The sequence below is a fragment of the Oryza glaberrima genome, chromosome 4 (assembly GCF_000147395.1).
Source record: "Oryza glaberrima chromosome 4, OglaRS2, whole genome shotgun sequence".
Classification (NCBI taxonomy): Eukaryota; Viridiplantae; Streptophyta; class Magnoliopsida; order Poales; family Poaceae; genus Oryza; species Oryza glaberrima.
Window position 1 is genome coordinate 19830794 of NC_068329.1, and position 275455 is coordinate 20106248.

The 275455-nt window shown below is 44.7% G+C and overlaps 37 protein-coding genes, 3 non-coding genes and 1 pseudogene across 47 annotated transcripts in view; 23 read left to right on the plus strand and 18 right to left on the minus strand.

Annotated features, from left to right (window-relative positions):
• The first annotated feature begins 4001 nt into the window (after window positions 1-4001).
• Window positions 4002-7986, plus strand: LOC127771071 (sugar transport protein MST1-like). The gene is made up of 3 exons (XM_052296888.1): window positions 4002-4357; window positions 4454-4773; window positions 6694-7986. The coding sequence occupies exons 1-3, from the start codon at window positions 4219-4221 to the stop codon at window positions 7786-7788; spliced, it is 1554 nt and encodes a 517-aa protein (XP_052152848.1). The 5' UTR covers window positions 4002-4218; the 3' UTR covers window positions 7789-7986.
• Window positions 7987-8561: 575 nt separating this feature from the next.
• LOC127770860 (uncharacterized) lies at window positions 8562-10310 on the plus strand (annotated as a pseudogene).
• Window positions 10311-11749: 1439 nt separating this feature from the next.
• Window positions 11750-18132, minus strand: LOC127769861 (uncharacterized). Its single transcript, XM_052295523.1, has 4 exons — window positions 17819-18132; window positions 17052-17602; window positions 15031-15269; window positions 11750-13481 (listed from the first exon to the last, which is right to left on the minus strand). The coding sequence occupies exons 1-4, from the start codon at window positions 17917-17919 to the stop codon at window positions 12927-12929; spliced, it is 1446 nt and encodes a 481-aa protein (XP_052151483.1). The 5' UTR covers window positions 17920-18132; the 3' UTR covers window positions 11750-12926.
• An 8137-nt stretch (window positions 18133-26269) lies between these two features.
• Window positions 26270-27848, plus strand: LOC127770861 (uncharacterized). The gene is made up of 2 exons (XM_052296639.1): window positions 26270-27551; window positions 27805-27848. The coding sequence occupies exons 1-2, from the start codon at window positions 26270-26272 to the stop codon at window positions 27846-27848; spliced, it is 1326 nt and encodes a 441-aa protein (XP_052152599.1).
• A 2671-nt stretch (window positions 27849-30519) lies between these two features.
• On the plus strand, window positions 30520-30592 carry TRNAR-ACG (transfer RNA arginine (anticodon ACG)). Its single transcript has one exon. It is a non-coding gene; the product is annotated as a tRNA-Arg (tRNA).
• A 216-nt stretch (window positions 30593-30808) lies between these two features.
• Window positions 30809-34388, minus strand: LOC127772052 (uncharacterized). The gene is made up of 5 exons (XM_052298031.1): window positions 34160-34388; window positions 33952-34025; window positions 32742-32871; window positions 32043-32354; window positions 30809-31425 (listed from the first exon to the last, which is right to left on the minus strand). Exons 1-5 carry the CDS (start codon window positions 34286-34288, stop codon window positions 31153-31155), a joined length of 918 nt encoding a protein of 305 aa, XP_052153991.1. The 5' UTR covers window positions 34289-34388; the 3' UTR covers window positions 30809-31152.
• A 1805-nt stretch (window positions 34389-36193) lies between these two features.
• On the minus strand, window positions 36194-37207 carry LOC127771492 (uncharacterized). Its single transcript, XM_052297408.1, has one exon. It carries the CDS (start codon window positions 36986-36988, stop codon window positions 36308-36310), a length of 681 nt encoding a protein of 226 aa, XP_052153368.1. The 5' UTR covers window positions 36989-37207; the 3' UTR covers window positions 36194-36307.
• A 1065-nt stretch (window positions 37208-38272) lies between these two features.
• Window positions 38273-41641, minus strand: LOC127770549 (lipoyl synthase, mitochondrial). The gene is made up of 4 exons (XM_052296309.1): window positions 41081-41641; window positions 40124-40335; window positions 39630-40009; window positions 38273-38776 (listed from the first exon to the last, which is right to left on the minus strand). The coding sequence occupies exons 1-4, from the start codon at window positions 41521-41523 to the stop codon at window positions 38663-38665; spliced, it is 1149 nt and encodes a 382-aa protein (XP_052152269.1). The 5' UTR covers window positions 41524-41641; the 3' UTR covers window positions 38273-38662.
• An 816-nt stretch (window positions 41642-42457) lies between these two features.
• Window positions 42458-47761, minus strand: LOC127770548 (uncharacterized). Its single transcript, XM_052296308.1, has 13 exons — window positions 47451-47761; window positions 46527-46600; window positions 46159-46242; window positions 45966-46046; window positions 45541-45621; window positions 44794-44886; window positions 44483-44662; window positions 44297-44364; window positions 44114-44165; window positions 43932-43985; window positions 43720-43812; window positions 43455-43521; window positions 42458-43074 (listed from the first exon to the last, which is right to left on the minus strand). Exons 1-13 carry the CDS (start codon window positions 47590-47592, stop codon window positions 42983-42985), a joined length of 1161 nt encoding a protein of 386 aa, XP_052152268.1. The 5' UTR covers window positions 47593-47761; the 3' UTR covers window positions 42458-42982.
• Window positions 47762-55106: 7345 nt separating this feature from the next.
• On the plus strand, window positions 55107-56048 carry LOC127771580 (PLAT domain-containing protein 3-like). Its single transcript, XM_052297506.1, has 2 exons — window positions 55107-55256; window positions 55338-56048. Exons 1-2 carry the CDS (start codon window positions 55206-55208, stop codon window positions 55845-55847), a joined length of 561 nt encoding a protein of 186 aa, XP_052153466.1. The 5' UTR covers window positions 55107-55205; the 3' UTR covers window positions 55848-56048.
• Window positions 56049-56356: 308 nt separating this feature from the next.
• LOC127771565 (PLAT domain-containing protein 3-like) lies at window positions 56357-57531 on the plus strand. The gene is made up of 2 exons (XM_052297489.1): window positions 56357-56622; window positions 56704-57531. The coding sequence occupies exons 1-2, from the start codon at window positions 56569-56571 to the stop codon at window positions 57214-57216; spliced, it is 567 nt and encodes a 188-aa protein (XP_052153449.1). The 5' UTR covers window positions 56357-56568; the 3' UTR covers window positions 57217-57531.
• Window positions 57532-62057: 4526 nt separating this feature from the next.
• LOC127769681 (PLAT domain-containing protein 3-like) lies at window positions 62058-63052 on the plus strand. Its single transcript, XM_052295297.1, has 2 exons — window positions 62058-62210; window positions 62302-63052. The coding sequence occupies exons 1-2, from the start codon at window positions 62163-62165 to the stop codon at window positions 62839-62841; spliced, it is 588 nt and encodes a 195-aa protein (XP_052151257.1). The 5' UTR covers window positions 62058-62162; the 3' UTR covers window positions 62842-63052.
• Window positions 63053-73383: 10331 nt separating this feature from the next.
• On the plus strand, window positions 73384-75317 carry LOC127771695 (ETHYLENE INSENSITIVE 3-like 5 protein). The gene has a single exon (XM_052297620.1). The coding sequence runs from the start codon at window positions 73478-73480 to the stop codon at window positions 74891-74893; it is 1416 nt and encodes a 471-aa protein (XP_052153580.1). The 5' UTR covers window positions 73384-73477; the 3' UTR covers window positions 74894-75317.
• Window positions 75318-75452: 135 nt separating this feature from the next.
• Window positions 75453-76706, minus strand: LOC127771696 (chlorophyll a-b binding protein CP24, chloroplastic). Its single transcript, XM_052297621.1, has 2 exons — window positions 76423-76706; window positions 75453-76318 (listed from the first exon to the last, which is right to left on the minus strand). The coding sequence occupies exons 1-2, from the start codon at window positions 76629-76631 to the stop codon at window positions 75769-75771; spliced, it is 759 nt and encodes a 252-aa protein (XP_052153581.1). The 5' UTR covers window positions 76632-76706; the 3' UTR covers window positions 75453-75768.
• A 5331-nt stretch (window positions 76707-82037) lies between these two features.
• Window positions 82038-84746, minus strand: LOC127769615 (short-chain dehydrogenase PC-15). Its single transcript, XM_052295214.1, has 3 exons — window positions 84002-84746; window positions 82803-82962; window positions 82038-82463 (listed from the first exon to the last, which is right to left on the minus strand). Exons 1-3 carry the CDS (start codon window positions 84375-84377, stop codon window positions 82127-82129), a joined length of 873 nt encoding a protein of 290 aa, XP_052151174.1. The 5' UTR covers window positions 84378-84746; the 3' UTR covers window positions 82038-82126.
• Window positions 84747-91719: 6973 nt separating this feature from the next.
• Window positions 91720-94211, plus strand: LOC127771557 (WAT1-related protein At3g30340-like). The gene is made up of 6 exons (XM_052297482.1): window positions 91720-91994; window positions 92209-92271; window positions 92414-92530; window positions 92911-93349; window positions 93603-93754; window positions 93851-94211. Exons 1-6 carry the CDS (start codon window positions 91813-91815, stop codon window positions 94026-94028), a joined length of 1131 nt encoding a protein of 376 aa, XP_052153442.1. The 5' UTR covers window positions 91720-91812; the 3' UTR covers window positions 94029-94211.
• A 3734-nt stretch (window positions 94212-97945) lies between these two features.
• On the minus strand, window positions 97946-102865 carry LOC127769410 (glutathione hydrolase 1-like). Its single transcript, XM_052294997.1, has 7 exons — window positions 102675-102865; window positions 102191-102522; window positions 99496-100011; window positions 99079-99314; window positions 98695-98959; window positions 98422-98559; window positions 97946-98314 (listed from the first exon to the last, which is right to left on the minus strand). Exons 1-7 carry the CDS (start codon window positions 102679-102681, stop codon window positions 98093-98095), a joined length of 1716 nt encoding a protein of 571 aa, XP_052150957.1. The 5' UTR covers window positions 102682-102865; the 3' UTR covers window positions 97946-98092.
• Window positions 102866-106212: 3347 nt separating this feature from the next.
• Window positions 106213-106284, minus strand: TRNAW-CCA (transfer RNA tryptophan (anticodon CCA)). Its single transcript has one exon. It is a non-coding gene; the product is annotated as a tRNA-Trp (tRNA).
• A 1469-nt stretch (window positions 106285-107753) lies between these two features.
• LOC127772248 (protein EPIDERMAL PATTERNING FACTOR 2-like) lies at window positions 107754-109072 on the plus strand. The gene is made up of 2 exons (XM_052298260.1): window positions 107754-107975; window positions 108488-109072. The coding sequence occupies exons 1-2, from the start codon at window positions 107882-107884 to the stop codon at window positions 108838-108840; spliced, it is 447 nt and encodes a 148-aa protein (XP_052154220.1). The 5' UTR covers window positions 107754-107881; the 3' UTR covers window positions 108841-109072.
• A 659-nt stretch (window positions 109073-109731) lies between these two features.
• Window positions 109732-114985, minus strand: LOC127770992 (LRR receptor kinase SERK2). Its single transcript, XM_052296768.1, has 11 exons — window positions 114649-114985; window positions 113280-113412; window positions 113116-113187; window positions 112730-112873; window positions 112534-112605; window positions 112347-112418; window positions 112153-112265; window positions 111905-112033; window positions 111483-111824; window positions 110758-111152; window positions 109732-110398 (listed from the first exon to the last, which is right to left on the minus strand). The coding sequence occupies exons 1-11, from the start codon at window positions 114749-114751 to the stop codon at window positions 110087-110089; spliced, it is 1887 nt and encodes a 628-aa protein (XP_052152728.1). The 5' UTR covers window positions 114752-114985; the 3' UTR covers window positions 109732-110086.
• Window positions 114986-128957: 13972 nt separating this feature from the next.
• LOC127770673 (uncharacterized) lies at window positions 128958-133665 on the plus strand. The gene is made up of 2 exons (XM_052296477.1): window positions 128958-129141; window positions 131222-133665. The coding sequence occupies exon 2, from the start codon at window positions 131538-131540 to the stop codon at window positions 133431-133433; it is 1896 nt and encodes a 631-aa protein (XP_052152437.1). The 5' UTR covers window positions 128958-129141; window positions 131222-131537; the 3' UTR covers window positions 133434-133665.
• A 934-nt stretch (window positions 133666-134599) lies between these two features.
• LOC127771468 (uncharacterized) lies at window positions 134600-140259 on the plus strand. The gene is made up of 5 exons (XM_052297383.1): window positions 134600-135008; window positions 135122-135171; window positions 136261-136384; window positions 136478-136585; window positions 138716-140259. The coding sequence occupies exons 1-5, from the start codon at window positions 134813-134815 to the stop codon at window positions 139378-139380; spliced, it is 1143 nt and encodes a 380-aa protein (XP_052153343.1). The 5' UTR covers window positions 134600-134812; the 3' UTR covers window positions 139381-140259.
• LOC127771470 (uncharacterized) lies at window positions 137355-138499 on the minus strand. The gene is made up of 2 exons (XM_052297384.1): window positions 138099-138499; window positions 137355-137681 (listed from the first exon to the last, which is right to left on the minus strand). The coding sequence occupies exons 1-2, from the start codon at window positions 138462-138464 to the stop codon at window positions 137505-137507; spliced, it is 543 nt and encodes a 180-aa protein (XP_052153344.1). The 5' UTR covers window positions 138465-138499; the 3' UTR covers window positions 137355-137504.
• Window positions 140260-143120: 2861 nt separating the features above from the next.
• LOC127769808 (uncharacterized) lies at window positions 143121-146398 on the plus strand. Its single transcript, XM_052295463.1, has 5 exons — window positions 143121-143696; window positions 143793-143842; window positions 145280-145403; window positions 145489-145596; window positions 145685-146398. Exons 1-5 carry the CDS (start codon window positions 143285-143287, stop codon window positions 146305-146307), a joined length of 1317 nt encoding a protein of 438 aa, XP_052151423.1. The 5' UTR covers window positions 143121-143284; the 3' UTR covers window positions 146308-146398.
• Window positions 146399-149551: 3153 nt separating this feature from the next.
• LOC127770068 (uncharacterized) lies at window positions 149552-151169 on the minus strand. The gene is made up of 3 exons (XM_052295737.1): window positions 150800-151169; window positions 149884-149946; window positions 149552-149747 (listed from the first exon to the last, which is right to left on the minus strand). The coding sequence occupies exons 1-3, from the start codon at window positions 150905-150907 to the stop codon at window positions 149604-149606; spliced, it is 315 nt and encodes a 104-aa protein (XP_052151697.1). The 5' UTR covers window positions 150908-151169; the 3' UTR covers window positions 149552-149603.
• A 446-nt stretch (window positions 151170-151615) lies between these two features.
• Window positions 151616-153331, minus strand: LOC127770067 (pectinesterase-like). The gene has a single exon (XM_052295736.1). The coding sequence runs from the start codon at window positions 153323-153325 to the stop codon at window positions 151619-151621; it is 1707 nt and encodes a 568-aa protein (XP_052151696.1). The 5' UTR covers window positions 153326-153331; the 3' UTR covers window positions 151616-151618.
• Window positions 153332-155821: 2490 nt separating this feature from the next.
• LOC127770468 (ABC transporter B family member 19-like) lies at window positions 155822-162384 on the minus strand. Its single transcript, XM_052296198.1, has 10 exons — window positions 161856-162384; window positions 161685-161739; window positions 161422-161597; window positions 161130-161330; window positions 160443-160702; window positions 160028-160344; window positions 159719-159942; window positions 158714-159539; window positions 158398-158639; window positions 155822-157221 (listed from the first exon to the last, which is right to left on the minus strand). The coding sequence occupies exons 1-10, from the start codon at window positions 162123-162125 to the stop codon at window positions 156013-156015; spliced, it is 3780 nt and encodes a 1259-aa protein (XP_052152158.1). The 5' UTR covers window positions 162126-162384; the 3' UTR covers window positions 155822-156012.
• Window positions 162385-178457: 16073 nt separating this feature from the next.
• On the plus strand, window positions 178458-180402 carry LOC127770523 (glyceraldehyde-3-phosphate dehydrogenase A, chloroplastic). Its single transcript, XM_052296274.1, has 4 exons — window positions 178458-178622; window positions 178720-178830; window positions 178930-179482; window positions 179583-180402. The coding sequence occupies exons 1-4, from the start codon at window positions 178581-178583 to the stop codon at window positions 180083-180085; spliced, it is 1209 nt and encodes a 402-aa protein (XP_052152234.1). The 5' UTR covers window positions 178458-178580; the 3' UTR covers window positions 180086-180402.
• Window positions 180403-180906: 504 nt separating this feature from the next.
• Window positions 180907-183721, minus strand: LOC127770524 (uncharacterized). The gene is made up of 7 exons (XM_052296275.1): window positions 183366-183721; window positions 183215-183250; window positions 182965-183102; window positions 182726-182812; window positions 182019-182066; window positions 181851-181927; window positions 180907-181281 (listed from the first exon to the last, which is right to left on the minus strand). The coding sequence occupies exons 1-7, from the start codon at window positions 183438-183440 to the stop codon at window positions 181134-181136; spliced, it is 609 nt and encodes a 202-aa protein (XP_052152235.1). The 5' UTR covers window positions 183441-183721; the 3' UTR covers window positions 180907-181133.
• Window positions 183722-184543: 822 nt separating this feature from the next.
• Window positions 184544-188234, minus strand: LOC127769481 (NAP1-related protein 1). The gene is made up of 10 exons (XM_052295066.1): window positions 187965-188234; window positions 186695-186817; window positions 186529-186579; window positions 186270-186341; window positions 186077-186190; window positions 185924-185985; window positions 185489-185549; window positions 185291-185347; window positions 185160-185201; window positions 184544-184925 (listed from the first exon to the last, which is right to left on the minus strand). The coding sequence occupies exons 1-10, from the start codon at window positions 188085-188087 to the stop codon at window positions 184854-184856; spliced, it is 777 nt and encodes a 258-aa protein (XP_052151026.1). The 5' UTR covers window positions 188088-188234; the 3' UTR covers window positions 184544-184853.
• A 1002-nt stretch (window positions 188235-189236) lies between these two features.
• LOC127772129 (ATP-dependent RNA helicase SUV3L, mitochondrial) lies at window positions 189237-193202 on the minus strand. Its single transcript, XM_052298118.1, has 2 exons — window positions 191036-193202; window positions 189237-189762 (listed from the first exon to the last, which is right to left on the minus strand). The coding sequence occupies exons 1-2, from the start codon at window positions 193183-193185 to the stop codon at window positions 189708-189710; spliced, it is 2205 nt and encodes a 734-aa protein (XP_052154078.1). The 5' UTR covers window positions 193186-193202; the 3' UTR covers window positions 189237-189707.
• A 3271-nt stretch (window positions 193203-196473) lies between these two features.
• LOC127769289 (protease Do-like 8, chloroplastic) lies at window positions 196474-202919 on the plus strand. Of its 5 annotated transcripts, XM_052294825.1 has the most exons (14): window positions 196474-196715; window positions 197146-197264; window positions 197413-197495; window positions 197594-197692; window positions 197996-198062; window positions 198196-198271; window positions 198402-198468; window positions 199258-199475; window positions 200079-200146; window positions 200698-200777; window positions 201317-201403; window positions 201479-201586; window positions 201708-201849; window positions 202102-202919. In XM_052294825.1, exons 1-13 carry the CDS (start codon window positions 196579-196581, stop codon window positions 201834-201836), a joined length of 1338 nt encoding a protein of 445 aa, XP_052150785.1. In that variant the 5' UTR covers window positions 196474-196578; the 3' UTR covers window positions 201837-201849; window positions 202102-202919. The 5 variants fall into 5 exon arrangements, with proteins under 5 accessions (XP_052150785.1, XP_052150784.1, XP_052150786.1 ...); XM_052294824.1 differs by lacking the exon at window positions 202102-202919 and having other exon boundaries at window positions 201708-202068; XM_052294827.1 differs by lacking the exon at window positions 202102-202919 and having other exon boundaries at window positions 196605-196715; window positions 197146-197253; window positions 201708-202068.
• A 6656-nt stretch (window positions 202920-209575) lies between these two features.
• On the plus strand, window positions 209576-212025 carry LOC127770862 (amino acid transporter AVT1I-like). Its single transcript, XM_052296640.1, has 3 exons — window positions 209576-209612; window positions 209721-210334; window positions 211501-212025. Exons 1-3 carry the CDS (start codon window positions 209588-209590, stop codon window positions 212023-212025), a joined length of 1164 nt encoding a protein of 387 aa, XP_052152600.1. The 5' UTR covers window positions 209576-209587.
• A 6710-nt stretch (window positions 212026-218735) lies between these two features.
• Window positions 218736-221279, plus strand: LOC127772053 (amino acid transporter AVT1I-like). Its single transcript, XM_052298032.1, has 3 exons — window positions 218736-219093; window positions 219182-219789; window positions 220394-221279. Exons 1-3 carry the CDS (start codon window positions 218847-218849, stop codon window positions 220904-220906), a joined length of 1368 nt encoding a protein of 455 aa, XP_052153992.1. The 5' UTR covers window positions 218736-218846; the 3' UTR covers window positions 220907-221279.
• A 1950-nt stretch (window positions 221280-223229) lies between these two features.
• On the plus strand, window positions 223230-224506 carry LOC127771907 (casparian strip membrane protein 6). The gene is made up of 3 exons (XM_052297853.1): window positions 223230-223602; window positions 223734-223857; window positions 223968-224506. Exons 1-3 carry the CDS (start codon window positions 223364-223366, stop codon window positions 224184-224186), a joined length of 582 nt encoding a protein of 193 aa, XP_052153813.1. The 5' UTR covers window positions 223230-223363; the 3' UTR covers window positions 224187-224506.
• A 73-nt stretch (window positions 224507-224579) lies between these two features.
• On the plus strand, window positions 224580-229926 carry LOC127772051 (cyclic pyranopterin monophosphate synthase, mitochondrial). Of its 2 annotated transcripts, XM_052298029.1 has the most exons (4): window positions 224580-225202; window positions 226662-226792; window positions 227583-228185; window positions 229186-229926. In XM_052298029.1, exons 2-3 carry the CDS (start codon window positions 226691-226693, stop codon window positions 228153-228155), a joined length of 675 nt encoding a protein of 224 aa, XP_052153989.1. In that variant the 5' UTR covers window positions 224580-225202; window positions 226662-226690; the 3' UTR covers window positions 228156-228185; window positions 229186-229926. The 2 variants fall into 2 exon arrangements, with proteins under 2 accessions (XP_052153989.1, XP_052153988.1); XM_052298028.1 differs by lacking the exon at window positions 229186-229926 and having other exon boundaries at window positions 227583-228365.
• Window positions 229927-234587: 4661 nt separating this feature from the next.
• LOC127769440 (NAC domain-containing protein 92-like) lies at window positions 234588-236690 on the plus strand. Of its 3 annotated transcripts, none has more exons than XM_052295023.1 (4): window positions 234588-234662; window positions 235020-235254; window positions 235388-235683; window positions 235805-236690. In XM_052295023.1, the coding sequence occupies exons 2-4, from the start codon at window positions 235080-235082 to the stop codon at window positions 236363-236365; spliced, it is 1032 nt and encodes a 343-aa protein (XP_052150983.1). In that variant the 5' UTR covers window positions 234588-234662; window positions 235020-235079; the 3' UTR covers window positions 236366-236690. The 3 variants fall into 3 exon arrangements, with proteins under 3 accessions (XP_052150983.1, XP_052150984.1, XP_052150985.1); XM_052295024.1 differs by having other exon boundaries at window positions 234618-234662; window positions 235017-235254; XM_052295025.1 differs by having other exon boundaries at window positions 234637-234662; window positions 234975-235254.
• Window positions 236691-241797: 5107 nt separating this feature from the next.
• On the minus strand, window positions 241798-241869 carry TRNAW-CCA (transfer RNA tryptophan (anticodon CCA)). Its single transcript has one exon. It is a non-coding gene; the product is annotated as a tRNA-Trp (tRNA).
• A 15373-nt stretch (window positions 241870-257242) lies between these two features.
• Window positions 257243-260032, plus strand: LOC127772071 (transcription factor MYB106-like). The gene is made up of 3 exons (XM_052298054.1): window positions 257243-257694; window positions 257839-257968; window positions 258880-260032. The coding sequence occupies exons 1-3, from the start codon at window positions 257562-257564 to the stop codon at window positions 259640-259642; spliced, it is 1026 nt and encodes a 341-aa protein (XP_052154014.1). The 5' UTR covers window positions 257243-257561; the 3' UTR covers window positions 259643-260032.
• A 540-nt stretch (window positions 260033-260572) lies between these two features.
• Window positions 260573-262199, plus strand: LOC127772072 (30S ribosomal protein 3, chloroplastic). Its single transcript, XM_052298055.1, has 2 exons — window positions 260573-260899; window positions 261756-262199. The coding sequence occupies exons 1-2, from the start codon at window positions 260630-260632 to the stop codon at window positions 262035-262037; spliced, it is 552 nt and encodes a 183-aa protein (XP_052154015.1). The 5' UTR covers window positions 260573-260629; the 3' UTR covers window positions 262038-262199.
• An 11272-nt stretch (window positions 262200-273471) lies between these two features.
• LOC127770446 (MADS-box transcription factor 27-like) overlaps window positions 273472-275455 on the plus strand; it is an 8802-nt gene continuing 6818 nt past the window's right edge. Inside the window, exons 1-2 of the mRNA XM_052296171.1 lie at window positions 273472-273852; window positions 274581-274659. Of these exons, the coding sequence (XP_052152131.1) occupies window positions 273671-273852; window positions 274581-274659 (261 nt within the window). The 5' untranslated portion in view covers window positions 273472-273670. The remainder of the gene's footprint in view (window positions 273853-274580; window positions 274660-275455) is intronic.

A 275455-nucleotide genomic window follows, 5' to 3' on the forward strand; every position in this document is an offset into this window, starting at 1 on the left:
CCAACCATCAGCGCTTCCTCCACCTCAGCTGCTGCGCTTGATACAGGGGCTCATGATGCTCCTGACACAACCACTGTACTCTATCAAATAGACCCAGTGCATCAAGATTCAGTGGTTCCTCCACGACCTCATACAAGACTTCAAAGCGGCATCTGCAAGGAAAAGGTATATACAGATGGTACAGTTAAATGGTCTTGTTTTTCCTCCTCTGGTGAACCTCAATCTCTAGATGAAGCTTTTGCTACTAACCACTGGAGGGAGGCTATGGATGCAGAGTATCAAGCCCTCATGAAAAATCAAACATGGCACTTGGTACCACCGTAGCAGGGGAGAAATATTATTGACTGCAAGTGGGTATACAAAGTCAAGAGAAAAGCTGATGGTAGCCTAGACAGATACAAGGCCAGGTTAGTTGCAAAAGGCTTCAAGCAAAGGTATGGAATAGACTATGAGGACACGTTTAGTCATGTAGTTAAGGCTACTACAATTAGAACTATCCTTTCCATTGCGGTGTCTAGAGGTTGGAGCTTTCGTCAACTAGATGTGCAAAATGCTTTCCTTCATGGGATTTTAGAAGAAGAGGTACATATGAAACAACCATCAGGTTATGAGAATAGTAAGTTTCCTAATCATATATGCAAGTTGGATAAAGCCCTATATGGTCTCAAACAGGCTCCACGAGCTTGGTATTCTAGGCTAAGCACAAAGCTACAAGCACTTGGTTTTAAACCATCAAAGGCAGACACATCACTATTCTTCTATAGTAAGGGTGATGTCACTGTCTTTGTTCTTATTTATGTTGATGATATAATAGTTGCTAGCTCCACTCCAAGTGCCACCTCAGCATTATTGCAGGATTTAACTAAGGAGTTTGCTTTAAAGGACTTGGGAGAGCTGCATTACTTTTTGGGCATAGAGGTGACCAGAACAGAAGATGGAATTCTGTTGACCCAAGCTAAATATGCATCTGATGTCCTCAGGCGTGTGGGGATGCAAGACTGTAAACCGGTAAATACTCCTTTGCTTACGTCAGAAAAATTATCCGTAAATGAAGGGGATTTGCTTGGTCCAAAGGATGCCACTAAATATAGGAGTATTGTGGGAGCACTACCTTGACAAGGCCAGATATTTCTTTCTCTGTTAATAAGGTGTGTCAGTTCCTACACTCTCCTACTACTATGCATTGGGCTGCAGTAAAGAGAATTTTGAGATACCTCAAACATATAGTAAGTTATGGACTAAAGATTAATAAGTCACCAACTCTTCTTGTTAGCGGTTTCTCTGATGCAGATTGGGCATGCTGTCTAGATGACAGACGTTCAACTGGTGGATTTGCTGTTTTTCTAGGCTCTAACCTTGTGTCATGGAGTGCTAGAAAGCAAGCCGCAGTATCCAGGTCAAGTACTGAAGCAGAATACAAGGCACTAGCTGATGCAACAGCAGAGATTATGTGGTTACAGACTCTCCTATGTGAGATTGGAATAAATGCTCCTAAGGCTGTGAAAATATGGTGTGACAACATAGGAGCTAAGTATTTATCAGCTAATCCTGTTTTTCATGCTCATACTAAACATATAGAAGTTGATTATCATTTTGTTCGAGAACGTGTATCTAGAAGATTACTTGAGATAGAATATATTTCTTCCAAGGATCAAGTAGCAGATGGTTTCACTAAAGCTTTGGCTGTGCGACCGTTTGAAGACTTCAAGAGCAATATCAACATCACTAGTTTAGATTGAGGGGTAGTGTTAGAGATAATGTAATCACGTGTAAACAGGATAAGAGGAAAACCGAACTAGATAGAGATAAGGTTGTTGTTGTTACATGCAAATAGGGATTCGGTTTTCCTCTACCTGTGCGCACAGCTATATGTATTACTGCCGCACGTTTGAGTGCGCTAATTAACATGGATCGTCGTATCAACAACGTTAACCTAGATTAGTTTCTTTTCACCCAAGACGGTTTGGATGATGGTTTTGGCTTACTTGGCGTTGACGTGGCAATTAAAGTCAAAAGAAAAACCTAGAACCCACATATAAGTGACTGTTATATTAAAAATAAACTATTTACAGTGGGACGCTACGTCTCCTCCTTCTCCTCCTCCCCAGTCTCCCTATCTCCCCCTCCCCAATGCAGCGACCTGGCGGTTGGATCCATGCAGCGGCGGCCGGAAGGGCAGCACGACGAGTAGTGGCTAGCGGGGAAAAGGGCAGAGTACGCCGACCTGGAGACGCGAGGAGGGGTCTTCTCCTCAGCCTGACACTGTCCTCCTCACAACAGCATCATCATCATCTTCTTTGTCTAACGTTACGGCTGGCCCGCCATGCTAAAGCATTGGCTCTTCATCACCATCGACTTTGTTGCCGGCTCGCTGCCGGCGCCGGCGCCGGCCATGCTGAATGATTGTTCGCCCATCACCCTCGGCCCCTCGCCTTCTTTGTCGCGCCGCCTTGCCGGCAAGTACTTTTGCGGTCACCCGCTCGGCGCCGCTGGCCTTCTTCTTCTTGGACGTTTTGGTCTCCTCCGCCGCTGCCTCATTGCCAGCGGCGCCACTAGCTGCCGCTTGGTTTTCATCGAACAATATAAGTGGCATGTTGTTGGGTGCATCGTTGGTGGTGGCGTCCTGGTTGGCTTCCCCCCTCGGTGGCTGTAGCAGCCGTCTTCGCCTCACCAGCCGCCATCCTTTCCTCCATGGCCCACGACGATGTCCGCCCAGGGAGGCCGTCGTCATCCTCGTGGTTGGAGACGAGTGAGTCACGGCGATTGGTGCGCACAGGCGCATGGTGTAATTGGGCACCCTAGCGAGGTGCACGGTGTCTCGCGTGCTGAGCACCTCGATATCCGTGCACGACACCACCTCTGGGCACATCTTCTATAGCTTCGTCTTGATCCCATTGATGATGTCGTAGCCCTTCACCGATATGTTCGGCTAGGCCTCCTGCTTCGCACTCTGAATCGACGGGTGCCGTCCTCCAACAATCCGTTGAGATTGGAGAGAGAGAGAGATGAAGAGCCACGGACATGTGGAGCCTACGCTGACTCAGTGTTGTTGACTTGGGTCAAATTACCACGTAGAATAAAACCTCTTGCCATACTATCTTGGGACTTATATTGTACCGGTTTTAACATATGAGAGACCCGTTGTATCTAGTTTTGTGGTTAAAGGACGAAAATTGGATTCGTTGTTAAGTTAAGGGATCTGAAATAACCTTATTCCGGCTGCAAACCGTTGGTTGGTGCGTCTTCTTCTCTGTAGTACAGCGAAACTAGCCCATATGCACGATTTTCTGATGGCCCACTATGACATTCCTCCTACCATGCATTCTCTTTCAGCTTTGTTCCGGCGAGTTGTTTTCGTTACTCCCCTTCTTCTCGGGAGGTTTGTGCGCACTGTGCAGGCGTTCATGGTAGTTGGTGGACATCGCACACAACTCAACATGCCCACACAGGAGTACAAGACGGACCAAGTTGACGTGAAAAATCTCAGCCTTCACTCACAACAACAAACTACTCAAACTGTGGTAGCTGTCGTGGCGAGCCTGAGGGCCGTGGTGTTTCGGCTAACCGCGAGATAGTGCAACAAATTGTTTACGTGCGTCAGGCCGCCGCTGTGATGACAGGCTGAAGGGGGAGAGCAAACCAAGCCTTCTGACGAAAGCTAGATGGGCGTCTGGCTATCAGCCAACCACAAACACAATGTATGTATGTATGCCTTGGTACATATGACATCACACATTAGGCCATTAACTCAGATTCAGAACTAAACGAAGCCACAGGCCTGCAGCGGTGCAGTTGAGCCATTCGATATCCACAACAACATAGCTACCAACCCATGAAACACATCGCAATCTGAGTAGCAGCGCGCCTGCCAGTGAGGATCTTCTCGAGTACGTTTAGTTGTACTTTGTACGTAGGGCCTCTTCAAGAATACGACTGAATAATTCCGCCCCAACAAAAACGAAAAGAAAACGAAACGAGTTGATAAAGCAAGAGCAGCCGAACGAGTTAATTTCCAATATAGTTTGGCACGCGAATACGCGATTGCTCCGCGCGCTTACCTAACACAAGTCCTCCCGTACGTGGCCGTGGATATACAAACACCGGACACCATGATCGATCGGCCTTTGCTATTGTAGTAGCTAGCTACCAGTCCAACCAACACCAACAAGTGCGCGAGTGAGCGCGCGGCTATTGCGTGCCACGGCGTGCCGTTGAGCGATGGCTGGAGGTGGGTTCCCCGTGGCCGGCGGCGCCCCGCCGGGCGACTATGCCGGCGGCATAACCTTCTCCGTCGTCGTCACCTGCCTCATGGCCGCCTCCGGCGGCCTCATCTTCGGCTACGACATCGGCATCTCCGGTACGTACGTACGCCGGCCGTTACACTTGCACGCGCTGCAAAAAAACGAGATCAATCTCTTTACACAGTCTGGTCTTGCTGATGATCGATGGTCAGGGGGAGTGACGGCGATGGAGTCGTTCCTGGCGGCCTTCTTCCCGGGGGTGCTCCGGCGGATGGCGGCGGCGCGGCGGGACGAGTACTGCGTCTACGACAGCCACGTGCTGACGGCGTTCACGTCGTCGCTGTACCTGGCCGGGCTGGCCGCGTCGCTGGCGGCCGGCCGCGTCACCAGGGCGGTCGGGAGGCAGGCCGTCATGCTCGCGGGCGGGGCGCTCTTCTTCGCCGGCGCCGCCGTCAACGCCGCCGCGGTCAACATCGCCATGCTCATCGTCGGCCGCATGCTGCTCGGCTTCGGCATTGGCTTCACCAACCAGGTCCGTAGCAAAACACACTCAAAATCCTCCCGAAATAGCTCTTGTCCGGGCAGCAGATCGATCAAACCGATCCCAAATTCACGCACTACATGCATGAACCGGTCCACCACTACCGGGCGTGCACCGAAACATTTTGAAGGAAAGAAATGGTCGCATTTTTAAGGGAAATGTTATACCATCATTGAAAAGATACTGGAATGTAGTACTATATTGTTTTATATAAAATTTGGTACCTTCATATACTATAAGTATCTTAAGTTACTAAAATTTTAGTGTAAAATTTAGGTAACTCAAAATACTTTCTCAAAGTACTATAAAATTTCTCTATTTCTAAAAGCATAAACGACTATGCAGGAGATATATAGTTGATTGCACAATCGAGGATGTACAGAAGTGATGAAATGTCCTGTGTACTTGCATGATGTAGTCCTTTTATTTCCTTTTTGAGCTTTTTATATCAAGTTTAATTTCAAAGTAGTACTAGTGCCATCTCCGTGCATTGCTAGTAGAATTTAGAAGGAAGACGGACGAGAATAGGTTTCACTAGGTTTAATTTTTTTTTTCTATCCAGTCCTTTGAGATGGGTCAATTTTCGTGTAAAATTAGTTTTTGGGACGATGGTTTTTTTAGGTTGGTTGGTTTTTTTACATGGGGATGATTGAAGAGGATTCCACCTTTACGTTTGTAGAGATATGGAGGAGAAACGGACAAACAATCACTAAAGTTCACCTGTAACAAAGGAATGGCTAGTTTTGTCACTTTCTTTTAAAAATCCTATAGAATTGTTCATTTCACAGGAATTTTGGAGGAAAACTATCATTAGGTTTTATCGCATGTTTGTCTCTTCCCATGCCATAAAGTTCTTATGTTTTTCTATGTATCATCTAAAATGGTAGTTTCGAGATTTTATTGTTTTTTAATTCCTATAGAAATTCAACGAGCATGACACTCTGTTCTTGTAGTTCATAATCATACGTTGCCATGGCATTTTTTATGTGTCATAGAATTGATTGGTTTGGTCGCAACAGAGTTATTTTTTCTCAAACCATACTTACTGTCACCCCAACTATACAAAGTTTCTAATCCTCAAGAAATATAGAGACATTGTGTTTGCTTCAAAATGGAAACAAATTCACAAGCTAGTAGGCCTATGTCAGCTTGTCTGGAATAATTACTTCAAAAGACATGAAAGAAGGATAAGTTGCTGTCGACCAAACGGGGTAGCTGGCAATGTAGACTGGAAGGTAGTTGTTGCGCCTTGCTTCAATTTGTTCTCTGTCCCTTGGAGTTAGCTAGGGTGAGCGGCTGGTTTTGTGTCAACCAATCGCTCTCACGCCTCAGATAAAGATTGCAAGCATCTCCATCTCTCCACTCTACTGATACCTTCAATTGGTTGGGACCGGGACGGCAGAGTGGGAGTAGCTCCCATGTTTCCGTCTCGAGTTAAGTTGCTTTTGCCTTCGCGCCTTATTCTCCGCATGCGTCATGCATGTTGGATGATGATACAATAGTTAATACATACTTCATTTGTTTTATATTATAAGTCATTTTGATTATTTTTTATCAAATCTTTTTAGGCTTGACTAAGTTTATAAAAAAAATAGCAACATCTACAACATAAAATTAGTAAGTATAATAGTAGGCTATAAGCCGGCTAAATGCCGAGGTGGAGGAGAAAAGAGAGGAGAGAGAGGACAAGCGGGCTATAAACTTATAGCCGGCTTGGACACAAGAACCAATAAACTCTGTGAGAGAGACGAATGGGCCCTATATTAATGGTAAAGAGCTAGCTATTATATGAGTAGGCTAAGAGAAGGCTACAAAGAACCTTATAGCCAACAGGTCGGCTATATTATTATCCTTGCTCTTAAATGTAGGGTTAATGTGGGGACGTGCATGACAATTGACAATGGCATGCAGGCGGCGCCGGTGTACCTGGCGGAGACGGCGCCGGCGAAGTGGCGGGGTGCATTCACGACGGGGTTCCAGCTCTTCCTCGGCATCGGCAACCTGACGGCCAACCTGACAAACTACGGCGCGGCGCGCATCCCGCGGTGGGGGTGGCGTCTCTCCCTCGGCCTGGCGGCGGCGCCGGCGTCCGTCATCCTCGTCGGCGCGCTGCTCATCTCGGACACCCCCAGCAGCCTCCTCGTGCGCGGGCGGGAGGAGCAGGCGCGCGCCGCGCTCCGGCGCGTGCGCGGCGCCAAGGCGGACGTGGACGCCGAGCTGGAGGGCGTGGCGCGCGCGGTCGAGGCGGCGCGCGCCAACGAGGAGGGCGCGTACCGCAGGATCCTCTGGAGGCAGCACCGCCCCCACCTGGTGATGGCCGTCGCCGTGCCGCTGCTCCAGCAGCTCACCGGCGTCATCGTCATCGCCTTCTTCTCGCCGGTGCTCTTCCAGACGGCCGGGTTCGGCAGCAACGCGTCGCTGATGGGGGCCGTCATCCTCGGCGCCGTCAACCTCGGCTCCACCCTCGTCTCCATCGCCACGGTGGACCGGTACGGCCGCCGGGTGCTGTTCCTGACCGGCGGCCTCGTGATGATCGCCTGCCAGGTCGCGGTGGCGTGGATCATGGGGTCGCAGATCGGGCGGGACGGCGAGTCGGCGATGGCGAGGCGCTACTCCGTGGCGGTGCTGGCGCTGACGTGCGTCTTCTCGGCGGCGTTCGGGTGGTCGTGGGGCCCGCTGACGTGGGTGATCCCCGGCGAGATATTCCCGGTGGAGATCCGGTCGGCGGGGCAGGGGATCAGCGTGGCCGTCAACCTCGGCGCCACCTTCGTGCTCACGCAGACGTTCCTCGCCATGCTGTGCAGCTTCAAGTACGCCACGTTCCTCTACTACGCGGCCTGGGTCGCCGTCATGACCGCCTTCGTGTGGGCGTTCCTGCCGGAGACCAAGGGGGTGCCGCTCGAGGCCATGGGCGCCGTCTGGGCGCGGCACTGGTACTGGCGGCGCTTCGTGCAGCCGCCGCCGGCGGCCAAGGACGCCATGCTGCCGGAGGTCCTCGTGAACTGACAACGTATACTGTACGTGTTCTCTGCCTTGACCGTGTGGCGGCGCTGCATTAATTCGTGGGAAGTTGTGTAAAATCTGGTTTTCTGGTTTAACGGTTCCTACATGGTTGAATACCATCCCGTGTTTGTCCTCTTGCGAAAAATCTGTATTGTTTACATATGAACAAATCCAAAGTCCGTGTTCTATTTTAGTTTCTTACCAAGATTGCAAGACTTGTCGAGGATGGATTCTAATCTTTCGGGTGGACGTCCACCCGTTTCTTGCATGCCACCTAAATGATTATGAAAAAATTTCAAAAAAATTCATAAGATAGGTTAATATGTAATATATCACTTCACAAACATGCAAGTTCAAATTCGACTTCTATAAGTTGTAACGAAAATAATAAATCAAACTCTAACTAGTATACATATATTCACAGTTAAATTTATTGCTTTTGTTACAACTTGTAGAAGTCGAATTTAGACTTGTATGTTTGTGAAGTGATATATTAAATACTAACCTATCATGTCAATTTTTTTAAAAATTTTTTATAATCATTTAGATGACATACAAGAAACGGGTGGACGTCCACGTTTAAAACAGTTTCCCAAGACTTGTCATCTGATGATACTACTCATCAATACTATCATACTACTTTGCCGCGTACATCTCTAGTAGTGAGAGTTCGGGTCGTAGTTGGGCTTCAGTTGAGTAGGAGGCTAACCGACACGAAACCAGCCCGCAAATCCAAATCTGTGCCTGCGCTGCCTCTCGCCTCCGTTCCCCGATCAATGCTGTCGTCCGCCGCCGCCGCCTCTCGCCGATTCGCCATGCCCCAACCAGCTAGCTCGGCTCCCCGTCTCGACGCTTCGACTTTCCCGATTCGGTCCTCCTCGACACGGTAGCGCACGCGGACGGCTGTGGCGACGACGCAACCACCGCCAGGGCGGAGACGAGCGATGGCCTTCCCATTGAGGTGTCTTTCGTGGCCGCCGACCCGCCTGCCTTCACCCGCTGCGTCGTCCGCTGCTCCGGCTTGACGGCGGGCGAGTTCTCGAAGGGGCCGCCCTTCATCATCGGCGCGGACGGCGCCTTCCTCGTCATACTCGTCATCTTCCCCTGCCGCTCTGACCGACGTTGTTTTACCGACTTCTTCGTCTACAGGTCGGGCCCTGGGACACCGTTGCTCGAGCTCCTCCGGCGCCCCTACCCGGTTAAGCACCTGTCCGACCACCTCGGCATACTATCCTGTGGCGAGCACTTCTTGGTTGTCAACCCCAAATGGCAATTCCACGCCGATGGTCAGGTGAGGTGCGACCTGCATGTCTTCTCGAGCAAGACCACGTCGTGGGAAAGTAAGGTCGCAAGGCTGCCATGTGGCGTGGAGGCGTATATCGGTGATTTTATACCCACCAAAGTGTTGTCCGTTGAAGGACGATCGATTGCCTGGGTTGATCTCTGGAACGGGATACTGCTCTTCGACTCGGTCACCAGCGACCCCGAGGTGCGCCTGATACAGCTGCCCCCGTTGATGCCCATCAACGGTAGGTACCTCAGAGGAGGGGGTTTGGATGATACCTATATTTCTGTGGATCCAAATCGAGATATCACCTGTAGTAATGGCTGGTTCAGGTTCATTGAGATGGGATTCCCGCTGTTGGATGGCAGCACTGGACAGTTAAACTTTCGGTGGCAGGCCACCATGTTCAAGAGGTTGGTTCGTCCAGAGGAATGCCAATGGGAGCCATGCGGCACCGAAACTGACTCTGCAGAGCTGGTGTGCGCCGATTCGTGTTCCCTTGACTTGTTGCCTGTGATTTGGGATTCCAAGGACAACCAGCTGACCTTTACGAACTTGATTTGTACTTACCCCACAATGGATTTGTACGATGACAATATTCTTTATGTAATGGCCAAGATGAAGGGTACTATGCAAGTGGTTGGGTGCTCTCTGTCAACACCGAGAACAAGAAGCTAGAGAAAGTCTCACCCTTTTCCAAGGAAATTCTGTTTTTCCATCGCATCTACCGGCAATGTGACTTTCTCAAGCACCTCGGCAAGGCTCCAGGTGATCTTATTGATACGCCTTCCACTACCATGCAAAACTACATTAATTCTTTGCTAGCTTAATAATGGGAAGCATTTTGATGTAAAGAAGAGGTTCTGCACTAGTACGCAATTAGTCTTATGAATTAGTCTTAAGGTGTGGGTGGACCTTGCCATGCCACCTAGCCTTAACAACCATGCATATGCTACTTGAGTGTTGCATTTTTTTCTTTTGTTGTTGTGTAACAGTTTTGTTGTGCCCTTATTTTTCTAGAGTCTCACTTGACCAAGGTACTGGATAAACACACCAACAGGTAATTTGTAGCTGTTATTGGTACAGTGGTTACACATTTGCTGTCTAATGCTAATATGCTGCATCTTGACATGTGTGCCACTTATTGCTATTGTTGAATTATATCAGGGAAATGATTGAATTGTTAGATACCAATCTTCTTGCTGCATTGGAGCAGCTCCAGAATATAGGTAACCGATAAGTCTATTTCTGAGAATACCATTTTTTATGTCAGTATTGGACAGATTTCATAGGTCACATTTAGCATGATACCAATCATAAGCACACAAAATAATGCCTATATGTTTTGTAGAGACACACATAGAATCTTTGAAGAGAAGGTACAATTGGAGTATGCCATTGGTCTCCTCTAATTCGGCATCATCTCTCGATCCAAAAATTCGATATGTAAGTTCCCTAGTCATATTCCCCCGAGTTTAACATTACCAAGGCAAAGGGCATCCATGTTTGTTTTGATAACCAATCCTCAAGCTTAAAATTTATTAATTCTAAACTGTGCATTATGGCATAGCAGTCTACTCCTTTTTAGATTACGGATACTGAACTTACCTTGTAAAAACCTTGACACAGGAGGCAGATAGCTCAAATAGTGACAGTGGCAGTCATGCTGTTTCCGAATATTTACGGTAATTACATGATTTTATTGCTAGAACAAATCTATCCTTTCCCCAGGGCAACTGTCCAAAAACGCAAAAAGAGCCCCCACCATTCTGATGGCCCTTTTATGCAGATTAATGGGAGATCTTACGTTGCAGCTTTTGGCTCCTATCGATGTAACAAAAAGCAAGATCAGAGTGGCCCATGGTGCCTTATACAAGTAATGCAGAGCTAAAACCTGTTTGAACATGCAAACCCATTGAGAGATATTGTTATATTTATTTTTGTTCTAATCTTTCCAGACTCATGGGAACTTTGCCATCTGATGTTCTGGATAAATATTTCGTGGAGCGTACCAGCTTTTCTGGACCTGAACGAACAAAGGATGCTGCTGTGCAGAGTCAAGGATCGCTCAGATTATTATAAGAGTGTCAAGACACTTAGGATTGGTCTTTTGTTTTGTTTGTACTTAGCAAAGTACAAGTGTGTTACAACGGTTTTTAGAAAAATGAAAAGGCTCGGAAAAAAGAGAATGTGGTGTGCAGACGGTCTACTGAGGCCGCGACATGGATGGAGAGGACAATCGTTCCATGATGGAAGGACGTAACGAGACGCTACGATTCAAATTCGAATTTGCATTTGAATTTGAATATTAGTTTATAGACTTAAAATTTATAAGTCAAAAGTTTACATACCTGATTCAAATTTGAATTTGAATTCAAATATAGTTTATAGACCCAAAATTTATAAGTCAAAAAGTTTACATACCCGTTTCAAATAAGAATTTAAATTCAAATATTTTTTATATATAGTATTTCTACACATATTTTTTTTAACTTTGTTTTTTTATTTTTTTAAAATTTATGGTGTAGTAGGAAGAGAACAAGGGAAGGGGGAAGGGGGGAGAGAGCGTATAGGGGGATGGCGATCGATCGCCCATTAGCTACACCCTCAATTTGTTCTCAAGCACACAATCAGCAAAGCCAAAACCTCAATTCTTGTGAAAGGGCCTGTAGCCTAGTTGTTACAAGAGCATTAGTAGCACCTTAGGTCCTGAGTTCGACTCCCTATGGGAGCTTTGTGCTTTCAGTGGTAGACGACATACCCGTCAACAGCGAGGCGTCTGTGGTGACTTCGCCAATCTCCAAGATGGATTTATCGGCTCAATCTTCGAAGATGCTCATAGAGGTAGGGTTTGCGTGCGTGCGTTTATAGGGATGAGTGTGCGTGCGTTGTGAGTGTCTGCATCATACTGTGTAATTTAAAAAAAAATCCTCAATTACTCTCCAATAGCAACGGACCTTCTCAGAAACCTCCTGCAACCACAAGAACAGCAGCATACATCCTGCAGCAGTACCTCTCCCTTCTTCTTCTTCCTTTCCCAAACACAAACAACACAGACGAGTCACAACCACTTCTTTCTAGCTGCCTCTGCTCCTCAGCGCACGAGCCAGCTGCTCACCGGTCGTCTGCGAGCTCGCCTCTGCCTCAACTCACACACTACTACAGCACGCACAACCCAAGCTCGGATCTCAATGCCGCATAGCAAGCAAGCCCCCTTTTTCTTGCAACTGCGACAGCACACTCACCTCCGTCGCACAGCTCTTCTCTACCTCCTCACAAAGCACAAGCCCCAAATCCAAGCAGCACAAGCACACCTCGCTCTTCTCTGTCTTCTCAGCCGCGAAGCTCTTCCGCTGCGTCGCTGACCTCCCGTTCTCCGCCGACGACAGCTCGTACAGTGCGCCTCTCACCCGCCGTGCGTCCTCCCCTTGCGCGGCTCAGCCAGCGAGCGCACACCCTGCTCCCTCCTTCACGCCGTCTGCGTCGAGATCCTCTGCAGCAGCTGTCGCCGTCTCCGCCGTCAACGCCACCACTCCGTTGCTCCAAGCTCCAGCACCACACACCGGCGCGCCGCTAGCTAGGGTTTAGCCTCGACGCGGTCGCCGGAGACAAGGCTCTGATACCATGTTGCTAGGTGATTGTTTTTCTCCAGAAGCTTCACACTATTTCCTTTCTCTTCTACTATACATATACATTGGTGTAATGGGCCCTGTTGGGCTGAAACACACACATGCCTACACTCAACACTAGCTTCACACTATCTATCTAGATGAATATAAACAATGCTAGAAAGTCTTACAATATGAAACTGATGGAGTAACAAATAAAAAAAAATGTCCAAACGCCAAGTACCCTTCTAGAACTCCATAGCCGACCAAGTGACCTTCACCGAGATTGAGGCGAACTCAATCTTTATTTGTTCACTGGCACATCCATGATTAGTTGCTTTGAAGGATCGACAATGTTCAGCGAAACACCCAGACCCTAAACCTACCTTGAACTTCAAATCCATACACTCATGTTCCATGACAGCAATCACATACCTCCTCAAGTCACGTGACTCACTGATCGCACCATCAAAGAGCCGAATTTCCTCATGTAACCCACTGGTAAAACAGCTGAGACACAAATCAAAACTAGTCTGCACTTCTGATATGACGACTTCTACAGTCGCCTCAAATGCATAGAAAAGATTCGCTTGAGTTATGTCAACTGCGCCGCAATCTCCATAAATGCGATTTCTCACTGGTACATGTGATGTCAATATATGGTCAAGATCTGTTGCACCATCAATCAATTGTAGATCATCTTCCTCTCGTTCTCCTGTCTTGATTCTCATGTCATATTCAACTAGAACAGCACAAGAAAAGTCGATCCCTCGCTTAGGGCCAGTCATTTCGATGAGGGAACCCTAAAAAAATATTAATATTTAGTAGCTCTTCATAGCAAAGTAAGTAACTAAGAAAATATTAACGTTTTAGTCACAATAATGCCTAGCTAAACGGATCATTTTACAGTTGATGCCCAAGATATTCGTCATGTATCAAACAGAACGGTTACAATGTGTGCAAGAATGTCAGAGAAGGTTTGTCCCACGCTATTTATTTGAGTTAATTTTGAATTCCAAAATATTAATCATATAAGCTTGTGTGAAATGTAAACAAAAAAGGACTTTGTTGTGAAGGGTCATTCATATGTCTATAGACAACCAAAAAAAGAACAATTTTATGTGGTACTAAGCAGGAACCAAAGGGTTCGAAACTATTCTATTTGATTCTGTTTGCAACACGTACACTCACTTGCACCTAGTTCATGATTAATACAGGTCTGATCATAATTATCATTCCACAATATAGTACTTGATAAAGGTCTTATCAATCCATAATATTATTTTGTTACTTTTGGACATATTAATCGCATCCCAACTCACCTTCCTCACTGTCCAGACATGTGTTTATAGAAGCAAATTTTTTGCAGCTATAACACTAGAATATTTTAGCTGCCTTTTCGGGCACGTATGTTATGTATCTATTATACTATAAAGAAAGCTTGAAAAAGAGGCACTATGTTCACTTTGAAGACCTACAAATTACCACATTATCAAAGAAAAAAAAACTAAGCTGTTAGATCATGGTGGGACAATGAAAATCATAGTAGCGGCATGTTTCTGTTCAGAAAAAAAATTACCACATTATCAAAGAAAAAAAAACTAAGCCGTTAGATCATGGTGGGACAATGAAAATCATAGTAGCAGCCTGTTTCTGTTAAGAAAAGAAAACATTCACATGAGAAATATGGCGGAAACCATAGACTACTACTATTTCATTTCTTTTTAAGAAAAAAAAGATTGCAAACTGAGCCTACACTATCAAACTGAGCCTAATACACCATTTCCACTCTATCCTAAATTCAGTAATGTAAAAGATATTTTGTGGCTGTAAAATACTCCCTCCGGTTCTATAATAATTGACGTGTTGGACAAGGTTGAGATCGAACTTTTATAACTTTGACCATCAATAACTTTAAAAATATCTAGTTTAAAGAAACTAGGACAGCATATATAGATTTATCTTTCAAAGCACTATAATAAAAGTAAACATGCATTTATTTATTGCATATATTATAATAGAAAAATAAGGTCAAAGATATATTTTGTAGACCGTGTCATTGTCCAAAACGTCAATTAAAATGAAACCGGAGGGAGTAACAACAAAAGGTAAGCTCATTGTTCACCTGAATGGTCATTTAGCCTGTTTAAACGCCACATGGTGGTTAGCCGTTTCTGTTTAAATGACCATTTAGCACAAAATTGGCTAACCATGGGTGAAGGACGGTTTAGTGTTAAGGTGAATGTTGGGTAAGCTCTAATCACATTTGTTCCATGCATGCTGTAAGTTTGATCTTATAATGTGAAACAAATAAAGTAATTTGAAATAATTGTAGAGAGCATGGAAGCATACCTGCTCCACAATGATGGGATCATCCCTGCCAATTTTGACTATATAATTAAGTAATGGATCCTGAAGGTCCCGCGCAGCAATGTATCCATACAATTCAATTGAGCCATCAACTACAGGAGTTTTAGCCAACTTTACTGAGAAAATTTGCAACATGCGATTTGCAAGATGCCATGTGCAAGTTCCATCCCTCATGTCGCAATCTTTCGTGGGATGTGATAACATCATTGCCTCCAACCGAGCTACAACAAAGATGACATGCCAAATTGTAACGGAAACTTAAAGAGTAGATAAAATACATGCATGGTACAATCTTAAAGAGTAGATAAAATACATGCATGGTACAATAAAAATAAAGGTAGAAAGTCCATCCTAATGACTAAAGCTTTTTGGTTGAATAGATAATTCCCGTCTCATTTCACTCCCCCACCTAATTACTAAAACCAGATCATTTCATGTGGGACAACATAAGGCAAAAAAAAAACACCTTCTGTCCAATGTAATTTCTAGTAACCCATCTCAGACTGACAGAAGAAAATAAAAAAAAAAAGGGGAAAAAGAAAAGAACATCAGGTCCCAAACCAAGGGAACAAACCACCATGGTTTGGAGTTGAGGGGGCTCTGTTCCACTGGTCCACAATTGTCCCCCTCAAGCACACAGTCTACAATTTATTCTGTGACACTTCATCGATTGTGGTCATGGTAGAATGCTGCCTCTGTTCAATAGTGCCATCGAGGAGGCATCACCAGTTAGATCATGGCCATCATGGGAATGATCACCTAGGAGGTGGATGAGGCATCCTAATTTTACACCTCTCCCATGTCTTGACTGGTCAACAATTGCAAATAAGGGTGAAATTTGTGAGGTGGATGCCATAGACCGTATAAGATATTTTCCAATGGCATATCCCAGAATAGGACACTCTGTAGTGGCAAATAAAAAATTCTTCCGATACTTAGAGCTGTGGTTTGATATAAATATCATCTATTATGCCACCCTTAACTTAAATGGGAGATATATTTCTATTTAATTGATAACTTCCTAGTCTACTAGACTCCAGACTCTTAATAATAGACAGAATTTCTCGTCTTGTTTGTTATTCAGGGCATGTGGTCAGATGGCCACATGGTGGGCCCCAGCAGCCATAGGACTGGTTGGCACCCTAGGGTTGCATAAGTGGCAGCATTGCTGCCACCTTCCTCCTGGACACAAACCCTTGGGATGTGATAGTGTATGCAGATAATCATGAGAAATTGTGAAAGTATTCATGACATAGAGTGGAGTGTCATATTATGGTACAAAATCTCAATTTAAAGCAGGGGTGAAGTGACCCGGTTTTAGTAGTTTTCGTGTTAAAATAAGACACAGTAATTTAAGGGGTTATCCACGCAACTGAAAACCTTGGGGGGGCTAAAATGAAGTTTTTCCAAAAACTAAGGCCTGTTTGGTAGAGCTCCAACTTCAAAATTTAACTCCAGGAGTTGGGTCTGGAGTGGAGTTGTGGAGCAGCTAAAACTCCGCTCCACATCTCTAGTTCATATTGTGAGAGCGCTCTACCCAACTCCGCTCCCATTTTAGGTGGAGCTGAAACTGTTTGGCTGAGCTCCAGCTCCAGGAGAGGTTGAGCTGGAGCTGTGCCAAATAGGCCCTAATTACTCTTCCCCACTATGTTGTAGGAAACTACTGTCTATTGTAAAATCTCATGTACCCAATTTATTCATGACAAAATTGTTCATAAAAAACCATCTAGTCCATTTAGTGGTTGGTTACTATCTCCTTCATAGTCCATAGCAGCTACGCCATGATTCATGAATAACTGAGGTTATGTGATAATTTTACTTATACATGCGGTTTTCTGCAACTTGTCCACTAATTGGTACGCGAAGTTTAATTTATCATTTTAAGTACAAAATATAATGCACACTAACCTTTCAACATAGAATATATTAGCTGAACCTATAGCTTGACAAATGTCCTAATTATAAAATAGATAACAACAGGAAAATAGATATATATCACTTACTCTCGTTACGATCTGCAATACGATAATCCCATTTCCACCCAGATCCAAAGGTGCCCCTGGTATCGTATATAGAACCATCACGGTGGCTGCTTGCAATAAGTGGCGTCCAAACATGACAGTCACAGTGGTAGTTAACGGCACGATCATTGAACTCTTCATATCCATCGTTGTCACTAACCTCACTGGCCCTTTGGTTCCTTGCAATTTCTTCACCATCTATTAGCTCCTGAACTGCCACTTCACCATCTATTAGGTTCTGAACTGCCCCCCTTGGATCTTGTTTACCACCGGTGACCTCCACAGCTGTCCTAGAAGCATCTTCATCGCCATACGTGGTAGGACGGCAATGGCCATAACTAGAGATGAACTCCTTAGTTGCAGCACTGTCCTTGCCTTGGGTGATGGGAAAGTGCTTGTCCATAGAAATGATATTATCTTTGGTTGTGTGGATAGGATCGTTGGCAAATGGGATGAAGCGGCGCCTGTATGGTATACCCAATCCCTCGCCTTCCACTCCACTGCCGCTGGCCATGTTCCGAGATCCAGGAAATCTATGAACAAAGAGCATAAAAGGGTAAATCTTTGCATCCGATTCAAGTGCCATCAGTCGGGATTGAAATAATTTCCCTAGTTATACTCAAAACACCAACATGATATAAGAACAAATAGTTCTAACAAAAAAAAAACTAAATTCAACAGAATCTATATCGAGAACTTTAGCAAGAGACGAAAGGCCCAAACTTTAGGATCAGAGCAGGAGAACACACCGAGAAACACGACTGGCAGGAGGGTTAAGCGTCCCCGTGACTGAAGCGATTCTTCGCGCAAGCGCCGGTAGCCACCCGCGAGCCGGACCAGAGGTAGCCATGGAGGAGAGAAGAGATCGCGGGAGGGGATCGAGATGCGGTGCCGCAGGACAGAATAAGGCGCGACGATGGGGCGTCGGAGGAGGCGAAGAATCGAGCGCGAGGGGATTTGCATGCGCTCCACGTACGGAGAGGAGGGCGCGGCGGGGGGCGATGGGGGGTTGTGTAGGCGGCGGCGGGCGGCGGCGGAGGTTTGGTCCGGTTCGTGATGTGCGTGTTATGTGTGATCTTGCTAGCCCAAAAGTCGAAAAAAGCCCACTGCGCGATTGTTCACGCTATAGACGCTGAGACCGAATACCAACAGATCTTTTTTAAGATACAATGATTTTTTTTTTAGAAATAGAGGTAGTGGAATTAAATTATATTCTTTACAGTAATATATAATACAAGATAATTACCTTTTTACAAGATAATTAAATTCTGCATCTAACTTTATATAAGAAAAACTACTGGGTGGCTCGCGCAATTGCGCTGCTAGCACCCATACAAAATTACTCCCTCTCTTTCATAATGTAAGTCATTCTAGCATTTCCCACATTCATATTGATGTTAATGAATCTAGATATATATAATGAATCTAAATAGATATATCTATCTAGATTCATTAACATCAATATGAATATGGGAAATGCTAGAATGACTTATATTGTGAAACGAAGGAAATATCTATTTATTAATATGATTTTACTTAAATATTGTTAAATAGCTATCTCGTAATCTAAAGACTTTGAAAAACAAAGCCTTATCATCCCTATGTTTCTAATTTTATAATTTTTAAAAGTCACATCGGTTGTTACCTCTTACTTTCTTTTTTTTGTCACCCCTCATTTATTTTTTTGAGAAAATCCCTTATATACCCTTGAAATTTTAACTAATCCCTTCTATGCCCCTGAATTTTGCTTACTTCCTTATATACCCTAAAATTTGATTTTGATCCCTTCCATACCCCTCCCGTCAGTTGATTGTTAGTTGACCGTCTAATTTCTATAAAAATGACCATTTTACCCTTTGGATGAACTAGAAATTTATGAATTACATTATTAAAAATGTAAAAGCTTCTCACATGAGACTATTATAGTTATGAGTTTGTTGTGCGATGCATTATTTATCCCAAAAAATATTTTTAGATAATGAAATAAAAAATTGTGTATCTATTTTTAAAAAAGTAAAAAAAAGGATCATTCATACAAAGATAGGACAACCAATTTTCATAATAATTTTTTTTATGAATGCTCCCGATAAAAAAAATCATTGTCCTATTAAAATTTCAAATAAAAATTTTAATTTATTACCTTTTTATTTCCAAAATTTATGTCAAAATCTTCTGCACTAATTATTTAGTCTCATTAGTTTCATAAAATGCACGTACTGTGCACTCAAAGAAAATTTTCAATCGCTTTTAAGCTTATATTCAAACCTATAGCATCAAGGGCAAAAAAGACATTTGCAACCAAATGTAATAGTGAAATAATGGAAAATGTAACGGTAGGAGCATGGAAGGGATCAAGTTGAAATTTCAGGGGTATAGAAGAGATCGGGTAAATTTCAGGGGTACGAAAGGGATTGAGTGAGTTTTCAGGGGTATACAGGAAATTTACTCTTATTTTTTTTGTCGATCTACCACTGCTTCTATTCATTGTCATTAAAACCTTTAAAAATTGGATCTTGTAGTTTTTAGAGTTTATTGTCTCATTGGGTTTTGTTTTATATTTTTTAAAGAAAAAAATCATGTCAAACGTTGTCACTATACTCCTCTACGGCCCGCCTGATGACTCTTCTCTTTATTGTCATTGGAATTTTAAAACTTGAACATAATTATTGTCTGAGTTCATTTTCTACTTTCTTGAACATAATTAATGTACTCCTCTACAGCTCGTTCGTTGCCTCTCCGTTTTATTGCCATTGAAAATTGCAAAAACCACCCCAAATATCACTCTAGGTTTTAGATGCCCCCCTATAAGAAGATTTGTTGAAAACCCCACCTCCTAATTCACCTTGGTTTGATTTAGGCACCTTCTCTTTACACATGCGTGATTCCTGGAGCATCTCATGGCGAAATTAGCCAAGTCCCACTCGTCGTGATGATTTGTCGGCAGGTCCCTTTTGCATTAGATTGTGTGGCCTTAAGTTCTAATTAAATTGTACTGAAACATGCTATTTTGGGTCATCTGACCAATTGCAATAGATGAAATCATGCAGTTCTAATCTGGCTATATGATTACCGCTTCATGTTCAAATGTTTCTATATGCTCATTACATCCTAAAAAAAGGATATGTTGTTCAGTACGCATGATATCGGTTTGGAATATATAGCAAGTATACCATGAAAAACACAGTGAAAATGGTCATGATAACACAAGGAAATGATCGCCTTATACAGAACAAACAACATAATCTCTTGCTCCCACCGAGTGGGACTCGGTTGATTTCGCCACGAGATTCTTCAGGAATCACATACGTGTGGAGAGAAGGTGCCTAAATCAAATCAAGGTGAATTAGGAGGTGGGAATTTGCAACAAATCTTCTTATGGGGAGGCATCTCAAACTCAGAGTGATATTTGGGGTGGTTTTTGCAATTTTCCCTACTTTTTATAAGTCCCGCCAACCGTTGTGACCGTGCTACTTAATGTCATGTTCGTCGTCCCTCCTTTTAATCGTCATTGCGATTCCATTTGGGGTTTCTTTAATAGTTTTTAGATATTGCATCAACCTCCACCACTCTACTCCTTTATAGGCAATGTTACTTCTCTCATATTTATTGTCATTTGTCATTGATGTGTTCTATATTATTTTTTTAAAAAAAAATCATATTTTCATTACAATATTTTTTATTTATAAATTATATTCCTACTTGAACTCTTATAATTATTTTTTCTATTTTCAGAATTTTTTTATTTGTTATTCTGAATTTCAATTAATCTTGTTATGTGTTCTAGATGGTCTCTTCTTTCAATGGTATTTATTTTTTATTACGAATTTTAGTTATTTATAAATTGTATTACTATTTGAACCCCTATTTTTATTTTTCTAATTTCGAAATTTATTTTATTTTTAATTTTTAATTTTTATTTTAATTAATCTCATATTATGTTCTATATGGACTATTCTTTTCATATTCCTTATTTTTAATTTTTTGTTTCAGATGTTTCAAAATTATATTCCTATTCTAACTCTATTTTTAAAATTTCTAATTTAGGATTTTATTTTATTTTTTATTCCGAATTATAATTAATCTCGTATTGGATTGTTATACGTACTTTTCTAAAATTGTATTCCTACTTGACCTCTTCTTTTTCTTTTTCTAATTTCAGATTTTATAGTATTTTTATTTCAAATTTTAGTTAATCTTATTGGGTTCTTATATGTACTCTTCTTTCAATATTGCTTATTGTTAATTCCGAATTTCAGTTATTTTTAAAATGTATTCCTACTTGGACCCTTCTTTTCCTTTTCTCCGATTAATGAGGGAATTTTTAGCCTCCACAATGAACGTGTTGCCTCCTTTCAAAGTTATTTCAATAATATAATATATGTTCGAATTGCATCCCTGAATTATTGGGTGAGTACGAATAATCCCCCTAAACTTGAAAACTAGACATCGTTCATCCTGAACTTTTAATACCAGACGAATTCCCCTCCCCAAAGTTCCAGCGCCACCGTGTTCGCCGCCCTCACCGTCGGCTAGGGATTTGATTGGAGAATTTTCAGAATATGCCATTCGATTTGCACCACTTTCAATATTTGTCACTCAATTCGCAATACTTTTAGAACATGCTACCGAGGACATGAATTGTTTCATTCCATGCCACTGAGGACGTGAATTATTTCATTCCATGCCATTCCATCCCTTCGAAGCCGCGCGGCATTGCAAGTCCATGTCGCGTCGTCCGTCCACCTCATCTTGCCACCGCAAGCAAGCTCTTCCTCCCCCACGCCAATGGAGCTAGCTTCTCATCGCACATGCTAATGCCATTATAGGATTCAATATCATCACCGCCACCGGGGATGTGGCGTCCGCGGAGGACGGCATCGGCGAGGACCCGCATTGAAGAGGAGAAACTAGAGGAGGTGGATGATAGCGACATTGTGGTGACGGCGGAGTAGGCGGGAGATGCGGCGCGGTGCCACACGAGGGGGAGTAGGGGTGGGCCATCCGCGGAGGATGGCGGCGGCAAGGGCTCGTGCCAAGGAGGAGAAATTGGAGGAGGTGGATGATAGTGACATTGCAGCGACAACGAAGTAGGCAGGAGATGGAGGAGCAGGGGTGGGCCGTCCGCGGAGGACCGTGGTTATGGGCGTCGTTCCATGCGGAGTCTGCAACGTTGACGGTGCAGCGTCTGCGAAGCTCGGGGGTGGGCCAGGCATGGCAAGACAGCGTCAGGAGGAGCTCTCGTCGGCGTGGGAAGGAGGAGCTCACCGGCGGCGACAAATGAGGCGTACGGACAACACGTCAGGCGACATGTGGCTTCGGAGGGATGAGTGGCACGGAATGAAACAATTCGCGTCCTCGGTGGCATATTCAGAAAGTGTCATGAATTAAGTGGCAAACCTAGATGGTGCGAATCCAATGACATATTCTAAAAATTCTCCACTTTTCAAATAGAGGGGGAGAAGGGATTTCCTGGGAGAGCGAGTAGATTGCCATGCTGGCAAGCAACATGTGCTATTAAAAAAAGACACGAATATTAGGGAATGACCTAATATCAAATAATTAGGAGTGAGGTTTTGAACCTAGGTCGTCTAGCCCACCACCTCGTGGAGCTACCCGGAAGACCCCTGTGCGTTTCTTGCCTCATGTGTTATTTAAACCATAAATCACTTGCAACAGTGCTGTGGGGAGTTTTCAACACTTGAGCTAGTAGGATGGGAGCAGCCAATGTTGGATTTTTCAACACTTGATTTCGATTGAAAAAGACAAGTGAACTAGGACCTACTCCATGATTCAAAAGTTATAAAAGAGGGATATGTATTTTCATCACTCGAGATGACATTCCCTCGTTATTTGTATGTCATCTAAATAGTTATTAAAAATTTTGAAAAAAATGATAATATAGATTAATATAAAATATATCACTCCACGAACATGCAAGACCAGATTCAACTTCTACAAGCTGCAACAAAAAGAACAAATTAAACGGAAAATAGTTATCATACATTTGCAATTATATTTGTTATTTTCGTTACAACTTGTAGAAGTTGAATTCAAACTTGTATATACGTGGAGTGATACATTTCATATCAATCTATGCTGCCATTTTTTTTAAAAATATTTTATGACTATTTAGATTGCATGGATGAAACGAGGGGATATCTCCTCGAGCGATAAATCACTTTCCCCAGCAGATGGACAAAAGTGCAATTACACATGGCGCTAATGCGCGACCAGTCGGGGCGCGCGCGGCGCCTCAGCTGGTACTAATACTACCTGTACTACTACTTGCAGTACTAATACTACCATTACTGTTACTACTAGGACTACTACTAGTAGTATGTATTACTACTACTAATCTACATACGTATATATATGTGTAACTTTGCACACTCGTATATAAATTTTATATACGTGTATAAAAATTGGTATATGTACGTATAAAAATCCAGAAAATACATGTATATAAAGTTTTATATGCGTACCCGGAGTGTAAAAAACCAGAAAGAAAAAAAAACCGGAACAGAAAAAAAACAGAACAGAAAACCGCAAAAAAAGGGAAAAGAAAAAAAAACGCATTAGCAATTTCGATTACACAATCGTGAAACATCAATCTCAATCTCGATCAGTCACTTAGGTTTGTTCGTTGAGATTTGCTACTGTCCAGCACTTGGTACCCCAAGGTACCAGTACCATCAGGTACTAAAACAAATCTAGCCATCCAATGTCTAGGGGTAGGATTGGGAATGAGTAAAAATCTCTTCCAATATTGAATCAATTAATCTCGTTCCTGAGTACTTCGTCAAAATGGAAAAATTCTCATTCTTGGACACCGCCGCATGCTTGTGTCCATTGTTTCCTCCCTCATATGCGCGTCTTTGCAGCTCTTCCTTGCGGCCGGCGCCGCCGCCTGGTCCGACGACTCGCCACCACTGTCGTGGTGCTTGATCCGACAACTCCATGACCAATTCGCTGTCTCGGCCGCCAACACCCCCCCGCCGTTGCCGTGGCACCTGGTCCAACCTCTCCACGGCCACCTCGCCGTCGCGGCCGGCAACGCCCCAATCGCCACCGCAGTCACCCGCCATGGCCGTCGACGCCAAGACTGGATCTCGTAGAGTTGTAGGCCACACATGCCACACACTGCCGCGGATCCCGCAGCCCTGCCGTCGACGCCGGGATCGGATCTCACAGCACGTCGTCGCCGACGCTAGCCCTGTGATGCTCCCCGATGCTCGCCACCGCCCGACCACCGTCGAAGCTAGGGCTGGATCTCGCAGGCTGCACGCCACCTCAAACCCTTGAACCCCGCAGGCCGCAGCTCGCCGCCGCGGCCATCAACGCCGGCCCCAGACCTCGCCGTCCGTTGATGCCACCGTCGATGCTGGCCCCGCGGCGCACCTCGCTGCCTACCGCCGCTATCGACATTGGGTCTGGAACCCGCAGTCTGGTGCCACCGTCAACACCCCACCGCGCACCCCGGAGCCGGCGTCTCGCCCTTACATGCGAAAAGTCTATACTACCCTTCCACCTCTCTTCAAGAAACGGTAGCACTATAAGGGCTAAAATGGTACCGCACGGTACCGAGTAATCTCAACCGTTTGATCTGTCCCAACTAACGGCTAGGATTTGGTACTGCCTCCCTCTGCTGGACGGTAGCAAATCTCTTGTTCGTTTCGTCCTCGCACCTCGCTCCTCTTCAGCTGCTCCTGCGGCGCGAACCGCTTCCAGTACCAGTGTCGCGCCCAGACGGTGGGCATGGACTCGAGCAGGAAGACGGCGATGAAGGCGGTCATGACGGCGACCCACGCGGCGTAGTAGGCGAAGGTGCCGTACCTGAACCGGCATAGCATGGCGAGGAACGACTGCGTCTGCACGAAGGTGAGGCCGAGGCCGATGGACACGTTCATCGCCTGCCCCGCCGACCGGATGTCCACCGGGAATATCTCGCCGGGGATCACCCACCCCAGCGGCCCCCACGACCACGCCCGCCGTTGCGATGACGACGTACGCCGACGGCGAGGAAGAACTGGAACCCGGCCGTGAGCGAGCCACGCCACCGCGTCGGGGCCATATCTCGGCGATGAAGAGAAGAGCCGCCTGCCATTTCGTCCAAAACCAAACGACATGATCAAAACCGTCGTGCAACGCGCGGTGCACCGCACCAGCGCTCGTGTGGTACGTAGTCGCCGCGCGCGCAACGTGGTAGTGGACAGTGACGCCGTGGCGCGGCCTCTGGCGAGGCAGGCATGCATGCGGCTATGCTGGTACAGGTCACCGCGCCAGGCCACCACCACCGGTGGATCAGTTGCACCGAATAGACCTACTTTAATTCAGTCAACAATTCCCACCGCAACACACACGCCCTTTAGTTTACTCAATGATTTCTCAATTCTTTCTGCTCTGTCCGCATAACAGTGATAAAGCTGTTAGTTACCCTGGCATTTGTCAACACTGATACCCATAAGTCATGCCTGTGTCAATGTGGGGACGTGCATGACAATTGACAATGGCATGCAGGCGGCGCCGGTGTACCTGGCTGAGACGGCGCCGGCGAAGTGGCGTGGGGCGTTCACGACGGGGTTCCAGCTCTTTCTCGGCATCGGCAACCTGGCGGCCAACCTGACAAACTACGGCGCGGCGCGCATCCCGCGGTGGGGGTGGCGTCTCTCCCTCGGCCTGGCGGCGGCGCCGGCGTCCGTCATCCTCGTCGGCGGCCAAGGACGCCATGCCGGAGGTCCTCGTGAACTGACAACGTATACTGTACGTGTTCTCTGCCTTAACCGTGTGGCGGCGGTGCATTCCTGGGAAGTTGTGTAAAATCTGGTTTTCTGGTTTAATGGTTCATACATGGTTGAATACCATCCCGTGTTTGTCCTCTTGCGAAAAATCTGTATTGTTTACGTACATATGAACGAATCCAAAGTCCGTGTTCTCTTTTAGTTCATACCAAGATTGCGATACTTGTCATCTGATGATTCATATAGAACTGAGATATGTTAATGGGAGTTTTGTAATTGGTCTTAATCAAGTTAAATGGACAAAAAAACTGTTTAAACGTACCTTCTCATCAATACTACTCCGACACGAAACCAGTAGTGAGAGTTCGGGTCATACTACTCCGACACGAAACCATCAATACTACTCCGACACGACACGGAGTATCATACTACTTTGCCGCGGGTAATCCCGTTCCCCGATCAATGCTGTCGTCCGCCGCCGCCTCTCGCCGATTCGCCATGCCCCAACCAGCTAGCTCCGGCTCCCCGTCTCGACGCTTCGGCTTTCCCGATTCGGTCCTCCTCGACACGGTAGTGCACGCGGACGGCTGTGGCAACGATGCAACCACCGCCAGGGCGGAGACGAGCGATGGCCTTCCCGTCGAGGTGTCTTTCGTGGTCGCCGACCCGCCCGCCTTCACCCGCTGCGTCGTCCGCTGCTCCGGCTTGACGGCGGGCGAGTTCTTGAAGGAGCCGCCCTGCATCATTGGCGCGGACGGCGCCTTCCTCCTCATACGCGTGATCTTCCCCCGCCGCCTTGAACGACGCTGCTTCACCGACTTCTTCGTCTATAGGTCGGGCCCTGGGACACCGTTGCTCGAGCTCCTCCGGCGCCCCTATCCGGTTGAACACCTGTCCGACCACCCTGGCATATTATCCTGTGGCGAGCACTTTTTGGTCGTCGACCCCAGATGGCTATTCCACCCAGATGGTCAGATGAGGTACAACCTGCATGTCTTCTCGAGCAAGACCACGTTGTGGGAAAGTAAGGTCGCAAGGCTGGCTTGTGGCATGGAGGCGTATCTCGGTGATTTTGTGCCCACCAAAGTGTTCTCCGTTGAAGGAGGATCGATGGCCTGGGTTGATCTCTGGAACGGGATACTGCTTTTCGACTCCGTTGCCAGCGACCCCGAGGTGAGCCTGATACAGCTGCCCCCATTGATACCCATCAATAATAGGTATCTCAGAAGAGTGAGTTTCGATGATGGCTTGTGTTGTCTGGATCCTATTCGGGATGTCACCTGTAGTAACGGCTGCTTCAGGTTCATTGAGATGGGATTCCCGCTGTTGGATGCCTGCACTGAACAGTTAACCTTTCGGTGGAAGGCCACCATGTTCAAGAGGCTGGTTCGTCCGGAGGAATGCCAATGGGAGTCATGCGGCACCGAAACTGACTCTGCAGAGCTGTCGCGCGCTGACTCGTGTTCGTTTTCCCCTGACTTGTTGCCTGTGATCTGGGATTCCAAGGACAACCAGCTGACCTTTACGAACTTGATTTGTACTTACCCTACAATGGATTTGTACGATGACAATATTCTTTATGTAATGGCCAAGATGAAGGGTACTGATCCAAGTGGTTGGGTGCTCTCTGTCAACACCGCGAACAAGAAGCTAGAGAACGTCTCACCCTTTTCCGAGGAAATTCTATTTTTCCGTCGCATCTATCGGCAATGTGACTTTCTCAAGCACCTCGGCAAGGCTCCAGGTGATCTTATTGATACGCCTTCCACTACCATGCAAAACTATATTAATTCTTTGCTAGCTTAATAATGGGAAGCATTTTGATGTAAAGAAGAGGTTCTGCACTAGTACACAATTAGTCTTATGAATTAGTCTTAAGGTGTGGGTGGACCTTGCCATGTCACCTAGCCTTAACAACCATGCATCTGCTACTTGAGTGTTGCATTTTTTTTCTTGGTTGTTGTGTAATAGTTTTGTTGTGCCCTTATTTTCTTTAGAGTCTCACTTGACCAAGGTACTGGATAAACACACTAACAGGTAATTTGTCCTCCCTCCATCACAAAATATAAACATTTTTAAACCCTAATATAGTCTCTGAGATACTACTTTGACCAACAATATCTATAAAAGTAAAATATTTTAAATAAAAAGAGTTGCATATTATGATTGTTTGTTTAATAATAAATCTAGTAACATCAATTTTATATGATTGATCTTTTTTTTTGCTATTAATTGTCAAAGTTAAGAATGTTTGACTTGTCACTATGCTAAAAATGCTTATATTTTGAAACGGATGGAGTAGCTGTTATTGATACAGTGGTACACATTTGCTGTCTAATGCTAATATGCTAATCGGCAGATTTTTGACCACAAGGAGGCAGCAACGTCACACCTCCTTGCAAAGATAAAAGAGGAGGCCGATTTGTGGGCCCTAGCCGGTGCTAAGCGCCTTAGAGAGCTTATCATGTGCCTTATATAGTGTACAGTTTTTCCTGGTTCTTGCTTTTCTTTTGCCCTTAGGGGCTGTATTTTTCTCCTGCTATATTTAATGAAAAAGCATAATCTCGTGCGGTTTCTGTTCAAAAAATTGTTGAATTATGTCAGGGAAATGATTGAATTGTTAGATACCAATTTTCTTGCTGCATTGGAGCAGCTCCAGAATATAGGTAACCGATAAGTCTATTTCTTGAGAATACTATTTTTTCTGTCAGTATTGGACAAATTTCATAGGTTACATTTAGCATGATACCAATCATAAGCACACGAAATAATGCCTATATATTTTGTAGAGACAAACGTAGAATCTTTGAAGAGAAGGTACAATTGGAGTATGCCATTGGTCTTCTCTGATTCGGCATCATCTCTCAATCCAAAAATTCGATATGTAAGTTCCCTAGTCATATTTCCCGAGTTGACCAGGGCAAAGGACATCCATGTTTGTTTTGATAACCAGGCTGCGTTCGGGAGGAGGGGTTGGGGAACCCTCCTCCCCTGCATGCAAAACAAAGCACGTGTTATTACATAATTAATTAAGAATTAGCTAAATTTTTTTAAAAAAATGGATTATTTTGATTTTTTAAAGTAACTTTCGTATAGAAACTTTTTTAAAAAAACACACTGTTTAGCAGTTTGAAAAACGTGTACGCGGAAAACGAGAAGGAGGGGTTGGGAACTCGAAGGTAAGAACAGAGCCCAATTCCTCAAAGCTTAAAATTTATTAGTTCTAAATTGTGCATAATGGCATAGCACTCTACTCCTTTTTAGATTACGGATACTAAACTTACCTTGTAAAAACCTTGACACAGGAGGCAGATAGCTCAAATAGTGACAGTGGCACGTATGCTGTTTCCGAACACTTACGGTAATTACATGATTTTATTGCTAGAACAGATATATCCTTTCCCCAGGGCAACTTTCCAAAAACGCAACAAAAAAAAAACCCCACCATTCTGATGGCCTTTTTTTATGCAGATTAATGGGAGATCTTACGTTGCAGCTTTTGGCCCCTATTGATGTAACAGAAAGCAAGATCAGAGTGGCCCACGGTGCCTTATACAAGTAATGCAGAGCTAAAACCTGTTTGAACATGCAAACCCATTGAGAGAATTTATTGTATTTATTTTGTTCTAATCTTTCCAGCCTCAAGGGAACTTTACCATCTGATGTTCTGGATAAAAATTTCGTGAAGTGTACCAGCTTTTCTGGACCTGAACAAAAAAAAGGATGCTGCTGTGTAGAGTCAAGGATCGCTCAGATTATTTATAAGAGTGTCAAGACACCTTTTGTGTTGTTTGTACTAGTAAAGTACCAGTGCATTACAACGGTTTTTTTAATAAAACGAGAAGGATCAGAAAAAAAGAGAACGTGGTGTTTAGACGGTCTACTGAGGCCGTGGCTTGGATGGAGAGAGGACAATCCTTCCATGATGCAAGGAGGTAACGGACGCACGAGAGAGTCAGAGTGGATCCGAGTGCTACGATGAGAGGAGACATTGTATTCCTTCCAAATTTCAAGCATGTACGTACCTTACAAATGATTTTTCTATACAAGTTGTGGACGGACCGTAACTGGTCGCGCCTATAAAAATCAACCTACATTTTCACATACGGCTTCTTAAAAGACCCACATACGAAAACCTATTTTTATAGATGGATCTCTTAACACACCCATATGCAGAAACAAGACTATTTCACAGGTGGGCCTCTTAAGCGGCCACATGCGTGGGCTTCTTAAAGGCCCACCTGCAAGTCTAACCTTCCTCATTTCCTCCGCCTCAACATTTTCATAATTTGTAAGTATCATCCTTATCTACTCACCTTCTCTCTCTCACTTCTCATTTTTTTCCAGAGCGTTGTCTCCTCTCTCTCTCTCTCTCTCCCCTCCTCTCACACTTCTCTCCTCACTCTAGCTCGGGTTGGCGACGGCAGGAGTGCAGTGTTGGGCTCGAGCGGGCACGGCGGATCCCGCGGGAGCACGGCGGTGGTAGGGAGGTGCGGTGGTGGCGGATCCAGCGGTGGTAGGCTTGAACGGGCACGGCAGGGTTATTCAGATTCATGCCATTAAACCATACCATTATTTGGTAGGATAAATGTATGGTAACATTTGAAGAATTGACATCATATTTAACTTATCCTACTAAAAGGTAATGTGAAAATTCGGAAAGGTTGAAATTTGGTAGTAAACAAGCCCGTAATGTCCAAAAATTCAACAAGGACTCCATGGCCCAATGGATAAGGCGCTGGTCTACGGAACCAGAGATTCTGGGTTCGATCCCCAGTGGAGTCGATTTACTTTCATCTCTTTTTTTCTCTCTCCTTTCATCCATGTACCTCTCAAATTTCAAAGGAAACCAGGTTGTATCTCCCAAATTTCAAAGGAAACGAGGTTAGAGGAAATAGTATTTTCTTCTTTCTCCCTTCATCCATGTAACTCTCAAATTTCAAATGAAACCAGGTTGTATCTCCCAAATTTCAAAGGAAACCAGGTTAAGAGGAAATGGTATTGTAGATACCTTCGTTATCTTTTGCATAACTCACAAATAAGTTAATTTGATACAAGACAGACATTATTTCCTGCTGATACCATGAGCTCACAAAAATGAACCAATAAAACTTATTTCAGTCTCAGTCCAAGGAGATTAATACATAAGTACCATAAGACAGATGAGATTAAGGCAAGTATACAACACATAAGCTGAGTCAGATTCTGCTGACTCTAGATGATATCAGGGCCAAGATATCAGCTCTCAACCATGATCAAGAACCAGGGTCCAGGAAGAGCACATGCCACGGACTTCAGCGATGAGGGTAAAAGTAGCCAGTCCAGATTAGAGCAGCCTGCGGCGATTAGATCAGTGCAATGCTGCTCTCGCCACCAGGGGGCTTGCGGACACCGCCGAGATAGTCTCGGGGAGCTGCCGCTCCATCAGCAAAGATGTCACTGCCGCTCATCTCCTTCAGCTTTGCTGAGCTCAGAGATTTCTCAGCTGATGCAGGGGTAGCGTCCTCTTTGAAGATGTTGTTGCCTGTCAACTCTTGGAACTTCTGGTTATGGATTTTCTTTGACGTCTTGACTACAGGCTCCTCACTGAACGTGATGTTGCTTGGACCTCCAGCAGGCTACAAAGGCATTCAGTTCATACAAATTTAAGGGTGAAATGTTCATATAACAAGGTAAATCCAAATACATTTTGATGACATATGGCAATGCAATATGTCAATATGTCATGCAAGCCGTATATCTATCAAATAGAAATGTCATCCTTTGTGCTGCTATTTCTGGCTGATGCTTAAAAAAAAAAAAACTGTAGCTGATGCATCTTACACCTATATCAATGCAACCTAATTTGAGCATCCATTCCCTGTAAGGTGTATGGATATCCTGTATCACCAAGAGGAACAAAAGAAAAGGTCCCTTCTGTAGTTGTGGTTTCCTAAAGAAAGGTGGTATGAATTCCTTTTTGGCGTATCTAACCAGTAAATTATTCAGTCTACAAAAGATTGGTGCCGTGGTGCGGTACTCAACAACAAAAGCCTGAAATTCCACATTGGCCAATATGAAACAGAAACAGTTATGATGGCTTGTTTATATTGAAGATATACATCAAGACGTACTACTATTTTTTTTCCTATAGTAAGTGCTTGGTTGATTTCCTGTCACTAATGGAGAATACACAGTAAAATGATACATAGTAGAATAGAAACATAAACAGGATATTCATACTCATGTCACTTACATTGGATACTTTCACTGATGTGTGGACGCTTCTCGGCTGTGGAAGTGCAAAATCTAGATTTCCTTGCAGCTCCATATTGCGAGCAGCCAATGGCCTTGCAGGGATCTCTGGAGGAGGACCAAAAATATCACTCCCGCTGAGCTCCTTGCTCTTGGCTTCAGAATGCTGCTTATTCATTTTAGCCTCAGCATCAGTCTCCAGTGTACCACTAAGCTCTCGCTGCTTAGCCACCTCAGGTAATGACGATGGCTTCTTTGGAGAAACACTTCCATCAGCACTGAATGAGATTTGGCTTATTCCAGTTACAGTTTGCTGTTATGAAAAAAGACGTTAGGGCATCAGTAATTATATTATTGGAAGAATATAATGTTTTGAGATTTTGAATAATCAACCCAAGAGAAAGATATATCTCGGGACATTGATGGCACCTAAAAATAAAATTACATAAACCAAAACGAAATAAGATATTTCTCCAGATGTGTCTTTTTTTTTGTCAAGTTTCATGCATGGAAGAGTAGTAGTTTTTTTCTTAAATCTTAACTGAAGTATGAAGTGTCTTTGCTTATTACTCTATCCATAGAACACATTATATGGAATCCTGCTTATTACCACACCACAGCAACACGAACAAGAGAAACACATATTTCTCAATAAAAGGGAGGAAGATTGGCATGTTTCTGAACAAGAAAGAAGAAATACCTGATACATCCTTACAGAAGTTTTGTTTGCAGGATTTGAAGCCTCTGAATCATCATTTTCACTATTCTCAGCGAATATCCCACTTCCAGTCATTTCTTTTAACTTTGAGCCCGAGCAAAATTTTCGTTCACTATAACAGGCCAACAAAGTTATAAGTTCAATATACCATATCTTCAAAAAGTATAGCATATGAATAAAGGATATTTGACTGATTTTGTTACAACTAGACACTTAAGAGTTGGTCGTCGAACTAACTTCATGTCTTGGTATACAAAACCAATGAAGTCAAAACTAAAACAGGCAGTACGTACCATTAACTGCACTACAATAAGAAAATGCTGTAAAAATTCAACAGGAGCTTTACATGCAAGATAGACAGTTTCAAGCCAAAGCTTCAACCGCAGAGGAAGATAAATTTCTAGCAGAGAAGCAGGAATACTCAAAGGCAGATAAACTAGAAAAATCTAGGTGCATAAAAAAGAACATCTACCATAATTCGGCCACCACAGAAAGTGGTCCATCAAGAAATTTTCATGGACTGTTTTCCATAAATTATACAAATATAAACAGCCAACACTCCACAAAATTCTATGACAGGCGAAGTAATAACATAGTGTATGCAATGACATGGTCACAACTGCAGGTCAGAACAAACAGTCAGGCTCCACATGACTTGACTTATTAAGCTATAATTTCTGGTCTCTTTGTGGCACCCACGACAGAAATATCCAAATTTTGAACCAGGCATTTGCCGTTTGCCTCAGCCCAAATCACTTTCAAGCATCATTGCCTGTACTGCTAAAACTTGGATTCTAGCACTAAAAATTTGGACATTAGCAAACATCTCATGTTTGCACTGTACCACACATACACGGACACGGTTGATCGTCACATGAACCAACCAACCAACCACGTGCAAGCGACTATTCTCCAGCAAACCACCCTGAAATTAAAGGCGTCGAGAGCGCAATTTTTTCTTCAGCTGCTACTTATTCCTAAACCCAGAGCAACAACCCCAACCAACCTTCCTAAGTTCGAAATGTTGATGCACTAAACCCACACGCCCAAACAGAGAACATACGTTCGTAGATCAAAATGCCAGATCAGGCTAATTAATCGAATGAGAAGCACAGCACAACGGAATCATAGATCGATCAGATCAGGGACGAAACAATGAATGCGGCAGGGTGGGTACCCCCCCAGATCTCACCTCTTGCTCAGATCCTCCGCCTCCTTCTCGCTCACCGGCGCGCCGAACATCGCCGGCGTGATCCCCCCGACCGGCTGTGGCCGCCAGACATCACACCAACACCAGCACAAACAACCCCACACGCACCCTCAAAAAAGTCAGCCTCGTGTCGCACTCGCACGCACAGGGAAGCAGAGCAGCATTCGAGCACGGGTTAGCTATAGCTTACCTTGAGGCTGGGGCGGGAGGAGGCGGCCGGCGAGGCCGCGGCGGCGGCGGCGTCGGGCCCCGTCGCCGACCACGTGAGCAGGTCCGCCGTCGAGGTGTGCAGCTTCCTCACCGGCACCGCCCTCTCCATTGCTCCTCTCCTCCTCCGCCGCCGCCGCTTTTGCCTCGCTTGGGGTGGGTTTCGTTCCTTCCGCGGAGCTGAAAAAAAAAAATGCGAGCGCCACCACTGCCGCTGTTTGGAGAGCACGGCCGCTACTAGTAGCAAGGCAACGCACCCCCTCTCTCCCGTCCCTGTCCGCGTCACCGAAACAGTAGCCTGTACGTCACCGACATGTGGGCCCGGAAGATCGTGGATCCACCTGTCGGTGGGCGCAGGGCGGGGGTACGGGTTGCCTGGACAGGTACAGGGAACGGAACCGAGCGGGAGCACGAGATCCGTGGAGATCTGCGTTGGAACCGTGTAGCCCGCGTGTGGTGCGTGGAGCGAAGTGGATTTTTATTGGATTTGGGCGTAGAGGATCCCGCGCGGCCGAGGTGCCGGTGGGCACGTGGCTCGGAGCGCCCGGAGCACGCGAGGCGGTTTAAAAGTCCACGTACGATCACGCGATCGAGCGGCGAGCCCGCAGGTACGCCGTGTGCGACTGACAAGTAAGGTCCCGATGGCCCGCTGTCAGAAGGACAGGGCCGTGTGTCGGAGTGGGAGTGGGACCCTTCTCTCGGTCGCTTCATCACGCGAGCCCTCGTCTGTCTGATGCGTGGGGTCCCCCTCCTTTCCTTGCTCGCTCCCGGTGTTTTTCCCTTGAAGAAAAGAAACGATCTCGTGTTGGCGTTGTTTGTTGCTTGCTTTGCTGCAGCCGTGCTACTACGCGTGCACGTCTTATGCCTTTTTTTCCTTTGGTCGATCGGCTTCTATACTATAGAGTATACTGCTCGACTTGGATATTCGAACTGCAAATCCAGGTACAATACGGACGCTAGATATTACTACTAGTATTCTTCGTTTTCTTCTCTCGAGATCTCGACTGAATTAAAGGTCCAAAGGTTGTATTACTCTGCAAAAATCTACTCCTATGGAACAATCGAGCTCGGCCGTACGCATACGCGTACGCCGTACGGCGTACCCGTTTTCAAGCCGGTGAACATGATCTCATGGCGTGATCGATGGGTTGAGATCACGCGCCAATGCAAAGCCTGTATGGCTGTATCGCCTCGGAAGTCAGCGGACGGCGGACCAACCAAAACGAGGGCGCCGTGGATTGCGTGTAGGCCGCCACGCACGGTCGCGCACACGGCCGCCGCGAACGTACAAGCGCGAGTCAGGAGTACGTGGCAGCACAGACTGACAGTACTTCAAGCCGCCGTTGCCACTCGGGAGTCGGGAGGCGGAAATGAACAGACGACGCCACTATGAGGGTGTTTTACTGAAGATTAAAAATAAAGTCAGCTCATAAGAAACAAGAAAACCATTATATGATTAATTAAGTTTTGATTAGTATCTGATATTTAAAAAAAAACTTCTATATATAGAATGTTTTCGTATGAAATATAGCAGTAAGGGATTTAAAAAAACATGCTAATAAAAATCAATGTAAAATATATATCTCAATCAGAAAAGAATGCGGCATATATAGTCCACTAATTTTGAGCGTCCCGTACTTATCAGTTTTGACCTCGCCGAATCCAATACATAGTTTTGCTTATGCGGATTATAAGCTATAATAGCTTATCATCAACCGAAAACAATTTGTAAATAACTTTTTTATATATGTGTGTTTTTAACGGTTTGAAAGCTAATGCAGGAAAAATAAGCTATACAATGAAAAACCTCAAAATCAAGTTTTGAAATTAAAATTTTGGTTGCGCTTATAAGCTGAAGGATAATCTATGGGAGTGCAGAAACTTTTGGGGCCGAGACAAGTCTAATTCACTTGGTGAATCCGCCCCTGTTTTAATCCAATGTACCAAAAATCATTGATTTATGATGCCGAAATACGGAGTATGTCGCAACATATGTGGACAATCGATCAAAATCCCATGACTAAATTGCCTCGTAGTCGAGAGCTTCTTTTATCATTTCATCAGCGAAAGTACAGTTAGGTTAATTAACTAGCTCCTCTCCCATGAACTACGAAATCAACGATCACGCCATTCATTCGTGGGTGAACGTTGCTGCCAGGAACATGTCCTCCTCGGTCCCGATCCACCCGCACTGCGCGCACCGCTCGCCGTCGCTGCAGCAGTAGTGGTGGTTCACGCCGCCGAGCGACCTCGTCGCCTTCACGGCTCCGTAGTTGTCGGCGGCGTGGATCATCCTGACCTCGACCAGCAGCTTGGGCGCCTTGCACCCGCTCAGCTCGCGGCACGCCGGCGAGAGCCTCAGCCAGGTACTCCCCGACGACGCCGGCGCGGGCGTCACGGCGGCGGCGGCGTCGTCCTGGCACGCGAGCTCGCCCCGCGCCAGCACGCGCGACGACGGCCTCCCGTTCCCGAGCATCCCGAGGAACGCCGGCGAGCGCCGCCGCGGCCTCCACCGGAGCTCGAACACGACCCCGCCTACCGACGCCGGCGCGCCGCCACCGCGGCGCTCGAAGCGGGCGAGCTCGCCCCAGAACGCGCCGTCCTCTTCGCCGTCGCCGCCGCCGCACGGGACCTCGCGCGTGTCCACGCGGATCCTCCGCTTCCCGTCCCCAGCCGGGACGTAGTACCTCACGAAGAGGCCGCCGCCGCCGCCGCCGCCTCCCCCCTCCGGCCGCGCCTCGACGCCGGCCACCCTCACGACCTTCACCTCGAGCTCCACCCCCGGCTGCTCCGTCGCCCACACGCTCGCCATGCACACGCACACACCGCAAACTCTAAACCTCTAGCTCTTCTCTGCTCTTACACTAGCCTCGGTTAATTTGTTCTCTTCTCTTCCAAGAACGCAGCTACCGCGTGTATATATAGCCAGGGTCACAGTGCGAGGCGCGGTTGGAAATGGCTCTCGCTTTCGCGAGGGGAGGGGATTGGCACGGGCGCGCGCGCGCGCGCGTGGACTCCTCGGGGTTTTTTAGTGGGATTTCCGCGAGACAATCTCGCGATCCCACCGGGGCTCGCGAGTCGCGAACCCTTGGGCGCTGCAAAGGGTTGATCTGGTCGCTGGCCATAGAGCCGGCGGAAGAGTGGCGCGGCGTACGTGTGTTTTTAGCGCGAGATAAGGATATCTACCGGTGCGCGCGCATGTTGCGTGAGGTTGACACGGCCGAATCGTGGGCTCGAACGCAGCAGCTACGTACTCCATGAGGGGATAGCTCGCTGATAACTACCGGCACTGCGGAATTTTATTTGATATCCCCGTGGGCCTCTTTAGGCGCTTTGGAAATCTAGAAACGCGAGTAAACTAAGCAAAGGTGAGGGACTCCGTCCGAATCGGATTCGGATAAGTACATAAGTAGATTGCGATCCTGCGGGACAGATCGGACAGTCGATTATATTACGCATGTAATCATGTGCGCTTTGCTACAAGGTGGAGTAAGTATTAGTTTAAGAGGGTGTTTGGTCCGGAGATTACTCAGTGATTTCATTCCAAGTTCTAACTCGATCCTCCAGACCTTCACCTCATTTGAAGAGTTGAATCCGTTGATCGAGTGATCCCGATCGCTGCTGCGATTCCTTTATGCATGTCTGTAACCACCAAAGCACGTTTGACAGGATAACAGCACACAAGAACCAAACCCACTGGGTGCCGTTTGGCTCAAGAAGTCGTCCATATGGCTACAGGAGCTAGCGATTCGTGCTAGTGCCGGTTTGACTCGAGACTCATTGCTGCAGCGTGGCTGCTGGTGAATATGGTGGGACACGCAAATCCTCCTGGCCTTCAACTTCAACGGGATGTCCACAATGCAATATAATAATTCAGCGAGTTCAAGCATTATTGCACGGCCATTTAGTTTCTTTTGGGGACAAGACACCGATGGAAGTGTCAATAATTCTCGTAGTGGTGCTCTTTACCCCTAACATATTCCTCCAATTAGCCCCTGGGGGAGGGCCTTTGTTGACTTGCAGAAAGAGTGTTTCGTCGATCGTGGAGCATTGGGCGGGCTCCATCTTTTTGGAATGGTCTACATCAGATCTGATCTTCAATGGAACAGCAGGCAAGTTTACCATCTTCACATTGTGCCATCATATATACAAAAGTACAGCATAGTAACATGAGGGACAATATCCTACATTTTCAGTGGGTAGTTTGACTTGACTTCCTGCTACTGTTGAAGTTTACAGCAATGAATGAATGATTGACAACTGGACCACAGGGACTCGTGATTTTTACATTATAAAACAAAAGAGAGCAACAATTTCAAACATAGCTTGGAGATGTTGAAATGGTACAAGGGGCAGTGAGAAGTTGAAAGGGGCACGATTGCAATTATGACAAAAATGAACAAAAATGAACATGTTTTTCCAATAAGAACTTTTAGAATCCTGCGACTTTATTTGCAGTGTAACAATGTCAAGGAAAGAGGGTCAACTATATTGCAGTCGTAGCTTTTGCTCTGTCAGCTTCAATCATGGCTTTTATGTAGAACTCACCAGCTTTGTAGGAAGATCGAACCATTGGGCCCGAAGCCACATAACGGAAGCCCTGGTATTCATGACCATGGCATTTCATCAGCAAACAAGCTAATTACTGTTATACAAAGTACAGTAGTATTGTTTAAAAACCTTGAACTGTAGGAAAGATTCTGAGAGCCAACATGGGAGTATTAAGAAATGCATGCAAGGCTCCTTTGGAAAGCAAGATTCTTAAAACACAGGAATAGGAAAAATACAGGATTGGAGTGCTCAAGCACCTCAAATCCTATGGACTGAAAAATTGCAGGAATACTATAGGAATGACCGTTTAAATGGAGCCCAGGAAAAATGTAAGAATAAGAAGAGAGAGAGAGAGAAGATTTTTTTCCCCCAAGAGGTTGGACCTCATGGAAAAATTCCTATGTTTTGAGCCAATCTAAAATTTTATAGGATTTTTGGCTATCTATTCCTTTGATCCAAACGACCACGTATGAAAATTTTCCATAGGATTGAATTCCTCCAGAATTCCTTCAAAAATCCTTTCTTCCAAAGGAGCCCAAATTTAAAGTCGAGATTTACAAATCCCTGGAGTTAAGATTGTTGAGCATGGAGGCAGATTGTATGACAAAGCAAGTGCCTACGTTCTCAAAAAATCAAGTTTGGTCCACCAAATGATAGAACTAATAAACAGCTATTTAGATTGGTTGTATTGTTCTGTTTATCATATCCCTCATTGAAAACTAATAAAGATTGACTAGCTAATAGTCTACATGAGGATGCCAAGGAAAGCTTCTTTATTGTGATAAAATCTGATGTTAATAGTAAATTAAGCTTTGCCATGTACACTATGTATCCTACTAATGAAAGCCAATACTTGATTTTACTTTGAATGATGCAAAAAACTTCCAGGAAGACGGACGTACCATGTCAACACCAAGGGATCGATACCTCTCAAAGGCTTCGGGAGTAACATACTCGGAAACAGGCATATGACGTTTAGATGGTCTCATGTACTGACCAAATGTCATTACATCAACACCAGCAGCCCTAACCTTTTCCATCGTGCTGATAACCTGATCAGGCGTTTCTCCACAACCCAGCATGATTGATGTCTTTGTGAGGGTACCAGCTGGAGCATACTCTTTTGCCAATTTCAGGACATCTATTGATTGCTTGAAGTTCGCACGATGATCTCTCACATTTCTTTGCAGCTCTTCAACTGTTTCAATGTTGTGGGCGAAAACATGCAACCCAGAAGTAGCAACCTTCTCTACACATGCTGGGTCTCCACGGAAATCAGGAACTGCAAAATAACTTGCATAAGGGTACAATATAGGGAAGCACAACATTAGCAGACAGAGGACTGATAATATACTGACCGAATAACAAAGCAATATACCAGAAATATGTCACTTACCAAGTGCTTCAATAAGCATTTCTGGCTTCAACACCTTTAACTTTTGAACTGTTTCAGCAAAGTGACCACTCCCTTGATCAGGTAAATCATCGCGGTCAACACTTGTGATGACAATATACTCCAGGCCCCACGAGGCAATAGCTTGAGCAACATTAGAAGGTTCATCAGGATCTGGTGGCGGAGGAGTTCGCGAGGTCTTGACATTACAAAACCTGCAAATCAATGACTTGCCAACTCACTAAACGATCAAAACAGAAGACTTGCAATACCTTGTCTAAAAGGTTAGTGCCAATTCACGAGAAGGTAGAGCGCAACATCAGCAAATCTTAAACTAGCAACTGGAATTCATGGACAAATCACAACAATAATAACACAGAACACTTCTTTCCATACAAGGTCACATGGATAGTACTAGATAAAGAGACAGTACCCTGAAATTGTCATCATACAGGACAACCTATTCTGATATTTTTTGAAATTTATGCTCAAAATATTTCCAACAAGGTTGGTTTATGTTTAAGAAAACAACCTATTCGAAAATACAGAAGAACTGGAGATCCCTCATGATTTCTCTACACTAAGTTAATTACCTCTTTGCCTATTTCTACAATTTTTGCTAACATCCCTAATGCACAAATGATAGGACCTAATTTTACATCACAAGCAGAGCTCAAGCATCCACATAATCTAGCACAAGCAACTAAAATAAACTAGAAGATACAATAACCACATCAATTGCACTAACATGGCTCAAGTTATACCTTCAAGGACATCAATCTGTGAAATTTCATCGAAATGGATAGCATATGAGAAAGCTTCATTCTATCTCTACAGATAAAGTCTCTAATATTACGGAGACATGATAGTAAGGTCTCCATGTACAATCCGAAAAGGATCTAAGCAGCAGCCCAGCTACATCTAATGCAAGCAGCAACAAGAAGAGGATTAATCTCTTACCTGCAGCCGCGCGTGCAGGTGTCCCCGAGGATCATGATGGTGGCGGTGGCGGTGCCGGTCTCGCCGCCGGACCAGCACTCGCCGAGGTTTGGGCAGCGCGCCTCCTCGCAGACGGTGTGCAGCTTCAGCTCCCGCAGCTTGGCCTTGATCCCCGCGTACTTGGCGCCGCCTGGTATCGTCTCCTTCATCCACTTGGGCTTGGGCAGCGGCTTCTTCCGCGTCCCCACCTCCACCGAGTACGTGAAGTCCCCCAGCGACGGCGCGTCCGCCTGCAGCCGCTGACGGAGCTCCGCGAGCCGCCCCGCGGTGGGCGGGGCGGCCGCGGGGGAGGGCGTGGACGGGTCGAGGGTTTGGAGGAGCGACGGGGTGGAGGAGATGGAGCGGGAGGGGGCGTAGGTCAGGGCGCGGGCCAGGGAGGCGGCGAGGTGGCGGCGGCCGTGCATGGCTGCGGCCCGGAGCGCACGACCGCCGGCGGCGGCGGCGGCGGGAGTTGGTGGAGGAGGGTGGAGACCGGAGCGACGATGAGATGGAGTTTGCTTGGTTTGGTGCGGACGACGATGCTATGGTCTTCCTCGCTTTATTTTTTCTTATTGTTGTTTCTTTTTTATTTTTTGAATAAAATACATTTTATTTTGTTTATAATACTATTAGGCACTTCACTGAATACAGATTAAGTACGTATGGACTGAACAAATTTCATCGACATCCACTAAACATTAGTACTAGCTCTGTAGCTTTGTTAAAGAAACAGGTAAGGTTATGTGAAGGTAAGAACGAGCAAATGAATACAATTATTTATGTTCGTTGAATAGAAGCGCTTGCAGAGAAAGTTCATGTGCACTTCTCACAAATACTTCGTCCATCTTAAAACACTCAATTTTTCATTCATCCCACACGTACCAATAAAAAAACTAAATACCTTAACTTAATCAAACCTTAATATATTATCTACTTCCAATGCATTTCTTTTTTACTTTCATCCAATGATTACTCAAAAATAAATTTATTTTTTTAAAAAAATATAGTTAAAAATAATTTTATTCAAGACAAAGAAAGTGGACAGAGGAAATAGAAGTACCAAACAGTAACAAAATTCAATTTGCACGGTAAGTTAACTCAAAATGGCCCCTTCTTAATTACAACAAGTATATACAACACACCCATCCATCCTAGAATATAAAAAATATATAAACATGAAGTTCTAGACATCCAGATTCATAAATACTTATCCTTTTTTTATGACGGACGGAGCAAAAGACATGGTGCATTCATTATGGGATACCATCCACACCGTCACATGGTTACTTTATATCTAATACAATGGTCATTGACTTCTACCGATTACAGTAAACTCTGTAGAGAACGGGGAGCAAGGGAGAAAATAAACTTTTCCTCGAAATAATTACACATTCTTTTACCTAGCATGTGAAAGCTACAGGTAAGTAAAAGAATATGATGTATAAAACACGGAGTCAGGAAAATTTTCTGTTCTACAAAGAAGCAAGAGCTCATTAACACGGAGTCTCCGATTTACAACAAAAGAAAAAAAATACAGCTTACACAAAATGTTTCCTGGTATGGTCTACAAAATTGAGCATCTCTGAAATGCTCCGTTTGCCCCAGGGCAGTATAACCAGATGAACCATTTCCTTTACAGGTAGCTTCTGCTGGAAGCAAGCAGCCAAGTCACTTGTACTTTGATGACCAGTTGGTTATAAACTATGCACGGGAATCAATAGTTTCAGAGCAGAAAGCATATGAGAAATATTAGTGGGTTGGTTCACTGGCGTTTTTTGAACTTGGAGCGGCCTCGCCCCCTACTGTGACAATAGTTCTTCAAAAGTAAGTCCTGAAAATGGAATGAGTTGTGGGTAGTACCAACAGGAAGGCTACATTCAATATTCAGTTGAATTTTCCGATTTCCATCTTCTTCTTGATTGCTCTCTGGCCATGGTATACAAATGAATCTATGATTCCAGAAACAGTGAAGACGCCTGCACATCAAGAATATAGGCACCTTAGGTTACTAGGATGTTGATGACCTGGGTTAATTTCATAACTTCTAATAATGTATGGCCCCTAGAGCTGACAGAAAAAAAGTTGCATATTTTGCACATCGTTCAGGAGTAGACTAAATTAGACAAAACAAAGAGAAATATACAAAGACTAAATGGCAAGACATATGTCTAACTTCAGGTATCGTTCACTTGCTTCAGCAGCTACATTTGTTTGTTCTTAGACACAAATGTAGATATCTCAGGTTTTGAAGAAAAAGAAATTCGATGCTTAAAATATCAAATGCTTAAATGAAACATATACAGTTTAATAAAATTGAGTATTAAGTGTAAGACAATGTCCACAAGGGAAATATTACCTCCAACTATAGCGCAAACATTAGTTAAGAAGTGCAAAAATGACACATGCTGTTCCGTGAATGTGACCTGCAAAAGGCATCGATGGGAGGTTTATATGATTGTTGCAGTAATATCACTGCAAGATGTATTATTAAACATTGAAGGCATGAACACTGATTTCCCATTCATATAAGGAAAATATGGTATAAAAGACAACACAGAAGATGGTGCAAATTGGGAAGCCAGTCTAATAGCAGCGTCAAAGAAAATACTTCAAAACGATACCTTAATTGGCGAAAGGTCGTAAAAGAAAAATACTCCAGGAACAGCCTGTATCCGACCGCTCTCACTACTTCTAAAATGTTCCGTCACAGAAAACTGCAGCAAGGAATAACAGCATTTTAAGATATGTTTAAAATCGTATCCATCCATACATACATGTGCATAGGTGAACTTGACGATACTTGTGCACATGAGGGAAAAAAGGAAGGCATTACCTGATTCGAAAGAATAATGTGTTCATTTATGTCTGTGTAGACAGTGGGAACAACCTGAAAAAAAACACAATATTATCATCACATTTCCTATATCATGCTATAATATCACGTGCAATGAAATAAGCAACATGATTTAGCATTCCATACTTTTTCCTAAGATAGTTAAAGAGTATAGGACAGACCTTGATGAAGTATTGGTACATTCCATATGATGAATGTTGCATCCATTGTGCCCTGATATTTTACAAGCAGAGAGATCTTAGAAATCTTTAGTATCACTTTTATTATTCTTAGGCGCATGCACTTAATTCTAATAAACATAGAAAAGGACACAATGAAATGAAAACATGAGAAAAACAAGCTACCCGTCAAGAGGATTAACCACACCAGGAAAGCGTTGTCCAAAACTTAACTTATTTATTTTATGGCTGACCTGGAACATAAAGAATAAAGTAAAAGTTGGAATATTAAAGAAAGAATGTTCACATGGAAACAATAATTTTCCTGCCTGCCAGTATTCACAGTTAGAAATCATGCTCAAGTATTATTACATTGAAGCTGTCCTTTTGGAATGGAAGCAAGTCGTGGACATGAACATTTGCCTTCTGGAAGCTTTTCCCTGGAGCAAAGTGGAAATTTCCAGCAACCTTGTTAACTTCCAGGAAACCATAAATATTGCATCCTTCTCCTTCTTCATCCTTTATACTCTGAAGGAAGCCTTCCCTTTTGCACTACAGAACAATGCATATCAGGCAAAATAAAATGCCCCTAGGTGGAAGGAACACGAGTTATACAGCATGCAACTTATGTTACATATGCAGGTACATAGTTATAGCACATAATAATAAAAAAGATTTTATACCTGGTCGATCAAATCTGGATTTGATACACCCCAACCTTTTTTCCTGTATGCTTCTCGAACATCTTCACACGAGTTACAACACTGCTCATCAGACTACATTAAATGAAAGAAGATATTCAGTGAAACCCCTGGAAGAATGACTGATGCACCAAATATACGGAGCACTATATAACAATCTAATTCATGTGAATAAGAAACAGATAATAGAAAAGAACCCTGGAATTATTGAGATCAGCATATAAGGCACTAGTGAGCTAAAATATAAGAACAATATCCCATAAAAAACACAAAGGAGTAATGGCCAAGGTTGCAAAACAGAGGGCAATCCATTGTACAGTAAGCAAATAAAGAAGAAAACAGAAAGCTAAAAAAATTAAATGGTCTAACCCAAGCAAATTATATCTGATAACCCCTACTATCACTATCAGGCGTGTCTTTTTCGCTAAGGCCACAGGGCAGTAAAACTTTTGTGTAGTGCTAGTTGCATGCCCTTGAGTTGAATAGGATTTAGAGGAAAACGGATGAATGGTTTTTTCTTTTTCTATCTGGTTTTTCTACGTCAATTTTCACGTGGAAACACATTTTATTATGATTATTATTATTGTTGTTGTTAATTTTATTTTATTTTTTTTTTGGGGGGGGGGGGGGATGTGGGTGAAGTCAGATGCTAAGGGGGACAACTTCGCTTTTAAAGTAGTAGAGATACGAGTCAGGACGAAATATCATCTAAAAGCAAGAGGAGCATACTTCTTCCGCACCATAACAAGAGCCACAATAGGTCTCATTGTGTTCAAGCCTGCCGCCATGCCGTTGTAGGGGCTGTTCCACCTGTAAAAAATAAGAAACAAGGAAACATGCATCTTTAGGGTTAACGAAATGCATCAAGATCTGGACATTACAAGCCAGAATTTACTTAATTGCATAGTTATGGAAAATGATATATGTTATGTTATCTTGTTAATAACTCAGATTTCAGATATGGTACAATTTTAAATAACCAGTCCTCGTTAGCTTCACGTTAAGAATCTAGGACTGTAAGGCATTTCCATGACAAAATGCATTCATACTAGTTATGATTTTGATTAATTCATAAATGGGACTTTGAAGTAACGCCTTACAATATTCTAAAAATCATGAGCGTATTGTTCTTAAGGACAGTGAAAAGCACTAACCTTCATCCCACCAACTGCATCTTGCTTAGTTGCAATAACATTACCATGGACATCAATTCTCTGCTTGAATATATCATGTTTCTACATAAGAGCATTACACAAAGCTGTGTTAGCTACTACTCACTAAAAGTCTGCAACAACCAGTGATCAACCATAACACATACAGCAACAATAACAACACACAGATACATACCACATCAAGGTGCTCTTGTCCACTGATGTCCATTGCATCAAGGCTTATTATAGAACACTGAAGGGCTGGAAAGGTGACATCAAACTGCATTTTTAGAATCATACCAAAGGTATATGTCAACGTGTGTCCTGAACAGAATGTAGTAAAGAAGGTAACAATTGAACATAGAAGAGAGAAATTTCTGAATATAATCAGATGAGCTAACTGGCAAAAAAGAAAAAAAAAGAAAGAAAGGAAAAAGGGAACGAGAAAATTATCTAAAAGAAATGAGGAACGGAAAGTTTCTCAATATTTGGTAGAAATAAAAAAGAAAGGTTTAGAATATAATCAGATGCAATCAAAGATTTAGAATTAAAGCTGGTCATTACATTTATGCGAAGTGTTTCTCCCCTTGAGGTATCAACCCTTAGTGTTGTTTCTGTGACCGCATGAAGATATAATCCTGTATGGTGAAACATTAGCTACTGAGCACAGGATGAATCATGAATACAAAAAGAATGTTCAACAGCACTAGGATATGGAAGCAAATTTAGACATTATGAGTATATTTTTACACTCAGAAATAAAACATGATATTATAAAAACAGCCCCTCTTTTTCATTTTAATGATATGGTCTTGGACTAATTTGATTTTGTCATACATAGTAAATATTAAGGAACTCTGATGATGATCAAAAGTTCGGTTTAACTCATTTCTGCAGCATCTCAAGTTTCTCTGTACACAAGGAACCGAGCATTATGTGTGCAAGTTTGATCTTCGTATTCATTATGGAGTCCCTAGGAGTTGTGAGAACACATTAATACCAAAATGGTAGAATGTTCTGCACGCATACTTAACCAAGCACAGCACAACAAAAGTAAAAATAGAAGCTCACGAACTGTCCAATTATTCATGTAACAGAATCGAGCAACAAATGATTCTTCAATGCAATATACCAGCAGTAAGCCAGTAACAACCAGATGAAGCAAAACTCAACGCTGTATAGTCGAAATAGCGGCTCGATTCCAGCCTCATCAACCAGATCCTCTAAAACAGTCAAGGAGATCTCTACGGTGAGGGCGAATTCCCGCCGTAAAACGCAAAACCACAATGCAACAACGGCCCACACCTCACTAGCGCACCGAATTAAATCAATCAGGCAAACCCTCGTCCAGCATATCCCCCATGGTCAAATACTCAAATCCATGGCCATCGGATCTCCAAAGGCACCCATCCGGAGGCTAGGGTTGAGAGCAGCGGAACTAGATCGGAAGTGAGAGGGAGGGAGGGAGGGGAGAGCGAGGAGGCGTACGGAGCTCTGAGACGAAGAGGAGGAGCATGACGACGGAGGAGGCGAGCGTGATGATGCCGCCGGAGAGCGTGCGGCTGTAGAAGTCCTCGTTCACCTTGGGGTAGGCGTCCAGGCTCCGGAGCTTGGACAGGAGCCCCTCCATGGCCGGGGCCCGGGGGATCTCGCCGCTCCTCGCCGACGAGGAATGCTTCCGGTTCGGGGTCGAGCTTGGAGGCCTTTGGGGGAGTTTGGGAAGCGGAGGCTTACTATCACCTTTTTCTCTTTTATTTTCTGGTTTTCTGTTTGATCGAAACGGGAGGAGACCGAGTTGTTGCAGGTTTTCCTTTCCTTATGTGCGCGCCTCGTTGGAGCCGGTGCTCTGCGGTCTAGACTTTAGACCAAAAAGGTAAGACGGCCTCAAACGCAAGCAATCACTATAAACCCATTTCGGACGATCAGATATAAATCTAACACTAGACAATGCCCTTCCTTTCGTATAATTTTTCAGCTTCCTGAACAATCTTGCACAACTCATATCTTATCCATTCAAACTCAGCACAACAACATATTATTTTTTTAACGACTCACATAAGATGATGCGAAGTTCTATTGAACTCAGCACAACAGTATATTATATGGCATGATCGTATATTTCATCCATATCAGTCTTGGGATAGTGATGTGATTTCATCGGTATAATTAGAAGGCCATGCGGTAAATTGAGCTTGATCATACTCCAATCAAGTTCTGTGAACTATCAAAACCATTTATATAAGATAAGTTATCCATTTGTATGCATCTCACAAGATATATTACCACTAATTAATATATTTTATTCTTTATAAAGACTTAATTCTTGATATCCTCTATATATTTTATCCTTATCAGCGATCCCCTTTTCTATATATTTTATTCTTCTAAAAACTTAATTCTTGATATCCTCTATCTATTTTATCCTTGATCAGCGATCCCCTTTTCTATAATCACTTGCCTCCCCCATTGTTTCATTGGCGTGTTGCGCGCATCTTTTTTTTTTTAGTGCCGTCCTTCTGTCTACCTCTATATCAATTACTAATAATATTATGATACTTTAAGAGGTTTCACTTAACTTAATTAATATATCTAGCCATGGGTTAGAATCATTGAAACCGAGATAATATTGGGAGCACATGTAAAATAGAACTTGAACTAGAAGTAACATTGACTCTTTTAATTTTAGTTTTATAAAATTTGACAATTTTAAAATTCAGAGTTAATAGTATAAAGTTGTAGCTAGCAACTTGAAAGTGAGGCGGACTTTCTTACTAAAGCATCATACATAATTCAGAAAATACCCATCATATTTCATATATGATCAAAGTTCTAATATTTATAATTAAGAAAGTAATAGCTATGTCACGTGGATCGGTGTCTAGTATATATAATGTTACATTTTATCATGAGTTAATTTATTTTACGACGAAGGGATCCATCCCTCAGAATATTTAACAAGCCAATATATTAGCTCTGGTCCTCTAGCTCGCCTTATAAATACCCTCATTAGCCTCCTCTAGCTCACAAATCGGTACGGCCCAGTTTAGTTCCTAACTTTTTTTTCAAACTTTCAACTTTTTCATCACATCAAAACTTTTCTACACACATAAACTAGTAACTTTTTTCTTCAAACTTTCAATTTTAGTCAAACTTCCAATTTTAACGTGGAACTAAACACAGCCTCAACAGAAGTGCAAAATAAACTAGCTAGAGTCAGTCGAGCCTAGCTACTCGTTGAAGGTTCAACAATACCCAATGGCTGCAAATAGGAAGCTGCTGTTCTGCTTTGCCATCCTCGTTGCTACGGCGATCTTGGTACGTATGAACGCGCGTATATACACATTAGTTTGTTTTGAGCTAGTCTCGTTATTGACGCTGGCGGTCCCGGACTTGGTGGTGGCCGCCGGCGAGGAGGAGAAGTACGGGTGCGTGTACTGTACACCGGGACCCGAGGACCGTGGCGAGGATGCAGCAGAGACCGGGACCGGGTCACCGGGACCGTCTATGCACGGCCAATCAGTATACGATGCTGCTGAAGACGCCGAACGCACGACACCGCCGGCGTGCTCGATCTTCACCGACATCTATCGTGCTCCACTGTGGAGTTCGCCGTCGAGCAGTGGCTCGCCGGCGAGCCACCGGACCAGCACTGCGCCGAGTGGAGGCGTCTGCAAGTAGAGCAGATCAGACGCTGGCTTCGACGACGGTGCTGTGTGTTGCGGCTCAAATAATGCAGCGATATATATACGTCTGTCTCATTTCTTTCCGGTTTTAAATTTGTGCATCCTTGCGCAATACTGTCTTGTGATATGTCATGTAATTTATACGAGAAAATCCATAAAATGACATCGACAAGCATCATAATTCTAAAAATACCATTGATAAGAACAACTTCCTAAAAATACCATCGTACAAGCCTCTTTCTCCCAGAAATACCATCACTGTTAACCTACTGTTAACAAATCTCCGTTAAGTGGTATGAAAAGACAATCTTACCCCTAGACAACCATTTGCTGAGACAACATTATTTTGCATTGATTCAACTTTCAATCTAGCTCTGAAGGACACAATGAGTACAAAATCCCCATCTCTTAAGGATACAAAAGCCAACTGTAACCAGAGAAAATCTTCAAGAGATTTTCTTTGATTTCATTAGAATTGAATCCTAAAAACCCACACAGCTCCCTTGTTAAAATGATAGTCAGTATATAGACACACTACTCAGAATTGATCATCCAACATAAATTACTTGTCCCTGAATAAAGAAAGTCAACAAGATCGGCTTCCCTCCATCAGAATTAATACAAACACGATAGGGAGATTGATCAATTTGACAAAGTAAGCAAAAGAAAAAAATACTTCCTCCGTCCCATAATATAAGGGATTTTGAGTTTTTTCTTGTAACGTTTGACCACTCGTCTTATTCAAAATTTTTTGAAATTATTATTTATTTTATTTGTGACTTACTTTATTATCTACAGTATTTTAAGTACAACTTTTCGTTTTTTATATTTGCAAAAGAAATTTAAATAAGACGAGTTACAATAAAAACTCAAAATCCCTTATAACATGGGGACGGAGGGAGTAAGAAACAAGGAGCGGAGTAGCAAGCAATAGAACAGAGCTAGCTATTGACCTGTTTCTGGCCTCTCGTCTGCAGCAATAGGAGGACAGGCAGATTCCCAAAAAACAGGACTGCATCACAGGTCATCGATGGCCAAGGGGAAGGGCGTGATGGGCAGCGGCGCTACTGCTCGATGGGCGTGGGGATGGCGCGATGGGCGGAGCCTGGGTGATGCGAGGGTGCGACGATCTGGGTGCCGTCGGACCCGAGATGGAGGAGTCACCGCTGGGTCCTGGCGTCGGGTCTTCAGGTGACCGTCGGCAGCACCTGAGAGACGGCGATGAAGGCGGTCAGGGACCGGCGACTGCGGCCTCCTCGCTGCCCCCAGTGACCGTCGAGCCGCCACATGCGGCCTCCTCGCCGCTACAGCCCCCACGCCAATGCCTTCGGACCCTGCGCCACAGCCAGCAACCTCCACGCCGCTGCCCCCACGACTGCCGCGCCGCCACCATGGACCGCCGCCGCCGATAGAGCCGCCTGGATCGGGTCTAGACATTTTCCCCATTTCATCTTTATCTTTTTCCTTTTTACCGTGAATGCTAGGGTATATTTTGGACTGAGGGCAATTTGGTCATTCTTAAATTGTAACGGTGTGAAATCAACGGTAGATTGACGGCGATGTCATTTCTGGGAGAAAAATGCTTATACGATGGCATTTTTAAGATGTTGCTTTTGTCGATGGTATTTTTGGGATTGGAATGTCTGTCGATAGCATTTCATGGATTTTCTCAATTTATATTGTTGTGATTGATCTTCCGCTTCAGTCTCTGTTTCGGCTTGACTGCTTGACCGTTCGATGTGGAAATAAGCAGTGCGGGTTAATTACTTTGGTATGTGGCGAAAATGTAACTTTACTGTGTAGATTTTGCTGGAATAAACATATATTGATGAGCCTTTTGTGTTATATTCATTCTTTTTACAACCGGGATATTACGGTATGATTGATTCCTGTACCAACAACACTTTTGTCGATTGATAACTGCGCACGTCGAAAGACGTGGTTTGCATAGTAGTAAGTAAAGCAATATGTATTAATTGATTGAATTTTTTGGGATCCCCTATTACATGTCTCTAGGGGCTATTTATAGCCTTAGTACAAGGTCATGCACCCTAGACTTAATGTGTATAAGGGAATTTACATGGATAACATTATGATCATTTAATTTGATAATTTGACCATTTCCGAAATCTAATTTTGCAAATGAGCCGCGGCCAAAACTTATTTTAAAAATGACTCTTTTGTTCAACGCCAAATCATATGGCCTTGAACTTAGACATATCAGCGCCAAATAGCACAATGTTGAATGCACGTTAGCACGCCGACTCAGCCTCCCATCCGCTGTGGCACAGTATTCAGCGCCAGTTGACGTGACGCTGAGGTGTCTAAGTTCAGCGCCATACGATGTGGCGCTGAACAAAAGGGTCATTTTTTAAATAAGTTATGGCCATTGTTCATTTGTGAAATTAGTTTTTGCAAAGGGTCAAATTGTCAAATTTTGTGCCATTATGATAACACTTATGAGGGTAACTAGTGTCTATTTGGTCATGGGCTCCTTAATGGGCTTTATAATTGGCCCTCAAGTAGCGAATGGCATCTAGGTTGATGGCGAATCCCTCCTGCTTCGCCCGATGGGTTCGCCCGTTGGGTTCACCTAAGGCGAAAACCTTGGTCTTCAGCTGGCGCTTCGCCTAAGCCTATCAGGTTTCGGCAGCCTCAGTCGAAGGTCCTCGTGCCATGCCTCAAACAAGCGCGGTTTTGCATCAATGTTCTCTCCTCTTCATCATGCACTCTACTCGGCATAAACTCGGATAAAAATATAGTTGGATTAGATCCATTCACATGCAAGCGTGCATGCCAATATCTTGTGAAGTAGCATAAACTTCACAGATATAATTAATATATTGGACTATTTGTGTTCGAAACATATAAATCATGTGCGCACAAGATTTTTTGTGCACACATCGTGCACACTAACTAATAAGTTTTATCAAAAAATCTAAAAAAATTGTACAAGTATTTCCAATAGTGTTACATAAAGTCTTAACCTTAAATTCATTATATTTTACCGTAACATAAAGATAAATTGTTGAAAGTTTTGAGAATATCAATTTATCAAAAAAATATCTTTTTTCTCGCTATATATAATAAATTTGGATATGAGACTTCATACATAGATGTGATACTACTAAAACTACATGTACAATTTTTTTTAGAACTTTTGATGATATTTTTTAGTTGGTGTGCACGGTGTGTACACGAGAAAGCTTGTGTGCTTGCATAGGATATGTTCACACTTATGTTGGGTGCAATTAATAATTCATCATCTTTCTATCACATGATTCACATAAGAATAAGAAGAACAAAAAGAAAGACTAGATCTAATTCAGATAACATAGGTGATGCAAGGTTATATATAAGCATTTGTATCCCACTTGTGTTACCTGTTTGGTCCTCTTATTGTGCATCACATGGCCACCAATTGTAAGTGATTCGTTCTAGCTAGCTAGGATACATCGCCCCCTCACTGATTCATATTCAAGTAGTTATACCGATCTAGTCCAAGGAGCAGCTAAGCCACTGCAAGTATATATAGGCACATTTTATTGTTTTCCAAATGCCTTTAGGTTTCATATTCGAGGCAAGCGTAAATTGGCCCAGCTATTCAGAATTAGGCAAATTTTAAGAGGATTTCCCGTTCCAATAGATAAGCAAAGTATTATTGTATTTTGGGTAGGGGTGGACACACCCATTAAGCGGGGTGGGTCAGTCGGTCCAGCTACGGTCTGTACCGCCTCACACCCTTAGAGCCCATTTCTAGCACATTAGCCGTCAGCCCACTTTCAAACCGTTAGATAAATCAAGTACTTTGAACAGGGATAAAAATATTTATGGAAATTCACGGTCGAATAAGTATTATTTTTTATAATTGGTACCATTTTGACTGTTCCCCATTTTGGCCATACATAAAATTTGAATTTTTTTATTTATTTAGTACCTAGTCTATACTAAATAGTTAAATTGGTAAATATATTTAAAAAGTTCCATTTTACTGCCTCGAACTATGTTGGTGGAGCACTAGTCATCCTAAATAATTTTTTAGCTTATTTTACAACCCGAACTATTGAAGATGGTTCACTCGCACCCTAACAATATTTCTCATTTTTTTTATCTCTATATAAGGCATATTTGCATTGAAATTTAATAGGATTGGTAGATCCATTATAATCTACTTGTTAACATTTTTTTATCATTGTTTATATAGGTTGGAAGCACTAGTTTTGAAAATATTTTAGAACTTTGGTTATGGTGTCGTTTATGGCTTAACATTTTTTACGAGTTGTATAAAGAGAAACAAAAAACAAAATTGCAATTAATTAGTAAAGCAAACCATCTTTATTAGTTTAGGGGTACAATAAGAAATAAAATATTTTAGAGGTTAAGTGATCTGATGAAATAGTACGGAACAGGAGAGTAAAAAGGACCTTTTTACAAATGGAAAATTTTGTAAATTGTTTCTAAATTAATAATTTTTGGTTTGACCATTTTCATCCTTAATTTCTGACATGAGGTCTCCATCACTGTCTCATATTCATGACTAGCTTAGTACCTCACCTACCTAACTCCGACGTTTGTTCGCCGGTTAATTTTCATTGTTAACTTGCTTGATGTTTGTGCGGTGTGTCACCGTGCCGGGTCCATGAGCCGGTGACTATGATTTTATATGTGATGTGCCATCATCGAACTAGGGCTAGCCCCTTGCTAAATGTCATCCCATCTATATTTTAAAGTTGTGTTCGCCACTTATTTCAGATTTAACGTTTATGGCCGTGTTTAGTTCATCACCAACTTTTAACTTTCCATCACATCACATCACATCCAAAACTTTCCTACACACATAAACTTCTAACTTTTTTTCCAATCTTCCAACTTTCCCTCATCTTCCAACTTTTTTCAGGAACTAAACACAGCCTATATCCATTCGCAAATATGAATGACATGTCTTGGGTCCTACTCTATACTACTAGATAATGTTGGTAAACTTTGAAGCTGTCCTAAAGTTCTGAAATGTGAATCACAAAACACCGAGCTGGGCCATTAATGCAGCTTTCTAACACATGATTCACAGAAAAAGAGTAATAATTAAATTTTAAAAAAATCATTGCCGAGTATAGAATGAAATTCAACTCCTCCAAAACAGAAGATGCATAGATGGTGATCATATCTGAGCACTATTGTGCTCTACTGGCAGGCCAGCTAGAGCAGAGCAGTTGAATATACAGTAAGCTCGTTGTTTGACTTAAATCCCCCTACGTGATACATCATCCTTGTGCATCACATGATCGATTCATCGATTGATCCGTTGAAGAATCCTGTATCCCCTCATTCTTGAATTCAACTTGTTGTCTAATCAAAGCATAAAAAACGACACATTCATCTGAAGAAAACAGTATACTAATCATTTAATCTTATACGGTAGCATTTCCAGTTCCCCTATCCGTTTTGTCTCCGTCTATAAGAAGCCTCATTAGCCAGCTGAAGTAGATCATCGTCGGTGCACATCACATCACAAAAAGTGCAGATAAAGGTCGAGACAGTCTGCTTCTTCAAGCCTTCAACGATGGCGCATAAGCTCCTCTGCTTTGCGGCACTCATTTCCATGGCGGCTTTGGTACGTGTTCTACATTTTCTGAGTCTCGCTTATGAGTCCATCTCGTGATCAGCTTCACCATATATAACCTTGAATGCGCAGGCCGCCGGAGCAAGGTCATCGGATCCGGAGGACACGGGCGCGCTGCTGCTCCCGGGCTCGACGGGGTCGAACCAGTGCGTGTACACGCTCTACGTGGAGACGGGCTCGATCTGGAAGGCCGGCACCGACGCGGCGATCGGCGTGGAGCTCTACACGGCGGCCGGCAACGGCATCCTCATCAGGAACCTGCAGGCGTGGGGCGGCCTCATGGCGGCCGGCCACGACTACTTCGAGCGGAGCAACGTCGACATCTTCAGCGGCCGCGGGCCATGCCTGGGTGCCCCCGTCTGCCGCATGAAGCTCACCTCCAACGGCGCCGGCGAGCACCACGGCTGGTTCTGCAAGTCCGTCGAGGTCACCGTCGCCGGTCCCCACGCCAGGTGCAGCAGGGCGGCGTTCGACGTCCAGCAGTGGCTCGCCACCGACGCGCCGCCGTACCAGCTCTACGCCGAGCGGAGCGTCTGCGGCAAGATCAGCACGGCCGCCGCCGCCGCCGAGCTGGAGAGCTGAGCACTGAGCACGTCCTCTAGTTTACGTGTTTTGTTCTGTCAAAGTGTTGAGTTGTGATAATAAGCCAGGGCTGCTGGTAATGTGCGCACTAATTATGCAGTATGTGGCAAAAAGAAAATGTTTTATGTTTTGCTTGAATAAACGTACCTGATTTATCAGGTTTTTAGACTACTCGTCAAGTCCTAAATCCATCTAAAAAATGTTCATCATGTACTTGTTTGTTTGACTTTACTTCCCATACTCTCTCCTTGTGCATCACATGACTGTCACCTGCTTGTGATCTGTTCTGGAATAATCTTTCTCATCTCACATTACTAATTGCTTCGTTCAACTTGTTGTTACCTAATCCAAGCATAAAAAATGTTGGAAGATGCATTCAATATAGAATGGCATATACCTGCACGAACTGTTCTCTCTATAAGGAAATCTAACAAGTCACTGTTAGATCTGGCACTGCCTATATATCAACCTCTTCAGCTTAGACTGTGTTTAAACCTCTTCAGCTTAGACTGTGTTTAGTTCACGTCAAAATTGGGAGTTTGGTTGAAATTGGAACGATGTGACGAAAAAGTTAGAAGTTTATGTGCGTAGGAAAGTTTTGATGTGATAGAAAAATTGGAAGTTTGAAGAAAAACTTTGTATCTAAACACGGCCTTAGCTCACAACAGCGTGCATCCAATCCAAAAAGTCCAAATAGAGGGAGTTCTTCAAGCCTTTGACAATGGCTGCTGACAAGTTCTTGTGCTTCGCCTTGCTCGTTTCCATGGCGGTCTTGGTACGTGCATTTTCTTTTCTGGTCGTCTCGCTGCTTGACCTATGAGTTGATCTGACCATGTTTTTGCATACGCGAACGCAGGCCGCCGGATCGAGATCGCCGGACGGCGTGGCGGCGCTGCCGCTCCGTGGCCAGCTGGTCGCCGGCGGGGACAACGACAAGAGCGAGTGCGTGTACACGCTGTACGTGGAGACCGGGTGGATCTGGAAGGCCGGCACGGACGCGGCGATCGGCGTGGAGCTCGCGGCGGCGGACGGCAGCGACTTCGCCGTCGGGGATCTGGAGCGGTGGGGCGGGCTCATGGGCGCCGGGCACGACTACTACGAGCGCGGCAACGTCTACGTGTTCAGCGGACGCGCGCCGTGCCTGCCGTCCCCGCCGTGCCGGATGAACCTGACCTCCGACGGCGCCGGCGCGCACCACGGGTGGTACTGCAAGTCCGTGGAGGTCACCGCCACGGGCCCCCACGCCGGGTGCGCCAAGGCGGCGTTCGGCGTCGAGCAGTGGCTCGCCACCGACGCGCCGCCTTACCAGCTCTACGCCGAGCGGAGCGTCTGCGCCAAGAGCCGCCCCGGCGGCGAGGAGGAGCGCTGAGCGTGCGCCTGAGCAGCGCGCGGGTGGGTGTTCTTGACCTTGTGTTGCTTGGGTGCGTTTGTGAATTGTGATGCTGTTGCACCTGTCATTTTTCTTGAGGTGGTCCGAGCTGGTCGTCGGTGTATGGCGAGCAGTGCGAGATTTGAGCGTTGATGCAGCAATAAGCCAATATTGGCAACATGTAAAGTTTGGTTTCTTAGGGCATTAGCAGTGCGTCCTGGGTTTTTATCGGACCTCATATACCAACTAGACGAACTAGACGAAGAACCATATAAGCTAGTAAGCTACGTGCTCTAGTGCAAGTTATCTATAATGGGTCCCAATAGTACTATCTTTTTTGCTTTTTAACTCCCTCTCTCTCTCTCCTCTAATCCATTCCCCACTAGCAGACTGAGTCAGCAGGCGAAGGAAGGCGTCGGTGCTCGCCAGATCCACCCCTTCTCTCCTCCCCCGAAGCAGCGGCGGGGTCAGCGGAGTGGGAGCGAGGGACGGGTGAGGTCGGCGAGTTCAGCGGAGTCGGTGGCACGGCAGCGGGCGACGTGCGAGGTCGGCGAGGGATGGAAGCCGTGGACGAAGGTGGCGTGGCGGCGGAACGGTGGTGGCGCCGAGCTGCTAATCTCGGGAGGGTCCTCTCCCTCTCCGTCGCCTCCCCCGCCGGCTCCGGATCGACCTCGGTGGCGCGGCCTCGACCTCAAGCTCCTCTCGCTCTCCGTCGCCTCCCTCTCCTCCCTCATGTCTTCATCTCCCTCTCCGTCGCCCCTCTCCTCTCGCCGCACCAGCCTCTCTCTTCTCCGGTCCCGTCGTCGCCTTTCCCGTCAAGCTCGAACGACAGGACAAGGAAACGGGTGGATATCGAGCTTAGCGACGGCGGCATTTCCCACCTCGAGCTTCTGGCGGCGTGGATCGAGGAGGGCCTCAGTGGCGAGCACGGATTGAGGCTGGCGAGGTCCCCACAGCGGCTCAGGCCTACACCGCCGCGAGCTTCGCCCCACGCCCCCCTCCCCCCCCCCCCCCCCCCCCCCCCCCCGCGTCGGTCTTCAATCCGGTGGATCCGTCGGTGGCTCATGCTGACAAGGGATGAAGCGCCGCTGTCGAGGCGAGCACCGTCGAGGGCTGCGGCTCTCCCTTCTCTTCTCTAATTTTGCCTACCGATCCCTGCATCTCGCCGCCATTGGTGGGCCATGGGCGGATCGAGCGTGAAGATGGAGATTGGCGGTGCAAACTGGAGGGAGGGTCGACGAGCTCCCTGGCGGCGGCACGGAGCGGGAGGCTACCGTCCCTGTTGAGCTCTTCGGTGGCGGTCGATGCGGCCTCCTTCAGTCGGATGCTTTCTTCCCGTTCTCCTCCTCGCCCTCTCCTCTAGTCCTCCCTCTCCCTTCCCTGTGGCGCGGGCATGAAAGTGGTGGGTCCAAACATGCAAATCCTGGCGAGGTACCTGTAGCAATAATTGGTTCCGCGTTCCTCATGGAGCAATGAAAAACACAGTCGTGGAGTAGAATCTCCGAGCTGGCCTCTCCGGGCTGAATGGCACATCAGCGTATTATGAATGGCCTTAGAGCATGACAGCAGCTACTCCATCCCATACTCCATCCTAAAAATAGGGTGTGCTCCATATTGGAGAGAGAATGACGTTTCTCTCTTCTCACGCCATATCCCAACCACCGCATCCGTCGCGAGCTCCCGCCCTCTTCCGGAACAAGCAGGCGACGCCGTGGTACACCGGCTGGTGGAGCCATAGAGCAGTGAAGGTGGGGAGGAATAGACGTACCAGATCTGGAGGTTTCGCCATAGCATGAGCTCCCGCCGTCGGCCACCCGCGCCCAGGTTGTCCTCCTGCCGTCGCCTGATCCACTTGGGCGCTCCCGCCGTCGGACACCCGCAGCAGCGCCCTCGAGCTTCTCCTCCCCCTGTCTGCCTCCTCCCCGCCCATCAGCGCCCTCGTCCGTCGTCCGCCGCCGCCCCTCGCCCGTCGGCCCGGCCGCGCGCCGACGCTCGGCCACACACCCGCCGCCGCCCCTTGCCTGCCCGGCCGCCGCCGCCCTCTGCCGCACGCCCACTGCCCTTCGCTCGTCCGGCCGCACGCCTGACACCACCCCTCGCCCGTCCGCCCGGCCGCCGCCCCTCGCCCGCCCGGCCGCTGCCCCTCCACCGCACGCCCGCTGCCGCCCCTCGCTTGCTGCCTCTGCAGAAAGAGTAGTCGTAGTATGTTCATTACTGTGCAGCCTGAGTAGAGAGGAAAAAAATTGAAAATATACTTCTTTTTTTTCATATTTTGTGATTATATACATGCATGAGATTAATTTGTAAAGATATACCCAATCCGCAGAACGTATATGCGGGAGCGAGGACGACCCGCGGAATAGGGATGCGGGAGCGAAACCCAAGCCGGTCCCGCGGAACCAGATGCGGGACCGGCGGGCCGGGGATGCGGTACCACACCGGTCCCGCAGGATGGGTTAGCGACAACGTGGTTTTGTGGGCGATCCCTGGAGCTAGCGCGCTCCCGCATAATGGATGCGCGGGACCGCTCTCTCTCCCGCACGCCAGATGCGCGGGACCGGCTCTCTCGCGTGCGTCGTTCCCCCCAAACAGCGAACACATCTCCCGCACGGAAAACGGAGCACTCCATTAGCACGTGATTAATTAATTATTAGTTGATTTTTTTTCAAAAATGGATCAATATGTTTTTTTTAAGCAACTTTCATATAGAAACTTTTTACAAAAAATACACCGTTTAGCACTTTGAAAAGCGTGCGCGGAAAAATATGGAGATGAGTTGGACAAATTGGGGGAATAACACAGCCAACCACGGAGCCGGCGCGGTCCCGCGCTGCTGTTCTGCGGTACCGCCGCGTAGCCGAGGGCGCCATTGCTCCGCGCATCGGAACTACGGTACCGACTCGGTCGCGCAATCCAGCCGTGCGGGACCGGCTCGGTCGCGCATCCCGGTTCTGCGCGGCTGGCTCGGGTTCCGCTCCCGCATCCCCAGTCTGCGGTTTGTCCTCTCTCCCGCACAACCGTTCCGCGGATTAGGTATATTTTTGCAAATTAATCTCAGACACGTATATAAATGTAAAATATGAAAAAACAAAGTATATTTTCAAATTTAATTCGAGTAGAGAAAGGGAAATATACAAATGTTTATTTTTGTTGTGTTCATTTTTTTTGGATGTTGCTACGAATATATATATATAAAAAAGCTTCACTCAATTCAAATGTATCAAGTAAAAAACTATCCATTAAAAATATATCCGTTAAAATATACTCATTTCGAAATATTATCGCGATAAATAATACCGTTAAAATTTAGTAGTTCAAAATATGTCCCTTAAAAATACAAAAGTAAAAGTAAGGTTAGTTAGAAGATATTATTAAAATATAGGAGGGTGGGATATGAATGATGTAATATGGATGATTTGCTGGAGTGGGAATGGATATGAATGAGGAATCTTTTTTAGATGACTATCTATATGGGTATTTGGAGGATGAAATATGGATGCGCTGCTGGGATGCTCTTACAGGAGAAGATGACAACGTGGCATTGTGCCATTTGTGGCATGAATAAATGCTCTTTTCATAAGCAGATGGGATCAAGGGAAAAGTCAATACTGTTAAAACAAACTTCAGAATATGTTGCTGTTACTGTATATCCAAGCCGGTTGAGCTTGAATGCCTGACTGTTCCACATTTCGTATTTACTCAATCATGTAGTGTGGAGTAGCTAACTTCATTTGCCAATCGGCAGACTAAGGCCTTGTTTAGTCGGGGAAAATTTTTAGGTTTAGTTATCACAACGGATATACGGACACATATTTAAAGTATTAAATGTACTCTAATAATAAAATAAATTACAGATTCCGCCAGGAAACTGCGAGACGAATTTATCAAGCCTAATTAATCTGTCATTAGCAAATGTTTACTGTAGCATCATATTATCAAATTATGGCGTAATTAGACTTAAAAGATTCGTCTCGCAATTTACACGCAAACTGTGTAATATATATTTTTTTTCACATTTAGTACTTCATGCATGTGTCCGAACATTCGATGCGATGGAGGAAAGGCTTTTTTTTTTTGGAACTAAACGAGGCCTAAACAAAGATGCAAAAGGAACATAGGTGGAGCCAGTAGCACAACGCATGACACACACGGTGATGTCGTTCTGAAAAATATCAACAATTGAACACGCTTGGGAGGCCTTGTCCTGCCACTAGTCTTGAATTCTTGACTGCTTATCAGCTTATGTACTGCTATTTGGCCAACGATTTCTCGTCTGACACCTGCTTAGTGTCACTGTCTTCGCCCTCGCCAAATGATAATTATATGATCCCTCCGTTCTATTAAAAAACAAGTATATAATCTAATATGATACATTCTAATATTATAAATTTGTACAAATATACATACATATTCATAGTACTAGATATATCATATCTAATACTAGATTGGGGTTTTATAAGACAGAAGAAGTATAAAGCATTGAAACTCGTTGTAATCAACAGGATCAGGGCCGATCGGTGGAGGTCGTGCTCCTGTTTTCCTAGAGATGAAATATTTTCTCTGCTTCCCAAGATACAGGGCCGATCGGTGGAGGTCGTGGCCTATTTCCTTCGGTTGTTTGTAAAAAAAAAAAAAAGAAAAGGTACAGTAAATTTTGGCTCGAGTGCGTGTTACACGTGAACGCGGCAGAATTGATTTCCTTGCACCGTTTGGTTGGATAAGAAATTTTTTTTCTCTGTATATATCCAGAAGGATATGCCACCTGGATGCTCCTCCTAGCTAGTGTCACTGTCAGGTGGGCCCCACCCGGTTCCCCTTATGGCCTTATGGTACTACTCTTACCTCGTTCGCAAAATCCTCCTCCCGATCTCCACCACCACTTTCCCATTGACCGCGGCGGGAAAGGGCCTTCGAGACTTGGGAGGTTGGAGCGAGCAAGCTCGGCCATGGCGAAGCTCTCCTGCCTTCTCATCGTCTCCTTCGCCGTCGTCGCGGTAAGTCCCGTCCGCTCCCTAACAACATATAGGTACGCGAAACCCCCCTTCTCATCGTCATAGGGCGCCGTATGTCATGCATGTTGTACAGGCGTTGGCGGCCACGGACGACGACGCGGCGGCGGCGGCTGAGGGGATCACGGTGGCGGAGGCGTCGTCGGACCCGGAGAACAAGTGCGTGTACACGATATACGTGCGGACGGGGACGATCTGGAAGGGCGGGACGGACTCGGTGATCGGCGTGACGCTGCTGGGCGCCGACGGCTCCGGGGTGCGGATCCGCGACCTGGAGCGGTGGGGCGGCCTCATGGGCGACGGCCACGACTACTACGAGCGCGGCAACCTCGACATCTTCAGCGGCCGCGGCCCCTGCATGAGGCAGGCGCCGTGCCGGATGAACCTCACCTCCGACGGCACCGGCCCGCACCACGGCTGGTACTGCAACTACCTCGAGGCCACCGTCACGGGTCCCCACCTCGGCTGCGCGCAGCAGCTCTTCACCGTCGAGCAGTGGCTCGCCACCGACGCATCGCCCTACCGCCTCTACGCCGTCGTCGACAACTGCAACAAGGCCAAGGACGCCGCCGCCGACGACGACGACGCCGACGAGCCGAGGGTCACTGTGCTGTAAATAAATCGTAGATTCTCTTTGGATTCCCGTGTAATTATGTACCTTACGCGTATGTGGTCTACTGCTCGTGCTGTCGTGCATTGCAGTGATTTATCCTTTTTTTACATCGAGGGGAGGATATGTTAAAATAATAATACGATTTTAAGAGGGTAATAAAAATGAAACCAGCGTTGGATCGGTCGGACGATCCGGTGCTCACTCCAGTTGGTAACGTGTCAGCATCACTCCATTCACACCTTCAATGTGGTACTAGTACTAGTAGTAGTTATCACCATGACTGGCTTATTGATTTCCATGTATCGTTTTTGTGTCGGCATAATCTGTAGATGAAATGTACATGCGGCATCGAGACCTCACGGCTGTTTACACATCAGTGTCCAACAGGCCTGTAGTTGTGTATACTTGTACTAGAGTATACAATATATATATGTGAACCATGGGTGCTCTGGAGTCTGGAGTTTGCTGTTGTTTCTTCAGAAGTCAGAACAATGAAAATATTTTGTTTGATTGCTTCTGAAGTTCTGAAAGGGGCAATTCTGAAACCTGCTTCCAAGATTCCAGAACAAGTGGACAAATGGGACCTATCGACGGCCTCTTTTATGCCTAGATTGGGCCGTGGCCCGTGGGCTCGACGCTACGGCCCAGGAGTCCTAGATAGGCCCAAGCATGGTTCTGTTGAAAAGTCTGCGGCGGTAACGGCGTGCCGGGCCGGAGTTGATGGCTGAACGAGAATCTTCACTACAGCACGGAGATGACCATCAGAAGCATGCTGATCGGGAATTGTCCGCGTCTGTGGAATTCAGTGCAACAGATCGGGATCTTCGTCTCAAACGCGTCAAATGCAACGTCGCTACTTCCTCCGTTTCACAATATAAGTTATTATAGTATTTTCCACATTTATATTGATGGTAATGAATTTAGATGAATATATATGTCTACATCCATTAACATCAATATAAATATAGAAAATGCTAAAATGATTTATATTATAAAATGAAGAGAGTAGTAGACTGGCTTGTCGTGTAACTCACAAGAAATGGGAGGACATACACATACTCATGTGGTAGTGGTAGTAGTACGTAATTGCGTACGTGCGGACGTCAGCAGCACAGGATGATACAGCATGGCAGTGTGGCGCCGTCACAAATGGCGTCCATGCATCCAGGTAAAACGCTCGAGTCCACGAGCCGCCCACACCTCCCCCCGCATCGTGGTCCTGTACGTCAGAAACACGCGAACTACCGTACGAGGCCCGGCGGATCCCTTCCGCGATCCGGCCCGCCCTTTTATTTCTGCAGTAGTATCCCTATTCGATAAAACCGCTGGTGTATATGCATAAAGTTTATATACATATATATAAACTTTTATATACATTAAAAATATGCATATACGTATAAATTTAAAAGTACTTCTAATCGGTCGTCCGATCCAAACATAAAAATTGGACGGCTCTTGACTGCCTTCTTTAACACTCGTGACCGCACATCAGCACATGCGCTGCATGTCACCTTTGCCAGTGACTTGCTACTATATACCTGTTGCTACTCTCTCTCTCTCTCCTCTCTCCACTCCATGCTTGCATGCATTCATTTAACAATATACAAAATAATTTTTCTCCTAAATTACTTATCCAGTCTACAATTCGATCACACCATTGTATTCGTTGTAATTAAATATTTACAACAAAATGTCACATGATTATATTCTAATAAAAATAGTCATATGTTTCAATCTGTTAACACTATTTGTTTCATACGTAATAGCGATATGTTTCAATGTGTGTCTTCAATATGTTTCACAAAATTTCCAAAACTAACTGCACTACTCTCTCTCTCTCCACCTCATCCATACATGCATGCATGCAGTTTAACAAGTTTCAAAATATTTTTTCTCCTAAACTAATTATCCAATCTACGATCCGATCACACCGTTGTATTCTTTGTAATTAAATCTTTACAACAAGATATCACATGATTATATTTTGATGAAAGAAAAAACATATGTTTCAATCCATTAACATTGGTTGTTTCATATGTGATAGCGATATGTTTCAACGTGTATCTTCGTCATGTTTCATAAACTTTTTAAATGTTTCAGTTGCTAATTTTTTTTGTTTCACACTAAATAACTTATGTTTCACTTGTTAGTTAACTGGAACATTTGACTAACTGATTTTTTTTTGCATGCTGCATACGCAGGTGGTGTGATGATGCGCGGCATCCGATATTTGGTGGAATATCGAACGTCCGACGCGGAGTCTTCTCCGTCAGAAACACGCGAACGGCCATGCGAGGCCCGGCGGATCCCTTCCGCGATCCAGCCCTTTTATTTCTGCAGTAGTATCCCGTATTCGATAAAACCGCTGGTATATGTATATGCACAAAGTTTATATACGTATATATAAACTTTTATATACATTAAAAGTATGCATATACGTATAAATTTACACATATATAAAATTGTATAGGTATATGTATAATTTATATGCAAATATTTTATACATGCACGTATAAACTGTATATACAAAGTTACTTTCTATCTAAAATAAAAGAATTTTATGCATATATATACGTATGTACATATTTTATATATATGATAACAAATTTATATGTATATAAAATATATACAAATGTATATACGTATAGAGGACTTAGGCTGAACTGGCAAAGCAGGTGCAGCCCTGCGCAACTTGAAAACTTATTTTGGGGAGAGTATACGGTTAGGGTGTTCATTTATCAATATATTTTTCCGCGAGGATATAAATATAGTTCTTTTCGAAACAACAGAAAGAGTGAAAATTGCATGAAGAATATTACTAGTGGACCTATTTGACTGCCAGGGCTACTGCAGCGTCACAGCCAGCGTGAACAGTACCACACTCAGTGTGCGCAGCCGCAGTGCACTGAAGCCGGTCTGCCGAACAGCCTAGTAACATCCGAAACAAATACTAAAAAAATAATAATTGAAAGATAAGTGCAGGGCTCGTCATTACCCTCAACCTTCTTCTAGAGAGCAGAAAAATTATCGTGTCCGCGCTGTCGCATAAGAAAGCACAAAGCAGAAAAAATAGGCTGCTTAGCCGCGTGGCCCGCGTGTGTATTCTTCTCCTACAAGGGAACAGCCTATGCACGTGCCCACCCACATGTGCGGTGCTACCGTACACAACCGGTCCACCGCCACCCTAAATGTCTCATGCTGTGTTTAGTTCACATCAAAATTAGAAGTTTAGTTAAAATTGAAATGATGTAACAGAAAAATTAAAAATTTATGTGTGTAAAAAAGTTTTGATGTGTGTTAACGACCAAATTTGGTAGTATCAGCATCGGAGAAGAAGATTAGATCGAAGTGGAATCCAAGATGAGGATCGTGGCGGAAACAGAGTAAGAATCGGCTGCATCCAAATCGGCTACAGTGAGGATCGGCAGAGTTCGAGTCGGACAGGGCTAACCGATACAGCCGATTCCGGTAATACGACTCGGTGTACGTCATCGGGTTGAGTTAATGTGCTTCATGGTGATTGCCACGCAAGGATAGAGTCCTGAGAAGGCAATTGTATCTATTAATTAGGATACTCTATGTAATTTCCTTAGAGATATGTTTGGGCAAGAGTCTGCCGTAAAGATTTATGGTATCTTAGGGTTTGTTAGAGATAATAGTTGTGTCCGGTATGGACACATATCTTGTAATCCTCGGGTATAAATAGACCCCGAGCCCTATGTAAAAAAACTAACACTCACGTTCAATACAATCTCGGCGCATCGTCACCTTTTTGCTTTAGTTTTATTTCGACGCGTTCTTTCTTTCGGGTTGAGCTGCATCAGTTTCGATCTTCAACAAGAGGTAAAACTTGTTATGGCGGTTTGCGTTCTCGGGATTAGTGCTTCCATCTTTATGACACTCTAATCTCGTTTATGTAATTCGTCGAGTTATCATATATCTTACATAATCTCTAGCAATATTGTTATCTAACTCGCAATCGGCTAACATCTGTTAGTAGAGGGCAGCCGATTAGGTTAGATATTGACGTTGATTTAGATTATATAGGATATCTACCACTCTATGAAACTTCCAGCAGCTTGATTGTCTAGATATTGTTTTTCTTTTCATACTTAATGCTGCATCAGTTGAGTTTGATATATTAAGTTGTGCTTAGAATATCAATCTCTAGCCTGCCTTCTGGTTGTCGATTGGGGTAGTATCGGGGTTTCAGCCGATCTTACCTGATTTAACTACTTTTATTTCATATGCTTGATTGACATGTTGAATCCGCCCTTTATGTTAAGATCCTGTTGCATTTAAGTATATTAGGCTTCTGTTTGATATATTTTATTTGTTTTAGTATCTTAATATAGAGTAGTATCGGAGTATTAGCCGATACATGCTAGATCTATCTGATCGGCTATGCTATAAACGTATATAGTTCCATTATTAATATATATTTCGATCTAAGTGATTTATAGTGTCTCAGCATGGCGTCCGATCTATCCCAATCACTTGATTTAAGTATATATCGATATAGGGAGTATATATTGTTAATATCTACAGCCGATCGAGTAGATTTAGTTCCTTCTTATTTATTCACGATTGCCGATCGATGCAAATATGACATCGGCTCAAAAATAAATGATATGTCATCGGCACCTAACCGATCGACTATCGTTTATAGGATTAATCGCGGTTTCTTTGTTGTTATTTCTTGTTGATTGCAGGATCAAATCAACTGGCATGCTTACACACCCAAAGGCGAGTTTTGGACCTGCACTGGAGTTAAGCAGATCTCCAAGGCCTCGTGTTTTCTATCAACAATGTGATGAAAAAGTTGAAAGTTTGAAGAATTATTTTGGAACTAAACACGGCGTCAGTGGTCAGTGCTCCCGTCCCTACTCCCTACTAGGGATGGCAGTTTTGCCCATTTACCCGTTTACCCGCGGGTAAAAACCCTAATAGAGCTGGGTTTGTTCTCCATTTAGTACCCATGGTTATTTTTTTGGTCAAAACATGTACCCAACGGGCACACGGGCACGGGCATGGGTAGTCGCCCGTTTACCCGCGAAACCAACTGACATGTGGGCCCTCAGTCAACTTAGTATAAAAACCACCGTCTAAAATCTTTAGGGTTTCTCTCCCTCCGGCCTCCTCCCACTCCCACTCCGGTTTCTCTCCTATTTTGGGAGGGTTTTCCACGTTAAATCTCGTGTCTTTTGTGACTGATCTATTGTTCTTTATCGTTTGTTCGCCTATCGTTTCCTAACAAGTGGTATCAGAGCTGGTTCCCAGATTAGGGTTTCGCGATGGTGTCGATGAAGTATGATCTACCGCTGCTAGACTACAAGACGAGATTCTCGCTGTGGCAAGTCAAGATGCGGGCTGTTCTGGCGCAAACTTCGGATCTTGATGAGGCGCTGGAAAGCTTCGGGAAGAAGAAAACGACTGAGTGGACCGCTGAGGAGAAGCGGAAAGATCGTAAGGCTCTGTCGCTAATCCAACTTCATCTATCTAATGATATTTTGCAAGAAGTGTTGCAGGAAAAGACTGCTGCAGAACTTTGGCTCAAACTGGAATCGATCTGCATGTCTAAAGATCTAACCAGTAAGATGCATATCAAGATGAAGTTGTTCTCGCACAAGTTGCAGGAGAGTGGTTCTGTGTTGAACCACATATCGGTCTTCAAGGAGATCGTTGCTGACCTAGTGTCGATGGAGGTACATTTTGATGATGAAGATTTAGGTCTTTTACTGTTATGCTCACTGCCTAGTTCATATGCAAATTTTCGTGACACCATACTTTTAAGCCGTAATGAACTAACCCTAGCGGAAGTTTATGAGGCGCTCCAAAATAGGGAGAAGATGAAAGGTATGGTTCAGTCTGATGCGTCGTCCTCTAAGGGCGAAGCATTGCAGGTCAGAGGCAGATCTGAGCAGAGAACCTACAACGACAGCAATGATCGTGACAAGAGTCAGAGTAGAGGCCGTTCTAAATCCAGAGGTAAAAAGTTCTGTAAGTATTGCAAAAGGAAAAATCACTTCATTGAAAAATGTTGGAAGCTGCAGAATAAGGAGAAAAGGAAATCTGATGGTAAGGCCTCTGTTGTTACCAGTGCTGAAAACTCTGGTTCAGGAGATTGTCTTGTTGTTTTTGCTGGTTGTGTTGCTAGTCATGATGAATGGATACTTGATACTGCATGTTCGTTTCATATCTGCATTAACAGAGATTGGTTTAGTTCTTACAAGTCTGTGCAGAATGGAGATGTTGTGCGCATGGGAGATGATAACCCACGTGAGATCGTGGGCATTGGCTCCGTTCAGATCAAGACTCATGATGGCATGACACGCACGCTGAAAGATGTGAGACACATACCAGGGATGGCGAGAAATCTCATCTCTCTCAGCACACTTGATGCAGAAGGATACAAATACTCCGGTTCAGGTGGAGTTATAAAGGTATCGAAAGGTTCTCTTGTTTACATGATTGGTGATATGAATTCTGCAAACTTATATGTCCTTAGAGGAAGTACATTACATGGTTCTGTTACCGCTGCTGCTGTTACTAAAGACGAACCTAGTAAGACTAACCTGTGGCACATGCGTCTTGGACATATGAGTGAACTTGGTATGGCAGAATTGATGAAGAGGAACCTGCTGGATGGCTGCACTCAGGGTAACATGAAGTTCTGTGAGCACTGTGTTTTTGGTAAGCACAAGAGGGTAAAATTCAATACCTCAGTTCATCGCACCAAAGGTATACTTGATTATGTACATGCTGATTTGTGGGGGCCTTCTCGTAAGCCCTCTCTTGGTGGTGCTCGTTATATGCTTACCATTATTGATGATTACTCTAGAAAAGTGTGGCCCTATTTCCTGAAACATAAAGATGATACATTTGCTGCTTTTAAGGAGTGGAAAGTTATGATAGAAAGGCAAACTGAAAAGGAGGTAAAAGTACTTCGCACTGACAATGGTGGTGAATTTTGTTCGGATGCTTTTGATGATTACTGCAGGAAGGAAGGCATCGTTAGGCATCACACCATCCCGTACACTCCACAGCAGAATGGTGTAGCTGAGCGCATGAACAGAACCATCATCTCCAAGGCTCGTTGCATGCTGTCCAACGCTCGCATGAACAAGCGTTTTTGGGCAGAGGCTGCTAACACCGCCTGCTACTTGATCAACAGGTCGCCTTCTATCCCACTTAATAAGAAAACTCCCATTGAGGTATGGTCTGGTATGCCTGCTGATTATTCACAGTTGAGAGTTTTTGGATGTACTGCTTATGCTCATGTTGATAATGGAAAATTAGAGCCTAGAGCTATTAAGTGTCTCTTTCTAGGTTATGGTTCAGGAGTAAAAGGATATAAGTTATGGAATCCTGAAACTAACAAGACCTTCATGAGCAGGAGTGTTGTTTTCAATGAATCTGTTATGTTTAATGACAGCTTGCCCACAGATGTCATACCAGGTGGTTCAGATGAGGAGCAGCAATATGTTAGCGTGCAGGTGGAGCACGTGGATGATCAGGAAACTGAAATTGTTGGTAATGATGTTAATGATACTGTTCAGCACTCACCTCCTATCTTGCAGCCACAAGATGAACCCATTGCACATCGCAGAACAAAGAGGAGTTGTGGAGCTCCAGTCCGTCTTATTGAGGAATGTGATATGGTTTATTATGCTTTTAGTTATGCTGAACAGGTGGAGAATACTTTTGAGCCAGCCACATACACTGAAGCTGTTGTTTCTGGAGACCGTGAGAAGTGGATCTCAGCTATGCAGGAGGAGATGCAATCTCTTGAGAAGAATGGCACATGGGAGCTTGTGCACTTGCCAAAACAGAAGAAGCCTGTTCGTTGTAAATGGATCTTCAAGAGAAAGGAGGGTTTATCTCCTAGCGAGCCTCCGAGGTTTAAGGTAAGGTTAGTAGCAAAAGGTTTCAGTCAAATTGCTGGTGTTGATTATAATGATGTGTTCTCTCCAGTTGTAAAGCATAGTTCAATTCGCACATTCTTCAGTATTGTTGCTATGCATGATCTTGAGCTTGAGCAGTTAGATGTGAAGACAGCATTTTTACATGGAGAGCTTGAGGAGGAGATATACATGGACCAGCCAGAAGGGTTCATAGTACCTGGTAAGGAGGATTATGTTTGCAAGTTGAAAAGATCTTTGTATGGTTTGAAACAGTCTCCTCGTCAATGGTATAAAAGGTTTGATTCATTTATGTTGTCACATGGCTTTAAGAGGTCTGAATTTAATAGCTGTGTGTATATTAAATTTGTTAATGGATCACCTATATACTTGCTGTTATATGTTGATGATATGCTGATTGCTGCCAAGAGCAAGGAACAAATCACTACATTGAAGAAACAGTTGAGTAGTGAGTTTGATATGAAGGATCTTGGTGCTGCTAAGAAAATTCTAGGTATGGAAATAACTAGAGACAGAAATTCTGGTTTGTTATTTCTTAGTCAGCAAAGCTACATTAAGAAGGTTCTTCAGCGTTTTAACATGCATGATGCAAAGCCTGTTAGCACTCCTATTGCACCTCATTTTAAATTATCAGCTTTACAATGTGCTAGTACTGATGAGGATGTAGAATACATGTCTAGAGTTCCATATTCTAGTGCTGTTGGTTCTTTGATGTATGCCATGGTTTGCTCCCGGCCAGATTTATCTCATGCTATGAGTTTGGTTAGTAGATACATGGCTAATCCTGGTAAAGAACACTGGAAAGCTGTTCAGTGGATTTTCAGGTACCTCAGAGGCACAACTGATGCTTGCTTGAAGTTTGGCAGGACTGATAAGGGGCTTGTTGGATATGTGGATTCTGATTTTGCTGCAGATTTGGATAAGAGAAGGTCACTCACAGGTTATGTGTTTACCATTGGTAGTTGTGCTGTGAGTTGGAAGGCAACGTTGCAGCCTGTTGTTGCCCAGTCTACCACTGAAGCAGAATACATGGCTATTGCTGAAGCATGTAAAGAATCAGTTTGGCTGAAAGGATTGTTTGCTGAGCTTTGTGGAGTTGATTCTTGCATTAACTTGTTTTGTGACAGTCAAAGTGCTATATGCCTCACCAAAGATCAGATGTTTCATGAGAGGACAAAGCACATTGATATCAAGTACCATTATGTTCGCGATGTAGTCGCACAAGGTAAGCTAAAGGTATGCAAGATAAGTACTCATGATAATCCTGCTGATATGATGACAAAGCCTGTTCCTGTTGCTAAGTTTGAGCTTTGCTCAAGCTTAGTTGGTATAGTGGTTTAGCCCGAGAGGCTATTTGGCGCCGAAAGTGTTTTTTGTCTTTGTTGTGTTCAGGGTGAAGGATTGATTCATGTTACAAGAAGGAATTTGTCTCAAGGTGGAGTTTTGTTGAATTGTGATCCAAATTCATTTGCACTTAATAAAGGCCAGCTTCTGCCGTAGCGGATCATCATCCCTTTTAGGGTTCCACTATATATATACCTCTTGTAAGCCGCCGTGCAGAGATGTAACCTCACCTCAGATATAGTGAAGATATTTTGCTGGCTGGCGCCCGTGGTTTTTTCTCTCCTATTTTGGGAGGGTTTTCCACGTTAAATCTCGTGTCTTTTGTGATTGATCTATTGTTCTTTATCGTTTGTTCGCCTATCGTTTCCTAACAAGTCCCAGCCGCCTCCTAGCCTCGACTCCTACTCCCAGCCGCCTCGGTCTCCGCCGGCGCCCCCACTCCCGCCGCCAGCGCCCCCATTCCCGCCGCCGGCCGCCGGGCAGTCGTCGCTGTGAGGGGACGGGAGAGGACGGGAGGGGCTTTGCCTCACGGCCGCAGGAGGGGACGGGAGGGGCTTTGCCTCCGGGAGGGGCTTCACCTCTGCGCTGAGCACCCCTCCGCCCGGTCGTCCTCCATCCAGGCCCCCTCCGTTTGCGGCCGCCGTCGCTACTGCTTCCTGCCTCCACTGCGCCGAGCCGTGGAGGTCCCCCCCTCCCCCCGGTCGCCGCCGTCTCCGGTCGCCGCCGCCTCCGGTTCTCCGCAAGGTATTCCCCTTCTTTTCCCCTTCTATTCCCCTTCTCTCCTCTAGATCTAGGTATCTATTTTTTTCGATCTAGTCTCTCCTGATTTTGATCTATTATTTTTGATTTGATTGCTAGTGATTTGAACTAATGGCAACTCCAGCAAGCAGCAGCAAGCATACAAATACTCCGGCTTGTAATGAACTTGTAATGCTTGTATTGAACTTGGTACTATTGTACCATTTCTTTAAATTATTTAAATTGTGACATTGTCTTTGCTTGTGGGAATTATAGTTGAATTGATCTTGGACGGGTAAACGGGCATACCCGCGAGCACATGGCGCCCGCGGGCAACGGGTATGCCCGCGGACATAAATTACCTCGCGGGCACATGCATGGGTAGTTACTACCCGTGCCCGTCGTGCCCGACTGCCCTCCCTACTCCCTACACGTCCCTTCGGGCTGCAAGGCGCTGCGTGCCACAGCAAATCCACCTAAAGGCTACTTAAAGCCTTCTACTAGCTTCTTCCACATCCTTCGATCCGCCCGGCACGTCTGCACGACTGCACGTATAGTAAGCACGCAGCCTTTCCCGCCACCCTTCCGTGCCACCTTTTCCACGAGTTCGGCTTCACACAGCAAGTTCTCCTCTCATGGAAAGCCTCGCCTATCGACAGAAACAGAAACCTCCTGCTCTCGAGCCGCTGCCACGGCCAACCGCCGCCATGGACGACAAAGGCAAAGCCAAGGCTGCTGACGCCGCTGCTGCTGCCGAGGCGGCGCCGGAGCAGGAGGAGGAGTTCTTTAGTGACTCCGAGTCCGGGTCCGAGTCCATCGAGATCGCCGACCTCAAGAAGCGGATGTGGAAGGACCAGATGCTGCTCATGAAGCTCGAGGGTCGGTCGGGCCACGAAGGCGCCCTGGCGGCGCAGGACCACCGGGTCGTGAGGGGGGAGGAGGAGGCGGCGGCGGCGGCGGAGGAGCCGCCCGAGGCGCGGTACCGGCGGAAGGCGATGCTCCGGGCGCAGGACGGCGTGCTCCGCCACATGCTCAAGATGATGGAGGCCTGCAACGCCCGCGGGTTCGTGTACGGCATCGTGGACGAGTCGGGCGTGCCGGTGTCCGGCTCCTCCGACAGCCTCCGCGGGTGGTGGAAGGACGACGTCGCGTTCGACCGGGCGGGGCCGACGGCGCTGTCGGGCCGAGGCGGCCGGGGGAGCCCGCGGAGCCCCGCGGCGGCGGCGGCGGCGGCGGCGTCGTTCCTGCACGGGCTGCTCGACATCCAGGACAGCACGCTGGGGTCGCTGCTGTCGGCACTGATCCAGCACTGCGAGCCACCGCAGCGGAGCTTCCCGCTCGACCGCGGCCTGCCGCCGCCGTGGTGGCCGACCGGCGGCGAGGCGTGGTGGGGCCTGCAGGGCGAGGCGCAGGCCAGCCAGGGCCCGCCACCGTACCGGAAGCCGCACGACCTCAAGAAGGCGTGGAAGATCTCCCTGCTCAGCGCCGTCATCAAGCACCTGAGCCCGCGGTTCGACCAGATTCGCAAGCTCGTGTGGCAGTCCAAGCGGCTTCAGCACAAGATGAGCGCCAGGGACGCCGATACCTGGTCCCGCGTCATCACCCAGGAGGAGGCGCTCAGCCGCCACGCGCTGAGCTCCCTCCACATCACGCCGCTCGACGACGACGACGACGAACCCAACGAGGGGCCGACGCCGCGCGAGTCGCACGCCGACAAGCGCAAGCGCGAGGTCGGCGGCGGCGGCGGCGAGGAGATGCAGCTCTCTCTGCCGGCGGACATCGACGTCGTCCCGGAGGTGGACCGCAGCTCCATCGACGAGGTGATGAAGCTCTACTACAGCTGCCTGCAGGGGACCGACACCGACGGCGGCGGCGGCGAGCAGGGGAAGGACGTGGCGGCCGGAGCCTGCGGGGATGGGAGCGTCGCTCCGGAGACCGTGCATGTCGACGACGACGACATGCTGGAGGGTCTCCTCGGTGTCGCGCAAGTGGTGGACATGAGCGACTTCCCGGACAGTCCCATCTGGCACTGGGGGTCGAGCTCGGATTAGTGCCGGATAATCTGATATAGATAGGCGTGAAGTTTTGTTAATTATTTATGCCTGTTTAATTAGTTAATTGCGTTTTCTTCCATTTTGGATTGAAAAAATGACAGCTCCAAGCAGAGCAGAGGTATCTAGTTTGCACTAATTTGCAGAGTGGAATTTGGTACCGGCAGGTATTGGTATGGTGAGATTGGACATGTGATCTGCTCCTGTACTTGAAATCAGCTCATGTTAGGACCAAATGCCAGTATCGATGTTGTATCTGCTTCAAGGCAAATGTTGGCATTGAAGAAAGAGTGGCAAAGCACTCTGGGAGTTCTTCAGTTTGCAGAGAGAGTATTCTTCAGTTCTTACCATATGCTCCTACTTATCTTTGCCAGAGCTACTATAGCACGTTTTCTTCCTTCGGTGCAATGGAAGAAACAAAATACTATGGTCATTTCGAACCTCGAAGAGCGGATGAGATATTTCGTAGCAATGCGGCCTTCAGCTGATGCAATTCCGCCATGCAGGCAAGCGGCCAAACAGAGTGCACATGACAAAGAATGGCACGAACACCATGAGATCAATGAAATATCCTTGCTCATCCTGCAGCCTTAATTATATATATTACATATGGTACATACACTGGGAAGAAAAATAAAAAAAGAACTCCTTGATTAATTCCCCCATTTGGTTCACGCACACCACCCAACCCAAATGCGGCCACGAACACAACAAGATACATTTTGCTACTGCTCCTCCGACCTCCAATCGTTCGATCCGAGCCCATGCACGCGCCCGATCGATGCAACAGCTAGCGATCAAACACGAAGCGCGCATGCAAGCGAAACCCAACTCTGTGTGTCAGATCCATGGCGAGCGAGAGCGGGGTTGATTGCTCATAGGCCGAGGGCGCCGAGCGGCGTCTTGCCCTGGCCGGCCTCGAAGTAGAAGATGAGCATGGCGAGCATGGCGAGGCGGGCGTGCTTGATCTCGGCGAGCTTGAGCCGGTCGAGCTTGTCGGTGTCCGGGATGTAGACGCCGTCCCTGGTCTCGCCGCCGAGGCCGAGCGGGTCGAAGAACTTGCCGCCGGGGTAGCCCTGCTCGCCGGTGGCGTTGGAGAAGTTCTCGGCGGTGCGCGACCACGGCGTGGCCCACTCCACCGCCTGCGAGTCCGGGTTGAAGAAGTCGACCCACCGCTTGGACTCCACCCAGCCCATGAGCAGCAGCTGCGTCCCGAGGAGGGAGCCGAAGGAGAAGGGCGCGATGGCCTCCGGCTGCGCGCCGGCCTCGAACCACGGCACGCCGCTCCACGCCTGCCCGACGAAGATCCCCAGCACCGCCGCCATCGCCCACCGCCCATGGATCAGCTCCGCCTCCCTGTACCACTTGAGGAACGCCGGGTCCTTGCCCAGCCCCAGCGGGTCGAAGCCGAAGTCACCGGGGAGCCTGCCCGTTCCAAAACACGAGACGCGCTCGGGTTGTCAGCCAGCCAGACAGACAGAATGCAGCGGCGCGAGGAGGAGGAAGAGGAAAAGGGAAGAAGAACTTACGAGCCATCGAGCCACGGCGGGTTGATGAACTCGGCGTCGCTCTTGAAGGCCGGGATCCACGACTTCTTGGCGGACACGACGAGCGCGCGGCGCGGCGCGGGCTTGGCGCCGGCGACGCCGACGGCATTGGCGAGCGCGCGCTTCGCCCCGAGGAAGGGCGTCTTGAGCACGGCCGCGGACGCGGTGGCGGAGGTGGAGGCGAGCGCCATGGTCGTCGTCGTCGTAGGGGGGGCTCTCTCTTCCGGTGGCAGACGGTGTGATCGGAAGCGAGCAGGACGGTCACGGCAGGCGAGTTGATATTTAATCGTGGCGTCGCGGCGCGGGGCAGCCACAGGATGGGGAAATCCCCGGGGAGCTAGGGTGGATATGGCGCCGGCCAATGGGGAGCGCGCGCCATCGGATTTTGCCGCGCAGGTGGACGCCACGTGGACTATATCCTGCCCACGACGCTGCTTGTGATTTGTGGGAACGGGTCGATGGTGTGAGACCGCCCCGCAGTAAAATCCTGAGCGATTTGACAAGTACTCCAGTTCAGTTGCGTTCTTCTTTCATGTTGGACTCGATTTCTTTACGTGAAATTACCGCAAAACTGTTGTAAAAAAATACATTTGCCGGAAACGGCAGTTAAGGTTAAGGCCAATTGGAATGTAAGAATAAGAATTTCATGGTAATATTTTGCCAAAACAATTCATTTCCCACTTAAAACTGAGAAGCATTATCACTCTCCAAATGAACTGTTGCAGTATCGTCAGATATTTGCAGAGCTTGGCTCTGATCTGAACAATGATGCGCAACTGGTCAGTTTCACCGTGTGCACTTGACGCCCCCCAACTACAGCAGATGCTGCCAGACATAGAATGCAAACTTCAAACAATCAGATCAAAAGTGTTCGGCCCTTTGTTTACTTGTGATCCAAGTTCATTTGCACTTAATAAAGGCCAGCTTCTGTCGTAGCGGAGCGAAGGCTGAAGCTGGCCCATTGGGCCGTGCACCTGGGGACGCCCGGGGGTGGGGGGCGGAGCCCCCGCGGTACGGATCGTCATCCCTTTTAGGGTTCTACCATATATATACCTCTTATAAGCCGTCGTACGACGATGTAACCTCACCCCAGATATAGTGAAGATATTTTGCTGGCTGGCGCCTGTGGTTTTTTCTCTCCTGTTTTGGGAGGGTTTTCCACGTTAAATCTCGTGTCTTCTGTGATTGATCTATTGTTCTTTATCGTTTGTTCGCTTATCGTTTCCTAACGAGTGGTATCAGAGCTTGTTCTCACATTAGGGTTTCGCGATGGTGTCGATGAAGTATGATCTACCGCTGCTAGACTACAAGACGAGATTCTCGCTGTGGCAAGTCAAAATGCGGGCTGTTCTGGCGCAAACTTCGGATCTTGATGAGGCGCTGGAGAGCTAAGGGAAGAAGAAAACGACTGAGTGGACCGCTGAGGAGAAGCGGAAAGATCGTAAGGCTCTGTCGCTGATCCAACTTCATCTATCTAATGATATTTTGCAAGAAGTGTTGCAGGAAAAGACTGCTGCAGAACTTTGGCTCAAACTAGAATCGATCTGCATGTCTAAAGATCTAACCAGTAAGATGCATATCAAGATGAAGTTGTTCTCGCACAAGTTGTAGGAGAGTGGTTCTATGTTGAACCACATATCGGTCTTCAAGGAGATCGTTGCTGACCTAGTGTCGATGGAGGTACAGTTTGATGATGAATATTTAGGTCTTTTACTGTTATGCTCACTGCCTAGTTCATATGCAAATTTTCGTGACACCATACTTTTAAGCCGTGATGAACTAACCCTAGCGGAAGTTTATGAGGCGCTCCAAAACAGGGAGAAGATGAAAGGTATGGTTCAGTCTGATGCGTCGTCCTCTAAGGGCGAAGCATTGCAGGTCAGAGGCAGATCTGAGCAGAGAACCTACAACGACAGCAATGATCGTGACAAGAGTCAGAGTAGAGGCCGTTCTAAGTCTAGAGGTAAAAAGTTCTATAAGTATTGCAAAAAGAAAAATCACTTCATTGAAGAATGTTGGAAGCTGCAGAATAGGAGAAAAGGAAATCTGATGGTAAGGCCTCTGTTGTTACCAGTGCTGATAACTCTGATTTAGGAGATTGTCTTGTCGTTTTTGCTGGTTGTGTTGCTAGTCATGATGAATGGATACTTGATACTGCATGTTCGTTTCATATCTGCATTAACAGAGATTGGTTTAGTTCTTACAAGTCTGTGCAGAATAGAGATGTTGTGCGCATGGGAGATGATAACCCACGTGAGATCATGGGCATTGGCTCTGTTCAGATTAAGACACATGATGGCATGACACGCACGCTGAAAGATGTGAGACACATACCAGGGATGGCGAGAAATCTCATCTCTCTCAGCACACTTGATGCAGAAGAATACAAATACTCCGGTTCAGGTGGAGTTGTAAAGGTATCGAAAGGTTCTCTCGTTTATATGATTGGTGATATGAATTCTGCAAACTTATATGTCCTTAGAGGAAGTACATTACATGGTTCTGTTACCGCTGCTGTTTCTAAAGATGAACCTAGTAAGACTAACCTGTGGCATATGCGTCTTGGACATATGAGTGAACTTGGTATGGCAGAATTGATGAAGAGGAACCTGCTGGATGGCTGCACTCAGGGTAACATGAAGTTCTGTGAGCACTGTGTTTTTGGTAAGCACAAGAGGGTCAAATTCAATACCTCAGTTCATCGCACCAAAGGTATACTTGATTATGTACATGCTGATTTGTGGGGGCCTTCTCGTAAGCCCTCTCTTGGTGGTGCTCGTTATATGCTTACCATTATTAATGATTACTCTAGAAAAGTGTGGCCTTATTTTCTGAAACATAAAGATGATACATTTGCTGCTTTTAAAGAGTGGAAAGTCATGATAGAAAGGCAAACTGAAAAGGAGGTAAAAGTACTTCACACTGACAATGGTGGTGAATTTTGTTCGGATGCTTTTGATGATTACTGCAGGAAGGAAGGCATCGTTAGGCATCACACCATCCCGTACACTCCACAGCAGAATGGTGTGGCTGAGCGCATGAACAGAACCATCATCTCCAAGGCTCGTTGTATGCTGTCCAACGCTCGCATGAACAAGCGTTTTTGGGCAGAGGCTGCTAACACCGCCTGCTACTTGATCAACAGGTCCCTTCTATCCCACTTAATAAGAAAACTCCCATTGAGGTATGGTCTGGTATGCCTGCTGATTATTCACAGTTGAGAGTTTTTGGATGCACTGCTTATGCTCATGTTGATAATGGAAAATTAGAGCCTAGAGCTATTAAGTGTCTCTTTCTAGGTTATGGTTCAGGAGTAAAAGGATATAAGTTATGGAATCCTGAAACTAATAAGACCTTCATGAGCAGGAGTGTTGTTTTCAATGAATCTGTTATGTTTAATGACAGCTTGCCCACGGATGTCATACTAGGTGGTTCAGATGAGGAGCAGCAATATGTTAGCGTGCAGGTGGAGCACATGGATGATCAGGAAACTGAAATTGTTGGTAATGATGTTAATGATACTGTTCAGCACTCACCTCCTATCTTGCAGCCACAAGATGAACCCATTGCACATCGCAGAACAAAGAGGAGTTGTGGAGCTCCAGTCCGCCTTATTGAGGAATGTGATATGGTTTATTATGCTTTTAGTTGTGCTAAACAGGTGGAGAATACTCTTGAGCCAGCCACATACACTGAAGCTGTTGTTTCTGGAGATCGTGAGAAGTGGATCTCAGCTATGCAGGAGGAGATGCAATCTCTTGAGAAGAATGGCACATGGGAGCTTATGCACTTGCCAAAACAGAAGAAGCCTGTTCGTTGTAAATGGATCTTCAAGAGAAAGGAGGGTTTATCTCCTAGCGAGTCTCCGAGGTTTAAGGCAAGGTTAGTAGCAAAAGGTTTCAGTCAAATTGCTGGTGTTGATTATAATGATGTGTTCTCTCCAGTTGTAAAGCATAGTTCAATTCGCACATTCTTCAGTATTGTTGCTATGCATGATCTTGAGCTTGAGCAATTAGATGTGAAGACAACATTTTTACATAGAGAGCTTGAGGAGGAGATATACATGGACCAGCCAGAAGGGTTCATAGTACCTGGTAAGGAGGATTATGTTTGCAAGTTGAAAAGATCTTTGTATGGTTTGAAACAGTCTCCTCGTCAATGGTATAAAAGGTTTGATTCATTTATGTTGTCACATGGTTTTAAGAGGTCTGAATTTGATAGCTGTGTGTATATTAAATTTGTTAATGGATCACCTATATACTTGCTGTTATATGTTGATGATATGCTGATTGCTGCCAAGAGCAAGGAACAAATCACTACATTGAAGAAACAGTTGAGTAGTGAGTTTGATATGAAGGATCTTGGTGCTGCTAAGAAAATTCTAGGTATGGAAATCACTAGAGACAGAAATTCTGGTTTGTTATTTCTTAGTCAGCAAAGCTACATTAAGAAGGTTCTTCAGCGTTTTAACATGCATGATGCAAAGCCTGTTAGTACTCCTATTGCACCTCATTTTAAATTATCAGCTTTACAATGTGCTAGTACTGATGAGGATGTAGAATACATGTCTAGAGTTCCATATTCTAGTGCTGTTGGTTCTTTGATGTATGCCATGGTTTGCTCCCGTCCGGATTTATCTCATGCTATGAGTTTGGTTAGTAGATACATGGCTAATCCTGGTAAAGAACACTGGAAAGCTGTTCAGTGGATTTTCAGGTACCTCAGAGGCACAACTGATGCTTGCTTGAAGTTTGGCAGGACTGATAAGGGGCTTGTTGGATATGTGGATTCTGATTTTGCTGCAGATTTGGATAAGAGAAGGTCACTCACAGGTTATGTGTTTACCATTGGCAGTTGTGCTCTGAGTTGGAAGGCAACATTGCAGCCTGTTGTTGCTCAGTCTACCACTGAAACAGAGTACATGGCTATTGCTGAAGCATGTAAAGAGTCAGTTTGGCTGAAAGGATTGTTTGCTGAGCTTTGTGGAGTTGATTCTTGGATTAACTTGTTTTGTGATAGTCAAAGTGCTATATGCCTCACTAAAGATCAGATGTTTCATGAGAGGACGAAGCACATTGATATCAAGTACCATTATGTTTGCGATGTAGTTGCGCAAGGTAAGTTAAAGGTATGCAAGATAAGCTGATATAATGACAAAGCCTGTTCCTGTTGCTAAGTTTGAGCTTTGCTCAAGCTTAGTTGGCATAGTGGGTTAGCCCAAGAGGCTATTTGGCGCCGAAAGTGTTTTTGTCTTTGTTGTGTTCAGGGTGAAGGATTGTTTCATGCTATAAAAAGGAATTTGTCTCAAGGTGGAGTTTGTTGAGTTGTGATCCAAATTCATTTGCACTTAATAGCTGGCCTTTATTAAGTGCAAATGAATTTGAATCACAACTCAACAGTTCGCGCGTCGAAATTTGATTTCCTGAGACAGGAAGATGCAGGCCATGTCAACAGTGGAGGTTGCAAGGAAACCAGTTTCTTCAGGCCACATATTTCAGGTTGCCACCCTTTGGCACTACATGAACAAACTAGCACCGCTATTATTACAGGTCAAAAAAGATGGCATACACTGGGAGGGGCCTTTTCGCTTGAATGAATGGTCCCTCTAAAACTGTATGCAAGTATGTATTGCGGGTTATCTGAGTGGCAACCTCTTTGTCCTTTGAACTTACTGACATCAGAAGTTCTAGCATTTCATGACAATCTTATAGAAGTAATCTCTAAACCATAGTGGTGCATAGTACAACAAGCTTAGAATAGCACTGAACTGGCCATAAGCAAACCAGGCTGGAGGATTCTTCTTAAGAACCAAAGCAACAACCCTTTTTGCGAGGTCTTCTGCTGGAGTAGAACCAGGACCCTGGGAAGCATCAGTCCTGGCTCTGAGGGATTCCTCGAATTTTTTGTAGTACTTCCAGTCACGTATTTGAACATACTTGGATGTAGAGTTACTTCCCAGATTAGACTTTGTCCCTCCAGGTGCAACAATCATAACATTAACTCCGAAACTTTTTAGCTCCAGTCTGCAGTGATAAAAATTGTCGTGTCAACTGACAGTGTCAAAAGTGAAAAATAATTTCAGCGTCAAAAGCCACAGATCATGCGGTGCAAGTCGAAAAGAACTGAATATACAAGAAGATGACATGGAAAACAAACAAATGGAAATTTCGAATAGTCTCACACTATTGTATCGTTATTCATTTTTATTTCTTATTATAGCTTCTGTTGAAAAGCATATTGTTGCACGATCAAACAATTTAGCAAGTTCTCAGAGTAGTGATAAACCAGCAGTAATACGGAGAGAAAAACAATGTGGCATAATAATTCCAGCATAGTATAGAGTGCTCCGTGAATGTACAGACCTTAGCGTGTCGCTCAATGCATGAAGAGCGGCTTTTGATGCTGAATATACACCAGCCCATGGTCCAGGAGCCAAAGCTGTGATACTTCCAACATTCACTATTGTACCTTGTTCCCTTTCTATCATTTGGGGAATAACAGCATGAATCAGCCTCATTGCTCCTGTAGATGAAAAGACAGTCATTTAGACATTTTCACAAATGCAGGCCCAATTTAAGTAATCTCAAACAAGCTGTTGTACAAGCATGAAGCCATGAACCATTCAAGCATTATGAAACAATGTGGAAAGCCTAATTGATAACTATTTCCCCCTGCGCCTCCATCATCATTCAAGCATTATGAAACAATAACTCAGCAGTTCAACCAGCATACATTTTTACATTGGAATTACATATATTTACATCCGGTTGATGACTATTTATCAGCGTATGAAACAACGTGGAAAGCCTAATTGTAGGTTAACAGGCTATGCTCCTTTCAAATACCTTTACATTGGTTTAAGAGCTATTGTGAATCATACACTTAATGGGACAAAATAATTTGTCAGCTCCAATGAGAGAATGAGTTAATTCCACATTCCAGTTGCTTCCCAATCAGCATCATCCCAGCATCGTCACTGCACTTTGACTGTCAATTTGTGCAACTGACAGGAAGCGTGCCCTGGGAGCACTGATCTGACTAGTGTTAAGAGTGTGCAAGTGTATAATACATCTTTCAACTATTGGTACTGCAACTTCGACAATGAAACCCCATGTTACTAAACATATCATGCCACCTAGGAGTAGCTATTCTTTTGGTTGGATTTTCATTGTGGTGCGCAACTAGAACCAGCTCAGTGTGATCCACTAAATATTAACGCACCTCCTTGCTAACATTGGGTTCCTAGTTGCAAACTTATAAGTAATCCAGTGCTCCAAGTGACTACAGAAGATTTTACATTTCCTAGATTAGTACTGGCACTAACAGGATAAAATGTCTGACAAAGTAATCCTAAATTTGCAACTTTTATGCCGTTGTACTACTCAACCAATCGATAGATCCAAGAATAATTGCCTACAAATCATACTAAATGGCCTACCTGATCCCACAGGATCTAAAATCCGTCTTCTTCGAGAACATCGCAATCACCAAATACCAGCAAAGCACTAGAGAGCAATTAAAACAAAGAAGAAAAAAAGGGAGCAAAAATTTCCAACCCTACCATAGACATTGGTGTCGAACACCTGCTGGAACTCGTCCATGGGCACCTCGGCGAGCGGCGCGACGAGGTGGACCCCGGCGTTGTTGACGAGCACGTCGACGCGCCCGAGCTCCCGGACGGCGTCGGCCACGGCAGCGCGCGCGCTCTCGTCGGAGCGCACGTCGAGCTCCAGCAGCAGGTACCGCGGGTCCCCCTCCAGCCCGCGCATGGAGGCGCGCGACCGCGCCGTGGCCACGACGGCGCACCCGGCCGCCGCGAACGCCCGCGCCATCGCGTGCCCGATCCCGCCCTCCGAGCAGCCCGTCACCAGCACCACGGGGCGGCGGGCGCCGCCCCGCCCCGCCTCCTTATCCCCTTCGGTCGCCGTCTTCCCCATCGCCTGAGCCGAGCCGGCACGATGGCACGATGTGATCCAGAACCTTGGGAGGCTGGATGGTGGACAGCTGAAGTCAGTGGCATTTATGGCCGAACCGTCGATTGGTCGTACTTAAGTGGAGTACTAGTAGTAGTTTGCCATTCGCGAAGCAGATCGGAAGATCACAAATCAAATTGGATCGGAAGATCACAAATCAAATTGGTAGCATGATTTTGTCTCTCGTTTTCAACGGAACTAGCAACACGATCTGCCATATGATTTTTTTTAAGCACAGGACAAATAATAATTGTCCACAACGTGCATAGCACTCATCTCATATGGACACATGCACACTAAATATCTACATGAACACCTTCAAAAGAATGTGTCTGAGGGTGCGGTCCCTTGAACAGCGGGGAGTGGAGACCCCTCTCCGAGAGTGAAGATTTGGCCAGGGGGTTAGTCGGCGTGCGGTTCATGGTATCTGCGATCGCGGTGGATTCGTGGGGTCTGACCACCCCGCGAGGAGGAGGCAGTAGGTTATATAGGTTCAGGCCATTCGGAGATGTAACACCCTACTTCTGTGTTGGTGTTCGTTGTTTTCTCTAGATCAGCTAAGTACGAAGGAGGCCTTTTTCGGCTACAAAGCAATAGATCTGGTCTAGAAGAATCCAACCCTTCATCTGTATCTAGTCCCCTTCCTTTTATAGTCCAAAGAGGGGCTCACATTATTACAAATCTACTCTTAGTCTTGTCTCATCAACCGTCTTGTCATTGCCAGCCGGTGTCATAACGCAGCCCCAAGAAACCGTTCAAGTCTTACAGTTCATATTACCTTGGGCTCACGGGCTTTGTCTGATATAGTTGGGCCTTCACCAGTGTGCTCACCACGTGGTGCATGGTGGGCTCGACGAGGCCCGACTTGCCCGAAACAGCGCCACGGTTACTTATCTGTCTGTTTGGCTAAATCAAGTGGCGTGGGGCATGTGCGCCGCGTGTCCCAGGCGCCACCGTCCAAAGTGACTTAGCACTGGCGTCTTGTCTACGTTCTTTCAACTCAGACTGGCCGGGAATCCCCCATAAACCTGTTTCATTTATGGCAGGGCGTGCTGCCTTATAGCTGGCTCTGGAGCACGGCCAACTTCCTGGAAGTTTCTGAGATCGCGCCTTGTCGCGCTTAAAGAAGGTTAATTATTCCATGAGGAGCTTCTCGAAGGCGTTGTTGATGGAAGAATATCTTAAGATTGTGCATCTTGTACCTTCGGACACCCCTCTAAGCAGAGGAACACAAGCTATACAAGGTCCAATGTGAGCTCGGGGCCCGAAGCACACCTTGGTTTACGCCTTTATGCTTGGGAAGCCCCGTCACTCCTCTTCCTTGAGTAACGCGTGACTTGTAAGGGTTAAGGTGAGCCTGGGGCCCAGGACTTGGCCGGGCCCGAGGCAGACCATAGTTTATCCTCTTAAGGCATATAGGTCTTTCATGTTTTACACTCCTCTCACCGAGAACCGTAGAACCTGCGAGGACCAGGGTGAGCCTAGGGCCCGGAATGGGACCGGGCCCCAGGCAGACCTTAGGTTACATTCTTAAGGTATATACTTTGGGGTATGCTTGGGACCCAAGCTAGGCCCCAAGCTGCTTTGATACTCAGAGTTTTGGGCCATACACTCAATATTCCTCCTCATCCGGAGTGAACCCCATGTATGAAATTTCAGGTGGGCCCGGGGCCCTCCGGAGGGGCCCCTAGCTACGCCACCCTAGGGTTACCTTTTTTATTTTTAAGGACATTCTGAGCATACTATTTATCTGATAATAATGCTTTTACCAGATAAATGGGTATTCCAATTCCCATTTTACCAACAGACTGAATCAACATATATTTAGATTGACAAAGGTGCCCGTCACCACGGGCACACAAGTACACCAAATGGCCAAGAATACCTCTAAAAGATTCACCACATACTATTCCTACGAACACCTCTAAAATATGATTCTTTTTAAACACAGTACAAATACAAGTACTCACAATGCGCACACACTCACCCTATAGGAACGCATACACACACACACACACTATATTCATATGAACACCTCTAAAAAACTCACGCACACCCTATCCCTATTAACACCCCTAAAATATTAGACCAACATATCTTGAGATCAATGAAGGTGTCGATCACCACACGGGCACTTCGTTGTCGATAGGTACGCCACCTACCACCGAAAGAATAATTAGATGTAAATATGAGCATCGATGTTAAGTCTAGGACTCAAACTCAAGTGGGTTGATTCCACCACAAGAAAAACATAACCAGTTGAGCTACACTTGCGTCACCGATTTGCCATGTGATTAACATCAAACATTAAAGCTAGATACTTAAATCCAACATTAGCCCACATGACGGTTGAAAGCAAGCCCGGTGGGCTTTCTATATGGGCACCGTCTAAAAGAGTAATTGACCCTTGCGCGTTGCGATTCATGTTTTTTTTTTTTTGTTTTTGGAAAACATTGTAGCCCTTCTCATATTGTTTGTATACTAGTGGGATGTTTGAAAAGAAACTCCCCAATTAATCAAAAACATCTTATAGTTGGTCAACTGGATTGAACTATCACAACTGCAGAGAATTAATAATCTATACTAACTCTTTTTAAAAGAGAGTAGTGGTGGTGGTGAGTGGTGAATTTATCACCACCCTTATTAAATTAAGGTGTCGATTTGATCCTGGTGATAAAGAATTATTAAGAGTGATAAAAAAGTGATTGAGCTAATGTTTGTGAAGTGATGTTGAATTTGACGAAGTTTCATGGCAAGAGTGGTCTCACCACCATGGGGCCAGCGATCTGACTGCCATGGGAGGGAACACTTAGACCGGCAAACTCCTGTGAGATGAATCGGTTTTGGGTTGATTCTATCGAATATGTTGATTGCTAAATGTTTATGACTTAGATGGTTTCTATACGTGAGATATATGTGAGTCAAATTGGGGAAGATCTTGTGCTCAAATATGGTTTCTTTGTTTGTTAACGTGTAGCTGTTGCTTGAGGTCACGAGAGTATTGCCGATGATGGATCAAGACTAGACTTGGTAGAAGTTGAGGTCTAGAAGATCAAGGAGATCATGTGGATACCAAGGCTAGAGAATAATGCACGTGGTGTGCGTATGGATAAGTTGAATTTGGATTGGAGTCCAAGTTCAAGAGAGTTGGAGTTTAGTTTGATTTTGTAATTGGATGTGAATAAGGGAGGTTATGCATTGAGGGTAAGCCACAATTGAGAGATTAAAGAGTTTACTACTCTTTGTGTTAGGATTACGTGAGAAATTCATGAGAGGTGCTATGACCGTCTTATGAATACTACTTGAAAAAAGAAAGATCATATTCAATCAACAAGGCATCAACGATCTCTTCTGGTTTTGTAATCTTTAATTTTTTTTCGTTTTTGGCATTAATTTGTGATTCATAGTTTTGTTATGGTTTTGTTCATGTTAATCCACCCAAAACATTTCTATTATATTATAGATCAGATCTAAAAGGTTTCATTGGTCTTTGCTTGACTCGAATTCCCTTAAAATTTATGTTCTATTCATATTTGATGAAATTTCTGAGACATCTGGCTTTTGAGGATGTTTTCCCTTAAACCGTTTATTACTTTTTGTATGACCCTTCGATAGATTTGTTTCTTAGTTTATCTAGTTTATCCTGTCAAGATTAGAGCTCGATCTAATGGCTGGTTTTAGAGAAAACAAGATTTTACACAAGTGATGTAAGGTTCTTTTTAATCTGACGATCGAACCAGTAATTGTACTTCAGTCAAACCAGTTCTAAGCCCGATTAGCCACCCGTACAGATCCGGTTAGAGTGTCAAAAGTTTGATCTTTTGGTTTTCAAGGTTGGGGTGAGTTTTTTATCTATCAAAGTTTGGTTATTTGACTTCTGCTAATGTTACCACTTTTCACCTTTCTCTAGTAAGCTTGGTTTTTTTTTCCGATCAAACAACCCCACCACCAACTTCCTACTGTTTAGGAAGGAAAAAGGACACCCTGGGATCAAAAGCTATAATAAATTTATGTAGAAATTAAAAAAATATCTAGAAAATGATATAATTTTCTTTAATGTACACACAATGTGCTACTTTTTGTTAAAACAAAATATGCTAAAATTTAATAATCTGTAGATCTTGAATTAATAATAGGATGTAGATTTATTTTATCAAACCCCGGGCAGAATGATTCGTCATATATAGTAAGCGAGCAGTATGCTGACGAATTGACGATTGAGGAAGAAGAAGATCAGATCCACGGGAGCAGGAGTATACACTATGCAGAGACGTGGACTAGTTATTCTCTGTCTGTCGGTCGGTTTCTTTTGTGAAAGGGAAGATGAGAATTGAATCGGTTGAAGATGGATGGATCATATCATCGATGACAAATAAATGAACGAACGAACGAATACTGATAAGAAGAATGGTCGATGGAGATCAATATATTCGTTAGTCCTACCTTATAGTACGTCAGTCAAACAGTGCACTGCATACGTACGTGCATACTCCAGTGATACAGTATCCTCCCATCTATAACTAATTTTTTAGGGGGGGTATTTTTTTTCCCCGGCCTCTATATCCAATCGAATATATACAGCCGTTTTAAATTAGAAGCTTAGCCTATCAAATAGGAAACTTAGCTCTCAAATAACCCAATCTGAAATTTGTTCCTGAGATGCTACTCCGAACACTGCAACCACTAAACTAAATACCCATTTCACTATATATAACTATATATCTTAGCTAAGTTATGCATATATGCACAGATTAATTGCACGATGTATTTAACTAACATTTGACGTTTAGTATAAGATATGATTTGATTATAAATATTTATCATTTAAAATAAGATCCAATTGTTCCAACTATTACGTTTCATTATTAACTTTATAAAATATAATATGTTTATAATATTAAGCCAAATATACATATATCACTTCTTAAAAAAGAACTTAAATATTTGAGAATTATTGATGTCAAAGTTCTGGAAGTTTTATTATATGTTCCTCTCAACGTTAAATATTTAGACAAATAGAATATATACTGTTCTTCTTCCTCTTCTCCGCCCTTTTTTTTTTTGCAAAATTAAGGGGGAAAACGAAAATAAAGAGCTAGTAGTACATATACTCTCCATCCATCCATCGTTTGATTCCAAACAATTGAAAAATATGCATATGATGATTACAAGGCCCGCATACAAAAGGAAAAAAAGAGATTTGAAATTTATCGAACTACTCGATCAAGAGAGACATAGAACGTCAAGGATCGAACGCCTTTGCTTTGCAAACCATTAATTGTCAGTGTCGGCTACCAGCATCAGTACCTTCCACTTCGATCGAGATCTTACATACGTGCAATGTTTTCTCCCTTTCCTATATCTTTTGACGGATCGATCGAGCAAAGTTTCGTTTCATAAAAAAGAAAATCAATTATATTTTCTTGTATCATAAAATAAAATGAATATTAATATCGCTTAATTAATGAAGCATCATACAGTATTGTTCCTGGAAAATAAAAGGAGCAAGCAAAAGCAGAGGAAATTATTCAGCGCACGTACACAAAGGCTGTGTTTAGTTCAACGCAAAATTTAGATTTTGGTTGAAATTGGAGATGATGTGACTGAAAAGTTGTGTGTGTATGATTAATGTGATGGAAAAGGACTGAAGTTTGAATCCAAACTTTGGATCTAAACACAGCCAAAGGTTGAATTTTTACTGTTTCTGATATGATGCCTGGTCGGTTAGCATATATTATATGACGTAGAGGGGCATAAAAATCAGCATATTAATGCACTACTTCACTAATATCTTGTCATGCGGTGAATTTATTTATGTGTAGACTTTGTAATAATTGGCTATAGCTTATTAAACAAAGACCAAAATATTATTCCAGCATTAACAAAATGCACTACTGCATAGGTGGTGCTTTCGCTTGCAAACGGATCGGAAGAATTCCAGCGGAAGAAAATAATATTTAGAGTAATTGATTAAGATGCCCTGAAGAAGACTAAAATAACATAATTGTGATAGTATCTCCTTATACAATGACGTGCCATCCTTAGAAAAACTTAATTGTCACTTCCTCCATTTTACAATATAAGTCATTCTAGTATTTTCCATATTCATATTGATATTAATAAATCTAGACATATGAATGTGAGAAATGTTAGAATGACTTATATTGTTAAATTATGAAAAGGGAGTAGTATCATAAATTGGTCGCCCGGCCAGCCCATGTGTTCAATCCGGCAAAAATGACACATCGGATCAATTCCTTCATGCGTACGTGCATTGAATGTTCTACTAGTATTCAATGGAGCATCGGATGCTCTAGCTGAGAGGAGAGGCCCAGGCGCCCAGCTATGCATGGTATCTGATTTATATAGTTTAATTGCTATATATATTTGTTCCATCTTAATGTTTGTTTTTTTAATGATCATTCTTTTCCTTGTTGGGGCATATACTATAAGTCAGCTTTAACCTTCCCCCCCCCCCCCCCCCCCCCTTTCGCTCCGAGTCACCTTGCTGACCAACAACGGATGACGCACCAAAGAAATTAAAGCATCTCATTTTCTTTCAGAATAAAAATGTATTTTTAATCCTTATAAAGTTATACATGTTGCCAGCTTTGATAAATATATATGCAGCCAGCATCTCTCTCCCTGTGATCAAATTAAAACTGCACGACAAATTAATTAATCACTGCTAGGTAGCTAGATATGATCGATCTAATAAGGAAGGAGAAAAGAACAGACCTGATTTATATATAACACTAACTATACTATGTAGGAGAAAAGAACTGACCTGATTTATATATAACACTAACTATACTATGTGGCACCAAACAATACCTGAAGATCTCATCATCATTACTACTGTCTTTGACATACATATATTACTCCTTGTTATGTAATCTAACGCGTACCTTTTCCATGCCAGCCAAGCATCCAACCTTCTCTTTCTTCTTTTCTTTTTTTTAAAAAAATGTTGCATAATGCATATATAAAGCTGATGAACAAATTCTTCCTCTATCTTTTTCTTAAAAAAATATTTTTGGGCATGAAGATGATAAGTTGTTCAACTTGAGTGGTGTAGGAAAGTAAAGCTAATTAATACTATAATATCTTATTGGCATCCTTCTAATTGAGTGCACATAATTAAAGCAATGCAAAAATACGTACGTACCGCGCGACATATATTGTAATATTGATATATGTAGTAAAGCAAGGAACGGAATATTGTCAAATTGTCACTTGGAGGCCAGGCATGCATATAAATTGTTGCCACCAGCAGCATGCTTGATGCCATATAGCAAGGCCAAAGCAACATTAGCAAGCACACATATACATTTGCAGATAGGTATAGCTAGCTACTAGCTAGATAAAAAGAAGATTAAGATCAAGAGATCCTGAATTAATGGGTAGCTGTAATAGTTGGAAGCCAACGTTCACAATGGTTGGGGTGGTGGTGGTGTTCGCGGTGATGAACACCCTCACCAAGATGGCCTTCAACGAGGGGATGCGCTCCACAGTCCTCATCACGCTCCGTCAGCTCATCGCCACTCTCTTCCTCGCCCCAATCGCCTACTTCCGGGAGAGGTAAATATACATTAATTCATTCAGCCGATTCACTTCCAATTCTTCGTTTAGTCTGATGCATGTCAATTAATTGATAGTAGATTTTAATTTCTTATATATGCGTTAATCGATTAGTATTAGTAGTATATATGAATATTGCTAGTTAGCAGCTGTATAGTACCAGATGTGTGTATGTATTAGTTGGTTGATACATATGTGCCAAATATGCATGCAGGAAGACAAGACCAAAGCTTACCGCTGAAATCTTGGTGTATCTCTTCTTCAGTGCAGTGCTCGGGCAAGTCATTTTCATATATGTATAATATATCCAGTAGTAGCTAGCAATTTTAACTTGATGAAAGAGATCATATATATTTTTTCTCTAACAAATGAATTGATTAATTACATAGTACTTAATAATAATAAAATGGTGCATGCAGAGCGTCCCTTACCCAATGGCTCTTCTTCTTGGGGCTGCAGTACACCACTGCAACATTCGCTTGCGCCTTCATCAACATGACTCCCATCTTCACCTTCATTGTTGCACTGCCTTATGGGTACGCAATTAACAACATAACTAACTACTTCCTCCGTTTCACGATACAAATCATTCTAGCATTTCGTGTTTCCCATATTTATATTGATGTTAATGAATCTATGAATGTGTGAAACGCTAGAATGACTTATATTATTAAACGGAGGGAGTACTTAGGAGTAGTACTAAAGAAGAAGAAATATATGAAAGATGGGATGTGGATTTTTCATGCTTCGAGGGGCATCCTCTCATTGTTTGCATGCCATCTAAATAGTTATTATTTTTTTAAAAAAAATTAGTAACATAGATAGCAAATTTTTCTTAAAAAAATTATAACTATTTAGTTCGCATGTATGAAATCACTTTCCCTGAAAGATGAAAGCTAAGCTAGTACTAGTGCAGGCTGGAGAAAGTGGACCTGAAGACAGGAGCTGGCATAGCAAAAGTGGGAGGCACAGTGTTAGGATTCAGCGGAGCGATGATCCTCGCTCTCTACCAGGGTCCATCGCTCACCAAGCTAGGACCTGCTGCTGCTCGATCATCATCGTCATCATCTTCTTCTTCTGCAACGGCGGCAGTCGTCGGTCATGGCAGCGGCGGCGGCGCGCACAGGTGGGCGATCGGGTCGGTGGCGCTGCTGGGCGGTTCAGCTTGCTGGTCTCTATGGTTCATCCTGCAGTCGAGGATCGCCAAGAAGTACCCGGCGCTCTACTCGGGCACTGCCCTGATGTTCCTGCTCAGCTTCCTTCAGATGGCTGCAGTCGCCTTGGCCGTCGACAGAATTAGCTTATCCCCATGGATCTTAACAACCAAACTTCAGATCATCACCGTGCTCTTTGTGGTACGTTTTAATTGATATGTACACCTTAATTAGTTAATTGTTACAGTAATTGTGATCGATATGAATGGAGGACGAGTAGGGAAGGCTATACCGTTACTTTCCAACGGAATACTTTATTTACTGGCGTCAGGTAGCAGACATAATATACACATGATATACCTGGATATCATGCTGATGTCAGTAACGTAAACTGTATAGTATTCAACATTATAGCGTTTTGTAGTATGATATGAATATATATGTATAAATGCAGGGGATAGTTGGATCAGGAATAGCGTTCTTGGCGATGTCATGGTGCGTGGAGCAGAGAGGGCCTGTGTTCACGACGGCGTTCACGCCCCTCATCCAGATCATCGCAGCTGCTATCAACGTCATCGTTCTCCATGAGCAACTCCATCTTGGAATGTACGTACGTTAATTACGTTCATCACATCGATCGATCATGTCTGATTACTAGTAATTAAATTGATTGGTGTTATGTGCATATATACATATATGCAGTGTGATAGGATCTGCTCTGGTAATCATGGGGCTGTATTTCGTACTGTGGGGAAAGAGTAAGGAGGCATCGTCGTCGTCGTCTTCTGCAGCAAAGGAGGATGTGCCTCCGCTGCGACAACAATACGGCGGCCATGATCAAGAAAGGACTACTAATGATGTACAAATGCAAACTGTCTAGTACTACTACGTACTGAAACAATAATTAGTAGTAGTAGCTAGCATGCACACCGCGCACTTGATGATCGTGGATAAAGAAAAATGCATCATGCAAAAAGGAGTTAAAAAAAATCCGGCCCTGTTTTTTTCCCTTCCCCGGCCCTATGGTTATATATGCCCGAGTATGCATATGAGGAGGGAAGTTGGTCAAGATGAATTGCTTTTGATAATGAAAATCATTTCGTCCTTTACTTTAAAGAAACTATAACTAATTATTACAAAGATTACATGTCAAATGAATTTGTATTATAAAATCATAGCTTAATTGAAAACAAGAAAATTACTTAGTTTACCAGCCTAAAGATAAACATAATCTTTTAATCTATAGTTGACAAAAATATACACAACCGTTATTTATCCCGTAGCTTGCAAGTTACATATATAGTCTTATCTTCCTCAAATAAAAAGTACCTCCATATAATATTTATACCGGTTGAATTTCGTTGACATCATGGCTAACGAAAACCACAAAGATAATGTCGGAGATTAAATGAGAGTTGTAGATCGGTCGATCACCCAGATGTTGTCACCACCCTAACCATTGAACTGATCCGGTTGGGACATCGCACGAAGGACACCAGAGCTCTGCCCTCTCTTGCCACTTCACTGTTGAAGGAACTCCAGGTGTGGTCTCTTTCCCCTCTTCTAGGTGTCGTACTCCCTCCTATCTATTTTCATGAGCACACGGATGGAATAACAGTGAGCTCGAGCATCATTGCTGGTCTGCATGCGGGTCGGTCTGCAGTGCAAGATGCACGCGTCCGTGGAGCCACCTAAAAGCAGTGCTTGTAAGCACCCTCACATACCTAACCCACTCCTCTCCCACAATCGTCATGTTGCACGTGCACTAGCACGGATAGGATCGCCATCCGCAACCACGCTAAATCTTCAACATAATCAATGAATCGGGCATTCATATTTCATACCAAATCTTCAACGAAATCAAGAAAGTAGCATGGAGGTGGCCTCCCAGGCTCGAGGCAAGAGGATAGTAGCCGCCACTACCACGTGCTCCTCCTCGCGAGCATCATCACGTTGCGCTCCTCCTGCCAGTGCTGGCTGGCGGTGGCTAGGTAAGCGAGCGCTACCCCATCTCTTTCATTTCTTCCCCTCTCTCCTCTATCTTCACACCCTCCTCTCCTACAAGCTGGCAAGGAAAGAGGACGAAGAGGCCAGCAGCGATGATGGCAACAATAACGAGAATGGCCACTGTTGCTCCTCCTCGCATGGGCCACCTCCTTATTGAGCGTAGTGCTGCTGCTCCTCTTCCCTCCTCCGCCTCGTGCTCTCCTTCTCTTCATCCTGAGACTGGGTTAACCTGCTGTCCTCCGCCGCTGCTTTAGAGGCCTACTTCTGTATGACTCCTCGCCATCACCCCTCCATTTACATGGGACGAGAGAGAAGAGAGGAGGAAGGGCTAACATGTGGCACCACAATTTATTTCCCTAGTGACTGACATGTGGCCCCATGTTTTTTTTTTTGTAAAATTGCCATGTAGGATGAAGACTAGGTCAATGTGTCACGTCAATAAAAACTACCATCAATACTATCGAGGTACTAATCATTTTACACTTGTTTTAATAGTCGGAGATGTTGTTATACTTGATTTTGCAGTTGAGGGATGCGAATTAGACTCAACCTATAGTTGAGGGAAACAAATTGGATATTTTCTTTAGCAAGGAGACATAGGCCCAATATAAAGAGGCCCATAAAGTAGCGTGGCACAGCTAACCCAACTTAAAGTGGCCCAAAGTGCTATTTGTCCGCTTACACAGACAGGACAGTAGCACAGCACGAAGAACGGCCGGATACATAATGCAGTTTGATGCTCGTGAAATCCTCCAGAACTCAGGTGAAAAGGAGATTAGGAGTTTAGGGTACTAGAATATTGGTTCTGTGTCTTTAAGTAACACGAGGTGCTTAGCTAAGCTGCTGCTACCGTCCCTTGGCTTGTCGTATGCTTTGTGCAGCTTGCTGAGTGGCCGGCACGTACTCTGCAATTTTTGTTAGCTTGTGAACTGTAAGTCTGAACTAATGATGCGTCCTTCTTCAGAAGTCAGGATCTGCCGTGTTGAAGGTTTTTTTTAAACCCATTTTCCTTCTCCGAGAAAATTACTAAAATATCCCACAACATTTTGCATAGTAACCAAGAAAATTGCTGGTTCATGCCTTCATGGTGTATTACCATAATTATACACTTGCACTCCTTAAGAGCAAAACAAGAAAACACAAGAACAGTTTTTACAGGCTTAATTTAGAGCAAACAAGTAAACAACCTAGCAATAACTATGTGCCACGGACGAGCGATGACCAAGCCCTGCAAATCTGCAATCAGTGGATGGTGGCTTGAAGATAGCTAGCTAGTTCGATCAGCTAGCTTACTTTGGGTGCACCTTCTTCTTATTCATCATCAGCCCAGAGAATCCCCGGCGTTCTCCCTTGCTAACCTCAGGCGCCGTCTTCTTTTCGGACGATCCACCGCCCACCGCCGTCTTCTTTCCTGTCATCGCCGCCGCCGCCGCCGCCGCCGCCTCGCCGGCGTTTGTTTCGGCCCTCATCTTCTCCTTGCAGGCTTTCTTCAGCACGTAGGCCTGCACGAGGTCCCCTGCTGCCATAGATGCCATCTTAATTCACCTCTCTCTTTCTCTCTGGGCAAGCTCTGCACTTCTTTTCTGAGAAGTGTGTCTTACTGTAATTGCTAGAGAGTCTCACTGCCATATGTGTAGGTATTTATAGAGGAGTCTGAGTATTGGTTAGCTAGCAGGTAAACGGCGTGTAACTCTCTTGCTCTCTCGATTTTGGGTTGGTGCATGAATTCCATTGCCCGTTGCCATGACACGTAAACAACACAGGCACGCTGAGACCGATAGGGAGAGCCTTGACCCGGCGTGAGAACTGATGAATAATTAACTTCCCGGTGATACGTCACAAGTAAATTAACTGGCTTGTTTGGTAGCTGTTGAAGTCAAGTCCTAGCTTGTAGTAATAGCTTAATTAGCATCGGTGGGGTGTGAGTCGACATGGATCGAAACAATGCGTATATGAAATGTTCAAATCAGTGCTTCCTTGTGTGTACCTAACTGAGCCCCCATCGACGGATTGTGATAGCAGCTGCCACTCTTCGGAAGTAACGCTCCACACCGATCGATCGCTTGCCGGCGCTCTTCGGTCACTCACTCTCGCTCGTCTCGTCCGTGCCTTCCTCCTTCTACGCAGGATTTAAAACTTGAATTTTCTCTTCCCTTGTTTAGATAACACAGTAGATAACTTGATTTTTCTCATGAGTCCTAGCTAGCCATGCGTTTCCATCGATCGGCGACCAGTGACACAGTTGCTCTCCACGTTGCCAGTGCCGGCACGCCACCGCCGCCGCCGCCGACCATGATCAACACGGGCCACAGTCTCACAGACGACCGCACATATGCATGTACGCGTGGTATCTCCTACGATTCGCTATGTTTTTTTCCTACCTTACTTATGCTATGAGCATGAGATTTGTAAAATGAATACTCAACTGATTAAGTTTGTTACGGTGAAGTCAGTTCACCTCGGTTTAAATCTTACACTTAACACGAATACTTGTATTTACTGTTTATTTTTTTCAATTGAGCGTCTGCATTTGTAATGTGTGTAAAAAAAAAAAAAGTACGTGCCGAACCCCCAATCTGGCACAGGCCAATTCTGATTCAAGTGGGCCGTAAGCCCACAGACCACGGACTAGGAGCAAACCACTAGCCACGTCCAGTCCAGGCCTTAGTAGTCATGGACTATCTGGGCCATCTCAATATCCCAAACACAACGTGACGCGACAAACGTGTCCACGAATCAAACAGTACGTACTGCTTATTTTGCACGGATGATCGCTAACAATTTCAAACAAAAATTTTAAAATTCACTCCAGTTATTACTCACTTATTCGATAGAATCACAGAACAGAGCGACGTGTACAAATCTGTCCATGAATGGCGCAGCAAGCAATCATCGCTGCATCAAAGCTAGGCAGCTGTAGCTCAGAGCTACTCCGGTCTAATAGCCGGCCGGGATGCCGCCTTTCCTCGGGTCGCTGACGGCGGTCAGACCGCCGTGGCGCTCGACGTCGTCCACGACGAGCTGGCTGATGGTCCCTCCGGCGAGCGGCGCCAGGACGTGGCCTTTCTTCTGCAGGTCGGCTCTCGTCGCGGCGTCCAGCTCGAAGTGGTCGCCGGTCACCGTCGTCCAGTTCTCGTACTGGACCACGTTCGGGATCAGCTGCAGCCAGCCAGAGAGGACAGACAGCCATGGCAAGAACCAAACCAAATTAAGCTCATCAGAAGAAGAATTTCTACGAAAGAAAGCAGACGTTAAGCCCAGATCACCTGGTGATACACTCTTGGCGCCATGACAGAGGACAACGGGTCCATGTTCTTGACGAAATGGTTGAGGAGCACTTCCATGGTTCCAGCGGGGATCATGCTCCCACCACTAGCTCCAACCGCAGCCTTCAGATTGCCATCCTACGACAGATAAAGCACAAACCAATCAGAACCAAAAAATCATCTTCAGAAGACTGAACTTTTCAGACATTTCAAATGAACTTTCTTGAGAGTACAGAGTTTGTGTCATTTTCCATTGCGCGAGGTGGTGGTCACCTTGAGAATTATCGTCGGAGTCATGGAGGAGAGAGGCCGTTTCAGAGGTCTAATGAAGTTGGCGGGGGCAGGCGGCGGGGAGTTGGCCGACGTGTTCGCCGGCATGGAGAAGTCGTCCATCTCGTTGTTGAGCAAAATGCCGGTGCTCGGAGACAGGATCAGGGATCCGAAGTAGGCATTGACAGTAGTAGTCATCGAAACGGCGTTCCTCTCGCTGTCGACGATGGATAGGTGGCTTGTTCCATGGTCCTGAAGGATGTTCCACCTGTAATAATGCAGATTACTAGATTAGTTATCCAGTAATATGTCCGAAATAAATAGGACTTTGCTGAGAGTTGTACTTGAAAAGGGAAAAAATATTTGTGCGCAAAAGAGAAGCTTTACCTGCCACCATAGTGTTTAGGGTCAAATGTCATGTTATCATAGATGGTTTTCTTCAGGTCAGCAGCAAATTTGGGGGACATCATATCAGAGACGACTTCGTTAACATTTACAAACTCAGGGTCGCCAAGGTTCATCCTTATAGCAAAGTAATGCTTCAAGGACTCAATTAGGCGATGGATCCCAAGTGAGCCAGAAAAACCAGCAGGGAGGCCATACTGAGTAAGGATATTCAGAACCTGTTCGTTGAGCAAGGGTATCAAGATAAAATGATAATACTAGTGCAGAAAAGATTAAGATTTTTTTTAAAGGTTCTATTATCCGATAGAGTTGATTCTACTAATTAAATTTGCTACTTGAAATCAACAAACTTAAGCTACCAAAGAACAGTGAACAAAATTTAGTACAAAGAAAACTTACAAACATTAGCCCAGCACCACCAGCTGAAGGAGGGGGCATGCTTAATACTGTCAGTCCCAATACATTCTCTGAAAGTGGCCGCCGTATCTTAACTTGGTATTTCTTCAGATCTTCCATTGTTATGATCCCTCCAACTTCCTGAATATCCTTCACCAGCTGATCACCAACTGCGCCATTGTAGAACACATCCGGCCCTTTCTCCGCGACAGCCACCAGTGTTCTTGCAAGCCTAGTGTTGCGGCATACATCTCCAACATTAAGGATATCTCCATTTGAGGTGTACACTCCACTTATTCCCTTATTTTGGAGAATTCCATCTCTGGTTGCCTCCATCTGCTTCCTCAGGTAAGGTGACACTCTGAATGCACGGGCAAGCTTTGCTGCTGGCATCACTAACCTCTTCCAAGGAAGCTTGCCATGGCGCTTCCATGCCTCATACAGACCTGCAATTTCCCCTGGAACTGCTATGGATAGAGCTCCCCTTGCTTTCAGCGTTGCGTTGCCACCATACATATCCTGAATGCACAATTGACATTTCTAGTGTTAACTCTGTTTGTGTAGAATGGAGCATGATGATACCAGTAAAAGAAAATTAGGGCAATTCTTTTTACTATGGATACTTGATTACTTGTGGATATACCCTCCTAATTTTCTGCCACTTCGGTTCCAGTCTTCTTTGGATCAAATTAGAGCAACATTTTTTTATTTTAAACGATTAGGTTCTCCTAGATATCTCTTATATTTCCTAACAAAAGTTAGGGTAGTGCTTTGTTTTCTAAGTAGTACTTCAATACTCAAAAAAAATTATTTTTTTATTTTCTAAGAAGTATATAAAACATTTTTTTCTTCTGCTTACCATTAAATACCCATTTAGATTAACTAAAACCATGCGACCAACACTCTCCTAAATCTTTTGAATTTTAGACCATTGGATTGCTTTAAGATTCGTGTCGTTCTCCCCAACCCTAACCCTCCCTCTTCCCAACCCACCACCATCACACATGACCAGAACTCTACCCCACCCCCTTTGTTGCCATCGCCACCTAGCCAGAAGGCTTCGGTGAGGCCTCCCCAAACGATCTCCTCCTCCCTCTCCTCCTTAAGCCAGTAGTGGTGAGGTATCCTCATCCCACCATCTTTCCTGTGTCTCTGGTGACTCCCCGCCGCCGAATCTGCCACCACCTACCACTCTCCTAAGCATTCACTTTGCTTTGCCCCGTCGCCAAAGCTTGCCCATCGCCCTCCTCCATCCCCACAGCTTCGGTGCCGCCGCCAGTGCCTTGCCACCCTCACATGTCCACCACCCACCGCCAAGCCGCAGGCCGCTTGCCTCCCATGACCATCCCTCTAAGCCTGCGATATCCCCCATCTTTCCCCTCCCCATACCCCTTCCTACTCCCATCCCAACCTAGGATCCAACCCTAACTTGTCGCGGGTCATCGCTGATACTGGGAGATTCATCGGAGCTGGAGAAGGATTTGGGTGCACGAATCTTCAAGCAAATCAGGTGGTTCAAAATCTGTAAGAAATTCCCCTTGATTTTCCGTCAAATGCCATTTAGCAATTTCGTTTTCTAATTATGTTTTCTGAAAAATACATGGCAATACGTGGCATGTGTTTGATCAGTTAACAGCTTGGTGTGTATTTTCTCTCACTGATCAACGACTGGCAGGCAGATTTCTCGCTTCTACAATGCTGCACATGCGCTCGCAAAAGCAACACGAACTGATATTGACGTGATTGTATCGCTGCATGAGGCGCTATCCCTAACTCGGATTCCATTTGGCTTTCCCAGAATTCGGGCTGGACCAGCCATGAATGGTGCGAAATGTAGGGGGCAGACGGCTAGTGGACGATAGCGTGAGACACATTCAACAGGATGAGAGGCGAACCAAGACAAGGACCGGCATAGTAGATGACACCACTAGGGCATGTACAGTCTTCACCTACAAGGATATGTTTCCAGCCACATGGCTCGTTATGCTCATTGTTCTTCCCGTCACTCCATGGCACATCCGCCACTGAAGCAACATGACTAATAAATCCCCAATTATGCTAGCTATCCAGGGGGGGGGGGGGGTGCATCTAAGTCAATTAACTCATGCCCTTTTCTGTGTTTTCTGTTTAATTTGTTGTGATAGAATAGAACAGAACAGGTCCAGAAGCATTCGTTTTTCATAAAAGAGAGGAAAAGAAAAGGAAATCAGGAAGCAACAAGTACCATGTGAATCAACCAACTACCCACTGGCTTAGTGGACTAGTACGGATAGTGGTAGCATAAGCAGTAACATTTGGCATGACTAATTGTTACTCCATGCATTTTCTACAGATCAATCAGACGACCTGGAGACCTCGGCCAAGTCTTGTGCTTTTTAACAAGGATTGGAAAATGACTGCTCTCGAGTTGATTAATTTACTGATAAGTTGTGACAGATAAAGAGAAATATATATCCAAGTAATAAGATATCATAAAATTCTTCAGTTCAGTCAGCATTGCTGAAGGTTTAGAACCATTTAAATATCGTGTTGAGTGGTTAGAACATCGTAATCAGTCGGGAATCATGTGATTGAACTCATTATCTAGAAAACCATATGTAATTGAATAGCGTAAACGTAAGTGAAGTCGCCGGCTTTGACTACACCGGATTGTACGCTACCGTACGCGAGTGATTGGGAGGATCGGAATCGCGCTGACCTGGGAGGCGGCGAGGGGGGCGGTCTCGCGGGAGTCGTACGCGAGGGCGGTGCCGTCGGCGAGCCGGACGAGCATGAAGGCGCCGCCGCCGACCCCGCTGGACGCCGGGCTGACGACGCCGAGGCAGAGCGACGCGGCGACGGCGGCGTCCACGGCGTTACCGCCGTCGCGGAGCGCGTCGCGCCCGATCCTCGAGCACCGCCCGTCGTCCGCCGCCACGGCGCCGTGCGGCGAGGTCACCACCTCCCTGCGCCCCGCCGCCGCCGCCGCAGCAGCGGCTAAGAGGAGGAGCACCAGCCGCGCGGTGGCCGCCCATTTGTGAAGGCGTCGAGCTGGCGGTAACAGTGGTCACAGTGAGAAACAAAAAGAAGAGCAAAAAGCTTCGCGAATTGGTATCCGTTGCTCCCGCGCGCGCGCGCGCGCGGGGGCTAGCGATCGAGAGTGAGAGTGAGGGAAGGAGAGGAGAACACGGAGCATATACTACCGTTCATGGGCGGGCGGGGCGCTGCCGCGCGGGAGATGGCGGGTGCCGACTGCCGAGCCGAGAAAATCGCGTGGAATGGTGGAAGGATTTGCCAAGAGAGCTGGAAGCCGCACACACTGTCACACAGTCAAGAGTGTCAGACCATTGGACGTTGTATAGTAGAAAAGGCACATTTCTTTTTTCTCCGATTAGATGGAAGACCTATACAACTCGCAAACCACACACACCCCCCTTAAGTACGACCACTAACACGTTGCGAAAGAGATTAGAAGCAACGGCAAATCTCTACGGCACTACTCCAACTTTAATCGTCTGTCTTATTTAAAAATTTTTAAAAAACATTTAAAAACATAAGTCACAAGTAAAGCACTGTTCATGTTTTATCCTCTCGTAACAACAAAAAATACTAATTATAAAAAAATTTCAAATAAGACGCACGATTAAAGATGAACACGAAAACTTATGGTTACACTTAAAATGGGACATAGGGAGTATATACTCAGTCGTATGTAATATTGTACTTAAGAATGTACTAACATTTTACCAAATATCTAACCGTATTGTATTTTATAAAGTTATTTTAATACTACATATATGAGATAAGTTCACTTTTATATATAAATCTGGACATGTGCTATATTCAGATTCATGTACGAACATAGACTTGTTTTGAGATAAAGAGAGTATAAATTATGGCAAACTTTGCTACAGAACACCTAAAATTCGTGCAATTTGCTGATAGACATCGAAAAATGTGTCATGTCTAAGAGACACCTTAAAAAACTGGTGTTTTGCTAGAGGCCATTTTTGGCTAAATTAAAGAGATAAATTCTTAAGAAAGACGAGAATGCATATAAGACCACATGCTTTAAACATGACGTTAGAGTGAAAATTTAGAAATTATGCAACTCTAAATTTGTCATCACCCCAAGTACATCACTAGCATACATCGTATTTCATCTTCACTCCAGCCTCAGCTCAAAAGGTTTGACTCTCTAAGGCATTCTTGTCCTTTTGAAGAATTTCTCACTTCAATTGAGTTGAAATTGTCCTTCAGCAAATTACTAGACTTGATGTCTTTCAGCCATGAAATATTTTTACGATGTATCCTAGCAAATTACACAAAATTTAAGTGTCCTGTAGCAAAATTAGCCATAAATTATTGATTAAAGTAACACCTCCAAGATTTAAAAAGTCAAACACAATGTATTTTACCATTAATTTTCCTTAGAAAAAACTAGCGTAGTCTAATAGTCTTAGCAAACATCAACACTAGTTTCGTAAAAGGATGAATTACCTCTCTCAACTCCAATACCAAATATTTTACACCCTCTAAGCTCTTACACCGAATGAATTACCCAGCGATGAATTCACCGCCTGGCTAGGGTGGGCAGTTGCCTAGGCTCAGTGTGCGATCCATTGAGATCCGAGTGATTTATGTGTGTTGATTTGCTGCTTTTTTGGCAAAGTGTCAGTTAATCACCTCATCTAGTAATGTATTTCAGTGGAGCAAGATGGGTTCTTGATTCTTGCTGGTGCGTGCATGCAAGTTCGGTGGATATCGTCTATTTGTGCATGCACTTTATGCCAAAAAAATTAGTTATGTGAATTAAGCAGGACCAGGCATACTAACAGTCCACTTCTATAATATTTTTTTTTGTTTTTTTAACTGTTTAATATGTCTGGTAGCGGTTCACAAAATGCCTAGCTCTGCCACTGGAATTACCTCAACTTAGTTGAGAATGGTTTTTTATTCTACGTGACACACACGTGTCAATTCAGTCAGTAAATTACACAAGTGCCATTTCTTCTTCCGCTGGAATTCCCTTATTTATTGTTTCTTTATGTATTTCTCTCTCAATCGAGCAGCAGAGGAACACATAGGTCCCCTATCATTGAGCTCGCTAAGGAATAGTGCCGTTGGGATCGTCCACCTGGTCCGTCACCTTCGAGAGAGAGGATGTATTGCTGAGTAAAGAACTATTGTGCCGATATGGCGGCAGAGAGAGGAGAGTTGCGACATCAAGCTAACAACAATCTATGGCATGGGCTACACCGAGTTGGAGGTGGAGAACCTGTGGGAAGGAGGTCACTGCCACTGGTATTATAGTTTAGGGGAATAAATCAGATATTTACGATGGTTAAGAGTAGCAAATCGAACTTACCTTTTTTTCCCCTCAACAACTCACATGGTTCACGCTTAAAGTTAGTTGGCAAAATTCATTCATGACATTAAAGACGATTTTTACCCTTGGAGAACCTTACCGAATTTAAATTTGAAAAACTTGTGGCTGATTTTAAACACTTTGTACAATTTTAAAAGCTGTCCCAAATTGTAGAAATCAAAAAAATTTACAAAAAAAATCAACTATTTTTTTGGGAAAAAATGAATGACTATTATTTCCAAAATTTGGGACAAGTTCTGAATTTTGTAAAATATGTTTGAATTCAGCCAAAATGGGAAGAGTTGATGGGAAGAGATTGGAGGTATCACATCAGATCTATGTCATCTTTCATGGACAAGGATAGAGACAAAAATGACCATGGCCGAGTTTAGTTACAAACTTTTTCTTCAAACTTCCAACTTTTCCATCACATCAAAACTTTCCTACACACACAAACTTCTGACTTTTTCGTCACATCGTTCCAATTTCAACCAAACTTCTAATTTTAGCGTGAACTAAACACATCCTATAAGCAACAACAAAAGAAAGGTTGTTTTGACCACGATTATACACATCAACAAATTGAGGATGATGAGTCGAAAAGACTTCAACAAATCCTTATGTAGATTGTATAGGAGCAAAAAAATAATAAACAACATATTGTGGATACACTAAATAAATTTTACAGCGGCAAAAAATAATCAAGAAATTGTTGTCATGCATGAAAAGTTATATATATCATGAAAGGACATCAACATTTGTGGATATCCTAAATAAATTGTACAGGGCAAAACATAATCCGGATTTGGATAGGGGTTTGTACATGGGCAAAATAAAATGATCAACAAACTACTATCATAAAAAGACGTCAACACCCTGAATATATTGTACAGGGACAAAAAATAATTAACACCAGATTGTGGATACACTAAATACACTATACAGCGGCAAAACATGATTGACAAATTGTTGTCATGAAAAGTTGTTATCATGAAAAGACATCAACATTTGTGGATATCCTAAATAAATTGTATAGGGCAAAACATAATCCGGATATCAACAAAAACTGTGGATACCTAAATATATTGTACAGGGCAAAAAATAATCAACAACAGACTGTGGATACATTAAATAAATTGTACAGCGGCAAAACATGATCGACAAATTGTTGTCATGAAAAGATATCAACAAATTGTGGATAGACTAAATAAATTGTGCCGGGCAAAACATAATTCAAATTTGGATTGGGGTTTGTACAGGGAAAAAAAAAGATCAAACAAACTGCTATCATGGAAAGGCATCAACAAATTATGGGTAGCCTAAATATAAATGTACACAGGAGAAAAAAATAATCCGGACTTGGTTCGGGGTATTGAACCCGACGTGAATCGAACACGCAACCTTCTGATCTGGAGTCAGACGCGCTACCATTGCGCCACGGATCCGGCTTGACATATTCCGCAAAAGTTTTATAATCAAAGAAAACAGAACACAGGAAATCCTTCATCAACTGAATGTTTAGGAAAACCGCATGATTTCGTCCTCTTCCTCTATTAAACTTTCTTCGCTGGAAAAACATACTTACATATATTTCATTGGGTGAACCGTTACATGCTATCACACCGAGGGGGTGAAATCTTCCTGATTTTGCACCTTTGGGCCAACAAAGTTCAGAGAACTGTATACTGTTCTTCCGTCCTCCTTTACATGAAAGTGCAGATTTCAGGTCTGCAAAAAGCAGCATAATAAGGATTCAGCAGCACAATTGTCCAGATAGCAGAGGCATTCAAGCCTCCCCTCGGCCTTTCAGTGAACCCCATTATTGAAGAGGAGGCAATGCCAGAAATGCCTGCCTCTTCATTCAAAAACTCACCCTCCATGCGTCCATGACCCAAATCTCATGCAAAGGATGATGAAGATAGTACCTCTGCTTCTCCAAAACTCAGTCAGGATGGAGTACAAAACTCCAGTCTACCTATAGATTGTACCAAAGCCAAAGGCCCAAAACATATGACAAGATCATTTCCTGCTAATATATTGACGTGCAATACTTTTGCGCGTTCGCAAAAAAATATGACAAGATCACACAAAGAGGTCAGGTCAGGTCATGAAAGCTAATACTCCTAGGCTCTGTTCTTTTAGAAGCAAAGAAAATTTCAGTTTCAGTTCATATCCCATATTCTAAACTGAAGAAGCTAATACTTCTGACTGAAGAAGCAAAGCATGAACAATCAATCCAATTCTGATATCCACGGGCAAAAACCTTGGAGCTTCATTTATTGGAGTACATCTCTTAACTGCAACAACGGATTTGCAGGCGCGCATTGATGAGAACGGTGACGGGGCAGTCTGACTAGAGCTACAGACTTGCAGTTTTGCAAGTCGAAAGCACGAGGCAGCAAAACTTTTTTTTGAGCTCGCGATCAGAATTTCAGTTCTTCAGAAACAGTAGCAGCGGCAGGTACAGTAATGCATCTCCACGGGAACCCCCACGTCGGCCTCTTCTGACGTATAGTGCGTAGTAGCTGATCTCTCGCCGGTGCGGTGCTCCTCTCCGAGGTGGCGCAGTAATAACAACAGCGTCTCCCTGCGCCACTGCATAAATAATGCACCGGGCGCCGCAGCGGGGCTTCGCCATTGCTGCCCGTCACACGCATCGCTACCTCCCTCCCTCGTCGTCTTCTTCGTGTCCGCTCTTTGGGCCTCGCGCGCGCGCGCACGGGCTGCATGTGGTGGATCCACCAACGTCGAGGATCCTGTGAGCCAGCGCGTGCATGCCGCCGCGCGCAGTCGGGTTTATTTATGATCGCGCGCTCGTTCTCGCACGCACGCGGCGAGCGCTCGCGGAGTCGCGGCAGCCGGCCATATATATACGCGCGCCGCGCGCTGAGCCTCTCCTTGCTTGCGTGCTCACTGTCGCTGACTGCTCTCTCTGCTTGGCGTGTCGATCGATCTTGTGCTTGTGCTGATCAGCTAGCTGCTCCAACTTCGCGTTGGTGTTGTAGTGGTTAGTGCAGTGACGGTTTAATTTCACCGGCGGCAATGAGCATGATGTTTAGTGCCAGGGCGCTAGCGTTTGCGTTTGCAGTGGTCGTGATGAGCTCGTGCGTCGCTGATGGCGTCAGGACGATACCAGGTAATTCACCAGAGCTTCGCACTACTAGTACTCTCCCCGTCCCATAATATAGCAATCTAGAATTGGATGGAACATTTCATAATACAACGAATTTGTACACACTTCTGTCTAGATTCGTTGTACTATGAAATATCTCATCCGGTTCTAGGTTGCTATATTATGGGACGAAGGGAGTACGTACTAATCCGACTAGGAATACACGTGTTCATGATTTCACTCGGAATTTCGCCTAAGCCGATCGGTTTTCGCGAGCTTATCGATAAACTCAAGGATTTGTATTCAAATTTTGATTTATGAAATTTGTTCGGAATCTACCCGCTTTCCACCAGATTTCGTAAAAACCGTCATTCTGCTAGAGATCAAAACGGAATGCCATATCGGAATCATAAACCCTGACTACTAGTACTAAAGATGACACGTCGTACGGCGCATGCATCATGTGGCATGTCCCTTCACGGCCTGAATCACCTGCATTTAACTTGTGCCCTCATTCCGTTCATTATGTAATGCAGCAGGTGGGCAAGGTTCAGCCGGTGGCCTACACAACGGCGGCACGGCTCCATCTGCTGCTGCTGCGAACGGGAGCACCACCGCCGCCTACGACGACAGCGGCGCCGGCGGCCAGACGGCGACGTTCCAGGTGCAGCAGGGCGCACAGCCGGAGGAAGAGACGACGACGGAGATGGGCAACGCGGCGGAGGCGGCGACGGGATCGCGGCTGCCGGACTGCACGCACGCGTGCGGGCCGTGCTCCCCGTGCCGGCGCGTGATGGTGAGCCTCCGGTGCGCCGAGGCCGCGGAGTCGTGCCCCGTCGCGTACCGCTGCATGTGCCGCGGCAGGTTCTTCCGCGTGCCCACCCTCTAGCCAGCCGAGTTCGCGTCGCGCGCGCGGCCGTGCGCCCGTGCGTGCGCCGCCGACACGTTGATGGGTGGATAGGTAGAGAGAGAATTTTCTAATGCCGCGTTGTATTTTGTAATCCTAGGCCCTAGCACGCGTGTGGGCAGGGCAGGTAGGCCGGCCGGCATCTATGCGAGCACGCCTGCTGCACTAGCTCTCGTCCCTTTTCTTTTGCACTTTTGTTTTGGCTTCTGCTTAGTTAAGGGTGTGTTTACTGTTTAGTTCACGTTAAAGTTAAAGTTGAAAATTTAGTTAAAATTAGAACGATGTGACAGAAAAGTTGAAAGTTTATGTGTGTAGGAAAGTTTTGATGTGATAAAAAAGTTGAAATTTTGAAAAAAAAAAAGTTTGAAACTAAACTCGGCCTTACTCCTGCTGCTGCTGCGAGCCTGCGAGTATAGTTTTGCACTTTTGCTGTCCTTGGTAGAGAACAGTACGTAATTGACCTGGGCGTGCACTTTGTCGATCATTTTGTCCCTTTGTTGGTGCGTAAAATTTAGGCCGTTCTCTAACGCGCAGAACACTAACGGTTTGTATGGCTAATTGCGTAGTAGTTCTCTGAGGCTAATCGGGAGGCAGAAAATGCCGAAAAAACGGGACGCTGGCTGAACACCGTGTCAGGCAGCAGTGGAATTGTTTATGTATAGCGGTTCTGGTGATGGTCTGGCACTCGCATGCATGCATGACACCATGAGAGCACACTGGCAACCTGCACGTCTGCATGATCATTGATCCAGCCTGCAACCGCAATACACCAGCTCGTCCGTATCAGCCGTTGCATATGCCATGGTCCTTGTTTTTTCAGATAAAGAGTTGAGTTTACTACCAGTATAGTTTTTCAACGAAGAGTAACAAATAGTACAGGCGGGCACAGGGTGACCCGGGAGACCAAAAAAGATTGCCTAGGATGTTTAGCACCGTCAAAAGAGAGAGTTGTACGTACAATACAGCAGAGAGAGGCATCAGTTGTTCAGCCATTACAGACGCAGAGCCGCCACAACAATGTGTTGCAATTCCGCCCGGCCATGCATTTCTAACGACAACCAAGTGCAGAGCCTACTTGAAAATTACCGAGGCACCAGGGAGGGTTACAAGTAAACCATTTTTCCCTCCAGATTTGCCAGCTATCGATCTGTCTGTCATATACACAAACAAGGGCGAGGAAGCCGTCGAGCAAAGGTTGGATGTTTTGTGATTTTGTCTTTCGTTTCTTTTACCTCGGGCCGGACAGCTCCATTGCCCGAAGATTGTAGGTCGAGTCGACGATCCAGTCGTTGTGGCGGGGGGCCAGCTCCGCCTCCTGCCGGACCACCTCCACCTTCTGCCACTCCTCCCACCGCTCCGCGAGGCCGTCGCCCTCCAGCATCCTCACCACCTCCGACATCTTGGGCCGGTCCATCGGGGAGCCCTGCGTGCAGAGCAGAGCCACCTGGATGAGTGACTCCACCTCATGCTCCACGAAGCCGCTCTGGAGGTCCGGGTCCACCAGCATCTCCACCTTCTTCTCTTTCAGGAGCCCTTTCACCTGAAAAGACAAAAACCAGTTTAGTTACTTGCCTGTCAGTTTCCAAATGTAGTAGTACAAAATTTCGCTAAGTCATGCGTGCAGATGGATCATGTCTCGGTATCAGAAATGGCGAAAAACTAGCTGCCAATTTGTCATGGCGTGCATCTCCATAATTGATGACACATGGAGACTGAACTGCCAGCTCGCTTTATCACTGCCAACAGTCCAATAATTTCAACCATTTGTTCTAATTCTTGGACTAGAACTGAGACACAGCTAAGAAAGATGTATCCTGGAGGACAACTAGCATGCACAAGGAAAAACAAAACCAAAACTTCCATGGTTGCCCCAATATATAAAGATGTGGTGGTACTTACCCAATCAAGCAACATCACATCGTCATCGTTTGCAAGACGAGCAAGATCAAATGCCCTTTGTCCTGTAATGAGCTCAAGAAGCATGATTCCATAGCCAAAAACATCAGTCTTCTCAGAGGACTTCCCAGTAGAGAGGTACTCAGGAGCAATGTGTCCGATCGTCCCACGAACAGCTGTGGTTACATGAGTGTCCTTGTAATCCATAAGTTTGGCCAGTCCAAAGTCACCCACGACTGCCTCAAAGTCTTCATCCAACAGAATATTTGCAGCTTTGACATCACGATGAATGATCTTGGGATCACAATGGTCGTGCAAGTAGGACAATCCTCTGGCAGATCCCAGCGCAATCCGAGTTCTTGTTTGCCATTCAAGTGGTGGATCATTTGGCTGCCGCTCTACAAAATCATATACCACAAGTCAAAAACTGAAATAATTAATTTATGGGCGTGCATTTTTTAGATGAAGGCATGTATTTATTCCAGATTCTGCAGAAGGCATGCACTCAACCATTCATTATTACGGTCTTAATCATAGTCTTAAATGAACAATGTGATATGTCAACTGAAACAACTAGGTATATGCTGTGAGTAGATGAAATTAAAAAAAGTGCTTAAGTGATTTCAATAACCATAATAGCTGTGCCATTTATGTTTAAGCATGCAAACAAACGTGTAAGAAACTATTAATGGATTAACTCTAAGAAAAAGTAAGGAAGATTAAGGCACCTCGCAATCGTGATGCGACACTCCCGTTAGCCATGTAGGGATAGACAAGTAACCGTTCTGTAGGCGTCATGCAAAATCCACGAAGCCGAAGCAGGTTCCTATGCACCGCCATGCTAATCATTTCAACTTCTGTTTGGAACTGGAGCTCACCACCAGGGGTACGTTCTTCTTTTAATCTTTTCACTGCTACCAACGAGCCATCTGCCAATCTACCCTTGTACACCTTTCCAAAGCCACCTCTTCCCAGAATATTCTTATTGCTAAAGTTATCAGTAGCAACTTGAAGCTCCCGGAGTGAGAATCTCTTAAGTTGGCCAAGGTGCACTTCCGGATCCTCCTCAGCTGAATTTAAAGGAGAATATAGATTATTTAAATGGATAACATAAGTATCATGAACTGCAGTATGCAACTATAATACCAACCAGGGACATCAAAGAAGTGTTCTTCAGGTTTACGCCGCCGCCACCATGCAAATCCAATTGCCGGAACCGCAAACAGCAATGCAGCAGCTGCAGCAACACCTCCAGCAATTGCTCCAGTTTTGGAGTCACCTGATGGAATAGAATTAATTCCACCCGAATATGTCAAATCCCCCGTCTGCATCATTTATGCATATGCATATCCCAAGCAGTATCACAAATGTAACAGAATTAAAACTATAGAGAATCACCTTGTGATACAGTAGGTGTTGGGGGATTGAAAGGAGGTGGTGGAGAAAAAGGTGGAGCTCCAGGGCAGGGTTTTGTAGTACCCGGGCCACAAAGATCTTTATTATTAGCAAAACTGCGACAATGAAATAACCATTTGTCAGCCTCACAAGATGTAGTAAGCACTAAGAACCTAAATTCTATCTAGAAAAAGCACCTTATAGGGGTAAAGAGTGAAAAGGAGCCAGTAGACGGAACCTCTCCTGAGAGATTGTTATTTGAGAGATCCCTGCATAAATTATTGGACACTTTGTTAATATGTATCCATCTTAAAGTCTATTACCATGTAAGCAATAAATTCTACAGGTAGACACCAAATATGAATTAGCAGAAAGGGAACTTACAGAACTTGAAGAGTGGTGATATTGGTCAAGGATTTTGGAATTGAACCAGAAAGACTGTTGTTGTTAAGACGACTATCCTTACAAGAAGACATGCAAATAAAGAATTATGTTATGATCATTCAAACAGGAAGGCCTTCAATGATATACACAATTTATAATTCTATTCATAATAAAAAAAAAAGTGGAGTACACTTACAGGAAACGCAGCTTGTAGAGTTGCCCCAAGGTTTCCGGAATAAAACCAGTGAAGTTGTTCAGGTAAAGATCCAAACTGACCAAGTTAGTTAAGTTTCCCAGTTCATTAGGTATTGTCCCACTTATGTTGTTGCTGTAAAGCTCCCTGTAATTAGTCACAACATAATTAAATTTCACAATAAAAATGCAAGAAAGAAGGTGGCAACACAACCATCTTCGCCACAAGGATAAGCCATATTCCAAGAGTTTTGAAAACCAAGCTTCTATGCAGTGGATTATTTCAAAAACCAAGCTTGTATGCAGTATATTGTGACAACTTGAATAGATACGCTACTGCATGGTGTAACTAAAAGCATAATTCTCCAAAGACTGAAAGTGTAAACTTACAGATATTGCAGATTTTTCAACTGCCCAAGCTGGGGAACCAATGCCCCTGACAGTTGTGCATTTCCAAGATCACTGCGAAAGGAAAATAGATCAGTCAACACACAAAATGATCACATTTCTTACTTTTGACAAGCCTTAAAATGATAATTCTGTCAAAAACTTACACTCTGATCACGCTGTTGTCAGGGTTACAAGTTACATGGAACCATGTGCATGGATTGACCAGAGTGGGATCCCAACTCTGCAGCACATTGTTAGCATCTTTCAGACTTTGGCGCAGACTATATAGGGCATCACCTGACATCGAACATACCCTCAACATCAGCAACATAGTATTTAAGGAAGTAGACAATAGTGACAGTAGCTTCTCGTCAAAATTTTGGCAAATTCAATCGCCTTTTTAGGCTAAAGTATGCAAGCATATATTGAGTACAAGAAGGTATAAGATACAGTACTTTCATTTCTTACAATACTATCTGCATAACTCCCAATCTTTCTCAAGATTAGTGTTTGAACATTTAGTTAGTTTCTACGCTATAGAGTCAAGACCTAAATGTGGAAAAGGATAGAACATAAAGTTGCTTAAAAAGACTGAAATAATTGCATAAAAAACAACTACAAAGAACACTTATCTTAGTCGTAATCACTAATTAAAACTTGCAATAGCTAAGGCACCTTTTGCAATCTAGTGTCATAAACATCACAACGCCAAAATCACTATTTTTTCTTAGAACGTGGTTACTACCAAGGATATATCAGGAAATGCATGTTGAGGAGCACGCCAAGCAATTCGGATATTTTAAAGAGGTGAAATTGGTTCGGTGATAACAAAGGATGATGACTTTATTTCCCATTCGCGAAAAGCTTAAACTTGATACTAACGATGGCCCTTGCCTATTGAAGAGCAATCTCTAACACATACTCCTACCATAAGAAACCAATTAGCTATACTAGTCAGTAATTCAGATTTTTTTAAAAAAAAGAATCTCTTTTCACAAGAGAAGATTCACCACTCACAAGCAATATTCTTCCATACTCGAACCTAATGAGGAAGCCAGTTCCATTTTCTTCATTCAGAGTGGCCAAAATAGCACACCAAACTCATCCCAGATATTAGCAATCCCATTTCTGTCAGGATTTATTCCATTATCTAAAAAAAAAAAGCTATCCCATTTCTGTGCACATACAAATCACACCTACCAAACTTACTCAAGAAACGTTTCCTACCTCGGACAAATCTCCCTGCTGGGAGCAAATTCACAACACACCATGAGAGGCAGCAAAACAAAGAGCTATAGCCTAGATAATCCATCGAGTCTACAAAAGGAAGGTCGGTGGGCGTATGCTCCATCCCCTTAAATGAGTCAATCCATCCACGCCCATATGTACCGAGAAGCAGGTAACATGTACTAGTACCCAAACGGAATCACCCGATGACCAATAGATTCATCGAATCCGAAAGCAAGTCCAAAAATAGGGGTGGGCGTAATCCGCCGAAAAACGGAGCTGAATTCGATGAAAAATCACACTAACCCTCCGTGTTGGCGCCGACCCGGCTCACGGCCACCGCCACCACCCACACGACCGCCACCGCCAAGCACAGCCGCCGCCGCCGCAGCAGCCGCGCCTCCGCCATCCCCCGCCGCCGCTCACCGCTGCCAAGTGGACCCAACCCGGAGGCCGCCGGCGTCCCCTCGGCAAAGGGGGGGACCGCCCGATCAGCTCCCTCTCCTCGTCGCCGCCGCCGCCGGCTCGGTCTCCTCTCCTCTCCTCTCCTCTTCTCCAATGGAAGCAGGAAGCGACCTGTCTCTCCTCTCTCTCTCCTTTTTTTTTTTTACCAGTGTTTTTATTCAGCTCGAGACTTTTAAAAAATTTGGCCGAGACCCAGTGTGTGTTCCAACCTAAATTGTTCCATTGGTAAAGGAGACCTGTTCGGGGGGTGGCGGCGAGAGTTACCGCGCGTCGCCCGCGTAACTTTTACTGACAGGTGGGGGCGAGGAGAGGTGGGGTCCACGCGTCAGCGGGAGATCGTCTGTTTGGAGGGGTGGGAATGGTTCGGGCTGGGCGAGGTGATGGGGTTAGTGGGAGATCGAAGTGTAGCAGGAGGACTGGAGGAGAGGAGGGATGGGGAAGCCGCTGGCTTGGGCGTGATGCGGAGGGTTTTTTTTTGGTGGACACGGTCCTCGTACGCCCGTCCCAATTATTCTCCGGCCTCTCGAGGAATGCAGCCGTTTCGTCAGAACTCGGACTGTTCAGTTCCCTCGCTTGTCAAATTTCACGTTTTGTTTGTCTTTTTTACCGACTTCTCGCCGAGTCGCTGGTACTATTTTTCGGTCCATGAATTATTAGGCCTTTTCTTCTATGCTGTAATTCATGGAAAGAATCCAGGGGTTTCTGTTGTTGTTTTTTCAAATTTCTCACCAACAATTTATATTGTTCTCTTAGAAAACCAAACTTATAATGTATCATGGTGTAGGTTTAAAAGATTCTCTGGTAAAGCGCTTTTTATTAAAAAATTATTGTGAATTAAATGATATTTACCATAAATTTGCTAGGGTAAAAAGTTTCGTGTGCATAATACTATCTTTTTATTTTAGTATATGTATAGTAGTATTATATATAAGCTTTTTTATTTTACATAGGTATACAAATTAGGTTCATGGTTCCATGGTACCTAAGAGTCAATCTTAATTATTAGCTATTAATAGAGCATTAACTCTTAATTTTATGCTTAGGGGATGGAGTGAGTAAATGCAGCTCACCTTGAAACAAGCCATATTTAACATGTTTTCATATGGTGGGGCCACTGTCTAACAACCCCAAGCAATAGAAACGCATAATATTTTCTATGTTACTTTACTAACTAAAGTATATATTTTTTAAACATGTAATTGACATATAAAGATCTACCTGAGTTAAAAAAAAACTTTCTAGCTCACATGTTTTCAAGAGCTGATAATTAAAACGAGAGCAAAACAGCGTTACCACGATGTGCCAAACTCTATTTCCAATCAAATGCTCTACTACTTCAATATTTCTGTTTGTTCCATCTCACGAATGGCTAAATATTAAAAATCCAATACACAATACCATGGTCGTTCCTACGGTGATAGTACTCCAGTACGTTGCCACTCCAGTTCACAGCAGTGGTCATGCGCTCGCACACACCTCGTACGGGTTGTACTTACTTCCCCCCAGTCCAGTCATTTTTGTGCCCTGTTTGTAGAAGTATATCCCAAAAACCGGTACACGCACAGCGGCACGGCCATCCCAAAAACTCGCGGTGCAGTACGGCAGGTTCACGTACTAGCCACGTACCTTACCCTCGCCTTCACTGTCCCCGGGCCCACGCGTCAGGAGGCCAGCTAATCCCGCAGTCAAAAAGTCCCCTCGTGATGACGGGATCCGGTGCGGCATCCGTACCCTGCCGCACCTGCTGCGCCACGTGGGCCCCACCTTGTCAGGGGGACGGGCCCACTGGGGGGGGGGGCGGAGGCGGGGAGCCAGTGGCGGGTCGTCACGCACGCGCTGGGGGTGGGGTTGAGATGCCTGTGCGCTGCTCTGGCGGGGCGCAGGGGATGGATGGATGGATGGATGGACGACGAACGATGAGAGAGAGGATCCCGTCCCGTCCGTTTTTTTTTTCTGTTTTTTCTACGAGCGGTGGGGCCGTGATGTGCCAGCTCGGATTCCGGTCAAAACGGTGGACCGCGCTGGTCTACGTCCACGGTCTACGCCTCTTTGGGCGTTGTGGTTAAGACAGAGTTGAGACCCACCCATCGGATGGTGGTGATAGTAGTACTTGCTTTTGCTTCAATGCTTATGCGTTGTACTCATAAGACTATATGCCTGTTTAATTTGATGCCAAATACTAAAATTTTAGTAATTTGCTAAAATTTTAATAGGATTTCTTATATAGGTACTAAAATTTGGCAGCCAACTAAATGTAGCCACTTTTTTTTAGTAACTTTATCAAAATTTGGTAATGTTGAAAATGGTATTAAAGTGAATAGGCCCTAGAGTTTATTAATTACGCTCCCAAGAAGTATTTTAGGATGTGTGTTTTTTCTTGGCTCAATAGTCGAATGATCAAAATCTTATGAAGTTAAAAGTGTATTTAAAATGGTTTGATAATGATTTTTTTATATATAATTTTCTCGAAATCGTGGGTTTGTTCGGTGTAGCTAAACTGCAGCTGCACAACAGCGCTATAGTGCATGGTAAAGAAAATATATACACCGACTGTATAGCACAACCGGTTATAGCTGCAGAGCAGTGTTGCTGAACAGAGCCCAATATCATTTAGAAGTTAGAAAAGCTAGTTACGTTCCTTGTAATAAGAAATACTCATTCTTAATCGAGACTCATGTGAGCGTAGAGAATTTGAAAGTTTTTGTCAACACTCTAAATAAAAGAGTATGTTCAAAAATGTACTCTATAAAAGCTGTACAATTTTTTTTTGTGCTCCAAAGGAGACTTTGAAACAGAGTTTCCACGGGGGCTATCTATGAAACAGTTTACGAACTTCAAAGTTTAGGAAGCATCTAACATCCATGTAGTTTAATCTAAAAAGATTTCTAGAATTTATCATCACAACCATGCATTGACTTTCAACTGCCAGCTCATATACATATGCATGTAAGAGAGGGGGGGGGGGGGGGGGGGGGGGAGGGACGCACAATTCAACTGTAGACTGTGAATTGTCTATGAAAAAAGAGGATCAATTGTGTGTTACCCATAGGTATCTCTTTGCGGATTTTTATTCTGTTAAGAGAGAAAAGTCGGCAGCCGCAAGTCTGACGGAAATACTACGGAACAAATTTACCTTCTTTGCATTTGCTCATTATGTCACTTTCAGTGAACCTTATATTTCTTAGGCTGAGAGATTTGGTACAAGAACGAAACAAAGACTTGATTTTTTTGATAATATAAAAAGATCTGATACTACTAGCCCTAACAAAGACAGTGGAAGATTCAACGCGTCGTCGAGGACCTCGTGAAAATGACAAATTGGCAACGGTGCTGGGTGCCATCGAAATGGCACGTCGATGTGATGGTTTGTTTTAGGATCAGTACGTGAGGTATGTCTCCAGCGCCATTAGAGCTGTAGTAAGGGTAGGTCTAGTTCACGCTAAAATTGAAAATTTGGTTGAAAATGAAACGATGTGACGGAAAAATTGGAAGTTTATGGCTGTGTTTAGTTCCTTCCAAAGTTAGAAGTTTGGGTTGAAATTGGTACGATATGACTGAAAAGTTGTGTGTGTATGACAGGTTGATGTGTTGGAAAAAGTTAGAAGTTTAGATCTAAAGTTTAGATCTAAACACAGCCTATGTGTGTAGGAAAGTTTTGATGTGATGAAAAAGTTGAAAGTTTGAAGAAAAAGTTTAGATTTAAACTCGGTCTAAGTGTTCCGTACTTGTTGATGTGGTTCACTCAGACTGTGTAGTTCACGTTAAAATTGGAAGCTTGGTTGAAATTAGAACGATGTGATGAAAAAGTTGAAAGTTTATATGTGTAGGAAAATTTTAATATGATAAAAAAGTTGAAAGTTTGAAGAACTAAACACCGCCTCGAGTTCGGAGTGTCGGATCAGAAATGTACTATACCAAGCCCGTGGCTATGGCCCCCGCGGCCCCGCCCCCCGGTGAGCTTTGAGATAGCATCACTGTGGCTGTGGATTCGAAAAGCTTCATGTCTTTTCCACAAAGAAAAATGTCGTAGTACGCCTAGAAATGGAGAGGGATGCAGAAAAAGAGGGATGGGATGACAATAGGGCCGAGTTTAGTACTTTTTTATCACATCAAAATTTTTTTTACACACATAAACTTTCAATTTTTCCGTCACATCGTTCTAATTTCAACAAAACTTCCAATTTTGTGTGAACTAAACACACCCTAAGCTGACATGCGGCACTTCACCCGAAATATCTGCTGTATTAGTTAGTGAGAAAAGTATTTTTCCCAGACTCAAAACATTGCAATCTGCGGATTTATTGTCAAAATTTTATTCTATGGTTGTGTTTAGTTCCCTTAAACTTTCAAAAATTCCATCACATCAAATGTTTGGACACATGCATTGAGCATTAAATGTGGACCGAAAAAACCAATTACACAGTTTGCATGTAAATTGCGAGACGAATCTTTTGAGCCTAATTACGCCATGATTTGACAATGTTGTGCTACAGCAAACATTTGCTAATGATGGATTAATTAGGCTTAATAAATTCGTGTCACAGTTTACAGGCGGAATTTGTAATTTGTTTTCTTATTAGTCTACGCTTAATACTTAAAATGTGCATGTGCGTCTGTATACATAAAAAAAATGGAGGAGGAACTAAACATGGCCTATGTTGTAGTAATATTTTAGAATAGAGGTAGTAGTATTTGTCTGAATTTTAAATTTTGTCCATTTAATCTTTGTAGAATCTCTATCCCATAAATCTATCATCTCTAGGGAGTACTGGTAATCGTTATGTTAGGAAATGCAAAACTTTTTAAAAGATAGGAGTATTGTAGTAAAATCTTTTTTAAAATTAGCAACTGATAAGTCACCTGTTATCCTAGTGGAAAACATCTTACCCCGTACTACCTTTGTCCCATAATAATTGTATTTCGAAGATTTAAATTTATCTTAAAATAGTTGTCACAATAGAGTACTAATGGTCTCATTAATCATTTCTCATTCAAATTTCTCTCTATTTTACCGTCAACTACCCTTCCTCTCTTACCTATACATCATTTAATAAGGAGCATCATAGTATTTCTTCTCAAACCTTAGTATATACTAAACAACCTATAAATACAGTTTATATGGGACAGAGGTAGTATCAGTTATCACACACACGACTTCACATACCACTACGTACAATCCTCTAGCTTCGGTGTGATAACCCCCTAATAAAGGTTATATAGAAATGCTTAGCATTTGGTGATTCTGTTGCTTACAAATATTCCATGAATATATAGAATAGTACTGTATCACTTTTCATTTTAAGGGATAAGCCAAAATACCATGTACTCCTAACAAAGAGGGGACAACAGTGTTCTATTAGCAACTTACTATAGGGACTGCACATTGTACTTTATATTCTTCGTGTCTTAGGCTGAGTTCGATACAGCTGCTGTCTGTTGGGGATAGTTAGTTGGTGACATAGAAAATGAGACGAGCCATCAGCGTAAAAATAGTTTATTTGATTTTTTTAAAAGAAATTTTTTTATAGAAAGATTTTAAATGAAACACATTGTTTAATAGTTTGCAAAGCATGCTTACGATAAATAAATGATTAGTCCAGGCCAACCTTTCTTTAGAACACAACCTTAATAAAATTTAGCATGCCAACCTATAAAGACATGTACAAAGGTAGAGTCTAATATGAGCTCTATATACTAATTAATATCACTAGAGACTATTCTCCTACAATAGTAGAGACAATGAGATTTCTAAACCATTAATGCACTAAATAATTTTTATTATACTTCTTTCCTTTTCTCCACTTTCATGCAATAAATTTTCCGTTAATAAATGCTGAGAGTCGACTCTGAGCCGTTGTCATGCGTAGCAACGATGTTTCTCATTCCTTCATCTCTTTCTTCCACGTCACCAAATTTACTTGCATGACAACGAAGAAAGACCGTTATTAGACACCATTGTACATGCCCTAGAGAGAGTAAAAAGAATCAATTATATATACTGCCACATATTAACTGTTTCCAAATGTTCCACTTTTAGAACACAGGACATGCATGGTACCTAGTACGTTTTAGACGTTATCAGACATATGCCGTGTTTAGATTCCAAAGTTTTTTTTTTCTAAAAACGTCACATCAAATGTTTGGATACATGCATGGGACATTAAATGTGGAAAAAAACCAATTACACAGTTTGCACGTAAATTGCGAGATGAATCTTTTGAGCCTAATTACGTCATGATTTGACAACGTGATGCTACAGTAAACATTTGCTAATAATGGAATAATTAGGCTTAATAAATTCGTCTCGCAGTTTACGGACGGAATCTGTAATTTGTTTTGTTATTATTTTACGTTTAATACTTCAAATGTGCGTCCGTATACTTCAAAGTTTTTACACCTAAAGAACTAAATACAGCCATACACTAATGTAGAAGGATATCTGAAAATGGATAGCTGCATTATTTGCTCAAATTATAGAAGGGGAAAAAAAGTAAAGCAGTTGTGCTTTTGCAACAGCTTGCATCTGCGATAAATCCACTTGGGTGCAATCTAGAGTTGGCAGTGAAAAGGAAGTTGTGCTTCTACTCCCACAATGAAAAACAGTAACGAGAAAGATGCCTGCCAGCCTTGGGTCAAAGTATATAGGGTTGTTCACGTGGTAAGCACATCTCCACCCCCACAACCCCACACTCAGCCGTCACTTAAAAAACCCTGAGAGATTCCATGTATTGCTCACAGCTCACTTGTCACTCCGTCTCATCCACCAAATTTTCCTCCGTTGATGCTTTCTGGCCGGCGTACCTCCTTTTTTTTCTCTTTTTATCTGCTGCAAGAATCTGCAAGAAAAGGGCGTGATGCCATAGCTTTGGTATATCTAGCAATCTTCGGATTAGGTTATCTTTGAAATATATATTCCTCTCAGTTATAACAGGCTTTGAAGTTGGCCCATGGTTATAACAGATTAACAGGCTTTCAAGTTACCAAACGGGACCTTAATTTATCTAGAAGAGGCGTTGAAGAGGAAACACAGCTGCATTATACTCCCTCCGTCCCAAAATAAATTTATTTTTCACACATCCCACACATATCCATATAAAATAAAAAGATTAAAATACCCCTATTTTATCAAATTATTATGCAATTACTCTTTAATTTAGCTACTCCCAATACAACCACTCCATACTTTCATGAACTCCAATACAATGATTATTTGAAAATAAACTTATTTCGAGATAAATGAAAATAACTAAAAATGGCTTATTACAGGAGACAGGGAGTACGACAGAGCAGGTTGCGCCTGGAGAGGCGGAGAGACGCGCTGATGAGATCACTGGCAACGGTTTCGGCATCAATCTGGTGATCCATGACTCGATGCAGCTGCCTGCTACCTCTACCCCGACCTGTGGTGCTACACCGACTTCAGAAGCAGAAGCAGCGAAGAGAAGAGAAGATGTCATCTATAGAAGTAACTATCCCGGTCATTTCGGCGGTCAATAGCGAATTCCATGTTAAAATGAGGGTGATCATGTTAGGCTAATTAAGCTTTGTAAAGTAGATTATACATATGACTCGAGCTCTTGTGCCAAAGAAAGGTTTTTAAAAGCTTTTTAAGCATGAAAAAACCTTGCGGCCATTGTCAAATGCAAATAAGCAATGACAAAGAAATCAGGAAAAGCACCTTCGTCGCTACGGTGGTTGAGCAATGGGCGTGACTTCAGTGCTCGTGCTGTTCACATTTATCTGCGTAAGCTTTAGTAGGAATTTGTTTCATGTTTCACAGAATCACCTTTAGCCTACCTTCTGCTGGGGCATATGGGCCCATTCAGTCGTGTCAGTGTCATGTAATCTAAAAGAGAGCACAAAAATAAAAAATATTAGCAGCAGAGCAGAATGTAGGTACGAGAGGCTCTCCTCTCAATTCTTTCAGGAGCAACACAAGTAATTGGTAATTGGGCCGTTTTAAGTCCACTACGTTAAGGGTCTATCTCGGCCCAAATTTCAACCATACATCTTTAGCCCATATATGGCCCATTGTAGCTACCTTCATTTGCAATGTGGTCCTGCTACATAATTTTATGGTCCCTGTATGAAAAAAGTTCCAGCAGGGCATACTGCATTATATATTCATATATTCTGGCTCGTTTTTGGAGACAAATTGGCCCTGAGATTTTCATTTGTTTTCAGAAATGTAAATAAAGGATTCAAGCTTAGTGAAGGACTGAGGGATTGATGCAACCTCGTTACAGTAAAGTCTGTGACATGTAAACGATGGTGCCATTTGTCATTGCTTGAAACTGAGGCCGTGGTTAGATCCCACCCTAAAATTTTATACCCTATCATATCAAATATTTGAACACATGCATGAAGTATTAAATACTATAAGCTAAAAAATAACTAATTGCACAGATTACAACTAATTTGCGAGACGAATCTTTTAAGCCTAATTGCTCTATGATTTGACAATGTAGTGCTACAGTGAACATGTGCTAATGATAGATTAATTAGGCTTAATAAGTTTGACGGATTCTATAATTAGTTTTTTTTATTAGTGTCCGAACACCCTATGAGATATCCTATATGATACCCGATGTGACACGCTAAAATTTTACACCCCTATATCTAAATACCCCCTAACTGATTTATTTTTGAAGTGACACGACTAGTAACTGACGAGTGACGACTTCAGCGACCAGATAGCAGGTTGCACCAATTATTTGCATACAGGATTATATAGCCCACGGTAGGCAGGCACCAATCTATGGGATTCGATCAGTAGTTAAACCAGTTTGACCCAATGCTATTGGCCCAATTTGCTGTAGAATATTGGTATCGACCAAACGATTATTGGCTCGATCGGTGCTTAATTTATTTCTCATTTCTGATCTGGACGCCGCAGGAGCTGAAGCTGAGGCTCGACCGTGTGGATCCCGAAGGTTCTCTTGCCCAAACAAAACTATTTGTGTATTTCCTTTTACAAATCTGGCTTCTAGTGGTGATGTTTGGTGCCATTTGCTACTCTTTCTCTATTTTTTAATCCAAATGATCAAAGCTTCTCCTGTCTATCACTAGTAAATCCTTTCGTTGTCAGCAATGACGCAATCCACATGGTCCCTTCAGGATTTTAAACGTGCACGCTCACAAGTTAGTAATTAAAAGGCGATTACATCACCAGGCGGTGAAGAAAATCTGATTGTCTCGGCGTGACGAGCCCCCACCAAACTCCTCGTCGTCGTCGTCGTCGCCGTTCTCGTGGTCGATCGCCAGGACACGCACGGAGCCAAGCCAACGGAGGAGGAGACGTACGTCAGCGTCCTTTAGCCTTTAGTAAAAAAAAGCGTCGCGTCTCTCTGCTGGTCCCCACCGCCAAGCGAGAGAAGGGAAACACGCGGCCCTCGCGTCGGCTGCCGTCACCACCGCGCGCCGCCACCAGACGCCACCGCCCTCGCGTCGTCGCGCACAGCAGATGCGGTGGCAAAGGCTCTAGGTTACGCTAGTACTGGGCCCAGGCCCAAAACGGGCGGAGGACGGCGGGGCCCACCTGGCAGAGGGGACGAGCGAATCGGAGGCGCGACACGTGGCCGGACCGGCGGGACGCGTGGGCCCCAAGAGCCGAGCGTACAGGCGAGATTCCGCTGGTGGGGCGGATATCGGGTGGGGCGGAAAGGTTGCGGGGCCCACATGGCGGTTAGCGTGGGGGCGCTGTCGTGCCGTGGGTAAGAGTGTTTTTCTTTTGTTTTTTTATTTAAGCGAGAGTGTCGCCCGGCACTCACTCCGTCCCAAAATATAACAACGGTTAGCCTCAGGATTTGTCCTAAAATATAGCAATTTCTCCATTAATATTCTCTTTCCATTACAACCCTCCACCATTCATATTTTCCACCTACCCCTACTATTTATCCAATCACAACCCTTCACCACTTGCTTCTACATACTTTCTTAATAACTGTGTTCAATCATAAAACTTCTTTATATTCCGGAGGGAGATGTTACTTTCTTTTTTCCTAGGGGAGGCGTCTCGGGCGCGTGAACGCCACTAGAGAATGGGAGGCGGCCTGTGGGATGTCGACAAGTGGAGGACACGGCGAATCGGGTGCGGTTCGCGGGACGGACGGTGGAGAGCGAATCGCGCGGATGAGCCGAGCCGAGCCGAGGCTGCGTATGAACAGTGCTGGCTTCAGTGGCTCGGCTTGTGGTAGCAATCAGGAGAAGTAACAGTGGGTGGCCCACGGCTCCAGGATTTATAGTCACTGTGCTACCAAACAAGTTCTGGGCTCCACGAGGGATGTTGCGAGCGTGCAATGGTCCAACGTGGCCGGGGCCCAAAACGGGCGCAACTTGTGCACGTAAACGGCTCTCCCGGATCGCTTGGCCATGCGTCGCTCTACGTGGGGCCCTCTGCTTTTCGGTGAAAGCGATGGGAGGAAATGGCCAAATGAAATGGGGGGTCACTGCTCCAAACTGCCGCTGCAGATCTGAGATCTGCTCTAGCCTGTTTGTCCTATTTAGATTTTTTGAGTCGTACTTAGGTGGTGTTCTTTTCTTCTGAAGATAAAGATTAAGTTTTTTACGTAAAACTAGGTGGTATTAACATATAATTGATTGAGTTTTAATTATTATAAACTTGAAAAATAGATTAATATGATATTTTAGAGCAACTTTCATATAGAAAGTTTTCGCACGAAACACACTGTTTAGCGGCTTAAACAACGTGACACAAAAATTTTTATCTTCATCCAACTCTTATTGGAGAAATGAACGGGACCTTAGGTTAGATTAATCAGGAGAGTTTCGGATGAAAAAATTTATAGGGTGCAAGAGGACAAGGGGTATGAAAGAAGTAAACTTTTTTTTTTTTTTGCAAAGTTATAGCGGCCACGTCATAAAAAAATATGATCAGTTCGATTTTGGTTTTGGATGTTGCATGCCATTGGATCCATTTGTGAACGAAATCAATGTAAAACACTTCCTTACTCTGTTCTGTTCTATTCCTTTTACTACCATTGAACACACACAGTTTTCGATTAGGCCAAGCTATAATGTTTTAGATCGTGCATGACAACCAACGATCCATAATTGGGTTTCCTTTATAATGTCTTTGCTACAATCAAGACTCAAATTAAACTTTTGTCCGAGGCTTCCCACTTGAACCATGTTCATCGTTGCCAAATCTAGCGCCCCCCCTCCCCCCCGCGGGCTGCACGGCACACCATGTTTGGATGGCACCAATGAGCTAAACTGAGGTCGAAGATAAGGAAACGATCGATATTTTGAAAAACAAAACCGACTATGCTGGGATAATTAACAAATTAAGTATTTTATAATATCTTCTATCTTTTGTTATAGCAAATCAAAGTGTAAGTAGATCCAAAGAGAAAATTCCTTATGTGCCCTGAAGAGTTACTCGATCTTCCGTATGCCTCTGGAATTTAGATTTAATCCCTTACCATTAGATTTCCGTCGGATATACAAGTGCAGGCGTGTGTTAGCTTATCATTTTTTTTCAAGAAAGACAAAAATGCCCATGGCAACCCTAGGTTACACGGGTTATCACCTCCAATCTCCAAATCGTCATCGCTCCACATCCCGTCATGCAACGGCTCCTGCATCCAGTCGGCGATGGTGGCTCAATATCGGCTCTGCATCCCGCGTGCGGCAGTGGCTTCACATCCCGTCGTAGCGGCGGTTCGGGCATCCCGTCAGTGCTCGAATTCCGTCCTCGGCACCTGGACACACGAGCTCTCAATGTCCCACCACCCTCTCGCGTCGTCATGCTCATGATGTATAAAGCAATGGATCTGTGGTTGCTTAATGCTGATGGTGTATGGATGCACCATAATTAATCAAATTGTTAATTGTGTATCCCTGATGCTCCTGATAATTTTGTATGCTCCTTATGGTATTTCTCGTATCACCAAAAAGATCTATTAAATTTCTTCTTCCAAAATTATGTTAAATTTCTGTTGAGTGCTATAACAAAAGATAAACACATTAAATTTCTTCTTCCAAATTCATGTTAAAAATTGTATGTCACAATTATTTAGTCTCATAAAACACTATTAAATTTCTTCCACCAATTTTATGTTTAATTTCTGTTGAATGATATAAGGTAAACACATTAAATTTCTTCTTCCAAATTTATATTAAAAATTGTATGTACTAATTATTTTGTCTCTAAAACACACAGTGTGCACTCATGAATATTACTGTCTTTTATCAAGCTAACAGACAAACATGCGCTCAATTTCCAGCTCCTACATCTTGAAGGGTATTATGGACATTTTCAACCAAATTAACGAGTGGACTGAAGTAAACTTAACGGTAGGGACGTGTAAGGAATCAAATCAAAATTTCAAAGGTATGAAAGGGATCAAGTAAGTTTCAGAGGCATATAAGGAATTAGGTAACTTTCTAGGGGCATACAAGGAATTTTCTCAAATCCAAATCACAAGCAAGTTCTCCCTTCACTTTAGATAATCTATAGAATGACGTTCCGTCCGGGTGCGGATACTTAACACCCACCACCACGGTGCATTGCCCTCTCATCTTCCTTGGCCTCTTTTTTCTCCTCCACTCTCTTCCTATCGTTCCCCTCCCGTGCTCCCCCTCTTCTCCTTCCTCCACCAATCTATGGTTAGGCATGGATGCATTGTGGGCCATCGACAAACACCGGATCTGGAGGCCTAGGCCTCCCTGATGCCGGATCTGATCCAAGTACACGTCGGTGATGAGGGCGGTGGACTATGCCAGTCCATGGCCTTCTCCTTTGTCTCATGCTTGAGGCATGGCGACATCCACCAGATCTGACTCCCATGGCGGAAGGGGGACAACCAGGGGGGAAGGGAGGTTGTCAAGAAGGCCAGCACAAGCACCTCCTCCCAAGCTTTGTCGATGGTGATGGAGGGGGAGGGCAACGAAGCGGCTGGTTCTGGAGCTTTGATTAGCGGGCTACGTGGCAGTGAAGTCGTCATGCTCATCGTCGGTGTTGTGGTAAGTACATCGTGCGACACATCATCCTCGAGTAGTACTTGTGGTATCATAGCTAATACCTACGGTTATCGGACATAGTACCATCCTAGGTATCAACGAGTATCAGATCTGGTACCTCTGAGGTACCAGCTGGTACCCACGGTACCCATGGAGTTAACAAATTCGTTATATTATCTAGTATTAAGGTGCGAGAGGGGACACGTGATGCCTCAACTTGGTGGACCAACGAGCCACATGCTGCTAGCACCTCCTTTCGTCTTCTCCCTTTCTCCTCGGCTTCCTGTTGCTACTACTGTGGCCAACTTCATTGCCTATGTCGTTGCCTTCTAGTGTCACATTCGCTAATACCGATGTTGATGCCACTACCTCCTACTAGCATTGTTGCCATTCTTCCCCCCCCCCCCCCCACTGATGCCCGCGCCTCTGCTCAAGGCACGGGACGTGAGCACATGGCATAAGGATAGGACAGTGACGGACTCACGAGGAGGAGGCGAAGATGTGGGATGATTTCAACCTCCGTAAAAGGTAGTCCATGATGAGATCCCATGTAATCATTCCTGTTTAAGAAGAGAGAAATAAAAAAGATTAAGAAGATGCACAAAAAAGAGGTAAACTATTATTATGTATTTAATTAAGTATTAATTATTTTAAACTTGAAAATAGATTAATGTGATTTTTAAAGTAATTTTTCTATTAAATTTTTTTAAACACCGTTTAACAGTTTGAAAGCGTGTACGCGAAAAACAACTCTCAAACGCATCCTAATTCATATGCAAATGATGAGTGATGACGCACCTTATCATGGCGAGTGGATGAATCCAACCCACAGGCTAAAGCCTATCGTCAGTTCGTCACCACATGATATCCGGCCAGATACAAAACAAACCAAAACCAAAAAGGAAAAAAGAGAACGCAAGGCAACACATAAAAACATTAAGAAAAAGAAGGGCAAAGAAACAGCTGGCTCGCTGCCGGTCGGTCGCGTGGCTGGCTCGCGCAGCCGCCGAGCGGAGCCTGCCAGCCAGCCAGGCTCGCCAGGTAATCCCGCCGTCATCCATCCACCCCACCCCGCCGTCCCGTCCCGTCCCGCCCCACCTGCACACGCGACGAGCCCTCCTACCGATTTTTCCCCCTCGCCCCGCACACCCGCATTCCATACATACTCCACACGGAGGCCAGTACTTCTCCCCTTCTCGCGCACTAGGGAAGCCACCAGAAAGGCAGCAAAACACACCGCCTCCTCCGCCCCCGCCTCCGCCTCCGCCCGCAGCGATCGACTCCCCGCCCTCCTCGCCCCGCTCCGCAGCGAGACCCCTCTTCCCTCTCCTCTGCTCTCAGCGCGCTAAGGTGACTGACGCCTGCTCCCTCTCACCACCGCGATTATGTGTTTACGTTCTTGCCTTCCCTTTCTCTTCGCATGTCATGGCTGCAGGGGTTTTGCGGGGATGGGTTTGTTGGTCCCAGTCCCCCTTTTAGGTCGCCCCTCGTGGTGTCCCGATTGGGGAATTTCATGTGTGCCATGTTCGGTTTGGTGGGAGTTTTTTTTTTTTTTCAGGAAACAATCAGATCTGTTCTGTGCCATGGTATTCTAGTTTGTTGTCGTAGGAGAATTGCAGGATTTTGTGGGGTTCTGTGAAGGTTCAGGATGGAGTAGAAGGTTCCTGATTTTGGGATACTTAGTTCTTGTTGTTTTGGGATGTTCTGCAATTGTGATGGTCTGAGGCTCTGAGTCTCTTAAGTCTTAACCCTGTATTCTTAGATAATTAGCGCTATAATCCTGTCCTCTTCCATTTCTTCCTGTTTTCTCTTCCCTATCTTCTTTTCTTTTACTATTTACTCTCAATCTAACTAGTTAAGTACATAGATAGATTGTTGCAGTATATGGACTTATCTTCCTGGTTAGCTAGTACACGAGACCCTAAATAATAGTACTCCGTACCTAGGACTAGGAGAGAATCAGGCGAAGTTCAGAAAAAAAAATATTAGGACAAGAATGAACTAACTGTTCTGGACTGGAATTCTTGGATATTAGAAATTTTGCGTGTAATGATCTTGTGCACTTCTCAGCAATCCGTGATACAATATTCCAAAGGGAGATTCGGGATGCTCTTTGTTGAGTAGTACTTGTTAGGCATCTATTTTTAAATTGATACTGCTTAAGTCTGAACCCTTCTAGTCAGTCAGAAATGCACCTGTATTAGGAATGATATGTTCAGTGTAATCCAATATTTTTTACTGTTGGGAATGTTATAGAATGTGTGGATGATTTTAGGAAAGTTGAATTGTTATGGTATTTAGATATGTAATAAGAGGCACAGGTCTTGCAGTCGTATGCAGAAGACCAAAAATGTATGACAGTCGTTTTTGGTTAAGAAAGAAAAAACAGAGACATTTGTTACTTGTTTTCTATCCAATCTTTTGGTTACCTTTTCATGGAGAATAACATGTATTTATGACTGCTGATCTTGGTTATTGTACTCATTAGGTAAACTGATGAGGGTTCATTACTTCATACTATTCCCCTTTGTAGATTGCGCATTGCAATGTGGTTGATTTCCTGGTTTATCGATCACCTCATTTTGAGTTATTGACACTGCTTGGCCTTGGTTAAACCATTTATTTCACTCAAGGCGGCAAAGGTAGCACCTGGTTGGCTGGTATTACAAGTATAATAAAGGGCAGATAGGTTCTGTCAATATTTTGAGATTTCTACTGTGCAAATTCTTGCTACGGGAGTTGCTTGTGCATGCTGTTGCTCAAATTAAATAGACTCCACATTTTTGCCTCCTTTCTGGAGAAAGACTTTTGTCGTGTTAGTTACTCACTTTGACCCTTCAATCTTCTTTACCTAAAGGTATTATTAAATGATTTATGCCCCCAAAAGGATAATCTTAATAACAATTTAACATGTAGCTTTACCAATCAAACATGTTTGGAGTTTGTTTTGCATTGATCTCGGCTACTATTTTTGCTTGCTTGAAACCACTTCATAATTGCAGTTTCCTTGTACTCTCTCAGTTCTAGTATATATGGTGTGTTTTCCTTTTCACTTGTAGACCGAATCCAGCACAAATGACTAAGTTGCCATCAACTACTTGATTAATGAGAGTTGCTTAGGAACCAATGGAGTGTTCAATGCTGTGCTGCTAAAAGGAGTTTGTATGGGCAAATATGTGCAAAATCACTTCGAAAACTGTGTTACCCTATATAGTTGAACATGTGTGTGAATAAAGCACGCCATGTATACTTGAATGGATGGAATAAAATGTATTCACTTCTGATTATTTAATCTTTGCACAACACTAATTGTGGTTTGCTTTACTGGCTTGGTGACCTGTCTATGGTATTATAATAGTTTTAATAAGGTCACGCCAAACATATATTTGACATCTGAATTTTGGTTAATATTTTGTTTTGCTTTTGTCAGTTGAGGACCTCCCAACCAGTAAGCATTTCGAGGCTCCTGCCTATGCTTGATGTCAACTATCAAAGATGTTGTTTAGTGCTGTGGAGGTCAAGTAGCATTGGATCATAAATTCAACCAAAACAAGACAGGCATGGACCGTGCAGACACCTCAGGCTTTGTCAGTGGTGGTTGCTTCAGTACTACACTCCTGCTGATATTCTTCCATTTTGTCTATTCTGTGATCTGTGTTTGAAAGATCATCAGTTCCCTGTTCTTCAGCTATTCAGTGATTCAGTTGTCATTTGCTCTCACCCCGTTGTCATATTGTCAAGCTGTGATGGATAACAGCTTTGTGGATATCCCAAATCAACCTCCAATGAATAACCCGTTTGTGTTAATGGAACCCTCAGCTCAGAGCTACATGGTGAACCTTGGCAAAAGCACACCCCACATGGACTGCCTGGGATCTGCAATGGCTAATTATGGCCATGGTAATCAAAATATACAGTGCATTGATAGCATCACAACTAGAGATGATGGTTGCAGGTTAGTCCTTGGGTTGGGTCCAACGCCGAATTTTTACTCTGCAGAGTGTCAGCCCACTGGAGTAGACAAGCTTAAAGAAGCTCCTTCGTTATCTGGACAGGGTTTGACTATCACCGATCCTGGGACATTGAGGCTTGGCCTTCAAATGGATGTTTCTCAAACAATTCAACCTTTGCAAGCACCAGATGGAACAGTTCATTCTTTTACTGTTGTTGATGAAGCCTCAGCATCTCCTTCTGTAAGGAGCATCGGTGGCTACATGCCATCCCTACTCTTTGCTCCACGCTCCGGTTCTTCTGCTGTCAATGAGACCCACGAAGCAGAAACCCAGGATTCACTAGACCTGACGCACAGCGACAATGATAACACTCAGCACGTTCAACATCACCTTCAGCTGAGCCCTGAGCCTTCTGCCATGACAGATACTTCATTTGGTGTGAGCTCCGACGTTGTCACGGCAACAACCACATCAGAACAAAGGAATCATCCCCGGCATCCCAAGAAGTGCAGGTTCAAGGGATGCTCGAAAGGTGCGAGAGGCGCATCAGGGCTGTGTATTGCCCATGGAGGTGGGCAGAGATGCCATAAGCCTGGGTGCCATAAAGGTGCAGAGAGCAGCACTGCCTATTGCAAGGCCCATGGCGGTGGTCGGCGGTGCGAGGAGCTTGGTTGCACCAAGAGTGCTGAAGGGAAGACAGATTATTGTATCGCTCACGGTGGAGGTCGTCGTTGTGAACATGATGGCTGTCCTAAAGCTGCACGGGGTAAGTCTGGGCGGTGCATCAAGCACGGTGGTGGTAAGAGATGCACGGTGCAAGGTTGCATCCGGAGTGCTGAGGGTAAGGCCGGGCTCTGCATTTCTCATGGTGGTGGCCGCCGGTGCCAGTTCCCGGACTGCAGTAAGGGGGCTCAAGGCAGCACATTGTACTGCAAAGGGCATGGCGGTGGCAAGCGGTGTATCTTTGACGGCTGCAGCAAAGGTGCTGAGGGGAGCACGCCTCTGTGCAAAGCACACGGTGGCGGGAAGCGATGCATGTTCGAAGGTGGCGGCGTCTGCCCAAAGAGCGTCCATGGTGGCACTGAGTACTGCGTGGCGCACGGAGGAGGGAAGCGCTGTTCGGTGGCTGGCTGCACCAAGAGTGCCCGTGGCCGCACGGACTGTTGCGTGAAGCACGGTGGTGGCAAGAGGTGCAAGGTCGACAACTGCAGCAAGAGCGCCCAGGGGAGCACGGACTTCTGCAAAGCCCACGGCGGCGGCAAGCGGTGCACTTGGGGAACGGGCTGCGAGAAGTTCGCCCGCGGCAGGAGCGGCCTGTGCGCCGCGCATGGGACCTTGGCGGCCAAGCAGCAAGAGCGCAACGCGGCGAACAACGGCGCGGGCATGATCCCGCCAGGCCTTTTCAGCGGCATAGTGACCCTCGCTGCCACGAGCAGCATGACGAACGAGTACTCGTCGTCGGGCATCAGCACCGCGTCGGACTGCGACGGCACGGTGAGGAGCCAGGCGATGATGATACCTCCCCAGGTGCTGGTGCCTCGCTCTATGATGCCCTCATCGTCGTCCGAACCTACCGTGCATGGGGGCAGAGAGGGAGGCTGTGCCGTTCCGGAGGGAAGGGTGCACGGTGGCGGCCTCTTGTCACTCCTCGGTGGCAGCTTCAGGAACGCCGACATGGATAAGCTCTGAATTTGCTTCTCCGGCTGCCGAATTCTGTTAGTTTGGTTGTGTACATAAACAAGGCAATTTATTTTGCCGATTTGAACTTCTTTGGCTTTTTTTCCTTTGTCTAGATAAATGGTCCGTGGTTGCTTTAGTCCAGTCATTTGTACATTCATGTCCGTGGCAATTGTCCTGAACACCTTCTCATGTCAGTTTAGTCAGTCGGAGGAACTGGCAATAAAATTTGTGTATTGGTTTACCTGTTTGTGTTATTACTTGCTTGTGGTTCCTTACTCTTTAAGACCTTTGTTAATCTCAAAAAGAAGAGAAAAGCGGGCATTACATGTAGGGATTTTTACAGACTAATTTGGGTTAGTTTAAGATATTCAAGTTCTCCTACCTTGTCAAGCAGGTCCGGATGATGAACGGCGAGTTAAAAGTCTTGAAGGGTCTGCGTGCCTGCTTGTATTTTTTTGTCTGTCGCATTGTCGATGATGGGCCAGGGCCGCGTGCCATTTGTTTGGGCCTGCCTTTGTGGAGTTGTGGTCCGCACCTTTCTCCTCACTACGATGCTCGGTGCTTCCGCTGCATTTCTCTACACAGCCACGTTGCTCCAACAAAAAGGCCATTGCCCCCATGCCCATTTGGTGGTGCCCAGGCGTTCCCTTTGCAGCTAGGACGATACGGCTACACTTTTTTCTCCCTTCCATTCCATTCCATCAAACGGTGGCAAAGTGTGTACCAGTTGCACGTGCACCATGCCGTGTGGGCAAAAGTCGACACGAGGTCATGATACTACATAGCACATCGACACAAAAGCCATCCAGATGCTGAACCAGCGAGCGAGTCATCAAACTCATCAATCATTCAGCTCATCATCTAAGATCACAGGGCAAGCGAGCGAATATTCGCCGTGCACCACGCCGTCGCCGTCGCCGTCCATGTACCATCGATCGTGCACGATCCATTCGCCGCGGAAGACGCCGGCCGCGTGGGCACGGATCGCATCGCATCGCAGTGAGAGCCAGGACAAAATCGATCGCTGGACCCCGGATCGCTGTGCAAAAACACTAGCGCACGCTGCGCGGGAGTCAAGGACAAATCGCTCGCGCTGGCCCCGCGCGCTCGGCTCGCGCGCGACATTTTCTCGGAGACGCCTTGGGAGCACACACGAACACTTCAACTTTGTCACCATCTTATCGCATCCCCAATTTGCTAGTTGCTACTACTACTACGCTTTTGACTACATTACATATCCGTCCATCCGGCCAAGGCCAGCAACCATCCCGGGCAGAGCTTGTCGCGTCCCTTCTGTCTCCGTCTTCCTCACTCGCAGATAGATAGATAGAGAGAGAGAGAGAGAGAGAGAGAGAGAGAGAGAGAGAGAGAGAGAGCAGTGTTGGGCGATGGCTAGACCAGCTCCGCTGCTGCTTCTTCTCGCGGCGGTGTGCCTAGTGGCCGCCGCCTCCGCCGGCGGTGCCGATGCGGCGGAGAGGAAGGCGACGACGGTCGGCGTCTATGAGCTCAGGAAGGGAGATTTCTCCATCAGGGTCACCAATTGGGGAGCGGTCATCATGTCCGTCGTGCTTCCTGATTCCAGAGGTGAGCCTCTCTCTCTCTCCGTCAAGGACACCAGAGCTTCATTTGCCTCGTGATTTCTCTGCTCGTTTCATGGGGGTTTCGAGCTGAAACTTTGGAGACTTGTTTTCTGCCAGGGAAATTGGACGATGTTGTTCTTGGATATGACACCATTGCTGAATATGTTGTAAGATTTGCTGACCTCATTGTCCCTGTTCTTCTTTTAAGGCAGTGCATATGCTCATATTTTCACTGTTTACTTACCTGTTTCTACACACAACTTGTGAAACCTCATTACATAGCGATAGTTCCCTGTCCTCATTGTCGTTTGATATGGATTGTAGAACAGCATTACATAGCGATAGTTTGTGTGTTTGAGTTTTTTTTTTTTGCACTTCTGTCTGCATCCAGTTTACTCAAATTAGTTTTCTGTTGCTCATCACCCAGTTTCAATTTCACCTAATCACCTGCTACATTTCTGGACCCGAGAAGCAGGGATGATCAACTTAATTGGCCATTGACTATCCCATAAAAATGCTCTCAATTATTTGAACGTTTTAAAAAATTCTCACGAGACCTTTGTTGTCGCCTTCAGTTTGGGGTCAGTTTTCAAACATGGAGGTCCAAGATAGATAAAAAAAAACAATTGACACAAATAGAGATGCTGTTGCCACGTCTAGGAAAATTCAATATTATGGCGTAGTTGCATAAGCATAGAGAAGAGGAAAAGAAATAGAAAGAAACATATGATCGACAAAAGGATTAGATGGATGCAGTTTTCTTTAAGCCAGTGACCATGTTAGTTTGTTACCCAAGAAATAGTATATCAGTCTCACGAAAGAGAGAGACAGCTGACAACCTCACCATGTGATGCCGGTGTGTTGCCTAGTTATTACTTGTCCCGCACCATATAAATACTTTTTTTTTCTTTGTTCTGTTCTTCTTTCTGAACCTTCACTTCTCTCTACATATAATACTATCCCAAATCACAATCCAATCACATGAACAGAGCAGCACAAGCACGAGCAAAATCTTATGCAGATCAATTGAGTTTTTGACAAAGTCTACCTACTTTCAGAAGGGCAAAAAAGTTTCTAACTAATCTTTTTTACATAGTAGTTCATTTGCAAGCTTTCCGTTCAAAAAAAAAAAAAAATTGCAAGCTGGGTAACCCATCAAAGAAAATGACAGCTCTGAGTTCACTGTATTCAAGTACCTTAAAGGGTAAATGCTAAATTACCTCACTTCAGTTTGCCTTCTGAATTCTGCTGTTCAGAATTCTTCTACTTACTTTGGAGCGCTCGTCGGACGGGTAGCCAACAGAATTGCCAAGGCGCGGTTCGTGCTCGATGGAAAAGCTTATCATCTGTATCCAAATGATGGCAAAAACACACTTCACGGTATTCTTGAGAAATTTCCCGAGGTGCAAGAAATCCATGGTGCATGGTTCATCTCTACGAACAGTAAGCTAATTTTATCTCATTTTTCTGAAGGTGGTCACAGGGGTTTCAGCAATGTTACATGGACAGTGAAGGAGCATGTTGGTGGAGGTGACGCACCATACATCACACTGTACTACCATAGCTTTGACGGAGAACAAGGTATGGTCAATGCAAATCAGCAGAAGTATCATCTACTTTCACCTTTCCAAAATACAACAATTTAGTATTGGATTAGACACAATATAATTTTTACAAGCACGAACATATTATCCAAATTCGCAGTATAAGATCGTGTCTTATTTAGATATCGCTATATTTTAAAATAGAGGAACTATCTTTGCACTTTCATGCAATATGCTTTTGACTTTTTTACATGACAATTCAATGAACTTGACCTTGGATTTGGATTGGATCAAACAAGATAACTTCAAAAGACCTGAAATGCAATTTTGTTGAAACCCCTTTAATCCATTTCCGTAGTATTTACTGAGTCAAACTAAGGCCCTATTTGGTAGAGCTCCAGCTCTCAACTTCTAACTCCAAACTCCAACTCCAGTGGGAGCTAGCTCCACTAGGAGCTGTAGGTGGTCTGAAAGTGTTTGGCTAACTTGCTTGCTCAGCTCCAAAAATCCTGAAAGAGAGGATAGAGGGTAGATAGACAATACTACCCTTGTGTTTTTTCACTGCTGACTTAGGATTAATAACAGATACTTTTCCTTAATAATTTCAGCACGGTGAATATTAATTTATTTTTCATTTCCTTAATAAGTTCAGCACGGTGATTATTAATTTCTTTTCCATTTTGTCCATCGATTGATTGGGACTGACTGCCCTGCCCGGCCCTTGTTTGTCTTGGTTGTTTTTAAAAGACAACAAGAAACGAGCTAGCTACCCACTGCCATTCATTGCCAGGGAGGGGGGGAACACATTCAATCAATCATTATATGATTGGTACTCCAAAATAAAGTAAAAATTAAAGTTGTTGCATGACATATATTTAGTAATAATAACTAGTACCATTATCATCGAAAGATAGAGCATAAGACCGCAAAACAACACAAAATACGATATATGTCCATCAACCTGCAATACGACCGGCTAGGTAATCACGAAATACATCCATGGCTGTTGGTATGGTGCCTTGCCCTAAAGACCAATGGTTAGCACCGGTATTGCGGATATCTTCAAACATCTTCTCAAGTAGCTCTTCATTTCGCAAGCCAGTCTTAATAAATTTGGTGCAGCCTGGTATGTCCTGCACAATGTCATTGTAAAATGATTTAGAACAACTATTTTGGCACATTTGTTTTCCAATTTAACACATAACTTTGAAATACTTACTGCCTGGTTTAGAAACCCAAAAAATAAAACTCTCATTCATACACTATATAAATCATACCATTGAATTCTTATACAGTCATTTCCTACCCCCGAAAAAAAATAAATATAGTTGCAATGTTATCTACAAATGACAAACAACTTTAATGCTACCAAATACATATTTTGCCACATACATATAATTTTTTCTGACCAATTCTTTCTAGAAATCTAAGTATAGTGAGAATATGGTTAAAGTATACAAACTAAAATCAAGCAATACACACAGATCGGGAGAAATTTGGGGGAGAGAGAGTCTAGGGTTTGAGGGAGCTAGTCTAGGGTTTAGGGTTACCTTGCTCCTTGCACCAGATCTGCTATGCCACCGGCGTCGCCCAGCTCCTGCCGTGCGCCTCCTCGCTGTGGGGAGCCGCTCCCGCCGCCAAGTGCCGCCGCCATGAGGTCTCAGCGCCAAATCCAACCGCCGTGCGCTGCCCTGACCTCCGCCCAGCGCCGCCCAGACCTCCGCCCGTCGCCCTTGCCGCGCGAGAGGAGGCAGCCGCCACCACCGCCACCATGCGCCGTGTGCCTTCACTGCTACCGCCGCCGCCGCCGCCTCAGTCCTCCCTCCCCCTTCTCTCTTCGCGGCCTCGAGGAGAAACGCGATGTGCGCTAGTCTGGCTCGGTGCGGTGGGGAACGAAGGGGTAGGGGCGGTGGCATTCTGCTTGTAATTTTTGCGAAAAGTAATGGGTAGCGCTGTAATCAGGCTGGGAGTGGAGCTGTGGAGTTGCGTTTTCCCCGCTCCACCACGCTAGTGTAATTTTTTGGAGCGATCTGCACTGCTCCGCTCCTCTTTTGGATGAATCCGAACCGTTTGGCATAGCTCCAGCTTCAGGTAAGGTGGAGTTAGTTAGGAGCTAGAGCTGTGCCAAACGGGGCCTAACTGTCAAAATTATGTCTCTGTCGAACAGGATTCCCAGGCGCCCTGGACGTGTACGTGACGTACCAGCTGTCCGGCCCGTACGTGCTAAGCGTGCACATGAACGCGACGGCGGCGGGCAAGGCGACGCCGGTGAACCTGGCGCAGCACTCGTACTGGAACCTCGGTGGCGCGGGCAGCGGCGACATCTTGGGCAACACGGTGCAGCTGTTCGCGTCGCGGTACACCCCCGTTGACGCCGAGCTCATCCCGACGGGCCAGGTCGCGCCCGTCGCCGGCACGCCCTACGACCTCCGCGCGCCGACGCCCGTGGGCGCGCGCGTCCACCTGGTGATGGGCGGCCTCAGCAAGACGGGCGCCACCATCTACGGCTTCGACACCAACTACGCCGTGGACGGCGGCGACGACGTCGACGCGCACGCGCACGCGCTGCGGCGGGTGGCCGTCGTCCAGGACGGCAAGTCCGGGCGGTCGCTGGAGCTGTGGGCGAACCAGCCCGGGGTGCAGTTCTACACCGGCAACTTCCTCACGGCCGACGTGAAGGGGAAGGGCGGGAAGGCGTACGGGCAGTACGGCGCGCTGTGCCTGGAGACGCAGGGGTTCCCCGACGCCGTGAACCACCCCAACTTCCCGTCGGTAATCGTGAGGCCCGGACAGGTGTACAAGCACGAGATGATGTACAAGTTCTCGTTCTAGTTTAGGTGACTATACATGGATCATATATGGTCATTGGTCGATCGCTTCATCTGCTGTAAGTTGTGACATTGTCGGTGTCGGTCGGTGCAATAATATGATATGCGTTGATTTGCAATAAGACGCATGGGGGAAGAAAAGACGAGAATTTTTCACTAGCCAGTTCAGTCTCATAGAGAAGTTGCGGCAAGAGAAAAGCCCGGGATTCTTCCGGCTTGCACCATAATGTGGTGGGTTAGTTGCGGACTTATAAAAGTTTTTCCATACGAGAGCCACTTCTCTCATACCCAAAGTTTTACGGAAGAGGGCTAGCTACTTACCATTCCAACGTAATAGGTTATGTGTGCTGACTTCAACACAATGTTAGCATGGTATCGTAGATAACAGATATGGTATTATTGGTATCAGATATGAACCGTTATACCAGACACAATACTTATAGGTATCAGACTTTGATACTTACATATCATAATGACATCGATGTTTTAGCATGGTAACGTAGGTACCAGATTTTTTTTGGAAGGGTACAAATCAGGACGCACACAAACACACACCACAACACACGCATACACACGTGTGCGCGTCCCTAACACACACTAGGATTGAGATTGAAGGCACTAGGCCTCAGTGCACGGGAAATGTGCAACCACTGAATGCACACGCGCGTGTGTACCATTATACCTAACCGGGACCAACCAAAGTCAGTCCCGGGAAAAGAGGGGAAAAAACCTGGGTGAGCACGAGCGTCGAACTTGGGGTTCGAACGCTCGTGGGCAATGTGCCCACCGGCGACGCTAACCATCCAAACAAATGCTCGATCTCACGTAGGTACCAGATTTGGAACCGTAGATACCAGTGTTAACAACCAAATTTGGTAACATCTGTGTCAGGAAAGAAGATTGGATCAAAGCAAAGTCAGAGGCGGAGATCGAGTTCGGAAACAGAGCAAGAATCGGCTGGAGTCTGGATCGGCTATGATTAGTATCGGCTGGGTCTGAGTCGGGCTAGGTAAGCCGATACAGCCAATTCCAACAATACGACTTGGTGTACAACATCCGGTTGAGAAGATGTGCTTCAAGATGGTTGCCACGCATGGATAGAGTCCTGAGAAGGCAATTGTATCTATTAATTAGAATGTTTTATGTAATTTCCTTAGAGATATGTTTAGGGTAAAAGTTTGCCGCAAAAACTTATGGTATCTTAGAGTTTGTTAGAGATAACAGTCGTGTCCGGTATGGGCATGTCTTGCAATTCTCGGGTATAAATAGACCCCGAGCCCTATGTAATTTACAACACACACGTTCAATACAATTTTTGGCACATCGCCACCCTTTTGCTTTAGTTTTGTTTCGACGAGTTCTTGCTTTCGGGTTGAGCTGCATCGGTTTCGATCTTCAACAAGAGGTAAAACTTGTTATGACGGATTGTGTTCTTAGGATTAATGCTTCCATCTTTACGATACTCTAATCTTGTTTATGTAATTCGTCGAGTTATCATATATCTTACATAATCTCTAACAATATCACCATCTAACCTATTATCGGCTAATATCTGTTAGCAGAGGGCAACTGATTAGGTTAGATTTTGACGTTGATCTAGATTATATAAGATATCCACCTTTCTATGAAACTTCTAGCGGCTTGATTGTCTAGATGTCGTTCTTCTTTTCATCCTTAATGATGTATCAGTTGAGTTTGATCTATTAAGTCGTGCTTAGAATATCGATCTCTAGCCTGCCTTCTAGTTGCTGATTAGAATAGTATCGGAGTTTCAGCCGATCGTATCTAATTTAACTATATTTGTTCTATATGCTTTATTAATATGTTAAATCTGCCCTTTATATCAAGATATTGCTATATCTAAGCATGTTAGGCCTTTGTTCGATATATTATACCTGCTTTAATATCCTGATATAGGGAAGTATCGGAGTATTAGCCGATACATACTAGATCTATTTGATCGGCTATGCTATAAAGATATATAGTCTTGTTATTGATATATGTTTCAATCTAAGTGATTTATACTGTCTCGGCATGGCGACCGATCTATCCCAATCACTTGATTTAAGTATATATCGATATAAGGAGTATATATCGTTAATATCTACAGTCGATCGAGTAGATTTAGTTCTTTCTTACTTATTCACGACTGCCGATCGATACACAGATGACATCGGCTCAAAGATAAATGATATGTCATCGGCATCTGGCCGATCGGCTATCATTTATAGATTTAACCGCGATTTCTTTGCTTTTATTTCTTGTTGATTACAGGATCAAATCAACTGGCACGCTAACACACCCGAAGGCGAGCTTTGGACCTGCACTGGAGTTAAGCAGATCTCCCAGGCCATATGTTTTCTGTCAACAACCAGGCATGATATTTCATAAGTACTAGAATATGGTATCGAGGTACCATGCTAACATCGTAATAACGTCAGCTATTTTGTTAGAACAATATACCGTTTTGTAGTATTTCTATTTATAGAAGTCGTGGACTTACGTCCTGTGTTCGGATGAATCAATAATGAGGTTGATTATGCACTTATTTTCCTTTCTTTCGACCTTTTGCATGGTTTTATTTTACCATATTGTTTAGAAAAAAAAAACGTTATTGAGCTATAATTTACTAGCATCCTGGAAGGCTTCAATTATTAACTATTCAAACTGCACATTTGCTATTCATCTATGCACTAAAATTTCCCCAAATTTCAGACAATCGTTGAATTTTTGTGGATTAAGATGCAATGGCATGCCTATCGTCTTCCACCTTTTAGACCGGAGGAGGTGGGAGAAGAGGAATGGGAGGTAAAAGATGGATTTACCAGCAACAGTGATGGCGAGCCTCGATGGTGGTGACCTTTGAACTCCAGCAGAGAACCGACGTACTAGGTTTTCAAATTTCGAGGCAATGCGGGGGTGGGGGTGGGGGGGGGGTAAGGGCGGTTTTAGAGGGATGGCCGGGGTGGAGGGGAACCTGGTTGTGGATGGAACACAAAGGCGGGCGACGAGGTGTCACCGAAACTGCATGGACAGTATGTCGGCAGGCGTTAGATCTATTGAGGCGGGCGTTGAAAGCCCATAGATGTCACTTGGCGGGAGTGGTCAAATAGGTGTTTCTTAAAATTCTCCGATCGCAACGGTTAAATTTAATAGGGCGAAACTTCCTAGCAGCTTTCTCAACCAAGCCAAGACAGCCGCCCGGAACTTCCAGGTCGTTGTGAGTCGCTCTCAAAAGCACCTCATAGCAGGAAAAAAATGGAAATAACATGAAGCCTAACACAACGATCAACACAACATGTGTACAAAGTGGAAACATATCACAAAAACATAAGGTAAATCAATACACATGTGGACATGCCATAGGGAACAAGAGAATGAGAGACAATGAGAAAGGGGAAGAGGAATGTGGTGGCGGCGGCACGAGAAAGAAGAGAGAAAGGTAGATTTGGAGAGATTTGGCACGAATCTTAAAGCCATCCTATCCGTCCAAAAATCAATTGACATTTTCCAAAATTTCAGCTGCTTGTAGCAAGTCCTTCAAACCGTTTATTAAGAACACGTCCAAAGGATGGTTCTGAGTTCTGACTTGTGGGAGATAGTTTTGCATGATGCGGCGGCGGCAGGCATCCTACGGCGCACGTGGGTGACAACTGACAAGTTCAAAATCTTATCATTGGCCCGTTTCAGTTTCTTTTTTTCCTTTCTTTTTGAAGAGCTGTGCACAGTTTCAAGAGTGGCCACGCACGTACTAGCACACTTGCCAACTTCCCCAATGTCAAATTGTCATCCCACTCGCTCGCGGGCGGACCACCGGATTCCGGCCGATCGAGCATGCACAACCTGCGACCAATGCAAGCGGACCGTGTACCTGGCTCCGTTTCGCTGCGACTTGAGGACACAAACGGATGAAAGGATCAGATCGATCAAAAAGATCACACGCTAGCACGCGCGCAGCGCAGGTGTCTGTCCGTAACCAGGCTGGTCCGGTCCCGCCTCGAACAAACTCGTCCGAGATCGCGGCCGGTATCCGCCTATATCTACATCTATATCAGGAGACCATCGAGAATGAGTTGCATGCATCCCTCTCCTCTCGTCCTGTGAGTTGCCCAAGACGAATCGCTTTGCTCACAATGGCTGGAGCTCGGTTGTCTCTCGCGTTCCTGTGCCTTGTGGTGGTGGTGGTGGCCTCCGCGCTCGCCGGCGGCGCCGGTGCGAGGAAGACGGTCGGCGAGTACGTGCTCAGGAAGGGGGACTTCTCCGTGAAGATCACCAACTGGGGAGCAACCATGATGTCGGTCGTCCTCCCTGATTCCAAAGGTACCGTCATGTCCCCTCTGTTGAGCTTTTTTTTTTTTATGGCGTTTGTGTACTTGCGTGTGTTGGTCTGAATTTGCAGTGCTTGTGTTTCTGCAGGGAATTTGGCTGATGTTGTGCTTGGCCTAGACACCATTGCTGAGTACGTGGTAAGAACACCAAACCCCTTCCAAAATTTAATGTTTTAGGGCAGGAAATGGCAATATCATTCAGCTTCTTCTTTTGCCTTCTTCTCATAGTCCATTGAAACCCAAACTTGTTCTCGACAGTTAAGGCCTCAGCTATTAATGAATGGATGAATGAATCTTATATTCTTTAAATTTCCTTTTTTTTTCCCCCTGTACACTATACACAAGATAAAAATACTTGTCTGATCAAGAAATTGCTTGCCCTGCACTCATTTGGAACTTATTCCAGATACAGTGATGAGAAAGGTGTAAAAAGGATGTATAACTGACAAAAAGATGGTGGAATTTTGAAAAGAGTAATTTTCACAAAACTACAAATTTTTTGATTAAACTATCGTAAAACTACAGATTTAAGGCGTTATACCACAAAACTACAGATTTAGCACCATATTTATCACAAAACTATAGATTTAAGGTTAAGTATCACAAAACTACATATTTAATATTGAAGTTGTCACGAAACTACAGCTTTTAGAGTTTAAATCCCTAGCACCATTATTATGCTGGAGCTATAAATATTATTGTTCTGTGACTAAATTAGTTCTAAAACTGTAGTTTTATAATAATTTAGTTACTTAACATGTAGTTTTATAATAGTTCATTTTAAATATGTTGTTTTGTGATAAATTTGGTGTTGAATGTGTAGTTTTGTGATACACCGAGTTAAATATATAGTTTTGTGATAGTTTGATCATAGTATATATAGTTTTGTGAAATTTACTCTTTAGAAAATTTTAAATCACAAATGAAATACGATTGGAACAAACCCTGACAAACATACTCCGTATCAAACAGTTTAGCCAGATGCAATAAATTATGATTCTTTGTCTGCAAGTGACCAAGTTACTACTAGAAGATAAACAATGCTCATCAGCACAGGCAAAACAACAAATACCATATGACGTAATTTCCTCTGAAAACAATCGTTTGACCGGGGGGATCGCCTTGGCAGTACTCTTCCCTTGTCATCTGTCAACATGCAAAGCTGATGTAAATCCCTTTTATTATTGTCATTTTCCATATGTTTCACACTGTCACTTAGTCCAACTATGACGTGGTCAGAGTATCATCCCTTCAATAGAATCGAGTCTAAGCAAAAAATAAATAGCTAATCTTCAGAGGTTCAGCCAGCCAGCAAAAATTTCAGAATGCTTATCTAAAAACCTTGAGCTTGCCAGAAAACGATGGTCCGCATCTCCACATCACTGTTCCGTTCTACCCTTATCCATTTTCTTATCATCTGGAATATCATTCAAACACACAAGCAGCTTTTGTTTACCATACCGAAGAACGGTCTGAATCAATAGACAATAACATTTGCGTTATCACTGTCGAAAATATGCCAAAATAATTCAAGTTGTTTTTATCTGTAATGATCTTCTTGCTCATGCCAACCAGAACGACACTAATTACTTCGGGCCGGTTACCGGACGGGTCGGGCAGAGGATAGCCAGGGGCCGGTTCGTTCTCGACGGGAAGGTGTATCACACGTACATCAACGACGGCAGGAACGCGATTCACGGTATGCATTGGTGCATGGACGCATGCCTTCAGACCTCAGATCAGCCTGGCCAACAGATTATTAAATTCACTGAACTTACATTCAGGTGGACACAGAGGGTTCAGCAAAGTCATATGGACGGTGAAGGAGTACGTCGGCGGCGGCGACTCGCCGTACATCACCTTGTACTACCGCAGCTTCGACGGAGAGCAAGGTGTGCAACGAAATTCCAGATGAAAGATCGAGTTTCTCTTTTATGAAATTTGGAGTCGTAAATTAATTTGTGAATGGCTATCGATCAGGTTTCCCCGGGGACCTGGACGCGTACGTGACGTACCAGCTGTCGAGCCCGTACGTGCTGGCGCTGCGCATGAACGCGACGGCGCTGAACAAGGCGACGCCGGTGAACTTCCTGCAGCACACGTACTGGAACCTCGGCGGGCAGGGCCGCGGCGACGTGCTGGGGCACACGCTGCAGCTGTCGGCGTCGCGGTACACCCCGCTGGACGAGGAGCTCCTCCCGTCGTCGGGCGTCGTCGCGCCCGTCGCCGGCACGCCCTACGACTTCCGGCACCCCACCCCGATCGGCGCGCGCATCCGGCAGGTGATGGGCGGGCGCATCGCCGGGTACGACATCAACTACGTGATCGACGGCGAGGGCATGCGGAAGGTGGCCGCGGCGCGGGACGGCGCGTCGGGCCGCGCGCTGGAGCTGTGGGCGAACCAGCCGGCCATGCAGCTGTACACCGGCAACTGGCTGAACAACACCAAGGGCAAGGGCGGTAAGGTGTACCAGCAGTACGGCGGGTTCTGCCTGGAGACGCAGGGGTACGTGGACGCCGTGAACCACCCGGAGTTCCCCTCCATGACGGTCAGGCCCGGCCAGGTGTACAAGCACGACATGGCCTTCAAGTTCTCCTTCTAGCTCTCTAGCTGATCAGTCAGGATGATCGTGTGGTTGTAGTATACCATTTTTCAAGATTGTGCGAATAATTATTGGCGTGTTGTTGAAATAATTGAAGAATGGGGTCGTTCTCAAGCATGCGCTCCATGAACAATTATGTTTGCGGCAAGCTATCATGTTCATGAGCAGATATGTACACGTCACATTATCAGAAATCCATTCGTGGTATTCGTAGAGAGTGAATGAATTACGTGCATAATTTTTAGGATTAATTGGATCCATGCCATTGCAAATGTGACAAATCAGAAAAATGAAACTACTATTCGCGTTATCAGCTGGGTGTCAATGAAAACTTTTAAAATTAGAACCATGCCACTTCCATCACTATTTTCGTCCTCCTCTCTCATGTTGGCACGGGGAGAAGGCGGGGCGGCGCCGACGAGCGCGAGGAGACGAGAGGACGGGGAGAGGGCGAGCGGCGAGGACGAGGAGGCGTTGGCGAGCGGCGAGAGGACGAGGCGGCTGTCGGCGAGGATGGTCGCAGGGAGGTTGTGGAGGGGCACGGGGAGCAGGCGTGGCCGTCGCCGGCGAGCATGGTCGTGGAGGGGCGCAGATCTGGTGGAAGAGCTCATCGACGATGGGGGAAGAAGATGCCATGGCCGCCTCACCTTCTCCCCATCCTTTCACCGCTCGCCGGCGCCGCCTCGCCTTCTCCCTGTCCTCTCGTCGCTCGCCGCCGGTTTGTCCGTTGAGACGAAGACGACAAGAAGACCCCCGCACCGACGAGCGGTGGAATGCGCGTCTCGCTCTCCGCCATCCTCGCCGAGGAGCTCTCCTCCTGTCCTGCCCCGCCCCTTCCCCATCCGCCGCCGTGCCCTCCTCCTCCGGCGCTGGTTTGTCTGTCCCTCCTCCTCCGGCGCTGGTTTGTCTGTCGAGACGAAGACGACAAGAAGATAAAGATGGAGACGACGAAAAATGTGACAGAGAGGACGGAAATCGTGAAGTTGTGGCATGGTTGTAATTTTAAAAAATTACAATGGCATCTACCTGATTTCATGAAAGGTAGTGATATTTTTCTGATTTACCACATTTGTAATGGTATGGATCCAATTAACCTAAATTTTAGGCCTGGTATATGTGAAAAATAAAAACGAGAAATCTTTTGCGAACAAAAGCCTCAGCACATCAACGGCATTACCGTTTCAGGGTGTGCTGCAGTATCCCACATCGGGAAACTATTCTAAGCACTACGAAAAAAAATTATGATAGAAATCATGATGAAAATGTAACTTTTTTTTTGGAACAAAAAAACACAAGTTATAACTTTTTGTTAGTACGATGGCTAGATCGAACACGCAGTCCGTTTGTCTGTGTAATCGCACAGTCGACTCGACTCTGCTTGTACATTGTGTCCGTGTAGAGACAGAGGACAACGCGGCAACCAATACCTCACATCAGAAAGTTTGGCTGCGCGCGGTGGTGGCACCGGCAAACGGCCAAGCAAGGACGATGGAGTATGGACACCTCCACATTGCGGGCTGCGCCATAGTGACATGGAAAAAAAAAAGTGACATATACTGTGATATACTACATCTATCTAACTCCATGACCACGCACGCGCGCAGGGAGGGCCAGGACAAAAGCGTACTAGCTGCGTAGGCGTGCATGACGCTACCGCGCTGCGCACCGTCGTCGTCACAGAGGAGCATAAAAAACGCTCTTGCACCGCGCGATCGACCAAGCGGCGGGCGACACGATCGAGGTGAGGGGATCGACTCGTTGATACCACCGGCCCAAGCCCAACTATAACTTTGACCGCGCGGGGCGCGCGGTTCAGTCGTCCCCCCTCTCTTATATGTACCTACTAATACTATACTTATGTATATATTACATATACACACGTATATACATATGTATATACGTGTGTATATATATTGGAATATATTTTTAATGCATAAAAAATATATACACATATACAAAGTTTATATACAATGTATACAAAGTTTATGTAGGATATATATAAACTTTATATACGATGTATACAAACTTTATATACATATGTATTAAAAAAATATATAAAAAATAAATTACAACACGTATATAAAGTTTGCATACGCGTATATAAACTTTGTATACGCGTATACAAACCTTACATACATACGAATATAAACTAGCTTGGTATACATACAAATACAAACTTTGTATTCATACATCTTTAAAAAAACCGAAAGAAAACAGAAGAGAAACCGAAAAAAAAGGAAAACCAAACTGAACAGTAACGTAAAAACTAAAAAAAAAAAAAGCAAACCGAACAGAAACGAAAAACACGAAAAAAAAAAACGGAAAACTCGCTCTGCCGCCTGGCGCGTCCGCCGCCCTCTCTCCGCGCGCGACACGTGTCCAGTCGCGCGCGTGGGGGAAGGGGCGCGTGCGACCGACCGCAGAATAGCCTTCTCTCGCGGCTCCTCTCCCAATGTCTGTACGTTATTGGGCCATTAACCGGCCCATGTAACCCCGAATTCTTCCCAAATCACGACGGATGAGGGGATGCGGCACGCTAGCGGCAGTACCGTTCCGGGGGTATGCCGCACTATTCCTTGATCCCATCCGTTTCACGATCAAAACGACGCTAGAATTCCGAGAAAATTCTAGGAGATCGGTAAATGAAGTGGAGAAATTCCGTACAAAAGTTTATGTGGACTTAAAAACGTGAGAACAATTGTGATGACTGCTCTTACCTTCTCAACCTCCCAGACTTCGGTCGATCGGCCAAAATTGTCGGTGAAGAGGCCGTCACTCAGACAGGGACAAGGCGGCAACAGACCCAGCCTCGTCACGAATTTGGCAGCGCGCGGTTGATCGGCAACCGGCGAACGGAAAACCGAAGCCGAAGAAAGAAAAGAAAAACGCAAGTCACGCGACGAGCCAAGCGGGCGCCGAGGCCTTCCTCCGCTACCGCCGCTGCGCCGCTCACGTCCGGACGCCAAGGCGCAGGCGTTGCACGCGTACGTGGTCCGTCCGCCGCGCCGCACCGCGCGTGAACTCTCCGCACAACGCACGAAGCAATGTCGCAACGTACACCTATCTCCGTGACCGCACATACGCAGGAGGCAGATGAGAGGCACGACGAACACGAGACCGGAATACGGGCGGCCAAAACAAGCAAACATGGTTTAACTTCTCTAAAGGAAACGGCTGGTGTTCAGCACACTAGACACGATTATTCTCAGGCACAGAGCGGGTAGAGGAGCTGGACGGCGCACGCACCGCAGGAGCAGGTAGGCTTCTCGACCCGACCGGCCGCGAGTCGATCTCGGTCAGTTGTTCGGAGGACGGGGTGCGGTCTTGGGCTCGCCGTCGCCGGCCTTGGGAGGGACGCTCACGGTCACGGCCTGATTGGTAGTAGGAGGAGTAGTAGCATTGCCCACCACAGGGCTCTGAACCACCTGCCCTATTAAACCCTGGTACAGTGCAACATCAGATAGGTAGCAGTCAGAAGCTGTGCTGCTATGATATGTTACGAGAGAATTTCTGTGCCGACAGTGCTCCCTGGAATCTGCAAGTAACGGATGTGTAGGAGTGATTACAGCTTATTACCTGGGTGAAAATCCTGAAAGCCTCTTCAGGGGAGTTGTTTCTCAGTATCTCCAGAGCCTCCCTCTGCAGTGGATGGGGGGGGGGGGGGGGGGGTCAAACTGTGGTAAGTGCACTTCAGAAGATACCAAGCAATCAATACTGCTGCTGAAAACGCGGTAAAGAAAAAACTACTAGGAGAACAAGGCCTAAAGGTCAATGTGGAAAGTATCCTCGTATATGATTCACTTCTTTTCAGTTAATTTGGTCCAGCTTATTTTCAATCTTAAGTGGAGTATCTTTTGTTATCTCTTCAAGGATGGCAAAATCCCTCTATTATTGATCACAAAGTACCAACTTGGAAATCCCACACCATATTTAGATTGTGATAAAATTTGGGGCCCATGTAACTTTGAGTTGTTTGTGGCATCTGCTTACTGTATCCTTTATTCAGATTTGCTATGTTGCCATATATGTTGTGTAAAATTGAAGTACCTATTGATTGGAACTATATAATGGTTAAGAACACTACTATTATACATATTAGTTTCCCTTTCGAGCATAGGAATCACACAATAATATTATAGGATTCTCATATGAACAGTTCAATTCCAGCGTCAGTATGGAAAAATCATCAGTTCCAAAGTGAAAGAACATTACTTCAACTAATCTAACTTGAGTAGAAAAAAAATATACGCTATGTGCTATCGCACTAGAAACTGAACGAGCACAAAAACGCAAAATGATTGTGCCTCATTTTTTTTTTAAAAAAAAAGGGTTCAAACAAAGAAAAGGCGCGAAAATTTGTTTGAAAAAAGGCGCGAAATCGACATGGTGGAACAAACACAAACCATATGTAGATGCTAAATCTGAACCTAGAAGCACGGCACAAAAACTACAAATTACAGGTAGTACATACTAAAACAGAGCATAGATATACCCTTGCACGGTCCATCTCCTCGCTGGAGAGAGTAGGCGCCTCCACAACCACATCGTCGGCGAGGTTAATCAAGTCATCAAAGGAGTCCTGCCTCTGGATTGAACCCATTCTTCTTCAGGAGATCAGAGGGACAACCTGATTGAAGTTTTGGAGAAGATGAACACTGAGCACACGGTGAGGGACACTGAGGTGGAGGCCCCTCCTTTTGTAGGAGGATGCAAGACGGTGCAAGGAGATGATGCATCCTGGGAAGTGTGACACTTGTCGTGTGAGTTGGCCGAAATTTCTACTGGTGTTCATAGCCGTTTGTAATTTTCTTGCATCCAGGGCGTCGTCACGCATTAGAGGATAGTTGAATGCCAGAGCGCATGATACTTAGCCACTTGGGTGAGGTGTAAATGCTAACTGCTAGCTAGCCTGCTTTGGAAGCTTGTTTTGAGTTTTGACTGTTTCTGATGAACGGATGGGTGAAGATTGCCAGCAACAAACGGGACATTTGAACAGCGCTTTTCCAACCAAGCCATTGTACAACAATCGTTTTGCAACATATACTTATACAGAAGAAATTCTCCAAGAAAATCTGTTCGAGAAAAAAGAAACCGGAAAGAGTTAAAAGCACAAATGTTAGCCCTGCCCCCCAGCGCATGCAGCACGCCCACCCTGATCAGGTGTCCTGCACGTCTCAGCCATCACACATATTTGGTACACACACGAACGTACGCATGCATGAATGTCACCTCGGATCCTCTCGTGCAAATCTCCCATGCACACGTCCATGCATCGATCCCACCCTTCACGCCATGTAGGGGGCTAGGGTCTTTAGACCTTGAAGCCGAGGAAGTGCGGCGTGCCGGTGAACTTGAGCCAGGTCCCGCCGTCGACGAACGGCCCGGCGGTGAACTGCTCGGCCTCCTTCTGGCCGATGACGCGGAACCCCTTCCAGTTGACGCGCTTGCTGGTGCCGGCGCCGGGGCCGCGGTTGTTGAACTCGGCGTAGTAGAGCGTGTTGAGCGCGAATTCGCCGTTCCATGGCATGTAGCCCTCCGGCTTGATGAAGTCGGCGATGGTGCTCTCCATGATGACGAGGCGGGAGTACTCCTTCCATGGGCGGCCGAGGTAGGAGGGGATCTTGAACCTGTCCGGGAAGAGCTTCTGGTCGGGCACGAGGCGGCAGTTCTGGATGACGAGGCCGGACTTCATGTTGGGGTCGGTGCGGCCGTGCGCCGTCACCGAGTTCTGCTGGTTGTCCATGGGGCGGCGGGTGATGATGAGGCAGTTCTGGAAGACGGCGGCGGAGTTGCCGAAGATGAAGTCGATGGTGCCGGAGATGACGCAGTTGCGGAAGAACTGGCGCCGGGCGTGCACGTACAGGGTGTCCTGGAACGCGTCGAACCGGCAGTTGTAGAAGGCCCCGAGGTCGCCGTTGATGCGCAGCGCCACCGCCTGGTGCCGCTCCGCGCCGGCGGTGTTGTGGAACCCCATGTTCTTGCAGATGAACCCGGCCGCCTCGACGGAGAAGGTGGCGGTCTTCATGGTGGTGATGCCGTCGGCGAAGCTCTTGCGGCCGGTGACGCGGCTGCGCTTGGGCCCGTCGCCGTACATGAAGATGTTCACCTTGTCCTTGGGGACCATGACGATCTCGTCGTACAGGCCGGCCTTCACGTAGATGACGTACCGGCCCTGGTGGCCCTTGGGCATGCTGTTCACGGCCTCCTGGATGGTCTTGAACTGGCCGCTGCCGTCCTGGGCCACCACCGCGTTGGGCTGCGGCCGGTTGCGGTCGCCGGAGGCGAGCAGCTTCCTGTCGGGCGCCTTCATCCACGACGGGAAGCCGCCCACCGTTTCCTGCTCCGCGATGAGGCTCCGGTGAATGGGATTCTCACCCTTGAACATGTCGAGGTCGAGCTTCTTGAAGATGGCGCCGAGGGTGTTGGTGATGGCGAGCGCGTTGCTGCTGAGCTCGCTGGCGTTGCGCAGCACACTGTGCATGTCGGCCTTGAGCTTCTCGTCGGCGAACCCGTCGGCGCAGGTGTCCATGAATGTCATGACGCCGGTGAGCCAGTGCTCGAGGTCGTCGGAGCGGCTGAACAGCACCTTGACGTCGCCGCCGGCCATCTCGACCATGCCCCTGAGGTCGTCCACGGAGTCCTCCAGGAGGGCCTTGCAGTCCTCGCGCGCGCTCTCCGTCATGCTGTCGCTCGTCTTGGCTTCGCCGATCGCCTTCGACTTCTCCACCGCCGACTTGATCGACTCGAGCGCCGACTTGGCGACGGTAGAGAACACCTCCTTGGGGTTCTCGGTGCCACTGGTGGCCGTGGTGAGCGTCTTCTCGCACGACTCCTTGTACAGCGTGGGCGCGCACAGGGACTCGACGGACTTGCCGGAGGTGGCGAGGTTGGCCTCCCCCGGGACGGTGAAGTTGTCCCCGGCCTTGTTGCCGGAGCGGGTGACGGTGGCGACCACGCCGACGACGACCGCGACGACGAGGATCGCGCCCACGCCCCCGAGGAGAAACTTCTGCGCCATCTTGGCCCGCAAGGTTGGAGTGGAACCGCAGGGACGCTCAATTTATAGGGTGGTCGACTCGAGAATGGCCGTGCATGCAGTTTGGCTACGCACGTACGGGCGTGGATGGTTTGACCGTTGTTGTGGTCTATCGTGTTCTGTGGTTATCATTTGACGTACAGAAGAGCAGTGTCTATTTCTGGTCTTTGGCCTGGTCAATGCATTGTTATCTTTGTTTTGCAATTGACCATTGTCAGGCTCTTTTCTAACAAGGAAATCTTAAAGACCTAATTCAGGGACTAAGATCTTGCATCCTGTTGGGTCGCGTGGCGTCCTAGAAATTAGGCAAAGCCCTCTCCAAAAACTGCCACGTGTCCAAGGAGATACAGTGTACTATATCCCGTGAATGCTCTACGAGGGAAGAAAATCAAGTATATTAGCTGGCCCCTGAATTCTCTAAAAAAGTAAAGAGGTTACCTTAGAGAAGATGAAGAGGTAACTTTTGTATACTCAAGAAAGGTGACCATTTAGTATCCCATCCAAACATAGGGCAGTAAAAAAGGAGAAGGTCACTACTCCTACTCAACATGCACGTCAATTAATCCCCAGCTAACGATATCTCCATCGCTCGGTTAGATTCACCATCAGCACCATCGCTATCTATTTCTCGCCCAAATCCATCAGCCATCGTCATCCACTTCCACCACCGGTGCTATCGCTTGCCCAAATCCGCCGTCGCCACCATTGCCATCGTTGTCATCTATCACCACTGCTGCTCTAATCCACCGCCAACTCCACCAGCAGCTCGCGCCTTCCTCCATCGTGTCGCCGCACCAGTGCTGGTGCCCACCTTTGTTGTCCTCAAGTCGTGAACTTTCAGATGGGCAAAGCAAGATATGTTCATTTTTCCTCAATTCTCTCAGATCCAAACTCTTCTCTCCTCTTCCGTTCTCTTCTCACGTAATAGTGAAAATCGTTCCCCTTCTAATCCTCTATTTTGTTAAGCTACTTAATCATTTGGATGGATTTCTTTAAAAAGTATGTGAGTTGTCAAATGTGAATATTCATAGTAAATAAGTGCGGTCTCTTTAGATAATCATTTTGAGCATATAGCATATATGATTCATAATTTAAAATTCACAACTTCCTATAGTTTTTTTAGTAATTCAACATACAAGAATTATTTATTGGTAAACAGGAAGGTGGGAAGACAATGGAAAATAATATAAAGGAAACATCAAAACAATAAGGCCAATTTAAGGAAGTTAAATGCCATTAATAAATAATATGTAAAATTATTACTTATAAATATACAATGCATTTACTCCCTCCGTTTTAAAATATAGGGCGCAACTACTTTTTAAAGGTGTTTCATAATATAAGGCGTGCATGGATGCATGACAATTAATAGCAAATTCTCTCACCTAGATTATTAATTTTTAAATCAAGATGCTTAATTCTATTGGGTGCATGTATAATATTAGTTGGGATTATTCAAACAAAGAGGTGATAATAATTATTTCTTGGTCTTTGGGTCTAAGGTGGTTGTGCCTTATATTTTGGAATGGAGGGAGTACTAATCACCAATAATTATGTTATGCTGGGTGCGTTGTGTATTTATATATGATACACTACAATCAAATAGGATATAATATGCATCATTTATACCAGGGCAATGCAACGATGGAAATCAACTAAATAGGAATATAAATTGACGTCCCAAGATCTTGGTACAACACCCTTGTGAAAATCCAATGTTCCTGTGAAGGAGTGATCTCTGGGCGGGTGTCAAGTGTGTATATATTGGTCAAAATGACCCTTCATAGGGAGTCAAATTGCATTGGTTTCAATAGTTCAGTGAGTCGTCCTATTCGGTTTTGTAGTGAGGGTCATATATTAGATTCGGGTCACTTTTAAGGGAGTCAATGTGGACTTATTCCCTTTTTAAAAGATTTTGCCCAGGATTGTCTAGTCTTGGAATTACAGGTGCAGGCCACATCATTCATCCACCTTTCATGGACTGGCGCGGGCAAGCGCCGATGTCTGGAGCAGGATCAGTTGGAAAAATCATAGGCAAATTACTACCGGTCAGAATCTGGAGAAAAACAAAAACAGAATGGTTCCGCTTACTCACAACTCAGAGTTATGGGCTGTACTATCTATGAAGGCCCAGGTATCACCTCACGTCCTCATCCTCGGCCGCGGGCCCACAGCCTCTCGAAGCCTTGAACTTGCCTTGCTCAATTGGAGATCAGAGAGAGATGGCGGCGGCGAGCCGGCGACCGGTGGCCGCAGATCTGACAGGGTCCCAATCATCGGCGAGGGCGCGAGGCCTCGGTGCCGCTCCTCCTCAACTGCCCCGTATTTGGAGGTGAAGCTTATCCTTCTTGATTTCATGTTTTAGCTTCATCTAGTGTAGTTCGTCTCTGATCCGTGGACGGATCGACGCAAAGCGTTGTTGCCAATTCTCGTCAGTTTGTAGTGGCGAGGAAATCAAACATGGGAAAAAAACCGGGATTCTTGTGAACATCTAAAATTGCCAGAGCCGCCATTAGTGCCAAAACACATCCGGCATAATCCTGATCGGTTACAGGAAGAAGAAAACAGTTGTACCCAAGCACATCATCTGACCACCCGCACAGCACCATGACGATTACTGGCCTCGCCCACTTCTGTACACCCGGAACCTAGGCCCTGAACTGATACGATCAGCCGTGGTGTAGCTGCAGCTGCAGCAGCCGCGAGTAGGCGCCGTCGGGCCGCGACACGAGCTCGCCGTGGCTGCCCTGCTCGACGACGCGCCCGTCCTGCACCACGGCGATCGAGTCGACGCCGCGGATGGTCGACAGCCGGTGCGCCACCAGCACCGCGGTCCGGCCCTTCATGATCCGCTCGAGCGCCTCCTGCAGCACGCACTCGGACTCCGCGTCCAGCGCGCTCGTCGCCTCGTCGAGGAGGAGCACGGCGGGGTCCTTGAGCACGGCGCGCGCGATGGCGATCCGCTGCTTCTGCCCGCCCGAGAGCTGCACCCCGCGCTCGCCGACGGGGGTCTTGTAGCCCTCCGGGAGCGCGCTGACGAAGCCGTGCATGTTGGCCACCTTGGCGGCCTCGATCACCTCCTCCTCCGTCGCGCCGTCCTTGCCGTAGGCGATGTTCTCAAAGATGCTGGTGGCGAACAGCACGGGCTCCTGCTGCACCAGGCCGATCTTGAGACGCAGCGACCTCACGTTCAGCCGCCGGATGTCCTTGCCGTCGATCATGACCTTCCCGGCGAGAGGGTCGTAGAAACGCTCGATGAGAGCGATGACGGTGCTCTTCCCTGACCCGCTCGCTCCGACGAGCGCCTGACTCTGCCCAGCTCGGATCCTGAGGCTGAAATCCTTGAAGACCATGACGTCAGGGCGCGACGGGTAGGCGAAGTCGACGTGCCGGAAGTCGATGTCGCCACGGACGGACTCGACGGGCTCGGTTTCCGGCTCATCCGGGTCAATGCGCGTCCTGTAGTTGAGGATGGCAAAGACGGACCGGATGGACTCGCCGCCACGCACGATCTCCGGAGCGAGGCTGACGGTCTCGGCGACGGTGTTCGCCGTGATGACGAGCACGACGAAGACCTTGATGACCTTGGAGAAGGTGGACACGTGGTGTCGGACGAGGTGCGCGCCGTACCAGAGGATGAGCGCCTCGGAGGCGTACAGCGACAGCTGCGACAGGCCGAAGAGCGCGCCGGAGATCTGGCTCCGGCGGAGGCTGTGCATCTGCGGGACGCGCAGCTCGGTGCAGAAGAGGGACAGGACCTTGTCCTGCGCGTTGAACGCAGCCACGGTGCGGATGTTGCTGACGCCCTCCCCGGCGATCATGCTCGTCTTGGCGTGCGCCTTGGCCGTGTCGCCGGCGAAGCCCTTCATGGACAGTTGCTGCAACCACACAAGCAGTCATCAGTCATCACAGTATCGGCCAGTCTCGTTCGTCATGCACAGAGAGACAGACTCCTCCTACCTCACGTACCCATCATTTCACAGTGCAAAGCGTAAATACACGTGACCTATTGCAACGAGTTAAAGTCGCCAGTGATGGCAGTTACAGTTTTCGGAAGACCTTGCAGGCTTGCAGCCCATGGCCAAGTGACAGAGAGAATGGGGTTCGTTCATGCACCACGCAATCCTTTACGAATCGCCAGAGGGACATCATTGCACGCAAGGAATCATGAGGGGCTCTGCAATGCAGCTGGAACACGATCAAAAAATATATGGCTTGGCATGGCATTCTGGGGCGACACTGTCCTCGCGGAACGTACGCCACGCCATGCGACCACGGCAACACGACACTGCCTGCCTGCCCTGCAACTGCAAGATCGCCATGTGCGGCACTGCAGATTGCGAAGCCCCAGATTCCCGTGCACAAGGCGGCCGTGCAACGCAGACAGTGTCGCGAACAACGGGACCACCAGGGGGACGAGCGGCAAGAAACCAAAAACAACCCTACCACTGGGGGCAGCTAATGAGCAGCAGGAAAGAAAGACGACAGATTGGGGCAGTTGGCCATGCTATTGCTTTGCTTCCTCCCAGTCTCAGAAACACGAAAGCCATTAGGCATCAGAGGAACGGAGGAAGCAAGCATCTGTTGCGATAAATAGCGCACGTCCTGGAGCTTTACTTGCCGTTGTTAACGCCGAGTTCTATGATTAGCACGGCCGCTTTGCCTTTGCAGAGAGGAGGCCAAGGAGCATCTTGGCAGGGTTGCACATGCCGCGCACAGTAATTTATGGCAGCTGCGGCGGCAGAAGCAGTGGCAGTGGCATGGGCCACGGATCCTACCATAGCAATGCTGATGGATTTAATCTGGCATCCTATCTCCGGAGGGAGTAATTGAGCAGCAAACGGTTGTCTGCGCCGAAAACGGCGTCGCAACGGTGCAGTGAGCTCAGTTAGTTCGTCGTGCAAAGTACTATTCGGTTTAATGTGAAAGGGTAATTCTCCTATTCCACCAAAGATTCCTAGCCCGTTGTCTAATCCAGGTTAGAACGTAAAAGGCACATAATAGAATGACACCTCCATGTTAACGAAAATATTGTGAGTTGAGAGTTGTTTTACCTGGGCAAAGTTGGCAAGGACAAGGAGAGGGAAGGTGACAAGAATGAGGACGGCCACCCGCCATTCGATGATGAAGCCCACAACGAAGGACACGAGAAGTGAGGTCATGTTCTGCAGGATGACTGATATCCGTTCTGCTATGGCCGACTTCACATCGGCTGCGTCTGTGGAAAGGCGTGCCGCCACGAGGCTTGAATTGTTCTCCTCTTGATCAAACCACCCCACATCATTCCTCAAGATAGCTGAAAATAGTCTCTGATCAAACAATGCAACTGGTGAAATTTGAACAGTTTAAGAGCAACCTATCGATTCATACCAGCAAGCATCATCCTCCGCACCCTGGTGGTCAGATTTTCGCCCATGATGCTGAAGAAGTAATGTTGAACGAGGTACGCGACAACCGCATATAACCCAGTTCCAATGTAGATAAACACATACTCCCTAGTCTTCCTCTCCATTGCATTCGGGTCCCGGAAATAGAACACTTCAATCATGTTGCTCATCACAATAGCAAATGTAGGGCCGATGAAGCCAGATAGGATGGACCCGATGGCTCCCAGTATGGTATAGGGCCACTCGGGTGCATTTAGCTTAAGGAGTTTGAAAAAATAACCCTTAGGTGCTGGGTACTTCCGGTCATTGTCGGCATTGGAAACCATTTCAATACGGCCATCTGCACCAGTGCTGTATGAGTAGCTCAAGTTCCTCAAGCTCCCCGACCTAAGGCTCAATGACCGAGTGGACAGCGAATTGCTCAAGCGGGATGACCGGGACTTGCGGGTGGATGGGCCACGGAAGTCACGGTTTCTGGCCATCTCCTGGAATCTAATGAGAGCAGCATAAGCTCCTGAGCTTCCTTTCGCAAGGAGCTCGTCATGGGTACCGGTCTCAACAACCTGCCCTTGCTGGATCACAGCAATCATGTCAACGCACCGTATAGTTGACAGCCTATGCGCAACCACGACAGTTGTCCTACCGACCATCAGGCGGTCAAGGGCTTCTTGAACAATATTCTCCGAACCAGCATCAAGTGCACTAGTCGCCTCATCTAAGAGAAGGATCTTCGGGTTCTTTAGCATTGCACGAGCAATGGCAATACGTTGCTTCTGACCGCCAGAGAGTTGAAGTCCTCTCTCCCCGACCTGTGTTATAAATATAGTGGATTAATCATTGGATGGAGCAAATTTGTATATGCAAAGTTGCAAGATCAATATAGTAATGCAATAGTTAGCCAAACCAGAAGAAAATTGTACTGCTAACCAAAATATCAGTCTTTAAGTAGTACAAATATCATTGACATACCAACAGACAAAGAACCCACCTGAGTGTTATAGCCATTAGGAAGAAGAGCAATGAAGCTATGGGCATTGGCAGATGTAGCCGCAGCCTCAACCTCAGCCATTGTGGCATCAGGCTTGCCGTAAAGAATATTTTCAAGAATGGTGGTAGCAAAGAGTGCAGGTTCTTGATTCACCAAACCAATCTGATCTCTCAGCCACTTCAATTGTAGTGTCTTGATGTCCACATTGTCCAGCAAAACTTGACCTGCAAAAAATAGCAATCAGCAATTAACCAAATGGTTGGGATAACAATCAACATCAGGTGTGCCGTGTGGATTTCATCTGCTTACCCTGATTAGGATCGTAAAATCTTTCAATCAGAGCCACAACTGTACTCTTTCCAGACCCACTACCTCCAACAACAGCTGCAGTTTTACCGGCAGGAAAGAAGAGGGAAAAGTCACGGAATATCATGACATCCGGACGGGACGGATAACTAAAGGCCACTTCCTTAAATTCTATGTTGCCATGGACTTCATCCAGGCACCTTCCATCTGCTGGGTCCTGAACAATTGTCGGCCTCTGCCTTATCACCTCCAACAGCTTGTATCCGGCAATCTTTCCTTTACTGAAAGCGCCTAGATTCGAGAACGATTGTCCCAAACTCCTGAAATCATCAGATCCACATACACATATCAATCATATATTTTTATCGGAAACATTAAAGGTACAGAATTGTACAGAAAATGAAAGTTCAGTACTCACAGGCCGCCGACAATTGCAGAGAAAATCGCGGTGAATGCCTTTCCACCATCGGTCTGGCCATTCCGGATGAACACTCCTGCGTACCAGAACACCAGCGCCCAGGACATGCAGGCGATACCGTAAGTGCAGCCAATGCCAAGACCCTTGGCCATCCCTGCTTTGTACCCCAGCTTCAATGTGTTCTGAATCGCCTCCGAGTACGAGTTGAGGGCCTTGGACTCCCCCACATAGGAATACACTGTCCTGACTTGGGCAATCGCCTGTTCAACAGTCACACTTGATCATCAAAATTACTCGTATATTTGCACAATAAAGGAGAAAGATATCATTTTATCCTACATTTATGGTTGACATTGAAAAAAGTACATGGGTAACGAGACCTATCTATCAAGAAACCTATATTTTTCCTGTTCTTGAGGAGGTACCATGTTAATCACTCATCAAGAAAAGGGCAAAACGACATCAAACAAGAAATCATCTTATCCAAAAGGTTGATTGGATCTAACAAGAAGCTAAAAGGAATACAAAATGGCATCATTTTGATAGCATGTGCTACACTTTGACCGGCACGGGCTACGGGGCTAGACCGCTAGAGCCCACTGCTCCTCTTCCCCACGCCTTGTGAGGCTCTTGGTTTCCCTGAATGAAAATGGGTATCCAGAAACAGTAGGATGAGAGTGATGCTACCTGCTCGGCTATGATTCCGGCGTTGGCGTAGGAGTCCCGGCTCTTGGACGTGAGGCCGGTGAGCGTGTAGGCGTACAGCCCGCCGGCGAAGGCGATGCCCGGGATGACGGCGATGCTGAGCAGCGCGAGCCGCCAGGCGGAGACGAACCCGACGACGAGACCCGCCAGGAACGTCGATAGGTAGTGGATGAAGTTGCCGACCTGCACCGACGAACCGTCCCAATCAGGTCATTGGCCACGCCCGGGAGGTGGCCGGAGCCCAAGAGAGCGACGAGTTTAAGAAGCTGGTCACCTTCTCGCCGATGGCGTCCTGGACAAGGAGCGTGTCCGTGGAGACGCTGAAGACGACGTCGCCGGTGCGCGCGTCGGTGTCGAAGAACCCCACGTCCTGCCGCAGCACGGCCTCCAGGTATCGCCGCCGCAGCGCGCCCACCTGGCGCTCCCCGGTGTACATCCAGCAAGCGATCTCTGCACATAAGGACACACGCGGTGAGTGAGGCCGGCCACATTAACGACATCACTGGCAAGAACGCGCGAGCAGCAGGGGAAACCCACCAAGGTAAGACGAGGCGCACACCACGAGGCCGAGGTAGACGAAGTAGAGCGAGTACTGGAACGAGCAAACAAAAGGCCACGGGATTAAGCGTCAATGGCGAGAGCACGGAATGGCACAGGAGGAAAGACGAGAGCTATCAAGCAGCGGGACATGGGACGCAGGATACGTGCCTTGGACACCTCGTCGGTCATCCGGCGGAGGCTGTGCTGGTTCTTGCCGAAGCCATTGATGAGCTCGCCGAAGAGGAGGAAGAACACCGGCATGGCGGCGCCGTGCACCACCGCCCCGGCGCTCCCGGCCGCCATGAGCAGCCAGTCGAGCGGGTCCGCGAACCCGAACAGCTCATGGAACGCCACGCTCTGGTCCACCCTCTTCTTCACCGCCTCGCATCCCCCTCCGCCACCGCCGCCGCCGCCGCAGCTCCCTGACTCATCCGCCATCGCCGCCACGCACGCTCACCTCTCCTCTCGCTCTCTCTTCCTCTCCCCCTCTCCCGAGCCACAGGATCACCTCACGGCCTTGGCATTGGATCTCTCAGCTCACCCAAACGCAGCCTCTCCCAAGCCGCCGCTTCTCTCCCTGTCGCGCTCCGGCTGCTCCCTCCTCGTCTTATACTGAGAGAGCGGCTATTCCAGTGTGCGCAACGCAAGCAGCGCAACTGCGGATTATTTTGGTTGGGTGTGCTTAACCAAACTGCATTTCTCGGGGAGAGGGAAGCATAGGAGTTGGAGACGGAGAGGATCAGGTCACCGGATGTGAGCCTAGGCTACGCCGTGCGCCACGCCATTGACGCCGCACGGCTAAGCAGGGGTCCGATGCAGTTTTCAGTGCGGTGATTTTGGGAAAATCACCGCACGGTGACCGTACGCCGCACGGGAGGGCTGCGAAGGTTTTTGTATTTGTGGCTGCCACTGGACGGTGGGGCTCGCATGTCAGAACTCCTGATCGTATACGTTACGCGCGAGTGAGACGAGCGCAACGTACAGTACAACCGCTGGACGTACAGTACGTGTGTAGGGTCTAGCAGCCATGTATGGTAATGGTACGTGTACGAATACACGCCAGCGTATTCCGTGAATGTACGTGACACCGTGACACGGGTTTTGCAATCGATTTTACTTTTCTCCCCTTTCGATTGCAGTATACTACTACTGGACTTGGGTCGAGAAAAAAAAGAGTTAATTGCATATTGGACTGGCTTTCTTTACTATGTTCGCAGCTTGGACTAGGAACAAGCTATTATTTTTACTTTGGGCTAGTAATTTTTACAAAATGTTACACTTAGGACCTAGTGTTCTTCTTCCAGCTCTGCTTCCTCACTCTCTCTACCTTCAATTTGAGATTCACATACCTGGCTAGTTGGTTTTAGTAGAGATAGAGCTCAAGCTCCACCAGTACAGTCATGCTCGAGCTCTACTCAGCCAGTCAGCCTTCGCTGCCCCTGCCACATTCATTCGTGCTCAAGATTTAATGTGCAACCTTGATTAAGTACCCTAGCTCCAATTAAGCTAGTGCTGCCATGGATGAACTTGGGCTAGAATGTGACCTATTGACTAGTTGGTGGAGTATAAGTGTGGAGTGATAACATATGGTGTTAGAATTTTTCACTGTGCCACCGTGATTCATTGGCTATGTGCTTGAGCTCAAGCTGGAGCTCTGCGCGTGTGCCGTGTTGAGCTCAAGACGGAGACTACCACACACTCAAGCTCAGGCGCTGACGTAGGTCAAGCACGTAGATGGAACCTGAGAAAATGTGGTGAGCTCGAACCAAAACAGGGAAGAGAAGAGAAGAGGGGGAGATCTAGAGGAAGAACAAGACTGGTTCAATATGAAAATTTTTGCAAACATTTCTGATTCAAACTGAAAAGAATGTCCTACGATGCAATTTTCTCAAAAAAAAAATAGAAATGTTATTTACTGGAGGTAAAAAACAAAAGAGCCCCAGTCTGAGACCGCACCCACCGAAAAGTTACCCGCTACCCCTTGGCAGGAACTGGGGACCACGCCTTGGGAGCGCAGAGAAGGTGGGACCCGCAGGCGTGGGCAACAGCTTCGAGAGTGTGGCAAAGGATTTTTATTCATGTGCATCGGCCTGAGACAGAAACAGTTTCGGTTAATGCTGTTCTAAATTGATATGCTAGCTCTCCCGCCAAAATACTAAATACTCCTACTGATGCCTTTGTACTATAAAAATCAAGAAGAAAATTCCGAACCTTATCAATGAGCTATGGGACATCATTTGAGCTTGGAAAAAAATGGAACATGGCGACAAAAATTGGTGTATAACTGTATAACCGGAGTGGATTCTAATCCCTCGAGGGGATATCCCCTCGTATACTTTTTTCTTCCAAATTCGATGCAAATAGTTGTGAAAAAATCTGAAAAAAATTGACAATGTAGAGTATAATGATACCTACTAGTCCACCAAAATTCATGTTCAAATTCGATCTACACATCGAGAAACAAAAAAGACAAATTTAGATACTAACAGTATGTTACTATTCATACGCTGAATTTGTCTTTTTTATATCTCGACGTGTGAGTTGAGTTTGGACTTAAGATTCTGTGAAGTTGTATATATGTGTTGTATGAATGTTGTCAAATTTTTCCAGAATTTTTCATAACCGTTTAGATGGTTTTTGAGCAAACAAGAGAACATCCCCTTGAGGGATTAGAATAGTTTCCCCTATATAACGTCATATATTCGGTCTTTATATTCCAACTCACAGACTCACATTTCAAATTATAACATGATTGATAAGCTTGTTTGAAGATAACAAGGCATTATGCATAAACTACTCGATATTTTTATCGAAGCAATAAGTCGACTGCATCTCCATATTTTTATGCTCCCAGTAAACTCGAGGTGGATAGAAAATTCTAGTCAACCCGTCGACATGTACTGCTCACAGCCAGATTCAGATGCAGGGAGTTGGATAGAATAACCAAGGTAAAACATGGTCTTTCTGCGTAGAGCATGTGAGCGAGATCAAAGAAACTGAAAAAACCAACTTGATGAAAAACTTGGCAGTAATTCAAACTGCTGCTTGATCGTCCCACATGTCGTCAGATCTGAAGTATACAGCCTAAGCAGCTACTCTACGTCATTAGTCATTTGCACGGAGGAGAGGAATTAGCATGTGGAAACGGGATTAGCGGAGCAAAACAAGATTAAAACCGGAATTTCTCAAGATGTGGCGGTGGGTGGGGATCACACTTTGTTTTTCTTTTCTTTTTCAAATCTCTTTTTTATTAAAAAAAAGTTTCATCGTGGCGGTCAAAGAATCCTAGGAGCACGAAACGCTGGCACCGGGGAGGCAATTAAGGGCGACCGCCGGATCGGTCAGAGGAGAACGCACCGACGGCCGCGATGCGCCCGGGAAATTTTGGCATCACGAGACTCCTACTATGCCCTTGGGGCCTGCGGCAGGTGGGGCCCACCCGCTCAGTTCCATAGTGCGGTACCCGCCAAAAGGGCAGTGATCGTCAGCGTGAGTCGATCGCCTCTCGCCGGCGCGCGGGCGGCGCGGCGACGGCCGGCGGCAGATGCGTCTCTGGCTTAGCTGGTCAGGCTATCTGCGCCGCTGCAAGCCTGCAAGTGCGCAGGAGCGACGCCGGGTTGCGGATCATATGCGTGCATCCATATGTTGCCTTCGTTTCAGTAGTGATATGCAGCGTAGTGCGGACCAAAGTTAACGGCGATCGCCTCGCCATACTGTTTGCTTCTGCTGCTGCCGCCTTATTAAAGAGTTTGGAACAACGCTGTAGCCTGTAGAGATGGTATAGTAATAACCGAATGAACTATTAACTGATCGAGCGGTAGTAGAGTGGTAGTGATAGCATCTAGCAAAGGTAAAAACAACTGCACGGTTCTATGTTTGCTCCGGGACGATGCCAAGGTGCCAACTACTGCAATGTCCCCCTTGGAATAAATAAGGGAGGTATAGTACTATGATTAGTCCATATATACGTGTGTGTGAATGGGTGCAAAGGAGACACCTCGCAGGGAAACGGGGATGCTTTGCAAAGTGGAGGGTATCTTCGATTTGTTTGCTTACGAAGGGGATAGATATAACTCAATCGGGATTAGCCTTCTCTATTTCGATGGTGGGGTAGATAATCCGTCCAGGTTAGGGACCAGCTTGCGGGGAGAGGAAAGCACTTTTCATGGCGCAGCGCCGCAGCCTTGCATGCACACGCTGCAAATCAGTGGACCACTCCGGCCAAGCGAAGCTAGCAGACACATGAGTACATGACGCCAAACTGTGGCTCGTATCTTGGTAGTAATTCGAGTGTCCCCCATGTAGTACAGTAGTATCTTTTCCTTGCTCTTCCTTCTGCTTGGCTGGCTCTGTCTCTTCCAGTGGCCAGTTTTACTAGCTGGCTCTAACGTTTTACACCTTGGACGTGCTAGGTTTATACCAAAACGGAACTGTCGGTATACTACAATAATTACTAATAGAAGGCCAATTTGGCCGCCTTGTATTTGTACTGCATCCAAGCAAGTCTTGTCTTGAAGATTGGCATTAGTACAGTATGCCCGATGCGCGCCGCAAATGATTGGGTCATTTCCGGGGAACAGGATGGCGAGAACGTGGAAGCAGGCGCACGCACTCACAGGCCACAATTTGCCGGTGCAATTTTTTCTCTGTCTCCCTGAAGCAGCCGCGCCGGTTAAACAATGTGGCCGTAGCTGCACGACGAGAACGGCACGGGCCCAAGAAACGAGCGGAAACCGCAAACGCCAAGCGTGAATCTCTAGGCCGCGGCACATGCTGCCCTCCAAGTGCGACACGAGCAACGCGGCGACGCGGGCGGCGGATGCTGCTGCTCTGCTACCGCGCGTACGTGCTGCGTAGCGTGGCGAGTCCGGTGGCGCGATAGCGCTTTGGCAAGCGAAAAATTTCACGTACGGGCGAGTGCGGGGCGGGTGACGGGTGGTGTGGTGAGCACGCGCGCGTGCGCGGTCACGGGCCAGGGAGGCTGCGGTCAAGGGCTGGCCCAGCTCGTTTCACGTTAGGTCGAACAGTTCTCCGTGACTGGATTCCACTCTGGCCGTATGGTTGCCGACTTGCCGGCCGGTTCGGCAAATTGCCGATCGAGCCTGTGATCTTGTAGCTTTTGTCCCGCGCTCTCCGGTTGGGTAGCCTAAGAGCATCTCCAACGGTTTTTTTAAATCGAACTCTTCGAACACCCATATAGCAACTCTCTATCCGATTTAGCTAGTCAAACTAATTGTTCACTCCAACGATATCTTCATCTACCCTCTCTATTTTGACTCTATGACACCGGGACCCATATGTCAGCCTCTCCCTTCTTCTTAATCCTCTTTCTTCCCCTCTTCCCCACCAAAACTAATTTTATTCCTTTCTTGTTCTTCCTCCTCTCCTCTGCTCCTGTGCGTCTGAGATGGTGGTGGTGGGTTGGTGCAAGGCGGCGCACCGGGGAGGAGGAGGCCGGGGCACCGATGGAAGGAGGCTGGGGCCGGGCGGCGTGGCGCGCGGCGGGTCGATGGCTGAGTGCGGCGGCGCGGCTAGGCATGGCGCGCGGTGGTGGGGCGGTGGTCTGGCGTGATGGCGGCGGGGCGGTGGCCTTGGGGCGACGGCGGCGGGGAGCTGCGGTTGGGCGGCGTGCGGTGGAGGCGGCGTCGGCACAACCGTGCCCGGCCGGGCGCCGGCCGGCGCGGCCGCGGCCTGAAGACGGCTCGTCGGCGTCGGGGATGGGAGCAGAGGTAGGAGGGAGTGGCGCCGGCTGTCGCGGCGAGCGGAGGACGGCGGCTGGCCGGCGGTCGCGGTGAGCGGAGGCCGGCGGCGAGGAGCTGCGCGGTGGGGCGGCGCGCGGCGGAGGCGGCGCAGAGGGCGGCGTCGGCGCGGCAGCAGCCTGAAGGCGGCTCGTCGGGCATCGGGAATGGGAGCGGAGGTAGGAGGGAGTGGCGCCGGCTGTCGCTGCGAGCGGAGTAGGCGGAGCGCCGCGAGCGGAGGTCGGCGGCTGCAACGCCGCCTTGCATGGGAGAGGATGCGCGCATGGATGGCGGCCGCGTCGTTGTCGTCGCCGTTGTCCGCCATCGCTGATACAGATAGAGAGAGCGTGGGTCCTACAATCCCACCGTTGGAGAGCCTGTTTTGGCTGGCCAGGGAGCTTATTTGGCCAGCCATATAGCTTAGAAAGTGGAGCTTATTTGGCCAGCTATATAGCTTGGAAAGTGGGATAGCTAGTCTGTGGACCTCGTTTTTTTTTTAAAATTATCAAATTTTAGTATGGAGAGTGAGATAACTATACTGTTGCTCTAATCGTGGGGCTTAGGCTAGAGGCTGACAGGCCATGTGTCAAAGAGTGGGGTCACATACTCACATACGCTCCGGTCTTGATGGCGCGACCAGATTCCTGCGGCTTGACGCCTATGGCTTCAGTACTCTACGGTGCACCATTTTACGTTTTCTTGTACGTATGGTCTATCATGTTTGTTTTATCCATTTGGAACTAATGGCACTATTATTTTTGTTTGCTTTTTTACTTGATCTCAGGTCCTTATTGCTTAGTGACTGGCCTTGTCTTTGTACGGATCATGAAACATATGCATCCTTAGATAGTTTTGTCTATGATCAAGGTTCATTACTGGTGGAGAAACCATCTTTACTTCTGGTTGGGAATCCCCTTTAATCCCGGTTTTCTAACCGGAAGTAAGGATCCGGGACTAAAGATGGACATCTTTAGTCTCGGTTGAAATAACTAGGACTAAAGATATATCTTTATTCCCGGTTGGTACCACCAACCGGAACTAAAAAGAGGGGATCTTTGGTCCCGGTTGATGTTACCAACCGGGACTAAAGAGACAATAGCGGCAGTACAGATGATCCCTTTTTCTTTTTCTTTTTTCCTTTTTATTTTCTCCTGAATCAAGTAGGCAAATCCCAAAATCAATCCCCAAATTTAACTAACATCCCAAATTCACATCACCAAATCCACATCCCAAATAAAGTTACTTATACACACAAATCAGATACATCACAATATCCTAAGAAATTACTCAAATACATCACAGATCCAAACAATGAATCACAAATTTGTAACTTCTCAGTCAAATACATCCCAGTGAATTTGAATCATCACAAATTAAAAAAAAAAAGAATGCGCTGTCGCTGCCGGTCGCCACGAACGACGGGCACGGCCCCGCCGGCCGCCGGCTGCCGGGCGCGGCCCCGCCGACCGCCACCGCCCGCCGCCGGGCGCGGCCTCGCTGGCCGTCGCCCCGCCGCCCTCCGCCAGGTGCGACCCCGCCGGGCGCCGCCCCGCCGCCCGCCGCTGGCCGCCGCCGCGCGCAGCCCCGCCGCCGGCTGGCCCGCTGGATGGGAAGGAGAGGCTGGTCGGGAAGGAGAGGAGGAAGGGGAGAGAAGGGGGAGGAGAGGAGGAAGGGGAAGAGTTGGAGAAGAGAGTTAGAGAGGATAAATCTGAGGAAAGGGGGTGAGATTCGATCTGTCTAAGTTGTAACTGTGGAGGAGATGATAAGTGATAGGGATTATATACTACGTGTTTAATTTTAGTCCCGGGTGGTACTACCAACCGGGACTAAAGTAGTGATCTTTAGTCCCGGTTATTAACACCAACTGGGACTAAAGATCCTCGGCCCCCTGACATACATCTGACAAGGGATGAACCGGGACTAAAGATCACTAAAGATCAAAATTTTTATAACCGGGACTAAAAACAATCTTTAGTCCCGGTTCTTTTTGCATCCGGGATTATTGTGGATTTTGCCAGACCGAACAAAGATGGTTTCTCCACCAGTGGATGGATCCACTAACAGTGTCAGGTGTGCAATAACACAATAGATTAGAGACATCCCCATGTGTTTTTTTTAAAAATAATTTGTAGTTATTAGAATATCCATAGCTTAACTTATTCATGTTACATCAATATGGTCTAAACACATGTCATATTGTAGTGCTCGAACTTGCGTTAATCCTCCTTTGGACAACAGGAACATATAGCATTGTAGTGCTCGAACTTGCGTTAATCCTCCTTTGGACAACAAGAATATATAGTGTTTTGTAGGGATTTGTATCCTATATGAGGGATAAAATGGGATATATACGAGAGAAGCGAAGGCTCCTCTCTCCAGGAATACAAGGAGTATTCGAAGACTAAAACTCCTCTTATGGCGTGAGAAAATTATCTTTGTAGTGCTCGAACTTGCGTTAAGCCTCCATATTGTAGTGCTCGAACTTACATTAATCCTCCTTTGGACAACAGGAAAATATAGCATTGTAGTGCTCGAACTCGCGTTAATCCTCCTTTGGACAACAGGAACATATAGTGTTTTATAGGGATTTGTATCCTATATGATACAATGGATAGAATGGGCTATATACGAGAGAAGCGAAGGCTCCTTTATGAGGAATAGCCTCCTAGAAAAACGATTTTTCATGGCGTTTGGAAAATATTTTTCATGGAGGCTAAGTGAAAAAACCGCCAGCGCAGAAAATGGCGGGGGTCGGGGGTCACGGGCTGCCAGCGAAACACATCTTCGCTAGCGGTCGCCTTAAGCCGGTATTTTCGCTGGCAGCCCTCTTAACTTGACGCCAGTAAAAATTGGTATTTTCGCTGGTGTTAGGTTAAGAAAACCGCCAGCAAAATAGCCTATTTTTGCTGGCGAAGTTGTTACCATTTTCGCTGGTGGATAATGCAGAGCTCAGGATAAAAAGTCAAGCCATTAAGAAATCACTGCGCGCATCCACCTACCCGTCCTTATCCTCTCTCCTCCCTCCATATCTAGCCCTCTCTTCCTTCCTAGTCCCTCCAGATCCAACACCTCCTCCCTCAGATCCACAGGCGGCTGCACTCGCGGGCGATCGGAGGAGAGGGTGGTGGCGGGCTCGGGGCGCGGGCGGCGTGCTCGAGCGTGGGCGATAGCGCTCGGGTGCGGGCGACGGAGGAGAGTGCGGCGGCGAGCTTGGGGCGCGGGTGGCGAGGTCGGGCGTGGGCGGCGGCGCTCGGGCATGGGTGATGGAGGAGAGGACGGCGCGAGGTCAGGTGTAGGCGGCCCGGCCGGCGGCGCTCGGCGACAGGGAGGCGCGAGGCGGCGGATCCGGCGACGGGGAGGCGCGAGGCGGCGGATCCGGCGATGGGGAGGCGTGAGGTGGCGGATCCACAAGTCTCTCTCCCCCACTCCTCACTCCTCTTCCCCCGCCGCCACCAGCCCCTCTCCCTCTCTCAAATCTAGCGTTGCGTGGCTTTGCAGCGGCGGTGGCGAGGCGGAGGCGGTGGAGGTCGCCGGGGCTCGGCAGCAGGGTCGTCGAGGCGGTGGAGGTCGCCGGGGCTTGGCAGCAGCGTCGTCGAGGCGGAGGCGGTTGAGGCCGACGGGGCTCGGTAGTGGCGACGGTGATGGTGGAGGGGACTTCAAGGACGACGACGCCGGCGACAGCGGTTCTCTGTATTTGTGATGCTTGTAATATTTGTGATGTTATTTGTGAAGCATTGTATTTGGATTGATGCTTGGTGTTCAAATTTTTTGTTAAATGTGTGGATATTTTTGATGCTTGAATGCTTGGGAGAATGGAATTTTTTAGCTGTAAATTGTTCATGTAAATTTATGTGTGGATGGAGCGCTGACGGAGGTGGACGGAGCAGTGTTTTTTTTAAAATATATTTTTGCTTTTAAAATTTCCGCCTCTTCGCTGGCGGCTAGGGCAGCTGCATGGTTTTGATTTTTGCTGGCGGTCGATTTAACACAACCGTCAGCGAAAATGAATTTTTGCTGGCGGTTGGTGGAAGACAACAGCCAGCAAAAATGGATCTTTGCTGGCGGCTGGCTTAAGACGACCGCCAGCGAAAATTCATTTTCGCTAGCGGTCGATAACCGCAAGCGAAGATCTTGACTGGCCTTTGCTTCGTGACGGCTCTAAATTCCGCTAGCAAAAACCCTAAAATGGCCGCCACGAAAAATGGTTTTCGTAGTAGTGATACAAAGAGTATTCGAAGACTAAAACTCCTCTTATAGTGTGAGAAAATTATCTTTGTTTATTAAATATTTCTCGGGTCCGCTTATATGTATAGGGCTAATACAATGGATAAAATATGATATATTAAGATTAATAATGCGCTCTAAATAGCTATTCGAAATGGCAACTTCCTTATTCCACGTGAGACTATAAGCACGTTTATCAAACTATACATAGAAGTTTTTTTTTATAAAACCCATTTTTTAAGTTTGTATAATTAATAATCAATTAATTATAAGCTAATAACTTGTCTCATTTCGCATGCTGCTAAATATCTCAATCGAACCGCTAATCCGAACGAAGCCTAAATGATGCATATATGGAAGTTACTCTATCTGGTCATAAATATTTGTCGCAATTGATTTTGGATATAACTTTTGACTATCCATCTTATTAAAAAATAACATATAATAATATGAAATTACTCTTTATTCTATTGTAAGTTGTGTTTTTACTAATGTTACTCTATCCTTTACTTACATTTTGCAATTTGAAGTAAATTTTTGAATAAGATGAGATGAATTGTCAAACATCATTTCAAAAGTTAATTCCTCAAATATTTATGACTAGAGGAAGTACAAGCTTGCCCTTGCATGGGGGTATAACCTAATGATATCGTGGTAAATCTCCATTTGGTTTGGCCCATGGATCAAGCCATTTTCACGAATCACGACGCCAACTAGCTAGCTGTGGTCCTTGGATACCAACAAGGAATGTTTTGAAGTGCTTCAATTTGCATGAGACATTCAACATCATTTTCTTCCATCATCCCTTGGTCCAGGGCAAACCTCCATTGATAAGAAAGTCTCTTCAAGCACCTTTGAGCCTTTGAGGCGCCTTTACAATCTGCCTCGAGTGATCTTCAAGCCTTCTAGAAGCCTTTGAGGATTTCGGCATGGCTTCAAAGACGGAAGTTTTCGTTTTGTATGTCTAGTGTTTACCTTTTGCCTTTAACTCGAGAGGTCCGAGAGGGCTCCTTGCTTCCATAGAATTTTTCCTAGACGGCCCTATGGAACAAAGGCTTGTACTTTTTTTTTTTGGACCATATGATATTCCTTTCGAATGGCTCTATGATAGGGTTGATAGTATAGCAACGGTTCCCGCCACATCAACCGCGGTAAATGTTGTTACCGTGGGGTGCGTAAACTATAATTATGGTTTGGTAAAAATTGTTTTGTTTCAAATTTGAAAAAAAAAATCATAGAAGTAGTGCATAAAGTCTAGTGCTCTATAGTGGAAACCTTATGTGAAAAATACAAATTAAGTTAACTTTTTTTTAGCCAAACCGAAGTGGAAATGACAAAAATGAAAAAAAAAAGTCATGAAGCACGTTTAAGCCCAACAGAAGGAAAGATATCTTCTCTTTCACTGTACAAACATTTTTTTTAATATGTTTATAATTTCCTGATTTTATTTTTTTTAAAAAAAAGGCTTATCAAGAGGCACTTACTGGTACCATCGAGCTGCCTCCTGCCTCCACCATGGCCATCCCTCACAAACCATAATCTGGCGACCTAGCTTGTCGACCAGGACCATGCATGTCGCCCATGACCTCCAAGGAGGAGATGCCGCTCGATCGAATGATTTTCCAGCGAACGAATAATGCCGCCGTATGCCGCTGAATGGCAACATGCATGAGAACGAACCGTGGAGGTGGGAGATACGGATTATTCAGACTACAAGGCAACAATTTTATAAAACGGTCCGTGTACATAGGCTGATTGCCCCAGCACCATAACGGGCAGCTCGAATGCTCGATCATTATTTTGCGAGTAACGTTAAACACAACGTACGATATCATAACTACTCCCTGGGCCGGTCATGTGCCCCACATCTTCCAGTATCCTACACTACGTGAAGAGATATCGGATTGAATACCGATCGAGTTACTTCTACTCATCTATTGTCACGTACGAATCCAAGTACCACTGTGTAGGGTCACTCACTCCGCAGCAGAACAAAAGGTCGTGTACCGGTGTACGTAGGCAGAGAGACCACCAGTGGTTCCTTTTAAAATTTCTCCGGGATGCATGGGCCTGGCCGATCCTGCTTGAACAGTCGAGCCTGTGAGTGACCCACGAACGAAAGGCTGCCCGTGCCCGGTGATCAGGCCGGTGTGTGACAGGAAGGGCCATGTCCTGGGCACATCAGGGTGGAGCATAGTATATGTGCAAATGCAACGCACTCGCATGGTCGAATGATGGTGGCTGGCTGGCACGAGCTGGGGAGGGAGCGACTGGGTCAGTGAGAGTCAGTGATGTGACCAAGTAGTCCACGGTAGGGCCCGACCGACCGAGGTGCGTCGCGTCCGACGCGAACACGATCATCCGACCCAACCCAAAGCTAGAAGGGCAGGCCCTCGCATGTGCCGGTTTTTAGGAGTAGTTCTGCACGCCGTCACGTGGAGCGCAGATGGGCTCGGCGCAGCGCCACTCTGCCCGTGTACCGCGCCCCGCTCCGGCCGGCAGCCGCGCGTGCCGTGGCAGGCGTCAGGCAGCAGCAGCAGCAGCTGCTGCTGCTGCTAGCTCCGAACCGAACCACCTGAACGGCAGCCTGCAGCTGCAGGTAGGAGGCGGGGGAATCTGCCCCGTGTTCGGCGTGCGCTGGCCTGGAGCGCTGTGCGCTGCGCGGCCGCCGGGACGCAAAGGCGCCGCCGCGAGCCTGTTCGGTTCACACACGGCGGCACGGTTGGGCGGAGGAGGCGCGGGGGCATATGTGCGTGTGGTTTGGAGCTGGAGGTGGTGTGAGCGTGTGACAGAATTTTGTGCGGAACGTTTTGGCACTAGCTTGGTCGTTGGCGCAGTTCCAGAAAGATTCCGTGCTGCCAAGTTTGGATAAAGAATTCCAAGGGCACATGCGACCGTGAAGCTCTCGATATACATGCATGGTTACTGGGTGAACCATACGCTTGTGGTTTTTTGATAAGGAAACCAAGCTTGTGATTAGTTAACCAATGCTTACGAGAACTTCGAACGAGTGGCCGCTTTCTTTGGTCTTTCATTTTTGCGAGGAGGGTGGCTGCTGCTGCTGTGGCCTGTGGGGTAGATCAAAAGGGGCGCTGGGTGTTTCTTCAGCTCCGCAAACTCTCGCACTCGCACAGCGCACAGGTTCATTCTTCGGACGCACCACGGCCCACGAGTGGTGAGAAACGCCGGGGAATCTGATTCGTATCTCTAAACCACAATATTAAATATATTGTCTTTCTAACTATTAAAACCAATGCAATTTCACTCCCTCGGTACTTTTAGGGAACGATTTCGCTGACGTAGCGTCTACATGACGATATTGACCCGATCTTCGTCCAGCGTGGCATTGACGTGGCGTTTATATAGCATTTGAATTTTAAATATATGCATATGAGACCCATTTGTCATTCGCAAAAAAATATTGTGAGACCCACTTACACGTGGGGCCCACAACCATCCTCTCCTTCCCTTCTTCCTCCTCCCTCCCTCTCCATTCTTTCCTTTCTTTCTCTCCCTCTTTGCCATTTGTGGGGAGAGTTGGAGCGGCAGCGCGTCTCTTGGCTGGTGGCCATGGCCGTGGCCGAGGAGGCCGGAGACGAGAGTGGCAGCGGCAGCGGGCGAGGGCTGGAGCGACGAAGGTGGGCGGGCGGGCAAGGGCTAGAAAGGAGAGGAGAGAGGTGGCGCTGCCGAGCTCGTGAGCATCATCCGCGCCGTCGAGCTACTCCTCTACCTCCGTGTTGTCGCCTACCGAAGCACTGCTGCAGTCCGAGGCTATGCCGGGGGGTGGAGAAGGGAGAGGGCTCTCGCCCGCCCACCCACCGTCGCTGCTCTCGTCTCCGGCATCCTCAGTTGCAGTCACCGCCACCAGCCGCGAGACGCGCTGCTGCCGCTCCTGCTCTCCTCGTCGCGGCACCGCTTGAATCCACCGCCCAGCTCTTTAATGCCGCCGTCGCCGCTCCATCTCTTACTGCCACCGCTCAACCTCAGCTTTATGGGAAGGAGAGGATGATTGTGGGCCCCATAATAATTTTTTTAATGATAAATAGGTCACAAATGATTTTAAATTCTAATACCATATCAATACCATATTGAACGAAGACCAGGTCAACACCTTCACATCAGCTGAAACTGTCATCCAAACTATCGAGGAAGTCACATTATACTGTTTTAATAGTTGGATGGTTGAGAAATCTAGTATTGTGGTTAGATATACGAATTAGATTCAGCCGCTTAACTAGTGAAAAACATATATGTGGACTCGTTCGTCATTCACACAACAAAAAATTTAGGCTCACTGACATGTGGGGCCGACATGTCATCCCCCCTCTCTCATCCTTCCTTCTCCCTCCCTCTCTGTTTCTCTTCCTCTCCCCTTCGGCAGCGGGCGGGCGAGAGCCGGAGCGGCGACGCCATCGCTCCGGCCCTCACCCCTCCGGAGATGGAGGATGTGTCGTGGCCGGCGAAGAGGGTGACCATGGCGGTGTCGACGATCTCCTCTTTGGTCAGCAGCGACCCGCCGCTGTTCAATGCCGCCACGTAGGCGCCACGTCAGCGAAACTGCCCTTCAAAACCGTTAAGGGAGTCAAATTGCACTGGTTTTAATAGTTGGGGGTCGAGATATCCGGTATCGTGGTTCAGGGATATGAATTAGATTCGACCACTAGTTGAGGGAGCCTGAGTGAACTTATTTCCCTGGACAAACCTATGTCCGGCTCGTCTCAGTTTGGCTTGTGTGGGTCATCTAGATGGGCTTTGTATTGCTAGGAAGGAGATAAGAGCCCGTTTAGATGGAGGAGCCCACAATAATCTCTTTAAGCTAACATGAAGTCCTAGTATAAGGTTTGGCTAGGAAAATCAGAGCCAAACTTTAGCTAGCAATAAGTAAGGGACAAAACCGTCACATTTCCTCTTGTATCATTGTTGTGAGGAAGGTGCCAAGAAAACATACAATTGTCACAAGTATTGCCGTGGTACCTAATACAATCATAGCTCTGATTGGTTCAGCCACGAGTGACAGGCTATAAAAAAATATAAATGAACAAACCAGCAAAGTTTGTGATTTAAAAGTTAAGGTTGAAAGATAGACTATGAATAAGAAACCCCAAATCAACTTGGAACTAAAATTAAGTTTTAAAACTTAAATTTTAATGAATGACAGTTAAAATTTTAACTTCACTATACCACTCAGCGTGTGAATTGCCACAATGAATAAAAACCGTTGCAATTTTGTGCTAATTAAAACATAAAGTGAACAATTTAGACGCAAACTATATCGATCTGTTTTTAAAGTTCAGTTTATAAGATATAAATTTTACCAAGTAGGTCCTATTTCACTATTTTTATAGAATTGATGATTAAAAACTGTCCGGAAGAGAATGACAGTAGCAGGGCGTGTGATGGTTAAGTCGTGAACATTGAAGTCGTCCGGAAGAGAATGGTGGAGCAGTATGCGATGGTGGAGTCGTGGGAAGGGAGGATATTGAGCTAGCTTAGTGCGTTTGGGTTTGTTATCTTAACTCGGTTTGGTAACCTTAACGATCTAAAAGCATAACTCAGCTTGGCTCGACTCACAACTTGACTCGTTAACGAGTTCTCTCATTAATATCACATTTGCATCTTTGAATTGATTTACCAATTTATCATATATTAATATAATGAATAAACACCAAATGATAAATAACTCATTGAATCCAAATAATTTATAAGCAATTAATGGACTAATGTACTTATGTATAAAATGTATAAAAATATATATTGACCTCATGGCCTAGCAAGCTACACAAGTAGCTAACGGTATATCTTATTAAGCTAATGAGCTAAAAACCTAGCTCGACTCAGTATACTATGGCTATGAGTTCAAGCCGTTCGAAACCATCGGCTTTTTTTTAACCGCTAGTCATGAGTTCAGTGCATGGCTAGCGCATGCATATCTCACACCACATGTGCGGGTGTGTTTTTAATAGGAATTTAGTAAAGTTGAGAGGATTTATCATCTATCTTTCTTTTTCTTAAACGTGTGTTAGAGATCTACCCGCAAATGTGTAACTATAGTGTATGTGCACAATGCACAGTGCACGTGTGTTTTCTGTGTAACAGGGGGAAAAAAAGAAAGAAAAAGAACGGCAGCGGCAACGTGGGCGCCCAACGAAATCTGAATTTCTGAACATCCCGGAACGTAAGAACAGCGCTACGTTGGCCGAGACCGGAGAGCGACGTGGATGTTAAGCTTACTCCAGGCCTCAGAAAAACAAGAGGATCCGGGAGACTGAACTGATGATGGACCGGGGGCGAGGGCCACCGCAAGATGCATTGCAGCAGGCGCGAGCCCGCATGGCCACATCTCGCAAATCCTCGCTTCCCCTCCCCCTCGCCCATCGTTTACCGACGCAATCTGCCAATCTCGCATTCGCAAGAGCTGTACCGCTCGGTCCACGAGCAGCCAACCTTGGCATTTTTACCTCCGAAAGCGAGCTCGACCTCCTCAAGAATGACAGAATCGAACGCCGAATATCCATCAGCTGCGTAGCCATCACCGCCTGCGTCTCAGAGAGGGCCTCCCATGCAGTACCGCGTACAGTATCACGTACTACCTGAAAGGCTGGAACGCTCAGTTCTTCACCGCGACAAGAATCACCGAGGGGAAAAAGAAAAACGGCGGACACATAATGGATGGAGCAGCTGAACTTTGAGATGTGTGTGACACACATGTGTTTGTGTGGGTGACGCGATGGCTGTGCGAGAACGCTGGGAGCCATACGTTGGGCTATCCGAAATCTCATCTCTCGCCCAATCCCGGCCTCACGATGACACCTCGCTGCACCGCGCACCACAAACCCCTGGCGCGCCCAATCCCACACTCATATATACACACTTCCCGGCCTCGCCGTCCTAGCTTGCTGCTGCTGCATTCTTCTTGATCTGATCGTCGGACATGGCGTCGCCCATGCTCTCCGCCGCCACCGTGCCACTCCAGGTAAGTTTGGTTAGTTGCTTACTGCTCGTCTCTCCCGGTTGCAAGAATCGCTCTGAAAGATTGTGTTTGGTGTCTGTGTGTGTGGTTATGTGTGCAGGGAGGCGGCTTGTCGGAGTTCTCCGGCCTGAGGAACTCGTCGTCGCTGCCGCTGCGGCGGAATGCCACCTCCGACGACTTCATGAACGCGGTCTCCTTCAGGACCCACGCGGTACGTGCGTGAAGCAATGCACCGGAAAACTTTTGTTGCGTCGTCGAGGCGGCGTGTGCGTGACGCGGGGTGTTGAAGTTTGTGTTGCGGCGGGCGCAGGTTGGCACGAGCGGCGGGGCGCGGCGGGCGCCGACGGAGGCGAAGCTGAAGGTGGCGATCAACGGGTTCGGCCGCATCGGGCGCAACTTCCTGCGGTGCTGGCACGGGCGCGGCGACAGCTCGCCCCTCGACGTCATCGCCATCAACGACACCGGAGGCGTGAAGCAGGCGTCGCACCTCCTCAAGTACGACTCCACGCTCGGCATCTTCGACGCCGACGTCAAGCCCGTGGGCGACAACGCCATCTCCGTCGACGGCAAGGTGATCAAGGTCGTCTCCGACCGCAACCCGTCCAACCTGCCGTGGGGCGAGCTCGGCATCGACCTCGTCATCGAGGGCACCGGTGTGTTCGTCGACCGCGACGGCGCGGGCAAGCACATCCAGGCCGGCGCCAAGAAGGTGCTCATCACCGCTCCCGGCAAGGGTGACATCCCCACCTACGTCGTCGGCGTCAATGCCGACCAGTACAGCCCCGACGAGCCCATCATCAGCAACGCCTCCTGCACCACCAACTGCCTCGCCCCCTTCGTGAAGATCCTCGACCAGAAGTTCGGTACGTGCGCACACGCGCGCATCAGCGATCCTCGACCAATTTTAACTCTCTCTCTCTCTCTCTCTCTCTCTCTCTGATGCTTAACCAATCAATGGCGCAGGCATCATCAAGGGGACGATGACCACCACCCACTCCTACACCGGCGACCAGAGGCTGCTCGACGCGAGCCACCGTGACCTCCGGCGCGCGCGTGCGGCGGCGCTGAACATCGTGCCGACGTCCACCGGCGCGGCCAAGGCCGTGGCGCTGGTGCTCCCGAACCTCAAGGGGAAGCTCAACGGGATCGCGCTCCGGGTGCCGACGCCGAACGTGTCCGTGGTCGACCTCGTGGTGCAGGTGTCCAAGAAGACCCTCGCCGAGGAGGTGAACCAGGCGTTCCGCGACAGCGCCGCCAACGAGCTCAAGGGCATCCTCGAGGTCTGCGACGTGCCGCTCGTGTCCGTCGACTTCAGGTGCTCCGACGTGTCGTGCACCATCGACGCGTCGCTCAGCATGGTCATGGGCGACGACATGGTGAAGGTCATCGCCTGGTACGACAACGAGTGGGGATACTCGCAGAGGGTCGTCGACCTCGCCGACATCGTCGCCAACCAGTGGAAGTGAGAACGTAGAAGCTGCTGCTGCTGCTGCCTTTGTAACTCCACCTCGCTCCAAAAATTTTCCCCAGACTTCTTCCTTCTTCCTCTCGATCCTTTGTAATGAGAATTTCGAAGTTTCGAGCGCCCAACACAGTTTCTTGTTTCTTTCTTTGCTTTTCTTCCCCACCTCATCTGACTTTTCACTGTCCGGCACGGATTATTATCGACTTCCGGCAAATGGAAATCGCAATGCTGTGTAATGTTCATGTGTAATACCGTATATACTACCGGACACCGGTTGCCAGGTTCTGGTATAGAATTTCAGCATGTTGCTTGGGACCATTTTTGTTAGTTTTTCTGTGATGCGTGAATCTTAATTAACTTATAACATGAGGAAATGTAAATGACTTTTAAAGGTAAAACTCACAGGGAAATTAAATACGTAATGAATTAGGAGCGAGACCGACTTTAGATACAAAATTTAACGGTGACCAGAGGATCTTACCACGATCGAGACGATGCGTCAAATGCGCGATGAATGGTTGAAACAAATTGCCCCAATCCAAATGGATCATGACCTGGTCAACGTGGGGCGTGTTCATTTGGTAACTCATAGTTCACATGTTCGTCATCCTGATCCTTGGTGCCTGTTGCAATGAGCAAGGATCAAGAATATATGGTACTGTGTAGGACAAATATTCCAGTCCATACAATGTAGGGAGGACGACATTTTCCTTCGGAAATCCAATTGATTTCAGAACGAACTTTTCGAACCTGTGGACTCAAAAATGAAGAAGTCCAGAACTCTAGCTAACTAGAAGTCCAGAACTCATAGCTAACTTGATAGATACACATAATTCTTCTTTACTGATTTAGTGCTTACTATTAACTATCATGGGCCAAATGAGTAAATTCCTGAAGCTAACATGATACTCAAGTTCAACAGGGGTCTGCTGATGACACTACATTAACAAAACGAATGTTGCCGATCTAAAATAATGTTCAGATACTAGACCAAGGAAAAGTTCATGCGATGCTCAGTAGTGGTACTACGATAAACTATCCACCCTGTTTCAACTGCTGCCATTGAAAAGATTCCAGTCATGGACATTGAAGTTCATCACGGCGAGCTTGAAGATCTCAGACATTGCTAAGCATCCTGCTTGTTCTGCTGGTACTGCTGGACCGGCTGCAACTGCACTGGCGCTTTCACTCAAGGGGCTGAATGAATAGCAACAGAAACAACATCAAATTCTCAATTTACAAAAACAATATCTGAAGGATTATGCTGTAAACTTTGATATAGAAGGGCAGAAAAGCTGTAATAAAGTCTTCAATAACCTCTAACAATCTAACATTACCACCTAATGCTGTTTATCAGAATTTAACTACAAATCTAGTTTCGTCTTGTTTAACTATCCACCAGTGCACTAGCAATCAGTATGACAAGAAAATTCAAACATCAGGCTGAACACAATAGGGCTGTTTCATTTTGTAAGCACAGGTGTGTTCCTAAACAGTAAGCATGTTTCACCAAACAAGATTATCAACACTCACCACAAACATGTCAAGATGCGACCAGACTTTAAAAAGGAAAGACTGATACAGACAATCCGTAGTTCTTAGAATGCATAATCAAATATTAGCCAAGCTATGACCAACAGATGACACTGAATGGTAGTTTCTGTGATGGGAAGTCCAAATGAGCTTTTCACCCTGCTTAAGTACAAACTAATAGAAATGGCCTGTCTAACAGAAAGTATACGTAATTAGTGATATACTGCGCTTACTTTATCAACAGTGGCTCATATGCAGTAATAACTACATCAGTAGCTGCATTCTTGAGGCGTATATTGGCCAAGTAAAGCTGCAATAGGTAATCCAAGAACTCAGTTTGAAGAACCAAGATTTCAAAATTTTCCTGTTGTACATACTAATGAAGGAATGGATGCACTCACTCGAACAATGTTCTGTGCTTCTCTGCCTTGCCTTCCTTTTGAGATAGCCTACAAAAAGGAAGAAAATTAAGCACAAGATTTTGCACTTTCCTGGTCAATTCACCATCCAGTGTTGATTATACAGCATATCCAAGCTATCAAGTATCAATGTGCATCAATGAACTGAACTACCAGAGTTAATGAAATCATGATACACCGTAGTTCGATAATTTTGCACAAATCATAATGTTTCATGGATCTATTTATGTTATGGAGGATTCTTGATCATTAATTTCTCCCAGACTTTATTTTCCACTTAGACATCTGCATTACTACTTATCTGGAAAGAGAAGGATGTAGAACCTAGAAACATATACCTCCAACACTATGATTTAAAGGGGTCATCAATTATATGAGAATGGTTCAGCCCACCTACAGTTCAACCAACAAAACGTCCAGTAATCCCTAGTATTTATCCATACATCATTGTTATTTTTCTTAGGCATGCCAATTGCTACCAAAATCTGTTTCCATTCTCTGTAATGTGCAGCTGTTCAAGTATGAAGTGTGATCACCTAAACCTATACAACTCCAGCAATATTGTGCCATCATATATTTGTATTGTTGAAAAAGAAGGTGAAAATCTAATGTGCTGGATATTGATTTATCGCAAGGTGCAGAATAATCTGGAGTTGGCAAAGCACAACACAAAGAGGAAATAATCTTACCAGCTGACCAACCGCAGTTCCAGCCACTGCAGGAGCATCTCCAAATCGCAGACCACCTAGCTCGATCGTCCCAGAGTGCTCAACTACCTAGCCAACAAACATGAATTTAACTCAGTTTAAAGGCATGAGCCCTCGAATCTCTAACACAAACAGTCAGGAACTCCTGATTACGTTACATCGACTCCTAACTCTAATGTTTGACGAAGTAGTATGCTGAAGCACTAACAGGTTATCCTCACCAAGTTGTCCCCCGCGTCCTGCTCGTTGGCGATGTCGCGCAGGAACCAGAGCGCGCTGCCGCCGTCCTCTACCTCGCCCTTGAGGTCGAGCAGCTCGAAGATGAGGCTCTCGTCGCGGGCCGGGTCAACGAACACCTCCTGCGCAGCAAACCCCAACCCAATCAAAGCATACGCATCAGCCACCCGCAGAAACTCCCCCCCGAACACAAAACCAAACTCAAAAGGGATCAAAAGCGAGAGGTGCACGAACCTGATGGTCGGGGACTTGCCTGATGTTGCTCGCATCCTGACCAAAAAAAAACCAAAGGAAAACGGGGGGGGGGGGGGTAAGCGCAGTACAGCGTGAAGGAACGATAAGCCGCCGCCTCGCAAGGAGGAAGGTGGGGGAGGCGAGGGAGTACCTGGAACCGGACGGGGAAGGTGCTGGAGATGGCGCCGCCGAACAGCGGCCGCCCGGCGCATCTCTCGCCGGACATCCTCCGCTCCTCCGGAGCCCGAGATCAAACGAAGAAGTCGGTGGAGGAAGTCGGTGGTGGAGACTGGAGAGGAGGAGGAGGTCGGTGGGCTTGGCGATTGGGGCAGCGCTTTATAGGGAAGGTTGGCGAAGTCGCCGCGCGTCGATCTCACGCGCGGCGGCCGCGCTTCGGCTTCCTTCCCCTGCGCTGCGTGGATGCTACGCCGAGCGGTTCGGTAGTGCCGGTTGCTCCGCTGCGGCGCAGGCAGGGGACGAGGCGACGAGCGGGGACGCTCGGAGGCCCGGACGGGCCGGCGAAGCGAGCGGCCCATCTCACGCGGCCGCCGGAATTCAACTGCTTCCAGCAAAAAATTTAGGGACAAAACCGCCCATTTCACATTCTCACGTAGCGTTGGGAAGAATCCCTTGAATGGGGCGCCCTATCTTCTTTTTAAAAAAAATCGGTCGGTTAAATGTTGTACTTGATCACTAGTGAAACGAAACAAAAAAATTTATTCACTGAAACACAGTGGAGACACATGTTAAAAACATGTACTTATCACGTATAAAACATTACGTGTTAACAGACTGAAACATATGTTTTTCTTTCATCAGAATATAATCATACGATAACTTGTAAAGATTTAATTGCAACAAATATAATAGTGGGATCGTATCGTAGATTAGATAAGTAGTTTAGGAGAAAAAAGTTTTGAAGGTCACTAAATATATACATGCATATATGGATGAGGTGAAGAGAGACGAGAGAGAGGAGTGGTAGGTAGTTTTATGAAACACGCTAAAGATTTGCATTGAAATATATTACTATCACATATGAAACTTTGAGTTCTAACAGTTTGAAACACATGTTTTTCTTTTAACATAATATAATCATATGACATCTTGTTGTAAATAGAAGAAACAGTATTTTCGGAGAGGATTCGTCATCCGTCGGCATCCCGATTCACGGCATTCCTGGTAACATTGTTCAGCTTGGAATGGAACCTACTGAATGCTCCAGATACGCCGCGCAGGGAAACTCAGAACATAGCAAAAAGGCAAGGGTGTGCCATTCAGATTCAGGTATTCTGGAAAATTAACTCTGGCAGTCGGCGCGTGAGAGGCTGCAAAATTTAATTTGATCATTCTCTATATATAATAGCGTTATAAACACTAATCCAACGGCAAGGTAAATAACACTTCCAAACAACACGCAACATTTCGATCGCGCATGCAACAAAATCATCTATTGAACTCGAGTTATTTCTCCATAGAACAAAGTTTTTCGGAGCAAGTCCCTACACTGCCAGCTAAGTCGAGCACCACAACGCCGCAAAAGTGGACGCCCTGCTGTTTCAGCCCTCCAGGAGGCCCGGTCTCCGCTTTCTGCAGACATAAGTTGTCCAGGCCAAAAGAATCTGACATGACAGAGAGCTCAGTTCTCCTCTCCATCCTCCTCTCCTTCACCTTGGTCTTCATCATCCTCCTCATCGTCATCATCAGATACCTAAAAATGTTGCGAGTGGAGGATAAATACAGATATACAATGGTTAAAGTTCAACAGTAATAATTCACCTACCAGTCAAGCGCAAAAAAATATTGCTAAAATAACCTTACTGAAAAGTTAAAATATCACCAGCATAAGAAAGGATGACATGCAATGTTGTACTGGGAGTAACCATTATGAGCACACTGATAAGCTATCACGCTTTATATATTTACAAATGTGAGGTAGGATTACCTCGTCATCGTCATCCAGTAGCTCTAATTCTTCTTCAAATTCCTGCAAATGAGATGTTGGATAGGACAAGATATTAGGATTTAGGAATAACAGAAATAAAACAAACCACTTATTACGGTAGAAAGACTAACATTGTTGAAGTACTTCAAAGGATTAGGCCACAGATCTTCCTTGATGACATCTGCCACCTGTGCAAATAAAGTTCTCAGAGAACATCTTCACAGAGCATAGGATATTCCAAAACTCTTGTGATAGAACTTCGAATAATTTACAACTAAACAAAGTTTCAAACAATCATGGTTTAGCACGAGCCAGTGGGACGATTATACCTCATCCATAGCTCCATGAGCAAAACTTCTGTTCTTTTCACTATTGAACCAAGTAAAGAAACTGCAAAGGAAAATGAAGACGTGTTAACAACTTAACTGCCAAGAACCCAGTTGTGACAAACAAAGAACACAATATTATATAAAAGTAAGAAATGGATATAGACATGGCAGAAAGCCTCCACCGCACCCAAAAAACAGACAGTTCATATAAATGATATCTAACAAAATAGTGAAAAGAATGCTATCATGTGCCTTTGGCAGTTGCTAGTCGGTTATCGAATTATATCAAGCAACATAACCAGCAGGTTTACCAGGAATGAAACAAGGAATAAAGCTAGCATGCTAAGATTACTTTATAGAAGGTCCCTACTATTTCTTCCAACTTCCAAGTAGAAAAGAGAAGACCAAAATTGTGAAACAGATAGAAATAACAACCTTTCATCAATTAAGATTCGCTTGTCCCCTTTCTTCGTGTACGCACGATCATTGGCAATATCCTTAAATGTTAAAAATGTTATTAGGTTAATAGGTTCTCTTTGCACAAGCATAGCAACAGAAACACTTAGATCGATCAAAAGGGTACCATACCATTCCTTTCTTCCACCTGATGGAGGTAGCCTTTACTTTGACTGCTTCGTCGTCACTAAAGGAATATGTTTTTGTAAGCTTTGTATCTTCAAAATATGGATTGGGGGAGAATGTCTACAGTTCAATGACAAGCAATTGTAATCACGGTAAAAGAAATAAGGAAATAATATCTTGCAAGTGCAAAGAAGCTCACGAGAGTAATGGAGTAGCCTGATTTGATATCTTCTGAGTCATCCACGTCGATAGACTCCAAGTGTTTGAAAATCTATAATAAAAAATAAGAAAGCTCATGACGTAGTTCTAGTAATATATTTCATTGTGTTCATTGTGCGTCGATTGTTCCCATAGGACTACTGAGAAAATCAATATTTCCTTGCTTTAGTACGCCTCATACTACTTTTGATTTAAAAGTATATCAAAGTTAATGTTAGTAGTCCACAAAAGAAAGGTACCTTTTGATCATCTTCAGTTAATAGTTCACCAAGCATAGGATGGCTAAGAAACTGCAAGATGAACAGTAGATAGCATAATTAATAAGTAGATGAAAGGTTTTAATCAATCAACAATTCAATCCGAAAGAGCATGAAATAAAAATCATTGTAGAAACATATTACAGACCGCTGTCAGCCAGAAGTTAGGAATTTGCTTGATAATTTCATTCCGTCGAACATAAACTGGTCTGCGAACCTCGTTGTATTTCTGTTCCAACTCCAGAACTTTATCACATGCTTCCTCATTAACCTGAACTCAGTTAATGCAATGAACTAAGAGCCTAACATTCAAAACCCACTAAACATTCCAGCTGATTGTATCAGGTCCAATCAACATATGAAATTGGAATTGTAGGTACTCAAACAATAATTCTGGAAAGGAACACTTTGTTAGCAGTACAATTTTAGAGATTGCATCATTGATTATGATAATTTTCACTTAGTTCAATTAAATCACTAATCCTGATACTAAAACTAATAGAATGGAGTAATTATGAAGTCAAATAAAAAGCCCTGAAACGAAGCTGAATCCATGATGCACAATATCTGGTAGACAAGGGAGTCTGGAATGCAATGTTGTGCAGATCAGGTAATCATGAACCAAGTCATGCAAGAATTTTTCTCATTCCAGAGAAACCGAGAATTTGCACGTATTAGCTTTGTCTGAGAATATGTGGAGTTTCTGGACATTAGAGCACCCAATTTAGCTTGTACAGTTCTGCGATTACATTATAGAACTAATTTAAATTGCCAGAGGAATTGAACAAAGACAGACGAGTTTCCTAAAGCATTTCTGACCACATTTTGAAGCCTCCAACCTCTAAGTTGAATGTGAAAAAACTTTTGCAGCTAACTACTCTCCAATGAGCTCCACATGCATCTCAAAGTGCTCATAAAGCATTTAACTGTAGCACAATCTATTCTAGACGTCTACAGTTCAATGGCCATGGGTTCACAGTCAACTGATTTTAAGTATCTGACAGAACAAAACAGGCACAACATCTACTGCTAACTTTCACAATTCCACAATATCAGGCCTCCAAACAGGTCAAGCCATAGAGAGAACATGGACAAGCTATCTAGCATCTAACATAGCACTTATGTCCCAACTTGAGCCATAGAGAGAACCGAAAAGTTGAAAACCCGATCTCCCAAACCATGTCTACCCAGCCATAGTAAACCAATCATTCATCAACCGTTCGTTCCGCAGTGAAACGATATCATAAACACAACAGAATCAGAATCGGGAGTCGAACTTCTCCTAAATCCCGCGCGCCCCCTGAGCCGCAACCGCTCCGCGAACCCATAAACCCCCAAAACCCCAGCCCCCTAAAAAAAAATACAAACGCCCCAGCAGCAGCAACCACGCCGTGCTAGAGGATCCAACGCCGACTCACCTTCTCGATCTCGTCCTGGATCTCCTGGAGCTTCTCGATGGACTGCAGCAGGGCGGCGTCGAAGGGCTCGGCCTCCGCGCCGTCGGTCCTCGGCTTCTTCCCCTTCTGCTCCGCCGCCGCCATCGCCCGTTGCGATAAACCCTTCCGCGAGCTCTAGGGCTTTAGCTTCCCGGCGAGGTCTGCTGACTCTGCCGCCACTGCTGCCGCCGCCCGCCGAGAGGGGAGGAGGCAGCCGGAGGCGGGTGCGGAGGCGGGGGGGGGTGGTCAGGGGTTAGGGGATGGTGGGTGCTGTATGTTGCGAGCCCTTTTATATCGGGCCGCGCGCAGAGATTCGCCGGTTTGAGTTGGGTTGGGTTGGGCCTCATTTTCTTATGGGCTAGGTCCCTTTGAAACAAATAGTAGTTTCTTTATCTGAAGAGGAAGTTTAATTAAAATATCATCGATAATCAATCTAATAATATATTTATTTATATAATAGTTTGTTGTAAATATATTGTATTATTAATACCTAATCCATCCATCTTACACACATGCGGTCACGCGTGTGGGTGCCGCACCACCGCCCCTCCCATCGATCCTGCGCCTTTTGTGCCGCGTGACGTCGACGGTGCGGTGGCACGTTTCTATCCCGCGGAGAGTGTATATTTATGTAAATATATACAAAAATCGAGAAAGAAATATATTTTTAAAATTTAATCCTCCCAACACCTTCTATCTTTTTTTTTTCAAACGATCAGGCCATTGCCGACTTTTTATATTAAGAAGAAGATATTCCATTTTAAGGAGAAAACAGGATCAAACCTTACAGCGCTCGGTTAATTAGGAAACTGAGCGAAAACCACAACCACAACACCACACCAACAGCTAACCTATCCTAAGCTGCTTGAGTAGTAGTGGTAGTAGTATATTTAACAATGAATCAAATGATAGGAAAAGAATCTTAAATTTTTTTTTAATAAGACGAACGATCAAACATGTTTAAAAAAGACAACGGCATCAAATATTTAGGGACCGAGGGAGTATCATGTATCTTTAATCTTATAGGAATTGAAAACACACGAAACATATGCCTTTTATTGCACCAAATGAAAAATTAAGTTCGTTTTTTTTATGGAACGGGCAAAGTGCGATATTATTTTCTAGTCTCGTGTTACACTGTGCCGATGAGTGCTCATGGACGCGTTCATCCCTGATTAGAAACAGTAGTTACACCTGTGTGCTGACTGAGCACAAGAATTTTTTTATGAGCACTGGAAAACTCAGGTGAGAACGTTGCAGAAGGTTATACCGCTGCCATTGATTCAAACAGAACTGAAACAAAACAAGTTTACTTTCTAGTCCCTTACATCCAAGGCTAAGTGAATACCCAATAAAAAAACCGTATATCCCCCAGCTAACTTATTACCACAGTCCCTTACTCCCTTGTTCATATCAGGAAAACACTAATAACTTAATTCTGATGAATTCATGTCGATATATCCTTCTCGTGCAAATAATCTACAAAACTGAAGTTAAAGTATCCCGTGGCGCCACTAAAGCATACTAGCTTACACCTCTGGATGGCTTCAGTGTCATTTTGAGGATAAGATCAATTCCAAACTTCAGCCAACATAACCAACCATCCTACACCAGAACTGATAGATGAACTGCCAGTTCTGGGAGGTTGAAATGGCTGCAACGACTTGGCTACACACGATCTCATGAAGCAATCAGTCGGGGTTAATCACCCAGGCCACAAGTAATTCATGCCACAAAGTTCAAGGAAGAAGGGTCCTGACTAGGTCTATCCAGCCTTTTCCTGCAAAAGGAAACAATACCATCATAACTGTATCTGAAACTACATTCTAATTGAAAATTGTTATATACATTCTAAATGAAAATTGTTTTATACATTCTAAATTTACGAAATTACTTGGGCAAAATCTGGCCCCACCACGCAATCAACTCTGCGATCTTTTTCTTTTTCTTCTTTTAACATGGTATTTTTAAACCTTGAGAACAAGAATGCAGATGTTCCTTTTCACCTCGTTCAAACATATCAATGTACGTATATGATAATAATTGGGAAAAATATTTTCCTTTGAAAAAAGGCAAATGAAAAGCAAATTTCTGCATTATCAGGAAACTTAGCCGGACTTAATCTTCAGAGGAACTTAACTAATATGAAAAAAAAAACCCTGCTGATCTAGTGTTACATTACAAGGTGCGATCATTCAAATCAGTGAAACATCAATGACCAATGTCAGTGATAAAATTCTTGTAGATTATTAAGAATTTTCAATTTAGTTTAGCCAAAACAAAATGAATGAGGTCATGAAACTTGAAGAAACACTGTGGAGTTTCCAATGGAATGATATAACCATATAGTTCCACTAGTTTAATCAAAAGTTACTGCCAGCATTGAAAACTGGTGACAAACAGTTACATACCGCTACTACTTTCCTGGCAATTATCATGAGCGAAAAAAAGCAAACACATTCATAGCACTTCATGGCCTTAAGTCAGCAGACACAATATGCAAATGAGATTTTTTTTTCTGGTTGTAGCAACTAGCAACCTTTATGTGGGATTATAATATATCAAACAGCCCCTTTCCACAGATTTAAATTTAATTCTAAGCACATTTAGTGGGCATATAATGATATTTTTAGTTTGAACATGAAAGAAGTGCCTGTTTTCAGCACCAGCATGCCCATTGACTTCATACAAAATATAGTTGTCCTTACTCCTTACCAATTTACCATCCTCAACAAGTAAAGACTAAAGAGAACACTTTATGTTATAGGTTCATGAAATAGACAAGGTTTGCTCTAATTTTGCCATCACACTGATTCATATAATAGCTGTGGTCGTTTACAGGAGATGTTCTTGGGTCCAATAAAACACTTCCACAGATGCATTGCAGTAGCTCCTTAAAATACTAATTTTGTTGATATAAGAAGACAAATCTGATATCTTGAGCTATTGCATTTAAAAAGTACCATATGTTCGAGAACTATATGAAAGAAAAAAAATGTATGTAATTTTGCTGAATCAGCATATCTATGAAACATATGGGTTGGAAGCTGTACCTCATGAACGGTTTTATACGTGATATTGACCTTTCATAACCATCTTCTGAATCATTCTTTGCATTATCATCTGATGCCTGCTCCACATCGTTGTCTTCTTCATTTTCTCGTCTTGGTTTTGCTTGTTGTCTTGATGTAGGCTTCCAGCTTGCTTTGGCAAGTGACTTAGCAAGTAAATCTGCAATATTTATTGACATTTCCTCAGCTTTCTGCACATGAGGAAAATGATCTTCCTCAAAATGGTGTGACAACCACAAGTACATTGACAGGACCTGATGTTTTGTCTCAAGGTCCAGAAGCTCAGTGTCGTTCTTTGCAGAACCCTTTGGCATTCCCATTGCAATGCTAACACGACGGCTTTGGCTATAGTTTGTAGCAAATCTCAGAAGATGGTACATGGCTTTTGGATCCCTTATATTCACTGGAGCAAAACAAAAATTGTAGCGATCCTTGAGGGAGAGACCCTGGATCCTCTCAAGCATATTAGCAACCTTCTTGATACTTTCCTGGTGACACATGAAGTATGTACTGTCGACGCGGCAATTTTCACGGAACTTATCCAGCAGTTCATTGAAGGTAAGGTCAGGAAACTGGCTGGCAAAACTTTCCACCTGCTCAAAGCAAGGGAATAGACCAACTTTCTTCGCTTCCTCAAATGGTTGCTGAAGGCACTGGATCAAATAATCCAAATCATCCAACAAGAAGGTGGTTGTCAGCCCATCTGGGTAAATACTGCCTCTCCGACCAGCTCGCCCAGCAATCTGTTTTACCTGTGAAGCAGCAACAGGTACCATCCTGTCCCCATTGTACTTGGCCAAACTATAGAATACCACTCTCCTAATGTTGAGGTTCAATCCCATACCAACAGCATCACTTGCTACAAGCACATCATACTCATTATCCTGCTCATTAAACAGCTTTGCTTGCTGCCGCCGTGTCTCTGGTGGAAGAGCTCCATATATAACGCAACACTTGTGCTTCGTAAACTTCTCGATTGCCAGTTTCACCTCAAATATCTCTCTGCGTGAAAACGCGACAATGCAGTCACCAGAGCGCACATTCTTGAGGTCTCCAAGCAGTGTCTTTGCTTCAACAACAAGCGGTTTGAAGCGCTCATATTGATGCACCTCCAAATCATCTCCAGTATCTGCGCAAATCTTCCGAACAATCTTCAGAACACTAGGGTCACCACAGAGATGTATCTCGTCTGCCTTGAGCCCAAGAACGGCTCGTGTCCACGCATAGCCCCTGACAGGGTCAGCCATCATCTGTATCTCATCAACCACAGCAACCTCGTAGGGCTCCTCCGTGGAGAGCATTTCGATCGTGCATGCGACGTGGTTGGAGAATGGCACCTCCTTGATCTCCTGTCCAGTGCGGAGGCTGCAGTAGACGCCCAGGGCATTGACCTTGTCGAAGACCTCCATGGCGAGGAGCCGGAGCGGGCTGCAGTACACGCCGGACTTGGCGGCGGCGAAGCGGGTGAGCGCGTTGTGCGTCTTGCCGCTGTTGGTGGGCCCGCAGTGGTACACCACCCGCCGGCGCATGGCGCGGGCGAAGGGGTACCACGCGTGCGGCGCCGTGAGGTCCGCCGCGGCCATGACGGACTCGTGCTTCCTCAGCTCGTCCGCGAGGTGGGTCACGCAGAACTCAGCGAAGGTCGGGAGGAGGAGGGCGTGCGCGTCGTCGGCCGGGAGGGAGAGGAGGTGCTCGGCGGACTCCAGGGAGAGGCGCGCGGGGAGGAAGTGGCGGAAGCGGCGGGCGTAGGTGGGGAACGCCGAGGCGGGGATGTAGAGCGCGAGGGCTTGGTCGGACATAGCCGGGTCCTTGCCGAAGCGGCGGAGGAGCGCCACCACGGCGTCCCACGTGGCCTTCGGGAGGCGCGACGCGCCGGTGGCGGGCTCCGAGGTCGACACCTCGCGCCATAGCTGCTTCCCGTCAAGAGGCGGCCGCGGCTTACTGTCCCCCTCGGCGGTCACGTCGGAGGAGAAGAAGAAGCGGTGGTGGGGCGGCGGGTTCCAGGGGGAAGGGGATCGGGGCGCGGCCCGCTGGAGGTGGGAGAGGAGTGGGAGGAGGAGGATGCGCCGGTGGTTGTGAGAGGAAGTGGAGCGGCGGAGGAGTGCGGCGGCGATGGCGGCGGCGGCGGCCATGGAGGGTAGTAGGTCGGGTTAGGAGGCGGCCGGCGACATGGGGCAAGGGGAAGAAGGGAGAGGCGTCGCGCGACAGGCGGCGGCCCAGTAATTGGCCGTGGGCCGAGTTGGGCCGCCAGCGGAGTCGGCGGCGTTGATAGCTAACCTTTGAGAAAAGGAAAAAGTACACCGAAGGTCCCTCAACTTGTCATCGAGTTACAAAATCGTCCCCAACCACAAAACCAGATATGAAACATTCATCTCAACTTACAAAACCGTTTACTTTAGTTCCCTCAGTGGTCTTGAGCCCGATTTTATCCCACGTAGTGGCCGAGTCAGCATGTGACCCACATGGGCCCCACATGTCAGAATGCCACGTTATCCCATCCTCTCCTTCCTCCTCTATCTCCCTCTCTCACTTCTCTCCTCTCGGAGCAAATGTTTGTTATGGGCTGCTTCTTATTCCTCAAGATGAGGGATGTTTCATATTTGGTTTTGTGGTTGGGGGACGATTTTGTAACTCGATGACAAGTTGAGGGACCCTTGGTGTACTTTTTCCTTGAGAAAATCCGCCCATAACAAACATTTGCTCCAATCAAAGAATACCACAAAATTTTTTGAATGCCAAATAATACCACAAAGATAACCAAAATTTCCATCTATACCACGAAATCTAATAACCAAATTTTCCATCTATACCACGAAATCTAACCTCTCCTCTCATGACAGCCAAGATTGAATTGATTAATCATCAAGACTACGACAATAGCAGCGATGACGCCATCTAGATCGAGCTCCAGCCGAAGCATCGGTGTGACCACCTCGTCCTTGGCAATTGCAGACACGACAATGACTTCTATCTCAAGCTCCGGAAGAGGATGAATCCACTCCAAAGATCAGATGAGAGGGGATGAGGAGAGAAAGAAGAAGGTGAATGCATCATTTGGTTCTTTATGTGGTATTGATTGGTATTGTGAAAATTTTGTGGTATTCTTTGATTTGGGATAAATTTTTGGATCACGGATAGAATTTTCTCCGTATTTTATCTTAACCTTTGAGGGAGTTAAGACTTCGAGGTCCATGGTTTACCAGAAGGGATGAAAAATGGATCGGTTATTTTTCTGTTTTGGTCCGAATCCAATAGAACTAATAATATGCTAAAATATTTTGTAAAATCTGGCGTATTAGGATTAGAATATGGTATTGCTAAAATTCAATGATGCATATTATCCGATTTTTTAATGCGAATTATCTGACAAAGTGCTATCCAGATAATTCAATTTTTAATAACTACGCCATATGATTATATAGCTATCATAGCTCAACCAAATGATTTGTTTGTTTTTTCTCTTACTAGAAAAAATGTTCGTGCGTTGCAACGAGTAAATACGTTTTTTCAATGATATATTAAGAGCTGAGCAAAAAATTGAAATATTGGGATCGCTATACATTATAATTGAAAAAGTTAATGAAAATTCTAATATTGGGATCGCTATATATTATAATTAAAAAAAGTTAATGAAAATCTTTCTTAGGTTTTGGGCCGAAAGCATTCCTTACTTTTCAGCCCTAGGCCAGTCCGCTACCTCCCTCTATTTAGCCTGCTTGTTTCGACCCAGTCAAGAGTGAAGCCGTTTTTAGCCCTAGGTTGGTCCGCTACCTCCTTCGTTTGGCCTGCTTCCTTCGACCCATCAAATCCGGACGAATCTTCCTCGATCACCCAAAATTGGTTGAGAGTTTTTTATCCGGCCACTCACCTCTTTCCGTTTTACCCAAAATCAGAGCATAAAACTCGGGATAAAAATCATCGGGAAAGATCGCCGTCATCATTGGCAACTGTTAGATTAAATCCGACAAAATAAAGCAAGGAAAATCATAGAGAGAATGATGAGGGAGGAGTAGGAATCGATTTTTTTATTTGCAATCAAATTGGAGTGAAAACGCACGATCGATATGGCGCTAGCGCGTTGCCAGGGTTCAACTTGGTAGACGTGCCGCGAATAGATCGGATTAAAAAAACCAGTTGAGAAAAACCAAAATCGCATGGGATAAAAAACCGGTGAAAAAAATTGACAAAAAAAAGCGCCCAGGAGGTGCGGTGTGATTGAAAAAACCGGACAAAAAAAACCAATAACGCGTGCGCAGGAAAAAAAACTCTTTAGCGTGAAAAAAAAATCGCCAGTAAAAAAACACAAACGGACTATTTTTTTTGTTTTTTTACTGGCGAGACTTTTTTCCCCTTTTTTTTCCTTGAGTCGGACGATTTTCTTTCTTAGGCCCTCTTTGTTTAGGCTTATAAGCCAACTTATAAGTCGAAAAGTCTAAGCCTAAACAAACAAGCAGCTTTTCCGTTTGGCTTTTTTGAAGCCACAAGTCACTCTAACACTATTAAGCCAAAAGCTAGGTTGGAGAAGCTTTTTTGGCTTATGTGAGGTAGATATATGACTCAACTAATAAACTTAGGACATTAAATCCACCGGCTTATAAATCATATAAGCCAATAAGCTGACTTAAAAGTCTAGGCCAATAAGCCTAAGCCTAAACAAAGAGGGCCTTACAACGATAGAAGCTTTTTTATCCTTTTTTTAGTCGGACTTTTCTTTTACCTCGGACTTCTTTTTCTTTTTTACCGACTTTGGAAATTTCTTATTCTTTTTAAGTAGAGATAGAGATACAGAGATTAAAACTGAAAATAAAATTAAAACCGATTCAAACACAGATGACGTATGAAAGTACCGGCAAAAACATCTTAAATTTTTATAATAGTAGATATAAGCTCTCTATCTAGTTTGTAAGTCTAATTAGTTTTATTGTGTGGTGTGATGTTAAGTGTTTCTAATTCTTGTTATTATTGTATTACGTTGTATATGTATGCAACATCCGATATTTTTGATTCGTTTATAGGCCGTGTCCTCTTCGACTCTATATCATTTTCAACGCTACATTCACACCAAATCCCAATCCGCTAAAATAATTTGGTATCCATTCGAGTATCCAAATCCATACTGTTTTCAACCCTTAGGCTATATTCGATTAATCCCCACAAACCCCTCCAATCCCCTTCAACACCCTTTAAACCGAGCAAGGCCTTAGGGGGACTGAATGCAAATACATGGGGACCTTTCTGAAAAAAAGTACAAAAATAGGGGCTATTTGGAAAGAGGGGGCTCTGTCAAAAACAGCATCGTGTGGCCTGTTTAATTGGGCTGAGATGGTCTGGGCCGTATGCCCGTACACCTCTCCCATCCGGCCATCCCCCACGATACCGTCAGTCCGTCACGCCCCAGAATTGGTGTGAGGTTTCAAATCATCTCGCTTCACGGTGGTAGCTCGCAAGCCACACACGCACGCACCCCCACCACTCCTCCCATTCGAGACCCCGCGGGGCTCTGGATTGCTTGCTCGGAGCCTGGGATGCACTGCCTCGCCTGCGCCGCGCCGGCCGCGCGGGCCCCGGGCAGTCGCGTCGGCGGCGGCGGCCGCCGGAGGATGGCTATCGAGTGCGCCGCCTCCTCCCCCTTCACCCGCGACGGCGAGGAAACGGCCCCGAGGTATGCCCGCCCCTTGCCCCTGCGCCAGAAATTTTGTTCTAACCGGGTGGTTTTCATCGGTACAATCTGGTGGTTCTGGATAACTGTATTGCGTAGTTAGTGTAGGATGGCCCAATTTGGGTACCTTTCGCTTGCTGAATCTCGGTTGCTTCTAGCGGGAGATTATTGATTATTCCAGTTGTGTTCCGTTTGATATCTAGTAGAGTAGTAGTTGATGAATTTTTAGGGGAAAATTCGATGTGTGAGAACATTCGTGTTAGTTAACTCACCATCAAGCAGCGTCCACATTTTCTCATGTTCTGTTAGTAGTATTTGTCTTTTGCACGGCGCTCACTCTGTGACTATGTGCACCTGCATTAGGTATTCATAGTTGGTTGACCGTTTTCCTATTCACTCTATCTGTTTATGTTTATCTGAAATTATATTCCAGGTCAATGATGGAAACATATGGTGAAATGTCAAGTAAACCTGTATTGCTTGCGTCAAGGAGGAAGCTTATTGCATTATCATCGTTTTGCTTTTGCTTACATTCTTCAAGGTACTTCTCAGGTTCGGACTAAGTGGCATGATAATTTAGGTGTTAATAGAAATTAACTCGATCCTTATCAGTTGTCACCTACCCAAATGATTGCTTTTGTAGTATTTAATTTACTCTATAAGTGTTCATGCTTTGTAACTTACAACTCCTTAAATACAGCACTTGCTTTGGGTGATCCATCTGTTAAAATTGATGATGTCACTCCAAAGATTTTTCCATCTGGTCCACTGTTTCCAACTGAGGTCAGTACTTAGTTGAACCCACTTTATCCTATTTTACTTCTTCCAAAAATATATTTACATTTCTTTGGATATTTCTTCTTTTATGGCTTGCATGGCAGAAACGGATCGCACAGCTTTTTGAAACAAATACTTACTCTGTTGTCAACATTTTTGATGCAACTCTGCGCCCTCAGCTCAATGTAACTGGTGTTGTTGAGGTAAAACTAAAATGTGCTTTCGTGTTATAGGTTAGAGTAGAGTCAAGAGTATGTGTTAGTTGTTGCTCAAATTGACAAATGCATCACTAGTATTCTCCATAGAAGCACTAGGATAGGACAAGTCTGGCATTCTTTCTTTCTGAACTGGTGATTCGATCAAGCTAAAGTTAGACAAGGAATTGCTGATTTGTTGTCTTGATGTCCTGTATATCTTTCGCAGATATCATGTGTAGTCTTATTGTTACTTTTAATAGAAATTTTAGAAGCCCTTGTTTGAAAGAAACTTCTTAATATTCATTATAGATTCCCGAAGGAAATGGTTCTGGCGTAGTTTGGGATGATTCCGGCCATATTGTTACAAACTACCATGGTATGGCAGTCAGTAAATTAAAAACCCACCATATGTGAGAGATCTAAATTCCTTCATACATAATTATGGTGCTTGACCCTTTCACCTTGTTTCACACTCATCTTATTCATTTTAATTGTTGGTGCAATGACAGTGGTTGGCAATGCCCTTTCAAAAAAACCAAAGCCTGGCGAAGTTGTTGCGCGTGTCAACATTCTTGCTGCTGATGGGTAAATTCTAATAAAACTGCATTTTACAGGATAGTTTCATGATTTAATGTATATACAATTGCAATGTTCCTTGTATATGCAAGCCAACTAATCGTTAATGCTCTGGTGCTCTCCTATATCTACCTGAAAGGATACAGAAAAATTTTGAAGGCAAATTGGTTGGTGCTGACCGTTCTAAAGATCTTGCTGTTCTCAAGGTGAGAAGTCTTTTGATTAGCTATAGAGAATTGTCATCTATCATCACTATGTTTACCATAGGTTTCTCTCATCTCATTTCGGTGTGCAACATTTTATATTAGTCATTCAATTCATTTCATCTCCCTGGTGGCCTGGCATGTAGATGCCTCAAACTCTCATTAATATCCTTCTGTCGTTAGCCAAGGATTTAACTATCTGCTCATTTTTATCTCACATGGCATATGTCATGGACTAAGAAAATAAAAAGGGAGTAGAAAGTGGAAGTAACAGAAAAAGGAAAAAATGATACTTTTGGAGTTTTAGTTTCACAATTAAAAATTCATCTCTTTAGCCAACTGCTTCAGTTTTTCCCTTTTTGTTGTTTTGTTTTGTTATGGTATAATAGTTTATTTGTGACAGTAACACAACATTTTCTTCTGTTGAGTTAGGGGTCCCATGCTATTTGATTGAAATGTTTTTTGAAGAGTTAAGTTACGAAACTGCGGGGGGGGGGGGGGGGGGGGGGGGGTTCCTTTCAGAGGTCAAGAATACATACTTTTGTTTGGCCCGTCCTTTCTTCTTTTTTGGAAATAGTATATGTATGTTTTTAGATACCAAGATGTTTTTATTTACCTACTCATCTTATGCCTGCCTTGTCCCAATGGAATCTAGTTCAAGGACAACCAATGGAAGGGCTGTATTAGATAATTTTACGGTTTGTTAGTGCGTAAAGTCCTGTTGTGATTTTCACCTGAGCTCAAATGTTGTCAGACATAGTACCTCATATATGGATTATGGACATGCAATAGGTGGATGCTCCTACAGATCTGTTGAAGCCAATTAACGTGGGACAAACTTCAGCTCTAAGAGTTGGTCAACAGTGTTTAGCAATTGGAAATCCATTTGGCTTTGACCATGCTCTAACTGTTGGTGTCATCAGTGGTTTAAATCGAGACATTTTCAGTCAAGCTGGAGTAACAATTGGAGGTGGAATTCAAACAGATGCAGCTATTAACCCTGGGAACAGGTTTGTAGATATGTTTCTTTAATGATTTATCAACTGATTACCCTTTTCTGGTCTCAGAACCCAACCTGGAAACTACCATTAGTTGTACTAGTTTACATCTGTATATTACTTACTGACAAGCATAAACACTTTTGTCACTAGTTACTTGATGGCTATACTGTATTACTGTTTATGGTTTCTACTATGCACAAAATGATAGTACTTGCCTATAACAGTGCAAAACAGTTGACTCAGGACACAGAAGAGGAAGTATTTTACTTCTTACTTTCTTGAGTTTCTAGCATCGCATCTAAAGTCAGGACACATAGATTGGGGCTAAATTGCAGCTCTGGCAGTTGGCATAGTGGTAATATTTGTTGCTGCCAGTTTACTATATTAGGGTAGAATTTGATCATATTTGTGGTCAAAATCAGCTTGACCATGTATGCCCTCGTCCTTGAAGTGATTTAGTATGCATTACCTGTACTCTGGGGCAATGAACATCTAGGGTTAAGGATCATGTTGTAAGTAGTGGTTTATACAATATGTGTTGGATATTTATGTTTCTGAAAATGTATTATAGAGGGTTTTACTAAGCATGTATACTGATGTATGTCCATGCAGTGGTGGTCCATTGCTGGATTCGAAGGGGCATATGATTGGTATTAATACAGCAATTTTCACACAGACAGGTTAGATTATCTCAACATGAAATGTATTAATCAAATAGCACTGAATTGTTTCATGCTGATTTGCGGAGGTAACATTAGTAGATGTTCATGCTTTCTCTACAGATGTCAAGGACTGCACTTAGCATTCAAAAGAGAATATGTCCAATTAGTAAAAGTTCATCCTCAATAAACTAAAATGATCGTAACACATTGCAAAGCTTGCCTCGATCCCTGTACATCAGTTCATTTCCCAGAGTACTCTGGTTGATGGCACACTTTGAGTGACTTTCTATTTTGATGGCATGATTAGTGAGTGGTATCATCTATCATGTTTATATTCGGATTCACAGCATTCTTTGAAATTGTTATTTGCTTGCATCCTAATGGGCTGTAAGAATTGACATAATTGATTATAGTTGACTCAAAATCACCTCCTTGAAGCTGTGCATTAGACCATTTGTTTTTGTTGTTGATTTGGTAGAGCATAAATCAGATATTCAGATCCAACTATGTCCAATGTAACTTAAATTCCTACGTTAGTCTGAGATTCCATTATTCCTTCAATGTCGCAGGAACATCTGCTGGTGTTGGTTTTGCCATCCCGTCATCAACTGTTCTGAAAATAGCTCCTCAGTTAATTCAGTTTGGAAAAGTATGTTGCATGGATATCTTTCAATAACATCATCATCAACCTAATAACATACGTATTTTCTAATCATCCCCTTAGAATAATGTGTTATGTTTATGGAGATGCCATATGTAGGTATATGTTTCATGCATTAGATGGCATCTTATGGATTGTGATTCTTTATCAATAATCAATAACTGTGGTTGTCATGATTTTAGACCAACATGCTGTGAAACATGCTCAGAGTCAACTTTAGGTGTTAGCAGTAGGAGGAAACTTTCGGTTGATAAGTTTTTGTAAATACTATAGGGACCTTTTCCAAAGATAGTTAAATTAATTTTGGTCTGAGTTTGGCCCAAAACTTTGCCCTCCCCTCCTGAAAACTCTCTTGAAACTTTGTGAACACTATTGCTTGAATGTTTTTGTTGCAAAAATTTTGAGCACAGATAAATTTTAGATTGCTATTAAGAACCTTCTTTCTTTTCCATTGCCGACACATGTGCTTAGCAGTTAGCTTCTGTATTCTATTTTATTTTAAATTATGCTTACACTCCTCTCTTAAGGTTCGCCGTGCTGGCTTGAATGTGGAGTTTGCTCCAGATCCAATCGCATATCAGCTTAATGTTCGCACTGGATCTCTAATATTGCAGGTAGACTGAGTTGGTGTAACCCATATTTTCTGTTGGCCAAACTGGATTCTGTTCATAATATTTCTGTTTCTGCAGGTTCCTGGGGGCAGTGCTGCAGCCAAAGCTGGTCTTGTTCCTACCAGTAGGGGTTTTGCTGGTAACATTGTTCTTGGTGATGTCATTGTTGCGGTGGACGGTAAACCTGTAAGTGTTGATTGGTTAACATTAAACTGATTTTATAGCCTTCTGTCAGAATCCTTGGATGCTATGTACTAAGGTAGCCTTAGTCCAGTCTCTGTTTCTCATGTTGGATCTTTTGGAGCAGATCAAAGGCAAATCTGATCTATCGAGGGTTCTGGATGATTATGGCGTTGGAGACAAGGTGAGCTTGACAATCCAAAGAGGCGCTGAAACTCTGGAGGTAACCTTGCCTTTAGAAGAGGCAAGTATCTGATGTATTTCTAGCAGTAAGTTGGCATCCCCGATCTATTGCTTTTGTAAATATCGCATTTGCTGAGCTGTTCATGCTTCCAACCTGAAGCCTTTTTCGTTTGTTTCTTAAATACTAAAACGAATCGATTCAGAATTCTCTCTCTCTCCTCTCCATAGATGGTGCCTCAATATACATCAGAGTTTCTGCTTATTATACGTCATAATCCTTTGAAGATTATGATGCAGTCAGTCCATCCTGATGATCTCATTGATGTAAGTATATGTAGGTAACCAGCTGAAATTCCTTCTCTTTTGGGGGGTTAACAAGGGTGTTTGCTCTAGTAACCCTAGGGGGATTACCTAAAGAAAGCAAAAGAAGAAGGGAATGTCGCTACTAGCGGCAACAGTGGGAGGCTTTTCGCTGTGTGGCGTGGCTTGGTTCCCACTTTGGATCTTTGAACGGGCCAAGATTGGCTTTTGGTTTTGGACTGACCCACTCAATCCAAGGCAAAACAAGCTTCATTGCGGAAGGGAAAAAAATTTCCCAAGGTTAAAATGGTGTTACACGACAAGAAGCCAAGAATGATACTGTAGAATAACACAACATAAAGCAACAGCTATATGGCACAGTAAGGTAAAGCACGGCAGGAGTAGCAAGATGTGCGTTGTGTTGGTTTCAGCATGGGGAGGCGTGCTCCTTTATTCAGAGAGAAGCTTCCAAAGTACACAGAAGAGAAAGCAACAGCTTGGGTTGGCTGATCTACAATCCAAAGAAAGAGACGGTTTATAATCCAAAGAAAGAGACAGTAGAGAGGTAACCCAGTGACAGTCTTGCATTGGTCCTAAATTCCTCCAAGTGACACTGTAGTGTAGCTAGCTATTCCCCAGCATCTTTGTTTTCCACCTGGCAGATTCTTCTAAAATAGAATTCAGCACCGCAGAATGCAACTGCATGCTGTGCTTTCTTTTCCCAGTGGGCACGGTCACCTTTGTTTTTTTGATGTTGATTAACCATCACCGCATAATCCTGCATTACCAAAACACCAAGCTACTATTTACTCCCTCCGTCCTAAAAAAAAAAGGCAAACCTTGAGTTTCCGTGCCAACGTTTGACTGTTTGTCTTATATGAAATGTTTTTATAATTAGTATTTTCATTTTTGTTAGATGATAAAACATGATTAATACTTTATGCGTGACTTATCTTTTTAATTTTTTAATAATTTTTTTAAATAAGACGGACTGTTAAACGTTGGACACGGAAACCAGTGTTTGTCTTTTTTTTTTTGGGACGGAGGGAGTACCTCACAGTCACTCACATGTCACGTCTAAGATAGGAGTATATTTCAGTAGCTTGTCAGGCAGACCCGCAACGCCCTTCTCTTTCTACCAAACTAGTACTGGGTTACATGCAAATGCGCAACACCATGAGCCAGCAACTCAGCAAGAATCACCTTCAAGTATAAAGTGATTTGGTTGCCTTGTTGGGTGTCCATCTCTTTGAGCTTTATGCTTTTGGACCGAGATCTCAGCCATCCCAGTTACAGATGTGGCCTAACACTGCCTAAGTGTCCCTGCTTCCCTATTCCTATATCTAGCAGAACAAAGGCACAGGATGCGGCCATTGTTACCAACATGGTCGAAGCTTACACTATCTACACAGATTTTTCTCGCAAAAACTAGCTTAGCTTGTACCAATAACGCGCCCTTGGTTAGAAGAGAATGAGAGGTCTCAACCTAGCACTGGCGGTGCTGGTTCTCGTCGTCGTCCTCTTGGCCTCCTTTTCCGACGAGGTTCTCGCCGTCAGAACCCCGGCCGTGTTCGCCGCGAGTCGCCGGAGCGCCTCGCCACCAACAGAGCGGCCGCGAGAGCTCGTGGAGGGCGGCAATGCCGTCGCCGCCACCGCCACCTTTGATGCCTCCGTGAAGGCCGCGGCGGCGACGGCGACGGCGACCGGCTCCTCTCCTTCGAAGGTGTTCGACCCTGACAGGATGAGCAAGCGTCGAGTCCGGCGAGGGTCCGACCCGATCCACAACAAATGCTAAGTTGCTGATGACTCGCCTGGGTCAGTACCATGGTCGATGGTCGGGATATATATATTTTAAGTGTCAATTCTCTTCTTCTTCCTCTTCTTCTTCTAGCTCCTTTTGTCTTGAGGTCTGAGTCGTTTCCGCCTTGTGGAGTTCGAACGATTTTGTTATAGAGATACTTGTACAGAGATGTCAAGCTAGAATGGGCAAGCTAATTAGGCTGCCGCGACACGTATGCTAGTCGAGGCCAATGTAACGTGTAACCCTCTTTCCAAGTTCGCACGCATGCAGATGCAGTAAACCAGCGAAATGCGCTTGTCCTTGATCAAAATTACCATGTTCTCTTCGACATTTTCAGTTCGCTTCAGCCATCAGCGACTTGACCGGACAGACAGCCGATCGATGCAAGCGCTGAGCGTACGCGACAGCCATCGACGACCGGTGGATCTGTGCTCGGCGCGCTGTCGTTAGTGGTGGCAGCGCGTGGTACACCGTACAACCGGACCAAGCGAGGGCAACCATGGGCTACGTTAGAATCGTTGGGCTTTTGAGCCCGTAAAAAAAACAAAGACTCGCATCATCGGCTTGAAGCCTTGAGCCCTTGAGACTCCCGGTGCGTTGTCCAGGCCTTTCCGTACTGTGAAATGCGACCCAACCACTCGAAATTCATACGCATTGTTTGGATTTCATTAAACTTTACTAAATTTAATTTCTATATATTTGAGCAGGCTTGCATGAGTCGATAACTGCACATTTCTAGAAATTATCATCACTTAACACTAGCTATCTAAGTCGTGCCTACAGGCGACCATAACCTGTCTTTTATTTTCGAATATGATAGTACATTGTTTGTAATGATTACATATGTTAAAATTTAATTGGTCTATTTGCGGATTTGAATTATATTATTTGATTTTGTTAAGAATTGAACTTTGGAGAGTATTTGGTTCAATGTTCAAGCAATTAGGTTGAGATATAGTTTTGGATTATGCATATCAGTTTGTTTTTCTATTTGTTAGTTACATATATATATTTCTGTAGGTGGTAGATATTTTTTATTTTATTTATTAATTTATGATTGTTTCTATGACCTGCACATCTGATAATTTTAGACTTGCTATGTTGTTTAATTGCGAATGTAGGATTTATTGCAATTCTATTGACATAAAATCCATAACACACACGTTATTCGGTATGTTTATTGGTGGGTTACTCTACGGCTATATATGTAAAGATGTACCGAGAATCACTTTTTATATATGTAGTGTCTTTAAGTGCATCTGACGGTGACTATTTGTTAGATGACGTGACATATCCTAGTTTCTTTGTGGGATTTAATTTTCACTTATAGAGATGTCCTATGCGCAAAAAATACTGCTGACTTGTGCAAAACCCTTGTTTTGATTATGCTGTTACTGAAAAAAAATGATAATATACATTTTCTTAAATATTTTTTATTTATATACTTGCATGAGAAGAAATCATTGAAATATACACATGCTATAAATTGAAAATGCTAGTGTGCTCACAAATCGTGTTGTGGAGACGCGGGTTCCTCTTGCCCATTCTGCGGGGACGGTCTAACCAGCAGTCCTGCGTCTCCGCAACACGATTTGTGATCGCACCCACGTTTTCGGTCTGCGGCATACATATATTTCTGCAATTTCTTCCCACGTAGGGATATAAACGTAAATTGTTAAAATAAAAGGCATATTCTTAATTTTTTTTTCTGCTGTTACTACTGATAGCTCGCTGAAAGTGAAAGGTCATCGCTGAGTTGGTGACCATATACGCGTTCTGCACAAAGCACATCTTTGTGTTCAAGTCGTGTTAAAATCTGAAACAGTGAAAAATTATGGTTATCGTGCCCAAGTTACTAACGACAAAAACAATCACCTTGGCTACTTGGCTCTAATTCAACACGGTGATAAATGCTAAACCTGACGAACATGACCAATTAAACACAAAGTAGTTAGCACAATGTAACTACTACTCGCTACTACTACCTCCGTTCCTAAATATTTAACGCCATTGATGTTTTTAAACATATTTAACTATTTATCTTATTAAAAAAATTAAGTAATTATTAATTTTTTTCTTATCATTTGATTCATTGTTAAATATACTTTTATGTATACATATAATTTTGTATATTTTACAATTTTTTTAATAAGACGAACGGTCAAATATGTGCTAAAAAGTCAACGATGTCAAAATATTTAGAAATAGAGGTAGTATTTTTTTCGTTGAACAAACTGAGCACAAAAATAATCACCTTGGTCATAATTCAACGTTCATTAATGCTAAACCTGCCGTACGCGAGCAACGTAGTAGTAGTAACTATTTTTTTCGTCGAACAAACTAAAGTCTGACAAGGACTCTCGTGGTCATGGAAACGATTATTTCAAATGCCATTGTCATTTGCCAACACACCTGATACCAACACAGCGAAAACAATTTTACTTTTACTTCCTTCTTGTCATCTGTCTCGTTCCTAGCACTGAGCACACGGACGTTCTCAGATTAAAACTCCTCGTGTCGAAACTCCCTCCGATCGACATAAGAGTTTAAGGCGTTTCATTCTTTTATAATTTTTAAGACTTCAATTACAACTTTTCTATATACCTATATAATCTTAAAAGAAACCAGTGATAATGTACGTTCGTCTGCCACCGCCACCAGTTAATTACATGTGCGTTTTTTTAAGATAATAATTACATGTGCGTTTAGTCTTAATTAGATCATCTAGTATTATTAGAACATGTTATGAGACACATGTATTTTGCTAGTTACTAGAATAAGTTAATAAAAATATATTAACTTTCGTAGCTATCTTTAGAAGTCAATCGTGTTATGAAAAAAACGGAGGGAGTTGTGTGTTTTCAAGACGAATCTACTACTCCTAAACTAAATATTTCAAAGTTTGTTACAGCTGAAGTTTAAAATGTTAGATCGAATCTTAACTTATCCAAAACGTTTCAAGTATTTATGATAGGAGGGAATAAGCATACTTAACAGAATTAAGAGACGTATCATACTGTGTTATTAACTGTAAAGAAATGGAACCATGCATGCAGCAGCACAGTGGATAGCACGCAAGTGCTTCCTGAACCTGATGTGATCAGTCGAGCGTGCAAGTAGCTTGATCACTCCTTGATTGGAAAAGAACGTATGGCTCCCGCTAGCTGCACCTGATCGTGAATTATTTTACACTTGGTTGGCCAGCCACCAAGCAACCTCGAGTGCTTATACAAAATCTCATGTTGGTACGGATCACCGAACGCATGGTCGAGGTCGTATGTTTCAGCTTCTAGTGTTGCTAGTAACTCACGGTAATTAACTAATTAATCTATACAATATACCAGGAGTTTCTAGCCTGCTTGTATATTTTTTTTGTTCTTTTCATCAGTGAAGTTACTAGCATGCAACATGTGCATCAAATTACGAGGAGTTAGAGTCATCAATGAATGCATGTGGATTTAGGGCTCCTTGAGACGTTAATTTTCATGATTTTCACATGAACTAGTTTAATTATTATTGTGAAATTCCTCTAAAAAATCATCCATTACGAAGCAGGAGGCGTTATATATTGAAGATTTTCGTTGTTTGTCACGAAATATAAGTTTTATATAGCGAAACTTGACAAATGATAGTGTGATCGCTTTCTGTTCTTTCTCTTGACATCATGACATTGTCAAACCTTTGTCTCTTATCCGTGTCGTCTACATACATACATACATACATACATACATACATATATATATATATATACATACATATATATATATATATATATATATATATATATATATATATATATATATATATATATATATATATATATATATATTCTCACATACAAAATATGCTTACCTTAACTAACTTAAGTTGTAACCAGCCTAATCAGGTTTAAGTTCTAAACTTGACATGGTCACATGGATACCCATATTTATGGCTAATTATTCTTTCAAGCCGATATATCTGTCGACATCGAGGCGTCCGTGATGACTTTTGCATTAGTCTCCAGATATGTCAACCTAGTCTTTCGGAGGTTCAATCGTAGAGGTGGTGTGTTCCAAAGCAACTGGATTCATAATGTGTTTCTTAAAAAAAACCATGTTTATTCACACTCATCACTACAGGGGACTTTAGTGCTCTTTTTGAACATAGGAGTTTCACAGAGATATTCTCCATGATCAATTAATAAAATTCCCTTAGAAAATACTGCGATTTTTTTCTAAGAAGTCCTTAACAGTTTTTTTGGGACAGGAATTAAAAGATTAATGGACGTGATGTTGAATCATCCATATATTAAATTACAAAGGAGAACTCTCAACTATGTGACAAATGAAAATGGCGATAGAAATTCCCAACTGATCGAGCACTGTTTTTGTAAGAGTGGATGGTAGGGATGAAATCGTTGGAGAATTCTCTATATTTTCCAATTCAACTATTTAGTAATACCATCAATATGATACTAACAGGAATTAGACAATTTAAATTTATGTCTAGAATCATAAACGTCACAACTTCTACGAGAACAATGATGGATTGGTTGGGAATATCCATCACCGTTCCCATCCCTAACTTTTGGTGGAGCTCATCGGAGCATGTACAATGGTATAGATGCTTAGATAGATAGTACATGGGTGCCGCGCTGAGGGGTGCTAATGCGTGGGTGGTCACACGGGGGCGAGCCTGCGCGGTGAGTTCGCCCCCTCTAGTCTCTCATCTCTCCTCTTTATATATATATATATATATATATATATATATATATATATATATATATATATATATATGTATATATATATATATATATATATGTATATATATATATATATATGTATATACTTTTATATATATATGTATAAACTTTGTATCACTTTGGGTTGACGCACACCGATATCAAGGGCCCCACTAGCGCACGGGGAGCCCCATCCCCCCCCCCCCCCCCCCCCCCCCCGATTCCTCCTCCAACCGTGCCCTGACCCTGTCAATGAAAACAAGTAGTATCGTTCGCTCCACCACGAGGACCTGCTTGAGGCTTGAGAGAGGAGGGAAAGGAGGATTGTCACAAGGCTGTGAAACGGGTGGCTAGGAAATTTAAAGCAAAACCAATATTTCATTATCCATTAGGTGTGCAATTGGTAGAGCATTCTCGAGATTGTATTGTATGCAAGGGTTTTTTTTCATGAACACGTAAAAACTTTACACATTAATATATTAGAAGAAGTGTAGTATACAACTGTGACACGCCGGGCAGTCACTGGAGGATCAGTGGGAGGGCATATCTCGTTACATAAGAAGCAGTCTGGACCAAGCAAGCGTTAGGTGGTTCAGGACAACACAAATTAAATTATACAATCTACAGTTAGGATAACATGATTTAGTTATCAATAACCATGTTTTTTTAAAGTTAAACGTAACATAGGAGTTCTCTCACAGTGACCAACTAGCTTTAGCTACTGTATCTTTCATAGTGACCAACTAGCTAGCATAGCTGCGCATAGGTAGGTATAGGTGATGCACCCAACAACGTATGCTGTATGCAGCAAAAGCGAGACGCTGAAGTGCAGAAATGCTTCCAAGTTCCAGCCTGTTTTGGGGCTTGGCTATTGCCTATATATACTGCTCCAAGATGACCCTGCATTAATCCATGCTAAGCCTCTTGTACTAATATTGCCAGATTTATTTACTAACTATTAAACGGGAACACAATGCCGGTCGGCACCGCGCGAACTTGCATGAATGGCCTCAATGCCCTGTCCGGTGCGTACATGTTGCTCGAGATCTTCTAGCTACCTTGCAGTCTTGCTTAATTGCTTGCGTTGATTTACCGTGCGCACTCATGCCGCTATATATTCTCTGATCGACCAGGGGTTGGCTTGCTCACCGTGCCCTACGCCCTCTCCGAGGGGGGCTGGGTGAGCCTCGCGCTGCTCGCCGCCGTGGCCGCCGCCTGCTGGTACACCGGGATCCTCCTCTGCCGCTGCATGGACGCCGACGACGCCATCCGGACGTACCCGGACATCGGCGAGCGCGCGTTCGGCCGCACGGGCCGCCTCCTCGTGTCCGCCTTCACGTACGTCGAGCTCTACCTCGTCGCCACCGGCTTCCTCATCCTCGAGGGCGACAACCTCGACAAGCTCTTCCCAGGAGCCAGAGTCACCCTGGGAACGGTGTCCCTCGCCGGGAAGCGGCTGTTCGTCGTGCTCGTCGCGCTCGTGGTGGCGCCCACGACGTGGCTGCGCAGCCTCGGCGTGCTCGCGTACGTCTCCGCCACGGGCGTGTTCGCGTCCGTCGTCATCGTGCTCAGCGTGCTGTGGGCCGCGGCCGTCGACGGCGTCGGATTCTCCGGACGAGGGACGACGACGCCGCTACGGATCGCGGGGCTCCCGACGGCTCTCGGGCTGTACATCTTCTGCTACGGGGGACACCCCATGTTCCCGACGCTCTACGCATCTATGAAGAGGAAGTCTCAGTTTCCAAAGGTATACCCGTATACGCATGCGCATAACACTATGCTATTTATCAGTCGTGATTTTTTCTTATCCGTTAGTCAACCAATTTGCAAAGGTCATTTACTAAACTTGCACACTACTATATATAAAAAAAACACTGCAACTTTTAGCTTTGCTTTTTTAAAAAATTATTTTCTGGACCAATTTAGTGCATTATTATGTTTATATGAAGAGAAATTTCCCTTAGTACCCCTGAAAGTTCGTCTAATCCCTTCTATATTCCTGAGATTTGCTTATTTCCTTCCATACCCCTAAATATTAGTTTGAATCCCCTATATACTCCTTCTGTCAGTTGACCGTTAAATTCATATCATAAACTCCATTTTACCCTTTGGTATAAAAAAATAAATTTGTGAAGTATATTGATGGAGTGTATAAATTTATTGTATGCGACTATTATATTTATGAGTTTATTTTGTAAGATATTATTTAACAAAAATAATTTTTATCTCGCATAACAAGATTTATCTTATAAAAATTTGCGTACTACTATAACAAACTATGATATATATATACAGTTTTCAATGATAAAAAATATTATTTTTTGTTTTATCTAAAATAAATTGTCATAGATAAAAATTACTTTTGTTTTCCCTTCGCGAGGCGAATTTAAAATATTACTTTTATTAAATAATATCTCACAAAATAAACTCATACATATAATAGTCCCATACAATAAATTTATACACTACATCAATATATTTCATAAATTTATATTTTCTCGATACCAAAGGGCAAAATGAACTTTATGATAGAAATTTAACGGCTAACTAATGGAAGGGGTATAGAAGGGATATAGAAGATATACCAAAAAATATTTTTTAAACTTTTAGGTTAGAATATTATTTTCTTCACCACAAGGAGAAAGAACATAAGGATGAGTTTGTTGATATATATTGATCTAGCTAGTGTTAAAAATGCGATTGATAGATAAGAAAAAAAATCTCTTGACAAATAGATAATCCTGAGAAATAATGTAGTAGAAGAAATCACGTTTTTGAGAAAACATATATTTTTAAAGCAAGTTATAAACAATCTGGTGAATAATCAGAATGGATTAATTGATGGTCGATCAATATACTGACCAACTCTTCAATTGATTATTGATCAATTAATTATTATCAAATATCAACCAGATGCTAGTGATATGCTTCCTGCTGTGCACGCTCAACTACGGTGCAATGGCGGTGCTCGGCTACCTCATGTACGGCGACGGCGTGCTGTCCCAGGTGACGCTCAACCTCCCGTCGGCGAGGCTCAGCTCCAAGGTCGCCATATACACGACGCTGCTCAACCCGGTCACCAAGTACGCACTGGTGGTGACGCCGATCGCTGCCGCCGTCGAGGAGAGGATCCGCGGCGCCGCCGGCAAGGGAGCGCGCGCCGTCTCCGTGGCGGTGAGGACGCTGCTGGTGCTCAGCACGGTGGCCGTGGCGCTTGCGCTGCCGTTCTTCGCGGACCTCATGGCGCTGGTGGGATCGATGCTCAACGTGGCCGTCTGCATGCTGCTGCCCTGCGCCTGCTACGTCAGGATCTTCGGGGCGCCGTCGATGAGCAGCGTGGAGGCCGTGGCGATCGGCGGGATACTGGTGCTGGGCTCGCTGGTGGCTGTCACGGGGACTTACTATTCCCTGATGAAAATTATCCATGAGTTGGTGTGATAATACATCGAAGATTTGATCCAAATTGTTATGGGAGTGTGTGGATTGATTTTTCGTCGATTAGTGTGGTGGCCTGCATAGATTGCAAGGGTAACGTTGTTATAAGTTTTGTATATATAAAACAGTAACTCTATTGTGAAAGAAAAATAGTATAAGTTATAAGGAGATGGATTTGTCTTTTAAGGGAACATCCCTCGTTTATTATATTTTAAAAATAACTTTATATTTTAAAAATAACTTGTAAGATAGATTAGTATGAGATATATCGCCTTACAAACATAAAATATTAAATTTGACTTCTACAATTACAAAAACCAAAGTTTCTTTTAAGTTGAGTTTAATTTATTTTTACCAGATTGATAAGATAAATTGATGAGTAAATTTCACAAAACTACAGGTATTTTGCACAATTTATCACAAAACTACAAATTTAAGAGCTTGTTTCACAAAACTATATATATAGTGTCTACTTTTATCACAAAACTACATGTACTTTGTATAATCTATCACAAAACTATATATTTAAGAACTTGTTTCATAAAACTATAGATTTAGTGTATTCGTTTATCCCATAACTACACATTTAGTGTCTTCTTTTATCACAAAACTACATGTTTAGTGTCTTCATTATCACAAAACTACATGTTTTAAATGCTAAAAATCTGTAGTTTTGTGATAATGAAGACACTAAACTTGTAGTTTTGTGATAAATGAAGATATTAAATCTGTAGTTTTGTGAAACAAGTTCTTAAATCTGTAGTTTTGTGATGTATTGTGTAAAGTACCTATAGTTTTGTGATAAACGTAGACACTAAATATGTAGTTTTGTGAAATAAGTTCTTAAATCTGTAGTTTTGTGATAGAATATGCAAAATATATGCAATTTTATGAAATTTACTCCAAATTAATATGGAATATACCACTCCAAACGAAACATTCCAAGAAATATTCTCCTTGACGGTTGTTGGGCTCCACCCTTCCATAGTCCATGCATGCAAGTGGGCTGACTAAGGCTGCCAACTGTCTAAGTTAGGCAGTGGCTAAATAGTAAGAAAGGACTATCAAATGATAAGAAAGGACTTGTTAGGCTTGGTAAGTCCCACATATCGGTGATGAAAGAACTAAGACTGCATCTGAGTTGGTTAGGGACGCAGGAATGATATTAGGCATTAGTACATAATTAATTAAGTATTGAGTATTGTAAATTTTTTAAAAATGATTTTAAAAGAAATTTTATATAGAAAGTATTTAAAACACACACCATTTCATAAGTTCAGAAATATGCTCACAATAAAAGAGTAGTGAATCTGAGGACATGTACAATGACAATCAATAGCAATCTCTTAGATTTGTTTATCAGGTAAGTCTACTAACATGGAAAAGAGGGGGCCGGAAGAGAAAGAAATATCGTTGTTACGTATGACAACGACTTAATATCGATCCCTAGCATTTATAACTTTTACTTTATGAGAAAGGAGAAAAAGAAAACAAAGATAATAAAACGTAGTTTTAGTACAATAATTGTTAAAGTATTTTATCGTCCCAAATGTTAAGAGTAGGACTCTGTTCGGTGGTCATAGCGGCTTGAAAAATATGCACTCTGTTCACAATTTCAAGGTGACCATGCTCTTACATGTATAAGATGTAATTGGGGAAAACCTGATTTCACCTTTTCTTTTCATTCATCTTTTTTATCGCTGATGAAACTCCTACTACTACGATTAAGGTGACAGTAGATAAGTGGGCTACTACATCTACATGCAAGCAGCAACATTCTGGAGTATTTTCATAGCAACATGCCAGCAATGATGCCTTGTTTCTATGTATGTTTGACCCCAAGTGACCAAGAAATTATGTTTGTTTGAACCCTAGTGATCTAGCACCGATGTCCTGCATCACGTACCATTATCCATCTGTTCTTTGCGCGTGTGGTAGATGTGGCTCCATGGATGATCTCTCTCATTCGGTGCAAGAATTTTGAAATGATATGCTTTCAATATATCCACAGTTTTTTTTTCTCTTATCCAGTGAAGAAGGTTTGAAATGATATGATTTCAGTATCTGGACTGTTCTTTTCTGATCTGAGTTGAACACTTGATCGTACCTGAATAGTGGACATGCTGCTAGAAGGGGGATTATTTATTGTTGAGTCCATGTCAACAAGTTGCCACAAACAAATATACTAGGAGGCGTGAATAGGAGCTTTCAAAAGTCATGGAGAGAAGAGAAGAGAAGAGAAGAGAGAGAAGGAAAGTGAGCTATAGATTTGTAGCCAACTACAGCACAGACTTCAATATGTCGTGTGTATATGAGAGGTGGGACCATATATTGTGTGAATAAGCTATTAGATTGACTATAGATAAATTTAAGTATACTCTCTCCGTACTCGTAAAGGAAGTCGTTTTGGGCAGCAACATGGTCTCCAAAACACAACTTTAACTTCTTATTTCTATAAAAATATTTATTGAAAAGTGATATATGTAACTTTTATGAAAGTATTTTTCAAGACAAATCTATTCATATTATTTTTATATTTTTAAACTCAACAACTTAAGAGTTATTCATGATTTATATTCCCGATGTTTGACTTAAACATTATCCTAAACGACTTCCTTTACGATGAGGGAGTATACTACACCATTAATAGTACCATTAATAAGTTTAATTGAAGCATACATTAATAGTACTATTGAACTTGCTCTCATGGCGCTGGTTGGGTAGATGCTCAGCGCGTGGGTGCGCGTGCATATTGTGCCTGCTACCTCCGCATCTTCGGGGCGCCGTCGACCCGCGCCGCTGCGCTGGCACCGTCGCCAAGTAGACCGCGGTGATCGGCAGGATATAGCGCTGGGCTAGCTGGTGGCTTTCACGAGGACGCACTCTTAATGTAACTTTGTTTACGAGTTGTTGTGACAAAACACTGAAGATTTGATCCACGTTGTTGTATAAGAGCAAAGATAATAATATAGCTCACTTTCTACTATTATCTTATACTAAAATCAGTTAGCTATAATTTTTTTTCTTCTATCTTTATCTCTCACTTATACATTTAATGTATTTGTCTTAGAGCTTGTGTTAAGCTAGGTTTTATAAAATCAAAGGTGTTTTTGATTATTATTCTGTGATGAACAATTGGGCATTGGAGATTATTGGTTTTGTTATTTGGAATTTATTCACGAAGTGGTTTTGGAGATGATTGGATTTCACAGGTGAATATACAGGAACTGCTGTGATTATATGTGGACCGGTCAGACCGGGCTTGTGCTGCCGGTCAGACCGGCGTGTAATGCGCGGTCAGACCGGCGCAGCTCGCGGTCTGACCGGCCGACACTGTGTCGGTTTCGGTTTCGGGTTGTTTATTTGGATATCCGAGTTTATTCCATGATTATGACTTCTAGATGGATACTATACGTATGTAATACTATTGTTTGCTGCTAATGAGTCAAGTTGGAGATAGCTTGGTCTCAGAATATGGTTTCTTTGTTTGTTCCATGTGTAGGTGACTCGATGTCTTGGGAGAGTATTTGCGGTGATGGACCGGGAGTCGGCTTGGGGATAAGACGACGTCCGTGGTGGTCAGAGATCATGCGGGATACTAAGGCTAGAGTTGATGCACGTGGTTGATGGAGATTCCATATGGCATACGATGGAGTTATTGTGTACGTATGGAATGCGGAGTCGAATTTGGAAGGAGTCCAAATTTGGTACGTTTGGTTATGTAAAGTTTCTTTCTTGTACTAGTGGGTTTCCTAAGGTGTTTAGGACTTCTAGTATGAGTTTGGTTCGTGGCTTTAGGCTGCCTACCTCATGTATAAATAGAGGGAGAGCGTGAGGCTTCCCGGTATCGCTTTTGAGAGCAATAGAGTTGAGTTTTGAGTTAGGGTTTCGAGTTTAGTCGAAATTTTTGTAAGGAGTGCTGTTGGTGCACTTTGTAAACACAGAGGGAAGTAATAAAGTCGTCATCCACTTTAAGAGTTCTTCAATTTGTGTTTACCGGGTTTCGGCGGTCAGACCGGTGGCTTACGGGCGGTCAGACCGGCGGCGGCGACAGCGGGCGACAGGCGATCTCGGCGGTTAGACCGGTAGATCAACACCGGTTAGACCGGCGGCTACACTTCGGTCAGACCGGCTAATCTATTTCGGTCAGACCGCGATCCATCGATTTCGAGGGTAACTTTTATTTCCGCTAAAAGTTTTCGGTTTTTGGGTATACCAACCATTCACCTCCCCTCTAGTTGGCTTAGTTCTTGTGATTCGATCCTACAGGTTTTGTATGAGAGCCAACACCCTTCTCTTTTGTTTACCTCTCTCCTCCACATAATCTTATAGTAGGCTTATAGCTCACTATTATACCTGCTCTGAGAGCAGGTATAATAGCAGGCTATTAGCCAGCTATAAACATTTTTTAATAAGATAAACGATGAGAGAGAAGAGCAGCGGGCTACAGATCTGTAGCCAGCTGCAGCACGAACTCCAAGACACACTATGTGTATGACAGGTGGGACCATATATTAATAGTATAGTAAGCAACTATTGTATGAATTGGCTATTAGATTGGTTATAAATGAATTGGAGTTAGTAGTGGGCTGTATTATTAGACTTGCTCTAAGTGGCGTTCATCATGTAGACATGATTTTTACACCACGCCGTAGCCGAGGCCGCTTTATTATAGCCGGGGACGGTTGATCGAGGACAACGTGCATGGGCCGGGCCGGCTGGAGAAGGACCAGAACTGTCGTCCCATGGATCTATGGGCCTCGTTGACATCGGCATATGCTCTGCCTGGCCTGGTCACGCACAACCTCCCTCACCCTGACTGCGTACGCAACGGCACGCACTACCGTCACCATCGTCACATCGTGCTGACTGCTGATGAGCAACGTTACCTTTGCCAATTACCAGCGCGCTCCTGTCTTGTGTGGTGCAAATCACTCAGCGCGTGAGCTGTGAGCGCAAATAGCTGCTCACCTAGAGCGTACGACAACGTACGTATCAATACGTGTCTGCACGCGGTAGAAGAATAAGTTTAGCTGCAAGTCTCCAGCAAACGTACGTACAAGGTCTCTTTGCAAATTATTGGGATCTCAATAATTCTATCTGGTGCCCTAGGTGCCGCTCAATTGTTCAACCGCTCGATCGGGGTTGTCGTACTCGTACTAGCTACGTGCGTACATGCCCAAAAACGTTGCACGACGATGGTGAAGCCCAAAAAACGTTGTACCGATCGAGCATGTACCGTTCAGCACGTACGCTATAGCTTCAATTTCATGTCGCCATCGACCGAGAGCACCGCCGCTCGCGAGGCGACGACGAATTAATAATCGAACAAACCACATGGCGTGACACACAGCCACGCAGGTTAGCTAGCGGCGGGCGCCGGACGGACGAACCTTTTTCCAAGCTCTGTGGGGCGATCACGACGAAATACACAACGATCCATCTAGCTAAAAGGATCAGGCCGGACAGGGAGTCCTGGCCGAGACTGCTCATAGCTCACATGGCTAGAACTCAACGGCAAGGACAAATTGGCAACGGCTCAATCGAACCACATGTATAGCATCATATACGACTCTCCGTCTATAGCTAGCTAGTGTGTGAATACTATAGTAGTATGATATCGATGTTCCTTACAGCTACTTAATTCACGCTTTAATCATGCTTGATTACCGGATGAAAGCTACGACTATATACAAACTGTTAAATAGGTGCAAATTGCTTAGTTAGTTACAAATTGAGTCACAATTTTCTAAGCTGATGATAAGAATCCATGTCCCCATGTCAAGAAAAAAAAAAGAAAGGGCGCAGCCGCCGGCGCACAGCTTTGCTCTGCTTGGTAGTTTGGTGAAATGCTCTTTCAGTTTCAGCTACGCAGGAATGTCAACTGGCTCTCTTTCAGCTTCAATTTAGTCGAGAACGACACGTAGGCCCAAGGGAAAAAAAGATTGACCAATGACCAGTACCAACGTAGTAGGTACCGACCGGTTTCTCCATAAACCGTAGAAGATCATTTCTTATCAACATGGAGCGGCCTGTCACGTTCTAGCTAGCAAAGCTGCATGCTGCAGCCAAATCCAAGAATCAAAATGAAATCTTTGCAACCAGTAGCTAGCTAACCATATGGTCCATATCCATCCAATGCAATCCATTCAATCAACAATACTCTCTTGGAAATATCTGTATGCGTGCTTCCGTCTCACCATCTAGGTGCAGTCTGATCCTCATAAGTCATACTCTTGTGGTCTTGTGGACACACCACTCCTAGGATGATAGCATACCAGGCACGCATTGAAGTGAGCTTGTTGCTTCCAGATTTTCTGATTATTGGCACATTAATCTCCAAGGTTCAAACTTCGGAGATTCCATGAAATGAAAGAACTGAAAAGTAAACGGGAGAAATCATTAGCAGTCTACTCCCTCCATTCCATAAAAACTAAATAACCGAATATAACATATTCTAATACTCCGAATCTTGACAAAAATAGAGACGGAGTCTATCCCCTATGCTTTCTAAAAGATGTTTGAACCCACGTGGAAGAACTAAATGCCACCAGTTTTAGCTGCAGTCGTGTGCAGATCCCCCTCGCTGCAGTACTGCATCGCGTTGCATGCAGTGTTGCTCTCCAACTTCGCGTGCGCCGCGCCGCACGCAAGAATTTCACGAAAACAACAGCGCAGTTCTCTCGCCCTTTTATACAGCTGCGGGTTAGCCCGCGACGCCAAAAACTAGCAAACTGCACGACTCGCGCGTGCTCTGCTCGCTTCTCTGTTCCGTTCGCTCCACGGTTCTCTGCTCCCCCCACCGTCGCGTCGCGTGCAGGAGGATGGCCATTGGCGGAGCAGCGCCGCCGCACCCGCCCCGTGGCGGCGGCGGCGGCTCGCCGGAGGACAGCAGCACCGCGCGGCGGCCGGACTTCGAGCAGCCCCTCCTCCAGGCCCACGCCGCCGTGCCTGCCCGCGGGAAGCAGGAGCCGGTGGAGCGGGACCACGAGGCGCAGTGCTCGCCGGAGGCCGACGGCGACGGCGCCACCTTTGTGCGCACCTGCTTCAATGGCCTCAACGCGCTGTCAGGCGAGTACAAGAAACACTCGATATTTGGTCGTAGGAGCTGTTCGTCCGGTCTGTTTAACTCGATTAATCTTGGTCTCTTGGGGTTCAGGCGTTGGGCTGCTGTCGATTCCGTACGCCTTGTCGGAGGGAGGGTGGCTGAGCCTGGTGCTCCTGCTCGCCGTCGCCATGGTCTGCTGCTACACCGGCCTCCTCCTGCGGCGGTGCATGGCCGCGTCGCCGGCCGTTCGGGGTTACCCGGACATCGGCGCGCTGGCGTTCGGGGCCAAGGGCCGGCTCGCCGTGTCGGCGTTCCTCTACGCCGAGCTCTACCTCGTCGCCATCGGGTTCCTGATACTGGAGGGGGACAACCTGGACAAGCTGTTCCCGGGCACCAGCCTCGCCGTCGGCGGGCTCGTGGTGTCCGGGAAGCAGCTGTTCGTCGTGGTCGTCGCCGTCGTCATCCTGCCGACGACGTGGCTGAGGAGCCTCGCCGTGCTCGCCTACGTGTCGGCCAGCGGCGTGCTCGCGTCCGTCGTCGTGGTGTTCTGCGTGCTGTGGGCGGCGGTGTTCGACGGCGTCGGGTTCCACGGGAAGGGGAGGATGCTGAATGTCAGTGGCCTGCCTACTGCTCTTGGCCTGTACACCTTCTGCTACTGCGGTCATGCCATATTCCCCACGCTCTGCAACTCCATGCAGGAAAAGGACAAGTTCTCCAGGGTGAGCTGCCCACTGTTTTCACTTTTGATGTCACTGAACTACTGAAGGCTTGACTGGTGAATTTGGGTTCTTTATTTCATTTAACTTTATTTATCTGATATTGAACTCTGAAGTAACCTTGAATATATTGAGTAGTAAAACAGTCACGCACATTGCAGCATCGAATAATTCATGTCAAGCTCAACAATGCCAAGTTGCATCAAATAGCTGTTAAGTGTCTGTTGCCACATATTATTGCTTGACAAAAAGAAATGCTTTAATTCTCATATGAACTGTGGAATTATGCAATGAATCTGACACTATATAGTTGATAGCTATCTGAAAATGAAAATGTCTGACGATGACTGAACAGTAGTACAATATCCAACGCAACTACTTCCTATCCGTCCTAGGATAACGAATCTGATAGAACCTTTATTCAAATTCTTTGTTCTAGGTTGGGTCAAATCTCATACTAGTTTGCTACATTTTTTGGTGGAGGTAGTAAAGATTAACTCTTTCTTTTCTTTTTTTTTTAAACTTTGGACAGTACTCCTACAGTAGCTCATTTTACTACCCCTGACTGACTGAACTGTCTGTCTTCTACGGTTCTACCTGCATATAGGTAATGGTCATATGCTTCGTGGCGTGCACTGTCAACTACGGATCCATGGCCATACTCGGCTACCTCATGTACGGCGACGACGTCAAATCTCAGGTGACACTGAACCTCCCGGAGGGAAAGATCAGCTCGAAGCTGGCGATCTACACGACGCTGATCAACCCGTTCTCCAAGTACGCCCTGATGGTGACCCCGGTCGCGACGGCGATCGAGGAGAAGCTGCTCGCCGGCAACAAGAGGTCCGTCAACGTGCTGATCAGGACCCTCATCGTCGTCAGCACGGTGGTGATCGCCCTCACGGTGCCCTTCTTCGGCCACCTCATGGCGCTCGTCGGCTCGCTGCTCAGCGTCATGGCCTCCATGCTGCTCCCCTGCATCTGCTACCTCAAGATCTTCGGCCTGACGCGATGCGGCAGGGGCGAGACCCTGCTGATCGCCGCGATCATCGTGCTCGGTTCGTTGGTTGCCGCGACGGGTACGTACTCTTCTCTGAAGAAGATTTTCTATGAGTTTTGAAGTCAAGAGATGCACATTAGGCATGGAAACACCGATGTCCGAATTTGTGTACGTTTTTGTAGCAACGCAATTCCGTAATGTACCTCAATGTCAGCAGTCAGCAGAGTAATCTGATTAAATCCTGAGATTCTGTAGTGGAGGCAAGGTAGTACAGATAACGAGGATTAGAGTGCTTTAATTCGGGATCGTAAGTATGTTTGAGCTATGGGAGCTATTGGCCTTGTATCTGTATCTCTGTTGTCAGAAATAGTACAGTTAGTCAAAATGCCAAATGATATTTGTAGGATATCAGCACTCCATCTGAATCTGTTGTATCTTGTAAGAACTTGAATGTATTGAAGCATTTTATTGCAGCTGTGTTAATTTTGTTGCTCATTGCTTTAAAATATTTTTTGCCGGGCATCGCTTTTAAATATTTTGGGCTGAACACTAGCAGATCAAGATTATCTCTTCGGGAAAAAAAAGAACTCTCGGAGTAAATTAAGTACCAATTTAGGTGGATTTTATCCAACAATTTATGTTTTCATGATACTGATTTTTTTATTCAAAAGTTCAGCCGAAGATAAAACTCATAGAGAACCATCGACTTATGTTTCAGCTAACGAAACGAAGTATATCTGTATGTATTCAGAAGCAAAGCAAAGAGTAACAGTCACACAGACCAGATATCAGGATGATAAGTGGAAGCTACAACAAGGACTATGCAGTTCATCGTGTTAAGGAAGAAGGGTACATACAGAGATACAGGTAGTCATCTACTAATACAATTTGATTGGTAACAAGCATCAGCAATTGCAGGATTACATGACCCAACCATCACCAAGTCACCAAGATGGCATTCATAGTTCGGAAAGGATTAGTTTTTGCTTGCAAAAGCTATTCCTTTTTCCAACTAGTGGCCACTCTACACTTCTACAGGACATGAGGTACAGAAAAACGGAAGCAAAGAATCGGAAACGAGCTGCAGAGAAGGGGAACCCCCAAACCAAGTCGCCGCTGACACGCAGAAAATCAGAGCGAGATGAAGCCCTCCTTGACGAAGAGCGCGAAGAGGAGGACGACGAAGCCGGCGGCGATGCACTGCGTGCTCGACACCAGCGTCTGCTCGTACGCCAGCAGCGTCACGGCGGCGCCGACGCACCCGATCAGGAACCCGCTCAGATTCCGGTCCATGCCTCTCGCTCCGTCGCCCGCCTGCCTCCTCGCCGCTTGTCGATGTCGATCCCTGCTCCCCCTCGGCTTCGGATGCCGTGTGCTGCTGCGAGTCCACGGGACAGAGGCTGTGGGGGATTAAAACTGCGAGGTCAACGGCTTTGGTGGCGATGAGAGGGCATGGAATTGGAAGCTAAGCTTATGGAGGGTTTGGAAGGTCGCCGATGTCGTTTTCGCGGCTGGGAAGCGTCATTTGCGGTTGCGGATGGAGCTCACGAGTTTCTCAATCTCAACGCCCGTTTGTTTGGTGTTATAGTTTGCGAATCAGAGCGGAATTTTAATCGGAAAAAGTGCGTTGTTTAACCATGTGATGATTTCGTTTGATCTCGGTACGTAAGGTCAAGAATGAATGCGCCTAGGTCCCAATTTTTTATTTTTCGTTGGGCCGGAACGGGATTGCGGCTCGAGTGCGGGCCCATATAAGATGGGCCGTGACGAGATTCCGGCCGACGTGCGACCCCATACATCTTGGATCTGAACAGGATCCGGGCCTCCTTGTGGCCCATGATGTTCAGGTCCATATGAGCTGGGCTGGAGCGTTTTAAATCGATCGTGGAGACGGGCACTCGAAGCAAGTAGGTTAACATGAGATGGCAAGCACTGTCCAGACTCCAGAAAGTATGTCCCTGCATTTGAGGAAACTGCTGTATGCCTTCATCAAATACAGCACATCGTATCGGTGTGATCTTTGAACTGCTTCAACAATAATTCTCATGCAACCAACTCGCTACGCAGCCTTAAATTACCGAAGAAATTAAAGAATTTTGCATCATTGTGCATGGGAGAGCCAGGAGCCTTACAAAGTCCAGATTTTCAGGGGTACCAAGCTAAAGAGTGCTTAGTTCAAGCAGAAATATTCGCGACTTGGTACGTTGCGTACCATAGCCTCACTCGAGCAAGTAAGAGCAGGTGCAGAGTCAACCAATAGCAAGGCGTTCTTTAGTTGGTGTCAACAATCAATTGCCAAAGCCACCTAAATCAACACCCTTGCCCCGTGCTGCATGATTGACCAAACAGACCATGTTGGTTTTGTTACCGGAAATAAATCTTCTTTTGCCAAGTATAAGAAGGTCTTGCCACATGCAGGTTCTCTCAAGCAATAAGCAATTAATCAGGCATTCTCACACCTCTGAGTTGCAACGATCGCTTAGCTTTAGCAACTGAATCGCAGTAGTTAATTGTTGTTGCCACACTGAAGCTAGCTAGGTATACTATAGCAGCCGCTTGCTGTTCGTGGCACGTGTCATGACGAAGGACGGATCAGTGATGGAGCACGGGGAGATCAGCTCGAAGGCGCCCCTGGTGGCGCCGGTGGCGGCCGGCGTGAACCGCGCCGTCGCGGTGGTGGACACATTCCTCCGGTTCATCGCCATCATCGGCACGATCGGCAGCGCCATCGCCATGGGCACCACCAACGAGACGCTCCCCTTCTTCACGCAGTTCATCCAGTTCGAGGCCAAGTACAGCGACCTCCCGTCCTTCACGTAAGCCATCGATCCGCTATACACATGATGCCACTCACAGCTCAGGGTCAATAGTATCTGTGTTCTGCTGCAAGGCGCAGGAAGTTTGATGCAGCTAGCTCGATTTTTTGCATGCACGGCCGGACGGACAGGTTCTTCGTGGCGGCGAACGCGGTGGTGTGCACGTACCTGGTGCTGTCCATCCCGCTGTCCATCGTGCACATCCTCAGGCCCAGGGCGCGGTACAGCCGGCTGTTCCTCGTCTTCTTCGACACGGTGAGGAAATAACGACATATATCGACGCTGACTACATGTTTGTTGCTAGAAATTGCTCTTGTTCGTGATTGATATACGTATGTGTGATGTGCATATATATATATGCACAGGCGATGCTGGCTCTGCTGACGGCGGGCGCGTCGGCGGCGGCGGCGATCGTGTACCTGGCGCACAAGGGCAACGTGCGGGCAAACTGGTTCTCCATCTGCCAGCAGTTCGACTCCTTCTGCGAGCGCATCTCCGGCTCGCTCATCGGCTCCTTCGCCGCCATGGTCCTGCTCGTCGTCCTCATCACCCTCTCCGCGTTCGCGCTCGCAAGGCGCCACTGATCATAGACGTACGTACGTACGATACGACGACCACCATCCTGCAGCCAGCAGCCCGGCCGATCGACCAGCGCGATCCATCGTGCGTGCACCAATATTAATGCACGTCTTTTTTGTTCCTTTGCTTCCCTAAGAATTTAATTAGCTCTGTGTGTGTTTCCTTTCATAAATGTATAAGCAAGCCCGTTCGATATCTTTGATACAGTTTGGATGTGGAACTCTTAGTATAAACTGTCCAAATTGTGACTGTGGAACGGAAAAATTGTGTGAAAGTGTAAGGCCTGCCTGGAAACCCGGTTTTGGGCCGTAGAAAGAAAACCGGCCCGTAAGTTTTGGACCGTAATTGTGCTTGTATGGGCTGTTTTGGTTGACCTCACATTTGCCACTCTATTCCCCAACCCCACCCACCTCCTCCCCTTTCTCGCGAAGAGAACGACGCACGCAGGCGTCGCCGTCGGCGAGCGGCGGCGGCGGACGGTGGACGGCGCGTGCGTAGCGAGCAGGGTGCGTGAGGACGGAGCTAAGCTAGCTGCTGACTAGAAGGTGATGCAACCACTCGAACACAGAGAATATTGAGTGGCTTCCTCCCTCCTCGCCCTCTGCTCGACGGGCGGTGCGTTTCTCGGTCGCTCCCATCCCCAGCCTCCACCTCCGCCTTGCTTCTCCTGAAATCCGGCCGTCCAGATCTCTGCCGCCGCAGCACCGCTCCACTCCGAGCTCCGGCGAACAGCCGGCAAATCCTAAACCCTAGACAGTGAGGGGTTGGAGCGGCGCCCGCCGCGGCGGACCGGACTGGCGGAGGGCGGGCGATTCGCGCGACGGCCGGCGTGTGCGGCGGCGACTGCGGGTCTGCGGCGCGGCGGCGGGCGCGGCTTGGCGTTGGCGGCCGGGTGGCCGGGGTTAGTAAAGGAAGAGGAAGAAGCTGAGCGCCAGATACCAGGCCGCCCACAAGGACCCGCTGCTGGACTCCATCGACTGGAGGAAGAAAGGAGGCGTGCCCGAGGTGAAGCGGTTTGCAGGTAAACATCTTCCTGTTTTTAGTCCCTTTTGTTTATTGCACACATACAATTAACAATTAGCAAGTTTGTATCTAGTGGGAAGGATTTCTGCGACTAGTAAGAATACTCTGCTTCAACGTAGTCCTCTCGTTGATTAACGAAAATATATGGATTCTATTGGTCAATTGCAATAGTTTCAGTATCCATATGAACAGAAACTAGAGGATCTTTATCTTCTACCTTCATGTCAAGCAGCAAATTGCTGCAGTTTGCAGCTTATATTTCGATTGGGGAACCAGTTTTGTAATGTCTTCATATGTACAAAGAACCACGTGCCAGCCAAATGAGTCGTGGGCAGACAAGGGAATTATTAGTGTGTTATACTATACAAGCTAATTTTTAGGCTATTAGGTGTATGAACAATTTTTTTTTACCCCTTGTCATTTCGAATACACAAGTTCAAAAAGCTGGGCCCGCCACTGTGTCCCACTCCGGTCTCTGGGTGCCGTCGAGTCTGTGCTCCCCGTCTCTCCGAGCATGTGGCGCCTGCTAGCCGACGAGGACCCCAACTAGGTGTTGCAACAAGCCGATCTCTCTTGCCTCTTGCCCTGCCTCTAGGTCTCAAACCTCTCATTTAGTGATTTTAGTTATTTTCATTCTTTAGTTTGTTCACTTTCAATTTTCAAATGCCTAGATCAAGACAAGTACATATCGATTCGATTTTTTTTTTTAAAAAAAACTGTAGAGAGAATTTGTAGATGACCAACTTGAGATAATGATGTGATTTTATAGTCCTTAAGGCCAACTTGAGACTACCGATGTGAGAGGGGATCCACATTTCCTACATTGTAATGATCTTAGTAATCTTGCTGTGCTGTGGAAGTGTGAAAATGATTCAGAGTGAGAAATATGAGAACCAAGGTTACTAAGAAACCACTTGCTAGTACTGTATTTTTTTCTTAATGAAACCTGCTGGCATTAACTTGGTTTTTCTACCCACATCTTCAATATGCGGGATTTTGGTAAAAAAAATTTCTTTGTAAGATCATGATATAGAGGATTTGATTTTAGGATTCTTTTGTCATTTTAGGATATGATAAGTGCTGAACTAGAGCATATTATAGGTCTGAGAAATAATTTGTACTTCAATATCTCAGCATGGTTAAGTTCGCATTCTTTCCATCATACTTTACGGGTAGTATATTTATGATTTGTGATAACAACTAGGCTTGGCTCGGGGCTTGGCGAAATCCTGGGTCCGCCACTGGCCACAAGGGGCACTTATGAGATCTAAGTTGTAAAGCAACTGGCTTGTTGAGTAAAATCACCAAGCTATTTCATTGTTCTCAAGAATTCTCTCTCTGCAACCTGCAGCTCTTATCATGCAGCAATGGTCTCAACATTGTTTATGCATCGAGTGCCGTGTGCTAAAATTTATTTGTGTTGTCTGTTCACACGTTTAGCAATTCCTTGTTTGCAGAAGCATAACAGCAGTCTAGCTTGACAACAATGTCAGTCCTTCGCTCCATTCTCCCGACAGTAGCAAGAAACAATGGTTGGAGATGCTTTGCTACTGGGTTTCCTTCCGATACTATAGCAGAGCTCAATAAGGTGAGGGATTTGATCTCTATCTCTGCCCTGAATATTTCCTTTTGCAGCTATGGTTTTGGTGTTACTGACATGAACATGTATGTTTGTGGCTTGGTGATTTGTTTAATGGCTGCTATAAAACCCTTTTTTTTTCTCATTTGGTGTTACTGACATGAAGCTCACTGAAACTGAGTATGATGTATATGACCTCATCGATATCTAATTGGGATTTCAATATCATTGTGTTGGGTTAATCTAATGTTCATTTTTTATTTTGAACAAACGCAACCACATGATTTTGAATACAGATCACATTGATTATTGTTTGTTGAGAGTGGAAATAGAGTTTTTAACTGAAACTAAACTGTCTATTGCTCATACTCCTATATACCTGAACTGTTACCTGATCAGATAGTTTCTAATATATGCCAGAGCTGTAAGCTGGTGCTTATGTATTCGACCACTTAATTGAACTAGTAATGTAAACTATATGATTTTTACAAGTAAACTCCACTACAGCAGGAACAAAATAGTCGGATCTTAACATGTCCTGATGCACTTTTGAGTTCTTGCCAATTTTTATCCATACTACAATGATGCACAATATAGCTTTTTTTTACTTTACAATTTTGTGCATGATTTAGAACTTACCGTCTCAATTAATTGATATAATTTAGAAAGCAAAAGTAAAATCTAAATGCAGATATGTAACTTGGTGTTGTGCAGCATCGTCATAAAACATCTCCATCTAGTTTATTTATCATTTTTCATTAAAATAAATTATTAATTATCTCGACATTTGCAATACCAGGAAATGGAATCTGTGTTTGGTGAATCTCCTTCACCCAGTCCTTTAGGTTCAACTCCTCAGCAACCAGCAAGGCCCACTAATGGATCAGGGGATGGACAATCAATGCTTACCCATATTGATAGCAGTGGCCAGGCAAAGATGGTTGATGTCTCATCCAAGCATGACAGCACAAGAGTTGCTATAGCCACATGCAGGGTCTTGCTAGGCCAGGAGGCATTTGATTTGGTAGCATCAAACAAGATTGCCAAAGGAGATGTTCTAACTGTTGCAAAGATTGCTGGAATAACTGGTGCAAAGCAAACCAGCAACCTCATACCGCTGTGCCACAACCTTAATCTTTCCCATGTTCGTGTTGATCTTACTCTTAACGAAGAAGATTCTAGTGTTATGATAGAAGGAGAAGCTTCAACCAGTGGCAAGACAGGGGTTGAGATGGAAGCAATGACAGCAGTTGCCATTGCTGGTCTCACAGTCTATGACATGTGCAAAGCTGCTTCAAAGAACATATGCATAACAGATATCTGTCTCCAGCACAAATCTGGTGGAAAGAGTGGAAGCTGGTCCAGAAGTTAGACATTTATGTGAATCACAAGAATGAATTGGGTACCAAATTTCATAACCACCATACCAATAGGTTCTGAGGCTTCAATAAATGTTTGTTGGAATATTTTTACTTCTAGTAATCGGATTAATTTTACTCTCTAATATCGCACAATGCACTGTTCAATTATTTTAGGATGACTGGATATATATTACCTGATGTGAAATGCATCTTTTCCCTGATGTAGTATCAGTTCTTCATCACTTATTACTGCATATTATATAACGTTATGAAGTGCTATGCACATGACTTATCAACATAAGGTAGATAGCAATCAAGGTAACTATAGTGAGATATTTATGGTACTGTGTTGGAAGAGTTTTAGGTGCAGAAACATATAGGTTTTAGTTGTACATTAGATATAGTTCGCAGAATTATAATGTTGATAGTAGTATCAATCTGAGGGTACTTTTTTTTTAATGTTTCGTTACAATGTGGTAGAATGTATTTCTTCCATAAACACATGGGCAACAAAGTGAAACACAGGAAATCAAGAATGATCGGTCTCCTACAGTTTTCTTTGTCTGCACTTCAGTCAACTTAATCTGTTGCATAATACTTTAGATGGCATTGCTTTTGAACATGACATGTTTATATGCCATGTCAGATGATAAAAAAATGCATTAGTTAAAGTCTTCAATCAGTATAGCCAACTAGCTGATAAATCATGACATCTTAATCTTAATCTTCATCTTGACAACCTTATTATACTTGGACATACATCTTGTATGGACTCTTTTTGTATTGAACCCTTCGCCCAAAAACTCAGGAGCTGGAAATCCTAATAATGAACAACAGAAGGTAATAATTTGCTTTCATTGAATGACGCATGCAAGGTTTCAAACATCCAAACTTCTCGGCCTAGTTCCTATCAATATGATGATGTTATTGCTTATTTGCAGGCAGTGACAAAATTGTTGTCCTGACCGTGCCTAATTCTTTAAGTGGTATCGTATTTGCATTTGGTTATTTTGATAATCTTATCACTTTCTGATGATGCAGGGAAAACATTTTTATCTTGATGTGCTTAAACATGACGATTTTTAAACCTATTGGCCGGACATGCTAGAGGTGAGACAATGACTCAGGGAAGGGACGACAGAACTGACATAGCACATCAAAATCATTTCTACGTGATGTTTAGCTGACCATTTTCTTCTCTAGTTACACAATGTACATAACACTTGTGAATGGTATGGAACTTTTAGTTTATACAGAACAGATCTAAACGGACCGTGACATATTGACATCACCCTGGAGTAGTTGGGACTTGGTTTTTTTTTGTTCTTTTCTCTTCTAAATTTTGACAAATGAACACCTGGATGGAAGGTTTGAGTAATATATAATGAGCTAGGCATATTGTATGGCATGCAGGTTTTGCACTAGTTGGCTGCTCATCTCCTGTAATCTGGCCACCGTAGCCATTGACTCGATTTGGAGCCGACAATATATAGAACATCTGACATTCCAATTCTTTATTATCTTCCCAACAGATCGGCTATTGAAAATGTATCCTTTTTCTCTGATGATGGCATCAGAATAGGTCAATTTCTGCGCGGCGTCGTTCCAACCACTCAGAAATAGTTCTTTTGGCCAGCGAGAGTAAGCAGCTATAAGCATATGAGATATGCAACAAGCACATTTTCGGTCAATGATCCCTGGTCACCTGGTGTCTGCTTCCCTAACAGATCTTGTGGATCTTGATTTGACCAGCATTTCAGGATAGTGAGTACAATTTTCTCTCGTATTTATTAATATTTCAGCATTATGAGTCATATATGAACAACATATATTTCTGACTTCTTATGCATGAACATTATGCTGTCTGTCTGCAAAGAATTGAATAGACCTTGTTGGTACAACAATACTAACTAGTGCTCCTTTTATTTTAAACCGCGCAAACAGCACATAATTGATCTAGAAAGATGTCTTTGCCTAAAGCATAGAGAGAGAGATCCAAGCACTTGGCCTTCTTTCCTTTTCTGCTATTGGTTGTTGACAACCTAACATTAGCATCTTGTCATGTCAGTCGAGGGATTCCCTGGTTCCTTCACCCAGAATTATCAGGTGCTACTGGCTTGATATGGACATATGGTCTATCTGAATCTCAATTAAGAGAGTTAAGTATAAAAGCCCTTATGGAAAAGTTGACAGATGTGATGAGAAAGTGCTGCCACGTCAAATAGGATATGATTATAAAGGGGCCAAACTTATCAGAATGTTGCACCGGGAGGTTTGGCGAAACTAATGAAATACATATCTGTGCGTGCTACAAGACGAGAGACGTGATGATTCGAAAAAGGAATCGAGTCAAAAATGCATGCTATGAACACCTATATCGTTAAAGAAACAAAGTTCTCACTGAAAGCACTCGTGTCCTTTCTGATCGGCATGTGAATGACAACATATTGACAGTTGCATTATGATGGCATTAGCAGCAACCGTATTCACATCTCAGCCATATTGTTTTGTAGCCACATTTTTGCAACACTTGAGTTTGGTATTGGGATTTGCATGGTTTGATCCACAATTTGTTGTCATGCTAGCATACTTGTAGAAACTTTGCTCTGCCAGAATCTGGCTAACTTGACGCGACCGAATTGGACGCCAAATATAAAAAAAATGTCTGTGTTCAGTGGTACCAAAGCAGCCACCTAAACAACTCTACTCTTGTTCTTTTCAGAAAGCCGGAAAATCTGACAGTGCATCAGCCTGCCCATATATCAGGTATTCCTACATGTTATTTGACAGCCTAAAATATGTCCACAATTTTTCAACGCCTAATCCGATCCGTGGCATGAGGTGATAATCAGTAGTTTTATGGATTAACAACTCAGAGCTATAGTATACTACAATTTTTCTGAAGGACGCGTGGAAGTCTACAATTCCCTAAGAGTCACGAGTACAATCACCTATGGGGCATTTTTCTACGTACGTGCAATATCATATACCCACAAGAAAACGTACGTGCGCACACATGGCAACGAAGCATTTGCCCAAACCGATCAGCACGACGGAAAAGAAATCAGCAAGCGAACGAGAAGCAATGCAACCACGACAAAGTAGCAGATATCATATTCTATAACGAAAACGTCCCCGTCGAAACGGAACGGGGCAAGCCTACGTACTCGGCCACCTCAACATGCCAAAAGTCGTAAGTACGCGTGATACCATATCCCCCCCGGTTATTTTTGATTCGCCATGCACTATCGTGACACCAAGCCGATCTGGCAGTCTGAGCCGTTCAACCGGCGGGAGAGGGGGGGGGGGGGGGGGGGGGGGGGGGAAAAGAGAAGAATCGGCCCCGCCCCCCGCTACGTAGCCGGGTGGCACCCATGGTGATTGGCGATGCGAGTGCCGTGCGTGCGCGCGTGAGAAGCGGGGATTATTTTTTCTTTCATTTTTTCCCGGTGGATGTGGACGTCGACCGGTGAGAGAGACGACCGTGAGATCCCCCGCACGGGCGGGACTCCTCTCTCTCCGCGCGCGCGCGCGCGCGGCTGCCACGACACGCGTCGCGGTGGTCGCCCACACCGAGAAAGGAAACCCGTGGCGCTCGCGTGATCGATCGCCTACTACTCGCCTCCCGCTGTGACCTGCCCGTTTCGGCGTGCCCGGCTCCTTGCCGCGCGAAAGGGGCGCGCGCGCGCGGCCGCGCGTGAGCAACACCGGGTGATCGGCGGCCGTGGTGCGTGTGCTTGCGTTTTCTCGGCGGAAGTCGATCGGCGTATCGGCGCGCGCGCGCGGCTGCGCGGAGGAATCGATCGACCGTGACGCGTACGTCCGTGTCGGGCTTTGTTTGCTTGCAGGAGGGTTACGTTGTTTGGTCGACGGACGCGATCACGCGACTGTGTTAGTACGATAAACACTTGTCACGTAGGTACAAAATAAATTAGCGAAGACGCGTAAAAGTTTCCAACGTACGGTGGTGACAAAACACCATTAGGCTGGCCTGGCCCTGAACGTACGGGAATATACGTTGCAATGTGAGTGAGGATCGGACATAGCTTTCTCTGTCTATCCCAGAAAATCACAGCTCGGGTTCATACCCGGTTAAGTGTCCCAAATTCTCACAGGTCAAGTTCACATCCGGAGACCGAGACCACGCAATGATTTGATCCCGAAAACCGTAGCTCATGATAGAGGGGGGTAGCAGCACTATCGATTATTGATCCAGCAGCGCGTTGTGCTGGACGTGTACTTTGAAAGAAGCCGTTTTGTCGGCTGCCGATGAGCAGAACCCATGATCGCCATGCATGACAGCATGGAAGGGGGCAGGCTCCAGAGATTTTCAGAAATTCAGAGACGAGGATTGCCTCGATGGCACATCGACATGACACCAATCATCCCGTGTAGGATCCATTTGGCGCGCGCACGCACACACACAGAGTACATATCATCATGCCACACATCTTAAAGCATCAGCTGATGCACGCGTTGCGTTGGAGAGATCACAGAGAGTTCTTCCTTTGCAACGGAGTGTCGTAGCAGATGACTAACTGGTGATGGTGTTTTGCAACTGGCTGCAGGCTCCTCCCATTTGTAGATAGATGCGGCTCTAGCTTTTTCAAGTCCCTTGTGTGGTAATATTCGATCTTTTTCTGCGTTTTCCGCAAAGCGTTAAATGCTGGACGGAACTCCGAACTCGTCTTGGAGATGGCGTTTTTCTTTTCCGTTGTGTTCAGTTTGTCTCTTCCTTAAGTTTGTTGACAGCAACACAGCACTAACCGAGGATTCAGGATGCATCGGCAAACTGATAAGAGCTTCTTGGTGAATTTATTGCGCGAGCAGAAGCACCACTGTAGCAGATATTTCGCACGAAAATGATGTCAAATATGTCATTGTTTGTGCTGGCTTGTTAACCAAAATCACACTCATAATCATCATGCATGGACCTACACACATTTTTGGTTGATACAGTGGATGAAGTAATATGTAGTAGTGTAAATTAGACATATGAATTCTTTAACCAGACATTTGAATTCCTCATCAGCAGTATCCTCTGCGGCCTGAACATATGGGGGCCGGGGACATTTCAGACGTTTGCCCCATTTCTGACAGCCGCGGAGAATAATGCACAGTAGCATGGCGTTTGTCACACATATCCGTTCTAAGCCCCACAAAACCAAGTGGATCCTCTGTGCTGTGCTGTGCATTGCATGTACCTGCAGGGCTGCAAAGAGAACACAGGTACATTGGCTCTGCAGATCTGCATATTATCTTACGGCCTTTGCAGAAACGGAGAGAATAATTCTCCCCCATTGGATTGCATGTATACAAGCAGCAGAATGTTGTGCACATCCACTGCTATTACACAATAGTATCAGCCTGTGACCAATGTGCTGTCACTGGGCTACAGGATCGTCGTGCCACTGCCAGTTTGTCACCGATTTGATTGGCTTATCTCCTGGGAGATTCTCCTTTTAAGGGTTAAGTACCCCTGATTCTAATCAGGTTCAGGGCAAATGATTATACGTACTACTGTACAATCCCTGCAGAAAATTACACACAAAGACCAAATATCAAGGTTTGCTATGGACTGAATATATCTTTTGTTTGCGCCTGGACGTCGGTAGCTACCCCAGATATTAATTAATTATTTGAATTAGTGATTTTGTACCAAATGATCGAACCAGCTCATGCTTAGCATGAAGCTAATAAATTCTCCCGTTTATTGCAGTACTCGAATACAAATAGTAGGTGTACTACTCGCCATGGAGTCTGCTCTAATTCGTTCTCAAAAGCTTCTGGAGACGCAGAAAGGATTGGTTTGGTCGCTTTCTCGGTTGCTGCTCGGCTCGCGTGTCGCATATGACGCTTTACTTAATGCTGCTAGTAGTACTCATAATTTCCATTAATTAAGACTCATTTAATTAGTAATGCACCAAATCCTTAAATCCAGCCAGATCAGATCAAAGTCATCCTAGGGTAAAACACTCTGATCTGATGGATCACTAGCCACTAAATTAATCCGGTGATTGATCATGTGTGGAAGCAAGTTTTGGCCAGTTACAAGGTACTATTACATAACACTACGCTGTCCTGTATAGCTATCTCATCTATCTCTTCACATGCATTTTTCACCTACTAGCTAGTACTCCCTCCGTTTTAAAATATTTAACACCGTTGACATTTTAGCACATGTTTGACCGTTCGTCTTATTCAAAATTTTTTGTGAAATATGTAAAACTATATGTATACATAAAAGTATATTTAACAATAAATCGAATGATATGAAAAGAATAAATAATTACTTAAATTTTTTGAATAAGATGAATGGTCAAACAGTGTCAAATATTTTAAAATAGAGGGAGTAGTAACCTGTGATGAGTTTCCTTCATCACCCACGTCTCTTTCTACTAAAAAGACCATCATGTAGCTCGCCTCTAGTATTTAAGGGGCACCACCTCCCCTCCCACTTTATTTCCTCTATACAACGATTTCCTCTTGTCACCCTGAATATACTTCTGCTGCAAAAGGTAATTAGCATATCCTAACTATTTATCACCTCATCCCTCAAGTGTGTTCTTCTACTTTCTTATATGTACTTTTTAAACTTTTATGTGCATAAACATCTATGTGCTTGCATACCATGTCCGTTTGGTTCGATTCGATTTTTTAAGCATCCGTGTGGTTTGTTTTTGTTCTAGCTTAGCTAGCTAGCTAGCAAAGAGGTGTCATGGATACATACCAGCTTTAATTTAATTTGGTTTGCTCTACCTTTAAAAGTGTGTGAATCATCTCCGGTCCTAGTTTATGCATATCTGTGTGCATATGTACAAATGTTTCAGGACAGGAGTTGGCATAACAGCTAACAAATCTTACATATATAGCAGCAATAAGCAAGGAGCAGTTAGCCAGGTAAAGCTCTAGCTAGCTAGCTAGCTTAGGCAGCAATGGAGCAGCATCAGGGCCAGGCAGGCATGGACTTGCCCCCTGGCTTCCGCTTCCACCCGACCGACGAGGAGCTGATCACGCACTACCTCGCCAAGAAGGTCGCCGACGCCCGCTTCGCCGCCCTCGCCGTCGCCGAGGCCGACCTCAACAAGTGCGAGCCCTGGGACCTGCCATGTAAGCAACCTCTCCTCTACTTAATTACCTCTGCAACTGCATGCAGTGATGAACTGATGATTGATATATACATGGATCATTGGATTGGCTAGCTAGCTAACATCTGTTGATGCTGCGATGGAATTATTGGCAGCTCTGGCGAAGATGGGGGAGAAGGAGTGGTACTTCTTCTGCCTCAAGGACAGGAAGTACCCGACGGGGCTGAGGACGAACAGGGCGACGGAGTCCGGGTACTGGAAGGCCACGGGGAAGGACAAGGACATCTTCAGACGGAAGGCCCTCGTCGGCATGAAGAAGACGCTCGTTTTCTACACGGGGCGCGCTCCCAAGGGGGAGAAGTCTGGCTGGGTCATGCACGAGTACCGCCTCCACGGCAAGCTCCACGCCGCCGCCCTCGGCCTCCTCCACGGCAAGCCCGCGTCGTCCAAGGTACACGAACGCACGTACGCCGCGTGCGTGTGTTTGGTTGTGACCAGTTTGATCGATCGATCGATCGATCGATTGCGCAGGCCGGACTGACACGCCGTGGGTTTTTCTTGTTGGTGCGTAGAACGAGTGGGTGTTGTGCAGGGTGTTCAAGAAGAGCCTCGTGGAGGTGGGCGCGGCGGGAGGGAAGAAGGCGGCCGTGGTGACGATGGAGATGGCGAGGGGAGGGTCGACGTCGTCGTCCGTGGCGGACGAGATCGCCATGTCGTCCGTCGTCCTCCCTCCGCTGATGGACATGTCCGGAGCCGGCGCCGGCGCCGTCGACCCGGCGACGACGGCGCACGTGACCTGCTTCTCCAACGCGCTGGAGGGCCAGTTCTTTAACCCGACGGCAGTACACGGTCACGGCGGCGGCGACTCCTCGCCGTTCATGGCGAGCTTCACGCAGTACGGGCAGCTGCACCACGGCGTGAGCCTGGTGCAACTCCTGGAGAGCTGCAACGGCTACGGCGGCCTCGTCGACATGGCAGCGTCCGGCAGCCAGCTGCAGCCGGCGGCGTGCGGCGGCGAGCGGGAGAGGCTTAGCGCGTCGCAGGACACCGGCCTCACCTCCGACGTGAACCCGGAGATCTCGTCATCCTCCGGCCAGAAATTCGACCACGAGGCCGCGCTATGGGGCTACTAAGGTTTGATATGATCAGCGCCGTGTACGTTAATCGCGGGCGATTAGCGAAGTAGCGATTACTGTAAATAAAACCATGAGATCGCGATCGAGGCATCTACCAAGGTTCGCTTCAATTTGCTTGTACCTATAGGTGTAGATTATTTGGTGATTTGGGAGATGTAATTAGCATTGTTTGTTTGTAATTCGTATCAGAATGATCGATGCAGTATTGTTTGGAGGGTTAGTTAAGCAATTGGCCACTCCTCAGTTGCCAGTTAATTAGTTAGAGTTGCTTAATTTAGCTCTTTCTAAAAAGCTAGCAGAGACTAATAGCTAACTGTGATCTCATCCTGAACCTAAAAGTTTGACCTGCTGTGTGATATAGTAGCTGGTACCATCAGCTATAGCTAATCTAGCATTTAAAGCATGATTCGGTTTGGTCCATGACTAGCACATCTCAACCATCGTACACAAAGCTCTAATCCCCAATTAGTGATCAGCTAGTAGCTCCATTGTCCTTGGGCGATCACATCACATCGCAACCCTTACACAGTGCACATGACACAACAGTGGCCCCCGGCTAGCTATCTATGCAGCTTAGCTTAGGTTGGCACACACAAGAACACACAACGCCCTACATGTCACCAATTTGGTTCCCATACCTTGTCTCTACGCAGGCATGGGGCCCCTAATGATATGAGCAAGCACTTGTCATATGAATGTGTGGGACCCACCCTGATTGATGGTGGCTTCTCCATAGAGCTAGCCCATATGTTGTTTTCAATCAAAATCCTGAGAAATTAAATATAATTATATGTGGCAGCTCACAGGGGCCAGTTAGGTCAACTAATCAAAGCTCCTGCATTTTGCCTCCCTGCCATGAGCTAGCAAATGCTGCAAGGACAACTGTGCTGCTTCTAGTAGATCTCTTATGCCTACTAGTCCTGAATTATAGAGAAAAAAAACTCTTCTGCTGTAACCCAAAAAAAAAACCATGCTGTAACCCAAAAAAAAAACCATGTAGGGCAGCTCGCATAGATTTTATATGAGTACGATCTCCTTTTGTTTAGTGTGTCTCGTATCTTTGGACATCATCTCCCTCGGGAATTCTATTCCATCCTGCCAATTAAAGATGTCAGCAAAGACAACTGTCCATTTGATAAAGCTTTGTACTTCCAACGCAATATCCATTGTGCTCGATCAAATTAAATCAGTGTGCATATGTCTATTGTACTCGTACAATGGATTGTTGCATCCGCTTAGTTTATTGGACATTTTAATGGAGTGTACTAGAGATATTACTCCAAGATATATACAACCGTTTGTGGTTTATTAGTCTCCTTTCCATTATTCTCAGATAAAACTACAGCTTTTATTTTTTTATATTACTTTAATGTTGATAGTGGGCCACCGCCACCCCTATCACTTGTGTGAGAATATTTGTGGAATTTTTGTGCCCCCTAATTCAAATGCTCCTGATTCCCAATTCCCAATTTGTCCTTTGATTCTGTTGCAACACACAAACAAATAAGCTATTTTTTTTAAAAAAAAATCTCAATTGCGCATGTACTTTTCTACCCCGGCCCAACAAAGACGAAGAGTAAAAAAACTAAACGAACAAAGAAAGTAAAATATAAAAACAACTTAATTATATGTGAAACTAGAAAAGTTATTAATTAATATTATGCAAAAATCTCTAACAACATCAACAAATCAAATAGAATATTCATGTAGTTATATCGATATATACAGTCGATTATGAAATATTGCAGGGGATTCGGGGATCAGGTGCATTTAAACAATAATGATTAATTATGTGCCATTCTTTAATTTGTCATTGTTAAATACTTGTAATTAGCTAGATTAATTTGTAAAACTTTCAACATGGAAATGTTCAGATTTCAATTCACAAAACTACCTTTCGCACGAATTCCGATCTCGAAAACTACAAAGATATTTTTTTTAAAAAAAACATAACGAACAAAATAGTGTGCATTCAAGCTTTTTAATAGAGCAAGCTAGTCCTTCATTCACAATCAAGATAACATCCTGCAAAAGCGAGCCCCCTAAAGCAGCATCTCTCTCATTGTGAATGGAGACCGTCAATGTCAATGAGGGAGCGAGTAGCTGAAAAAATGTAGTTTGGGGATCAGCATTAGGGTTTGGGACCCCTGAAGTGTAGCTCAGTCACAATGCCAGCACTAGCTAGGGGCTATTTTGCCTTGGAATAATGAGATATGAGGGCTGGTGGGTGGGATAGAGATCGAAATGAGCGAAGAGTTAGGACGAAATGAGGTGGGAAAAAATAGATAGCTAGTGTGTAAAAGTAACCCCATGATGTGTAAGAAATTACTTTCATTTCCTATTATCCAAACGAGTAGCCTAGTAGATGATGGATAATAATAAGTAACGAAGATGCTAGATTTTCAGTACTAAAATCATGGATATATTCAAGTTGTGCACAACGTCTATTATGGGACTCGTGAGAGAGGGGTATTAATTAGTACTGTGAGCTATGTCAAAGTGACAAGTCAAGCATAAGTGGATAGATGAACCTTATTGTCAATAACCTCTCCAGCATCGAGGATAGCCCCATGAAGCTACTTGCCCATTATGCAATGGAAAATGGAGTCTTGTGGACACCTCATGTACATTATATGTATACTCCAAGTAATTAGTTTAGGGCTTGGAGCGCGCAACGTTGGGCCTTTCTCTCCCTCTCTCTCCATCTACTTTAGGTAAATTTTAGATTTAGTGGAGTTACTACAAGGATGGAATTGTATCAAGGGGCATCAAAGTGTTACAGGTTTTATTCATGTAGCACTTTGTAAGTTGCGGATTGTTCGAACGGAACACTCTGTAAATACATATGTTACTGAGTGCTTGTCCGTTATACTAGAGGAATGACAAACACATAATAAAATGTAGGTTTCTTCGCAATGAATAAGAATATTTGTTAATTTAACCAATTAATGTTTGTTTAGTGTGTTAAATTTGTTGTAAGTGTGGTGTGAGCTCTCGTAAGCCTTTTTCTCAATGACCCATGGTTGTTGAGTATTTGTAATGCTTTTCTGACAACTTCATTCTTCGTCGATATTTCACCAACCTGGCAAAAAATGAACATGGATTCCCATGGTGGTGCCACTTGTCATTCTTAGCTATCGTGCAAATTCAGTGTACCATTTGATATCACTACATGCTCAAAACAAACATTTTGATTTTATAGCTAATAACTAATACTCCCTCCGTTTCATAATGTAAGACTTTCTTTGTATCGTCCACATCCATATGGATGTTAATGAATCTACACATAATATTTATATGAATGTAGGCAATGCTAGAAAGTCTTACATTATGAAACGGAGGAAGTAGATATAAGGAGATAATGATGATATCCCTAAAATACTATAATAAAATTAATTAGTTTTTAGTAAGTGGGACATAAACTGTTGACTCAGTTAACATATTAGATATAACCAGCCTTCGTTGGTAACTTTTAAAAACTTTGATTTAAGTCAAATGTAAAATGATGCTTTGGACGCAATGGAACCATCTCTCCGTCTTTGCGCACGAGACAGAGAATACTTCTGAAAATAGAAACATACCTAGGTAGAGACGATCCAACAAGAGATTCTCTTGATTCTCTCTTATAGTGCCTTGTGAGGTGAATGGTTTTCTTTCAAACAATGGTAGTACAACTTCCGCCCTATACCCCAACTAGACATAAGGATTTGAATTCCGATGGTTAAAGTCATACATCACAATTCCACCATCATCCTAATACATGGTGCTTCTCCAAGTGAATGCTTTGGTTTGTAAAACAAGTAATTAAGTTAAGTATGTTATTTGCGGTAGATGTAAAGAGAAGGGTGTAGGTGGGTAATTAACTTGACTTTTCCCCTCACTTTTTAGGTTGCCATTTTATACAGTACCTTTGATGTTTATGCAAGATGCACCTTTAATTAGTTGATTCCAACCCGGTCAGTTTAGGATATAACAAGTGGAGAATTTCATGTGAACTCAAGAAAGGAAAGGCAGATGGTTAGTTTAGAGTTTCGGAAATATACTAGGTTGGATTCTGTGGGCAAAACTATTAGCAGTTTGATAAACGAATGAAATTGACACCAAAACTATATTAATTATCCTCTATCATAACCTTATACAAGTGTTCATATATATAGCAACTCGATCTTCACTTATAAAATCGACCGCTATATATATGTTTATTATGCCCATGCCCAACCCCTGCTGTGTCATCACGGAACCCCACCGAGAAAAAGAAAGGGGTCGAGAGGGGCTGCAAACCGGCTAACTCTTGGCTCTCCGCCTATCGGTCTATGAAAAGAACAAGCCACAACTTGGCTATCTATCGGTCTATGAAAAGAACAAGCCACAACTTGGCGATAGCTAGATATATATTCCAGCTCTGATGTGTCGTTGGAACTGTCAAGCCATGCCATCAATCTCTCCCACGAGAAAATATTCCAAACCCCCTCATCAGATCAGCGCCTTGTAGGCTTCTGCTGCTCATCAGTAACCCCCACTCCCCCAGCTTGTTCCCTTGCGCCAAGTAGCACAAACTAATATAACTACTAGTAGTAGATTACTAGATTATTATTATTAACCGACTTACCGACCTAGTACCTTATTGGTGACTGCATATGTATACGAAGCTACAGCTAGCAGCAGCTGCAGCCGCATGCAACGCGATCTAGCTTGTTGCGCGCTGTGCATGGCATGTATGTACTTACGCTCTGGTCGTTTGTCGCGCGCCGATCCATCCGGTGGCGCGCGAGTCGATCTGCGCGCGTGCAGGGAGGCAAGCCGAGATGTGTCGTTCACGGGGCGCGACGGACAACGATCCCCATGGGTGTGGGGGAAGCGGGGGAGAGGGAACACGCGCGCCTCCATGCAAAGCTAGCTAAGCTAGAGTCCATTGTTGGCATGTGGCGGATAGTTTGTACGCACGTATAGGAGGAGGCGCGACTGCGCGAGGGACAGAATGTGTACCGATCGACGCGTCGCTTTCCGCCCCTCTGCATGCGCGCGGAGCATTCGCGTCGGTCGCCCGGCACGCGTACGGCGTGCGACCGCGCGGTCGCAATGGGATTGTATGGCATATGCCACGCCGCGAGGCTGACACAAACGGCGGGTGTTTGAGGCCAAACAAAAGGCTTAACAAGCAAAAAGCCAGCATGTATACCTGTTAATCAGGTCGGCAGGTCTTTGGGGCTTTGATGTACTGATGAACCGTTGTTGAGGCCCATCTAAAGAGTGAAGATAAGCCTGTTGCCATATGCGGCATCTCGGCCTTGCAAACGCCAGGCCCATTAATTGAGTGAGAAGCCCTATGCGGCCTGTCTAAAGAAAAGGCAGCCCAAACAAAAAGAGAACAGTTCACGTTCATTAAAGAAATAAAAAAGAAGGGAATCCGAAATGGTTCGGGGTATTATTGAACCCGACGTGAATCGAACACGCAACCTTCTGATCTGGAGTCAGACGCGCTACCATTGCGCCACGGATCCTGTGGTGCTATTTGAAGAATGAAAAGATATATATCTTCTTATTTGCATATAAATGAGCGAAATGTACAACTCGCATATATTACTCCACAATTTATTCCGGTATTTCCTGAGCTCCTTTCCTCGATCAATTTTCGACTCCACGCCACGGGCAAACTCTGACTCATGCATACATGGCTCCATGTCCGGACTCAGCAGACTCGTAGAGAGGCAGGCGGTACGTCGTTAGTTAGGAGCACGTACGTAGCATTTCACCCTAACGCCCTGACCCTCTCTGTCCGTGCACCGTGCACGGTAGATCGTACTACCTTCACGCATAACCCAGGTCCAGACTCCAGACCCGTGGCCTCCTTTGACCATAATAGTCCTCCCGTAAACGATGAAGCAAAGGAACAAAACACTGCAAGGTACTACACTGACTTACCGACTGACTGACCGCATTCGCTGCACCCTGGCGGTGCCATTAATACGAGGAGAAGCCGGCAAAGCGGCAGCGAATCACCCGCCCCGATTTGTCCGAGCCGTGATTTGTCGCTCGGAGAAACGGGAGAAGTATCCGATGCGAGTGCCGCGCGCTAACCGCGCCGGCGCGCTTACGAACCGAGCAAGGTCACCGGCCGACGGCCGCTGAAACCGGCAGGCAGGCAGGCAGTAGCAGCCTAGCAGGCAGCTACTACCCTCTTCCGCTTGCCATTGGCCGATCGAGCAACCAGCCGCCGGCCGGTCCTCTCCCGCCGCAGTAACCACTGGCCACGTGATGCTGTCGTCCGGCCCGATCCGATCGATCCACACAGCACGAGGCCGCGCGTTCGCCGTCGGTTGCGCCGTCATCTCCTTGCTTGTACCGTAGGAGTAGTACTACTACCTATTCCTCCGTCCCAGAGAAAAATAAATTCTAGTTACGATTCTAGATATGTATATGTTCAGATTTATAGATAAGATTGGATTCTTTTTAGACGGAGGGATAACTACATACGCTGTATACGCGCGCCGTACAGCGGCGGCCGGCGGTTGCGTGCTCTAGCCTGATTCGCCGATCTTCCGAAGGATCCGGACGGGCAGCCGATCGAGCATGCTCACGTCAGGTTCATCGACCGTTCGGTCGTACTCGTACCGCTGCACTTTTACCCCAGGCCAGCGCGCCACGGCGTCCGTGCAGCGAACGACGACTTGACTGCACGATCGTGGGATGTTGTACATGAGTACATCGTGTGTATTGTATCCTCCTACTACAGTCTTGCTAGTCAGCGAAGGATAAAATCGTACTTTCTCTGTTTCACAATGTAAATTATTTTAGCATTTCTCATATTTATATTGGATGTTAATGAATCTATATATACAATGCTAAAATGACTTACGTTGTGAAACAGAGGGAGTATTTGACACTAGCAGCTGAACACCGCATGTACACGTATGCACGTGCACGTTCCATCCCTTTGCTTCTCCGAGTTGGGAGTAAAATCATTGTGAACATAGTATGATATACAAGGGGAATATACTTGTAGAACCAAAATGACTTTGCGTGCGTGATTGATGCCTTTTCCTTGAAGAAGCCCAATGCCTTTTCTGTCGTCGCCACACCACGCACCGCATCAAGGTACCAATCAATTGCTGCAGAGGAAGAGGCCGCCGCAGCCGCCGCCGCCGCAGCCACTGCTGAGGAAGTGGCCGCTGCTGCCGATGAAGTGGTTGCCGCTGCCGAGGAAGAGGCCACCACCGCCGCCATGGAGGAACGAGGTCGCGAGAAGGAGCGCGGGAACATTTTCTCCAGCGCGCAAGAGAGAAAAACCACGCGATTGGGAACGAAATATTGCTCCTTGGAAGTTGGGATCGATATATCCGGAGAAGGGAACGAGATCTTTTGGGAGCAGTGATAGGGAATCGTTTGGATTCAATTTTTGACCAAAAATCCTCAAAATTCAGGATAGGGAATGAAAAAGGGAAACTATTGGTGGTGCTCTTAGGCCCTGTTTAGAGGAGCTTTTAACTGTTGCAGGTTCTCCTAGAATGAAAAGCTCCCCAAACAGTACAACTTTTGGTTCAGATTCTGAGAAGCTATAGTTATAGAATCTAGAAAATGAACTAGAAACCAGATTCTTAGAAGCTGCCTACCAATCAGCTGCTTATCAGAATCTTAAGCTATCTCAAACAGGCCCTCACTATTATTTGACAAGTTGCTGACATGTGGGTCTCATAGCTCATAGTAGTGACTCATGTTAGAGGAGCTTCCTCTGCAAATAAAATATGGCTTTCATCTTTTGTCCTATAGCTTACAAGCCACTACTAAATTTTGATTTTTAAAACACATTTTAAAATTGAATTTTATGCTTTTTATTAATGTTTATTTTTAGCATTGGCTTTTACAGTTTTATATGAATTTACATATTTAAAATTGTACTTCTATTTGACTTTATTTTGTGTTATATATGCACTCTTCTTTTTTATTTTATTTATATTGTTTGACAGGGCTCTAAATCTCAAATCGTTGTCTAGAGAAGGTAGAGTTGAATCAAACACTAAGTGATAAAAAAATAGACACGAGCAAGACGTGGAGCGAAGATGAAAGCAGCATTAGAGGCGGGGCAATCTTGCCCTGCCCTGAACTTAGTTCTACGTCACTACTAGAAAACCATTTACATGTGGCTAAAACAAGTTTTCGTAGGCGGCTAACGCTCCGCCTGTATGCTAAGGCTTGCTAAAATCATTGATTTTTGCAGGCAGAGCCTCCAACCAATTACAAAAATCGATTTTCTCAAACAGGCATCCTAAGAGCCCCACCTGGGAAAATCCACTTTTCACAGGTGGCGCTCTAATGTCACCCCGCGTGTAAAAGGTATTTTGGGGCAACAAAAAAAGGGGGAAATGTTCAATTTTCATTGCATGCAAGCATCATATTCAAATTAGAATAAGATCCATAGACAAACAAGAAAAGACAAGTATAAACAAGAACAACATTGAACATATAAGAACAACATCGAACACAGCTACAATTAGATCCACTAGAACAAACAATAGGTTACAAACAAGTTGATGAATAATTGGCCTCCCCTGAGCCCGTAGACGATGAACCACCTCCCCTGAGCTTGTTGGCAACGGATCGTCGGCCTCCCCCAAGCTCACCGGCGATGGATCCACCTCCCCCGAGCTTGTTCCTAGAAATCGTCACATCATCGAGGTCGTCGTCGCCACCCATGGCTGTTGGCTTCTGATGCGGCCTCTCGAGGCTCGTCGACTATGGGCTTAGTTGGTAGAGGCGGGCGGGAGCAGAGGAGGAGATGCGCCAAACCCCTTCACTGAGCCGCCGCTACGCCCCTCCTTCCCGCTTTGCAGCCATCGCTGGTGGGCCGCTTTGTTGAGTTGCCGCGAGCCATGCTCGCTTTGCAGCCACCGCCGCCGGGCCCTTTCGTGGAGTTACCGCTGCTCCATGCCGACCAGTGAGAGAGAGATAGGAGAGGGAGAACCGGAGAAGGAGAGGGAGAGGAGAGGATAAGTGTGGAAGATGAAGAGGGAGAGAGAGGAGAGGATAAGAAAGGAGTGGTACGAGAGTGAGGGGATAATTTTGGAAAAAATAATATAGTTGGCTGATTTTTTTGTATCTTTGGTAGCGGTGCTCCTAATATGCCGTCTGCAAAAATTTCAATTGCTGTAGACAGTCCTTTTAAGAGGTCCGCTTGCAAAAATATTTTTATTTTTCCAGGTAACCAGTATAAAACTACTTTATAGGGAAATCAATTTTCGCAGGCAGGTTTTGATCAGGTACAACTTTATGTACACATATTTGTACGAACGATCATAATTGGGAACGTTTTAGCCTGCCTACAGAAATAAATATGGGGTGTCTGTGAAAATGGTTTTTAGTACTGCGTTTGTCTCGCTTATATGTTTTAGGAGCTCCGATCTAGCCAAACGTTATTCCCGCATAGATCTAATGGTGGTGGTGATCTTTATAATTATTTTTACTTTATCCGCTCTTAATATATTTATCTTCTACTTTGATAAACTCCGATGCAGTGATCATTAAAAAATAAATTTATTTTGAGATAAACAGAAAGAGTGAAAATAATAGTTATTATGAGAGATGTAGCAGTAAGTTATTGCCATAACTAGTCTCTGTACGTAGGTCTACGTCAAAACATACGACTACACGGGTACGGTAATATATACAGTACCCCCTGTCATTAAGCATTTAAGCTCAAATAAAAGGCGAGTCACGTCGCTCTCCTACATTGACCACGGAGCTTCTCTTAGGTATGGAGTAGCAGTAGACTAGCAGTAGGTACGTCGTTGCCGTACGTAGTAGTACTACTCAACTGCCTGATCCGATCGAACGAGGTGATTAATTAACAAGTTATCTAACCAGACAATCAGTAATCACACAGAGAGCAGTTACTAATATTATCACATATTATCGCATCTCGTACTAAATTAACTTATTTATGTGACGGAGGAAATACCGCATATTTCACTGGTGATTACTCTGTTTTCTGATACCCCTAAGCACTAATTATAGTAAGACTTCCTATAGACAATAATAAAATGAATTACCCAAATGCCCGGCCTAGTGAGACAACCGCGACACAAGTAGTACAATTCTACGTGCATCAGGAAAGAGAGTTTACTTGGCACTTAGCTTCTGTATGTAGGCTTTGATCAGGACCATTTTAGTAGTATGTAAGCTCGGTAACAACTAAAACAACCATTAAAAGGGCATAAATGTGATGTCTAGCTAAAGTTTCATAAGCTAAACAGAAACCTATACAAATATCCGGTGTATCCTTAACTTCGGTGCTCCCATACTTCCTTAACTGCAATTACGGTCGATTGGGTTGACGTGTTAAGAAAACCCTAGTTAGCGATGACGGTGTGCAATATTGCAGATTATTTGCAGCCAAAGTGGGTTCGAGCAAGAGAAGCGTTCGTGTTGTGATGGTGAAGTCGTGTATGTATGGTTCAGCAAATTGGGGGAATTTGGAACAATTCAGGTATTTCACGTAATTAAAGTAGAAAAAAAGGATGGTAAATTTCTTCGTTAACTGAATTTAGAATAAAAAATTCAAAATAAATAAATAAAAAGAAATATGAACTACGACTCAAAACTCTAATGACCATGAATAATATGTACATGGTACACACGGATGCTTTTTTAACAGAGTTTAGTGAGGTTAGCTCTTTGAGCATGACACACCTATGGCATTATACACACATGTACCCTAGAGACACCCACAATCGTCCCCCTACAACATATGCCACATATGAGGCAGCTTGGGCTTAAGCCCCACATGGGACTTAAAAAAATGAATGAAAAAACACTAAACATCATAGAAAATTTGAACATAATAAACAGAACTATATGGTTGAACCTTACCCTTGATAACTTCCTGCCTTCGCCACTGTCCTTCCCAAATCCCTAATCTCACATGTACACACTTGAGTCCCTAAAAAATACTCAAATAAATGGCAAATCCCCAACCTAACTAATATATTATATATTAAAAATCCATGAAACTTCCTACAAACGCTCCTTAGCCATCACGTATCCTTCTACAAACGTTTCTAAGTTGCCAAGTGGCAGTCTAAAATCTAACTATTGATTTTCTTTTAAATTGGTGGGTCTAATATTACCAACCATTAAATCAAATAAAAAAAAATAAAACCCTCCTCTCCACACCGGTCCCCACCTCCTCTATATTCCCCTCCTGACCTCCACCTGTACGTACTACCTCACTCCCCTCATCTCCTCTTCCCTTTCCTAATCTTCAATTTCAATAGTTACATGTCTTATTTAATTCAAGATATATTTATTCTATGAGCCATATTCTTTGCATATCAACCAAATATAACAACGAACTATTTTTTATTTAAAAAAGTTGATAACATATATTATATGTCAACTTAAATAATTCTACAAATATGTTTCAACGATATCTAATCTTTCTATTATTATATACTACATCTGTCCCATAATATAAGGGATTTTGAGTTTTTTCTTGTAACGTTTGACCACTCGTCTTATTCAATTTTTTTTGAAATTATTATTTATTTTATTTGTGACTTACTTTATTATCCACATTACTTTAAGCACAACTTTTCGTTTTTTATATTTGGAAAAAAAATGAATAAAACGAGTGGTCAAACGTTGTAAGCAAAAACTCAAAATCCCTTATATTGTGGGACGGAGGGAGTAGTAAAAGTCCATGAAAATTTCTATAACGCTCCTAAGCCACCAATGATGCTCATATAAATGCTCCTATAACACCACGTGGCGCTCCAATAAATTATAGAAAATCTGAGAAAAATAACAACTAGCCTTTGATTTCTCTAAAATTAATAGGCCCACTACTCCAAGCCATTGGATTAGATTGATTTTTCTCTTCCCATGCAAGTAGCGTGCGTGCAAACAATACGCACATACATACCTCCTCTCCGTTTATCTTTTAAGGAAGTTCTTTTTCTATCGAACCAAATTATACGTTCTATTTATATCATTATGTTATTTATGATTAAATCACAAATTAGAATTTAATACACCCATTGACTATAATTTAGCTTGTAAAAATTATGAAAAGACATTATATATCATTATGAAAATTCTACAAACATGCATAGCTAAATTAAATCAATATTATCGGAACAAAATTTTCATATTTAATTTGCCAAAAGGAAAAGAAATAATTCAACAACACAGAGACGCACCATGACATGTTTTGAAACATGTATAGCTAAATTAAACGTTCACTACGTAAACAAGAATAGTTTGAGCCGCTGCATAAAAAATCGAGTGCCTTTAATTAGAGAAAATATTCCAATTTTTTTCTAAATGTGCTCAAATAATCCAAATAAAAAAAATGATCTTTCATAAGTTCCAATTAAAATTTCACCTTTATAAGTTTTCAAACATAGTGTACGGTGCATGCCCGCGCGAATGCGTGGGCTACCTTCCTAGTTTCTATTTAAAACACAACTATGTTTGTGTAATGTATATTGATAGAGTTTGAACCCTAGCCACCACCACTTCACTTCAAGCACATCCGCATACCACAACTTTATTGGTGCTTCTCCACCTTAAAATACTATTCTAATAACATTGTAAAACATACCGTTTAGTTGGTACCTTATATTCAAAATTTTGGTCTCGCCATGGTCCCTGCCTTCCCGGTGTGGCAGATGTACTGCAACCATGTCAAAAAGGTTTTGTTTTATTAAAAAACAAAGTGAATTTTCTTAAATTACCTTCGAAAGTTCAAAAAAAATAAAAATGTTTTTCCTAACTGTTTCTCGCTGAAGTTCAATTATACAGATATGATGTAAAACATACGATTTCATACATTTCAACGGTTCAACCAAGTTATATGGTACAGTTAGAGATTGTATACACGCTGGATTTTGGTGTCTTGTAAGGGAAATGCCATATTTTTAGTAGCATACGAGGAAACTCAAGAATTTGAGTGCCACGTAAGCTATTTCCAAAAAAAAATATGTTGCTTGAAGAATGTATTGTTTATGAAATTCTATCTTTTGCAAGGGATGGCGGTAGTGATCTCTTTTAAGGTTGTGGACTTGAAGAAGACGTAGTGGCAAAGCTTTTGCCAAAGGTTGCCGTCAGGCTTCAACAAGGGTGAAATTGTTGGCTATGGTGGTGAAGGCATATCAATATCCTTAAGGAAATGGTAGCATCGATCTTCAACGGGGATGGCTTGCTTTAGTAGGGGACAGTGTGTCATTGGGTGTGAGTGTGTCATTGGGTGTGAGGGATAATATTTAGATGGCATAAGGAGGGTAAAATCTATTCAGTGTGCTCTCTGTCTATTTGGTCTTAACTGGAGACCCTTTCATAAGTCGTCCGATGATGGCTAAGATATATATAAACACATGAATGTTATATTGACCAAGAAACAGATAAACGAGACCACTTGCTAGAAAAAGAGGACCACATACTATCTACTAGTTGTCATGTCAATTCACGTGCATACTACTGAGGCTAACATACCGTTACACAAGTATATTTTCCTTTGGTATAGGATCTTTGATGAGTTATATTTTTTAGACAATATATTATTCATATATTATTTGTAAAATCCGTTTGAACCATCATACTCCACTTAAAATATGTGACAAAATGAGTCTAATAGGGCGTGTTTGGTTGCTTGGACCGCACCTGGCCCGCATTTGGCGTGCAACCTGCAGGTTGTTTGGTTGCTTGGACGGGGGACTCAGCCAAGCCCAGGAGATGCAAAAACGCCCATCGAGCCAGGCTGAGGGGAAACGGCCGATTTGAGCTTTGCTGGGCGGCCTGGCTCGTGGCGTGCAGCGACAGGGCACGAGGCTGCACCCGCGCGTGCCCACGCTGCATCCGCGCGTGCAGGCAGAAAGAGATGGGGTCACCGCGTGTTGCCTCAACTCCTCGAGCGCTTCTCCCTCTTCCTCATTTTTTCACAACGAAAAAAAGCTAGGGTTTGGGCTGCTCGCCGGGAACCTCACTGCGCCCATCCTCCATCGCCAGGTGGGCGTGAGTGCCGGCTCCCTCCTTCGCCGGCTGCTCGTCTCCGTTCGTCGGCAGCTGCTCGTTTCCCCCCGTCGCCGGCTGCTCCTCTTCCCCCGTCACCAGCTGCTCCTCCCCCCGTCGCCGGCTGCTTGTCTCCCACCATCGCCGGCTGCTCGTCTTCCCCCGTCGTTGGCTGCTCGTCTTCCCTTCTTCTCCTTGCTAACATGTCTGGGCATGATTTTTTGGTCTGCCCTTGTTCTTTTTATTTTCCTTGCTGTTAGAGATTGGGAAAGATGGTCACTTTGATTTTGTTTTTTAAACTGGATAACTATAAATTTATAAATTTATGGTTTATGTTCCACAGCTAGATGGTTACCACTTTTATCAGAATATTCGCATATATACATGCTAATGATATCGACGACGGCTGTTGAGAGGTAGAGAACACAGATGGATCAGTTTGTTTTAATACTTACATATATATACATGTATATATACATATATACATACATACATATTATATACATATATATATACATACATATATATACATATATATATACATACATATATATACATATATATACATACATATATACATATACATATATATACATACATATATACATATACATATACATATACATATATACATATACATATATATACATATACCATATACATATATATATATATACATATATATATATACATATATATATATATATATACATATATATATATATACATATATATATATATATACATATATATATATATATATATATATATACATACATACATATATATATATATATACATATATATATATATATATACATAGTTACCGGCATGCATGATTTTCACGTTGATTCCTTCTTGTTAAAAAATTACATGATTACTGACAGCTAGTTGTTTAAATTTGTCAAATATATGAAATTAACGAGATTTTCGAAAACTTGGCTTAAATAGTAACACCATGGTCACCATATGTAAGAAGAGGTCACCCAGACCTAAGGTCCAACCAACAAACCAAACACCATCTCTAGTGTAACATCATCTCATATCATCTAGGATAAACCCATGCAGACAACCAAACATAGCCAATTGCATTATCCTATCCAGGCTGAGGGCACCCTAGATGAGGGATACGAGCCAGACTAGGGACATACTAGCAACCAAACACACCCATACTGAATATATTCAAATTATTCAAAAAAAAATTTCTTAACTCCTCTAGCAGTGTAGTTACTTCCAATAATGCAAAAGGTTACTTCTAACACCGTGAAAAGTTAATTCTTTCTAGCGGTTCAATTACTTCTAATACCTTGAAGAGTTATTTTTATTTTATTTTTTTTATAGTTACTTCCCTCTAGGAGTGTATTTACTTCTAATATTATCAAGAGTTACTTCTATTGTTTAAAAAGTTACTTCCCTCCAGTAGTGTAGTTACTTTTAATATCATGAAGAGTTACTTTCTATATGACACAAGATTTGTTTTTTTAAAAAAATAATACAATAATTACTTTAAATAATGTATGTATTTACTTGAAAATCTTCCCTACACTTTACTTGTGAATTTACTCCACATAGTTTCTTACATCAACTCAGGCATAATGTAATTACTTCTAATGCTAATGCTATAGAGAGTTACTTCTATTGCATAGCTAAGTTACTTCTACAGTTTAAATAAATTACTTTTAATTAATAAAATATTTAAATATATTCAACATTGATCTCATTTTGTCACATATTTTGAGTGGAGTATAATAGTGCAAACAGATCTTTAAATAATATATGATTTAAAAGAAATAAGCCATCAAAGAGGTTTAAAAAAGAGCTAAAGAGATATTTATAAGTGGGATGGAGTGATCGCTGCTTTAACCAAGCCAGCAACCGTGCACTGTGTAATCGTGTCTCATAAGGAGGTGCCCTAAGCTGCTTCCCTGGACTTTTGCATTTGAGCATTTCAAAGATAATCCCTTACCAAAAGCTATATTTTTGTTTATCTTTTTGATCTTCTGGGGGCATGGAGGGGTGCAGAAGTTCAATTCTAGAGGATTGTATAAGCATTCGGAGATAAGATCGACCTTTGAAACAAGTCCGGTCGTTTAATGGATGAGCTACTTTCTCTAGTCATAAATATTAGGGACTATCTAAAATTCTAGCAACAGATTTTTTAGAAAAATCTTTCAAATGTAATCAGTGTAAGTTATATGTAATTACAGTTTAACTAATGTGTAATTTTTCTTTCAGTTCAAATTTGGATAACTGCTCACTTGGTTGAGGCGTAATGCGTACGACCAGTTGGTCCTACGATCGAATCCCCGATCTTGCAGTTTGCTGTGTTTTTTTATCTCTGGCAACCAGCACGGATCTAATCACGAAATCAATGGACCAGAAATCGAAAGATATCCATAAAATCTAAACACGAAATCAATGGACCAGAAATCGAAAGATATCCATAAAAAAAATCTGTCGCTGTCGACAGATTTGTAGCCTTTCCGTAAATAGTAAACGTTTAGCACAAAATTTGGTCAAAAGTTTAACGCTTTGGTATAGGAGAAGTTTGTAAAACCTAATAAGCTTATGATATTATAATTAATATTACTTTTCTAGACAAAGCCACACAAACTATATATTTTATTCGTTTTTACCTAAGCATTTTAAAAGTTACTTACAGTCTAAGTATCAATACAAAGTATCAACAGTGCTATCAAATCTTGTTATAAATGACACATATTTATGACCAGAGGGAGTAGGTTTTTTAACTTGGCTGAGTGAACTAGGTCAAATTTCGGGTCTAAAGACCAATATTGCTGCAACGTTGATGCTGAAACCCATTGGATTGGAATGTTTGGAAAATGGGTTAGGAGAGGGGATTAAAAAATAGAAATGAATGGAGGGATATGATGAAATGGGTGAGAAGAATGGATGGCTAAGATTAAAGCCTACCCTTTGAAGGGGGTGGAAAATCATATTCCAAACCCATTTTGCAAACACAGCCAAAAGGTGTACTACTTTCCTGAGGATGTGTTTAGTTCACGCTAAAATTGAAAGTTTGGTTGAAATTGGAATGATGTAACAAAAAAGTTGAAATTTTATGTGTGTAGGAAAGTTTTGATATGATAAAAAAATTGAAAGTTTGAAAAAAAAACTTTGGATCTAAACTCGGCCTAAGTAGTCCTACGGTCCTACCAGGCCTGAGGGCATCCACAATGTACTTCAAAACCAGTCCATAGCCAATAAAATAATACATTCAGTTATCTAACCACATTGTGGAAGTAGTCCATAGGAGAGAAATAACAAAAGTCATCCATAAGCATATGGGCTACCCATATAGAATAAAATATGTCATTTGTCTCTATTTCCTCTCTCCTCCTCATACTACTTACTAACCATATACATTGTGAATGTTGCAATAGTTAAAATCCACAAATGTGGGTCCCATCTATATGGACTACTTTAGCTATATACATTGGTGTTGCCCTGAGAACAGAGGTCGGAGTATTAATGTACCGGATTGGACTTCAGTACGTTGCTATCATTTTCTTTTCAAAAAAAAAGAAAAGATGAGTAGTACTCGTAGGACGAAAATGTAAAGGGCTCACACCTTTAAATACTTGTCTACCAGGCCAGGGTGCTACGTTGCTGCCAAAAACCAGGAAAACCACGCAGAGCCGGAGAAGAAAAGGACCCTAGAAAAAGGTTCATCAGGACCACCATTTTGCGCAATAATAAAGCTCACGCAGACTTGCTAAATGGCGAGCTGCTCTTTTTCTGCCTTGCATGTTCTTATTACATAGTAGTCCTATAAGATTTTATAACATTAATGGAAATATATGTGCTTGATCGCATCTCTGCAAAACATTAGATGGAAAACTTCTGCTGTCTGCAAAACATTAGATGAAAAACTTCTGCCCTGATGCTGCAGTAGTACAAGCGCTATTGCAAATCGTCAGCGCTATAAAGATGATCAGATTCCCCTCTCGACGTCAATCAGCTGGTCCAGCCGGCATGAGCAATGGCCATGTCAGGCGATCAACAGTTGAATTAACTCAAACTTCACCCCCCCTGTACTGTTCTGTCTGCACGCTAAACGATAGAGAGTTTGTAATAAACCATGATGCGTTTTCCAGGCAATCACTCGACTCTAAATGAATTAAGTCTGCATCCCAGCTAGAGCCATGCATTAGAGGCAAACATTCTGGTTTGCACTCCACTGCATACAGACGATCATCATATCGATCCTCTTCTTCAATCAATGCCGTGCCCATTTCTCGCGCATTGCCTTTTCAGAGTTTCAGTTCCTAGGACGGAGCAATTCTGGACACAGGCTTGGACGTAAAACCTCTACCCGATCCGTCCGAGAAAACGTTCGCTTTCAGATGATCTGGTGGCGAGGCCACATCGTCTTTCCGAAACGGTGCAATGGCAGCGGAGCGGATGGGCTTAACTCACCTTCCTATTGCAGACTAGACAGAGGTTAGCTCATACTACGTACTACTAGCTACGTACTAATGGCGTCGATCTACTTCAGTAGGCAATTGAAGTTTTTTGCCTACTGCTACTGATGCATGGCTAATTAAACACCGGTGCAGTGCCAAATCACCGCAGCACGTACTGTGCGTTCCACTGTTCAGGACTTAATTTGATCGATACTACTAGCATGCATATCTAAGTATATACCCATCGTAGCTAGCCGTAGAATAGTAACAGCAGCATCTATCTGCAACCCAACGTAGGCCATGGAAATACGAAATCAAGCAAAAGCAAAGCATCGATTAAGTCTCGTTGAGAGCCATGCCATCGATCAAGCTAGTACAGTAAATAAGCAACTGGCAGGTGCCTATAATTTTATGCCGTGATGTGACATACTGACATTCACAGCAAGTTCTAAAGTCTGAAGGATGTGATGGTGCAAGTGAAGACAGTGGGAATCGTCTGAAGTATATTGTATCTACATTAGCTATCGCTGACACGTGGGATCGGGTTCACCTGTTAGCCAATACTACTGTAAGTATAATACCGTAGAGGATCAGTGTCCGAAGTAGCGAAGCTAATTTTGCTTTACAGTTTACAGTGATGGTGGTAAAAAGAACACGGTGAATTCTTGGGGAAGACGCACATGCGGCTGTGTTTCGATCGAATGATTCCCCTCACCTCACAGCGGTGGTCCTTCTGTACTACTGTTGCGATTGGGCACCGGGAACAGCGGAATAAATGGCAAAAGCCATCCCTGCGCTCAGGCCTTGCAATTGCAGGTTGGCAGAATTTTACAGAGTGTTCCATTAGTCTATCTACCCCGTACATCATCATCACCCTTCACTGCCAGTACTGTTCCTTTTTCTCAGCCTCCCGTACAATGTTCGCAGCAGTAAGCTGTTGATCTGGTGGGTAGTAAGTTGGACTAGGACTTGATGGCGTGATAAACAGTACTGGATTAGTACGTGATTAAGGATGGCGAGATCAGAGATTCAGAAAATGGATTGGAGACTTCCGTTTGTCCTCCTTGGAAACTGACAAACATTTTTTCCAGGAGAGCAAAAGCTTTACTGAGAAATGGGAACGCTAGGAATAGAGTACCTACCACAAACGAGCAACCAGCTAATTTCAGAGATCACTTTAGCCGCGACTCGTAGCAACACATACATGGCCCAACAAACAGCAAATTAAATCTGGGACGATCGCCTGCACAATCTGCAGGGGGAGAGATCCACAAATCGGCCATGGCTAGCGCCCCGGAATGGCAAGCGAAATGTGCAAAGAAACCAGGAGCTAGCGGCCGGCGCGGGGATCTCACACTCCAACCGATCGACCGAGCTAGCAAGCAAACAACTGAAACCGGCATGCATGCAATGCGACGCAATGTGATGCGATGCGACGCAATCATGAACCATGCACCACCAGTCGTGACTTGCGGCAACGGCACCGAATTGAATGAGTAAAACAAATTGTTCCCAAAAACGCCGCGAGATTTGCAATCAAGTCAATCGTCCAAACGGATGGGGGCAAGGGCAAGCCGAGCGAGCTAGCCTAAGCCTAGCTAGCTACTGGTCACCTGCCCACGCCGGGGGCCGGGCCAAGCGTATACTACTATTGACAAGGAACAGCACGCACTCCTCCGCTCGCTCGATCGATCGCGCGATATATGAACAATCGCGGGACCAGCCAGTAATTCGATCTCTCCCTTCGATCGGCCGCCGCGCCCGCACGCTGTGCCAGCTTCGAACTAACGATTCGCGTTGGAATTTGCGTCCTGTACTGGAACACTGTTGGATCGATCGGGTTCGCGCGCCTGACCACTCTTTGGTGCAGCGAGCTGTAGCGCGCGAGATTCCCCCTCCCCTGCGGCAGCAACAGCGCTGGTCAGGGCAGCGCCATGAAAGCGCATGGCATGCATGCATGCATGCATGCACTGCACTGCACGCACGCACGCAGATGGATGGATGGATGGATGGATTGGGCGATAGAGGGGGGAAGACGACACAGGCGTCGTACGCCGTCCACGCCACTCGCGGTAGCGCGAGGAGAGGACCATGTAGGCATGTGTAGTGTAGCGTCCACATATACCAAGCAGAGGCAGAGGCAGAGACGAGCCCCGCGCCGAGTTAAATGCACGCCCTCTGATCGGGTGGATGGATGAAGTGGGATCGCGATTGGCAGCGATGGTTCGTTCGTTCCTCCCGCGGCGACGGGGTGGGGCACACGTACACCGTGGGGGGTGAAATCACGGTCCTGCCCCTACTCCTCTCGCGGGGTGGAGTTACGTACACTGACAGTGAGAGGCCACTTTGCCGGCAGGAGATCGCGGCGCCCGAAGAAGATATCGAGTCGTTCGCGCGAGCCGAGTCGAGTCGTGCGTGCCGAGCCAGCCACACCGTACCCCCTCTCCTCTCCTCTATTTATGCCTCTACGCAGCGCAATGTGCCTCACTCTTTCGCTTTTGGCCTCTCTCTCTCTCTCTCTCTCTCTCACACACACACACACACACACTCTCACTGACTCTGCTGCTGCATTAGTCACTCGCAGAGAGCCACAGCTCCCTGCAAAGAAGATCTCTCGTAGTGAATTGCCTCGATCACGTACTACTGCACATAGACCTACTACTTGAGCCCGAGAGAAGAGGAGAGGAGGAAGAACCAGAGGGCGTCGAAGATCATCGGGGAGGAGTTTTCCTAGAGCTCGCTGCTGCTGTTGCTTTTCTCCGGCGATGGGGCGATCGCCGTGCTGCGAGAAGGAGGGGCTCAAGAAGGGGCCATGGACGCCGGAGGAGGACCAGAAGCTGCTGGCCTACATCGAGCAGCACGGCCACGGCTGCTGGCGCTCGCTACCCTCCAAGGCCGGTAAGCGCCGCTTATCTAGCTTAAATTTCTTCTCAACCTCTGCAATCCTAGCTGCAATGTTCGGTCGAGGCGATCGATCCTCGAGGCTGGCTACTCTCTGAACTCTGATCTGAGGTGCATGCAAACCGTGACAATCGTGTGCAGGGCTGCAGCGGTGCGGCAAGAGCTGCCGACTCCGGTGGACGAACTACCTCCGGCCGGACATCAAGAGGGGCAAGTTCAGCCTGCAGGAGGAGCAGACCATCATCCAGCTCCACGCCCTTCTCGGCAACAGGTGATCGATTACTTCGTTTTCGCATGGATGCATCATGCATACAAGATACGTAGTGCACAACTCTCCCTCCTGCTAGCTGCTCGCTCGTTCTTCACCTTGCACCCGGAGCACATTTAATTCCGTAATCGCGATGGAACCCTTGATTCTCCTGCACGAATTTTGACTGCTAGTACTTGTTGCTGACCGGCAGGTCAAGAACACACTAGCCAGTAGCCACCATTCTGCACCGTAGTCTTGGCAGACATTTATGAAAGGGTTATGCAATGCAAGGGTTGGAACAGCGGAGCTTAGCCAGGGGATGTGTAAATTTCGCAGGCCGTGCTACTTACTTGCTGTCCCCGTACACACCTGCTTCAGCATTTTGTCCGTAACAAACCGTACTGTCCATAGATTAACACACAAGCTAGGCTAAAAATTCTTACGTTAGAACAGAATCATCACTTGTTTTCGTTTTGTTCACACGTAATGCTGCATTGCTCATCTTTTGCCCGTCGAACAACCACGCATTAGCTGTGAGCACAGACCAATCAATGCATGCATCAACAAGGGAAAAAGTGTGAAAAGGTTGGGCAGTGAGAGGCTCGGCCCAGAATTTTCCTTTCTTTTCTCCCATATGATTCGGCATTCAAGCTCGTCATTTAAGGAGGCGAGCCCCCCCATCATTGTGGACCAAAACTGGGGTTTGGTCCACTGTTGCCACCTGCCCCTCTTCCCCATTTTGACTCACAGCTTCCGATCATCTCTGCCCTCTGTCTGTACTACGCCACGCACGCCTTAAATCACACCGCCGATTATTTACGTTTTCAAGAGTGCTGTTTGTTTAATTTTGTCACTGCGAATGGAGGGCTTTTGACGTGCGATTTTCCTGATCTTTTTTCTTGGCCGGCGTTGGCGTTGTTGTTGTTTTGCAGGTGGTCGGCGATCGCGACGCACCTGCCGAAGCGCACGGACAACGAGATCAAGAACTACTGGAACACGCACCTCAAGAAGCGGCTGGCCAAGATGGGGATCGACCCGGTCACGCACAAGCCGCGCTCCGACGTGGCCGGCGCGGGCGGCGGCGGCGGAGGTGCGGCCGGCGGCGCGGCGGGCGCGCAGCACGCCAAGGCCGCGGCGCACCTCAGCCACACGGCGCAGTGGGAGAGCGCGCGGCTCGAGGCGGAGGCGCGCCTGGCGCGGGAGGCCAAGCTGCGCGCGCTCGCGGCCTCCGCGACCCCGGGCGCGCCGCACCTCCCGGCACCCCCCGCGTCGGCGGCGGCTCACGGCCTCGACTCGCCGACGTCCACGCTGAGCTTCTCGGAGAGCGCGGCGCTCGCCACCGTGCTGGAGGCGCACGGCGCCGCCGCCGCGGCGGCCGCGCGCGCCGCCATGCAGCCCATGCAGGCGTACGACGAGGCGTGCAAGGACCAGCACTGGGGCGACGTCGACGCCGCCGACGTGGGCTTCCCCGGCGCCGGAGCGGGGTTCACGGGCCTACTCCTCGACGGCTCCTTGAACCAGATCCCGAGGCCGGCGGGGAGAGACGCGGAAGCCGACGGCGAGTTCCAGGAGACCGAGGAGGAGAAGAACTACTGGAACAGCATACTGAACCTGGTGAACTCCTCGTCGGCACCTATGTCGACGGCCGTGGTTGTGCCTGCCTCCCACGCGTACTCGCCGGCGCCGGACTTCTGAGCGGAGAAAACCTCGCCGGCATCAAACTTGATTCGATCTCATGACACAGTAAATAGTTTAGCAATGATTGTCGAATAAGATGGGACTAATATTAATGTTAGTAATTATTAATCACGTTCTTGGGTTAACCTGACAATGCTTTCGATTAAACTTGTGGGCAAGAACTTCAACTGTTCAAGGCTGTATCGACATTTGAAATTCGATGCTTGTTTTGTTCGGTGTTCTTATAGAATGTGTAAAACACTGAAACTACTATCAGAGAATGTAGCATCCTTACTTGCAAAGTTACTACTCCTGCTTGTTTTTTTTTCAAAACCTACGATCATTTCAGTACTTTGTACCCGGTTCATTTCATTCCACTCTCAGTTTTTACTACGCCCAAGCGGTTGGCAACTGGGCACTAGCACTACTGAAGGCCAGGGTTTCCCAAACCACCGGACCGGGGTTACCACGCCGTAACCGTGTAAATTTATCAAAATTTAAAATTATTTTTTAAATTTATTTGAATTTAAGGGGGTTACCGCGGTTTCCCTTTTACCGTACCCCACGGTAAGCGCGGTAATCGCACGGTTACAGGCGGTTTTGCAAACCCTGCTGAAGGCAAAAGGACAGCCTCATCTTTTCGCTTATACTTATGTTTATCGGTCAAAATTTAAATTTTTACCTTTAAATTTGGGGTTGATTTTGTTTTTTTATCGAAGGTTTATTTTTTAGTCTTTGCTTTTATTCATAAATTATTTTTTTTTACAAATATGCCATTTCGTTTATTCTCCAATAACCGAGACGATTGAGCTGTGAGCTTTTTACTTAGATTGGATCTGGGCCGGGCCGTTTTGTGCTGGGCCATATTGGGCTTTACCATAACTTTCTAGCCCACATCTAATAGCTGACGAAAAGGGGATTATTAAGGGTAAAGATAAGAGGAGGCAACCCCGCACCATCGTCTTCCTCCTCTTATCCGCACAGGAGGCCTCGGACTCGGACACGATGCTGGCGATGTCCGTCCACCCCGCCGCCACGCCGGCCCTCGCCTCGCGCGCCCGCATCTCCCGGCCCAAGCTTTCCGCCGCCTCCCCCTGCACCACCTCCTCCTCCTCCACTCCACTCCTCGTCCACCTCGGCAGCAGGAGGCTTCCCCTTCGCTCGCTCCGTGGCCTCGCCGCCGCCGCCGCTTCTGGCGCCGTCGAAGCGGAGGAGGGAGAAGAGGAGAAGCAAGTCGGAGGTGGGGATGCGAGCGCCGGCGAGGAAGCGCAGGAGGTAATGGGCTAGTAGCCGCTCCAAACCATGCCAGTGACTGAAATTACGGTTTTTTTTTTTTTTTTTTTTTTTTTACCGAGTCGAGCTCAATTTCAGAAGGAAGTGTTGTTTTTTGAAGAGGATGGAGTTCAATCACATTTGGTTTCGCATGAATTTGATTTTTCTTGAATCAATTTTGGTTACCGAACTGATTACTTGAGCTCATAGGTGAAATACAGTACGAGGTGTACATTTGGGTGAATTCACGAGTAGAGTAAATCTTTAGACACAATGCACAGCTGAAAGCTTAAGAGAAGACACAAGTAGAGTAAATTAGTGAAGTTCTAGTCTAGTTGAGCATGTTTGGGCACTCGGGCTGTCCTTTTGGTGCAGTTTTGCACTTCTGCAGATAAAAGGTGTATGCTAGTGATGAAGAGGCGAAGAGCACATGAAAGCATGTCCACAAACTTGAGCGTGTGCCATTTTTGGTTGTATGTGTAAGCAAGAACTGAACTATTGAACAAACTGTAGCATTGACAGGTTTTGGTCATGAAAGGAGTTTTTTTTCATTCAGCTATTTACGTGATTATGTAACAACATTAATAGGCACAATAAGTTCCTTTTTCATCACTATATCAGATTTCAGAGATGTACACTAAAAGTGGATTAGTTTTGATTATATGGGAGTTACCCTCACAGTTGAAAAATGGGGCCTTTTGTAGAGAAATGAAGTTGTCAACGGAACACGTACAGTAGTTGTTGCAATTTATTTTACTACGACTTGAGCTGTGTTAAAACTGCACAATTTATTTTACTCAGATATGCAAAATCAGTATTAGCATTATGAGATTTGAAACGAATTGATTTTATATCGCAGTACAAGGTTAAGGTGCCTGAAAGGCAAGATCCAATGCTTGTTCTGAAGTTCATATGGATGGAGAAGAACATCGGCATAGCCCTCGACCAGTTGGTTCCCGGCTATGGCAGCATTCCGTTAAGCCCATACTACTTCTGGCCACGGAAAGATGCCTGGGAGGAGCTAAGAGCAAAGCTGGAGGAGAAAGAGTGGATCTCTCAGAAACAGATGATCATCCTTCTGAATCAGGCCACTGATATCATCAACCTTTGGCAACAGGGTGGTGGCAGCTTGTCAACCTAAGAGGATATCTCAATTCTCCCATCCTTGAGAACCTTGTTTCTTTTTTTCTTGCTTTGGTTACACGGATCTTTGTTGTTACATGACCCTGTAGATCGATTCAAACTGTTTTCGGATACGGTTTTGTTTATGGAAATGAATTGTGATTGATCTCTGTAAGATAAACGATTTGGGCTCCATCATCCGCAGGGAAGATTGCTAATACCTCTTGATACTACTATACCATGATCCAGCTAAATAAATGTAACTCGATATTTTGAACTTGAAGAAAAAGGGGAATTTCTTTTCTTTCGAAGAGATTTGGGGTCACGGGGGCATATACCCCTTCTACTGCGATTAACTAACACCGGTGGTGCCCTGAAAAAGCCCGGCCCGCTCCGCGCACCACGAGCCTAGGCCGTCCACGCGTAGGCCTCTGCAAAACGGGCTGCGGCAACGCGTGAGCCTGTGCGAAACGAGCGTGAAAACGCTCGTGGACTCGTGGAGTCGTCGTGGTGCCCGCGCGTCGTGCTGCGACGCTCGATCTCACGCCGCATGCAGCGCCGCGCCAGCTTGGTCACGGTCTCAAAAGCGTTCAAAAGGCATGGGAGCAACTGAGCAAGGCGTAGCAGCTTATCATCATCTCGGCCACGGGGGGAGGAGGGGCAAGGCACATGGAGGCGTTGGGTTGGAGTTGGACCTCCTAGGTAGGGAAGCAGGAAGCTGCACTCGCTAGGAAAAAAAATAATGGAGAACCTGTACCGCGTGTACCAGAAGATAAGCTTATTTAGCAGTACTGATTTTTTTTTTCTAATGAAAGGAAACAGAGTATTGTTAAGTCCCAAAGAGATAACTTATTTTTTTCCTCTTCGACAACGTAGTACTAACTTAGTACTAGTACTGTTTTCTATGATCAAAGTAGAATATTGTTAAGCTAGCTAGCACTACCAACTGTCCTCCCATAAGAAAAAGGTAAGTACTACTACTATAGTAGAGACTGACCAATCAACTCACTTGTGTAATGCACTGCTCAGATGGCATCTTTACCTTCTTAACACTCAACTTCCTTACAGAGTAACGTGCCGCTTTAGGCTTTATTACTTGCGATAACCGGAGAGAGAGGCTGGCAAAGTATACGTAGCTTCCCTATAAAGTTGTCCAAGTTCATCGCAGAGCTCCAGGCAGGCAGTATAAAAATGGGAAATGTACACCTGAAAAGGACGAATCAGCCCCATTTGGGAATCCCCTGCACTGCGTCAATCTCGTCATCTTGCCCTTTTCTTCCCATCGACCTGATGATTGACACTTGTGGCCTCTGGGGATTAAACTATTGCCACCATGGGCGATCGATCGATCGAGATTAGAGCAAGTATAATAGTGGGCTATAGAAAGGTGAATGCTGAGGTGGATGGGAGAAAAGAGGAGAGAGATGAGAAGCGGGCTGTAAGTTTACAGCTGGCTTAGGCACAGGAATCAAGAAAATCTGTGAGACAGACATGTGGATCATATATTTATAGTGAAGAGTTAACTATTATATGAGTGAGCTGATAGATAGGGTATAAGTAAGCAGCTGGCTGTATTAATATCCTTGCTCTTAGGGCGTTTTCGACATGATCAGGTGGTCTTTGTCTCTTATTTTTAAGGGGAGGCTGAGTCAGATAAGCACGGCGGTTTGGTGAGGCATCGCCCTGTGGTGCTCACATGCATGGGCTCCACCATGAATTGGATCTCTAAAACCTAGTTTTGTTCGAGCTGCCATGTTTAGTACTACTTCATCAAATTAAAAGTTCCGGTGTACGGATCCGCTGCTGTCCTAGTCCTAGATCGATCCTCTGTGTCACGCTTATGGCCTGCACTGCCGTGAGTTTGGCAAAGAAAACCGTTTGGGATACTCACATATTCACAGTACAGCTTGTTCGATCTCTCCCATGGCTATGTAATTGTGTGTTTGATTATTTTAAAACAAAGGGAAGGATATTGGGTTTTAGCTTTAGTCATGTAAAAAGAAATGTTTTTATATATTTACCGAATCATGATGCATCTGCGGAGATAGTAACGAAAAAACACTCATCTAAATAAGCAAGTACATTAACAAGCGGCATAGGAGTGGAACAGATCAACTTGAGGTGATCAATATTAAGGGGGTTATCACGAGTACCATTAATAAAAGCACATCTATTCACGTGAACTCGACCTCTCAGCCCATTTGGTAGGTCAGAAAAGCGGACCTAAAACAAATATGCACGGTGGCTTGATTCGCCAGCTGGATCCAAACTGTCGAGCCAATATTATAAAGAGTAAAGTCCATCACCGGTCCCTAAACTTTTACCGCTGTGTCATCCCGGTCCCTAAACTCGCAAATCGACCGTTCAGATCCTCAAACTTATTCGACTGTGTCATCCCGTCCCTAAACTTGCAGATCACTCGTTTAGGTCCACAAACTTGTTCAGTTGTGTCACCCCGGTCCCTAAACTTGGATTTGAATATCATCTGAATCAAATAGGACGGTCTAAAGACTTTATATTTAAAAATAATTCATAACTTTTTCATGTGAACTCTAATGAAGATAAACTTTATATCAAACTTGTAGCCCTCGACGCGATCTACAACTTTGTAGATGAATTTTTTTATTATAAGTCATTTTTTGTCCCAAAATGTAATATTAAAATTAAAATTTTAAAATCTATAGACATGCAACAATATTTTGGGACCCTAAACAGTTTTAATTCAAAAACTTTTCAACTACAAAGTTGTAGGTCGCGTCGAGGCTACAATTTTGATGTAAAGTTTGTCTTCATTAGAGTTCACATGAAAAAGTTATGAATTATTTTTTGATATAAAGTTTTTAGACCGTCCTGTTTAGGGACCGGGGTGACACAACTGAACAAGTTGGAGGACCTAAACGAGTGATCTGCAAGTTTAGGGACCTGGATAACACAATCGAATATGTTTGAGGACCTAAACGGTCGATTTGCGAGTTTAGGGACCAGGATGATACATCGGTACAAGTTTAGGGACCGGTGATGGACTTTACTCATAATTAAATGTATAGATATATGAAGGACAAAAGTAGGATGAAAACTTCACATATACACATTTTATTTTACAAATGTAAATTTATCAAACATACTTTTAAATAGAAGAATATATTTATCCTATTTAACAAATGTAGTAAGTTTTCTTATATTGAAAACACAAAAAAGATTATGCTCTGCATATTAAACAGATTCTAAATAATATGCACCAGGTACACTAGTGCGCGAGCGCCCGTATCCTAGTTTATATTTTTTAGATAACGGAATAACATTCCGGTCTTTGCTCAAAGAGCTACAGCCAATTATTACAATCTAACACTTTAGAAGAGTGTAGTTCAACAAAACATCAAAGACATCGAAAACAACCACAAATGTTTAAAGAGAGACCAAACTAAGATAAGGAGAACACATTTATTGAAGTCTATTTGTGAATCTCCATTCAAAATTGGTAAAGAGTTGCATAACCATCGTCTCAAGTTTCTGGCATGCAACTTTTATGAACTCACCATCTTCATTAGACCTTTGTAGTTGAGACCAGAGCCGGAGCCAGTATGTTGCCCTAAAAATTACCTGCATATATGTAATAGATGGTGATTTGTCAAAAATCACATTATTTCTGCACAACTATAGAGTCCAACATATAGCAGAAGTTCCTAGTGTTATATATTGCCAAAGACACAATTAATTAAGAGCACAGTTCCATGTGGTATTTAAAGTTTTTCATTTAGAGTAGTATGCTATAATCTTTCGTGGTTTGTTAATGTTGACTATTTGGCGTTTCCTTTATTCCTATCTTTGATTAATCTATTCGATATTATTATAACCAGTTTTGCAAATAAATATATTATAAACAGAAAAATTTCTAATCAAAGGTCCTACCAAAATGCATATTTTATGATAAGAACATCCTGTGCCTAATGATGGTTATTGCTACATTTCTTAATATGATATATTAATTCCACTCATCTAGTGGGCACCATATTTCTGGTTTTAATACATAATCTTTTTTTAGAGAAAATAATATACTCATGCACGTTATTGTGCTGTTAATTGTCATTGCGGTAACAAATTAACGGAAACTTAACCATTGCAACCAGTTCTCTGCGCGTGTTTTGATGATCCACCAGTCCACCACACAGGCACACAGCATCGGTCATGGGCAGATTAGAAAAAATATACCACTTGAATTTGCAAGCACTACACGACAATTATTAAGTTGACATGGCCTAAAACCTTTGTAGCATTCATGATAAACCCAGTCTGGTCATCATTTCTTTAAAGGGGGAATTCACCATATATATATAGAAACTATGCATATAGTTTTATTTGAAAGTTTATAATGTTTACATAGTATATTTCAAGCCGAAATAATGATGCAGTTCATAGTCGTGCTAAAAATTGGTTTTTGAACAAATTAAAATATCTATTTTAATAAAACAAAGAGTGGCCCAATATCGACAAAAGTAGGAAACCTATAGCCTGAAAATTGGTCATACAGATAAAGGTTATCGACAATGCGAATCTCCCACACGTGATTGACCTGATTCGTGTTAATATTTATGCTATCCTCTCTTATCTCATTGATTGGATGCACATGCATAGCAGTTATATTTCGAGAAACTTCTCTTGAACGCCATGTCATGGGTTAACATGTTGTTGAATGGTGGTTAAGAGTCCAAAGCTTATCTTTCATCTACTAAACTCATACAATGCTTACTAGCTAGCTAGCTAGGTTACTTTAATTTGTCGGAGCTTGCACGGCTCTGTTCATCGGCTCTGTCTACCTGATTTATTTTAAGTTGTGCCAGATCAAACTATTAAAAACAACAAATTATTAATACTTATTTAATCCACAAAATTCTCCAAAGTATGTTTACTTAGGCTCTACTGGACCAATTACCAAGAGAACGGAATCCAAACGCTGGACAACCATTCAACCAACGATACTCATCGTTGTGCTTTTCACCCATGGTCAAAGCTATAACCACCGATGGTTACCTTTGTTGGACAAGATCTTGCTTTTTTTGCCCTCTGCCATGCAGACGATGATTGACACTTGGAATCCACGAGACTTTAGCATGGCCAAAAGTTAACAGTGCCCGGAAATTAAAAGCCAGGTCGCCGGCCGGCTTGCCGCTAGCTGCATCTGCTGCTTTGCCACATCGGGAAGGCTGCATCCTATGCTCGTTTGCTACGCTGCAACGTGCAAGTCCTGTACTATGGCGACATTTATCAGTATGGCCGTCACATGACAACGGCTGCAGTCATTACGGTTGGCGTATGGCCATTGGCCAGACATGGCCGATTTCGAGCTCTGCACCAAAGCCTGAAACAGTGCAAGAGCAGTTGCCCGAGGAATCGCTAGCGGCGATCCTTTGTGGCGAATGATTTGAGCTACCAACAAACGCAGGGATGCATATATATCCACATCTCTCAAAGTTATTTACTCTCTAATCTATGTCCTGTTTTGTCACCTAATTAAGTTTATTAGAAATGATGTCTTGAGATAGGAGTAAATTGGTCAAAACCATTTTGAAGTCTGAACATTTTATTCCCAAGTTATTAAAACTACAACAAATAATTTGTGTTATATGGTTAGTGTTTCAAGACGACAACGGATAACAATATTTTATATATATTATAGGTTATTCGGGGGGTCCATCTACGTCGAGTTCCAACAAGGTGGGCCCTATATATCGCATCAGATGTGGCTATGATTGGTCCGACGGTTCTGAAACTTATTTAGACACGTTAGAGTGATCATTTTATTCTTGCTTGCTTTATAAGCAATGTTATGCGTCGCGCCCACCGTTTTTTAGATCATCCTGGTTTAGTGAAGATTAAGGTTTGTAGATGCGGTGTTTAGTTACAACCAACTATTTCTATTTACATGCGGTTGAAAGGAGATAGATTTCTTTTCTGAGATAGGAAGAACATTCGTTTTTTTAAAAAAATATACATGAAGAACAATCATTTCGCGCGCGAAAGTGCAATTATAACTCATATACGGCTTCATATGGATCCAAAGGAATGGCCCTCATATGCAATCTGCAACTAGCATAGAGCTGAACCTAACATATATAAGTGGTACTACTACTAGCTAGTAGCTAGCTAGCAACTGCTACATTTGCTCATCTATGGCAGTGATTGAACCAAATTATTAATAATTTATTGTATTATTGATGCACATTATATATTTATTAAAGGTATAAATTAAATATTTTAATAAATAAATTTAACAAATAACTTAGAATAAGTAGTTTAATCAATACACTAGAAAACGTTTTTTTTAAGAAATTGTATTGTTAAAAGTGTGGAGCAAATAATTTGTGATTAACCCGTGATAAGCAAAGGTGCAAAACCAAATGTATTGGCTCTCGTGCGCACTGCGCAGGCCGTTCAGGGTGACGTGTTCACGTGCACTCTTGTGCAATATTAGAGCATTGGTACCATGAACCTCTTGGCTGGCTCAAACTCAGAAACGCATATTCACTCAAAAAGACGGACCTAGTGCTTCTCCTACGACAAGACTTCCTGTCATCGGTGAATGCAATTCCTTACAGTACTTGTGTTTTAGGGTGTGTTTAGTTAACGTTAAAATTGAAAGTTTGGTTGAAATTGGAACGATGTGATGGAAAAGTTGGAAGTTTGTATATGTAGGAAAGTTTTGATGTGATGAAAAAGTTGAAAGTTTGAAAAAAAAGTTTGGAACTAAACAAGACCTTAATTAAATATTATCCTTGTGTCATATCAAAATAAATTAACCTAGTAAAATATGTGACACATTTTAACACTACGATTCTATCCCATCCCATATTAAAATAAGAGTAAATTGAATCATCGGTACACGAACTTGTCAGGTAGGTGCAATCTAGTACACGAACTTGTAAAATACTCGCTTTGGTATATGAACTTGTCTGGTGCGTGCGGAGGAAGGCGAAAAAGACACTACATAGCTAATCTTATTGATTTAGGGGCTGATTAGGATACTATGTAAACATATATCTTAGAGAAGGTTGCTATTAGACATATACCTCTTCACTAAAACATGGCTAATCTTATTGATTTAGGGCTGGTTAGGATACTATGTAAAAATATATCTGAGAAGGTTGCTATTAGAAATACACCTCTTCAATAAAAAAGCTTCAATAAAAAATAGAGTAGGATATAGCGATAGTAAAAAAGATTAAAAAACCGAGCAATGGTATAAGGGTTAGAAATATACCAAATTCATCTTTTCCATGATGAAAGATAAAATTAGAGACCAAATTTATAAATATTGCATGTCTTATGTATACTTACTACACGTATGCACGTCATATCCTAATCAACATCAGCTTCATAAAATTAACATTGCCAAGTTATTTTTATCCTCGTTTGCACGAACTAGACAAGTTCGTGTACTGAAACAAGCATTTTACAAGTTTATATACTAAATTGCACCCAACTAACAAGTTTATATACCACCAATGCAATTTACTCTTAAAATAACATATTTTGAAACGGAGGGAGAGAGCATCTATCCTTTCTTAACACTGCCTCATGGTAGCTTAATTTCGAGTTTAGAGATGAGAGTGGTACCTACCCTCATAAAAAAGCTTATGTATTTTATTTCTAAAAGGCAATATACATATGGAATGACTTTGATGATCTAATATTCTAATTCTCTTGCATAAATGAAAAAGAGAGTGGTATAAGTGTAGTATTATTAAAAATATATATCGTTATGATAAATGTGACTATATTATTTATTTTCATATATATATATACCCAAAACCTACATTTTCGATAGAGTAGTAACTACATATGGTTAAGGTTAACGCGGATTAGCTACATATATATACACATAATTGAAGACAACATTATGACCGGAGGAATACCTAGCTAGGGCGTGTGTATAATGGTTTTATCACCTATATCTTGACTTTTAGCAACTGGCATTACATGACGAACAAGTTCCTAGCATGATGTATAAAAAAAAGGATCCTAGCATGTAAGTTGTTGACCATGATAATAAAACAAGTTCAAGAATAATTAAAAAAGCCCATAGAAGACCTGATTAGCAGGGAATATTCTTACAGAAATTAAGGAAATTCAGAAACTTAATGTGGGACATATTATTGCTATTATTTTGAGATATACTTAGGCCCTATTCGGTGGAACTCGAAATTTTGAGGTGCGGTTATAGGCTGTGTTTAGTTCAGCGTAAAGTTTAGATTTTGGTTGAAATTAGAGATGATTTGATTGAAAAGTTATGTGTCTATGACAGGTTGATGTGATGGAAAAAGACTGAAGTTTGGATCAAACTTAGGATCTAACACAGTCATAGTGAGAATATGGAAAATCTAGATTTCCATTTTGATTTCGAATTTATTTTTCTACTGTTTGAGTGAGATGTAGATTCTAGAAAAGCTGCATATGTCTACGACTACGAGCTAGAAGATCCAAAAAGGAGTGTTAGTATAGTGTGGTTCTCTTGTAAGAAGGTGCGCGGTACGTACGTAAGAATTCAAAAGGCATCAACTTGCTATAGTTAATCCTCCACTTAATGGCGGATCGATGTCACTAATTTCCATCTTTCCCTATTCAGAAACCCTGCACGATCTCTACAGCTAGCTGAACTCCGAAACATGCAGTCCATAGATCTATCAATCTGTACAAATTAATCTATACATAGTTCTATATATATATATATATATATATATATATATATATATATATATATATATATATATATATATATATATATATATATAGACACACACACATACATTTGATTCATCTAATATATATACACCTATCATTAAGTATTAGTAGTAAGGTAGTAGCCGTCTCAGCCAATCAATTGGCTATCTAGTCACATGAGGTATAGCTTGATAGCTTAAGAGCAAGTTAAATAGTATAGCCAACTACTAGCTCCAATTCATCTATAGCCAATCTAATAGCTCATTCATACAATAGTTACATACTACACTATAAATATCTGGTCCCACCTATCATACACACACCGCGTCTTGGAGTCCGTGCTACAGCTGATTACAAATCTGTAGTCCGCTGTTCTTATCTCTTCTTATTTATCTTCTTAAAATATGTTTGCAGCTGGCTTATAGCCTGCTATTGTACATGCTCTAATTACGTTTAGCTTATGGGGCAAATTAAACAGGACTAATTAATCTCTTGAGGTCGGAATTAAGAGGATCGTTGGTCACGCACTCTGTCGTTTTGCTCGATTTAGAACAATAAACTACACTAATTAACCACACACCGTGACACAGGTTGTTGCCTTTCTTCAGCGAAACTCGAAGCAACTAAACCACCAAGTAATTAAGAGCTAGCTAGCTAGCTCTCATTGGCTGGGCCATGGTGGCCCTCTCATGGGCGTGCATTATATTAGGCTCCCATGTGATCAGCGCGACAATTGTTACGAGATGCACGTCTCAATTTTAGTACCGATTAATTAAAATTTTCAGCTTGGCGTACTCTAGTACTACTACTCTAGTACTCCAACGTTGTTTAAGACGAAACGGAGCTTAATTAGGGAGAGATGCCGAGGTTTGTGTGACCACCTCATTAGCTATGATAGAGATGCCTGACCTCACCAGCTAATTAAGGAGATGAAGTTCTACATTTAGATGTACAAAAGTGCATGGATGAACATGCATGTATTCCTTCAGTACTCGTAAAGGAAGTCGTTTAGAATAATGTTTAAGTTAAACCTTAAAAATATAAATCATAAATAACTCTCAAGTTGTTGAGTTTAAAAATGTAAAAATTATATGAATAGATTTGTCTTAAAAAATACTTTCATAAAAGTATACATATATCACTTTTTAATAAATATTTTTATAGAAATAAGAAGTCAAAGTTGTGTTTTGGAGACCGTGTCGCTGTGCAAAACGGCTTCCTTTACGAGTATGGATGGAGTACATGTAAAAAATTTTTACATTGTACTCCTTCCGTATTTTAATGTATGATGCCTTTGACTTTTTAATAAATGTTTGACCTTTCGTCTTATTAAAAAAAATGTAATTATTATTTATTTTATTGTGACTTGATTTATCATCAAATGTTTTTTAAGCATGACATAAATATTTTTATATTTGCACAAAAAATTTGAATAAGACGAATGGTTAAAACGTTGATCAAAAAGTCAACGGCGTTATACAATAAAATACGGAGAGAGTAGTAGGCTTTATGTTTTAAATTGTCCATGGAAAAATGATGACAGCATGCATGCAGCCATAGTAGAGATTGCTCAGGCAGCAGCTATCATCACTGCAAATTGAAATCTATCTTTGGATCACTTTAATTATCATCAGGGTTATTAAAATTAGGTCACTTTACTCGAAATGACATTATTTTCTTTTCTCCTCCTACAAGTCTTTTTCTAGTTGAAACTATTTTGGTAGGTAGATGATAAACCTTGCTATGTTATGGAAATCGAATGAGCTCAATCCATAGCCACTATAAAAGGTTAGCCATTTCTCTTTGACGCATTTGTTACACCTATCATGGTTAATTGTTCTCGACTTAATTAGAACCGTATGGAGAACATTGTTCTGATCTATTAGTTTCAAACTATAGCTGCAGCAGTTTTCAAGACGGTTTTGTGAGGCAGTGATGACCCTCTTTATCTCACTTACTCTTTTCCAAAGGCGGTTGATCAAACCTTCTCTAATGCTAGTAAAAGATTTAAACCACCCGTAATCGATGACATTCTAGTGGTGTAGGTAATTTTAGCTGGCAATTCTTATGGTTGAGTAAGATTAAATTAAATTAGAGTATTCAGTTTGTATATAGCCCATTCGTTCTAAAATATAGCAACTTTTGACATCGTTATATTTTAGGACAAATGTAGTATTATATATATGCAAAAAAAAGTAGAGGAAACAAATTCAATGTGAAATTAATGAAACTAGGCATGTGATTATTTTTTTCAGTATGTCTCTATATATGTCTAATATATAAATCATGGCAAATGATTGAAACTTTGAAGTAGCGTTGGTGCAAATTAATACAAAATTCTAAAAATTGCTAGAAAAATATAAAGATGAGTAATGGCATATATATTTTATAGAAAGTATATATATCAGTTCTTCATGAATAAAAAATATTAAGAGACCAAACATGGATTAATTAGTAGCACAACTATGGATGCACAACCTTAGCATCCCCTTTAACTTTCCTCAGTAGTGCGACCAATTCCAGGCACTGCACAATTTCTAGAAGCTAGCTACCTGTGCCTGGCCTTGCCCTGGCCTCTTAATTGCAGCCATTTATTTAGCATTCACAGTTAAAATAACCCACCTTGTGATCCTAGCCAATGGGGGGGATATCTCTCCCCTCCTAACTAAATAAAGGAAGGAAGCAATTAAAGGAAAGCCAACTTGCAAAGGCACCAACAAAAGACCCCTCCATTTCCATTCCTCCTCTTCCTCTCTTCTCCCCCCCTCCAATAATTCAACCCCCTCTTCTGGGAAACCTGGGAGCTTTCTCCTTCAAGAGCTCCCTGCTAGCTAGATCTCCTCCTCTCTTTCTCTCTCTCTCTCTCTCTTTCTGTCCATTTCTATCTGTGCTCTCGCCTGAGCGGCGACAATCCAGCTGAGATCGATCGATCGATCGATGGGGAGGGGCAAGATAGTGATCCGGCGGATCGACAACTCGACGAGCCGGCAGGTGACGTTCTCGAAGCGGCGCAACGGGATCTTCAAGAAGGCCAAGGAGCTGGCCATCCTGTGCGACGCCGAGGTCGGCCTCGTCATCTTCTCCAGCACCGGCCGCCTCTACGAGTATGCCAGCACCAGGTCAATGGCTTCTCCCTCCGGCCCTAGCTTATTAGCTTTTCTATAGATTCCGTTCTTGCTTTGGCTTATGATTATTAGCATGTTTTCCTCGATCGTCTTCAACTCTCCATGCGTAAACACTTTATTTGGTTGGCATCTTTCTTCTTATTATTGTTCTCCGTTTCTACGGTTTTTTTTCTCTCCATGAAAGATTAGAATCTTATGAATGAGTTTTACCTTTGACAGCTTCAGTAGTACAAAAAGTTATCGTGAAAATTTTATATATATATTTTTTGCATCTTTGCACCTATTATTCCCTGTCATATGTATACATATACATCGGCCATAAGTGTTTAAGAACTAATGCATGTGTCAGGTTCTTCAATTTCCTGTTAGTCTCAGATTAACTACTAGTTGTTCATCTTTGTTTTTAACCTTCTTCTAGCTAGGGTCCCCCTATGTATGGCCATATGTCAGTTGTGTGTTTACTATTTTGTCATGCATATTTTTCGAAGGAATAAATATGTCAACTATGCTTTGCAGTGAAGCAATAATAGATCTAGCACTCTTGGAATAAAATTGTGTGATAACTGTACACTTATACGTATGATTTCTGCTCACTTCATATAATTGTTAATTTACCCTTTTTGCCGTACTCTTACACTCAAAAGCTAGCACACGCATGCAGGTGCTTTCAGATTACAAAAATAATCTTAGTAACAGTTGTGCCGGCCATTCGTTTTGTGCAGCATGAAGTCAGTGATTGATCGATATGGGCGAGCTAAGGAGGAGCAGCAGCACGTCGCAAACCCCAACTCGGAGCTGAAGGTATGCCTTGATGACTGCTACTAAACATATTTCTTCTTCTGCCGATCTCTGTCATTTGTGTTGTTTAGGAGTTTTGTAGCGTCTTCATATATATAACAGAGAACTAACCTTTCTAAACTCTAACCTGAGAGAAATTAACTCAACAGAGATTAATAAAAAAAGCATGCAGGAGCTAGCAAGTTGTTCTAATTAATGCAGTACTTAACTAAAAATAAGAACAGAGATCGAAATAATCCTTTGACATCATCTATTCATTTGGGTTAGTTCCAGTGTTTTGGGTGGACATATGCACATGCACTACACCCCCTGCCGGAATACTATTTATCTCTTTTCAAGCGTAATTGAACAAGATAAATTTGATCATCGCACAGATGAAAGCCTGATTAATTTGGTTTCTGGTGGAGATAAATTTGTCAGTGCTGTTTATTCAGAATTCACAAATTTCTGTGACAGTATGTCTGAAGGATAGTTTCCCGATATCTGACCGTCTATGATATGCATAATTAATTTTCCCACTAATACTGTTTGATATTTCAAACATGCACAAACTTATAAATGTTCAATATTTTCATCGTGTTGACAACATCCTTTATTTTCCTTCGTCTACATCATCTCAACTGTTACCAAGAAATTATTTTCGAGTAAGGACACATCAGAGTTTTTCAGTTAAAATCTCCGTTGTTTTGAATGAATTATGTAATAAGAGATAATTAGGCAAGTTTATATTTGTAGTTATACGTAGAGCGGGAGTGTTCACTTCAATTATCTTAAAAGAAAACACAATCAAGGTTCTCTA

What these genes read in the sequence shown, in the direction of transcription:
- LOC127771071 (XM_052296888.1), top strand. Translation starts at nt 4,219, where the DNA reads ATGGCTGGAGGTGGGTTCCCCGTGGCCGGCGGCGCCCCGCCGGGCGAC. An exon ending in CTACGACATCGGCATCTCCG is followed by an intron (nt 4,358 to 4,453) that starts GTACGTACGTAC and finishes ATCGATGGTCAG; the next exon opens with GGGGAGTGACGGCGATGGAG. An exon ending in GCATTGGCTTCACCAACCAG is followed by an intron (nt 4,774 to 6,693) that starts GTCCGTAGCAAA and finishes AATGGCATGCAG; the next exon opens with GCGGCGCCGGTGTACCTGGC.
- LOC127769861 (XM_052295523.1), bottom strand. Translation starts at nt 17,919, where the DNA reads ATGGCTACCTCTGGTCCGGCTCGCGGGTGGCTACCGGCGCTTGCGCGA. An exon ending in CCTGCCAGTCGTGTTTCTCG is followed by an intron (nt 17,603 to 17,818) that starts GTGTGTTCTCCT and finishes CTTTGTTCATAG; the next exon opens with ATTTCCTGGATCTCGGAACA. An exon ending in TATTGCAGATCGTAACGAGA is followed by an intron (nt 15,270 to 17,051) that starts GTAAGTGATATA and finishes TCTTTGTTGTAG; the next exon opens with CTCGGTTGGAGGCAATGATG.
- LOC127770861 (XM_052296639.1), top strand. Translation starts at nt 26,270, where the DNA reads ATGCTGTCGTCCGCCGCCGCCTCTCGCCGATTCGCCATGCCCCAACCA. An exon ending in GCACCTCGGCAAGGCTCCAG is followed by an intron (nt 27,552 to 27,804) that starts GTGATCTTATTG and finishes TATTTTCTTTAG; the next exon opens with AGTCTCACTTGACCAAGGTA.
- LOC127772052 (XM_052298031.1), bottom strand. Translation starts at nt 34,288, where the DNA reads ATGGAGAGGGCGGTGCCGGTGAGGAAGCTGCACACCTCGACGGCGGAC. An exon ending in CCTCCCGCCCCAGCCTCAAG is followed by an intron (nt 34,026 to 34,159) that starts GTAAGCTATAGC and finishes TGGCGGCCACAG; the next exon opens with CCGGTCGGGGGGATCACGCC. An exon ending in CTTCTGTAAGGATGTATCAG is followed by an intron (nt 32,355 to 32,741) that starts GTATTTCTTCTT and finishes TTTTCATAACAG; the next exon opens with CAAACTGTAACTGGAATAAG.
- LOC127771492 (XM_052297408.1), bottom strand. Translation starts at nt 36,988, where the DNA reads ATGGCGAGCGTGTGGGCGACGGAGCAGCCGGGGGTGGAGCTCGAGGTG.
- LOC127770549 (XM_052296309.1), bottom strand. Translation starts at nt 41,523, where the DNA reads ATGCACGGCCGCCGCCACCTCGCCGCCTCCCTGGCCCGCGCCCTGACC. An exon ending in AATGCTTATTGAAGCACTTG is followed by an intron (nt 40,010 to 40,123) that starts GTAAGTGACATA and finishes GTTATTTTGCAG; the next exon opens with TTCCTGATTTCCGTGGAGAC. An exon ending in GATCCCTTGGTGTTGACATG is followed by an intron (nt 38,777 to 39,629) that starts GTACGTCCGTCT and finishes CATGAATACCAG; the next exon opens with GGCTTCCGTTATGTGGCTTC.
- LOC127770548 (XM_052296308.1), bottom strand. Translation starts at nt 47,592, where the DNA reads ATGGAGGGGCTCCTGTCCAAGCTCCGGAGCCTGGACGCCTACCCCAAG. An exon ending in CCTCTTCGTCTCAGAGCTCC is followed by an intron (nt 46,601 to 47,450) that starts GTACGCCTCCTC and finishes TTCACCATACAG; the next exon opens with GATTATATCTTCATGCGGTC. An exon ending in TCCAAAAGGACAGCTTCAAT is followed by an intron (nt 44,365 to 44,482) that starts GTAATAATACTT and finishes TTTATGTTCCAG; the next exon opens with GTCAGCCATAAAATAAATAA.
- LOC127771580 (XM_052297506.1), top strand. Translation starts at nt 55,206, where the DNA reads ATGGCGCATAAGCTCCTCTGCTTTGCGGCACTCATTTCCATGGCGGCT. An exon ending in TCATTTCCATGGCGGCTTTG is followed by an intron (nt 55,257 to 55,337) that starts GTACGTGTTCTA and finishes TTGAATGCGCAG; the next exon opens with GCCGCCGGAGCAAGGTCATC.
- LOC127771565 (XM_052297489.1), top strand. Translation starts at nt 56,569, where the DNA reads ATGGCTGCTGACAAGTTCTTGTGCTTCGCCTTGCTCGTTTCCATGGCG. An exon ending in TCGTTTCCATGGCGGTCTTG is followed by an intron (nt 56,623 to 56,703) that starts GTACGTGCATTT and finishes ACGCGAACGCAG; the next exon opens with GCCGCCGGATCGAGATCGCC.
- LOC127769681 (XM_052295297.1), top strand. Translation starts at nt 62,163, where the DNA reads ATGGCGAAGCTCTCCTGCCTTCTCATCGTCTCCTTCGCCGTCGTCGCG. An exon ending in TCTCCTTCGCCGTCGTCGCG is followed by an intron (nt 62,211 to 62,301) that starts GTAAGTCCCGTC and finishes CATGTTGTACAG; the next exon opens with GCGTTGGCGGCCACGGACGA.
- LOC127771695 (XM_052297620.1), top strand. Translation starts at nt 73,478, where the DNA reads ATGGAAAGCCTCGCCTATCGACAGAAACAGAAACCTCCTGCTCTCGAG.
- LOC127771696 (XM_052297621.1), bottom strand. Translation starts at nt 76,631, where the DNA reads ATGGCGCTCGCCTCCACCTCCGCCACCGCGTCCGCGGCCGTGCTCAAG. An exon ending in CCGCCGTGGCTCGATGGCTC is followed by an intron (nt 76,319 to 76,422) that starts GTAAGTTCTTCT and finishes TGGAACGGGCAG; the next exon opens with GCTCCCCGGTGACTTCGGCT.
- LOC127769615 (XM_052295214.1), bottom strand. Translation starts at nt 84,377, where the DNA reads ATGGGGAAGACGGCGACCGAAGGGGATAAGGAGGCGGGGCGGGGCGGC. An exon ending in GTTCGACACCAATGTCTATG is followed by an intron (nt 82,963 to 84,001) that starts GTAGGGTTGGAA and finishes TTTCATCTACAG; the next exon opens with GAGCAATGAGGCTGATTCAT. An exon ending in GCATTGAGCGACACGCTAAG is followed by an intron (nt 82,464 to 82,802) that starts GTCTGTACATTC and finishes TTATCACTGCAG; the next exon opens with ACTGGAGCTAAAAAGTTTCG.
- LOC127771557 (XM_052297482.1), top strand. Translation starts at nt 91,813, where the DNA reads ATGGGTAGCTGTAATAGTTGGAAGCCAACGTTCACAATGGTTGGGGTG. An exon ending in ATCGCCTACTTCCGGGAGAG is followed by an intron (nt 91,995 to 92,208) that starts GTAAATATACAT and finishes ATATGCATGCAG; the next exon opens with GAAGACAAGACCAAAGCTTA. An exon ending in TTCTTCAGTGCAGTGCTCGG is followed by an intron (nt 92,272 to 92,413) that starts GCAAGTCATTTT and finishes TGGTGCATGCAG; the next exon opens with AGCGTCCCTTACCCAATGGC.
- LOC127769410 (XM_052294997.1), bottom strand. An exon ending in CCTAAACACTATGGTGGCAG is followed by an intron (nt 98,960 to 99,078) that starts GTAAAGCTTCTC and finishes GCATTATTACAG; the next exon opens with GTGGAACATCCTTCAGGACC. An exon ending in CGCCAAGAGTGTATCACCAG is followed by an intron (nt 98,315 to 98,421) that starts GTGATCTGGGCT and finishes GGCTGGCTGCAG; the next exon opens with CTGATCCCGAACGTGGTCCA.
- LOC127772248 (XM_052298260.1), top strand. Translation starts at nt 107,882, where the DNA reads ATGAGCATGATGTTTAGTGCCAGGGCGCTAGCGTTTGCGTTTGCAGTG. An exon ending in TGGCGTCAGGACGATACCAG is followed by an intron (nt 107,976 to 108,487) that starts GTAATTCACCAG and finishes TATGTAATGCAG; the next exon opens with CAGGTGGGCAAGGTTCAGCC.
- LOC127770992 (XM_052296768.1), bottom strand. Translation starts at nt 114,751, where the DNA reads ATGGCGGAGGCGCGGCTGCTGCGGCGGCGGCGGCTGTGCTTGGCGGTG. An exon ending in GACAACAGCGTGATCAGAGT is followed by an intron (nt 113,188 to 113,279) that starts GTAAGTTTTTGA and finishes TTCCTTTCGCAG; the next exon opens with TGATCTTGGAAATGCACAAC. An exon ending in ATGTGATGTTGCTTGATTGG is followed by an intron (nt 110,399 to 110,757) that starts GTAAGTACCACC and finishes TTGTCTTTTCAG; the next exon opens with GTGAAAGGGCTCCTGAAAGA.
- LOC127770673 (XM_052296477.1), top strand. Translation starts at nt 131,538, where the DNA reads ATGGATAACAGCTTTGTGGATATCCCAAATCAACCTCCAATGAATAAC.
- LOC127771468 (XM_052297383.1), top strand. Translation starts at nt 134,813, where the DNA reads ATGGCTAGACCAGCTCCGCTGCTGCTTCTTCTCGCGGCGGTGTGCCTA. An exon ending in CGTGCTTCCTGATTCCAGAG is followed by an intron (nt 135,009 to 135,121) that starts GTGAGCCTCTCT and finishes GTTTTCTGCCAG; the next exon opens with GGAAATTGGACGATGTTGTT. An exon ending in ACACCATTGCTGAATATGTT is followed by an intron (nt 135,172 to 136,260) that starts GTAAGATTTGCT and finishes TCTGCTGTTCAG; the next exon opens with AATTCTTCTACTTACTTTGG.
- LOC127771470 (XM_052297384.1), bottom strand. Translation starts at nt 138,464, where the DNA reads ATGCCACCGCCCCTACCCCTTCGTTCCCCACCGCACCGAGCCAGACTA. An exon ending in GATCTGGTGCAAGGAGCAAG is followed by an intron (nt 137,682 to 138,098) that starts GTAACCCTAAAC and finishes GACATTGTGCAG; the next exon opens with GACATACCAGGCTGCACCAA.
- LOC127769808 (XM_052295463.1), top strand. Translation starts at nt 143,285, where the DNA reads ATGAAAGGATCAGATCGATCAAAAAGATCACACGCTAGCACGCGCGCA. An exon ending in ACACCATTGCTGAGTACGTG is followed by an intron (nt 143,843 to 145,279) that starts GTAAGAACACCA and finishes CATGCCAACCAG; the next exon opens with AACGACACTAATTACTTCGG. An exon ending in CAGCTTCGACGGAGAGCAAG is followed by an intron (nt 145,597 to 145,684) that starts GTGTGCAACGAA and finishes GCTATCGATCAG; the next exon opens with GTTTCCCCGGGGACCTGGAC.
- LOC127770068 (XM_052295737.1), bottom strand. Translation starts at nt 150,907, where the DNA reads ATGGGTTCAATCCAGAGGCAGGACTCCTTTGATGACTTGATTAACCTC. An exon ending in AGGAGATGGACCGTGCAAGG is followed by an intron (nt 149,947 to 150,799) that starts GTATATCTATGC and finishes CATCCACTGCAG; the next exon opens with AGGGAGGCTCTGGAGATACT. An exon ending in CTTTCAGGATTTTCACCCAG is followed by an intron (nt 149,748 to 149,883) that starts GTAATAAGCTGT and finishes GCACTGTACCAG; the next exon opens with GGTTTAATAGGGCAGGTGGT.
- LOC127770067 (XM_052295736.1), bottom strand. Translation starts at nt 153,325, where the DNA reads ATGGCGCAGAAGTTTCTCCTCGGGGGCGTGGGCGCGATCCTCGTCGTC.
- LOC127770468 (XM_052296198.1), bottom strand. Translation starts at nt 162,125, where the DNA reads ATGGCGGATGAGTCAGGGAGCTGCGGCGGCGGCGGCGGTGGCGGAGGG. An exon ending in CCGGAATCATAGCCGAGCAG is followed by an intron (nt 160,703 to 161,129) that starts GTAGCATCACTC and finishes ACTGTTGAACAG; the next exon opens with GCGATTGCCCAAGTCAGGAC. An exon ending in ATTTTACGATCCTAATCAGG is followed by an intron (nt 159,943 to 160,027) that starts GTAAGCAGATGA and finishes TATTTTTTGCAG; the next exon opens with GTCAAGTTTTGCTGGACAAT.
- LOC127770523 (XM_052296274.1), top strand. Translation starts at nt 178,581, where the DNA reads ATGGCGTCGCCCATGCTCTCCGCCGCCACCGTGCCACTCCAG. An exon ending in CCGCCACCGTGCCACTCCAG is followed by an intron (nt 178,623 to 178,719) that starts GTAAGTTTGGTT and finishes TTATGTGTGCAG; the next exon opens with GGAGGCGGCTTGTCGGAGTT. An exon ending in GATCCTCGACCAGAAGTTCG is followed by an intron (nt 179,483 to 179,582) that starts GTACGTGCGCAC and finishes TCAATGGCGCAG; the next exon opens with GCATCATCAAGGGGACGATG.
- LOC127770524 (XM_052296275.1), bottom strand. Translation starts at nt 183,440, where the DNA reads ATGTCCGGCGAGAGATGCGCCGGGCGGCCGCTGTTCGGCGGCGCCATC. An exon ending in AGGACGCGGGGGACAACTTG is followed by an intron (nt 182,813 to 182,964) that starts GTGAGGATAACC and finishes TTTGTTGGCTAG; the next exon opens with GTAGTTGAGCACTCTGGGAC. An exon ending in TATGAGCCACTGTTGATAAA is followed by an intron (nt 181,282 to 181,850) that starts GTAAGCGCAGTA and finishes CTATTCATTCAG; the next exon opens with CCCCTTGAGTGAAAGCGCCA.
- LOC127769481 (XM_052295066.1), bottom strand. Translation starts at nt 188,087, where the DNA reads ATGGCGGCGGCGGAGCAGAAGGGGAAGAAGCCGAGGACCGACGGCGCG. An exon ending in TAACTGAAGATGATCAAAAG is followed by an intron (nt 186,342 to 186,528) that starts GTACCTTTCTTT and finishes TTTTTATTATAG; the next exon opens with ATTTTCAAACACTTGGAGTC. An exon ending in TACTGGATGACGATGACGAG is followed by an intron (nt 184,926 to 185,159) that starts GTAATCCTACCT and finishes CAACATTTTTAG; the next exon opens with GTATCTGATGATGACGATGA.
- LOC127772129 (XM_052298118.1), bottom strand. Translation starts at nt 193,185, where the DNA reads ATGGCCGCCGCCGCCGCCATCGCCGCCGCACTCCTCCGCCGCTCCACT. An exon ending in CGTATAAAACCGTTCATGAG is followed by an intron (nt 189,763 to 191,035) that starts GTACAGCTTCCA and finishes TTCCTTTTGCAG; the next exon opens with GAAAAGGCTGGATAGACCTA.
- LOC127769289 (XM_052294825.1), top strand. Translation starts at nt 196,579, where the DNA reads ATGCACTGCCTCGCCTGCGCCGCGCCGGCCGCGCGGGCCCCGGGCAGT. An exon ending in GGCGAGGAAACGGCCCCGAG is followed by an intron (nt 196,716 to 197,145) that starts GTATGCCCGCCC and finishes ATTATATTCCAG; the next exon opens with GTCAATGATGGAAACATATG. An exon ending in ATGTAACTGGTGTTGTTGAG is followed by an intron (nt 197,693 to 197,995) that starts GTAAAACTAAAA and finishes TATTCATTATAG; the next exon opens with ATTCCCGAAGGAAATGGTTC.
- LOC127770862 (XM_052296640.1), top strand. Translation starts at nt 209,588, where the DNA reads ATGAATGGCCTCAATGCCCTGTCCG. An exon ending in TGGCCTCAATGCCCTGTCCG is followed by an intron (nt 209,613 to 209,720) that starts GTGCGTACATGT and finishes CTGATCGACCAG; the next exon opens with GGGTTGGCTTGCTCACCGTG. An exon ending in GGAAGTCTCAGTTTCCAAAG is followed by an intron (nt 210,335 to 211,500) that starts GTATACCCGTAT and finishes AATATCAACCAG; the next exon opens with ATGCTAGTGATATGCTTCCT.
- LOC127772053 (XM_052298032.1), top strand. Translation starts at nt 218,847, where the DNA reads ATGGCCATTGGCGGAGCAGCGCCGCCGCACCCGCCCCGTGGCGGCGGC. An exon ending in TGGCCTCAACGCGCTGTCAG is followed by an intron (nt 219,094 to 219,181) that starts GCGAGTACAAGA and finishes CTTGGGGTTCAG; the next exon opens with GCGTTGGGCTGCTGTCGATT. An exon ending in AAAAGGACAAGTTCTCCAGG is followed by an intron (nt 219,790 to 220,393) that starts GTGAGCTGCCCA and finishes ACCTGCATATAG; the next exon opens with GTAATGGTCATATGCTTCGT.
- LOC127771907 (XM_052297853.1), top strand. Translation starts at nt 223,364, where the DNA reads ATGACGAAGGACGGATCAGTGATGGAGCACGGGGAGATCAGCTCGAAG. An exon ending in AGCGACCTCCCGTCCTTCAC is followed by an intron (nt 223,603 to 223,733) that starts GTAAGCCATCGA and finishes CCGGACGGACAG; the next exon opens with GTTCTTCGTGGCGGCGAACG. An exon ending in TCCTCGTCTTCTTCGACACG is followed by an intron (nt 223,858 to 223,967) that starts GTGAGGAAATAA and finishes ATATATGCACAG; the next exon opens with GCGATGCTGGCTCTGCTGAC.
- LOC127772051 (XM_052298029.1), top strand. Translation starts at nt 226,691, where the DNA reads ATGTCAGTCCTTCGCTCCATTCTCCCGACAGTAGCAAGAAACAATGGT. An exon ending in CTATAGCAGAGCTCAATAAG is followed by an intron (nt 226,793 to 227,582) that starts GTGAGGGATTTG and finishes TTGCAATACCAG; the next exon opens with GAAATGGAATCTGTGTTTGG.
- LOC127769440 (XM_052295023.1), top strand. Translation starts at nt 235,080, where the DNA reads ATGGAGCAGCATCAGGGCCAGGCAGGCATGGACTTGCCCCCTGGCTTC. An exon ending in CGAGCCCTGGGACCTGCCAT is followed by an intron (nt 235,255 to 235,387) that starts GTAAGCAACCTC and finishes AATTATTGGCAG; the next exon opens with CTCTGGCGAAGATGGGGGAG. An exon ending in GCAAGCCCGCGTCGTCCAAG is followed by an intron (nt 235,684 to 235,804) that starts GTACACGAACGC and finishes GTTGGTGCGTAG; the next exon opens with AACGAGTGGGTGTTGTGCAG.
- LOC127772071 (XM_052298054.1), top strand. Translation starts at nt 257,562, where the DNA reads ATGGGGCGATCGCCGTGCTGCGAGAAGGAGGGGCTCAAGAAGGGGCCA. An exon ending in CTCGCTACCCTCCAAGGCCG is followed by an intron (nt 257,695 to 257,838) that starts GTAAGCGCCGCT and finishes AATCGTGTGCAG; the next exon opens with GGCTGCAGCGGTGCGGCAAG. An exon ending in CACGCCCTTCTCGGCAACAG is followed by an intron (nt 257,969 to 258,879) that starts GTGATCGATTAC and finishes GTTGTTTTGCAG; the next exon opens with GTGGTCGGCGATCGCGACGC.
- LOC127772072 (XM_052298055.1), top strand. Translation starts at nt 260,630, where the DNA reads ATGCTGGCGATGTCCGTCCACCCCGCCGCCACGCCGGCCCTCGCCTCG. An exon ending in CCGGCGAGGAAGCGCAGGAG is followed by an intron (nt 260,900 to 261,755) that starts GTAATGGGCTAG and finishes TTTATATCGCAG; the next exon opens with TACAAGGTTAAGGTGCCTGA.